At 48.0% G+C, this 230,208-nt stretch overlaps 13 protein-coding genes and 1 long non-coding RNA gene across 29 annotated transcripts; 8 read left to right on the forward strand and 6 right to left on the reverse strand.

The window, feature by feature from the left end:
* The first annotated feature begins 22,013 nt into the window (after positions 1-22,013).
* PLEKHO2 (pleckstrin homology domain containing O2) lies at positions 22,014-51,318 on the forward strand. 2 transcript variants are annotated; one of them, XM_030015522.2, is made up of 7 exons: positions 22,082-22,116; positions 22,152-22,256; positions 27,368-27,520; positions 34,116-34,232; positions 41,337-41,441; positions 44,014-44,112; positions 46,578-51,318. In XM_030015522.2, the coding sequence occupies exons 2-7, from the start codon at positions 22,248-22,250 to the stop codon at positions 47,814-47,816; spliced, it is 1,722 nt and encodes a 573-aa protein (XP_029871382.1). In that variant the 5' UTR covers positions 22,082-22,116; positions 22,152-22,247; the 3' UTR covers positions 47,817-51,318. The 2 variants fall into 2 exon arrangements, with proteins under 2 accessions (XP_040979585.1, XP_029871382.1); XM_041123651.1 differs by lacking the exon at positions 41,337-41,441 and having other exon boundaries at positions 22,014-22,256.
* LOC121233322 lies at positions 29,165-64,737 on the reverse strand. Its single transcript, XR_005932446.1, has 3 exons — positions 64,670-64,737; positions 41,839-42,027; positions 29,165-29,820 (listed from the first exon to the last, which is right to left on the reverse strand). It is a non-coding gene; the product is annotated as an uncharacterized LOC121233322 (long non-coding RNA).
* Positions 64,738-65,554: 817 nt separating this feature from the next.
* On the forward strand, positions 65,555-79,580 carry ANKDD1A (ankyrin repeat and death domain containing 1A). Of its 3 annotated transcripts, none has more exons than XM_041123291.1 (16): positions 65,555-65,667; positions 67,995-68,098; positions 68,567-68,666; positions 68,774-68,868; positions 69,447-69,545; positions 70,010-70,114; positions 70,966-71,064; positions 71,486-71,584; positions 72,734-72,832; positions 73,182-73,280; positions 73,527-73,625; positions 74,561-74,659; positions 76,032-76,127; positions 77,323-77,524; positions 78,274-78,405; positions 78,650-79,580. In XM_041123291.1, the coding sequence occupies exons 1-16, from the start codon at positions 65,634-65,636 to the stop codon at positions 78,709-78,711; spliced, it is 1,623 nt and encodes a 540-aa protein (XP_040979225.1). In that variant the 5' UTR covers positions 65,555-65,633; the 3' UTR covers positions 78,712-79,580. The 3 variants fall into 3 exon arrangements, with proteins under 3 accessions (XP_040979225.1, XP_040979226.1, XP_029869195.1); XM_041123292.1 differs by having other exon boundaries at positions 73,185-73,280; XM_030013335.2 differs by lacking the exon at positions 68,567-68,666 and having other exon boundaries at positions 68,770-68,868.
* A 222-nt stretch (positions 79,581-79,802) lies between these two features.
* On the reverse strand, positions 79,803-91,870 carry SPG21 (SPG21 abhydrolase domain containing, maspardin). Of its 2 annotated transcripts, none has more exons than XM_030013339.1 (9): positions 91,727-91,870; positions 88,283-88,376; positions 84,241-84,402; positions 83,309-83,389; positions 82,522-82,667; positions 81,899-82,007; positions 81,310-81,417; positions 80,781-80,921; positions 79,803-80,447 (listed from the first exon to the last, which is right to left on the reverse strand). In XM_030013339.1, the coding sequence occupies exons 2-9, from the start codon at positions 88,343-88,345 to the stop codon at positions 80,325-80,327; spliced, it is 933 nt and encodes a 310-aa protein (XP_029869199.1). In that variant the 5' UTR covers positions 88,346-88,376; positions 91,727-91,870; the 3' UTR covers positions 79,803-80,324. The 2 variants fall into 2 exon arrangements, with proteins under 2 accessions (XP_029869199.1, XP_029869200.1); XM_030013340.2 differs by lacking the exon at positions 91,727-91,870 and adding an exon at positions 91,597-91,693.
* A 1,582-nt stretch (positions 91,871-93,452) lies between these two features.
* Positions 93,453-115,683, forward strand: CLPX (caseinolytic mitochondrial matrix peptidase chaperone subunit X). 2 transcript variants are annotated; one of them, XM_030013333.1, is made up of 14 exons: positions 93,453-93,610; positions 97,751-97,911; positions 99,419-99,536; positions 104,353-104,507; positions 105,387-105,546; positions 106,763-106,804; positions 108,015-108,191; positions 109,073-109,237; positions 109,586-109,674; positions 110,232-110,396; positions 111,423-111,722; positions 112,236-112,328; positions 112,581-112,687; positions 113,823-115,683. In XM_030013333.1, exons 1-14 carry the CDS (start codon positions 93,541-93,543, stop codon positions 113,911-113,913), a joined length of 1,893 nt encoding a protein of 630 aa, XP_029869193.1. In that variant the 5' UTR covers positions 93,453-93,540; the 3' UTR covers positions 113,914-115,683. The 2 variants fall into 2 exon arrangements, with proteins under 2 accessions (XP_029869193.1, XP_029869194.1); XM_030013334.2 differs by lacking the exon at positions 106,763-106,804 and having other exon boundaries at positions 93,455-93,610.
* A 185-nt stretch (positions 115,684-115,868) lies between these two features.
* PDCD7 (programmed cell death 7) lies at positions 115,869-120,408 on the forward strand. Its single transcript, XM_030015289.1, has 5 exons — positions 115,869-116,656; positions 117,684-117,822; positions 118,142-118,378; positions 118,996-119,083; positions 119,476-120,408. The coding sequence occupies exons 1-5, from the start codon at positions 115,904-115,906 to the stop codon at positions 119,591-119,593; spliced, it is 1,335 nt and encodes a 444-aa protein (XP_029871149.1). The 5' UTR covers positions 115,869-115,903; the 3' UTR covers positions 119,594-120,408.
* Positions 120,409-120,650: 242 nt separating this feature from the next.
* UBAP1L (ubiquitin associated protein 1 like) lies at positions 120,651-134,598 on the forward strand. Of its 5 annotated transcripts, none has more exons than XM_030015288.1 (6): positions 120,651-121,378; positions 124,072-124,223; positions 126,034-126,786; positions 128,035-128,281; positions 132,370-132,471; positions 133,425-134,598. In XM_030015288.1, exons 1-6 carry the CDS (start codon positions 121,363-121,365, stop codon positions 133,430-133,432), a joined length of 1,278 nt encoding a protein of 425 aa, XP_029871148.1. In that variant the 5' UTR covers positions 120,651-121,362; the 3' UTR covers positions 133,433-134,598. The 5 variants fall into 5 exon arrangements, with proteins under 5 accessions (XP_029871148.1, XP_029871143.1, XP_040979699.1 ...); XM_030015283.1 differs by having other exon boundaries at positions 128,035-128,244; XM_041123765.1 differs by lacking the exon at positions 120,651-121,378 and adding an exon at positions 121,721-122,502 and having other exon boundaries at positions 128,035-128,244.
* A 1,452-nt stretch (positions 134,599-136,050) lies between these two features.
* Positions 136,051-139,068, reverse strand: KBTBD13 (kelch repeat and BTB domain containing 13). Its single transcript, XM_030015282.2, has one exon. It carries the CDS (start codon positions 138,832-138,834, stop codon positions 137,452-137,454), a length of 1,383 nt encoding a protein of 460 aa, XP_029871142.1. The 5' UTR covers positions 138,835-139,068; the 3' UTR covers positions 136,051-137,451.
* Positions 139,069-140,560: 1,492 nt separating this feature from the next.
* Positions 140,561-145,523, forward strand: RASL12 (RAS like family 12). 2 transcript variants are annotated; one of them, XM_030016031.1, is made up of 6 exons: positions 140,561-141,152; positions 141,355-141,559; positions 141,661-141,717; positions 142,860-142,933; positions 143,017-143,207; positions 144,032-145,523. In XM_030016031.1, exons 1-6 carry the CDS (start codon positions 140,820-140,822, stop codon positions 144,456-144,458), a joined length of 1,287 nt encoding a protein of 428 aa, XP_029871891.1. In that variant the 5' UTR covers positions 140,561-140,819; the 3' UTR covers positions 144,459-145,523. The 2 variants fall into 2 exon arrangements, with proteins under 2 accessions (XP_029871891.1, XP_029871892.1); XM_030016032.1 differs by having other exon boundaries at positions 144,074-145,523.
* Positions 145,461-153,875, reverse strand: SLC51B (solute carrier family 51 subunit beta). Of its 2 annotated transcripts, XM_030016033.2 has the most exons (6): positions 153,666-153,875; positions 149,897-149,997; positions 148,333-148,707; positions 147,913-148,056; positions 146,987-147,077; positions 145,461-146,148 (listed from the first exon to the last, which is right to left on the reverse strand). In XM_030016033.2, exons 2-6 carry the CDS (start codon positions 149,934-149,936, stop codon positions 145,932-145,934), a joined length of 867 nt encoding a protein of 288 aa, XP_029871893.1. In that variant the 5' UTR covers positions 149,937-149,997; positions 153,666-153,875; the 3' UTR covers positions 145,461-145,931. The 2 variants fall into 2 exon arrangements, with proteins under 2 accessions (XP_029871893.1, XP_040979841.1); XM_041123907.1 differs by lacking the exon at positions 148,333-148,707 and having other exon boundaries at positions 153,666-153,873.
* Positions 153,876-158,270: 4,395 nt separating this feature from the next.
* MTFMT (mitochondrial methionyl-tRNA formyltransferase) lies at positions 158,271-164,287 on the forward strand. The gene is made up of 9 exons (XM_030015180.2): positions 158,271-158,548; positions 159,127-159,339; positions 159,771-159,893; positions 160,670-160,772; positions 161,366-161,441; positions 161,994-162,085; positions 162,614-162,695; positions 163,336-163,418; positions 163,826-164,287. The coding sequence occupies exons 1-9, from the start codon at positions 158,286-158,288 to the stop codon at positions 164,024-164,026; spliced, it is 1,236 nt and encodes a 411-aa protein (XP_029871040.1). The 5' UTR covers positions 158,271-158,285; the 3' UTR covers positions 164,027-164,287.
* A 6,418-nt stretch (positions 164,288-170,705) lies between these two features.
* LOC115341761 (cartilage intermediate layer protein) lies at positions 170,706-182,671 on the reverse strand. Of its 3 annotated transcripts, none has more exons than XM_030015177.2 (9): positions 182,508-182,671; positions 180,644-180,770; positions 179,309-179,392; positions 178,268-178,321; positions 176,644-176,829; positions 175,179-175,493; positions 174,962-175,070; positions 174,341-174,498; positions 170,706-173,719 (listed from the first exon to the last, which is right to left on the reverse strand). In XM_030015177.2, exons 2-9 carry the CDS (start codon positions 180,705-180,707, stop codon positions 171,378-171,380), a joined length of 3,312 nt encoding a protein of 1,103 aa, XP_029871037.1. In that variant the 5' UTR covers positions 180,708-180,770; positions 182,508-182,671; the 3' UTR covers positions 170,706-171,377. The 3 variants fall into 3 exon arrangements, with proteins under 3 accessions (XP_029871037.1, XP_029871038.1, XP_029871039.1); XM_030015178.2 differs by lacking the exon at positions 182,508-182,671 and adding an exon at positions 182,352-182,501; XM_030015179.2 differs by lacking the exon at positions 179,309-179,392.
* Positions 182,672-192,797: 10,126 nt separating this feature from the next.
* Positions 192,798-201,304, forward strand: LOC115341919 (gonadotropin-releasing hormone II receptor-like). 3 transcript variants are annotated; one of them, XM_030015530.2, is made up of 4 exons: positions 192,798-193,207; positions 194,469-194,981; positions 195,546-195,747; positions 196,017-201,304. In XM_030015530.2, the coding sequence occupies exons 2-4, from the start codon at positions 194,475-194,477 to the stop codon at positions 196,424-196,426; spliced, it is 1,119 nt and encodes a 372-aa protein (XP_029871390.1). In that variant the 5' UTR covers positions 192,798-193,207; positions 194,469-194,474; the 3' UTR covers positions 196,427-201,304. The 3 variants fall into 3 exon arrangements, with proteins under 3 accessions (XP_029871390.1, XP_029871391.1, XP_029871389.1); XM_030015531.2 differs by having other exon boundaries at positions 194,472-194,981; XM_030015529.1 differs by lacking the exon at positions 192,798-193,207 and adding an exon at positions 193,469-193,555.
* Positions 201,305-202,557: 1,253 nt separating this feature from the next.
* Positions 202,558-208,265, reverse strand: PARP16 (poly(ADP-ribose) polymerase family member 16). The gene is made up of 6 exons (XM_030015532.1): positions 207,964-208,265; positions 207,128-207,265; positions 206,123-206,329; positions 204,808-204,979; positions 203,893-204,034; positions 202,558-203,268 (listed from the first exon to the last, which is right to left on the reverse strand). The coding sequence occupies exons 1-6, from the start codon at positions 208,165-208,167 to the stop codon at positions 203,124-203,126; spliced, it is 1,008 nt and encodes a 335-aa protein (XP_029871392.1). The 5' UTR covers positions 208,168-208,265; the 3' UTR covers positions 202,558-203,123.
* Between the last annotated feature and the right edge of the window lie 21,943 nt (positions 208,266-230,208).

Consider the following 230,208-nt stretch of genomic DNA (forward strand, 5'->3'; position numbering starts at 1 on the left):
CCGGACAACCCCCTGTACTCCCCTGCATCCCCCCTGCATGCCGCGGTGCAGCTCCCTGGTAAATCCCCTGCATCCCTCTGCATCCCCCCTGCATGTGCCGGTGCTGCTCCCCAGGACCCTCCCTGCATCCCCTGCATGTCCGCGGACAATCCCCTGTGGCCCCCTGCCTCCTCCCTGCGTGCCCCGGTGCTGCTCGCCAGACAGCCCCCTGCATCCCTCTGCATGCCCTGGGCACTGCCCTCCAGGTTTCCCCCTGTGCCCCCCTGCATCGTCCTTTGTGTCCCTGCCTCCCGCCGCACATCCCCCCAGGCAGCCCCTCATGCGTCCTCCCAGCTCTGCTCCCCAGGTGGCCCCCTGCACCCCCCTGGGCAGAACCCCCACAGGCCCCCTGCATACCCTCAGCCAACCCCTCATGCATCCCCTGGCTCTGCCCCCCGGGTAGCCCCCTGCACACCCCTGGGTAGCTAACCCGAACCCCCCCACCACTGCCCCCCTACAATCCCCTGGCACTGACCCCAGGCCATCCTGCCTGCGTTCCCCCCCCCCCCCATTCTCCCTGCATCCCCCCCAGGCATCCCCCCCCATCCTTCTGCACTACCCCCACAGGCATCTCCCACTGCACCTCCCCCTTGCATCCCTCCACCACTGCCCCCCATAGCCCCTGGGCATCTCCCCTGCAGCCCCCCCCCCATAGCCCCAGGCATCCCTTCTGCACCCCCAGGCAAACCGCAGCCAGCTCCTTATGGGCTTGGAGGGGAAAGGCCAGGAGGGGCTGGCTGATGGGGAGGATTTCGGGGCAGGACTCTCCTGGCCGTGGTAGGCGCAAAGGGCACCACAGGGAGCTGTGGGCACAGGCAGAAGGGCTGGAGCGCTGTCTTTGCCTCCCACGGATGCCATTCAGGGGATGGCAGAAAGCTCGTGGGATATTAGAAAATAGGCTTTGTTAGGGAGAAGGCGGTGGCACATACAAAGGACGGGCTCAGGAGCGGGTCAATGATGCTCTGTTCCGTAGCCCTCCCTACCAGCACAGGCAGAGGCCAGCAGAAAGCTGACAACTGCCCAAAATGAAGCGGTGTTTCACTTGCATCACATCAGAACTTCACTCGCATCACATCAGAGCTTCACCTGCATCACATCAGAGCTTCAGAAATGACCCTGCACAGCCCCCGGGGCTCGCAGGGCCCCAGCGATGAGCTGATGAGCTCCGCCAGGTGCTGCGGCTGCAACCACAGGCTCCAGCCGGGACAGCCTTGGGGCGGCTGTGATTCCCGGAGTGGGTGTCATGTATTTTCCAGGCCCTGAACCGATTTGAGAGGTATTTGGGGCACAAGCCCTGCCTGCCAACCAAAGCACTTACAAGATGCCCTTGCAGCTGCCCCCAGCCCCATCCATCTGAATGCAAACACTTTCCCAAGCCCCAAACAGCTTTGCAAAACCCACCTAGGTGCAGCCTCCAGGCGAGGGGCATCTGGAAAGCGATGCCAGCGGCGGGGAGGCGGCATGGGGCGGATGGAGGGGGGCACCGAGCGCATCCTGCATCCCATCGCCAGAGCTGGAGGGGAAAATCACGGTCTCATCGCCATCAGTTTGTACCAGCCCTGCCAGCAGGCAGGCGAGCTAGTGACAGCCAGAGTTAATAGAAAAGTCCCCCCAGCTCAGCAGCGAGATTAAACCACAGGAAATTTATGGGGAGCCTGTTCTGCATCAGACAGGGCCAAAATCCTCTGGCAGCTCCCGTGCTGGGTTGGGTCTGGCCCATTCGCAGGCAGCAAATACATGGAGAGGGGCAGACGGAGGTGAGCCCCTGCGCCAGCAGCAGGCTTGTCCCGTGCAATTAGAAATATCAGCAAAATGGGGATTTGGAGGGTTTCTGTGTGCAAACAGAGTGCGTTGCACTGGCACCGGGGATGGGACAATTTGCTGTCACAGGCAAAGTGGAGTTTGGTGACTCTCTGCACCCACCATAAGCCGTTGCTTGTGGAAATCACTGAGGGTATCAGTCATGGCATGTGGCGATGCTGGAGCCACGTGCTCATGTTAGGGCTCATCATCCCAGGCATCCTCACAAGGCCACCCCATGTGCTGCCTGGGCGGAAGCAATGGATTTGTGCATGGCCGTTTCTTCTGATTAAGCAGTAAAGGATGGTTTCTGTTAGTACAAGCATGCTGCAAATCCAGTCCTTGTTTCCTACATGGTTTATGGGCTTTTCCTTGAGTTTCCCGTTGGTTAAGGTATGTGAGATGGATGAGCAGGGCTGGCAGGTGCTGTGTGTGCTACGTGTACAATGCACGTCAAGAAAGACGCGGAGCCAGAAGAAGGGTGAGAATAGATGAAACAAACCCCATTCCTTCGGTCTCGCAATACCCACCTCGCTCTGCTGGGCAAGGTCTGCGGGGGCTGCCCGCTGTTGGCAGGGGCTGTAAAGGAGGGAAGAAATATCGCCATGGGGAGCAGAGAAGGAGGAACGGGCTCCAGTGGCGGCAGGGAGGGCTTAGGGTTTGGTGCTGGGAAAAGCTTTCTGACAGCAAAGAGAGTGAAGATGAGAAAGAGTTTGCCTGGGGGGGATGCAAAACCCCATCACCTCCATCTCAGGTGATAAAATACGGGCAAACCCCAGAAGCGCCTTTGCATCTCGCTGCAACAGCCCCGCAGGCAACGAAACCCAGCAGCATCCTGCATTCCAAACCTTCCATCCTGGGGCCATCACCCACAGCTCCTGACATACCAGCCCTGGGGATAGTTATTGTCACCAGTAAAACCTTGTGCCCCATTGTGGGTCCGGCGGTGCCCAGCTCAGCCTGCAATAGCAGGCAAAGGGGGTCAGAGCCTTGCCCGAGCGCTGACTGCAATGCTTGGACCCACATTTTGGTGCCCCCCGGTCCCCAGAGCCCTCCTGCCCCCTCTCCCGCTGGCATGATTTCGAAATTCAGAGTGTATCCCCTTATGTCCCGGATGGCAATTCTCCTGGCCAAGCCTGCAGGATTTACCAGGGGTGTCAGGAAAACCAGACTTTGGCCCCAAGTGCTTTGCGATGACTAAGGCAGAGGCTCCGTTTTAACTCTTTTCCTGGGATTATTTGAAAACCTGGAGAGTTACTGCAAGACACGGGTGACGCAATAAATTTTGCCAGCTGAGCGGTTAAACAGAAGCCACTGTAAAGACAGCACTGAAAGAGGCACTGCTGAACCAGTAACGTTCAAACCCTGCCGAATGAAATTTATAATAACCCTGGCAGTTTTATATCTGTCCATGAATTACAGTTAAAACCCCAGCACGTACCACGCACATCGCTTCATCCGGCAATAAGAATACAGTGAAGAGTTTTAGTAGGATGGAGCTGGACGAGCAGGGAAGAATGTCATTTAAACCCTGGTTCTTTGAAAACCGAGCCCTTCTGTGTCTTTTTAAGGCAAGTTCAGAAAAGGAAAGTGCAAATAAAGCACCCAAAAGCTGCTATTTTTTGCAGGAGTGGGATGGCAGGGCTGGTGCTGGGCTGCCTGCCCTGGGCAGCGGGACCGTCACCCTGTCCCTGCCTGCGGCCGTGGGGCAGGCGGAGGGAGCGGGGCAGTGAGAGCTGTGCCTCTGCGTGCTGAAGTGCAAGAAGTTAAGCAAACAGAAGCCGTTTTGCAAACACACACGGGCTAGAGGTGCCCCTGGGTTGCCGGTACAGGGCAGCCACTCAGCTCAGGGGCATCAGCCAGCCAGACCCCCAGCGTGGCCAGCGGGAGCTGCCTGGTGAAACCCCACAGGGCCCCGGCCTCAGGAGCTGGAGTTTTATCCTTTGCGTGATGAGGGCCTGTCAACGTGGAGATTACAGCAAAAATCAGGTTAAAACCCATTTATCTGACCCGAGCGGAGCCCGTGTACGTGTCCCAGGGGTGTGCAGAGGCGTGAGCGGGGCCATCACAGCACTGGTGGCTGCAAACCTGCCCTGGCCGGAGAGCCCGGCAAACCCTGGCCACGCGGCTGTGTGCAATGGTTAATAAAGGGCATGCCGTAATTAAACCAACGCACCTGGAAATAGCTCTTTTTGTAGCTCCCAGGCTTAACCAAATGAATGAAATTTGCACTGGCATGATTAAAGTGATGTGGTTCACGATCTTGTCTGCACCGGGGAGTTACTGTGCAGCTTGACTCTTCACTCTCCGGTGAAAGCCCACGCAGAAAAACCCTGGCCAGCTCTGGCTCTGGCCCCTGCATGGCTCCAGCGCTGCCTAACCCAACCTCTCACCATCACGGTGCCCGTTAACACCAGCCCATTAACACCAGTACATTAAAACCAGCCTTCAAACCTGTCCAGCAGCCCAATGCCTTCGGCATCCTCCCACAGCCCCCCAGGCTCGCTCCCGGCACGCGTGGCAGCGATGGCAAAGCTCTTGGCCACTGTCACTGCTCCCCTCCAGGAACCTGTAAATCTGAAGGAGAAATCAGTATTTTTGCTTTTATATTCACACCTCTCAAACAATCTCTTTTTCTCTCTGCTTGTCCTTTTAGGTGTTAAAATAACCCCTGACTCCCTAGCGACCAGATGGTTTGGTTTCGGTCGTGTTAGCGGTAAAATCCTGCATGCAAGTAAGCTGCCCGTGAAGCTTGCCAATGGAAAATAAGATTTGGAGCCGCCGTGGAGTGGCATCCCCACAGCTGATGTGTCATGGCAGCACATGGGCTCTGGCAACGCCACCACCGCTGCCACCGCTCAGCAGCCACTGGCTTTGTGGCTGGGAAACTCCTGGCTGAATTCCAGGAAGGCCTCTGCCTTTTTCCTTTCCTTCCTAAATCTGGATTAAACTGTTTTCAGACCAAAGAGGTGATGTCAAATGTGATGGAGAGGAAGGAGGGGATGCAGTGGAGGAAGGTCCGGGGAGGTGGGGGACGAGTGCCAGCTCCGTTCTGGTACCCAGCCCTGGCTGCGGCAACCCAGGCACGGGGAAACCCATTTCGAAGTGCCTGAAACACCCGTTTTAGAAATCTCTGATCCCTGGCACTTCTTGGTGAGAAATGGGGAGAATTATGGAGCAAAAAGGGCACCTGCCAGGGTGGAAGAGCTCAAAACCATGGGGATGACCAAGGAGGGATGTGCTAATGGTTTTCTACGATCCAGCACCTCTTCCAAACAGCAAAGACAGCTGCAAAAGGGATTTAAATTGGAGATTAGAGAGGCCGCCTGACTGTGATGATACACTCAGGGTACGGAGAGTGGAGCATCCCCAGCGCCGGAGGTTTTCGCTGTAATTAGACCAGCATCTGTCCGGCGACGGTCAGGGCTTGCGCAGTCGCTGCACTGCTCCAGGTTGGGTTAGAGATTTCCTGCAGGCTCCTCCTGCTCAGCTTTCCTGCAATTTCAGAGAAATCTGGATTTTTTTTTTTTCTATCTGATGCATTCTTCCTCTCCAGAAAGACTAAATCTTGATTGTCAGGAACTGGTGTAGTGGCCAAGAAGATTTCCCAGACTAGTCAAAATGTCATCCTGGTAAAAATGCTAGTAATAAAAAATAAAAAGAAATGGCCCACTATGGACTCAGGCCTGTAAAAATATCCAAAAGATGAATCTGGAAGTTTAGAAACAATTGAAGCTCAGCGGCAAAAGGGCACTCTGGGGACTGCCAGGCCCAGCACAGACATTCATAGGGGGGAAAAAATCAATAAGTTAAAAAACAATTGCCTGTGTGCTTGGTCTTGAATTAAAAGGGAACAAACCCAGACTTCTTCACCCATCCCAAATAGTTCTTGGGCTTATTGTTATTTTGGAAATTAGGGCAAGGAAGGAAATGCCCAAGCGAGGGGTGGTGGGATGGGGAGGTGCTCCAGCTCCTGCTGCATGCCTGTGGAGCTGCACCAGGGCTGTCCTGGCTCCCACCTGCTGTGTTTTGGGATACTTGGGGTGCAAAAGGGCTTATCCCAAGGAGAGGGTGCTGGGCCAGCGAAGGGATCCCGAGGCACCCATCCCGCATGACACTGCCTGCACATGGGCTAGGAATACTTCCTCCTCCTCTCCCAGTCCCCGCCGCCATCCCGCTTCATCCGAGAGCACCGTACCGGGAAAAGCATCAGAGCCAAGAGGGAGCTGGTAATAAACCCGGGCCAACACAACCCCACCCCTGGAATAGCAGGTCTTGGAAAAGCCAGTTACGCTGGCGCCACGGCCATGTCGTCACCGTGCGGGGGGAGGATATTTTGGGTCCGTCCCGCCCGCCCCGAAAGGAAGCATGGCCACCGCTGTTAGGATGGCGGCTCCAGGGCTGAAATTGGGTCAAAAATGGGACTTGTGTGAGGGCTGGGGGTCACCAGGCAGGGATGGCCGCTGTCTGCTCGCTGTGATGGCTTCGTCACATCGAATGCAACTCTTTTACTTCATCCCCAGGTCAGGTGATATCCCCAAGGACCCGGCTGTGACCGGCACAGGATGAGACCCCCCCACTGCATTTTTGCTCCCCAGCAAACCCCGTTGCACTGGAGCAAGCGCCTGGAGCAGGAATGCGCAGGGAGAGAGACAAGCCTGGGGGTGGAGAGATGCAAAGATCAAACCAGCAGCGATTTCAAAATAAAATTCAACAGTCCAGGGAAAACATGGCATGTCCTTGCCGAGGCTATCATTTATGCCAATTAAAAAAAAAAAAAAATAAAATTGGCATGGCACTAAGGAGAGCTGCGTGGTATTTCCTGAAAAGGGTGTGGGGAGCATCCTTGGAAAGCCTTCCCTGCACAATGTGCTTGCTGTTTCCAGAAAAATAAAGTTTGCTGTGACCCACCTGTCCCCAAAAAACAGCTATTTAGGGCTGTAACATGGTCAGCCCGGAGTCAGTGGCTGGGTCTGTTCCGACTGCAGAGCAGCTGGCACCTTTGCCAGGCGCTGGGGTTTGGCTATTTACCTGCAGCTCTTTAATTGCTGCAAAATGCTTTGGAAAAAGATGCAGGAGAGCTGCCCAAGCACCAAGCACTCCCGATTAAAGGTGTTTGCCCCCAGCTTTCGGCTGGTGGCCATTAAACCCTCCTGCCTGCCCCCAGAGCCACGCCTGGCAGTGCCAGGACAGGCCAGGAGGGGGCCAGGAGGGTTTTTTTCAGCTTCACTATTTTGGCTTTTGGGAGCATTTTGACCCAGTTGGGAATCTGGGGGTTCAGAGCCTGGCAGGCAGCAGTTTCAGGGTTTGCCAGAGAAGCGGCTGTGAGAGCGATGGGTGGGTGCCTTCCCGCAGGGCTGCGGAGGGGCTCTGCTGCCTCTCCCTTGGGAAGGGACAGTTTTTGGCAGAGAAGAGGGTGTCCTGTGAGTTAGTGTCACACATGTCCCCGCATCCCCATCCGGCAAGCCAAGGCCAGGACTCACTCCCCATCCCAGCAGCAGGGTATGCTCGGGGCTCACCAAGGGCGTTCCTGGAGGTTTCAGCAGCGTAACAAGACTTGCCAAAGCCTGATCTCCAAGAAAGCTTACCTTTGGCATGGTATTTCAAAGGGGGAGCGTGGAAAACAAACACAAACCCACAGCTTGGGTGGGTTTTCTTTTGCCTGAGCTCTGCTCAGAAGCTGCAGCCAGGCGGTATTTGGGAGATCAGAGCAAATCCAGTGTTTTCTGGCTGGACGCAATGCTGAAGAGAAGCAGCTCCACCTAGGCAGGCGCTGGTGCTAAAACAGAGCCGACCTCAACACCAGTTCAACCATCAACCATCGACCATTAACCATCAACCACCATCTGTGCCGGTGACTGCGCTGGCAGTGTCTGCTTTAACCTGCAGCCGGGCTTTGAACCAACACCAGGGTCCCAAGTCTTGGGGTCAGTTTGGGGCTGAGAATTCAAAGTTTCCCTTTTGCACGTTTAAAAAAAACCATGATGTTTATTTTCTTTCCCAACAAGGCTGGAAAACTGGGGGCAAACTCACCTGTTTTCAGCAAATCACTACCTGCATCCTGCAAAAGCACCCCAAGACCCACAGAGTGGGGAAATCCTGCAAGAAACAAAACTCCACAGCAGTAAAAACCCATCTGAGGTGGAAAAAGACCCTTAAAAAAAAAAAAGCAGTCAAAGGCAAAGCAGGGTTTTATGGAGCCCTGGACATGTCTAGATTAGTCCCATAAAAATCAGTACCAGCCACTAGTGGGGAATATCGGCTTCCCCGGAGGAGACAGCAGGAGAGACGCTAACCTGGCCTCATTTTGAAAGCTGCTTATTAGTCCTCATCAAACATAATTATACTTCAAACCAAAGTGAGATGCCCAACTGAATTTTGAATACACATTAATGTTTTTAATTGGAGGAAAAAAAAAATCCCAGCCAGGCTCTGAGTGTTAAAATAGACACTGCTAATTGCACTGGGAAGGGGGGGGCTGCAGCTTCTTTGCAACTTTGTCAATTAAATGCTTATTACCGATCAATTAGGCAGAAATCAACCTGGGTTTAAGTGATATCCGATTAAGCAGGTCCTGCAGATCAGCCTCGGTTGTTAAGCAGGGGAAAGAAACACCTTCCCCCCACCAGCCCCCCCCGGGATGCTCAGACCGGGCAGGGTTTCTGCCCACCCTGCCTATGAAAAATCCCCTTTTCTTTCAGCACTGCCACTCTCCTGGGGGAAACACATCCCAAAGACCCACCCAGACACAGCAAAAACCTTTTGGAGCCAGGAAGGAAATGGGAAGGAAATGAGGGAAAAGGGGGAAATTAGCCACACACAGAGGGTGGCTTCTCCCCCCCACCAGCTCGGCAGGTTGCTGCTGCCCGGCACATGCTGGGCCATGCCCGTTCACAGGCTTTTCCAAATATTATCCCAATATTTTCTTTCAGTTCCCAGATAAATGGGCCTCTTCAGCAGGCTTTAAGCCCGCTCTGTTCCAACATTTTCTTTAAGGCAGCAGAGGAAACATTTGGGTTACGCCGAGCTGCTAAATCCTGCTTTCAGGGCTGAGCTGCAAGGGGTTTTCCAAGACAAAATAGGGGCAGTGTTGGGTGTTTTCCTTGTTTCATCGGGAAATATGAAGGAGGCCACATTGCCCCTTAATCTTCCTTTCTTTCTGCCTCCCCTCCCATGCCGCGGTCCTTCTTTCCCATGCTTTCCTGTGGTCTTCACAGACTTCTGAACATGTTTCCAGCTTTCCAGCTCCACGCGGAGAGGACACTTTGCAGTCTCTACCCAAGATGCACTTCCTCCGCAGCCGTAATTGGTGTCTGAAGTTAAACAACACAAATAAAACCCTCAAAATCCCCCTTGAAACATTAATGCAAAGGGTCTTTCCTTGAAGTTGCTTTTGTTCTGGCATCTCCACCAAGCTCTGAATTTTCTGCTGCAGCCAGGATGAGAGGGAGGAGGTTTTCAAGCCCGGTGGGACATGACTCATGGCCACCAACCCACTCCCAGCCCGGTTTGTCATTGCAAGCAGCAGATCACGCTGCAGTGACCAGCAGCGGGCAGAGGGGCACAGCTGGCCGTGATACCCCATAGCACCCTGTGTGCTACAGAGTGTCCCCCCAGCAAGCATCCCCTGGGCTACGGGGAAGCTCCAGGGGATCCTGCATCCCTCCCGTGGGGCCAGGGCAGCAAAGCCACAGCACCCTCAGGGAGCTGAGGAAAGTACCCATGCAACAGCCTGAGGGTGATGAAGCCAGAGAAAAGATACAAAAGGACAAGAAAGCCCAATTTTGGAAAATTTCAGTGCCAAGAGCCACTTCCCTCTGAAGACTGGGTGCAGTGACCGGCAGAGGCTCCATCCAACCAAAATTATTCTGGATGGACGATGTTGCAAGCCCAGGGAGCCTGGCGTGGGCGAGCAGGGGATGATTGCTCACCGCCTTGTCCCAGGCGAGGCATAGGTGCCTCCAGAAGACCCGGGTGGCTCAGCCAGCCCAAGGGAGGTGGGCTTCGCACAGCACCCTGGGCAGAGCAAACAGCCCTTGGCCACAGGGACGTGATGGGTGTGAAGCTGTACATGGCTCTGGGGAGCAATGGGGTGAAGGAGTGGAAGGAAAATTAAAAGACATTGCAGCTCTGGGAGTCCCCGATGGGCTGGAGGGGGGCAAGGAGAGACTTGGTATGGGGGGGCATGGCTGAAGACTTTTCCTGGCCTCATACTCTGCCCTAGATATCTACAACTGGTACTTACTGTGTCTGAGGGGGCCGAGGGAGCTCTCCCGGCGCTGAGGCACGTGGGGTCCATGGGGCCATGTCCTTGGGAAATGCCGCTGATAAGGACCCCAAGCCTGCGATGTGCAGAAGCATCCCCAGAGGGACGTCCGAGGGGGTCCAGCCCCGGTGCTGGGACAAGCTTGGGATGGGACATGGCACGGTCCCTCGTCCCCAGCTGGGGTCCCGGTGTTGGGGGGGGGGGGGGGTTGGCGGGGGCATCCCTTTTTCTGGAGCTGCGGGATGGGGCATGAGGAGGCAAACAGCCCCAGGGGACATGGGGGCCCGTGGCGGTCCCTGCCCGCACCCATCCTCCGGAGCGTCGTGGGAGCTGCATCAGCACGTTTCCTCCCACCATTCATTTACCCCGGAGCATCCCTCGGGACCAGGGCAGGAAAATCCCCCGCGGGGCCGTGCCACGGGTGTCCGGGTGCAGCCGGGGGTGGGGGGTGGGGTCGAGGAGGTGTCACGGCACCCTGAGCCCGGGGAGCCCGTGCGGTGCTGCAGCCCTGCCCGCACCCCGCCAGCCGCCCGGCAGCCTGTGCGCCGGGCCGGCACTAGGTGGGGATGGCAGCACGCTGCCGGGCTGCTGCGGCCCGCACCCGGGGAGGAAGGGCGGGAGGAAGGCCGGGGCCCGGGCTGCAGGCAGGGCTGCTGCTGCCGGCTCTGCCCGGGGAGCAGAGGGGTCTCAGGGCTGCGGAGGACTGATGGGCTGCGCCGAAAGGGGCCGAAGGGAAGGAATGCCGGGGAGGGATGAGGCGCGGGCTGCGGGCGGCGGCGCGGCAGGGATGTGGGCAGCGGCATGGCAGGGACTGTGGAGGCGGCGCGGCAGGGATGTAGGCGGCGTCGTGGCGGGGATGTAGGCAGCGGCACGGCAGGGGGGCAGGCAGCGGAGCGGCAGGGATGCAGGCAGTGGCGTGGCAGGGATGCTGGAGGTGGCATGGCAGAGATGCAGGTAGCAGCATGGCAGGAATGCTGGAGGCAGCAAGTGACCCAGTAGCAAGTCAGGCTGCTGAGACGGGCGTTATTGCAAAAGCTGCAGCTGTTAGAAAGTCTGAGCCTCTCTGCTTGTCCCTCGCAGGTTCATAAATGCCCCAAGCCAGGGCAGAATTGGCCTCTGCACCTGCTCCAGTCAGCGTGGCCAAGGAAGGGCACAAGCACAGTCCGGGGGGGGCTGCGCTGAGCCCCTCAACCTGCCCTTGCAGGTAAATGCACCCCCAGGACATCCCTGCCAAAGACTGGTGTGGGGTGAGCACCAGGCTCCCAGCTGGGCTCAGCCAAACGTTGACAGATGCTGCAGCACCCAGGTCCTGCTGGCAGCCAGGGGGTCTAAAAAGTATTTGAAATTTTGGCATTTTCTCCTCTTGAATGGTACCATTTGCCCTCCCAAAGAGCCTTGCTGGAAGGGGATGCTACCCAGGTTTTGGGTCAGTCGGTGCCACACAGAGATCAGCCCCAAACAGTATTGGGAGGGATTCACATACCCAAAGGGTTCCCAGGGAGAAACACCATAATAAAAGGAAAATAATCCTTTCTTCTGGACAGCAAGAGCCTGGTCCAGGCTGCAGGAAGGCATTAGCAAATGTCACTTGACTTACCAAGCTGGTGTCCCTGAGCCCATACCTTGGAGGGATGCAAATGCCCATAGACCACCTGAAAAAGGGGGAAAAATATAAAACAGCCCAATTCTACATAGAGCAGAAACTAATTTGCAAAGTTCACAGCCTGGACATAGCAGCCTTTTCCCTGAAAAACAGCCAGAGCCAGTTGATGGCTCCCATGGGCCTGACCCTGCCCAAGGGCCCTGCTCTTCAGCTCTCCGCACCGTGGGCTTGGTGGGTATTTTGGGACCGATTGGGACAGATGTGGGCCCTTCGGTGTTGCCTCACCAGTATCTCCTGGTGCCAGGGTGCTTCCCCAGAGAGAGGTGGAGGGGATTTGGTTCATATTTGATGGTATCTGGACCCTTCAAGGAGATCCTGCCTGTGGTGCCACCCTCCTCATCGTCACAACCAAGGGATGAAGGCAGGGAATGGGCTTGCCCCACCCTGCTGGCCCTTATTCGGAAGAGACTGCAGCACCGAGGCTGCCATTAGCCAGGGAGAGCCCAGTCCAGCCGCAGAGCTAACGAGTATCCACGTTTATTACCGGCATTAATTACATTTTGCAATTTCAGAAAGGAAATATTTCCCACGAGTACTTTTCGGCCAGACATTCTTCCAGGCCCACAGCTTGTTTCATCCATGTGTCTGTGCTGGATTATCACTAAGGGGAAACACGGGCACGGCTGCAAGCCGGGCGGTCAGCCACCAAGCTCCTGGCCTCACTGGAAAGGCTGGGAGGTGGCGGCAGCGCCGGGAGAGGGATGCAAAGCACTTGTAGTCCTGGTGCCACCTCGCTGCGGGTTTACGGAAGGATGAGCATGTGGCAGGAGGAAAACCTCATTGCAGGAGAGCGTTTCACACTCCCTGCTTCACCTTGGCTGCTCAGCCATGGCCAATACCTCCAAAAGTGAGGTGGGTACTGGTCTCTTCTATCAAGTAACTAGGATGAGAGGAAGTGGCCTCAAGTTGCACCAGGGGAGGTTTAGATTGGATATTAGAGAAAATTTCTTTCCTGAAAGGGTTGTCAGGCATTGGAACAGGCTGCCCAGGGAAGTGGAGGAGTCACCATCCCTGGAGGTGTTCAAAAAATGTGTAGACGTGGCACTTCAGGACATGGTTTAGTGGGCATGGTGGTGTTGGGTTGACGGTTGGACTTGATGATCTTAGAGGCCTTTTCCAAACCTAATGATTTGATTTTATTTGAAACCTATCTTAGACACAATGGGCCAATGTGATAAGCCCTTCACGTGAAAGGGTTTACTTGCTTTAAATCTCTCCGGAATCCACTTGATCCAATCCTACCTCCTGAGTCACCACCAAAACCAGAGCACAGCCAGAAATCTCACCCCCTCCCGCTCATACCAAGGGTCAGCTCATGTTTGCCACCTCTGCACGAGGCATCTTCAGGGGGAGCATCACCCCAAAGCCCGGATCCAAGAGCCAGAGGATTTTCCCAGCCTCCTCCTGCAGGGACCTGAGCACTGGCAGCAGGGACTGAGGATGCTCTTGGCCATCAGCATCCTCAGGGAAACCCGGAGGCAGCTCTGACAAGGCATGGATGGGCAGATTGCACTCATGTCCCACATTTCCCTGGATAATAAACCTGCAGGTTGCTTCTCTGTGCAATCACTGGGGATGCTGGGCTCCCCTGCTGCAGCCTTTCCCCAGCAGCAGGACGTGGGTTTCCTGCTCACTGTAGTTTTCAAAGCTATTTACTGATTTCAGGCAAATTTGGAAAATATTTGGAGGTTTTAACCTCCAAGAAGCTGGTTTGGAAATGTCAAAATGTTTCTTCTGGAGTTCCCAAAATGAAGTGCCTCAGAAATACCCAGCCTCTGATCTTGAAGCTTTTTCAGAAATGGTGGAGTTTGACTTTTTATTTGGAAATGGCTTTTTTTTTTTTTTTTTTTTTTTTTTTTTAAGTTTTAGAAAGGGGCTAATTGATCTGCAAACACAAACTTTGCATTTCTTGTCAGACTGACTATTCTGGGTGATCTAAAACCAGAATGTTTGGGGGATTTTTTTTTAAATCAGGTTGTTTCAGTTTAAGCTGAATTGATTTTTTTCCCCTTCCCTCCCCCTTATATTTTCCAGATCCACCACTAAATGAAAAATCCCTCTTTTAACCCTGCAGCATACAGCCTTCCCAGGCCATTCCATGTGCTCAGATACAAGACAAAACCAAACCTGAGCCAAACAAGCTTCCCACAATGCTCCCTGCAAACCCAGCCACAAATAACCAACCGCATCTCTGCCAAATTCATGCACCAGCATCAATTTGCAGCTAAATCCACACACAAGCATTGTTACCATCAACTGGGCAGCAGCCAGACATTCCTCGAGCTGCCTCTGGGAAGCCGGAGCATCACCCTGGATCTGCTACTGCCTTTGAGATGCATCTGCCCCGATTTATTACTGCAAATTTCTCCAACTTAGGGCATCGCTGCCCGAGCCTGCTCCCACCTTGGAGCTGACACACCGACTTAGTGATCCAGCTAAAACGAAGCATCCAAAAGCCAGAGCTGGGATACTGCGGCTTGGATGACCTATAACCATAGAATGAGAAAAAAAATGCAATGACCACAAACTATTTGCATTTCAAAATTGGAACGTTTACTTCCTTTGGTATTTTTGTGAGAGTGCTGAAGGCAGCGTGGGCGATGCTGGTGGCCGAGGGCCATTGAGGCTTTGAGTGGCTCCTGTGAAAACACTTTTTGCCACAGAGACTTCTCTTGGGTTTTTTTGTGACATGCAGTAGCTTAAACAACTGCATTTGGATGGTATCAGTAGAAGGGCCTCTGTATTTCTGTATTTCGCTCCCAGTACACAGGATTTTTGCATTGTTGGCCTCAGCTGACTCCACACGGAGTGGCACAAGGTGGGGTCACCCTGCTTGACCACGTGCCTTTCAAGTGACCCCAAAATCTATCCTATGTGAGAACAAATCTCAAACATAAATTTACACAAATAGAGCATTTCCAGATATTTGACAGCTCTAAAATCCACACACAGGTGTGAGCTGCAAGGGTACACTGGGAAATCATGGTTCAGCATGTGCCGGGAGCACCACATCCCTCCATGGTGGGGAGGTTCTGGAGACGAGCAGGTTTCTCAGATGATATTGGCATAGCAAGCCCCTTGGGGAAGGAATAAGAGAGGCCAGAGGGCTGCAGGGATGGGGACCTGCCCACTTTGTGGGTCGATCCCCCAAAGTTGTGGGGTGAGCCTTAGACTGAGCTGGGGTCGCACCCAGGAGTCTAGCTCCAGCCCCAAAACCTCACATTAGCTGCTGAAAGCATCTCTCCAGCCCTGGGGCAGCAGCTCTGCTCCCTCCTCACCCCGCTGCAGAGGGCTCAGAAGCACCAAGTCCCTCCTGTGCCTGTGTGTCCCCAGGGAGGGGACACGGACCCGTCAGGTCAGCGAGCTGGGTCCATCCCAGCACTCGGGATCAAACTCCCCAAACCTCACCCTTTCCCGTCCCCGTTACGCCTCCCAAGAAGCCATGGCAGCACCTGTGGAGGATTAGAGCCCTCCTAATTTCCAGTCTCTATTTATTCCTGTCCACTTTTAGTCTCATTTGTTCTGGTGCCAACATTGTCTTTCAGCTTAAAATAACTCTTCCCCTTTCCTGGTGCTCCCCCCCTGAGGTACCAGCAAGCATCTCCTCTCCCAGCCTTGGTCTCGCACACCTGAACCGCACACATCAGGAGAGGGGATTTTCCTTTCCTCAGACAAGGATCTAAGAAAACACAGTAGCAGCAGCTGCAACCGTGCAGAGCCGGCCAGGCTCAGCAGCCCCAGCCACGTGGAGCTCAAAACCTGTTGAAAGCACCAGCCAGGGTCAGATTCAGCAACCGATGCTGCTCGGGTGAAGCCACTCTGCCACTGCAGGGACCTTGATGTGCTCCACCACCCACTCGTCTCTGTTCAAATGGGGTGAGATTTTGGAAGTCCGCAGTCAGCTCACCAGGAAACGTGATATTGGAACCCCCCCGCAAAAAGCGGCAGTGGGAGGTCAGCCTGTATCAACCATCGGGCTTTCCTCCGGGCAGAGGGCAGAGGACCAGGACCCGCACAGCAGCTGGTGGGAAGGTGGTGGTTCAGCTGGAGATTCCTGCCTGCACACCAGGAGCTGGTAGGACTGGGGTGGGTTAAGGACAAGGAGCAGGGACCAGGGACAGAGGCAGGGACAAGGGATGGAGGAGGACCTTGCAGAAGGGCTAAGGCAGGGAGGTGGTCCGAGGCTGGCTACTGTCCACCCCGTGGCATGGCAGGAGCACATCCTCCATCTCAGAGCCAAACATCCCAGCACAGGGTCCAGGCTGCACCCAAATGACCAAGGCTGGGAACTAAGGAGCGAGGACTAAGCCTTGGGCCCAAACGGTCCTGGGAAAGGCAGAAGCGAGAGGCAAGGCCAGGAAAGAGCATCCTATGACCCCCCAAAAAGGTGAGCAGTGAGAAACAACCACCAAAACGGCTTTTTACACCCAATTTCAGGGAGCTGGTCTCACCAGCTTGCTCGGTGCACAGACCACATCCATGGTCAGGTTCTTGCTTCATTTTTGCCTTTTTTTTTTCTCTCCCCCACACCCCCCGCCAAAAGTCAGCCCAAATCCTGCAGCATGCCTGCCAAAATCCACATTCACAACAGAAATGGTGGCTCAGACTCTGCCACTGGGGTCCATGCTCTCCAACCAGGGGGCAAAGGAAAGCAGCATTGCTAGGACAGGAGCATAAATCAGAATATTGATTTAAACATAAGTATTGATTTAACCCGTTCTGCTGCTTCACTGCATTCCCCACATGCTCGTCCAAATGACAGAGAACATCATTTTAGACAAAGTCCACGGTCGGTCTCTGTGCAAGTTATCGGTCCCCAAAACCCATGGGTTCCTGTGTGCTCAAGGACAGTTGGTGTGTCCCCAGCTGCTCCCCCGCCAGCATACACAGAGGGCACCTGCCAGCCTCAGAGGTAGTGCTGGGCACAACTGGGAGCAGGATTTGGTCCTGGGAATCAGACAGGGTGGCAGGTAGGGGTGGCAGAATCAGGATGGCCCTGAGAGCAAGAGCGTGCCCAGCAACATCACCTTACCTGAGGTCATCAGTGCTGCCAATGCCAGGTTACACTTCTCTGAGGGTTTGCTTCTCGCCATAGCAAACAAAATCAGGTTCTGAGGGTATTATCACATTTATATATATCTATATCTATATCTATCTCCCAGCAGCTCCAGGAGGACCCCGCTGGCTGCACACATTGCACAGAGGAAAGCTGGTGGCTGCAATGCACCCAGAGATGCTGCCTTACCTTAAACTCACCCAGAAAAATCCCTCCAGCACGTCTGGGGCTGCAGCCTCTCCGTCTGGAAGAGGCGCGCGCAGGGCAGAGGTGCTTTGGGGAGCTCTCCTGCCTAGACGGAGCGGGGAGCCAGAGGGAGACCAGGGCTGGGGCGCAGGAAGCGATCTCCCCAAACCCAGCCCAGCTTGAAAGCCCGGCAAGAACTAACATTAACAAACAGTCAGTGTGTTTATATCCTACCTTCCTGCTGAAGTAGCAAAGCGGGGGGGTATTTTTGGCATATTTTTTCACTGCTGGAGACATGGGTGAAGGCCAGGAATGGCACAGAGCTGTCAGGAAAGCCCAAAGACCACTGTCCCAGGCACCGGGCGATGCAGTGAGAGATGCGGGAAGCTGCTCTGAGCCCATTTACACAGGGATTGGGTTTAGCCTGCAGGACATGGGGCACGTCCCTGTCTTTGAAAACCCTGGGGATTAAAAGCAGCATGGACTAGGATAGCCCGTCCAACCCACCTCCTATTCCAGCCCTGTGCTGCTCCCCTTCACCCCATGCAGCAATGGAGCAGAAGAGCTGCCCTGAGCCCTTGCCCACCAGGTGCTTCACCCCTTCCCACCCGTCCTGCCCGTGCAGCGACATGGCCATCACCTCGACACCGGCAGCGATGTTCCGGCATCATGGGGCACCTCTTCCAGCTCACACCCGCTGCCTTTCAGCAGGGCTTACTGCTAATGGTGAGTTAAAACAGAAACGAAGAAGAAAGCACAAAGCAGCATTGCTCATTCCCCACTTGCCATCGTGCCACAGAGCTTGGCCACATTACACCAATTCACTGCTGGTTTTAAGATAATTTAAAGCGCGCCAACCCCCCCCTTTTGCCCCAGCAAGCGACCTCCTCACCCAAGGTTTTGGATCTTCTTTGTGCCCCCTGTAAGCCCAGGCTGAAATCCTTGGTCTGTGGTGGCACATCCAGACGTCCTCTGCGGCAAGGACTTATTTTCCTTACAAGATCAGCAAGGAGAGCACATGAGTTCTTGCAAGCGCTCGCAGGCTGATGGCTTTGGCAGATAGCTGGGTCTTCTCTTTCAAGCATATGAGTAAAATACAGAGCACGAGTGACAGGAAAGTCCAGGTTTGATTTGGGCAGAAGCTTGGACTGCTATCAGCCAAGAGGAAAACAGGTAAAACCAGGACCTCAGTAGGTCAGGAGCTACTGGCCAAACCCCAAACCAGGTGTGCTAATTCCAATGGCCCCACCACAGCAGGGAGTGTGGCTGGTAACACCATCTTTTCACAGGACTTGTCTATAAAACATAAGAATTAAGCCCAGAAAGCAGGTGGGGAGGTGAGGAGAGCCCTTCTTCCACACTAGCCCCATGTCTGTGGTCTCCCATCTCCCCCAGCCTTTGCTACTGCTAATTCCCAGTGCATCACCTGAGGATGGGGACACCTGCACATTTCTTGTCTAGCACAGGTAGTTTAGAGGAATGCACTCCACCCGAGAAGTGGTTTATACCCCACAAACATGCTACAGCTGTGAGGAGAAGGTGCCATGGGCTCTACTTGGCATCAAGAGCCTGAATTCAGCCCTACCCTAGGGGAACCATTCAGACCCAGCGCTTTCTCTGGGCCTCTTTATTTTAGCCCCATCCGGACGGATTAAATTAAGAACATCCACATTAATTTGCTGTGCACGTGAAGGGGCTGAGGATTTCTCCTCCAGCTGAGGGCAGGAGTCCCATGGCTTCCCCAAGCCCAGCACTGGCTCCCAGCCTTGCCGGCATGTCCACCTCCTCCTCCCCACTGCTGAGCAGATAACAGGGCAACTGCAATAATGAGCCTCTGCCCTTCCAGCCCTGCTCAGAGCATTTAATGAAGCCAGGTGCTAATGAACTCGGCTTCACGGCACCTTGGAGATGGGTTATTACCATTTCAGGTGGAGGGGAAACCCAGGTGGGAGCAGGTGGAGTGGCTGACCCTGGTCACGAGGTACCTCAGGCTGGATGCAGGAGCTGGAGCTCCCTGCCTGGAGCAGAGAAAGGATGGTAGGTAGACATGAGGGCGACCACAGCTCTCTCATGTGGTGCCTGTGGCTGGAGAGACAGGTTTGCCCATGTCTGGGAGGACAGGAGGGACTCTCCGCCCATCCCGGTCCCAAATCAGCCCCAAGCAGCTTCAAGGCAGCTGTGTCTCTGCGGCCGGAGCTCCTGACCCCCGGCAACACCGTCCTCCTCTGCATCCTGCCCCCCAAGTTTTGCAAGACCCCAAACGAGGCCATCAAGGCACAGAGCGGGAGGACTTATGGGTCCCCTTGCAAACAAGCTTCCTTGGTTTTGTGACTCACCAGCCCAACCTCCTCAGTGTCACTCGTGACTCTGTTTCACTTTGCTGGAGCAGCATTGCACCACCCCTTAACAATGAAGAAGACAACAGTCTGGCAGCGTGTCCCACCCCAAAGGAACAGCCCGACCCCGGCTGCAGACTTGTGCCCGACCCCTCTCTCCACAGCATTTTTGGACGAGCCTCCATGTTCTCGTGCAACGAGCATCCTCTTGCAGACAACAGGTCCCACTGCAGTGGCTGCTCCTGTGTTCCTGCCGGCGGGGTCACAGTGGCTCTCTCCAGATCTGCCTGCAAGGGTGAGGATAGCTGATAAATCACAAGGATGCAGCCTCCGTGTCACATGCTCTTACAACACACACGTCCTCACATGCACGTTGACGGCATGCTAAAAATATTCTTCACTTTTTCACCTATTAAAATTTTCCAGGAGAGTCGGAACCACAACCCACACCCTATCTGTAAAGCCAGAGGTTTCCCCTCACCTCCCTGAGCCCTGCCAGGAAAACAGAGAATACTGAACAACATTTCTGGTACTTTGGGGTGGGGTTTTTTTGGTCATTTTAAAAGCCTGGCCAAAATATCACCTTTTTTCAATAGTTCATTTTGTGATGGCTGGCACCTTCTTGGAGCCAAACTCAGCACTGCCGCACACTGCCTTGCTCTCACGCACCCACCAGGGAAGGCTGTAGGTGACCTGGGATGCTCTCACTCCCCACCCGAAGCCCCATTTTGATGGCTTGGAAAATTAAACAAAGAAAATATGTTTTAAAATAAGCTCCCACCTGGTGTTAGGCAGCAGAGAGCTAACCCTGCCTTGGCGACAGCTCTGAATGACAATGGCCAGCCACAATTTTCTGGTCAAATCTTTCAGAGGTGCCTGTTGTGCCAGGTAAAGGAGAAATCTGAAGGATGCTCGCAACTCCCTGGCTACTGGCCAGGCCCCTCCGTGCCATCGCTGGTGCTCGTAGCAGCATTTTCTTTGCCCAGTTGGGCTCTCAGCCCCAGAGGAGGAGCAGGCGAGGCCACAGAAGATGTTTACACAACAAAAGGATCATCTCGACGAGACCGGAGCCTTTGCCAAACCCGGAGCTAAGCTGATACGAAGGAGATGCCATCAGCGTGTTTTTGCTAATTATCGCTAATAATTATTTGTGCGTAGTTGCTTGTCGGAGCTCTGGTCCTAGCTCAGCCCCTGCTGCTCTTGCAGCCCTGTGCAAGTGGAACAAACAGGGGAGTCCTGCCCCAAAACCCTGCAGGAGAGAGGAGAGGGAAGGCGAGTGTGGTGCCTGGGCAATGCCCCGACCATGGCAGTGGGCATGATGCATCCCCCTGCCCCTGTGCTGTCCTCTCCCCGCTCACACCAGTGATGGCCAGTTAGACCACATCTGTCCTCCTTTCACTTTTCTGAGTGCGTTTGGTACCTCAGCCTCTTGTCAAAACCCAGATTCATCACAGCATGTCTATTAGCGGCTTCCTCCCCCCTCCCCGTGTGGGTTGTCTTTCTGCTGACATGGCAATCATTTCCCTGTCAACATGCCTTGACAGCACCAAGATTTCTCACTTCAAACCCTGGTGTGTCCCAGGGTCATTCCCAGCTCCTCCATTAACCCCTGACCCTGCAGGATGGGGGTAGCCAGCCCTGATGGATGCTCTGGTATCTCTTCCACCTCTGGTTAGCAAAAGCTGACTCCTGTTTTTCTTCCCAGCGCTTGCCATACCTATGCAGAAGAGCATTTAACCTGGAGGTAACGGGTGTCAAGACTTTTCTTCTCCTTTCTTCTTATCTTCTCTGCTGAGAACAATGGAAGCAAGGTTTGCAGAGGGAGGTAATATCTTTTTTTAGACTGACTGAAATAATTAGAAGAAAAAACAGGCAGGCTGTTGGGTACATGAGCCCTCCAGCAGGCCTGAAATAGAAGCAGAAGTCTGCAAAGCTGAATACCAGTGGAGAACAATAGCTCCAAGCACGACTAGTTGCGTTAACCAGTTCTGCCACCAAAGACCATTCCCCAGCTGTTTCCCTTGGGCTAATGAACCGCATCACCCCTCTGCCAAAACCCGCTGTCCTGAGACTACCCCAGTGCCAGGAGCCGCCGCTGCGGCCGAGGGAGCCAGGCTGCCACATGGACCTGAGCCCCCGGCATTGCTCCACATGGGCTTCATGATGCCCAGAGTGCCAAGATGGCGTGCCTCACCTCTCTGCACCCTGTGCCCTGTCCCGCTGCTCCCGGGGCCCTACCTGACCCCAGCGCTAGGGATACTGTCCCACCCTGGGGCCTGTCTGACCCCAGGGACCCTGCCTGACCCTGGGGACCCTCCGAGTCCAGGGACACTGTTCTATGATGGGGGTCCAGCCTGATCCCTGGGGATCTCTCCCACCCAAGGCACCCTGTCCCACCCCCGGGTACCCCGTCCCACCCCACGGTCCATGCCCCACCCTGCAGCCACCGTCTGACCCCAGGGACCCTGTTCATCCCACGGACCCACTCCCTTGGGCTCGGTCCCACCCCCACCGCCCCTTTCCCTCAGACCCAGCCCATCCCGGCGGGTCCCAGGCCCAGGCCCGCGGCGGGTGGGGCAGGGGCCGGGGCCGGGGCCGGGCCAGGCGGGGGGGCCGGGGCTGGCGGCGGGGGCATCCCCGCCTCCTCGCTCGCAGCGCCGGAGCCGCCGGAAACCCGGCGTTGCTGCTGCTTCTGCTGCTGTTGCTGCTGCTGCTGCTGCTCCCTCTCCCTGAGAAGTTGGTGCGGAGGCGAGAGCCGCGGGGCCCGGCCCGGCTCGGCCCGGCTCGGCTCGGCTCGGCCCGGCTCGGCATGCCCGCCCGCCCGCCCGGAGCCGAGCGGTGCAGCGGGGTGCCGGCGGAGCCCCTGAGGGGGCGGTGAGGAGCGACTGGCCCCGGCCCGCCATGGAGCAAGTGAGTCCCACCGGGGCCGGACCGAACCGGACCGGACCGGACGGGGAGAGGAGGGGAAGCCCCGGGACGGGGGCTGTACGGGACCCCTGGGGCGGGACAGGAGCCCCTCGCTGCCGCTGCCGGCCGGGAACGGGGGCGGAGAACCGCACCGACCGCTTTGGGCTTTTTTTGGGTCTCCACCGGCGCTGGGACATCCCCGGCCCCGCTCCGCCCGGGTCCGGTAGCGGGAGGCTGCGGGGGCAGCACGGGGGTGGGGTGGGGAGCAGAAATGGAGAGCCAGAGGATGGGGGTCCCTCCTCCCAAGCCGCCCCCCGTTGCCCTCCGCGCTCGCCCGGGTGCGTTGGAGCTGCCGCCCGGCGCTGGGACAGAGCATCCCCCGAGCTCTTCGGCTTTTAAACTTTCTGAGCGGCCGGGTGAGGCTGACGGGCAAACGTCGGAGCTGCCGGAGGACGAGTGCTGGCAGAGTCGGGCTTGTTCAAATGCCACGCTTGCTCAGGCCACCTTGTGCTGACTCTTGCTGGGGTGTTGTACTTCCGTACTGGAGCTGGGCCTGGGTCAGACCGCAAGCTTGGCCATGTCCACATACCTAGCAGTCTTCCCCAAGTCTGTCCTCCTCCTCCGTCTCTGCCCGGGACAGGTTTAACTCGGAGAAGGGCAGCAGTGCTTTTCTTTCACATGTAAGTTTTCACGTCCGTGAGATCACACCCCAATAATCCATCCCTGTGCAGATCGATTAAGATGCCACAAATTTATTAGCAAGTTAAACAGGTCGTTTTCTCCCCTCATCTGGCCGCGCAATTATTCCTGCTTCCTTTCCTTAAATGAGGTTTTGCTGCTCATGCACAAAGAAAGCAAGCTCCTGGTAGGGCGGACCGCCGGATGACTTGCGATGCCGGTAGCTGTGGCTTGTCTCTCCCCACCCCCTTATTTCAGCTCCCAACATTTGGTGGCAAGGATGGGAGCTTTTTTTAAAACAGCGGGGAGATGGCAAAGCAGCCCAAGTTGGTAGTGACTGAAAGTTGTTATTATCCGCCGGCATCCATGAAATTAATCCACAGCAGAGAAACTGCTTCCAGCTGGCGGTCGCCGGCCAAAGGGGTTTCACACCCACCCTGGCATCGACTGACCGGCTCACCGGCCGCTCTTCGTTAATGATAAATGAATCTTCCAGTGATCGCTTGCGGGTGGGGGCATCAGATGCAGTTCCCCAAGTTTCACGTGGATCTGAGCAGTTTATTTCCAGTAAGATGATTTTGCTCCTGTGGGTCAGGAAGAAGTGGAAGTGCTGACAGCCAGGCTCAGAAGATAATGTGGAAAGGGAGAAAAAGAGCGGAGGTCTGGAGATGCAGGTTGTCTCCTGGCAGGTGTTCATCCGTGCCCTGCTAGAGAGGAGTATGCAATAAATGAGCCACTTGCTTTAAGTGAAGTTACTGTAATTGGGCAAGAGACTTCTGTGCACTATATGTAGTTTGTAAAAGCACCACCGCGATTCAGCTGTTGGAGTTTTTTTGTGTTGGAAGACATGAAAAGTACGTGGGCTTGTGGGCCCTTAAAATACAGGGGCAGGGGAGGGGAGAAATAACCGTCTAATTGTTAAGTAAAAAGCTGTCCTGTCCCCCTAATTTGGCATCTCTGCTGAGCTGTGAAATGTGTGTCTAAACCAGGCTGGAAGAGTGAAACTCATGTTTCACTTCTAATGCCACTGGGATATAAATTGCAAAAATGACTTGTATGGATTGGTTTTGGGAGCGAAGCCTTTGGCATGAGCCAGCAACGGGATAACTCAGTACTTCCCTCATTTATGCTGGCTTGCTTGGCTGATGCCAGTGGGTTTCTTCTCATGGATTTACACCAGCATCAGGAATGAATCCAGGCCAAGAACATCCCGGAAAGCATATCTTAGTATTTCTTGCAAAAGGAATACCCACATAAAGCTGAATTAACAACAGCAGCTCATCTCTTTGTGCCGTGCTTCGGTTTTAGTTGTGGAATCGCAGGCAGAGAGCGCAGGACAGACACACCGCCCTGCTTTCGGTGCCCTGCCCTGGCCAACCTCCCCTTGCTGATTTGGTGCAGGGGTGGTGTAAAAATAATCCGCAAAAATGTCAGGCATCGTCTCCGAGACTTTTCTTGCTTTTGCAGGAGCAAACGGTCAAGTTGCATCATCTAGTTTTTTACGCCCTTAACCTGCAGGCAAGGGGATTGCAGCAGCTGCACCCCCATCTTGCGATGTGCTGTGTGCGTGCGAGGGGGGAGCTGCTGACCCAGAGTCCGGGCAGCTCAGCAGCCCCTGGCACCCGCAGAAGGCAGGATCGCACCGGACACCCATCACATCTGTCTTGTATAGCGGGGACCGGAGGAGGCACCAGGCAGCTCAGGTTCAGGTGACTCCTGCGCAGTGCAGTGCCGGGGGCAGAGCCCTTTGCTAGTGGCTGCTGTCATCTGCTGAGACCAGCACTCTCCATCTCATCTCACCTTCCCTCTCCTGGGCCGCTCAGCTGGGGCAGGCGGGGGCTCGGCGATACGGATCCTCTCTGCCGATGCTCCCGGGCGCTGGCACAGCTGGGAAGTCCTGGCTGGTGTGGAGGGAACCCCATGCATGGCTCCCTCCAGGTGGGTGGCTCCAACCAGGGCTCCCGAGTGGCCTGGGGAGAGGGTGAGCTGCAAAGCCAGGGCAGGTGCCATCCCCAGAAGGCCGGAGAGCTGCTGAGCCCGGGGGGAGCGGGTAGCCGAGCAGGCAGCGTGGGCTGCCAGACCAGCTCTGCCCTGGCTTTGCAGCTCTGCCTTGCGCAGAAGGGCAGGCATGAGCCCCAACTCCAACGAAGACGGTTACTGGGGCAGGTTGTTTTTTCAGAGGTAGATGTTAAGTGCTGTGTCTTCACAGGAAGTACTTTTATTTTAAAACCAGAGGAGACAGGGTAGTTTTCACTCTGCAGAGCACCGGGAGAGGCCGCGGATAGACCTATTTGCCATGTGATTTCAGATGGCCTTTCTGCCAGGTGGGGAAAAAGAACAGCAAAAATTCATCTGTAAAGCAAAAAAAAACCTTAAGGAGTAGAAACATTTTGGCAGCTGTTGGTCTGGAGTCACTCGAATAAACTCTTCGTACAGCTACATCCATGCAAAACTGCTATGAGGGAGGTTAAAGTCCGTGCCTGATTATCTAAAAATGACATCAAAAGGGTGCTCAATCAGGAAACGAGCAGGTCTATATTTGTGCAGCAGTTGATGTTTGCTGAAGTCGCAGATCACAACTGAATACAACTTCCTGGCAACCTAAAAAGTCAAGTTAAAAAAAACCCCAGGCAGTACCCCTCGTTTCCCGGAAAACTTTTTCATGCTCTGTCATCCTGTATTGTGGCCGTTTCAAACGTGGCTCAGTACAATTGAAATAACTTCTACAAAGGGCGCCAAGGATGTTACAGGTTTCCGCCTGATTTTCTTTTATTTGAGGTTTATTTGAGTTTCTTGTTCCCAGTCTGCACCTGAGCCTACCTGCAAAGCCAAGCCTCTTCCCAAACTTTGTGGGGATCAGAATAAATGTGGGTACATGGGGTATTTAATCTGTTTTTCTTCTTTTTATGGGTGTGAGCTCCCTCTTTAGAGTAACAGCTCACCCTGATGGCAGCTGCTGTCCAAGGGTGTGTTCACTGGGAGTCTGGTGCATGAAAACAGATTTGTTAGCAAGGCTTTCCTCTGAATTTTTGGAGCTCATCTGTACGCACTCGCTCTGTCCTGGGCACGGGAGTGTCCAGCTCCGATTCCTTTCCATATACGTGGGATTTCCTCATGTTATGAAACATGATGTCTGAGCTCCAGCCGCCCCCGTTTGTTTTGTTTGGGGTTCTTTTCCTATGTGAAAAGGTTTCATTCAGCAGCTAGCGAGGGCGTTTGGGGATGGTTGGGGCTCTGCCTTTGTTGCGCATCCTCTTTTTGTGCAAATGTGCTGGCTTTCTGCAGCAGGATTGCTGGTATTACAGACGGGGATGTGGAGGAAACTGAGTCTGGGGGGGACAGTGGGGTTCCTGGGAGGAGGCTGGAGGATTTGGGGTTGGCCTCTCCAAGTTGTTTGTGTAAGGGGATTTGGCTCAGCGAGGGATTCCCCGAGCCTTGCTCTCGGGAAAGAGGCTTACTGAGGAGTCCATGGGGTGTTGGGAGCAGCAGGGCACTCCAAGGGAGGGGAAACAGGGATCCTGGCTTTGCAAAGGCTCTTCCAGCGCACCGGAGAGGAGGAGAACTCTCATCTGTAACCGAGTCTGCTGGTGAAGGCAGTCAGCTAATAAGCCTGACTGCCCCCGCTCCCCATCTTAGGTTTCCTGTCTCGGTTTGACGAGAATATTGATATTGGATATTTCTGATGGTTTTTTCAAAGCAGGGAAGTTATGCATCTCCTGTTTTTTACCAGGCCTGGAAAGCCAGCAGCCTCCCAGTGCAGGATGCTGGGGCTCCCCATGCTGCTGTGGGTGGGCAAGAGCAGGCTGTGACAAACAGCAAGGACCTAAAGGCAGGACAAAATAAAACCCCACCCACTCTTGGTGCTGCCTTCTCTGCCGGTCCTTCCCTCTGCCTACAAACCACACAGGAGCCTGCCGGGAACATTTTAGTGCGGATATGATGAAATCCTGGCCCTCGTGCTGTGGATTTGCCCATGGGAGTTGGTTTGGGGGCAATGACCAAACATAGAGACCTAGAGGAGAAGCTTGCAGATGTGGCCAGGGGCTAAAATATGAGTGTTGCTACTGATGCCAGCAGGATCCGTCCCACTGGGACTCATCGGAAAGCATAAGGAGCAAAGCGGAGAGGAGGGTGCTTGTTTTCAAGCGAGCACTTGGTGCACAAGCAAGCAGGGAGTCCACAGAGAGGAGGAGGTGGACTTGCTGCCATTCCAGCAGTGTCCCTAGGGGTGGCCAGGGTCCATGCCCACTCCCCGGTCCTGTGGTAGCTGGTTGAGTTTTCCTCTGGAAGATGCTAGTCTTTTGCCTTGTGATGTGGTGGGAAGGGACCACGTTTGGTAGGTGCTGAGGTCTTCTCTGGGCAGGCTTTCTGACAACCTTCATTAAATGGATGGAAAGTGCTTTTGATGTAATTCCTTCTCCCTTCTGTCCTTGCAGGATACAAAGGAGGAGGTCTCAGAGAAACCAAAGTCTGCTCCGACTGCAGAGAAATACGGCTGGATTAAGAAAAGCAGTGGGGGACTCCTGGGATTGTGGAAGGATCGTTACATCCAGCTACGGAAAACACAGCTCGTGGTCTATGAGGATGAGGTATGGTTACAGCTAATGGCCGTGAATGAGGGGCAGGATCAGGCCCTTGGTGATGCACGTTCCTGCGTTTTTCACTTTCCTCCAGCCCATGCCTTTCAAAAGGGCTTCTCCAGTTGTCTCCAGGAAGGGTAAATGCTATAAAGAAGAGATAGCAGCTGCATTTTAGAGTATATTATGTATTATAAATATTTTAGCCAGTAAATATTTTGACAGTGCCACTGCCAAAATAAAAAAATGGGGGCAGGACATCCTGTGAGAAGACGAACGGAGTAAAGCTTTGGGCGGAAGCAGGATATGTGCTATGCCTTTTTGGCGTTTAAAGGATAAAACTGGATTGTAGCAGGCTGACTTCCCACCTGCCGCTTGAGGGAATGGCAGGCAACCCTGCAGCTGTTTGGCACCCCTCAAGCAGCTCAAACTGTTGCTAGTCAGACTCTTCAGGGTTTTGTTTAGCCACTGATGGATGCGGGGTGAAATTGTGAGTGCTTGCTGTCCTCCTTAAGCAGGGACACAGTCTGGATTTGGCTCATCTTTTCCCTTTACTTGAGCCAGTACTGAGCAAAGGACCCCTGGGAGCCTTGTTCTGGACTTCCCTAGATAAATTGCATGCCTTAAGTTCATGGCCTCATTTAGAGCTGTTTCCAATGAAATGAGAAATAAGAGCCGAGCCAAATATGTCCTGCGTCTTCATGCGAGAAGGATGAGAAGTACATGGCTGGTTCTGCCGGGCTGCAAAGGTGGCTCTTGCCTGAGTCAGGCCCTCGGTTCCTGGGCTGGAGGGAGCTTCTGCAAGAGCAGAGTTTGCCCCAAAAGTTAGAAATTACGGTGCAGAGGACAAGCTACAACCAAGAGAGGTTTGAGATTAGGGGTGGGTATGTCGTAAACCCTGCTGGTATATGGTGGCTAGAAGTTCATGTGTGCATCAGGGTAGAGGAGCATTTCTCATTGCCTGGTCTGCACGAGGATCACGTGCTTGTGCGGTCTCTGACAGAAGGGGATCTGGGTCATTTGTGGGCATCAGGATGACATAAAACCAAAATCATGTAAAGCCTCTGTGCAGTGTATCAAGGGAAGAATGGGGAAATGTTTCAGCAGCTGCATTGCTGCAATGGTTTCAGGAACAACAGGACTGACAAATGAGTTTTGTTCTCTTTTTTTTAAAAACATACTATTGCCTAATAAAGAAGTTTTGTTATAAATGGTTTAGGTTAAAGGGTATTACCTCCTCCCATATGCTGAACCCTCCTGCTCTTCCTGAATCCCAAAGCTTTTTGGAGGCATTTGTTCTTAGTTTTGAAATGTCATGAAGAGTGCAAGAGTAATGAAAGGAGAAGTCAATGTCAGGTGATGAGCCGCTTGGAAGGCAGGCAAAGTGGTGGGACTTTCTCTTAGGCAGAGAGATGCAGCCTGGTCCTGCAAATGGTTGACTCCTGCAGATTGCTTCCCAGTGCCCTGGACACCTGTTGACTCCAGCTGAAGCTTCAGGAGCTCGCAGATTCAAAATCTATAAACGTGACATAGGTTTTTTTAAAGGGCATGCCTTTAAAAACAAGATATATGGAGGCTCTCATTACCACAAGGGAAAAGGAGGCTTTTAAAGTAAGATGAATATTCACAGATGTTCAGAAGAAGGAAAAGTCCCAATCATTTAAAGGGTTATTTTATTATCTCAACAAGGAAAATGGCATTTGTAACAACCAGGCATAACGTTTTCTGGTAGCTTGCGGATTGAGGTAACATCCTGTAATAAATTGCATCTGTAAGCTACAGTAGCTACAAGGTCCCATTATTGTAAATAAGGGATCATGTTAATATCTATAGGCTATTAAACTGGCTTACAGTGAAGTCAAATATCTTAGGAGAGGAAATTGCTACAAAATTATCTGGTAGCACAATAGGATAGCATGTGATTGTGCAGACTCACTACAGGGGAACTAAAGGAAATGGCAATTTTCTGCACTCAGGAGGGGTCCTGTTGCCACAGAATTGAGGCAGTTCATGTTTATTACTGTATTTATCTTCCTTTAACGTGAGTTAGGGCAGTGTTGCTGTCTCTGTCTTACAATTGGGGAACTGAGTTTTTGAGATGAGAAGGGCCTTGCCCAATGTCAAAGGAGAGTCTGTGGTGCAGCGTGCTATGGTGGCTTTTATTTCTGGAGCTCCAGCTGCCGTTTTCCCCACTGTACCTTCTCATACCTGCCCTGCTTTGTGTGACCCTGGAGACAGACACAGCATCCCAGACCATCCACAAGCTGAGACATTTTAAAATGGGATTGTTCAGTGCTTGCTGAATTGGGGCCCTAGAAAAAGAAAGGAGATAAAGCTTCAGGTAACAGAAATACTAAGTTAGACCTAAATGGGTTAAATGGGAGTGAGGTCAGCTTCCATGTGGGAGGGCAGGTTTAGAGGCTGAGTATTTCAACTGGTCTAAGCCCATCAGATTTCCAGGAACTGAGCTAGTTGTGCTTTTATCGTCCCTCCTGTGTTTCAGCCCTTCACAAAGAGGTGCTAATATTGCCTTTAGCAGTTGTTTCATATGCAGGCACACTTGTTTATGCAATTACATGAGGCGGGCTGCACTTGTTGCTGAGGTTTGTGTGTGCAAAGTAAGAGCTGAGGGGACGGCCAACACAAGATGCAGGCAATAATTTTGTACCGTGTCACCGGAAAGTACAGTCTGAGCAGAACGCAAATACTGTATTTATCATCATCAATAGCAATCTGCTGGAATGTGCTCCCAACCTGCCCACAGAGTGTGTATCCCATATTGCGTCTGTTAGTCAGGCTTTTGGTTTGGTTTAAAGCGGAGCTACCTGCTGAAGACAAATTGCAAATGGTATTGTATTACCTGGAGCAGATGGGGGGTGAAAGTCATCCCACCGGGCTTCAGGTTTCTTTCAGCGGATGTGAAATGAAGGGAGATGGATTTCTTGTTATCTGCTGTGCCTCCATCTACAGGACCCCATAGCTGTACCCTCATGTAAACTAAGAACCAAGCGGGCAGGTTATTTCCTAACGGGTTTTCTTGTTTTCTTGTCTCTGCATATTCTTGCCAGAATAAAAATTAAGCCTTGCAAAACTACAGAGGGCATCTGAAGAACAGGCAATCCTATGCAGAGAGACTACACAGATCAGTATCATCACTCCATGGATTAGAGAGCATCAGGCTTGGGTTTGGGATTTTTTTTTCCCTGAACGGTGCAGCTAGTGGTTAGAGTTGGTTTTTTGTTGTTTTGGGGTTTTCTTAAGTGTGTTATTTGACAGGGAAAAAAACTAATAGACAAAGGGTCTTCTAGAGACCAGAGTATCCACTCAGCATTTAACAGTGGTGCAGTTAACATCTGCATTTTGCCCCTGGTAAAGTGATAGCAATGTATACCCAAAAGTGATTTATTAAAATGCTTTGAGATCCTCAGATGGAGAAGTAAATTATTATTTCAGGCAGTCTAGACATTGTACACTGAATGGAGGGGCATAGCCCATGAATGTGTGTCAGTGCAGAGATCTTTGCTGGAAATTATACCTTCATATAAATAAAAATTTCGGTGGGTCTTTTTCCCCCTTTGTATCAACTTTTTGTTAAGGAAATTGTTTGCCAAGTGTGATTCTTTGGTTAAGAGCACGCATTACTATGTTTAGGTGTTCAGTAGTTTTCTTCTTAAGGGCCAAGCTTTCAGACACATACATGTTTAAGTTGCAGCATCTGCTCCGCGAATAGCTAATGGAATTGGTTTTCTGCATTAAATCATGAATGTAGGGGTTTCTGTACCAGAATTTTAAATGTCTTATTGATTGTCCCTTACAGCAAGCACAAAAGCAATTTAAAAAACAAGGCCTAAAATCTGTAGAGGAAAAGAGAAAGGTGGCCTGAAGAGAATTCCCTGCCTTGATCGGCAGCGAATGCAGGGCCATGGGACAACCCTGCGAGCTGTGTGCTGCCAGGAGGTGTGACCACTGTGTGCGGACTCAACCTTTGTGTCTCAGGATGATGTAAAAGGATTGCTTTAACTTCTTTGGGACACTAGAGACCAAATGGGGTGGGAGCTTGTCCAGACCACGTGTCTGAGATCCGTGTATCAGGGCAGGACTCTGGAATTGACCTTGTCTCTGCGTGATGCTGAGTATCCTCCAGGTCCCAGGAGGTTGAAGGGACCTGGAGACCTGCGGCAGGGTCGGGTCTTCTGGTCTTTATCTTAGTGGTGCAGGGCAAACATAAAGGATCTCTTTGTGACCCAGGTAGGCTCACAGAGATGAGATGGCCGCGTGCAAAGGGTAAAAAAGAGAAAAAAGCCTCATTCTGGCACTCCCTGAACTCAGATGCTTTTCCTTTGCTCTCAGACATGAAGTTTTCTTATTTCTGTGGCTGCTTTCTTCCCTGCCTTCCCTGAAGACGATAACTTGCTTGAGAAGTTCAGTTCTCTGAGATGAAGGAGCCATAGCTTGCACAGTCAAGCCAGTGCCCCAGGGTCCTGCACGTCCCTGTCCTTGCTGCCCTTGTTCCCTGGCCAGGCCATAGTCCCCAGAGCCTCCCCAGGGAGGAGAGGGGCAGCTGGAAGGCAAGAAGCAATGTCACGGCAAAACCACAGCTCTCCGCCCTGCCAAGTCCTTCTTGTCCCCCAGCTCAGTGCTCAGCTGTCCTTAGGAAGTAGAGGACAGCTTGCACGGGATCAAAGGGAAGGTTCCCCTCCAAGGGGCAGGAAGGATGGCGTGGACAAGGAGGGTGACACAGAGCCACTGGACTATGCTGGGGACAGAGCTGCTCTCGAGAGTGGGGAGGGTGGGCAGGAGTCTTCGTGCTGGTCTCCAGTCGGAGCGCTGCCAAGCCGCCTACATCCTGAGCCCAGCAAACTTTCACGTCGGAGCTGGTAACCGCACCGGCCGTGCGGCAGTGCTGTGATGTGGGCGGTCGTCCACCAAAGGCCAGGATGAGATCACCCATCCCTGAGGCATGTATTCCTGACCTCACCCTTCTCTGTCATTTGTTGGCCACTGAGGGGTTATTATTTCCATCCCTGTCCTTTTGCAGTGACATTGCGATACCAGGATTGCAGCAGGAGCCTTGTGCCTTCAAAGGGCTCCGTAACATCAGCAGGATTTTATCTGCTAGGTTTTGGGTTTGGGCAGGATTAATCTCCTCCTCCTAGTATACATTTTCGCAGTTCTCTGGTCACGTTCACCCATTCAGTGTTAAATGCAATAAACAGTAATGTCATTAAAATCATAAACCTAAATTAGATCCACACATCCCTTGGTGGCTCAGAACTTTCTCTGTGTATCAGCATTGGTTCTGCCAGGCCTCCATCCCCAGATAGGAGGGTTAAAAAAACCTAAACACAGCCTCAGCTCTGCACAGCAACTTAAATGTCAAGTGGTAAAGGGAGGAAATTCCCCGCAGCCCACTTCCCTCTGAACTCTCCATTCCCTGCCTCCAGCCACGCAGCAGCTTCCTGGCTACGACACGTTTCCTCATCCCACACTCCCTCTCCACTCAGGAATTGCTAAATACAAACTCATACGGGTATGAGGAGCTGCCTTGGGGATGGTCATGGCCAGCGGTTTTAATTCAGGATGGTAATAGAGAGGTTCATGAGGCGTGCTGACCGTAGCTCTGCAGTTCTCACTGCTTATTTGTGTAATGCCTAGCGAAAGGGAGCTTTGGTCTCTTCTGGGCTACTGAGACATGAAGAATATTATCTGCCTGGTGTTATGCTGCGATTCCTATTAGGGATGGTGCTCTGCAGCTGAACTGAGCCACGCAGCACGTGTGGAATTTTAGTTATGTTACTGGGAGAAATGAGCCAAGATCGTGGCCGGCAGTCATCAGTGGAGATACACCAGAGATAAATATTCCCCACTGAGACGCTGGCCCTGACAGTTTTGCTGGCTGTACAGGACCATATTTCCAATCCTAAGCATTTTGACAGCTCAGAGCGTGGCTGCAAGAGGAGCACATCCCAGTCGCACGTGGCTCCCACTGACCTTGCTGAGGCTCAGCACAGCGGCAGGGCTGGCCTCTTATCTCCTCTCTGCCTTGGGTTTCCGGGGGGCTGCTGGGACCGTTGTCATGCTTGCGTTGTCTTCCCCGTGAAAAAGCAGAATAACTCCCGCATTCATTGTGGGTCAGAGGTAATGTCACCAAGCTACAGCGAAGCATGAGGAACGCTCTGAGATGATGCCAGGAAGGTTTATAAAAGTGCATCATGTTATTCCTCCTTCTTATGCCAGGACTGACAGCACATTCTCAGCCTGTGGCTGGGACCCGATGATGGGCAAAGACCTTCCCACCTTGTTTCTGGCTGCAGATCCCTGGATGAGGCCAAGAGAGATGGCAGAAGCTGGTGTTACTGTCCACAACATGTTATTTGCTCAGCCGCTGTGGACCACTAGCCACAAATTGGCCTGTAGCGTAAAGACTAGGGTGTTTTCTTAGTGAGATTGGCAGCCTGATTTATAGGGGCTTGCTGTCTGCATGCAGGTTATTTTTAAGGCAGGAGAGCTTTTAGACAGATGCAAGGGGAAGACATGCAGAGTTTGATGGTATATGATTGATTTCAGTGCCTCCTATTCATAATAATGTTTCATTCCCTCTCTGCAGGATGAACAGAAGTGCATAGAAACAGTGGAACTGGAGAGTTATGACAAGTGCCAGGAACTGCGTGCGCTACTAAAAAAGAAAAACCGTTTCATTTTAATCCGCTCCCCGGGTAAGAAGGTAGGATTGCCTTTCTCATCACCCTCAAGTCTGCTAACTCCAAAATGAGTTCCCAGGCAGCTGCGCCCAGAGCAGATGAAAGGCTCTGAGATTTAGCTCTTTGGCAGCTGGGAGAAATGACCTATAGCTGTGAATGGTCTACAGTGTGTAAGGAGGAACACTACTTGTAGACTTTCTTCTTGTCGGGAGGAAAGGGTCTTCCTGCGACTCAACTTTTTCCTCTTGATATTTTTCCTGCCTTATCATTTTCTTTCTTCCAGTACTCCCTGAGCAGTGGAGAATGACCATTCCCTGTGGATTCCCCCATGTGCTCTGGGTGAGGAAGTGTCCCTGTCCCAGCTGTACATGCTGCAGCTTTGCCCAAGTTCCAGTGAAATCAGTGATCCCAATCCATGTACTGAGACAGTTGCTGGAGTTGGAACCGTTGATCTGAGAAACTCCAGTGCAAAGTTACTTGCAGCCAAACAGTTCCTAGGAGAAAAGATTTAATTTGCAGAATTCATGAAACTCTACATCTTTAGCTTCCTGCACAGCATCTGCTTAGATCCAGAACCTAACAACCAGGCTGGTGTTGCAAAGCAGCTATACATCCATCTGAGCACTGACTGTATGCTTGCCTTACTTCCTATGTAGGTTCATCATCACTACACATCTTTGGAAGTTCTTAGCTCCTACTTACATGCTACCCATTTCAGCATCTTTATGGGCTGGGATGCTTCTGTTGTTGCTTTGAGGCATGACACTTTGACTTACTTCTAATTTCAATGTGATTTTATTGGCCTAAGAGGTCTTACTAAATCTCCCCATGCAAATCCGAGAGGCACAGAACATATTTATTTCCATAAGAATGTGAACAGGCAAAAATACCAACTTGCCTGCATTCCCCCATCTCCATTTTGTTTAAATAAATGGAGATTGTTTAGGCCTTGTTGTCATTGTTGCTTATTCTTTCACTCCAGTCACTTAGCGTTTATTCCTATAATAAGACTCCAGCTGAGTTCAGAGCATCATTGTGCTAAACTTCATTCAAAACAACAAAACAAGGATTGTCTTTCCCCAAAATACTCACATGGACCAGGGTGGGGGTGGAGAGAGAAGGTGAACGATGTTTGTTTTGCAAGTAGGCGCAGTCTGTATCAGGGAGAAAAGTGATGTTAAACACCATGCACCAAAGTGATGATAGCCTGGAAATTTTCACCCTGGGCTAATGAGCTCCTGCCCCACACCAGATTCTGGAGCAATGAGTCTCCCCAGTCAAAGTGGAGGTTTAGCATTTGCTTTGTAACTTGATTAATCAGAAATAATGTCAATTTTAGATCAAAAGTGGCTAATCCTGGCAGGTTTGGTGTGTTTTCTAGAGGGTGGCTCAATAACTACAAGTGCACACCTATTCCCAGGGAGGCAAATAAAAGCCTGAGTGCTCAGAGATGGGTGGCACAGTAGGAATTATTATCTGCAAGTAAGTTACTTAGAAGTGTGTAATAGCTGCAGATGTCTCTGCACTGCTGCATGAATCAACACAGGGTGTGTGAGACCTGTTCCTAAACCTTTCATTTCTTGCTAGGAGAAAGATATGCCCAAACTGTGTCCCAGAAGGGTAACTTCATCCTTTTGGCATGCTGGCAAGTTTACAGCTCCCCTGTTTTTCATGCCACTGATTAAATGGAGACCTAGATAGAGGCTACTTTTTATAAGGCTCTTTTGGTGAAAGGAAAGGCTTTTATAAATGAAAAGTTCCCTGTTTGTAGCTCCCCTCCCACCCTCCTTTTGGCTGGGAATCTGGTGAGGGTGTTGACACACAACATACTTTGGCAGATGTTAGAACAGGCTTCAATTAGGAGGCCAATATACACAACTGTCCTTCTTCTGTTTTGAAATTGCAGCTGTGGCGATATATATCAGCTAAACATTTTCCATTTGGGAGGCTTGCTGCCATCCACAGTTTAAAATCACCCTGTGAGCTGCCTTACCAAGCCTTGCCAGATCTTGCTAGGGTTTTTTTGCCCCCTCTCCTGAGCACAATGCTGAGGAATGCAGAAAGCCAGTGAGTTTGTGGGACTTATGAACAAGCTAGGAAAGGCCATTTCTGTTTCAGTGCGCAAATAGGAGTTTGCCTGTTGAAAACAGGGAGCCCAGTTTAACTGTAGGGTAATCCTGGTTTAAATCTTGGATGGGATATTCTTGAAGAGCAGAGGGCATGAATCAGTCAGTTAAAACTAATCTGCAACTAGAGTTGCACCCAAATAACTAAGTTGCCTTGCTAAACACTGGTCTTTGATGGATGTAGCCCAGATTCTGCTTGCTCTGTTCACGAGGATGACATTTTTGTTAAGCTGTGACAATATGAGCATGTCACATGCCTGCACTGGTGTGGAGCTGAAACGAAGTGCTGCTGGAAGTGTGCAAAAGACCCCTTCTGCTTAGAAATCTCAAATGCTTCATTCCACCTGCAGCAATTAAATGAAAACTGTTGGATGCAGAGAGCTGAGTGTGTAAGAAAGGGCAGCAGACTTGGCCCAGAGACTTTAAAACATACTCACGATGCAAAAAGCATTGTAAATGATGCTTGGTGTAAACTGCCTAGAGACTACAGAGATTGGCACAAGTCTGGTATTCAGCGGGTCTGAAAGCCTTCAGCTGCAGAGAAGTCTTAAGAGTGGGAAGAAAGAGGGTGGTAGTAAGGGAGAGAGGCCATGAACAAGCACTGCAGCTCCCCACACATCCTTTCGTAGCACGGCCAGCCACAAAGTCTGCACCTGTGGTCAGGGGTGGAAACTTCCATTGCTTATTTTCCCTTAGTCGACTTTGGAGGTACCTGCAGCCGCTTTCACCAGGGGCCCTGCCTGGAAGCTGCAATAGATTGCAGCGAGGCGCCTTTGCCCTGTGCATGGAGGAGTCTGCTCCTGTGGTCTGCCAGTTTGGCAGAGATGCTGCATTATTCCTGGGGTTGAGGTAGCTCTTGGTTCAGCTACAGAAAACCACAAGAATCCCCTAACTGACAGTCCCTTGGCTTCCACTTTTCCCTCCATGATCTAACCTGACAAAGTCATGTAGAAGAAGGCAGGAGATGACCTCACATCTGGCAGATAGACTCTGCTGCACTCTTGGTAGTTTAAGATGTTACTGACCCAGCTCTGCTCTGGCTTCTGCTGGAGGTGACCAGCCCGTACGAAAAGTCAGCGGAAGGGAACACATTCCCACACCTAAACCAGCACTTCACAAGCAGTTCACAGTTCAGTTTAGCAAAGCCCCACTGAACTGAAGTCAGTACCAGGCTTTGCACTGAAATAGCTGAGGAGCAAGCACGTGTTTCTGTAGCCCACCTCTGTTGCAGATCAGCAGCATCTAGCAGAATTGCTCAGCAAAGAGCTAATGTTGGTAAAGGTCTTAAACTGCAGCTATGCTGTTCTCCAGAGCTTGTCTGTTAAATCATTTAGTGCAGGTACAACAGACTGACCCCAGGAACACTTCTCTTTCCTGGAAAGCAGGGTCAGCGTAGCCATAAGACTGTCACTGCTTGAAGAGACTGATGTCTCCAAGACATGAAGCAATCGAGGAGACTGTGGTCGCTGCTGTCACAGACAGTGACCCTTGTGTGAGCCTCTTGTTCCATGCCATCTAGCCAGTGATTCAGCAGGAGCTGACTGGCCATGCTGTGCTCTGAGTTAACTGACAGTAAATTGCGTAGTCTGTATTCATGCCTTACAATGGTCACTATCACATTAGGTTTAGCCATGACAGCTTTTCCTGGCACACCAGCCTGTTGTTTATGGCATGACTCAGTCTCAGCTGGCTTAGCAAGAAGGAGAGCAAATGTGTTACCCTGCCTGCTGCCCTTATACTGGTGTCACAACTCTCTACCTTAAATTGCTGGTGGAGAACAGACCCTGCTTAACGTTTTGTGGGAAGTATCCATCTTCAGGTACATCCTTTGATATCTGTGAATACTCAAATGAGTAAAAATACAGACGAGAGAAATTCATTTGTTCCTTGTTTGTAGAGGACCTGGGCATCTCAGGCTAGTGTACAGAGCCCCAGTGGCAGGCAGGACTGAGACCAACTCCTCCAGCTCCTTTCTGCCTCTCCTCTGCAGCTGTCTGCTTTATAGAGAGCTTCCATCCCACTTTGGGTTAGCTTCCTCTCCCCAGTGCTGTGGCTGAGGATGCAAGCCACAGATGAATGCAGACAGACAATGCAACAAATTGGCTGGCAGCTTCCTGAGCACCAGCCTCAGAGCCCCAGCAGCCTGACTCTTCCTTGGTATCTGTGGGTATTGTTCTAAAAAGGAGAAAAAAGTTTTCAAACAAAGGTAACTGGGCATACTGGGAAGAACCTGCTGCGAGCCTCGAGGCTGCCCCTCTGTGTCACAGCCCCAGGGACTTGTGCAAGCAGGGAGCAGGGCTGCAGCGGCATGAGTCTGGCATTGCCCACGCTGCCCCATCGCAGGGAGTGGGGTCCCACGCAGAGTGCTGCTTGTCCTCCCTCACCCAGCCCTTCAGGCAACTGGAGGGCTCTTTCTGCTGCTGTCTTGGGAGCATCTTGCCACGAGTCCCTTTCCCTCACCATCCATTGGGCCTGTGTTTGGTGGCCGCAGCGGTTGGTCAGCATTACACTGTGAGGCAGAGGGTTGTGTGCAGGAGGGACATCTCAGCTTCTCATTAATGACGAACCATCCCCCTGAGGCTTCATTCTGCCCTGCCGCAGGGTTGCTGACACCAGCGCTTAGTCACAGGCTTGGAAGCTTTATTTGGGTGCCGAGAATGAGGCACAGAAAGTGGCATTGGAAGAGGAAGCTTGAAGCGAGGCAGGAATCCTTCCCTTGAACAACATGTACGGAGATTTCTAAACCCTGGTGCAGGCTGCCAGGTCTTTGCCAGGCAGTGCAGCAGCTCAGCTGCTCACAAGTAGAGCTTTCTCATAAGCTTTTATAATCACAAAGCTTTGGGGCAAAATCATTTCCAAACAAAAAAAGTTTTTAAGCACACACAAAAACAGGCCTGCTTGGACTAAAACAAAATCTGGCTGTCGCTCTGTTTTGGAGCTTTGCCTTCCCTTAGATTCCCTGCTTAGCATGGCCCTTCTGCGCCCCAGACAAAGGGCTCTTTTTCCAGAGGGCTGTGGTTCAGGCCCTAACCTCTCCTCTGAGCTCTCAGGAAGACATGTGGTCCCGTCACCTTATGTGCAAACTAATCGAATAAATAATCTTTCCCCAAATTGCTTCTTAACTCCCTGCTTGCCACGCTGGTTGTGAGGGTCTGGCACTTTGTCACTGTGACGTGCAGATGTAAAACCATGGCATTGAAGCGAGGAATAAATGCAGAAGGGCAGGGCAGTCGATTTCTACCTAAACAGTAGGAGTGGGTGTAAGGAGATCAGGCTTTAGTTCTGCAGAATTTCTGATGGTACCTTCAGAAGCTGCTGACACCCAAAACAGTTGCTGCTTTGTTGTGCCATAAATAAAACAGGGAGCTGCTAAGAGCATTCAACTGTCAGTCACCATTAGCTTTGTCACCCTCATTTTATATAGTCCCTGTTTTATATAGACCCTGCTCTGATTTCAGAATGTGAGGCCTCATTTACAAAAAAAACTGGGACTACAATTGCTTTTGAAGGCAATGGGAAGGTGGAAAATACCTATAGGATGTTAAATACCCAAAAAGACTATTCCAAACAACACCCTAGTAGTATGTGTTTTGAATGAGCCTCTCTGTAGCTCACTTCCCCACCTGTAAGAGGTGGATAATTTCAGTTGCTCTGAAAAGTAATTTGTGAAGCCCCCAGATAATTGTATTGATAAGCAGCAAAGAAGAGATTGTCAGGGGAATCAGTAATTCTATTTTCAGGACACGGCTTGAGCAGAGTGCAATCAATAAGACATATTGACCCATGAGGATAAAACACACGATGGGATAGCTCAGTAAGAAGTGCCGCCCCTGTCATTAGGGATGGTACTGGGAGGAATATGCACAGCAGGCCGAGTTAGGACTGCCCCAGCAATGTTGGGATTGTCTAATTTTTAAGTTCTTGATTTTGCAACTTTGATGATGTTCTTTAGCACAAGAGTATTTCTGTGTGCCTGTGCAGTCCGGATTAGGGCACTGCATGGAGCTATTTGGATCCAAGCCAGTCTGCCATGGAGTCACCTGTAATGTGACGATGATACTTCTCTCACCTGAAGCGTATGCTAGGGCAAAGCTACATAATGCTGGTGAGGTGCTCAGAGAACACAGCAGTGAAGTAAGTAACACCTTACCTATTTTCCCTGCTGTGGTCAAGAAGAGATTCAAAACACTGAGCAAAGCCACGGGACTACCCTGGAGGAAGGGGAGAGCTGGCTAGCTGGAGGACAGGCCATACAATCACCCACTGCTCCCTCCTTATTTGTGTCCTGTGCTTCTTGCCAGCTCCCTCTTGTATGGCTGACTCTTCCCTTCTTGTTAGAAGCTATTCAAACCTCAGAAAGTGTACGTCTGTAGCGTTCACTGCTGTATTTCTTCATTTGCAAACAGAAAAAATATGGTTAATTTTTTCCCATACATTGCCCTTATGCCTCATCATGTCCGTGCTCAGCTGAATCGGGGTTAGTGCAGCCAAGGTCAGAGCCCCAGATTCCTGTATCAGTTCTGTTCTGCAGAGCTGCAGGAACAGGGAAGCAGGCAGAGCCCGCTGCATGCAGCTTTCCTGTTGCTTGCAGCCTGGGGGGAAGTTGGAAATAAAGTACTTTATTGCATCTGAACCAGCACAAAGTGACTTGGACTTTCAGTCTGACTCTATACACAATGTGACCATTTGCTGTACAAACAACTTGCTGCTGCTCTAGGAGCTATTCTGAGTGTTCTGCAGAAGGAAGAAACTCTTACTTTCTTACTACTTTAGTTACTAGTTGCAAAAATAAAACTGCAGCAACAAGCTGTTCAGCATAACAAAATCCTGTTCATGGGAGCTATGAAGTGAAGTATTTGCCAAAGCACAAAGGAATCTGTAGTTTAAACACAGGCTGGAACTGAATGTTACATAGAAAATGAAGTGATACACAGAGAGCAGAGAGCTACCTCTCTTGTCCTGACAAGGAATGCTTAGGCAAAATTGTCTCTGCTCTTGCAGGTTCATGATATCAAATTTCAAGCTCCAACTTTGGAAGAAAAGGAATCGTGGATAAAAGCGCTTAATGAAGGGATCAATAGAGGCAAAAACAAAGTATTTGATGAGGTAAGAGAAACAGTTTTCAAAGTCCTGTATTTCTGTGTCAGTTCTCATCCACTGCTTTTTTAGCTAAAAGCAGAACTTGCCCGAGCCCCCCTGCTCCCTGTCCTTCCTGCATGCCAGCCATGGTTGAAGGAAAGAGAAAGATGGTATTCAAGGTAAACCAGGTCACATCCCCGCAGGCTGGGAGCTTTTAGCCACTTCAGCTCCCAGCCCAAGAAGGTAGAACACGTAGAGAGCCCTTTGCACCATCCTATATCTTGCTGCCTTTCCCTCTCTCCTGGCCAGGGTTAGATGCAGGGAGGCAGGGGCAGCTGGTTGAGTAGATGTTGTGCCGGCAGGATGGTCTGTGCTGCTAAGAGCTAACATCTCATCAAGAGGCCCAGAAGACACAAGAGCTCACCAAAGTCAGTGGGAGATGGTCTGGTGGCTTCAGTAGGTTTGGGATCAGCGAATGCAGGGGTGTTCCCCTTTCCTGATGGAAACGGCTGGTGTGGAGAAGCAGCTGCAGCGCTGAGTTGTGTAGAGCTGGGGCTGCAGCCTGGAGAGCCTCATCTTCCCCATGCCGCCATGATCCTCAGCACCAAGCAGCCTGGAAATGGAGGTATTTGGTTAGGACATAGCCCAGTCTTCAAGACTGGAAAAATCTGAAGTGACTCAGTCCACCAGCTATTCCGCCTGCAGTCTGGCAAGAAGTCTGGTGGAAAGTTACTCCATGGCACTGGCCAAACCTGCCTGCCTCTCAGATGGCTCCAGCACACCTGCATTCCCAAATTCTCCTCCCATTCTGCTGCGTGGAGGGAAGGATGAAAATTGCACATCCTAGAGCCTGACTAAACCTTGCTCCCTGTTAGCTTGTAAATCAGCCATGAACTAAACCAAAGAAGCAGTATCTATTCTGCAGTTGTTTCAGTAACTGAAAGGAAGTGCACAAAACCACCATCACAGGAATGACACAAGAAGAAATGGGCAGGGTAACGAGGGGACAAAGCAATTGGCAAGATCTGTTTAGCAAAGGAAACCAAAGCAATGAGTAAAAGTTTTGAGAAAAGGGCTAAGCGCTGCAGATGCTTTGCTAGAGATGCGAACTCTGAATGCTTGGGCTTTGCTTTTATTTAGCAGAGGGCAAAAGCAGGAGGAGAGGCTGGAACATGCTTCTTTTTGCCAAGGCAAATGGCACTCAGTGTCAGGGCTTTGCTGGTAGTGGGGTGTAGCAGTTCCTCGGGCCCTTGGACCAAGTGGGAAGCAGCACGTGGAATTAAAGGGACGAGCTGGGACCAGCAGCAGCCTTAGAAGATAAAACCTAGCAGCAGAGAGCTTAGCAGCCCGGTCTGCTCTCATGTTTCAGCGTGTGGAAGATGTGATGTCCTACAATGCAATGCTGTCCAGCCCTTGCTGGAGGGGCCCCACGCTGGCTCAGAGCTGCCTGGAGTAGCACGGCACATGGCTCTCCGGTGGGCAGTGAACTCTGCACAGCCCCTCAGCAGCACGGCAAGGTGGGATCTCAGGTCAACTCCCTGCCCTGTGGCCTGGGGTTATTGTCCTGAGGAGGACCCGGAGCCTCCCTCAGAGGGAGCCAGCCTCTAATTCTCATTCATTCCAGTAAGGATCAAACCTCAGATTTAAAGCGTTTCCACACAGGCCAGGCACAAGCTAAAGGGTCAAGCCCCCAGCTGGCTTGGATTAGCTGTTCTCCGCTGAAAGAGCTGTAAAACCACTCTGCCATATCAGCCAGGGATTGGTACCCATTTTTTCCCTCTAAATCCCTATTTCGCCCGTGCCAGCTTTCCTATTGTACAAACTTGTGGTACAAAGGCCAGCAAACCAAGGACATGCTGACATTTCACCATCTCTGGTCACTGGTGCTGCTCTCTGCATGGAGCAGACTCCAGCCCTCAGCCACCGCGGCATGGGTGGGTGGGCAATCACAGAGCCAGCACAGAGAAATACCTGCCAGAGGGCTGGGACCTCCCTCCCCATGTGCGGGAGGCAGTGGCTTTCTCATCTGATTCCAGGAAATAAATTTGTTAATGCAGCTAGAGTTGCAATTAATCCAGGTCACTGCTCACACCTTCTCTTCAGCATCCTGCAGTTATTAGAGCTGTAGAAGGGAAGGTCTGTAACAAAGCGCTGCTGATACAGTTCACAGTCGGGTCACGGTTATTAATGAGCTTTCACCTCTAAGATGGCAACAGCAATTTCGGCACTGTGCTCTGCCACATGCAGGAGCCAGTCCAAGCCCAGGCTGCAGCAAGGACAACAAAGCTGCCTTGTGTCCTTCCTTCCCTGCCCCTTAGGTAGAGGGGAGGTTAGCCATCACGAACCTCTGAAGGTTCAATGCTTTGCTTTTTTAGATAAACACAGCTCTATATAGGACAGATACCTTAAATATCCATCACGTACATGCAGGGCTTTGCAGGCGGGCTGTAACTAAGGTCTGAGGCAAAGACTGTAGTCGTGAAATATTCATCCAAATGCGGCATCCCTTCATGTGTGACAGTGAGAACTTTACAGACATATCCTGAGAAATTAATGACCCTCTTTCTTTTTTCTTTCCTTTCTCTTCCCCCTTTCAAAGGTAAAAGTAGACGAGAGCCTTTCCTTGGACCACGTAACTCGGGACAGAGTGAAAATGACCCACGGACGCAGGCCACCCACAAGAAGTCACCTGAAGGAGGTAAGTGCACCCACCCTGGGGTGATCCATCTCCCCAGCTGGAATCACCAAGAGCTGCTCCTTCCACTTAGGTACAAAACCCCAGGTACAAACAGCCCAGAGAAAGCTGACAAGGGAAACAGCTTCCTCTGGGAAAGACTGTGCCAGCACCTCTCTAACGAAGCTCCAGGTTCCCATAGATCTGTAGCTGCTGCAACACATTACAATATATTTAGCTTTCCATAACTCACGAGCTGCTTCACCGTCTGGAGCCATTATAGTTTCACTTTAATCAGAAGAGACCGAAGCTCCTATATTTATTTTCTAAGAAGTGATGATTTTGTAGCCACAGTGGTCTGAAGGTAGAAGAACTGCATGGTCTGTGGGGAGAAGCTGTATTTTTTATTAAGCTAACTGGAAAAAGCAGACAAGCTTTCAAGCTTACAAGCCCTTGCTTAGGTCTGAAACAGAATACATTATTCTCCCAGGCAGTTTTATGGACTAGCCTGTCTACTCTTAACTGATTTTCTGGATCTGTCACTTAAAAAAAAAAAAAAAAAGAAAAGAAAGAAAAAGCACCACAAGATAAACCTGCAGTTCATTTCCATGGAAGAGGTTCTTACTAATGTTTGATTCCTGTGATTTATGAAAAAGTTTCCACAGACAGACTGATATTTTAGCAGAGCATTAAACTCAACCAAGGAAGGTTTTTAAATCAAACCTTCTTTCTTCAAACTTCCAAGACTGACTTATGTGTCTGCACAGCACTCAGATGACCCTTGTGCAGAAAATGAGATGCCCCGAGACTTTTTACTTTGCATAGAAATGGAGGGAGAGTGTCTCTTCTATAGAAAAGCATGGGAATGAATCATAGATTCCCATCCAGTCCTCCAGAAAACTGCAGAAGAAAACATGACAAAAGTCATAGCAGCGATGAAGTGTGGATTCTCTGTTGCCTAATATGGGTTTGGTAAGGTAGGAAGCCCTTCCCTAGGCACTAAAAAGATCTTTCTCCCCTGCTCAGCTCACTATTTTCATGAGATGCCTCCAACAGTAATATCCATAAGGCCTCTCACCTTCAGCCAAATTCAGGGGAGACTAGCTTACAAATTCAGACACAGGAATGAGGGAGGGGAAAGGGAGGGGATACAGCCTGCAGAAAGATGTGTATCACGGCTGCTGGCTGCAGTATCGTGAAGGAAATGGGATGAACAATGATTTTCAGTGCCAAAGCAGGCCAGGTGAGGACGGGTCAGGGCCAAGCCTCCAGGATGCAGCTTGCCTCTGCCTCTCTGATGGGCTGGAAAGGCAAAGAGAGACTTTAACTAAATTTTCTGCACTGCAGGAGTCTGGCCCTGGCTGCAGCTACGCCTTCGTGTGGTTTTGGGTTCCATCACACAGGAACTGTCACCGCATTTCTCCCTCTGGGGCACTGAGCATACACGCTGCAATGTCTTTACTAAGTCCATCCTTTTTAGGAAACCCCCCCTACTAGAGTGCTTTGCACACAGCCTGTGGTTTGAAGGAGGTTTAACCAGCTGAGGCTTGGCCCCGGTAAGACAAGGATGACATCAGGTTGGAGGAAGCAAGCAGAAGGCAATGGTATTACAATAGTATCCCTGGCCAAGCAATCTAAAGATCAACTTGTTTTATATGTTCAAGTAAAAATACGACAGTTGCAAAAGCAGAAAGCAGGTGTGCTTTGGTTAGGCATGCTGTAAACGAAGGGGTAGAGGGATCCAGCTACCACAGGATAAAGAATTAAATTATGGCAGAGCTGACCGCTTAGCACCCACAAGAAATAAGGTTATTGTGGAACAGGCTTTAAGACGTTCTTCTCAAAGGAAGTAGTAAAATAAGTTCTGTGCTTTTGTCCTAATTCTTGATTGCTTATGGTTGTTGGCTTTGATATTCTCGTGCAAGTTGCTGCACTATCAGGCAGAAAATAACTTGGCAGCTAAATGCTCATGACATTCACAGAACGTGTTGGTCTGGCGAAAAAGCGGGCCTATACACGGGGATGGAAGTGCTTCACTCGATGCATTCAAGATTTGCTGCAATGTACGTCACTTGACCCAACTTTCTTGTTTGTTGGGTGAAATGTTTGGGACTCGTGATTATCATAGCTCATTAAATTTTAGCAGAGCAGATCACACTGGGTTTCACTTACCAGATTAACGCTGGTATAGCTGGCTACTGCTGTTAGAGGGTAGCACAGGGTGATGCTGCATGGAAGAAGCGCAACCTCCATAGATTGCTCTTGAGCTACAGAAAAAGCTGCTCTTAAAAGAGCACCGTTTTTGTTATCAGTCGGATTCTCCTTGCAGTTTCGACAGATTTAAGTATAAATGGGGTGAATGTGTGAAGCAGTAACCCCTTGCTTGCCATGCTGGTTGTAAGGGTCTTGCACTTTACCTTGAAGTTAAAGGATGGAGCACAGGATTGATGATGGGATAGATAGTGAAAACGTTCTCTCTTGTATTTCAGGCTGCCAAGTCTACATCAGATGGTATCCTGCGACTAGATCTGGATATAGTAGACAATGGACCGCCAAACTTTGATTCCACTATCAGCGAAAGTGACAATGCACCACCTCGGAAAGAAACTCCAAAGCCACCTATGCCACCTACAAAACCCACTGGCGCAAAAGAAAACCAAGATGCAGAGAACAATCTTCCTGAGCAGGAACATAAAAAACCTCTGTCTCCTCTGTTGCCTCCAGATAAGAAGCTTAAGGAAGGCATAGCATCAAAGGACAATGTAAATGCCAAGGAAGAGGACTCTGTAAGCCCAGAGGAGAATGTGGAAGGATCCCAAGCACCAAATGAGGAGAACAAAGAGAACCTCATTGACGTCAGCAACAGGGGCATAGCAAAAGCTCCAATTCCTCCTCCTAAGAGCGTGCCAGACAAGCTAAAAGTAGCTTGGGACCAACCAGTCCCTGAGCCTGAAAACACAGAAGACTTGAAATCATCAGGAGATAGTAGCAAAGACAACCTTGCTGAGATTGCCACTGCAGATGTTACAAAGCCCCCTGTTCCTCCTAAGGTCCTGTCAGAAAAAATGCTAGCCACAATGAACTCCAGCCATGGTGACCTGGAAGCTGGCGGCTGGGAAGACCTGGAGTCTGGCAGCTCCAAGCCCCCAGTGAATGGGATCGCAGCCGGTGAGGTAGCAGAGGTCACATCCCCAACAGTTGAAACTGAAGAAGGAAATGGGAGAACCTCTGCTGAGAAGGAAGAGCAAACTTCAGCAGAAGAGACAGAGACTTCCTTAGCTACAGAAACAGGCCATGAGAGTGTCAAAGGAACTATTGAGAAGCAAGGGTCTGCAGAAAGCGCTTCAGGTCTCAAACTTCGCAGTTCTTCTCTGGGAGACTTGCTGTCTGATTCCAAAAATACACAGAGAGCACCTCCAGGCCAAGGTTTCCCGAAGGATTCCCATCAACACTTAGCTAAAATGGAGGAGAAAGTTGCTAATGAAAGGGAAAAGGCAGAAAAACTTCTGCAGAAGGTTTTACGTCAAGGGTTGGAACAGGCCCAGGAGGGGAATGGACCCCCAGTGATGGCAGAGACATTACTGAATGAGGCAGTAGAACAACTTCGGCAAGCTACACAAGTTTTGCAAGAAATTAAAGGTCTTGGAGAACTGAAAAAAGAAGCAACACAGAAACAGAAAGAAAAGCAAAAGGATCTAGTGACTCTTTATAGGAGAAGTGCTCCCTGACATACTCTTCAAAGAGACTTCTTTCTCAAAATGAAAGCTAAACATTTGCGATTTATGATTTGTACCATTGCTAGGCCAGTGTTTAAAAGGTGGTGTTTTGCTGTGCACACACCACGTTTATGGGACAGAATTGAGCTTTCAATTATAGCATCTTTCTCTCTTTCTTCTTGCTGTACATACCAGTCCAGTTCTAATCCTCTTAGCACAGCAGAAGGTTACAGGACATTGAACGGTTTCAAAAATGTGAATGCTCTTTAAGGACTCTGTCCAAAGTCCTTTCAATGGATCAGGCCTTAAAAATTACTGGTAATCAAACCAAGCCAGATTTTTGAAAGGAGCAGAATGGCTATTCTAGCAAAAGCCCCTGTCTGTCTGTATTTACAGACAAGCAGATACCAGATTACACTGGCACCTATCTGTTTTTCCCAGTTAAATCATTTAAGGATAAATGTAGTCAGTGTTTGTTCACTTGCTGGCAAGGTTTCCCAGACCACCTGGCCCAGTGACATCTAGGAATGTAAATAGAAATGGTTTAATCTTCTCCAAAGATACTCATAAAACCACATCCACAGTTAAAAAGTGACCTCACACAGAGGCAAACAAAACTGGCCAACTCCTGACTACAAGCAGTGTCCTCAGATGTGGAGCAGCTCCACGAAGGCACTCTTCTGAGTCTGGCTGTGCAGAGCTTTACGTGTGCTAAGCACTGCATGAGTGAACGCAAGTCTCAATGCATCATTGCCAGGCAAGTATTCATTGTTCCTGTTTCATTAATAAGGAAATTGAGGCAACAAGGTTACACTTGCCCTTTGAAAGAGTGTCTTCTAGCAGCACAACACATTCATTATTGAGGACCATACCTGTCTGGTAACTCTGAATCCTCTCGTCCTAGTTGGGAACAATTAGCCAGGCATTTGGAGAACTTGTGTCCAGGAGATCCCTAGGAGCTTCTTTAAGAATCTTTAGGGATGTGTGTTCCCTTAGCTGTAGGCTTGCTCTCTGTGTTGTCTTGGGATGTTAACTGACAGGAGCATGCACATCAGACAGCAGGTCTGGATGAGATCCCCCTTCCTATTTAACAGGTTTCTACCTTCTGAGTCCTGGCTAGCCTGAGAGCCGTGGTTTGGCACAGATGTCTGTAATTGGAGTACGTGAAGGGAAAGGCATTTTGCACGCACAACTTAGGGGCTGGTCCCAGTGGCTTAAGTATATTAAAATAAAAATGCATTGCTACAGAAGGGTGTGAGGAAGGCATTGCAGAAGGCTCTGGCACAATTCCCGTAGCTTCCCTGCCCACCTGCTGAAAGCAACCACAGTTCCTTTGGTCTTTAGTGATTACAGCTGTGATAAAATCATGTCTTTGCACCGCTGCTGTATAGCCCTGTACCTGAGCTGGGTCCCCTCCCCTGTTCTCTGTAGTTGCTCTGAGGAGAATCATATGACAGCCCACAGGGCTTCTCCTTTGCTTGAGCCAGACTCTGGAAGCACAGAAAAGGTCGATCTTCCCAGTCTGGTTTTAAGGAGTGACATGCTACCTAAGCTCTCTTCTCTTGTTTGCCAACACTGCCGTCTTAGCTCACCCATTTCTTTCTCTTCTGTTCTTTCTTTTATAATTTCCCAGATTCCACAAGGCTGTAATGGGCTGCAAACACTCCCCATGGCAGCAGCCCAGTAAAGCTTCATCTGAGCCTCTTCTTAGGCTAGGCAGTGGGCATTTCAGGTCTGAGGACAGAAATGTTGGCTTTGGGCTTCCAAATACCCTGTTTTTCACCACCCAGAGCCAGCAAGACAGGTAGTGACTAGAACTGATGCTTCTGCCTCTTTTGATTAAACCAGCCTTGGTTTCAGTGGTCTGTCCCCCTCTCAAGACAGCCATAGACATCGCATGGGAATTCACTCATTATTCTCTCACGTGGAAAGTTCTACACAGTCAAACACTCGGGGCTCAGGTGCCAAAAAGCTTTGCTTTGAGACAAAAAGTTTTCTATGTCCTAAGCCCACTCCCAGGCACACAGCCTGGAGCAAACTCTGGATCTGTGTCATTTGCTGCTGTAGATTCAATGTGAACCATGGGTCTTACTCGCCTTTCCAGACATGCTTAGGACAAGGGCTAATAACACAGACAATACTCAGTGCCTATCTGCTATCTAAATGTATTTTTCTGCATGTGCACTTTTGTTTACCGAACACTGTGTGGTATGAATGTGAGCTGTCAGAACCTGGTGTGCACTGGAAGTCGAGGGACATCAGCTTCAGGGAGCAGGCAGGCTTTTGCAAGATGCAGTTCTATAACAAGAGATAAATTAGATGGGGAAAAAAACAGTTCACACTAACAGGAATATACACAAACCAGGGCAAACTCTGGGTACAGGATCATATCCCAAAGCTGAAGCCAGTCCTAAACTCCAGGATGGGCAAATCAAAGCCTGGAACTGAAAACCTAGGAGAATGGAAACAGCTCATGGGATAGCTCAGTCCCCTAATGTATATACAAATGCTTTTGCTCTCACGGGTGTTTTCTTGCGGCAGTGTATTCTGTGGATACCCATCTGGCAAAGCGCTAATGAGAATACCCAGACATCCCTATCTGTTACAGCCAAACCTACAGGATGTGCTTATATTTACTGTGTATTTTTATATTATACTGAATATTCTAATGAATAAATGTCTGACATTTTACTGAATTCCCATCAGTAGGAATCTTAACAGATAAACCCCCCCTATATCTGTTAGGAAATGGGCAAGTTAAATCATTTTACAAGCAACAGCTAATTACTGTATTTGCTGTACTAACAGAACTTAGTAGATTTGTATTATGTCTTGTAAATACGTATAACTTAAGTAAGTGGAATGTCCGTAGCACCCAGTAACTCTACTGCTGAAAATGCTATGTTAGAGACTCTTTGGTTTTAACTGTTTTTTGATAGGGTTAGCAGTTCATCCTAAAATGTCTAGCTGGGCCGTAAGCCTGATTCACCTGGACTTTGCAGGAAACAACGCATCATGTTCCTTCGCAGTTTTCCCACTTGTTCTTCTCATTCTGGTCATGAGCCAGACCAGGCTCTGCCTACGGCTGGAAACTGCCTTCTGGGGTGTTTTTACATGCTCCTCTGAAAATGGCAGTGCTGGTCAGAGTCACGAGACAGGATCCTGGTCTGCTCTGACCTCATACAGCAACTCCCATCTTCAGTGTACATCCTGCCACCATGCACTTTTTTAAGTCTCCCTTTAAACTTTCATTTAAACTTACATCTAATTTCTGGTTGCACTAAGGCTGTTTTTTTGTGCCTGAAAACCCTCTGGTCATGGAGTGCTGGGGTGTGAGTCTGTGTTTTGGGCTGTGCCACCAGGTTACATGTCTGTGACAGGAAGGAAGTGTGTTTGCAAGCAAGCAAATGTGGATGACTATCTGAAAAGCAGCTGCTGCAGCCCGTGGAAAGGCAGCACTTTGTCTCTTGCTTGTAAAGAGCTTTGAGATTTGGCAATAAAACCGTCTTTTAAATATCGGCTGTTTAAGAGCCATTTGTCCTAAACAGGAGCAAAGAAGAGCCACCAGGAGTGGCACATTGAGGCTTTGCTCTGGAGGAGGGCATGCTGCACAGGCTGGGGTAAGCTAGATGCTGTGCTAACCACAAGCCTGGAGGAAGGAGAAGCGCTGGGGGCTGTGGCTGGCACTGAGCTGGAGCTGTGCGGTTCCTGAGTCGCTCCTGAGCCATCCCGGCCTGCCAGCTTGGCTGCCCTGGCCAGAAAGCACGGCTGAGGCCAGGATCTGCTCCTGCTCCTTCTGGAAAGCAATGGGAAGCATCCTCATTGCTGGAGACCTCACCAAGTGCAGTCACCAGCAGTGCGGTCTGGGCTGCCCTTAACATCTTCATGTGGACTCTCTGGTGTCTACAAAATGTTGAACTCACTCTGATGAGCAACACCAGAGCCTCGTTCCTCTGTCCAGATGCCAGTAAGCCACAGGAAGATAAGAAGCTGGTGTCACAGTGACTGTTCCCCTTCTGCAAAAACTGGGTAGAAACTGGTCAGTAGGTTCAAAAGTTACGAGGAAGCAGGGAAAAGAGTGCAAGTATACACGCCATCCTATTGCACAATATTGGCTTCATTTGGGTAAAAAAATGTGCTTAGCAAACCCTCTAACCCCTTGCTGGGAAGGGGGCTGTTCCTCAAAGGAATCTCCAAGACAGGGGGTTGATTTCTACAGATACACTGTAGAGAAAGGCAGTCGCTTCCTCTCACACTAAGAAAACAGACATCACATTTTGGCCTTAAATTGATATTGGTAAGGAAGTGTATAGCACTACGTGAAACTTGATTTAAAAACACCCAGATGAACCATTTGCCTGACTGCTTTTAATTCAATGAATAGTTATGGGTTACTGGTTCAAGAGACTGCGTAATTTGAAATAGAAAATGCAGGTCCTAGGTTCCATCCAGTGATCCCACAGAACTCAATAATTTGCAACTGAAAAAGAGCAGAAAGAGCTCTTCCAGTCCCAGAGTGCCAAAAGATTTACTACAGCATTGGCTAGTCTACTCGGATGACTAATTATTCTTGCTATTAAAAAATGTGTGTTTTATCTTAAGCATGAGTCATCAACAGTGAAGCTCTCCAAGATTTCCCCTTTCCAGCTTAAGAGTTAGAAAATTGCAGTCACAGAAGATATCCATCGTCTTAGAGAATGGAGATCCCCGTTTTGTTATGCTATGCAAGTTCACATACTTCAGAAAGCAAGTGCTTAATTTATTCCAGGAAACTTAGTCACCGTGTTCTTCTTGTGCCTTACCTCACAGCTAAGCAACCCACAATATTCCTGTGACAACTGCCGATGTGATGTTAAAAGCATTAACGATTTCATTCTCAGCAGCAATCCTGCTGTCTGAGGTCAACGCGAGGTACTTTAAGCCATGTATTTTCCATCCCTTCCTGGGTATCCGAGACCCAGTCACACCACCTTCACTTCAGAGAGCAGCTGGAGGCTTAGCCCTCGCATCTCCTGCTGTGCAGCGTTAGTCCCCTCTGCCTGCGCTAGCCCAGCTTGGCAGTTCAGAGGTTGTAAAACACATATGAGGAAACGGTGAAGAAATACTACCTTAGTGCAAAGATGATACATAAAGCGCATGTATTCATACCTATAGAAAAAAAAAGAAAATGTGGAATATTGCAAAATGCCATTTGTAAGAAGTTATTACAGGAGGGATGGCTGTCAACAGCTTATCACATAGACTAGTTAAAGGGAAAAACACAAAGTTGGCTTAATTTGCAGCAAAAAAAGATTGAAGACTTCTATTTAGAAGTCTTCCAGGCCCAGGGTGGATGTATTCTAGAATGGGATCCACAGGGAGACCTCTATCACTGGGATTTCTTAAGAGCAGATATGCAGGGAAGGTGGGTATATCTCACCCTCTTCTGCATGGAAAGGTGGATGAAACTGTTGCCTGGGGTCCTTCCCAGCCATATGGTTTCTGTGGGACACTGGCAGAAGCCTCAGCAACCAGACTCAGGGGCTAATAAACCCCACAGGCTATTCAGGTCTTTAACCCTGTTTTCCCTCTTGCTGGGGAGCTGTGGGATGACAAACACGGTGCCCTAGAAATCCCCCGCAGACCCCGCTCACACCTCAGCCTGGCCTGCTCTCCCCAGCTTTCTTCTCTTCTCCTCTTCTGCTCCAGATTTCAGTTCTTGTCTCTCCTGACTTTTCCATCTCATGCGCCTTCTCTGCCAGAACAAGTGATTCCTAGAAAGCTCAGCGATGTGTTGATAGAAGCTGTCCATAAGTTTTAGTTGTGTCGCTGCCAAGAAAACGTCCTTACTCCTCGCCCCTGTTGGATTTACAAGCCAGTTTCTACATCCCCATGGGGTATAAGTTTACACTTTGGAACGTGGGCATTTTTCAAAGTCAGGAAATTAATTTTAAAATTATTTGCTCAAAATAAATGAATGAATGGAATCAAAAGCAACCCAAGCTAGAACTACCTCAATTTTTTTGACTAAAAACACTATCGGTACTTCTTTTATAGCATCTTCCAGTATGAAGACCTGAAGGTGTTTTGTGGCCATGAATTAATTCCACCTTGCAGTGCAGCTAGGAGAGACAGTGGAGCTTCTCACCCCGCAGAATGAAGGCAAAGGCGCAGAGCATTGAAGAGCTGGGCTCCAAACCCATTCTCCTGCAGCAGATGATACTTTTCTTTTTAATTGGTGCAGTAGTGACATTTTGCAGCAAACATTAGATGACCTGAACATTAGATGACCAGATGAAATGCTCCTACAAACAGCAAACCAAAAAAAAAAAAAAAAGCCAAGTCTAAGAAATTGTCCTTTGACGACTTTTCTAACCCTTAGCAGGGATGGGAATGGACCTCCAAATCCTGCTTTCTTTGGGCAATATGACAGTTAAAGAACTATTAGTCCTAGCCCATAAGTGGATAAGACATACTGTGCAAATACTACAGATAGCTGTTAAATCTACCATATTGTTCATTTAAAATAAGAAATAAGAACTTGAAGTATTTTGGAGATGTTCTGGGGGAAAAGACAAAGCCATCTGGAACAGAGACTGTAAAGGGGGTGTACTGGAGAAGAGATCAGAGGTAGGAAGAGGGCAAGATGTGGAGAGGCAATGCTAAGTACTAGCTCCCATTCATGGGTAAGGATGTAACATATATGCAACGCAAACAGATCCAAACTCTCCTTCCCCTCAGAACTACACAGCAGGGTCATATCCAGAAATGAGGATATTTGAAAGCTGGTTACTCGCTTTCCATTACCCGTTATTGAAACATTGAATTCCCTCTTGGTCTCTAAATAGTTTCAGATGCTCAGTGAAGTTTTTAACTATATTAATATTTTTCCCTCCCCCTCAAAAAAATTCAAGTAGTTTTGAAGGAAAATTATTTTTTCCTTCCGGAGAAACCTACCTTGCACAGAAAGAAATGCTTCTTAAAGGAGAAATGCTAATCAGTTTTAGATGCAAGTTATATAGCACACCACCACACACTGGGATATTTATTACTGAAACTGATAAAACACTAGAAAATCTCCAAAAGTCCAACAGATATGCAAGCCAGTATGACTAACTGGGTGAGGATCTGTGCAAACAAAAGTGCAAGTTCCTCTACTACTTCGTTCACAACAAGAAGTCAGTTTTGAAATACTGGCAAAATATTCCGCGTTTGTTTAGACCACATCACCATGACAGCAAAGCACTGCCCAGCTCTTCATGTATTGTACGTCTTTGCAAGAAACAGTGGTGAAGGGGAAATGAAGCTCAAAGAAAAAAACATGGCCAGATGTCACATGGGAGATCACAGGAGATACAGATTTGAACCTACGTTCTCCAGTGCCAGTCCCCAGCACGTGGATAACCTTCCTGTCCAAGCAACAGAGCCTCTGATCAGCGCTTTTCTCTGGAGCAACACTGAATTTTCAACAGCATGGGTTGAATTTCCTGAGCAAGGCAAATAAATGCCACTTGTTTTCAACCGCTAAGAAGTAAGGAACTTCTGGAAGGTCATTGGTTCAAACAATAGTTATGTATTCGAATGACAGGATTGCTCTCAGCTTAGCCACACTTATCCTTTTTTATCCAGGTGGGTTCAAAATCACCCACCTCCAAGGGTAGAATCAGGGCCTCACGGGAATTGCTGGTGAGAAAATTTCCGGCAAAATGTTTTCAGGGCAAAACAGCAACCCAAAACTGTTAATAGAGGACTACAGATGTGGAAAAGTGTCCTGGTTTAAAAAAAAAGTACAAAAAAAGCTTTGAAAAGTTGACAGTTCAAAAGGGGACAGTTTTGCTCTGCAGCATGAAAACACAACTTCAACACTTAATTTACAATTTTTAAAAGTAGGAAATTACATATTTTCATGGAGCTTATATGATTGCTTCCCGTCTGCTTAGAGAAGCTTTAAAAATTTTTAATTTTTTTTTACTTGCTTTAGATAGGGGAAGAGAATTCAAACCCTTGGGAAGGCTGAGAAGATGGGAAAGCTCTTTCAGTCTGACCTAGGCAGACAGAATAGGATTCCTGTGCATTTCACTCAAAATGGGACACAGAGATCCAGCCTGGCTTCTCTGCTCCTCCAAGGAGCATTGTTTCATTCTCAGATGATCCAGTCAGGCCACGGGCTGTGGTCCATTTGTTTTGGCTCAAGACAAGACTAGCTGCAGAGGTGCAGGGTTGGTTTTTTAAATGAGTCTGTCATTGCCCAGAGAGAAAACGCCATTTTCTCAGACAATAACAGTAAACTTACAGATGTCAAAAGAAGCAGTCCCTAGAACTTCTTTAAGGAGTCTGGTCTCAGTCCTGTGAAAAGTTTGCATTCAAGAGTGCCATGTTCTTCTGGTAAACAGCTCATTTGGAATTAAAGTATTCTCAGTGCTAAAAACAAGAGATGTGAATTCGGGGGCTTGCAGCCAAAGCCACCATTCCTATAGAATAGAAAGAGCACAGGCTGTTCTCTACAGCTCTGCATGCTCCTGCTCTGCTCCTTGTGACAGAAGGCAACCTCCACAGCAGCCCCATCCCGGTTAGACATCACCCCCGTGGACTGTGAGACACGTCAGCAGAACTGAAGGAATTTTTTGGCCTCCGAATCAGGACCCTTGGAGGACCCCTCCCATTCACCACAGTGAATAACAGCAAATTGAAATGCAGCCACTGCCTACCCCAGTTTTCTGGCATTTAGCAGACACTTGCATCAGCTAATTACCACCAGTCTTGTACTACCCAGAGCTCCCAAATACTGCAACAAACTTCTTTAGGGAAGAACATGGTGTCTGCATACGATGCCATTAATACCATAGGAATCGCATCTGAGTTTGAAGATGTAATGTCCACGGGTTGGTTCTGCACAAATGCACTGATGAGGGGAGCCAGCCCTTTGGGTTTTGACCCCAATTTCTAGATTCAGCAAACAACAGAGACCAACAGAGTTTAATTTTCTTTTTTTTTTCAGAGCGGCTAGGTGCCCGACAGAGTTACTGTGGCTGTAACTCTGCTGTGTTACAAGCCATCTCCACAGCAAGAAGGCACTGGAGCAGGAGGTAATTGAGGGTTGGCTCCCGGAGGGAATTTTCCCTTAAAAGGATAACTACATTTTCATGATGAAACCAGCTTGCTTCCACTGCCCGCAGAGCTTTTTGCAAACACGGCTGCCAGAGCTGGGGGCGGTGGCGAGTATTAACAGCAGACAGCTAGAACAGCAGGGCAGTGGCTGCTCCTTAAATGCTACAAGAAGAACTCCAGCCTCTCTCAGCCATGCTCTCCTGTGATGGGCAGCAGGACATGCAGGCAGCCCCAGAAGGTCGTGTCAGTGCCATGTAACAAGAGGCCAACGCCTACCATCTGCTCAAGGTAAAAAAGAAACCTAAGTAAGTGAGGGATTGCCACCAAAGAAACCAGCCTCGCAAGAAGTGCTTGTGCTCAAAAGGAGCAATATTTTCAGAGAGGGGCAGGCAGGATGCCAGCTGAAAGCATACCAAAGCCATGCAGGAATTTTTCCAATTAAATATTTTTCCACCAGAAAATAACCGAAACCCCAGCTTTTCATTTGAGAGTCCCTGGAACAATTCTGATCAATGCTCGTTAGATGAGATCAAGGAGAATAACGAGAGAGCAGAAGCCTAGGGTGGCCTCTTGCCCAGCAGCAGGCTGCTGAGAAGGGAGAGCCAGGTTTGAGGCCAAGCCCCCCTCTGCAAGACTTAGACTGGTGATCTGAACCTCAGCTTCCCATAACGCAGAGGAAACTGCTTTAACTCTAACACAGCCCCTGCTCCAGGCCCAAGATACCTTCTTGTCCTCTGAACAGCCCACCCACCTGGAGCTTTGCACTGTGCTCTCCTGTGCAGTGCAGGAAGGGCTGCACTGTGGTTTTTACATGGAATGAGGCTGAAATGGGAAAGGCTGAGTTTGGCCCACTTGTAGTGAGTGGCAGGTACTGGTTCCCACCTCACAGCTAAAGCCTTCCTGTGCAGATTTTGGGTGAGGTTTTCAAATCTGACTCATGCTCGTGTGGTCTCTAACACAGAATAACCCACCCATCGTGCTGCAAGAGAAGAAACCAGGACCCAGTGTTTCCCTGCACCCTGATGAGCGAACAAAATATGCGCGAGTGAGCAACAAACAGCCAGATCTCAAGTGAGCAGAGACTCCTGAGCTGGCAGCGCAACAAAGGCTTACACAAAGCTATCCACCATCCCTTCCTCTGAGGACTGGCAGCCTGTTACAGAAACCCAAGCAGCTATAGTCCTTATATTACAGTGGGGAGTCAAAGCATGGGACAGAAGCCTAGAGAGCTGGTGAGACAGATTTCTGGTCTCCAGCAAGCCATCGTCGCTGGAAGCAGGATCTCCTAGCACTGAGCACCTTTAAGAGAGGGACCACCAGCAACTCCCTCCAGACCACAGAGGTCAGCTCAGGAGCTGCAGTAACTGCAGCCATTCCCAGCTCTGCCTGATGGTTGCTCCATCTGGTCCCAGACCATTGCTACCCCTGTGAAGTGTCTGCTTGAAATAGTCCCATTTCAGGAACTCTACAAGCAGCCGCGGAGATTCAGCACACTTCCTCTTAGCTTTAGGGCTAGAAAACTTTATTTTCTAATCAGTCTTTCTCTGTAGAGAGAAGTATTAAAAGCTTCAGCAGGATAAGTGCGTTAGTGCCGATAAACAGAAACTCATCCAGAGATTAACAGCAGAAAGCTGGAGAATTACAGGTGTCTACAGGCACAGACTGGTTGCCTTTTGGCTTTCCCTTTCTATGAGTAACAGCATGAAAATGAGTCAGGTTCTATAGCTGAGTCACAGTGAGTGAATATAAACTTCCTCTTCAGACCAGGAGAACCTGGGCAGGTGGAGGAAGAGCTCTGTATATTCTGCCCTAGATAAACACAGCATGGTGCATCCATGGAGCTGTGCAAGTCCTGCTCCGGGGCCTGGGATCTGCAACCCTGTCCCAAAGGAAGACCCTGTGGTGGAAACATATGATAAACATACAACAACATCTGCCTTCTGTTTCCTGTGCTCTGTACAGATTATCTCTCTCTACAGATAACCCTGTCCTTCTCAAAGAGAAAGCTGGGGTTTGTGCTTTTTGAACACCACTGAGACCAGCTACAATGTGAATCAGCTCATTCTATGTCTGTTCTCAGACAACGTGCATCACCACATCTCAGCATCATCTGCTAGACACTAAAGCAATGTGATTACACATCTGCCCGGGATTGTTTGTTCCTTCATCCCTCCCTCTATGAGCACATTGCACGGAAGCCAGAAGCAGGACAGGCAAAGCGCTTTCTGCATTCACGTGTGCTCTCTCCACAAACAGAGCAAAGCTGACGCCCAGCTGAGCTCCCCCACCTCCTCTCCACTGATGTCATTATTTTCCATGTTGCTTGTTGTGCCCAGGAGTGAGGAAGCCCCTGGAATGCAGCAGCCGGTGTAGGAGCTGTTCCTGCACTGATCACCAGCAACTCTAGCAGCAGACTTTAAAGGGAAGCCTGGTGGGCTGCAATAAAATAAAATTCACCAGGCTACGATTTGACATCAGCAGAGCTCCTTGTAAAGCACATGACTCCGGCTGCTGTCCCAGCCCCCTCCCCCTGTCTCCAATTCCAAGAGCATGAAATTACCCATTAGGCTTGGAACAAAACTCTTTCGGTGCACTTGCATGTGGCTGGAGGCAGAGACAGATGTTTCGGGCTCTGGAAGAAAATTGCTGAGAGAGAGAAATGAAACGCTTCCAAAGCTGCACTGCTGCCTCCTAACAGTGTGCTTTCCTGCTCCTGTTGCACCCCATGGTTTACCGTGGGGTCAGAGAAGAAGGGAGCGATGACATCACAGCTTAGAAACCCTTTGCTTCCACTTTGATTTTATTAAATGCTCAAACACAAGATTTTTTGTTTCGCTTCAGGTTTTGCATTGAGTCCTACAGCATGGCATAAGAGCAGCTCCGGGCTGTGCCTCTGGCAGTAGGTTTCAGCACTTCAGGCTTATGGTTATAAGATCCTACATTTCAGCTGCACTTTCTGTCCTGAAAAAAGCAGGGAAGAGATTGCCTTTAGGAGCCAGACAGTCCTTAGAGGCCCAGGAAGCACAGGATCCTCCCTCTTTTTACACATGCAGGAAAGAGAGCATAAAAACATTGCCTGCAGGCATGTCAGCAAGGGGATTAGGATTCAGTGTCCAATTATGGCTTTGTTTATAGGATGCAGCCATTCCCACCTCCCATAACCAAACACTTGCTCAGCTAACCATCACATTTGAACCAGGGAGAATCAGGACCCCAGCTCCATCACACCATTTCTCTTCTCAAATTCAAGAAGGAAGATTTCCTGCCCTTTTGATCCTTCCCTGCTACACTTGCTTTCCTTCACATAGTAGATGTTTTAAGAGCATACTAGTCTTATATTCCTGGTTTTGAAAGACCAGCCTCCACTCTTCCAGTAAGGTGTACTGTTCAAAGCAAGGCCACAATGACCACTGTGACCTGATCTTCCCTGTGAGATAGAGGTTGTCACACCAGTAATTTCCCAGCTACTGGTCAAACCTGGGACTTATGCATTAAGAGAGTTTGAACACAATGGGTGCATATAGACCTCCTTCAGCGAAGCATCACAGAAATAACGAATTCCCCCCCTCCCCCAGTATTTTTCTAAGATATAAGTCAGGTACAAATGATACTTAGCAGGTATTTTTTTTGCTTCTCATGTATTCCTGCAGGATAGATGTCAGCCCAGTTCTCCACAGCTGGAAGGAGAATATACTGAGTTGGAAGATATAGTGAACCTGTGTCAGTCAACTCTATGCAAAGGTCAGGGATCAACAGGAGTGACGTGATGATCAGGAACAACCCTGGTGACAGTGCTAATTGAGTGTAAGCTTCACTTTCAAAGCTACATAGAAGCTAAGCCCATTTATCTTTCCAAGGGATTTAAAGGTCTATCGGCTCTGGGAAGTGACAGTGACTGGAGAGGGAAGTTCAAAATCACCAGCTGAAACTTCCAGTTGCTGTTAACATGGATTGAATGGTCTGTGTCAACTCCATGCAGCACCATCTTGCTGGGCAAGACTCGTTCACCCACCCTCTCTGACATTTCCTGGCTTCCTTGAGACTTTTCCTGAAAAACAAACAACAAACAAACAAACAAACCCTTCAATTTCTCTAACATGTGGTTTCCTCCCAATTCCATAATACTGGATTATTCCTAAGCCTAAAACAGAGAACATAACTTTGTGATGCAGGCTGCTTCCTGAACGAGGAGCAACAGCTCTGCTGAAATACCTCATTCTGTGTTGTCTGAAGCACTACACAGGATGAGCAGAGTCTGGGAAGACAGGAAAAATGGAATTATAGGCTTGTGAAATGGACACTGACAAAAACCTGAAGTGTTGAGCTCACTCAGATGCTGTCTGTGTTTAATCCAGTCATCAGACAGTCTCTGTTTAACTAAATAGTTGACTTCAGAATTGGGCCTGAATTATTATTGGCAAAGCTTCCAAGCTCCACAGGTCCCTCTAACAAGCTGTTCTTCTGTGGAAGCCTTGCAAGTAGATGAATACACCCTTTGAGGAAAGTGCTGGATCCCTTCTCAGGCTTCCAGAGTGGGTTTGTTGAGTCCTGTTAGGTGTCCAGGGTTTCTGAAAGCTTCGTATGTTGACTGTTGGAAGCTACAGGGCTGATGTTTGTGTGCATTGCTGGGATGTTCCCAGAGGAGTTTTGGCTCGCATCATGTCACAGCAACAGAGTTATCAAAGAACGCACCAAAAATAACCTAGTCTACAGGACAACCAAAAGCCTAGCCCAGACAAAAAATAAATAAGATGGAGCCACACATGATGCCATGTAGCCAGAGCTGTAACGTGTATTCCATTCTAATGGGACACATCTGAAAACGCAGTTTGCAAACCAGGTCACAGAGCTGGTATGGTTAATCCCTTTCATACCCACAGCAGGGACATAAAGCAGCACAAACATACAAGTCCTCATGGCATCAATGGCAGCCGTGTACCACAGTGCCCAAAGGATTTGGTTTAGGTGCTGCCACGCAGAGCCCATTGTTGCTATCTCAGCACAATGTGCTGTTTGACACCCAGTCATGTAAAAAGAGGCCATCAGCACTGAAAGAGGAACGTGGTCATCCCCTCTCCTGTGCAATACTCAATTTCCTAACTGTGGCAGCATATGCCAGAAAAGACAATCCTCCAGGGCTGGAGACTGTTCGCCAGCCAGGCTCCCCCACCATGGGCAGCTCCAGGGAAGCAGCAGCTTGGCTTCCTGGACTACAGGCAGCTGCAGGCAGGAGGAGCCACCTTCCAGTTTTGCTTCCAAAGGAAGATTATAAATTAAAGTCCAATTTGCTAAACCTGTAGGTAAGCAACTGTTTCTGCATAAACACATACTGGTTTGTGGGCTGTATTACATGGCTAGCTGCAAATCTGACTAACTTTAAAATCACAGTGTATACAACTGAACCAGAGAGCAGAGGCACATTTTAAAATGGCATGGATTTAAGCAGCCTGACTCATGATTTCTGAATGGAGATTGAATCATTATCCTAAACTAACAGATAAAAATTGTGCATGGAAGGTAAGAGCACAAAATGCTCTGTCAAAAAGCTTCACTACTAAGTGAGAAAGAACACATAGCTGGCTTAGCTAAAATTATTCTTCAAGTGAAATAAAGTTGAAGAGTTTACACCTTTCTGAAGATGGGGTCAATATGTGGAATATATTGCAAAAAGACCTCAAATTACCACCTCCCCTTGTCATTCGTTATGGTACAACATTAGTGGAAAAATCCAAAAGCTCTTTTAGTTCTCTTAGCTAATAAATGGATCGCCAGGGAAATGTTCAGTGTTGTTAATAAATTCTTGCAGCATTCTGTACTTAGTATCAGCAGAAAGTCTTTGTCCCTTCCACCTCTGAACACATACCTATTTAGTGAGGACAGAAGGAACTGCCTACGTTGCTTTTTTTCTGCCTGCTGGAAACACCCAATCCCACAAACAGATGTGAACTTTCAGGGCATCTGTGCTAGCTCTCTTCCGAGGTCAGCATTAAGCAGCAGAAGAGCTGTAGGTGATCAGTGCTAGCTGATTCAAACTCTGGAAGAGGTGCAATGACATTAACAGTGGCAGGTTAAATCCAGGCGGCTTTCCATCCAAGGATCTCTCACAGCCTAACAAAAGACTAGCAAGAGCCAGAGGTCCCACCCAAGGCTGGGATGCACAGTACATCCCTACAAGCAGGGATTATTCTCTGCCCTATTCAGGGCTGTTTCCCCAGCCCCCGGGCACTAGGGTACCCAGTGGGAAAGGGCTCAGCCCTTCTCAGTCATTCCTGCTGGCGCCATTCCAATTTGTCTAAAGACACTTAAATATTCATCGAGAGAGAGCAAGACTCTGTCTCGCCGGGTGCACAGACTGCTCTCCAGGGAGACGGGACACCTGCCTTCTCCACTCCCTGCTCCATCAAATCATTAATTATTTAAAATAACAGGAAAGAGCAAGAAAAACTCTCCGCACCAGACATGCTCACAGCCTGCTGTTTATGGTACTCTCTGGGGTCTTGTGGTGACCAGGGTCTGCATCTCCCCTCTGCCAGAAGCAAGGATCAAACCTAGCTTTCCCCCTTCCTCGGGGAGGATGCTCTACCCGCTGAGCTATTGTACAAAAGAAGGGCTTCCCCTTTATCCAGACAGACCTTATGTTTGCTTTTCCTACCAGAGAGGGTGTCTTTTTTTAATTCAATTTGAATAAAAGGAAAACAAAACACAAATCCAAAGCTCTGAGACCCGCAGCTAGCCACAGACCCCCACACAATCTGTGTTCGCTCAAGAGCTTAGGGTCTACCTCTGCATTTCAAAGCCGGGCAGGCCAAGCCCTGCTCGTGGTCCCTGCAGCGGGTCAGCGGCATCGGCGTAGCGCTTGGCTACAGAGACCCTCGGCAGTGGGCTTCAATGAGATGGAAACCACCGGCTCAGCCCTGCTGCAACCTGCCCTGAAGATAGCTCAGGTGTAGCTGTGCCCACAGCAGGATGTTTCTGAAGTAGCTGAGGGTCTCCACATCTCTGCATCCCCCCGGGACACTGCCTGCCTCCCCGCATCTCCCACCACAAGCACACACCCCACGCTCTCTCGCAGGAGCAGCACAGACCCGCATAAGGGTCCCCGGGACAGGGGGGTCCCCCCAAACTGGCCTGAGCCCAGGGAACAGCCCCAACTCCACCCTGGAGTTCCTTGCTTGCTCACTGCAGCAAATCGTGGCAGGTGAACAGCACTGGCACCCTCATGTGGTCGCCGGGACCAGTGTGTGCTCGCAGCCGAAACAAGCGGTACAGCGAGGCTGGAGGGCAGGGGGAGAGGCCTGCCGAGGAGGAGAGAGGGGCCCATGACAAGAACCATGTCTGACACAGGCCTGCAGGCCAGCATGGTACAGGGAGGGAATGCAAAGCTGATGCTGCAGGGACTAAGTCGGGAAATCAGAGTAGAGGGGCTGGAAGGGTTCTTGCAAGGTCACCTATCTATCCTGTGACCAGTAGCAAAGAATCCCCCCCCTTTCTGCAGTCAACTCCCCTTTGCTGTCTTGGCCACTGGGAAGCCATACACAGGAAAAATGAAAGTCCTGCCTACCATGATTTAAGCTCAAGCCTCCCAGTCCTGCCCATCCTGGGTTTGCAGAACAGGTTATTCTTTTCTCCTCGCACCACCTTCCTATGTATTTGAAGGCCAACAAACACCATTTACTCAATCAATCCAAGGCATCACTCAACGTGTCACCTCATATCTGTGGCAAGACAAACACAGGAAAGGCTAGAAAATGTAAGGAGTACTCATGTGCCACACTTACCCTGACAAATTAGATATGGGGAGAGAGCTGTGGAGGCCAGACCCACGCCAGAGACCTTGCACAGGCTGAACTGAAATGGCTGCGGCAGGAAGTGTGGCCCCCATGTAGCTCCAGGCAAGATTTGCTGCCAGAAGAGCCACTACCTGGTCCTTCGTGAAAAGGCGGCAGCATCTCTCCAGCCTGGAGGCAGACATCGCTGCCAGGACCAAGAACCCAGTTTTGTAAATTTTTTGGCTGTTTGGACCTTTTTTTTTCTGCCTACCTCAGACCTCTCTGAAACATATCTGATTCTCCCCCCAGCCTCAGCTCAGCCACTGCCTGGTTCCTTCTGCCTCATGCTATCAAAATGGAAAAGGCAATAAAAGACAAAACCAGACCCAGATGCTGAAACAGAACTAACTAAAACTCTGGGTGAAGAATGCTTTTAACCCCCTTCTGCACCTGCTGCCGTGCCCTGGCCGTGTGGTAGATGAGAGCACTTCATTCCCAGGAAATGCCAAACCCCGAGCCCTGCTTTCAGGAAAAAAACCCCAACAACCCACCCCATATTTCCCACAGAACAGAAATCCCCCTCCTCCCAAATCAGTTTGGAAAACAGAATTAAAGCACCGACAGCCTTCAAATAGCAGCACTTAGCCAAGCCATGCTGAGGTTAAAGGGTGGCACTGGTAACAGCCGTGCGGCCCCCTGACTGAAATGGCGGTAGCTGGATTTCCCCCCTCAAGTCATCCCAAAACGGCCCGCAAACACCGTGTTTGTCCGAAAGAGGCTTTATTTTATTTTATCTTCCTTTAAATAAGAGTGAAAGAGGCGCTTTGCGACGGTGGGGCGGCGACTGCCATCCCCCTCGGGAGGCGGCCGGCCCGCCCCTGTCAGCCCGCCCTGAGGCGGCGGCGGCAGGGCCGCCCCTGTCAGCCCGCCCGCAGGCGGGCGCGGTGGGTTGGCGGGGCCGGCGGGCCGCGGCATGGGGGACGACCTGGCGTCGGAGGGCGACACCCGTGAGTGGGGGCGAGGCGGGGGCTGCCCCAGCGGGGCGGGGGGCGCCGCGCTGTGAGGGGGGGTTTGTCTGGCGGGAGAGGGCGGGCGCGGCCCCGGCCTCCGCCGGCCGCGCGGGGGACTGGGCAGAGCCGAGACGCTTTAAAGAATAACAAGACGTATACAGATCCGTTCAGAAACAAAGTAGGCGTATAACCTAGGCGGAGATCGAGGCTGCTTTTGCCCCCCAAGCATCCTCTATCTCTGAGATGCTGCACGGCCCCCTTTACCGACCAGTCCCCGGCCGTACTGGGTTGTTGTTGTGTCCTGCAGCCTCGGGTAGAGCCCAGCAGACAGTTTCAGCGCATTTCTTTGCATGCCTTTCATCTCCTTTGCTGCTTTTTAAAATCTCTTGCATAATAAACGGCCTGTGAGTTGGTGCATTGCACTGATGGTAAGTCACTTCAGTTGTTTTCCACACTGTTGGGGATAACTGGATCATACTCAGTACCATACGGTATGAAATACCCTGGAACCTGAGCTCAAAAGAGAAGAAAAAACTGCTAAATATCTATGGAAATGCTGCTGTTGGATGGGTGCACGCCACGATGAGGAGTGCATTTACATTTACAGGGCTAGCTTCGCCAGTGTGGACTCCATCCACATTCACACCGTCGAATGGTTTCCCATGCGTTGCTGAAAATAAATAAATTGCGGCTTCTACAGCCGTAGCAATGCAAGGTTTGTTACTGCATCTTCACAGGTAGAGAAAAGAATAAATAAGTCAAGGGGCATTTCTGTCACATGGAGAGCAGGGACAGTGACATTTGCTTAGCTGAAACATAGGGTTAACTCCACTGAATGGAGATAAGCATTTGCAAGGAGGTAGTATGTGTGTAGCCATTGGTGTTAATAATTAACATAAACTCCACAGGTTTTTCCCAAGTTTTCCTGATATTTCCTCTCAAATGAAGGGTCCATGCAAGTGTGGAAATGCAGTGCTGTTAACACACCTGACCAGATGAGAACAGAGTCTGAATATACAGTACAAAAACCCCTGTTCCTGTAGAAATCGGTGTCCAAATCCTACTGCCTTCATTGTAGCAGCAGGTCCAACACTCTTGAATGATCCTGTCTGGTATTAAGATTTGTGTTATTTGTGTTTTTCTTGAGCTAAAGGTTTTTGTTTGAAGGCAAGAGGACCAGAAATGGGAGGATGAGGTTATACCTCTGTTGCCCTAAGAGTCCACAGTAGGGGTGCCTTTCCTCTGTGCCCTCCAGAGAGAAACGGGGTAGTGCTATTTAGACAGCAAGTCTCCTGTTTATCTCCTCAGTGTGGTGGAACAGGAGCAATAATATGTTTTGATGCCTTTGGTATGGCATGTGGTTAGTGTCTAGTTGATACGTTGCTACAAACTGAAGTTGCACGGAGCCCCTGCTACCCTCAAACTGCAGCCTGAGATCTGCAGAAACGCCGAAGAGAGCAGAGCGTTCGAGACAGCTCTCCAACGGGCTGCGACAGGCTGAGGGTCTGAGTCAAGCACTTCTCGAAAGAATTCCCCAAATGCACTAGGGCAGAGAGTCCAACAAAAGCTGACACCAGCCTTGCCAAAAAACTTGAGAGCCTCCCTGTGGGGCTGTGGCAGGCCCACAGTCACAGCCTTGCTCTCATTTCTTGGCAGGAAGGTTTGTTCGATCAAGGAGAAGATTGCTGGGGCAAGGCCCAGCATGGAGAGTAAACACCCTTAAATTGTGCCTAACTGTGCAAGACAAATACTGCCACTTGTGGTAAATTATGCCCAGAAATGCCACGGTCTATTAAGAGATGCAACACTGATCACAGGCCAGGCTAGCAGTTTTGTGCTGCTTGACTGATTCAGGTTGCCCAGAGGAGCACAGCAGGACCATGTGTAAAGGCCTCCTTGCAGAGCAGTGGGATGTAAGTGGAGGGATGGAGGAAAGGGTCTGTGTCATCTGCCTCGAGTCCTCACACCGGCTCTGGGCCTTGGAGGATGCCCAGAGGACATGGACCTAATGGATCAAAAAGGTTTTGCAGCTGAAGCAAGCCCATGCAAAGAAAGACACTGAATTAGAAGAGAAGCTGGTAGGACTGGAAGAGCACTGATGTGGCACAGGGGTACTTGGAGAAGGGGAGATAGCGGGAGAAGACAAATCCAGCAAACATGCCAGCATCTGTAGGGCTGGGATTCTTGCTGGAAGAATCTTTCTGCAGTCATCCTTCCTTGAAACCACCGGGGCCGGTGAGATGAAGGGGAGGTTTGTTGGGGCATGCTGCTACATGCTCCTTGGTAGCACTATTTTAATGCCTGCTCTTGTGTCTCTGGTCCAGTGCTTCATTCAGAGAAGGAGTTCCATGATGCGGCAAAGCGTAACGACACGGCCAGGATGGAGGAGCTCATCATGAGAGGGGTTGACATCAAAGCCAAAAACAATGTACGTCCTGGATTTTTCTACCTCTAAGCCACAGGAAGTGCTGAGGGTGTTTTTTCAGAACTGCAGCTCCTTAAACGCTACTCTTCTCATTAGCTGCTCAATTGGTCAAATCTTTAAAATACACTGCCCAGTGCTAAGTAGGGCCTGTGGCACCTGAGCAGTTTCACAACACACTGAAACCCACAGCACTGTCGTCCTGGCCAGACTGGAAAGTTGCAGGCACTGAGGGAGGGTGATAATTTATGGTTCCGCTTGGAACCCGTGTGCCAGATGTACATGGCTGCAATGAAAGGCTTTCATTTTGCTATCTCTGTACACCAAGGCTGTGGGACTAACTCAGTTCCTGGTGGAGGTCTCCCCTTGTTGACGAGTAGGTTCCTGGAAATACGGGATTGCACCCATCCCTGCTGTTTCAATCTGTCCATTCCATAGTCAGCAATGTTTCTCATTCCTGTGCTATCATTATAGGCCAGAACTGCAGTTTCTGAGTTGAAGGTGACTAGTACCTGTCTGCCTGACAAGGGGGCAAAGAGGCAGAGGGCTATGTCCAAAGAAAACCCTGCACAGTGTGAGAAATTCTGGCTCCATGGATGGCAAAGGAGATTTTGGCCTTCAGGAGGGCTGGTGGCTAGCCACGCGCTCTGCATACATCAGCCTTCATTCCCTTCCAGACAGACCGGACTGCCCTGCACTGGGCCGCAGGAGCAGGGAACGTGGATGCTGTGCGACTGCTCCTGGATCATGATGTCCCGGTTGATGACAAAGACAGTGTATGAAGGCGAATCTCTCTTGCGTGTCCTGCAAATGTGTTGGGGCGGGGGGGGAGCACTGGGGACGGGGTGCTGGGCTGGCACCTTTGCCCTGGGTGGGTGGCACGATGCATTGCAGTGCTTGGGAAGTTGTGGCCTCCCTGCTGAGGCAGGTGCAGTGCCTTTCTGGAGCAAGCCTTGTTTTCAGATGTGCCCGTGCTCTGTCTTTTGGCCTTTTCCTTGCATGCACAGTGACCAGGAAGTAGGCCGGTAGAATCTGTGAGGTTTTCTGTGTGGCATGGGGATGCTTGGCTTCTTCTGGTCATGTTGTTGGGGCTTGTGGGAGGACAGTGACAGCCAGCAAGTTCTCTGTCCCCCATAACAACCAGGCTAATACACACCATTGCCTGGGAAGTGGCAGTCAAGAGGCAGGTCCTGCTCAGCTGCTGCGACCATCTGTGGCAGGAGTAATAGTAAAAAAAAGCCCAGAGAGAAACAAAAGTATTTGGGAAACTTCATGAAGCTAGAGGGCAGCTTCCCTCCAGGGTGGGGATAGTGGTGGCTGCAGTTTAGCTGTCTCTCTCTTCTCTTCTGCCCAGTTTGGAATGAATGCGCTTCTCCTGTCTGCCTGGTTTGGCCACCTCCGCGTCTTGCAGATCCTCGTCAATGCTGGGGCCAAGATTAACTGTGTCAACAGGGTGAGAAAGTCTCCCTACGTGGGTCCATCACATGGCTCTAGACAGTGACGGGAGGGGGGAGAGAAAGGCTTACCTGTGAGCTAAGGTAATTGTGTGTGACAGCATCTGCTACGCAGACTGCCATCTGCACTTCTGCCTTATTCCTAAAATAGGTGTAATAATTGTAGCTATAGAGATGTACACAGCTTTCACAGCTCACATTTGTGCAGTGGTGATGTGGAAGGTGTTACAGAAATGGGAAATGGGTTTAGTGAATCAGCAGTCCGTGTATTTTCAAATAGACCTTGGTTGGGAAAATGAGCATTAATACTTCAGTCATAACTTGCTGTCTGCAGCGCAAGCTAGTTTAGCCCTAGAGGTGCAGGGAGGCATAGAATGGGTCTTTGCTAACAGGAACAGGTTCTTAAAAGAGACTGTCTGAAGACTTGGACTTGTTAATGAGTGGTCCTTTATCTCCTCTCCAGAATGGCAGGAACCTGCTCCACTGTGCAGCTCAGAGGGGACACATCCAGGTGATGGAGTTCATCATGGAGGACCTAGAGGACATGTGTGTGGATAAGACAGACAAGGTAGAAAGGCTCTTCACTGCTTTGTTTCACGAGGTCTGATCTTGCTCTGCTGAGCTTAGCAGGAATGTTGCCCTTGATCTTGGGAAGAGACTGAGTCAGATGCTACTCCCGGAAGCCCTCCTGCAGAGTGGGGCCTAGGGATGATGGAGATTCTGGCTCTGGTCAAGCTTCGGCAGCCAGAGCTTCCCAATGTAGCCTTTTGCAGAATAAATTCAGGAATTTCAGTGTCCTCCTCTCTTGCAGCTGATGCTCCATAGTGTATTGTAGGTAAGTAATAACCAAGGGTAACCCTCTCGAGCATGTTCCAGCACTGGCTGATCTGTTCCTGAAGACAGTGTAAGAACACACAGGAGCTAGCACACACTGTTTTCTGCTCCGTGGTCTTCATGGTTCCAAGAGTGATCCTCACTCTGATGCTTGGGAGTTAAATGAAGCAACAAGAGATCTGCCTTTCCCCAAAAGGGGTTCTGACTCACTTGATAACTGGAGTCTTAGATATTAATTCCATTTTTTTATCCTTAGTTGCTTTTAGTAAACCATTTATTATCCTCTATTTATATGAAATAAACACTGAAAAGATCTCTATTCCAGTGTTTGGCAAGACTGCAGTGCTTGGAGTTGTTAGCCCCAGTAGGCAGTTCTGTTCACCTTGTTTTGTTAGGGTCATCCCAAATGTAAAGCAGAATAAAAGTTAACAGCAGAATAAAAGATAACTACTTTTGAAGGGCAGCACTTTTTCCCCTGGTAGACTAGGTTATCACCCAAGGCTTTATTATATTGCTTGCAGCAGATGATCTAATCTTGTGCTCTCTGAGCCTTTCTTGGACTGTATTCTTTGTTTCCTTTTAAAGATGGACAGGACAGCATTTCACCTGGCTGCAGAGTATGGGCAGCTGGAGGTGGTGGAGTTCCTAATTCAACTGGGTTGTTCTCACAGTGCCAAAGACAAGGTATGGGCATAAAACCACACGCGAAGGAGGTAAGGTCCAAGGATTATAGGATGTGAAAGTCAGGGAACAGGATACCAAATGAGGCTCATGATGGCAAGTTGTCAGTAGTTGTAACTATGGCTGTGGTATGGCAGGGCTTTTCTTCCCTAACCACTTGCAAGCCATTTGCATGTCAGTCCATGTTGGATTTCTCTCCAGGACTTTTTAGACAGGATACGCAGCGAGCCTGGTGGGCCATGCTCCAGTTCAAGGTAGCTGGGTTTCTTCCTTTCCTGCTGCACCTATTAGAAGGCTGTTTGAGACTTGTGCCACTGGTTACAACCTCCTTTTCAGTCACGCTGGATATACTCTGTGCAAGATTGTGGTGTATGAACACTCAGTCCTGTGATACATATATGTATGAAGTGATGTTTACTTTCAGGAAGAAAATACAGCATGGCATTTAGCTGCTAAAAACGGACACCTCTCTGTGCTGCAGAAGATTATAGATGTTGGAGTGGACCTTGACGAAAAGAACGTAGTAAGTACTTTTAAATGAAATAAAAACCACATCAGTTTCGCCTTTTGCCTCCCTAGAAATACTGCCACAGTCATGAGGCTGAATAGTCAGTATTGACAGACAGGAGAGGTCTAGAGATAGCTGATTTTATCTAAAGTGTACATGTGTAAATGCAGGTTGCACTTGCAGAGTATCAGTGAAAGGCACATCCTTCTTGGACCAATATCCAATTCTGAAGTGTTGCCTTTTCTTCCTGCTGTATCTGCTGACCTACCTTATCACTCCATTAAACCTCCCTTTTTCTCCCTGACCCTTGTACATTCAAGTGCCTAAATGGTTATTAAGTGTGTTTTAAACTAAACTTCACTATGCTTTATAATACTGACTTAGTCACTGAACATATGGACCTTCTGTTTGAGATCTCTCTTTGACAGACCTGCTTTGGAAAATTATGTGGCTGGAACACAGTTAATGATTTAGATAGCAAATATTGACTTAGTAATGCTGTTATTTATTCCAGGGCACACTCCCAATTAAGTTTATCAGCAATTTTTTTAGTCTTATTTGATTACTGTCTTTGAAAAGTATGTTTGATTGTGATTAAGATTTGAAAGAAAGGGGAAACCACTTTCTGTGGTAACTCTGGTAGCATTTTGCTTCCCCCAGGTGAGTTGCCCTTTGTGCAAAGGGCAATAATAAAATCAGATTAAATCACTTAGGAATTCTGCTTGTTTCTGTTTTCTTGTAAAGAAACGAGCTGCAGCCCTCAGAACAGAGAACTAGTGGCTGATGGCCATGGGTTTCCAGTTCTGCCTATGGCTGTCTCTGGGCTACTCCAGGAAAATGGTTTGTCTTCATTGTCCACGTGAAATCCTTTTTTGCTTGCTAATGGGCTGAAGAGGAGAAAAGATGGTGAACACAATGTCTGTCTTGGGGCCCATGGGCCAGCTGTTTCCAGTGGCATAAGGACAGAGCAGCACTCTGATATGTCGGTGGCAGATAACTGTGTCCTTTATTTTCCTAACAGTTGATTGGAGATCCCTGGCTGTCAGAATTGGTATTTTAACATGTCATGGATTCAGGAGATGGGGTAGAGGCTTGTTCATGATGCTGCTCTGTCTTGGCCTTGTCTACAGAAAAGCTGCTTGTCTCCTTTTTTGCCTTGTCCAGGAAGGACTTACAGCTCTGCACCTGGCTGCTGAGGGGGGTCACAGCGACTGTGTGAAGCTGCTCTTGGAAGCAGGTGCCGATGTCAATGCCCAAACCCAGGTTAGCTCCATGGAGGTGATTCCATTTCCAAACACTACTTTGTGGACTTTTGCCCAGACCTGTGGCCTCCCAGGGAGGGCACCCATTATCGGGTAAGGCTATGTGGAGCCCAGCACTTAAGAAATAGCGCAGGGAGACCAGAGGAGAGTACACATGACTTTGTACAAAGAGGCGGGTGAAGCTGCCTGGGACTGGTTTAGCTGTGGAGACAATCTCTATGAATTTGTCAGTATGGGGGCATGGGGCTCTTGCAGGAGGGAAGCAAAGAGATCTCTGTGGAGTCTATAACAACTGCAGCCTCTGAGAAGAAGCCCTGACTAATACCCATCTCTTCTGACGTGTCTCTCAGAAGAAGATGAATTGCCTTCATTACGCAGCACTGCATGGCTATGAAGAGATAGCCAGGATCCTCATGAATGCAGGAATCCACATAGATGCTGTTAATCATGTAAGTCCTGCTCAATGCTCTCATCACTTACAGAAAGGCAAAGCCAGCTTGTGGAGCTGTTAAAGAGCACTAAGCAGCTCTGCAAGGACCAGTGCTGCTGTGGGGTCTATGCTTATGGGGCAGTATCCCCAGTCTGCCCCCAGTCCAGGCTGGCAGCTGACATAGAATAAGACATGCTGGGCACAGCATGGTCCTTTCAGTGCCATAAGCCAAGCTCTTCCTAAGCACAGGGTCTTTTTGCCACAGCAAAATGCATCAGCGACACACATTGCGGTACTGCAGAACTTCCCAGCCATGGTGAAGCTCTTCATCGACGCAGAGTGTGACCTTGACATTCCAGATAATGTAAGACTGCAGCTCCTGTTCTTTGTCTTTGAAATGTGAAGCCATTTCATGGGGATTTGATCACCTTGGGGACAGGATTAAAGAGGAGTGCTTTAAAATGAGGAAAACGCAGAAGTGCAACTTAGGAAACGTGAAACCTGTGAAATGATTCTGAGTGTTGCAGTGAGGTAATCACTTGATGGCATTCAACAAGTGGGCTGTGCCATGTCCCTGCGACCCGTGCACCGCGACATTGCGTAGTCAGGCTCTCTCCGCCCTGGTGGAAGCAGGTGGGAGACATTTCAGGCTGGAAGATATTCTGCAAAATGTTTGAGGGGGGCTGAGAATGGGAGGCAAGACTGGAGGTAGCTGGTTGTCTCACTAAATTGTAATTTTGTGAATGAGGGTCTTTGTGTAGCTTGTTCACCGTGTTTTGGTTAATGTTCATTCTTGTAGTGGTGTTCTCTCCTGATGACACCATAAAATTGCCATATTTTGTGTTTTAGTTGTTTACATTAAACAGTCCCAAGGTGTATACATTTTACAATGCATACATATTAACCCAGCCCTGTGTCCCAGGAACAAAGAATTGGCACAGATCCTTTCCTCCCTTGGCCAAACTATCTGCCGACAGATATTGTTTAAATAACAGGAAATAATATAGTCCTATATGTGACCCTATGGAGCTGAAGAGGTTCCTTCTGAAATGTTATCAGGGAGGCTTCCTAGTGCTGGTGCTGGGACAGGGATAGATCAGTTCTGCTCAGCCTGAGGAACCCATCTCCAGTTTGAGGTAGGAGGGTGTTTGGCCCTCAGTTTAAAAAGGCATAGAGGGGAAAGGAGGGCAGAGCTGACAGCGTTCTTACAGCGCTTTCTCCTGGTATTGTTCTGTCCTGTCCTTCTAGCCTCACACTTGTGCTTCTCTGAAATTTAGTCCTTTCACTCTCCTTCTGCAGAGGCAGCAGACCTCACTCCACATCGCTGCGGAGCATGGCAGGCAGGACATTGCTGAGATGATTCTCATTGCAGGAGTTAATCTGAAGCTAACAGACAAGGTAAATGTCTCCATAGGTTGAATAGATTCTGTGGGGATATGGAGGGAAAATATGGATGGTGTTTGCCTGTTCTTCATAATTTTCCAGGAAAGCTAGTAATAATATTAAGATCTGGATATTTCCAGGGATGAGGCCTTGAAACACTGCTGAATAGGTTATTTTGATGTGTTTTCCAGGAAAGAGGTGACTGTTTTTTAGAAAGGTAGAAAACAGTTCACACAATGAGCAAACTTTTTCTTCTCACAGTTGTTCTGGTTCCTTCTACTTGTGCTATCATGCACATTAATTTCAAAAGTCTTCTCGAATAATGATAAATAATATACTTCAACAATTACAGCACACATGTTTTAATAGGTTAAAAGTATCTGGTTGGTATAGATCTGGCACCAGTGTCCAGGGCTTTTGCCCTGAATTAAATCAACGAAAAGAATTCTAGAGGAATCAGGCAAGTTGCATGCAGCCTGAAAGCGTGGTATGTACCCAGAAAATGCTGAAGTGGGCTTCGGCAGAGATTAAAATAGTGTCTGCTGTTTGCAGTGGGTTAAAGGACAAACAAACTCAAAGCCACCTGGCTGAGATGGCCTTCAGCTGCAGTGAATATTTGCCACCTTCCAGCAGTCTGTGGAACCGCAGTGAGACTCAGCACAGGGAACACATTCACACTTTCCTGTGTGAAATTGGGTTTCTGCTCACATCTGAGGCTAGAATCATTCTCAGTGGCATGCTTGATGGCTGGGCTGGCTCACTTTCCTTCATACCACTTTAAAATCTTGCTCCTTTCTCCTATATGCTTTTAGATAAGAATGCAACCCTCGGCCCAATCCAAAATCACGTTCATGTAAGGAGCATAGTTACATTTTCAGTCCCATCAGCCTGTGCTTCTCCTAGGAGACTGTTTCTAATCATGCATATGTGGAGCCTATAAAATTAATGAGGTTGTATCAATCACTTCAGTTTCATGTGTCAGCAAACCTGCTGTGCAAAAGGCTGTAAAGTGCCTTGCATTGTAGTGCTGAGCTGGTCCTTTGACAGCTGCAGCCATGTTGCTGAGAGCCTGAAAGTACCCTGCCATCCACTGTGGGTTACAGGATGCTTTCCCAACCACCCCTGCTGAACGGGCAGATCCCCTGCAGCAACAGAGGAGATGCTGCAGAGCCTACAAAATGACTCCCCATGCCATGCACGCAGTAGCTCGAAGCTAGCTCACATCTGAGGTGTTTACAGGTGGAGAATAGGGGTCCTTCATCCCAGCTGGGTTCATTGCTCAATAGGCCATGCTGCCTGCTACTACAGACTGCCGGGTGGGCATGGAGAGTGTACCTCCTAAGCGTGCAAGGTCTTTTCCAACTCATTTTTCCCCTTCTAATTTCAGCAAGGGAAAACATCTCTGGATGTTGCCGCCCGAGGCAATCACATCAATTTGGCGGACATGATTATCAAAGCTGATCGGTTTTACAAATGGGAAAAGGTGAGCAGCTTACACCACCATCCCCTGCGCTTTCCAGGGCAGATGTAGCTTTATCCTCTCCACTGAGACTCTGAATTACCAGCTGTCAAAAGGAAAAGAAATACAGGACATCCTGACCTCTACTTTCATCACCTTACTTAAGAAAAACAAAAGTTCTCACCATGCCAACAACATTTGCCTGAGGCTTTCCTTATTTAAAAAAACTTCTGTGGTTAAAAAGACCAGATTGCGCTGAAGGGAACAGGGGTTTTCAAAGATTCTTTGGCAGCCGTTCCCAAAGCCCTGTAGAAGAGAGTGGGATAGCGTTAGTTCCTCCTCCCAGAAGGAGAAACCGAAGCACTGAGCAGGAAGAGGCTTGGCCCAGGGTCTCCAAATGGGACGTAGGGAGTTTTTCAACAGTGGAAGGGAGACACCTCTTGTGAGCAGAGTGATCAGTTCTTGTTGGAGTCATACAACCGATTTCCTTCTCAAACTTGCCCACAGCTGGGGCTGTTCCTCCTGTGTTTCCCAGTGTGGCCCAGCAATCTCTCTCATCCCATGGCCCTGTGTGCAAGGTACAGCTGCTCAGCCCCAGTCCCCCCTCTGAAACCCTGCCTACCCCAAGCCTGTGCCCAAACCAATCTGAGCAGAGGGCATGCTGAAAGTACAGCCAAACACTGCATCCCTTGCATCTTCTTTGTAAGACTTTGGGCATCCTCCCATACCAGGGAAGACAGTGCTTTAGCGAGGAAAGAACAGGAAGGAAAGGAGGGCATACGCCTGTGGCTCAGGCGCAGCTTCAGGAGTAATGCTGTGTATATCAGGCCCTTGCATGGGCTTCCCATGCAGTTCTAGGGAAAGTAATTTACCCTCTTTGCAGTCTGGCAGGTAAAGGGGGCTGAGTAGCTGCGCCTGTGTTGCAGGGGAGCAGGGAGATTTAAGTAATTGATTCTGCATACAAGCCCCAGATAAAAGGCACTGTAGAAATGCAAATTGTGATCCTTGCGGGCTTCCACAGCAAAGCTGCTATTAACAGTGTTTGTTAGTGTGCATGATTAGAACACAGTGAAACAAGAGAATAAAGATAATAATAGAAAAAAAATGTGCTGTGCCAGAATGAACTCACAGCGACCTGCAGAGCTGGGGATGTGGGAGGCTGCAGAATGACAGGTACATCTGCAGCATCCCAACTGAAACCCCTGTTCTGGCTTTGCAGGACAATCTGAACAGTGACTCCGACTCCTGGGTGGCAAAGTACTTGACCTTTAAGCAAGATCACAGGCTGGAAACACAGCACATTCGCTCAGTAATGTGGAGATTAGCTACCAAGTACCTCAAACCTGGTGAATGGAAGAAGCTGGCACATTGCTGGAAATTCACGGATGCCCACATTAGGGCCATTGAGCAACAATGGACAGGTATAAAACACTGCCCAGGTATTTTCCTTCCTTCACTTGGGCTGTGTTTGTAGGAGTTAAGTCTGCAGTAACAGCAAAGCATGAAGGAAACCAGCTGGCTTATTTGAAACAATCAAAAGATTAGGTTAAAAATCCTGTTTTTAATGAATGTGGAGTTATCTACACATTGGAATTGTCTGTGAGTAAAGCACACAAGCATGGGGGTTAGCGGTCCATTGCTTCCTGCTTTTGAGGTACTGCCAGACTTGTTAGTCCTTGCTACAGAAATTAAATGAAAAATTCTTTTTCTCTAGGTCAGAAGAAACTTGCTGGTTTTATTTTTTCTTTTAAGGAGCTGAACCAAGGCGGCAGTGAAGTTCCCTTTAGAATTTAAGAGATATGTTAGCAGAAACAGGTTCTGAGTTCACATTACATCTGAGAACACATTGCTGCTGGTTCGGTTACTGAAAGGACTCCTGTAGTTTGCATGATGTGAGCAAGGGGCTAAGCTATGCTGCAAAGACAGAAATTCTATGTTGCCATGAAAGGTTGTCTGATAAGCCCAAGCTCATCCATGGCCACTCCATGAAGTTTAACGTTTATCTAGCAATCACACCACAACCAGGAATTAAGCTAAACTGTACTTTAGAGCCTCCTAGTAAAATCCAAAGGGGAGGCAGGGGTGTCCAACCCCACCAATTCAGAAATTAGCTCTGTGAGAGCTGTGCACTGTTAAGTACAGGATTTCAGCTGCGGTTTGATCTTGCCAGGCATTAAAAGCTACAGGGAGCACGGCCACAGAATGTTGCTTATCTGGCTCCATGGCGTGATCACGGCAGGAGAAAATCCAGTCAAGGGATTGTACGAAGGCCTTGTGGGGATTGGAAGAACAGATTTAGCAGGTAATACTTTTGTCTTCCTTCAAATAATGCACAGCGAGCACTACCTGAATTCTGTGGTTACATGACGTACATTGAGGAAAACTTAAGGGAAGCCAATTCACATAAGCTGGAAGCTACCCTGCCCTGCCCCGCCCCCTTGCTACCATTACATGTAATTTCTTTCTCTTCCTTTTATTTTGCTAAATTAACCCATCCTGCCACAGCTTTATACTTTCTGTGCAGCAGAATGTTCTCTCTTTTACAGAAAGCATTCGTAAAAAAGCAAATGCAGACTCTGCCTCTCCACGGAAGTGTATAGCAATGTAACACTGGGAAGGCACCAGTGGTTCCTTCAACTGGTACGGCCTCAGCTTGTCTTGGAGCTACAGGAGAACCACTTGCTCCGCTACTGATCAGAAGGCGGCTGCAACTTAAGGGCTTCTTGTCATAAACAGCTGGCATCACTGTTGCTTCCTTCTTGGTCTGAAACAACATGGGTATGAGCAAATGCTAACGGTCTAAAATGGTTCTTTACACAGAAGGGAGATTTTAATCAGCTATTGGGTATGGTCTGGGTACTGTAGTAAGAGTTCAGCGAGTGAGCCTCACTTGTCATACTGTGAGTATCAGGAAATACTACACTATTTTACTGTAACTTGTTTACATCACATTTTTGTATATAAATTTTTAATTGTCATTTTTTAAAGTCATTGAGGGGAAAGCCTTTGCTTTCAGAAATGTTCTTTAGTTACTTTTTTTTGGGGGGGTAGTGTCTTGTCACTTGTGTCTCAGCTGTGTTCATAACTTCCCTATTAGGGTGGGAATTTAAGAATATTAGGCTGAGAATTTAAGAAAAGTCAAGGCTACCACTTGGCCCTTTTGGAACCTAAAGGGATGTGATGTGAAGAGTTTAAACATTAAACAAAAAGTTTCAGAGAAGAACATTAACATGCACTGTTTGTAAATATATGTTAATATACCCGTACTGTTTGTAAATCAAATAGGTAAATTCTTTAATCCCTAGGTTAAGCTTGAAAAGTTAAGATAAGAATGGTCATGGGTTATCTACACAGCCTCTGACAAGGACATACAGTTTTCTTAAATACCAATTTGTGATGTAATACTTCATATTTATTTTTTATGGTGTTTCAAGGAGAAAATAATGTATTTCAATAAATCCAGAGTTTACCCTTAAATTTGAAAGTTATGTCTTAGTCATTCTTCATTAAAAAAATACTACGTAATTCTTACTTAGAGCTAAACCAGTGCAACCTTGTAATTCAAGCTGTTCCATGCTCAAGGTGAATTCAAGCAGAAGGTGCTGGTTTTCTTAATTTCTAGAGGTGTCTATGGAGGCAAACCAGGAGTGCGATAAACTACACTGCTGTTCTCTTGTAGGCAAAACAAGAGACACTTGCTGAAATTGAACTTTTATTGAAAACCATTTTTGAACAGCAAGGAAGTTAAAAATTCAAATGCTTTATTTCAAATAGAAACTAACTTACAACACATGAAGCAAATAAGTGATGGCAACATTGGCACTTAAACATCTTTTAAACCAAATATTCAACAAAAATATATGTCAGCTTATAAGTACATGATCTACATGTGGCAATATATACAGCTGAGTGAAAAATATAAAAAGAAATATCGTTCTGCTTAAGAACATGATAGTGAAGACTTTGGTAGCAAAAATGTCTTTGTTTTTAAAATGGTAGTCTTCAAAGATGCTTCCTTGAATTCAAAGACTGAAAATTAAACAGCTCTATCCCATTACACTGCTGGAGGTTACTGTCCATGGGTAGTTCACTAACTATTGATCCTGTTGGAATCACACAGTGATAATCGGCTAATGCAAGGAAAAAGGCAGAGTGGGAACAGTTGATTGTACACAGGAAGACCACCAAACCGATTCTTCATTTTCACCGACACCCCAAAACCTATTGCTCTTCTTGCTCATTGCTGGTGTGAAGACTGATCTTCTGGACTTCCAGCTCTTCTGCACTGACCATGGAGGGATCAATGGCCGCATACCGGGTACCATGGAACTGCAGTAAATGGATCTGTTGGACATGGAAAACAACACTGAGACAGGTGTAGAAGCATAAGGTTTTGGTAAAAGAGAAACATTGCTTTGGAGTAATTTTTGTGAGGACCAAATCATGTCTCTGGAGTACAGGAGTTCAGAGAAAAGACAGAGGAAATGGGGAATAGCCAAGACCCCAAAGCCAACCATCCATGAACATGGCTGCTCCCAGCCCTGCCCTCTGTATCAGTGATCTGGGAGCCAGAGCAAACAGAGCACAGGCAAGTTAAGAGCAAGCACAGAAAAGGAGTTTCCTACTGCTGTTCCAGCTATATGTGTTAGCAGATTTGGTTTGAATGCAGAGACTCACTTGAATATATAGGTTGACCTCAGCACTCCTGCAGAGATATGGGAAGTTGCCTCCTGTTTTGAGATGAGCTCTTCTGGCATTAGGATAAAGCTTATACATTTCTTCTTTTGCTTCAGTTGAAAGTGCGCTTTGGTCAAACACCTACATAACAAGTCAGAGCAGTTAGTTCTGAATCTAATCAGATATTGCTTATTAAATCAGACTGGATATATGCTGCTCCTAGAAGCAATTCTCAGCTTCTCTGTGGAACAGCATTAATGAAACAGAAAACAAGCAAACACATTAGGCATCAACAGCTAGAAAGCTAACGTTGTGATATGTAAACATATGGCTGTGTTACTGCACAGAGTATCCAAGTCATAATTCAACACAGAAGAGTCACAGTGTTGCCTGGCCAGTAGATGGCTTATCTAAGTATGAAGTTAGATGCTGCAAATATTTATTAAGTTGCTAACAGAATATCCAGGCCCCACCTGCCAAGAGGAGGAAATGGCGTTTAAAGAAAAGGCTTATGTTGAGATTAACTTACATCCATAATGGTTACAGGGATGTCTCGAATTTTATGAGGTTCTACATAGGAGTTCTGGCAGTTGAGGGTAAGTCTTGAAGCAAGCTCGCTCTGGCCCAGACTCTCCAGCTTTCAGTAGAGAGAAACACTGATTAACAACATACTTCACTGCAGGAACTTAATGCAATATTAACAATACAGCCAAAGAGAAGTTAGTTTTAAAGGGAAACATGACTGCACTTCAGTTGAAGATTATAGTTCCAACTTAGTATCTCTCTGCATGAGACAAATGCTTAAAACATGTTCCATTAGGGGCTTCTGCCTCCAGAGCATGGCCTACAGACAGATCCCAGCACTTTCTCCTCTTCCATCTCAATTTCTTAACTTCCTCTGTTATGATCTACGTAAACAAAAGAACTGTAAGGCAGACAGTCACAGCATCAGTTAGATTGCTGGGGCTGTGAGAGTCAACACCTTCTAAGGATCCATTCCTTACTCTTCCCTTCTGGGCAAGTAAATGAAGAAAACAGCAGAAATATCTACAACCTCCTGCTAAGTAAATCTTCTACAGAGATTGACATCACAGCCATTAGAGTACACAGCCACCTACCCTGTCCACCATGAAATCAATCCCATCAGCCATTTCAGGATCTAGAGGACCAGATGCAAAATTCCCAAGGACAATTTTTTTCAGCATAAAAGCAGGCATCAGCCAAAAGCTAAAACAGAAAGAAGATGTAACAATCTTCAAGCACCCAGGACTCCAACATTAAGATGCTTTGCTGTAAGCACTCCCTTTCCTTGCACTGTGCTTTAACTCCAAATGAAATCCTGAAGAAGCTTCAAGAGCAGAGAGATGGAAAACCTTGCAGCTAGGTGCTTGAAATGCTCTGGGAAGCTGTTAGTCTTATATCGCAAGAGTGTATTTTAAACGTGATGAATAACAGTTCTCTCACTCTAAACAGTTTAGCTAGAAACCAGGCAGAGTTCTTAAATCCAACCATGCATCCACAGAGGATCACGGAATGACTCGTCTGTCAAATTCCATACTCCCAATTGTGAAAATTTCCATTTTCCTCATGGTGTGGATTTAAGAGTCACAATTATTCCATCCTGCACCTCCTTCACCCAGGCTGGAAACAGCTTAGACACATGTCTGACCAGATCAGCATGACACTTCATTGCAAAAAAAATAATGCTATGAATCTGATTGCTTGTCTCAGTCTTCCTTACCTGTTTGCTGTCCATGTCTGATTGAAGATAGAAGTGTCACTAAAGGAATTACATAGGATCAGAGATTGAACTCTGGGAGATTTGTGTGTGTATTCAGCAAATTTTTGAGCCAGAAAGCCTCCCAGAGAAGCTCCAAAAAGGTGAACCTAATTCAAGGAAAAAAAAAAACCCAGATCATGTTACACTTGTGAAATAAATGACCTTCAAGCACAACGTTTCATTACAAAAATAAGTCATTCCAGTTTTACCCTGTCATCATACCCCCCCCCCCTTTTTTTTTTTAAAAAGAATCACTCTTCTATTCAGCTTCTGGTTTTATGCGCAATATAAATGTGATAAATACTGAAAGAAAGAAGTGTTTCCAGATCACAGTTCAAATTTCTGTGTGCTTATCAAGCTTACGGGAAAAAAAAAAAAAAAAAAAAAAATCAAACATTTCCCTTTTGTCTTCAATAGCTATTCCAATCCAAGATACTTTATTGTGGTGTTCTGTACTACGTGAGTTAGGAAGGATAACTTCCACAGCATCTCATGAAAAACTGAAGTTAACCAATACAATTTAATAGGCCTAGAACAGCAGTTGAATTTAGGCCAAGTATGACAATTTTCAAGGGTATTCACCTCCAAAAATAAACTAGTTTCAAATGTAAAATTGCAACACAGCCTCTTTATTTATAGGCTACGTTTTTGTGCCATTATTTTATACACTTGCTCTTAACTGAGACTCTTTCGAACATCAGGTTTTTATTGCAACTGTACGTCCATTTCCCCATCTCAGAGCACTCACTTTATCCAGCTGAAGGTGGTCTAACAGCTTTCTGAATCCATCACAGAACTCAAGGTGATCCCAGTACACTGGATACTGCAACTAAAAAGTCAGAAAAAGCCGGTCTCTCATCAGTACTCATCAGCTGTTGGCTTCAAAGTCATACCAATTCTCACATTAAAGGTTTCAAGACAGCAACCTGCCTTTCCTGTATCACGAGGCTCATGCTCCTCAGCAAGGTCCCTACAGCCAGAGAATGTGAACACCTCCCCCTTGCTTGCACAAAAATACACAACTGAAATCACCGCAGAGCAAGTTTGTTGGGGAAGGTGCAGTGTTGCTTCATTCTGTAACTGGGGGGTGGAGAGGCTGGAATTATTCTTCAGTGATTCCGTAGCACGTCAAGTTGGCAGGTACAGAAATCATTAACCACTGCTAGAAAAACAGCAGTACTCCTAAAGCCATACCGTTCAGCAGAACTATAGTTATACAAATCAATCATTTCAGTTCGATTCAGGAGCTGAAAAGCCACAAACCAGCATGCTGTTAGGATTTTAAGGAGTGACTTAGCATTTGCAGCTAGGCAGGCTAAGAACCAGATTATGCACCATCCCTAAGGCAAACACAGAAACCCTCAACTAACCCAAACACTTGCCTCATGGCTAACAAAGATCCAGCTGGAGGCAAAGATGACTGGTGTCCAAGGCACACAAGGGAGAAAACAGACTGAGAAATTAATAATGTGTATGCACAAGGCTCTGGTTTAACGCTGCCATAAACGTATAAATTTTTAGCCTGGATCTGCACGCTGCATACTCTGGAGTACAACTTAGAATCAGGTTTTTTGTGGATTCTCCTTAGTCAACACTAGAGAAGTTCATCTTCATTATCCAACCTCTGATTAGAGCAACAAGCACAAGTACATTAACTTTGACACAACTGAGAATACTCACAGCGATAACTCTGTAGCCCCATCCAGTCAGTGCCAAAATTTGCTGGAAAAACACATCTGCAGTTCCACTTACAGGAGGAAGAAATATGAGTGGGCACCGAATACTCCTAGGTCCTGCATCATACAGCGACCAGACTTTACTGTCGTCATCATCTACTATTATCTGGAAAGACAGAGGCACAGGAGGGAGAAGAAACACGCAAGTCAAATGAGGTTCTTCAGCCAGCTTCCAGGATTGCTTATACAAAACTTCTGTCACCTAGTAAATATTATAATACTCAAGACCCCTTTGAACAAGACCATCTTTTACTCTTCTTCACAATAGTTTTCTTCTCTAAGGCTGTTTACTAACTGGAATTACAATGTTTGTGTGAACACTGCTGGAAAAAGCCACAGCCATGCATTGTCAGACCAAATGCTTTGTGTGTCCTGACACAAGCTGGATAATGAATACCGCACCTTGGAGCCACTGTGCCATGGCCCAGGAGAGACTCAGGAGGTCAGTTCAAGGTATGAGAGCAATAGCTGTAGGCTGGAAGAGCCAGCACTGCCCCCAGGGGCAGCTTTTTAAACAAGCATTGATGTTTGCATTCACTGGACAAAAGCACGTCTCCAGACTTGTAACATCAAGCCTACTAAATTAAGCAGCTAACACCACAAATTATTGATCTGAAACAGTTATAGCTGGCTGCCAGAAACAGAGGTGTACACAAGTCCCAAAGCAGCACTGCAAAGCTGACCTGGAAAGAAAAATGCTTTCATCATCTGGCAGCATCTTGGGAACATCTGGAGTGCCTAGGACACACAGCTGCCTGAAGCAGATTATTCACACACGAGCTGCTATCCTTAATGAGCAGTTCCTCATGCAGTGCCCATCTCAGGGCAGAAGCTGGAAGTCATAGCACTATTAGTATCTTTAAAAGTATAAGAATTAGGTAAAGGTCTTCTTTTCTAGCAGTGCTGAGCCTGACTTGTTTTTACAGGGCCTGTTCTACCAGCAAACTGTTTTGTATATTTAGGATGCTCTTTCAATGCTCCACAACTCAGCAAAAGCATGCAGCTCATACCAGATCAACAAGCACAAACCTCTAGGTAAAGTCCGCGTCACCCAGCGGGAATTCATCTCCTCTGTATCAAGATTTTATAGCTTTTTGAACAGCAATATACAAGCACAATTCACTTTCCCATCACAGCAGTTTAGCTTCTCAGGGAATCAGAGAAGAATAGCGTATCACAAATCAGATTTGCTTGACTAACAAATCTGCTTGTAATAAAGCCAGTATTTCAGGCTCTGGGAGCATGTGAGAAATCACATGATGCTGCTGTTTGTAAAGTCTCTACAAAAATAAAAGAAAGATTGCATACCAGAGCTTTCAGACCACTGAAACGATTTAAAAATAAGCCTTGTATAAAAGCCCTCCCAGCCCCCCAAAACAACCCTTTGCACACAACTCCAAAGCTCCAGGCCTCGCTGTTCTCAGCTCTTATTCCATCAGTAATGTTGGATCCCTTCAGGGTGGCTGTTGGTGGCTACTACAAAGTTTACCTTTAGAAAAATTTCCAAAGCCAAACCATACTCCTTGAAATCAGAAAACCAAAGTTAGTTCACATCAAGAGAGCTGAGGCTCAGAGATAACGTTTCTTTCCTCAAGCCCAGACGATGAATCAAGGGGTTTAGACAATTGTTCTATTTGATTTCTAGCCACACACCAGGTAGTTTAACACCAGCTCCCAAACAAGGCTAAGCGCTGCTTAGGCAGACAGCAGCATGGTTAACTGCTGATTGGTAGGTCACCAGCCTTTTCTTGTTCTGATCAATCAATCAAGATGCCTACAGTTTACATAAAGGGTAAAATCTGCACTGCATTGAAACAAGGGGCAGAACTTCCCCCCTTGAGCTGAGTAGAGCCAGGGTGTCCCCCACTGAAGACTTCTAGGAAGGACTTAGATAAGACAGCAAGCAGTGTACGCAAATGGCGGCTCAGAAGCAAGGCTGAAGACTTAGTTTACAAATGTTCTTTTCTGTGCTGTACTTCCTATATCTGACAAGAGCAGGAAGGGCGATGAAGCTGTGCATTTCCTGCTCCTGTCAGGAGGAACATCTCAGCCTGTTTTCAAACAAACTGCTCTGGCTCTGCTTCCTTACGTCGATCTGACAGCAGTAACATGCTCACCAGCAGTAATGATGGTTGGTCATTCCTTCCTCTGTATTGCATGTGCTTTGCCTGTACTTTTGGGGGGATAATGCAAGCAAATGTATTCCTAAAGACTGCTTCAAAGATTAATTACATCTTCAAATTGTGCTTTTTTTTTTTTTCCTCCTTCTCTCTCCAGAAACAGAATTAGTTTGTTTATTTCTACCTTCTTCATACCTCACATTCATCACTGTGGCATCACTTTACTTTTGAGTAAACTGAATCACTCAAGAGGGTAAGGTATTCCCTAGTCTGAAGGTCACCAGGTCAACAACAGCTTCAGCTTACACATGTCCTCATTTATGAAATCCTGAGTAGTCAGCAGCAGCTGAAGGCAGTGGCCCCTGGCAGCGAGCTGCAGGATCACACAGCCCCCACAGCAGCAGCAAATGCATTCCGTTGTAATCACAACCTCCAGCTCCTTTCATTTACCATACTGCACCCCATAAAGCTGCACCTCAGAGCACCCACATGTCTTTCCACTGAAATACTGCCTCCTGGCTTTGCTGACCTGGTGAGGCATTGCCTGGAGGCAACAGCATGGCACAAACAGACTCAGCAGATCTGGTACTGGCCAGAAACAGAAAAAAGCTGGACAGCCAGAGCCTAGACAGAGCATGCATAGTCAACAGCAATAGAACTTTCTTATTTACAGAAGACACAAACTGGCAAAAATGAATGAGAAATCCTGAATGGAAAATCCTACAGCCCTTAGAGAAAGCTACACGCCACTCAGTGGAAATAATGCTAGACACATTTAAGTGTTGTTCCTTAGGTTTGGGGACACAGCCCCTTTTGTGTGACCCAGCTGCAACCAGCCTGCTGTTGAAAGATGCAATGCTGCTCTTGCCTCTGCTGCCAGCACCATCCCCGTGTTCCCGCAGCCCACACAACCATCCAGATTAGGGAACTGAACCAGCTGGAAGTCAGCTTAGCCCCAAAACAAACTATAAAACACCCCTAAGCTAGACAGGTCACTGACTCTGCTCGACTTGTATGGTTACACGAGCGACTGTGCCTGCAGGAGCAGCAGGCTGGGGTCTAAAGGCAAGACTATCCTTCAGTCTGGCAGGAACCTGGGCTGCTGCTGCAGGTTAGTCTGTAACCACAGCCTCAGCAAGCCATATCTGCACAGGTACACGTGAGAGCTAGCCCGGGTCAGGAGCTACATACTAGAACTGCACTCCATGCCCTCTGCCACTCAGCACAGAGAGAGCAGAAGCTGGAGCACTGCACACCTCAAACACTCTCTCATGGTTGAGTGAAAGGAAGTAGAGAAATCCAAGTGAGAGGAGAAAGCAGTTAGACAGCGTGGTTAAGCAGAAGACATCTAAAGGACACGCAGCAGAAGAAACCATTTGTTTTTCTCCATCACGATTAAGGCATCTTTCCACTCTCAGGAATCCTGCGTGCAGCCCAACTGCCGAGAAGTTGCCTTCAGACACTCTGCTGCAGCCTGAGGATGATGGGTAGGAACTGTGGAGGTGGCTCTGGCAGCATGGCTCCAGTGCACACAGGCAGCTCCATGACAGGCCATGCTCATGGTCCCCAGCACGTGCTATTTTCTCAGAGTCTCCTCCTCAGGCACGGCTGGCATCAGGATGCCAGGCACTGCTGCTGTGGCTCACAGCTGTGAGCCTCTGCTCCCCACCACATGCAGAAATGACCTCTGAGAAGCATGTGAAGATTAAGAGCATGCTTTCACACACTCATGGGACAACAGTTCAGGAGATAAGCCAGGTCACTAGCACAGCCACAACTGTTCTGCATTAACCAGACAGCTTAGTCTCCCCCACTACAAAGCAAGAGGAGACATTTCACCCACAAGTCAATTACAGCTGTACATACCTTTTTAAGAGGAACTGTGCTTCTGAACCAGTTATAGTCAGGAGAGACTTTAATCTCTCCCATGATGTTTAGAAAAAACACAGTTTAGGTCAGCCTGAAAAAAAAAGAGAGACAAAGTTAGAAATCAAGACAACAGTGTTACCACAGGCAGCACTCAAAACTGTGCCCTACACATAAAGCATTTGCAGGGTGAGTTTGCTCTTATCAGTTGATTGTACTACCTCTGATTCACGCCAAGTTTACTTTTCCTCAGTTTTCATCACAAACCATTTAATTATTCTCCCAAGAGGCAGTCATCTGACTGCCTTACTGTACCAGCCTTATTATGAAATGATGCTTTTGTAACAGCATTCCTGTGTAACAGTTGTAAAGACAACTGCGTTGCAGGCTGTAAGTGGCGTAAAAAGCTAAAGCACATTTTCAGTTTGTTTTTAATTTATAAAGCACTCCAAATTTATATCTAATAAATATTCATACAATTCAATCCACAGTTCAGACAATAGACTTACATTATTTCACGAACCTACTGCCTAAGTATTCAGACCACGTTCTTCCACCTCAGTATAACTGACCCAAAGGAGTCCCAATGCGCATTGGGAACATCAGCTGATCTGAGGCTTAATTTACAGAAGAGCCCTGAAGTTTTAATTCTATCCACACAGAAGCTGACTTGTCAGAAGTTACCAACAAAGATACCTTTGAAGCACACCAATTAATACAGAAGAAACTGATTCAGAGCTGGGTCCACACAGGAATGTCACCAATTCACTCTGAAGTCAGAATGTCCTAGCATACATAATGAGTGTCTACTAATACTCCATTAATTAGTAATAAACACTTAGGTAACTTCTAGATTTAACTTTTTTTAAAGCAGCAAGAGACCATTATCTTCCATTTATACAGCAGATAGTATCAAGCAGTTCTGAAGCTTGCAGACTCAATAGCTTTACCCTGAAAGCCAACTGCCTCAGATTATTTTCATGCATTCACACACAGCACTGAGCATAATAAAACAAAGCAACTTTTGCTCTTGTTACTTAACAGTTGCCAAGTATAAATCAATAGGCTTTGTTTCTTAATTCTTCATAAATTAAGACCTTGGTATGTTCTGCGAGTCACTCCAATTCATTTCTCCCTGCAGGAAAGATGCCGGTGTACAGGCTTAACTAGCTTATTAGGTTACAGCTGGATTAACAGTTATTTACAATTCCTCATCTTTCAGTCTTCATTTGCCATTTTCCAAGTACAGAAAGCATGAATTTTAAAAGGGAAAGTACTTTCTAAATTGCAAGGCAACACACGTGTTCCGCAGAGCAGGTGATACACCTCTCATGTCCAACAAGGGTTTGAGGTAGGAAATTCAGCTGCGTGGCCATTGTTTCAATTTTGTGTAGCTTTGTTTTGGTGCTCGCACCAACTGTTCTGCTCTTTGCCATAGTCTGGCAGCAGGTAAAATTACAGCAGAGGTAAAAAGTATCTATTCTAACAACCTGCAAAGCAGAGAAGGCACAAGGATGCATTATGGGACTAAGGGGGACAGCTGGTCATTAGAGAAAGGAAACAGCAGTTCAGACTACTAATTCCTTTCCATATCCACACAACTAGTTTTCAAAAAGCTATTCACCAAATGATGGTGTGACAAAATTATGGCAGAAACAAATTACAGCAAATGCCTTAAAACAACACGTTCTCTTTGAGTATTATATTACAGCAGGATCAAGAAAGACAAGTCACGGTCAGGGCCTCACTACGCTGGGCACTGCACAGACACAGAGGCACAGGAAAGGATGACTTTCTGCTAATAATTCTGGTTGCCATAAAGGGTCAGCAATCTCTTCCTGCTGTGATCACCTCTCTTCTTCTGCCACCTCAGTCTTTCAGCACTGTTAAGCTAATTTTTGGGGGCTGGCGCATCACTTGGAAGCACAAAGCTGTCTATCACTAGACTAGGTAAGGAAATGGTATGATGCAGATGAACTTCGTCCTGTCAGCATACCTCAGCTCGCACCACAGCAAGGTAAGAGTTCATCTGAAACCTAAATTTTGAGCTTCCCAGTTCACCTGTTACCACTCATGGAAGCAAACCGTTGGCCTCCAAGGCCTGAACTGATTTTCCCCAGCTCTTTTCTTGTAAAAGTGCATCTGTGACCACCACTCCTAAAGACTGCCCCACTTTTAAAGCTCAAGTAAACAGTTTTTCTTTGATTATAGAAGTTTTTGCTGAAGTTGATGTCCTATTACTGAAATACACTTTTTCCTTGGCACAGAAACACAGAATTAAAGTCACACACACAAATATTCTTGTCAACAACAACTATGTGCTCTTCCAGCCACAGAAAAGCTGAACCATGAACTCAAAACAGGGAACCAGCCACCGAAGGCAACTCAAATCACAAAGAACCCGATGCTGTTCATGACTCAGCCTCTAAAGACCCAAGTTTCATTTTTAGTAAAACCAAACAACCCGAAGAACTCTAACCTCTTAAAAACAATTCCTCTAAAGGAAGAATCACCTATGGATGTGTTCAGAGCACTTGATAATATTGTCCTTGTGAGTTATCCCCGCTACACTAGCGACGTGCTCCATTCATTATCGATTTAGAAAGACTTTGATCCTGCCCCTAGAGAGGAAACCCCTGTCGAAGTAGATTAGACGAGCAGCAACTTGCTCCTTTCCCCCGTGCTGTGTCTGTGTGAGCCAGGGCCGCTGCACAGCGGCTCTCCCACTGCGCTGGCCACGCAGCGCCCACTCTCACGGGCCAAGAGACCTGAATCAGCAACACCAGCAGAGATGAGCTGATGTGGGCTGCAGGCAAACACCCGGAGATGCAGGGGAGTCGCCAGGGCTACAGGTGCTTTACGAATGCCAAATGCAAGCAATAGAGAAAAAGAGTTACAGACAATTGGGACACAGCAGCACGCGCCTTTCCCTCTTCCCCAGCGCTGTTCCCAGCGACCCCAGCCCCTGCTCCATCCCCCCTCCCCAACCACAGCCGGCTGCCCCAGCTTTGCAGGGAGAAGGGGACAAAATCCTGCTCAACACCCCCAGCCCGGGCTCTCCCCCTCGCAGCACAGGCTGAGGCGGCCCCTTCCCCTGAGAGCCCCCTCCAAGAAGATGAACCCCCAGAGCAGGGCTGGGCTTTGGGGTTCCTGTGGGGCCGAGTCCCAAGCTCCCCCCCGCCCAGCCCGGGGCGCCTCAGGCGTCGTGATACCCGCCCCCCCCACCTCCGGCCCGACAGCCCCTCATAGCCCCCCGACCCCTCAGGCACAGCCTCGTCCAGGGGTAATGCTGTCCCGGCGCCTGAGAGACCCACCTCCCAGTGTCCTCAGGGCCCACCCGGCCCCGCTGAGCCCCCTCTCCGGTCCGGGGCCCTGAGGAAAGGGGCAGGCCTGTCTCCACAGCGACGACCCCCCCACCTTTCCCCTTCGCTGCTCGGCCCTTACCGGCTGGGCAGGGCCCGGGGACGGCGGGGACGCAGGACCGCCACTGCCGCTCTCCTTCTCCCCCCCCCCCCGGCGCACCCAAGCGGGGGCACCCGCCGCCAGCCGCTACTTCCGGGTGCTGCTTCCGCGCCGGCCACGTGACGGCGGGGAGGAGCACAGGCGGGGCGGAAAACGGGGCGGCCGCCATTGCTGCCGAGGCGGAAGTAAGCTGTTCCGGCGCCATCGCTACCGAGGTAGAATCACGTGCCCACGCGACGGGGCGGTGATTGGTCGGTGGGCTATAAGGGGCCGCGGCCGCCATTAGCGTCCCTGCGGCGGGAGCGTCTGAGGAACCGGTCGCTGCTGTTGTTTCGCTGCTCGGCCGGTTCTTCACAGAATCGGGTTTTAATCTAGGAAAAAAGGCGCGGCAGCTCCCTGGTGGTGTTTTATTCCGCTCTCTGCCGCCGCTCCGCTTGGCTCAGGTGTCACTGTGACTTGCCACTGCCATCCAGCGGGAAAGCGCGCCATTTTTTTATATATGTGAGAAATCCCGAGTGATTTCAGTGAACGCCCTGGTGAGTGAAACGGCATGTGTTCAAGTCAGCGTCTTACTTTTAATATAGTAGGTTTTATCCATCTCTCTTCATCCGAGTGTTCTGCAGTGCTTGTTCGTCTAATACAAAATCTGGATCCTTTCATCAGCTGGGTCTATTCCAACTAAATTTATTTTTTAAAAAGCTGAATTCAAGGCTGTGCTAAAAAGTGAGTTACAAACCACTTCTATTGATGCATGTCAGTATGTCCCTGAGCCTAACCTGGTATTCCTGCCTAACTCCCTCAAAAAGCTCCTGAAAGGAAACATGGTGGTGGATTTAATGCAGATTAAAATCAGATTAGCAGGTGCCTGGCTGTCGGTGGTGGTGTTAAACCTGTATTTTTACAAAGGTTAAAATCCATCCAGAGCTTGGCAGAAATTTCAGTGTTCCTGCTGTATGTGGCTGCTGCCGACGTGGCCTAATGGCGTTTGCTGTAGGGCAGCTCAGGGTGGATGAGGAGGGTGGCCCGTGGCGTATTCCCGTCTCCCAGATGATCCTCTGAACAACCGTTGGGATCAATTAGCTTTGTTTAATTGGTATGTGACAAGTAGGAGTTGGAGGTGAGTTGAAAGAAACGGGCGATAGATACCTGTCGGTTGTACGCGCGTTCTCCATGAGATACGTCTAGAGGATGCACTTGATTAGGTTATATATATATATACACACACACACATAATGTTGTGCCCTGGCTGAAGATCACCCTGTGATGCAAGGCGTCGTTTTCACCTCTGTCCCAAAGTTGCTTCATTTTGCCTCAAGTTTTCAGCTGCTGTTTCAGGTTGATTTTTCACGAAAGGCTTTTCAGAAAACTATTTCTGGGATCCAAGGGAAATGTTTTTCTCCTGTTGTATTTAGGAAGGAGAATTAAAAGGCGGGAATCGCCTGAAATACCGTGTGTACAGGGGAGGGTGCGGGGGTTCCGTTGCCGTCCGGACTACATTTCCCATGATGCAATGCGCCGGCACCGGCGACCTCCCCGCACCGCTAGGACTACATCTTCCATGAGGCCCCGCGCGGACGCCGGGACGGCGGCGAGCGAGGCGCCCGCGCGCTGCCCGCTGGGAGCGGTAGTCCGCGGGGTGTGCGCGGTGACGCTAGGCGGGCGGCAGCGCGCTACCGTCACTGAGGCGGCGCCGGGCGGGGGAGGGGGTGTTTACGGCGCGGGTGGGGCGCGCAGCACCGCCGCCAGCGAGGCCTAGTCGGTGGCGGGGGGGAGCGGGCCGGGCCCGCGACCGCGCCATGTCCGCCTGCCACAGCTGCGCCGCCGCCGCCCGCCTCCTGGGCTCTACGCTGCCCTCCGCGCGGAGAGGTAACCGCCGTCCTCCGCTCGCCGTCGCCAGGGCCCGGGGGGGCTGGGCCCCTCCGTCCCGGGGGCCTCACGGGGCCTGGAGCGCGGCGGCCCCTTCCGCTCCCCGCCGCCTCCCTGAGGGGAAACGGCGTTCCCTCCGGCCGCCGCGCGGCTGTCACCGCTCCGCGCCCCTCCAGCTCCGCCGCTGCCGGTGATTGATTCTCGGGAGCGGGGCCCGCCGGGTCAGTGCCGGAGCGGTGTCGGCGGGGAGCAGCCGCGCTCTGGCGGCAGCGAGACGAGCCGGCCCGGGGAGTTCCGTGCTGCAGCGCCGCGATAAGGGCTTCGGTTAGGCCGCGGGTGGCTGCCTCGGCCCTTTTCTTTTCTTCCCCCCTCCCCCTCATTAATCTTTTGCTAGTGTCACCCTGGGTGGTGTGAGGGGACGGCCGGTGGCGCGTCAGGATTAAGGGCAGTATTACATGGTGTGAATTTCTGGATAATTAGCCCGCATTGAAATACCTTTCGGGAGATGTAATGCGAGAACGGAGTTTATTTCAACAGAAGGGATTTTCAGCAGCAGTCGTCCAGTGTGCGTTACCCTGTAGTGCTAGTTAATGAGCCTAATTAGCTGACTGATTAAAAGCCTGCCTTTTTTACAACCTAAACTTGAAACATTTCTCATGAAGACTTGGGGTCAGTTAGGAAAAAGTAATTATTTCCAACTTGGTAGAAGGGTGAGACTGTGCAAACCACTTACTGGAAGTTGAAGGGGAGGGAGGCTGTTACTTTTTTGCTACTTTTGTCCTTTTCATGGTGCTCTTGTGGGTAGTGAGAGTTGACATATGGCATGCTGCTTATAGTGAAAGGCAGACCACTCCCAAATTGTGCTGAAAATCTCTACTGCTGCCACATTTGCAACAGGGTTTTGGATGATTGTACCCTCAGCAATAGCCTGAGATGATTTATTACCTTCGAGAGGTGAGTTAACTCATTGCCGTTGACTTTACATTTACATCTCTTGACGTCACATGTGCTGAAAGGCTTAAACCAGTACTTTCAACTTCAGCCTGTCTGGCCTTGTGTAAAGCCACTGAAGCAATAAACTTTAAAGCAAGTAACATTCTGAATTAACTTTAGGATTATCTTTTCTTTTTAAAAAAAATTGTATTGTTTTGTCAGAACTAAGGTTTAAAAGTGACGTGTAAAAGAATAAATGAGACTAAAACACAGATACAGAGTCATAAGATTATTTACGCATCAGTTTTCCATGAAAGTTCTTAAAAAAAAAAAAAAATCTTGTTTTGGTGCATTTTTGTTGTTGTAACAGATTATGTCTTCTGCCAGGTACTTTGTTTGCTATTATTGCTGGTTGGTATAAACTTGAGAGTATTCAGAGTGCACAGATAAGTCTAGTTGATCAAGTGTTGTGTGTGACAGAGGAGAATTGTCTTGTCACGGTCTCCCTGTCACTTCCTTGGGCAATAGATTCTTCCAAGATATTTGAAGCTTGGCCCAAAAGTCAGTATTTCTTTCCTCGAGTATCAGTTAAAGGTTAATAAGGTGTAAAGGAGCCTCCCGTTATGTCTTAACACACTAATGTGAACTCTCTGGATAGATGCCATTGCTGCTACCAACATTCTTATGTTAGGTACATGTCTTTTAAGTTTACTGTTTGAAAAAAACACCCAAGCCCTGATTGCTAGTTGTGTGTGTGAGCAAATACTGCTGTGCTAGCCAGCTGTTGCATATTTGAACATTTATCAGTATCTGGATCATTCAGTGGAAGTTGCTAGGCATTGGGCTGGAATGTTGATTTCTCCCGAAAATCTGCCTCTGGGTTCATTTATGCAAGAAAATAGTTGCGATAACTTTCTTACTGCTTCATTCTTTAATTGTACAATGATATTTTGTCAAAAAAAGTATCACTCAGACCTCATGATAAGCACAGGGACAAGGCTTTTCCTATTCAGCCACAAGCTGATGTAGCAGTAATAGGATATTATTTTCTTTTCTTTCTAGTTTAGCCTATCTACACCCTTTAGAGTTCAGCATGTGTAGCAGTGTGAGTTTAATGTTCCCAAAAGGCTGGCCAGCTAAGACTTTTGTGAGAGTGAATTTAACAGCAACAAAAGCGTTACAATGTGGGTGTAATGCTGCTGGCTGGCCTAGATCTGCCAGTGTCCTGTCAAATGCCCCACAGCTGCTGCATTTCTGATCAATAGACGGGCATACTCCGTAACGTGGCACTTAACCAGCTCAATACTTGACACCGTGTATGGTGTCATACTTCATCCAATGCAGTTTTCAGTGCATTTTCTGTGTCACAGGTGTGCTCTGAATTAAAATCAGTGATCTTTAGTCCATGTGCAGTGCTTAGTGGTAAAATGCTTGAGTTGAGAAGTAAAATGTATTAGTGCTTCATCCTTTCTCCCCAGGCCAAATCTTCCTGTATTGCAGGAAGGTTGTGTAACTTCAGGTTTTGTTCAGGGGAGGTGAGATGGGTTTTTTATTTTGTTAAGGGGTCTTTTCTCAATTGCCTTTAGAAGTGGTAAAACAAATCTCGGTAAAGGAACCGTCTATGAGGAATAAGCCCCCAAGACAGGGAATTGATGCCGAACAGCTATTGCATTGTAAATGCTCACCACAGCTTATTCTCTGCTCACAAGTGCACTTGGCGCACATAGTCTTCAGAGTTCTCTGCAGATTCAATTGAAAGAATGCAACTGCTTGTGAAAGTGAGCCAGCATTTTTAAGTTTACGGGGCTATTTTCATAGTTTATCCTATGTAATCTAAGGCATCTTGCTGTGTTGCAGTGGCACTCAGCAGAGGAATTTAAAACTGGTGAGCACATTGATCGTTATTCCTCCCTCACGTTTACAGACAGAAGTAATGCTATTACAGATGTCTAAAAGATTACATTTTTAATCATGTTAAAAATAACTGCAAATCATCTTCAAGTTCAGGAATCTTAAGCAGCATGTAAGTTAATAAAACAACTTCAAATCTCATTTGACACTGTCTTCTTGGTTGTGACTTTGCAGAAGCCTGTGAGAGTTTTCCTGGTAAATTTAGGCTCATCCATAATGCTTTTCTTCTTAAATGTCCTTTTTCAACTAAGATTCCAGATATTAGTTGTCATTGTTATCTCTTTCAAAGCAAATTAACTGTACTCCTCTTGCCATTCTTACGGTTTTTATTCTTTTTTCAGAAGAGTTTTTGAAGTTTACTATAGGATTGTCTCATCTTTCCAACAGTAAAACCATATATTGTCAGCAAGTTTTTAATTGTTATTGTTGCTATATAGCTCTTCTGTTGGCAAGTCACAGAGCTTTTATCAAAACCAGAGAGCAAGTGAGAAATTTGCCACTTTAAATGCGAGAGAGAGGTGAGAGATGGATTCCAGGCTCTTGCCTATGTTGAGAGATGTTGCAATCACAAGCACGACATATGTTGATTCACATCATACCTAGCCATGAAATGTAATCCTGCCCGCTGTTGCAAGAGGAGGAAAAGGCTGTTTAGTTTCTCAATGAGGTTTTTTTCATGTTGGCAATAAGCTATTTCAACAAAGTTAAGATTATGCTGAATTTACTTGTGCCTGTCTGTCAGCACATGCCAAATATGACACTACCTTTCAGTTTTCCTCAGGACAATTTTTTTTGTCAAGCAGTACCTCAAATTCCTGGAAACCAGTTTTTAGTAGAGATCACAAGTGAAAGCCAAATCCAGATGTGCAGTCTGTGAGTTTGAGATACTTCTTTGGTAATTTTTGCGTAATAAGGAGATGCTTCAAAGGTCTCTCTTTTACTTCAGGGGTTGAAATATTTCACAATAAGCGCTGGATGTTGATTGTATTTATCATTCTGAGGATCAGTTTCATAACTAGGATGTTCCTTATTTCATGACAGAATGGGACTCTCAATTATCTGACGCTAGAGGACCTGGAGTTACTTTTGGGTCATTTTTGGACAATCCAGGCAGTTTTTAATGAGATGAACATTAAGGTGGTGAAGAGAATTTATTTTGGATAACTGGAATTTGGATGTTCTGTTGCTGAAACCTTTGAGCTCCATTTAATGTAAATAAATTCTGGCATTTGGTGGCACTGGGATTAGAACTAGAGTATTTTTAATGTTTAATTTTCATGTTTTCATTTTTTTTAGGTATTACTTGTGGTCGTACACGCATCCCTGTTTTAGGAAAACTTGGGACTTTTGAAACTTGTTCCCTAAGACGGATTCCCCTTAGAAACTTTTCGGAAACACCAGCCTATTTTGCTTCAAAGGACGGTGCAAGCAAGGAGGGTTCTGGAGATGGAAGCAAGGTAATCTCCACGCATTAGGTTTTTCAGTAGTTTATATAAAATATTTCTTAAATATTTTTAGTATTTTTTTTTCCTTACTTAAAATTAGAATCTTGAAATTTTTGCTAACTCTTGACATTTCTGATCCTTCAAATTGCTACAACTGACAGTGAAGAAGAAAAAAATTGTATTGTGAATATGTTAGCAGACAAACCTTATAAACATCCCATAATGCTTTTCCCAGTTTTATAAATCTTTTTGCCTAGCATAAAGGGACACTTGAAAACTTCGTAGAATGTTATAAATCCACAACAGGTTTCAGGATCTCAGGAAAGAGTAGTAGTCAGAACTATTCTTCTTCAAAAGCCTGCTATGTCCAAGTAGGCTTTTTAAGGGAAGTACATTTTAAAGTGTTTTTGTTTTCAGCACTGTTTTGGTAGTTGTATTAAGCAAGACAAGTTTGTGAGGAGACTAGCTTTATTCTTTTCAGTAAATTGTAATCTATTTTCATCCTAGTCTTTCTCTATAATTATAGTTAATAAACAGCTTCTTCAGTTAAATGATTACCTGAGAATAAAACTGCTCTTTAGTCAGCAAATAAGATTTTGAGAGTTCACAGGCAATAACTTTGCCTTAGTATGGCATGTTGTAACATCTGAGGTACTGTCCAGATGACACAGGTGTGTTCTGAAGATTCAGATTAAACTTTTTTAAAAAATAAAGAAGGAAGATAAAAAAATTTTAATAGTCTTTTTCTTGAGAAGGGTTGTGAGGAGAAATGAGTAGGCAAGCAAGGTTTAAAAAAAAATGGCAAACTGCCTTAGAAAAGGGAAGAGAGATCTTTGCTGTTTCCTAAAATATAATAGCTTTTATTATTAATCAAAGTATGAAGGCATAGAATGGATAGAGTTTTAAAAAATGTTGACCTTGAACACCACTAAGCAAAGTAACATGGAGAAAGACAAGTAGGTCTCCGTCAGGGAACTCTGCCTTAGAAGTAAAAGATAAAATATTTCCAAGCAATTTCTGAGATGCTTGTTTTATAGGCCATATCTACCCTACACCCATCTGCCAGCATAGCTACATCTGTCAAGGACGTGAGAAGAGTTGTGGCTTCAGAAACCCTTAGAATCAACACAGTTGCGATAATGAAATTACTCTATAAGTATGATTTGTTTTCTTCTTTGGTGTTAGAATAAATTACATTGAAATATACTATTAAAACATTCTTGATGCAGTTAACTTGTTATTGTTCTAGTGCCAGTCAAGCAGTTCTAATGTGGATATGGGATGCATCTTCCATGGGCATCCAAAATTGGTAGATATGGGAAATGCAGATGTGTGTACACTTCCAAATGTTTATATCGTGTTGTTCTAAGTTTTGAAAGCCTTTAAAAAATCCTGACAATAGTTATTTTGTCATTCAGCTATTGCAATATTCACATTACTGGATTCCATAAACACGCTGCTAAATGCCTAATGTAACAGCTCCATTGTTTGGGGCTAATTGTCTGGAAATCTTTTTTAGAAGTCTGTCGGTGAGGGGGGTGGTAAAAAGACAAGCTCTGGAAGCTCTGGGAAAGGAGGGAACCAGCTGCGCTGCCCAAAGTGTGGTGACTTGTGCACACACGTGGAGACCTTTGTGTGTAAGTTTTAATGAATACTTTCTTTTTTAAATAGACACTGAGGTGACTATATTTGTGAGCTAACGTAGGCCTGATAGCTAAGTTTTAGCCTAACTAATTATGCAATGTCAAAAATTTTCTTATGCTTAGTTTGGCCGCGTTGGCATAAGCATGTATTGTTTCTCTGGATACATTTGTGTAATTTCCTATGATGTGTGGTGGAGCTGAATATGGCGGTGGAATTCGGACCGCAACTGTGAATACACAGTTTTAAAATAGTTTGTTACATTTTATGCAGTGGAAGAGATGCTCACATAAACAATACCATTTAACTACTGATGATTCTTTCTGTCCATTATATAAATATATACTTATATATGTGTATGTTTGTAATGTCTGTCCTTTGTTTACTAAATAATAAAACTTTAATCCTGCATGTAGTGTAACCAAAGTGCTTATCCAGCTGAGGAGTTAGTATATGACAGATGGCTTACTAGAATGGTCTTCTATGGTGAAGTAAGATCCATAATACATTCCAAATAGGAGGCTGGAAAGTCCAAATAGAGAATCCAAAATGTGTCAGATGCCTGGTGTCCAGCAGAAATAGCTACTTTTTTTGAAGTACAGTCCAAATTAATGCTAGTTATGCTTTAGGCTCTATCAGACTTGAAGACGTTTATCCTTATTTCAGTGCTAATGAGACCAGCCTAGAAAATAGTTGTCAGAAAGCAAATACCCATTGTTAGGGCTCAGGGAGGAAGTATCGAGTCATAATCAGACGTGTGCACTAAGAAGCTTAAGACAAGGTCAGCTTAAACTTGTTCAACAGTTGTTAATATCACAGTTGGTGAAGATAGTGAGCAGATGTCCTATTATTTGCTGCTACTCATATAAAATAATATTTAATAAAAATGATCAAAGATCATGAATCACAAGACAATTCTATAATAACAGTATATTTATTTATGTTAGATAAAAGGATCAGTCCTCAGCTACTGTTTTTTCCCCGAAATATTAAGCTTTTTGTTGTTGTTGTTGTTCAAAACTATAGGCAACAAGGTTTTCTGTAAAATCTGGCACTAGTTGATGGAACTAGAAATACAACCTGTGTGGTGTTCAATATGTTGGCCTCTCCATGGACTAGGTATGGTTGAAAACAGTGGAAGGATTTTTAACCTCATTTATATTCTTATGAGATGATTCATGAGTAGACAGAGACATTTTGAAGCACTCTCACTTCAGTGGTGTGTTTGCTCCCCTTGTTACTGGAGTTTGTGGTTTTATCTGGAAATACCGTTCAAGCATTGCCCCAGAGTAGAACAATCACTGTGTATCCCTGGAAAGCAGATATGTGATTTAGTATATTGTCAGTGTCTCTAGGAATCTTTAAGCATGCTTGAAAACTTTCATAGGAAGAGAATTCATTCATACTAACGTTATGGGAGAAAATGTCTGGTATACACAATCTCAAATTCACAAGTAGTGATACCGCACTTGAATTGCGGCATCAGAATGGCACAGGTACTGTAAACAGCTTGGGACTTGAAACCCACTTTGTACTTGTAAAATCAGTGTTGCAGCTGGACAGATTTGTTAGAAGCTTGAAAGTCAAAACATGAGGAAGTCGTCTTGTGAATAATTGAATGTATCTACTTTTCTTATCCTTGCAAGTTCTACTCTGAGGCTTTAGGATTTTACAGCCTTTAAATGAAGTCTGTTACTAGTTTAAACTAAGTACAGTGTCACCAGATAATGGAGTAGAGCAGACCTTTTTGTTCATCTTGAGAACAGCTGGCAGTTTTCTGTTAATTGGTAACTTAAAAAAAAAAAATAAACCGATGATTGTAATTGCTCTAATTTCTCAGAAATTCCTGTGAGTCATGGTCAAGTTTTCTCTGGACCTGTGTCTTTCTGTTTTAGTCTGTTAGTTTGAGCACACTGCTTCCCAGCCAAACTGTAGAATATAAAGCAGCTGGAAAATGGAAGAGCTAATTATCTTAAAAATTATTTTAAAAAAGAAAACAAAAACTAATAAGAAAAAAAGGCTGGTTGTCCAGTGGAGTTATTTTTTAACAGGGCTTCTCTTTGTATCCAGAAATCTTGCACAAGGATATGCTTCGCAGTGGTTTTCCAGTAATTAACTGTTAAGGAAGAATATGAGGCAAACCAAAATGAATTTTGCTTTGACACACTTTCTCAGCACTTCCTGTATTGTTTTGTGTTGTGAGAATCTGTAAGGAGAGGTTTGTGATCAGTGAAATAAGACGTGAGCCTCAGATGTAGAGTGAAATCCAATAGCTATAAAGCTGATTGACATAAGCCTTATCTAGGTGCTGCTTTTACTGTCTTCACCTGCTGCCATCAGGTTAGCTCCCATCCTCCAAAGCAAGACTTCCTGCTACTGTACATACGTAATAGGCAGGAAGGTTCCCTGTTCTCTTTCTCTTGATGTCTTTTTACCTTACAGTGGTTTAACAGTAGCCCATTATCTCAACCCTACAAGTATTTTTAAGACTAATCCTCCGGTGGTTTTGGCTTCCTGTATGTATTGTAAAAACCTGACCTGTCTCTTTGGCAAGGTCAGCTCTTACGGACTTTAGAAATCTCTTTGCAAATGCAGCCTCTGTGGTAATGTTGCCTGAATCAAAAACAACAGTTAACTTACATTTTACCACACTGTAAATATTTGCAGACATTTTAATGACAGTGAGGTAATTTGACATGAAGGCTCTTTGCCTCTGTGCTGTTGTGTTTGCTAAAAGAACATATAAAACCATGCCAGTATTTAAGAATAGCAAAGTTGTTTGCAATTTTGAATGCTCAGTTTTAGGGAGATAGCGGTGCTTAAACTTGGTATCCCTGTATTTCAGAGCAAACTTCTCAAATTTTTTTGTTCTGTTAAAACTTGTATTGGTACTTTTTTCCAGATTGCTGTGTAGATGATAGAAACTGGCCACTTTCACAGCTGTGTTTTGGTAACTGAGCCTCCTCCTCAAGGCACCCCATACATCAAAGTTTCTCTGTAACCATCGACCCTATTGGTCTTGCTGAAATGAGGAAGATCTCTAATAACTTTCCTCTGTGCTGCTTGAAGTAATTGATAAAAGTGTACTCTGCACAATAATTTTTTCAGTGAATGATGTTTTAAAGATGCACAATAGTATTCTTAATTGCCTGCTCTTTGTTTTCTTTTTTTTTTTTAACTATTCCCATGGATCTATAAAGGGGGCAAGTATTCTCACGGCTCTTCCATCCTAATAAAGCCGACTATTAGCGTTGCATAAGGAAGGGCAACAGCCTCATGACACTGTAGTCATTAAGAATATCAGAGGTGTTTTGAGTGAGCATTGGGAGAAAGTTTGAGGGTTTTGCCCTACAGTATTGTTGGTGAATAACAGTTATGTAAGAGGGGTGCAGGCAAGTGGTTCTCCATTGCATTCCCATCAGGCAGATAACAGTAATTTGGACTGTTGCCAGGAGAACTTTCCAGTTGTTACGCAAATTTTTCTTTGGAGTAGAGTTAATAAAGCTGTGATGGTCACAGTATTATGTGCTACATTCTTAAAATAATCTGCTGGTCATACTTATCCAGTCATAACGTGTGTTTAATATTAAAATAAAAACTCACCTACTCCTCTTTTGCTGATGCCAGCTCTATGGGAGGCAACAACAAGTTATAAATAAGCAGCTTGTTTGTTGCTAGAGGCTGTTACTAAAATCAGGTGGTACTACAGTGTTCAAGCCATTTTCTAAAAACTTCTTATGATTTCAGAAGTTTTGACATTGAAGTTTTTCATGTGGTTGTTTTGCTACATTTACTTTGCTTTTAATTTAATACATTTACTAATATATTTACTTTAAATCAGTCCTGTTGCACATGATTTGCATTTAATAGCATAGTAGTATGGTCAGAAAAGATCTATTTTGAATTACAAATTTATTCTTCTCTACTGTCTATTTTCGATTATTTCAACTTCGCTTTTCCAAAGGAGAAAAAAAAAGTAGTGCAAGTTCTAGTTTGCAGGCTTTTGAAACCAGTCTTTGCAGATAACATGATTTCTTGAGACATAGTTCACAAAGTCAGCGGTAGGAGGGTTTGGCTTTTGGAATTTGAAAGAAATTTGTTCTACTCTTGACAGTAAAAATAAATAAGCAAAAGATCTTGCAAAACATCAAAGTCCCGATCATCTGTTGCATACCACCGCTGCCTCTTGTTGGGAGGAGGCCTTTGTGTGACCCCTCTGTGCTCTGTGTCCTGGGCTTAGGTGACTTGAACATGCTCCATAGTGTTGTTCCACAGCCAGTGAGATGCAGAGACTGGGAGCTGCCACAGCTGTCCTCTCCTGAACCTGCTGCATGCTATCCTTGATATTGTAGATTGCTTCCCCACACTTTAGAGTAGTCTGTCCCAAATGACGTTTTTTGGTTGTTTGTTTTTTTTTTTTTTTTTTTTTTTTGCCTGCTAGTTTGAGAGTTAGGAACAATTCCTGCATAGTTAGAAGCCCTCATTAGTTTTGCATCACTCTGAGATGCCAAATTTCCTCTTCTGAGTGTAGTACTACTGAATAAGTATGAAATAGATTTTTGCTTTTTAACCCCTTGTTTGGTTGATGCCCTGCGTTGAGACTTTTTGGGCAAATTGCATTTCCTCTGTGTCAAATTTCATCGTCCACTAATTGCTTTTAAAGCTTCTAAGGTGAACAAAGGGGAAGTGTTGTGTAAACACAGGTGGCTATGCTGTCTTACAGGTGCTTGTCCTGTATATGACAAACTTGGGCAGTTGATTGAGTGCTGTCTAAGCAATTCCTGTTGCCATTTTGTTTTACTTTTTCTGCAGCTTCCACCCGTTTTGTGAAGTGTGAAAAGTGTCACCATTTTTTTGTTGTACTGTCAGAGGCAGACACAAAAAAGAGCATCATTAAAGAGCCCGAGTTGGCAGCAGAAGCTGTGAAATTGGCATTCCAGCAGAAGCCACCGCCTCCACCGAAAAAGGTATGGTTCTTAATTTCACCCCAGGGTTTCCTTGTATTACAGCATGGTGAAATGCTTTGCTTCTTAATCTGCATCAGGTGTGTAATGGTCTACTTTGATAGAGCAACAAACAAGAAAGACGATCAGCTCAGGATTAAACCTTTGAGAGCTATGTGACCCAGCAGAGCACTGATAAAGTGAACAAGTAGATCCAATAAAAGTATTTGGGCTTATTTTCCTCTGCCTTTGTATGGTGACTGAAGTCCAGTACCTTCATTTTTTCCTTGTGACCCTGAGGCTAACTTCAACCCTCACCAACTGTGGTATCTTTTATTTCCTCCCTCACCAACTGTAGTATCTTTTATTTCCTGCTGTGGCCTCATATTCTGCACCCTTACATTAGCAACTTCCTTCTGTAGCTGCAGAACCTTGCAGAACCTTTTATTTGTCCTGTTTTTGGTCAAGAAATGTGGCTGATTAGCTTGTGGCTGTGACCCATCTTATTTGGTTTCCCTTTCCCAAATAGTGAGGGAGCTTATTGTGTTTCTCAGTTCCTAGTGGACTGTAATGATTTCTGAAGCTGCGTGTGGCTCCTGGATAGTCCTCTTGTAAGACATTAAATATTCTTGAAATTTCTGTTCCTCTTACAAAGTTGGGTGAAAATAAGAATGGATTTAAGTATTAGTAGGGAAGAACCGACAGACACGATATGATTAAGTGCCATGTTTTTAAGTAAACTTATCAACAGGAATATATTTTTTATTTTAGATGTTGGGTTTCTGTTTCTCAGTTCTGTAATGGTTGGTTTGGACCAAAGTCCATCTTTGGCACAATATACTATTTTTTATTTTTTGCTGCAGGGTGGTTTAGAAGTGTTATTAAAATTGAGTTATTTTTCAGATTTATAACTACCTCGACAAATATGTTGTTGGTCAGTGTTTTGCCAAGAAGGTGCTTTCAGTTGCTGTGTACAATCATTACAAGAGAATCTACAATAATATCCCAGCTAACCTGAGACAACAAGCAGAAGTTGAAAAGCAGAATTCTTTAACACCGAGAGGTTTGTATTATGTTTGGTATTTTTTTGGTCAAATAAAACTTACCATTTCAGGGCTCTAATGTAATAAACCTGGGAAGGATTTTACCTTGACACTAGATGTTCTGTAATTGGAATGAGCTAAAAGAATTTCTATTACATTTAATTTTCACTGTATGCAAACTTCTGTGATTTATTTAAAAGTAATCGAGGGTTTATGATGCCATGGGTATGGCCTCCTGTTATTACATGGTTAGCATTTTTTACTGACGCATGTTATTAGGTATTTTCCTTTAACTTCATAAAGTGAGCCTCCTAAAGTTTTCTTTCTTATCTCTTTTACTGCTTAATGGTAAATCTGCTGCTTAATCTGCAAGCAACAATGTAGATCATGAAGACAATATTTTGCATAGTGAATTTGATGAATAACTAGCTTTCTAACCTCACTTGCTGCTGTTGGCAGCATCTGTTAGTCACCATAGTATTGTTCCATATCTAGCAGGTGTAGATGGAGTTACTTTTGGCAGTACGGTTGCTACTGAGTAAGTGTGTAGCTATGTTGATCTAATTTATTTTTGGAAGTAGGATTAAGTTACTGTGTCTGATTCAAAACGTACCTTGATTTTTTTTTTTTTTAAGGTGTTTTGTTCTGTTTTGCAATAAATAGTATGCTAAGCAAACAATCTTATTTGTTTTTTTGAATTTATGTAAAGAAGTATTTTAACCGAGGGGAAAACATTAGTAGCACTTTTCTGGTAATGGTAGGAGAGCAGCTGTGTACCTGGCACAGAGAAGTTTCTGACCATCCACAGGAAGATAAAATGGTGCACACCCAGAGGGACTGGCAGTGAACATTTATAATGGGTAGTACTTTGAAATATGTGAAATCTTATGTTGTAACACTCGGATATAAATGTGAGAGTTTAAGGAAGACTTTTCAAAACAAAGTTATATTACAGCATTTTTTCCCCTTCTGTAAGTGGCTTAAAAATGAAAATCTAATCAGAGTTAATAGACTGTTACTGTTTTAAGTAGTAGAAAGCTTGCTGTCATTTTATAAGCATGCCAGTTGGGTTTTGGGTTAATTTTGACAGCAATAAATACTAATTCATGTGGGGATTTCTTGTTAGAAATACATTCATATACAGTGATGAGATTTATTCAGAAGAGGGCAAGAGGTGGAGAATTTATAAGCTTTTATAAACTTATTTTTTATTACTGTTTTCATCCTCTCTCTTAGAATTAGAAATCAGAAGACGGGAGGATGAGTACAGATTTACAAGTAAGTGAACTCTCTCCTCATGTCCTCCTCTGCAATATCTACTCTTTCGATGTTAATGTAGAATAGTCTTTAGTGACCGCTCCTTTGAAATGCTGGGTAAAATCCTGCTTGCTTTTCTTCTGCAAGTAAATTTAATTGATGGCATTGAGTGCATTTTTAACAAAGGTGACTAGGATTTGAGACTCTATCTAGTTCTAGGTGGAAAGCAGGTAAATTGTAAAAATACCTTTTATGAAGTTGGTTAAATAATTATCTGTCCTTAGAATTGTTCTCAGTAGACTGAGTGAAATTGCTTTTTTTTTTTTTTTTTTTTTTTTTTTTTTACTTAGATCTGAGGTGTGATTATATTAGTAATGCCATACAGAATATAATGTGAGGTAGATAGTAAAGGAAGTTATGCAACTGTTTTCTGCAGGGTATTTGTCCTCTTAAAAGGCACTGTCACCTTGAACCTCAGAATGCCTTTTTTTTTTTTTTTTTGCCAGTTGATGTCAGTTATGTTTATTTTCAGTCCACCAGAACTCTCCTGGCTATTGAACTTCTTCCTTAGACTAGTGTAGATCAATTTGTATGCCCAGTTACACCTCTTCAAACCATTTTCTTAATCTTCAGAATTGTACCCTGCAAGCCAATTAAAACTAGTGCTCTGAAAAAAGAAAATCCGTCTCAATCTCCATATTCATGTGTAGAGACAAAACCTGTAACAACTGAACTAAGACGAGTCTTTAAATCTTGAGAGTAGACCTGTGCATTGCTTTTGTAATTGTTACAGTATGTAACAATTCCTGTTGTACTGTACTGTATGTGCAGTTCCTGTACTTTTTCATCATAGAGATCAACAGTTTGGGTTTATTTCCTCTCGTGTGGTAAAAAAAAAAAATCATAAAAAATTACAGCTAAAATGAGTTAATTTGTAAGGACTGAAAATTTCTCTTGTTTTTTAATGTAGAGGAATATTTTTAGATAATCCACTGTACCACTGGAAATTCTTTTCATGTATGAAAAATATATGCTTGTGCAAAAATATGATTGGAACTCATGTTTTTGTAATAGTTGTGCCATGTTTCTGTTGCAGTCCTATCTGTAAACTTCTGTACAGATAGAATTATAGATTTGCAGAACAAAACAGAAGAACCAAGCTTTTATTATGTATTTAAGGTGATGGCAGTCCTTCTTAGTGCTCAAACAGTACTATTATTGTTCTCTTCAGAACTACTGCAGATTGCTGGAATCAGTCCACACGGTAATGCTTTAGGAGCATCAATGCAGCAACAAATGAACCAGCAGATACCTCAGGAGAAACGGGGAGGAGAAGTACTAGATTCACCCAATGATGACATAAAACTTGAAAAAAGTAATATTTTGCTGCTTGGACCAACTGGATCAGGTATACAGCTGCAGGTTTTTATAGGTGTCAGATTTTTCTTAGAATTGATTGTTAATGAGTGATTTTCCTCTCTTGTGATTATTCCAATTTGGTGTATAAAAAGCTGAACTGTGAATTCCAAACTGGGATTTTTGTACTTTCATGCCATGGTAACAAGCTGAGCTAAATGGCCTTGAAAAGGAAGGAGGTCTAGTCATGTGGTTTTCTTTGTTTGTTTTTTTTGTGGGTTTTTTTTTTAAATTGCCTATATTTACTGACTGATTAAAAGATGCAACTTTCACTAAGCTGAAATAAAATGCATTTAAAGTTTCTCTGCTTTAGATGGCAAGCTGAGATGCTGCAGTTAGAAAGTGTTGTTTCACCTCTGGGACAGATCTGTTGCAGGGGGGTTAAAAGAGAGATTATATTTGTATGTTCATAAGAAGTGGGAGTGTTTGTGCTGAAGTGATAGCATTTTGCAGACTATTTGGAAGAACATTCACTAAATAATATTTTAATTCTGTTTCTCCCGAACTTCAAAGCAGGAGCAATTGGACTTTGCACTGTACCCCGAGTGTCTGCAAAGTGCTACTGATTTATTTAATCTTTAATCTATGCAAGTACCTGTATTCTGTTTTTTACATCCTGTAACATACTGTGTACATTTCAAGCTGCCTCAAATGTGTAGTATTAGTCTAATTCAGAAATACAGCTTGCCAATGTAAAAAACACTGTTTATGAAAACTGGCTTCCTTGGAAATTATTCTTATATGAATATATGAATATGCTGGCATCATTCAAAATGTCTAAGGACAGTAATGATGATCATATGGTAAATATTTGGTTTTGTGTGCTCTAAAGAAATGTATAGAAGTTGTAACATACAGTTTTTATTTCATCAGGTAAAACCTTGCTGGCGCAGACTCTAGCTAAATGCCTAGATGTACCTTTTGCTATCTGTGATTGTACTACCTTGACTCAAGCTGGCTATGTTGGTGAAGACATTGAATCTGTCATTGCGAAACTTCTGCAAGATGCCAACTACAATGTAGAAAAAGCTCAGCAAGGTAGACTTTTACAATATGTTTCCTGAAGTTCATTCATAGACACTGTTAATCTCACCTAAGTGCTCTAAACTTTGAGACCACCAGTATTTCTGTAATTTGTAGTCCTGTTGCATGTACCTGAATTTTAACACTTTAAATCAGAAATAATAAACCTGAAAAGAGCTCTAAGCATATCTTGTAGTTTTTGTTCTTGTCCATAGTTGGACAAGATTGCACACATTTTTGCAACCTACAGTATGGGAAGTAGAACAGACTGCTGCTGTCTTAAATTATGTTCTTCCCTGTGTGTAAGTTCTTGCTTCTCTTAAAAAGTGGAGTCTTCCTTAAATCCATTTTCTGTAACTGCAGGAATTGTTTTTCTGGATGAAGTGGATAAGATTGGCAGCGTTCCTGGTATTCATCAGTTACGGGATGTTGGAGGAGAAGGTGTTCAACAAGTAAGTACTTCTGTGGAGTGATTTCACTTTGTAAGCAAACAGCCCATCAAGTCTACATATCATCCTATCATGTCAAATAGCACGGGAGTGTATAGAGTCATAGTTCTTCAGTTCTTTAATTACTAACCTTTGAAACCCTAATCTTTCCTCTTTACTTTCTTCATTCCACCCCCCCCCCCCCCAAAACTCAAAAGCAACTCAAGACTGCTTCATAGAAACATTTTAATTGAAAAATGTCCTTGCAGCATTCAGATAGAAAGTTGCATAATGTAGGCAAGAATAGATAACATTTTCCATTTTGACAAAACTATTAAAGCAACTTGTTACTAATTGCAGCTCATAATGTGCATGGGAGTCACATTAAAGAAAGATTTTTGTCTATCATTGAATGGGATTATTTGTCTCGTATGGAAAACCGATTTCTTTATACACTTACTATAAAGGCATAAGGGATTAAATAATGTAAATACATCTGTGAAAGTAAGCACAATATGGTGTGTCGTCTTATGTGATGCTACACAGTGGAATTTTATATTACTTATTTCTTTCCTTCTTAGGGCTTGTTAAAATTACTAGAAGGCACAATAGTAAACGTTCCAGAAAAGAATTCTCGTAAACTGCGTGGAGAAACAGTGCAAGTTGACACAACAAACATCCTCTTTGTAGCTTCTGGTGCTTTTAATGGTCTTGACAGAATTATCAGCAGGAGGAAAAATGAAAAAGTGAGTGCATCAGGCTGTATTTGAATGGAGAAATGATTATCTTAATTACTGCTCACAGTACTGACTCCTAAAGGTTTTGCTATATTTGTAAATCCACTAAGTTTTTTTTGTAGAGCAGCAGTTTTCCATCTGTTATCTGGGAACCTGAGGTTAAGCCTAAGAAAGGTAGCAAAGAACAAGCCTATTGTTAGTAGGCTTAAGTAGCTTGCAGTGGTCTCTACTGCCACAGAGAAATTTTTGGCATATGCAAATAGGAAGAAAATAGGGGGGAAAAGAAGGTTGAAAGCTGTTGGTAGAGGACTTGCTGTCCATACTTAAGTGGTAAACTTTTTACATTCTTGTCATGTCCTACGTTTCTTAAAAACAGAATATGTGAAACAGTTCTAGCAGTTGTAATAGGATTCTTTCATTTGCAGTGTACCAAGTATGAAACTGAGAAAAAGCTTTTTTCTTCTGATATCCAAAGGTTTACTGTTGATACTCAGATAGTTTGAGCAAATGGTGCTAAAAGCTATCATCACCTTAAGTACCTAGTCATGCAGTTCACTGTTTTGTGTATTAATGTCTGGGGACAGACTTGTTCTGACTGCAGCTTTCTGACAAAATGTGCACCCTGTTTCTAACAGGGGTGTGACTGAAATCCAAATTACTGTTTATGATAATTAATGTAGCTTTTCATGCAAGCATTCTTGTATGGATTTGCTTCACTTCTTAAGAGACCTTTTTGGTGTTGCTGGTATTTGCAAACTCATCAGGATGTTACTAACCTTTTTTTTTTATTTTAAGAAAAACTTACTCTTATTCAGTCTGATGTGTTGATACCTTACTGAAGGTATTAAAAGTTATAACAAATTCATGGTGTGCAAGGTGTCCAATTTTACTATAAGTAATTTCTTGAGCTTGAATTAATATGTAATGACATAATCAGTTACTCCAGATTTTTTTTATGCACATGGCACGTGATTTAGTTACATAAAGAAAACTTAACTATGATAGTTCTGTAAGTGTAACATGTTTGTTTTGCAGTATCTAGGATTTGGGACACCATCTAATATGGGAAAAGGCAGAAGGGCTGCAGCAGCCGCTGATCTTGCGAATATAAGTGGAGAGTCCGATCCACATGAAGATATAGAAGAAAAGGATCGCTTGCTGCGTCACGTGGAAGCCAGAGATCTCATTGAGTTTGGCATGATTCCTGAGTTTGTGGGACGTTTGCCTGTTGTGGTTCCTCTGCACAGCCTAGATGAGAAAACCCTTGTACGAATTCTTACTGAGCCACGAAATGCTGTCGTTCCTCAATACCAGGCACTATTCAGCATGGATAAGGTTTGAATTTTTATTTGACTACTCTTCAATATTCTTGTTTATAAATACAGTGTTAAAGTGATCCAAAATGTCAATTTAAATCACTTCTTCCTCCCACATGTGCACCTCCCCACTCTGAAAAAAAGTAAGCTAACTCATTAAAACCTGACTGGTTTAGATGGGATAACTGTCCTTGTGGGGTAAGTAATCTGGAAATGGTTGAGTTGCTCTTCATGTTAACATTCAAATGAACATCCATGACCTTGCTTAATAGACATCAAGAGCCACTTCATGTACTGTAGATGTACTTGTATTAGTTGTATGTAAAGGGACATAGTCAATACTGGTAACGTTAGGCAAATATAAAGTGTAGCTGAAGCTTTATGTACGTAGCTTAAATGTTAAGTCTTCTGGTTGGTAACAAGTAAATAGCTACTGTTTGTTATTTTCAGTAATGCTTGCGCTGTCCCACTCAACACACTGTTAAGTTATAAATTAAATAATTAACTAAACTTAGCATTTTTCTCTTTGTAGTGTGAATTAAATGTAACTGAAGATGCACTGAAGGCTATAGCCAGACTGGCCCTGGACAGAAAAACTGGTGCAAGAGGTCTTCGATCTATAATGGTGAGTAAACTAAGTCTCATATTGAGTGAATGAAGCTACCTGTGTTTGTGTGTATGGACCTAATGGTGACAATTTTCAGTCAAAACCTCACTTAGTTCTGGGTCTTACATGGATACAGTAAGTCTCTTTCTAAAACTGCGGGTATTCGGAGTTCTTCCAAGAAAACTCTCTAGCTCTGAAAATCACTTGCTAACCATATTGTTATGTAGAAGAGGGCACACAGAAATGTTTTTTCCCTCTATTTTCTTGTAGGAAAAGCTGTTGCTGGAGCCCATGTTTGAAGTGCCCAATTCTGACATTGTATGCGTGGAAGTTGACAAAGATGTTGTAGAAGGCAAAAAAGAGCCAGGATACATTAGGTAAAACCATAATGGAAGTATCAGAACAGACAAGTAACGCAGCTAGACAGGTATTCTGATGGTTGCTGTAGGAACAAGTGTATAAACACAAAACCATGCACACAACCTGAAAAGGATCTGATTCTCTGTATACTGTACACAGCTGAATTAGTGCCTATTCTGTCCTAGAGACTTTGGTTTTGTATGGCTTTAGTTTTTAAATAGAAAACTAAAAATAAACTTATATATGAAGTTACTTTAAGCCTTTTGTGTGTGTGTGTGTATACCTGTAGAAATAGAAGTAAATTATAAGCATCATAAGTTAACAGTAAAAATCTGAATTTTAATTGTGACTGTACTGAAATTTCTGAAATGGAACTCTTTCCTTCCTCCTTCTACTTTCTGCCACTGAGGTGTTTTTTTTTTTAATGCAAGCTCCAGGCTGCTGCAGTTTTCTTCTCCGTTGCTCTTGGAGCAGTGGAGAGCCACAAAGGCACATCTATTGATTTACTGAACTCTTGTTAAAATAATCAATTTAATGTTGTAAAGTTTGTATTATGGTAATGATGTGGTGGAATGCTGAAAGCACTGGGCAAATTTGGATTTAAAAAAAATAATCTTGGTGAACAAGGATAGAGTCGAGAGGGAAGGGGTCTGGTTAACAACACAGGTCTGAAATTTAGGAATTGCCTTGGTTTCTACCCCTGACAACTTTTTTGAGTGACTTTGTCCACTGAGGTACGTGCTTTGTATTCATCTGTGTCTGTGCTGAAGCTTGGCTCAGCATACCTACTGTTTCAAAGGGGATGGATGGTTGGAGTGGAAAGTACTATGCTTACGCTGATGGTTGCTTTAAGTGATTTTATAGAGCACCAGCATTCATGTTTGCTGGAAACATTAAATTTACTGATTAAATCAAACAACTTAACTGAATTCAACAGCCTTTTGATTTTCAGTAATGAGACTGCATACTGGCAGTAGTGTAAATCTGCGCAGCACCATTTTCAGATCAGAAGGTCGTTTAGCAGATGGGTGCTTGTCAGAGCATTTGTCATTGGGGCGCTTTGCAGGTGGCATGTTTACCAGAAGCTATGGAAACCATCTCCGTTCTTTTCCTCAATTTCTAAAGTATCTGATCAGTTTGTTTTAATTATAGGGCTCCCACTAAAGATTCATCTGAAGAAGAATATGACTCTGGCGTTGAGGAAGAAGGCTGGCCTCGACAAGCAGATGCTGCAAACCATTAAAGACTGTCAGAATGCTCACCTGCATAAAGCGCACTTGGTTATTTCCTTACGATTGCCTCTGGCTTCAGCCTGATACTGAAGGCATCGGATCTATCTCGGATATGATACGTGATGAGGAACTTTATTAGATAAATCAGATTGTGTATTTTATTGCAACATCACATTGATTTATTTGATGGACATTGTGTGGACTTGGATGGCATAATGTTCAAATATGAATTGTATATTACACTTGTTCAATTAAAATGTATAGCAAATATAGCAGCACCTGGATTGCTCTTTCTAGAAACTAAAACAGCAATGCAGGTGCTGCCAATAGTTAGATTTGACAATAATGTTACTCTACAAATGGGAAATCAAGATTTATAATTAGTTGAGGGTGAATAAACTATTAGCTCCTCATATGACTCGCAGGGGGTTACGTTCGGGTCAGTGTTTGATTTCTGCTGGTGTTTGAAACTGGATGGGTGCTGGAGTGACTTGTTACATTGGTGGGGGAGGAAGCCCTTCCAACAGGATTTTGGAAAAACTGGGACATACTCTGACACTGCTGGGAGATTCTGCAAAAATGTGGCACTAGTTTGTCACAGTAATTTGAATGCAATTTTAAGTAATAGCCTTTCCTTCACCTCTCCATTAGGAGTAAGTTTCAGTCACCTTGAATACTGTGAAAGAAGGTGAAGTCAGTAATTTGCTCATTTTTCCAGAAGGGTAAACCGGATTTCGAGGAAGCAGTAAGCCATCTGAATTTGGATGAGAAGTTGACATAAATTTTTAAATATTAATGTTCTAATATAGTACATTTTGTTTAACGTATTGGAACTATCATGCATCAATTTTTTGGTGCCAGGTATTTGCCCAACCTATCTTATAATGTTAAGAGATGAAAGAAGTAAATGTGTAATATTTTTGATGTAATCAGTAGTGATTGTTCACATGACACAGTGCTTTTTAAGTTATACGCTCAAATGCTAGTATTGCATCTTGTGGTTTTGTCTTTGATTTTTAGTCTCACAGCAAAACAATTCTCCTTCTTCTGTTCTACACCACAATTAATTCAATCCTTTAGGAAAGTCTTTGTAAAAACACTAAAGGACCTGTATGTTTTTGATTTGTTTCAGGAATTAAAATTGTTGCTTACAACTTTTTGTCTTTCGGTGATACGTGGACTTAAGTTTTACTGACCCCTTTTTCTAAAATTTTAATTCATGCTATTTAAATAAAACTTTCATCGTTCTTCTCAGTCTAGTGGATCTTTTAGGACAGGAAGGGACACTGCAGAGGTGTTGACACTATTTTTGTTGTTAATTTTTGTCATGTAAATTTTATGTAATACTTGTGTTCTTACCAAGAAGCAGTGTGACATGCAGTTGTAGCCAGATGCAACAGATACTTCCCTTAGGATTTCAGTTTTTTTCAGGTTAAATGACCCACTAATGGTTCAGAACAAGCTGCCTTCGGAGTTGAGGATATTTCTAGAAGCTTAGTCCCCTCAAAATGGGAATCTGTGGTGAACTATCTGTAACTGCATCCTCACTTTCCTTTTTGTAGAGTGAAAAAAATATAACCGCTTTTAATTCTGAATCCTTTAATTGAAATCCTTTTTTAAATGGATTGAAAAAACATTTTAGGCAAAACTGTTCAACAACTTAGTTTTGAAAGTTGTTTGGAATTATGTAACCGAGAACTGTTTTTAAGGAAACAAAATGCCGTGTAACTACAGTTTGTACTTCACCTTTGGCGTTTGAATAAAACAAAGCGAATACTCAAGCAGCGGAGAGTTGTTATCCCTGGCGTCATCCCCAGAAACTTTAAATTTTATGGCTCTTTGGGGTTTTTTTGGTTGTGTTTTTTTTTAAGAGGACCTACAGGAAAGAAAAAAAGGTGCTGGGGGGGGGGGGGCGGCGGCGGCCTTCCAAGGGCAGGGAGGGGCCCTCCCGGCCGCCAGGGGGCGCTGCGGCGCGGGCGGCGCTGGGCCGAGGCCGGCAGCATGGCGCAGCCGCCGCCCTTCGGCGGGCGCTTCCCGCCGCCGCCGTTCCGGGCCTTCCCGCCGCCGGCGGGGCCCTTCCTGCCGCCCGCCGCGCCCTTCCCCGGCCCCGCCGCCCGCCCGGGGCCCTTCGCGGCGGCGGCGGCGGCGCCCCCGCCTTTCCTCCTACCGCCGCCGCCGCCACCGGCCGGGCCTGAGGGCGAAGCGGGGCCGCGCTTCCCTCCGGGCGGCGGCCCCTACTTCCCGGCGGCTCCTCCGTTCCCGCCGCGGCCGCTGGCTGAGGAGGAGGCGGCGGCGCAGCGGCAGCAGGACGAGCTGTGGCTGTCGCAGTTCCTGGGCCGCCGCCGGGCCGCTCCTCCCCCGCCGCCGCCGCCGCCCGCCGCCGCCAGCCCCAGCAGCGCCCGGGAGCTGGCGGTGGAAGCGCTGGGGCGGGTGGCGCGGCTGGCCTCGCTCTGCCGGACCCTGCGGCGGCGGGAGGCCGAGGGGGACGAGGCGGGTTGGGCCCAGGCGCGGGAGGAGGCGGAGGAGGCGCGGCGGGAGCTGCGGGAGGTCGTGCGGCCCCTGAGGGAGCCCGGCTACCGGGAGGCCCTGCGGAGGAAGGCCGAGAGGGCGAGGAAGAGGAGGCTGCGCCTGCAGCGGAGGAAGCAAGAAGCCAGGGCAGCCAAGGAGGAGGAGGCGGCCCGGGCCGCCGAGCGGGAGGCCAAGATCGACCAGTGGAGAGCCAAGTGCATCCAGGAGGTGGAGGAGAAGAACCGGGTACGGCCCCGAGCGGCCTGATCCTGCCTGCCCCGGCTGCAGCGTGGCTTCCCGGGGACGCCCTCTGGGGCGCCGGGCGGCAGCGTGGCGGAGCCGGGGGAGACCTGCCGGTAACGGGGCTCACGGCGGGCCGTGCCTGCCCGGCACCTGGCTGCGGCACCCCGCCGTTCAGTAGGTGCCACCTGGGTGCTGCATGGGTTCGGCTTGCTTGGAGACACGCTGCTTGCGAGGCCTGCAGCCCTGCTTCTTCCTTAAAAGCCTTGGTGGGCATCTCAGCTTTGCCACGCTCGTGTCCTAGGCCTTAGCAGTTGGGACAGAAAGGTTTCTGAACTCTTGGTTGTGCGTGGAGGTCTTCCTCGCTGGCCCCAGCCTGCGCCAGGCTGTTCGCAGCCACCCTACGGTGGTCAGCGCCATTTCGGTAACCATAAGCCTTGCCTGCTGGCTTCGTCCTTGTAAAGCTTCTTGTTTGCAAGCTTTTGGGTCTCACTGGGAAGTAAAACGGCTCCAAGGCAAAAAAAAAAAACCGACCTCAAACTGGGCTTGCTGGGAAGTGCTGTGGGCATCTTTGTGCTGGCTGTTGGCTAAAGAGCAACCCTTCAGCTGGTGCTAGGTCTGCCGCTGGGATGGTACAGAGCAGCTGTTGGGAAAGGTTTTGTGTTTGGACTGTGGCATGTTAATGGTCTTCAATTACTGAGCTGTAGAGTCGGGATGGTTTATGTTTATTGTTAATGTTTTTCCTAACTTACTGTGGATAAAGGTTATCAGGCTTTATGAATTCATTACCCATTTGGCCCGAATTTGTGAGTTGCTCAGCATTCTTTTTTTTGTTTCCTGAAGTCTATCATGTTTTAGCTTTTTCACAGAAAGGCAAGGTTGGATGGTTGACTTAACTTGCAATGGCTCTGTTACTGGGAAGTTATTCTGATCTCCAGTGTTTTGTTAATCTTTTTGAAAGTACCATTTCATTCTTGTCTACGTGGGATATTTCACACATAGTGTCTCATTTTTTTCTTTCTTTCTTTCATAGGAACAAGAACTTAAGGCTGCTGCAGACAGTGTCTTATCTGAAGTACGGAAGAAACAAGCAGACACAAAGAGGATGGTGGACATCCTGCGCGCATTAGAAAAGCTTCGGAAACTGAGAAAAGAGGCCGCTGGCAGGAAAGGTTAATTACGAGATTTTTACCAAACTTTTTAAATTGTGCACGCAGGAAATAAGATGATGTGCACGCCCTGTGCTGGCTAGCAAGGTGCAGCTTGAAAAAGCTGTTTATTTATTAGTGATTTTAGTTATAAAATGCTGAGTACAGTGGTGGTGTTCCTATGTTTCCAAGCTCTTTCTTGATAGAAGAATTATTCCAGTAAGATAGTTGTTAGCAATGTTAAGCTCATGTTCCTCTGAGATTTTGCCAGCTCCGCTCTCAAGTCTGATAACACAGCCCCTTCTGAATTTGAAAATTTAAAGTTAATTCTCTTTCTTTTTAGGTGTTTGTCCGCCCCCCTCAGCAGACGAAGCATTTGAAAATCAGGTGGAGAGTCTCAAAACTTTGCTGAAAAATCGCACAGAGCTGTATGAAGCTGAGGAGAGAGCATTAAGAGTTATGTTGGAGGGAGAACAGGAGGAGGAAAGGAAGAGAGAAATGGAAAAGAAACAGAAGAAGGAAAGGGAAAAAATACTACAGCAGAAACTCGAAATTGATTCCAAGCTGTTTGGAGATCCAGGTAAATTCTGCATGCCATACTTAACAGTTATTTTTCCACACCACACCCCCATCTCATAGGCACTGGGTTTAAAATGCAGGCGCAAAAATAGTTGAGAAATAAATCATCCACTGGAGTAATTTGTGGTCTGAGGAAAAGATGGGATAAACATGGTGTGCTGTTAACACGTGTGATGTAAGAAGAACTGTTTAGCTCTTCAGTGTAGACTGCAGTATATTTCAAGCCAATTTCATAATGTTTTGCAAGAAGAGGTTGTAGATTAAGCTGAAGTGAGAATAAACAGAATAGATTGAAGACTTCCAGCACCTAACAGATGCTTTAGTCTGGTGATTTGGTAAGTGCCACTCGGGTAATCTGTAAAGATTCAGTGTCCATATGTTCCCTTTGTTTAGATGATGGAGGCAGGAAAAGTTTTGCTGGCCTTGACTTGGCTCTGACAGTTCTGGTAAGGATGAGGAGACATACGAAACATGTCCTTAATGTATTACCTAGGGAAGTGATTTCAAGTTACAGCTGGGGAGTAGCAAATGAGTTGGCAAATTTGGGGTTTCTAAGACTTTCTAAAACCAAAGGTCTCTCTGGTTTATTGAACGATTTCTGTGTTGGTGTTTTAACAGATGAATTTCCTCTAGCCCACCTATTGCAGCCCTTCAGAGAGTATTACTTACAAGCTGAGCATTCTGTAGCAGCTCTAATCCAGATCAGGTAAAACCAAACAAAGTCTTTACTTTATTATCAAAGATGACAAGTATTGTTTGTTGAGGTTGTAAAATTATGGTCCCTTTCGGTTCACTAGCTTCCAAATATGGTTATGCAGTGAATTGTCCTGTTTTTTTTCAGCTAAGGATCAAGCTTGGTAAGAGTTGTATCCAACAGATGCCTGTGTGAGGCAGACTGCACTTCCATGCATAACCATTCCCTTTAATGGAATAGTACATATAATTTTCACATTTATGTTTGAAAAACAAGTTTCAGAGTATAATTTAAAGTGGTTTGTGTATTGATCAGTATGGAAAAATACCTCTGTGGGTATATAATAAGTCTTACTACCAAAGTCATACCAGCTCTCCTCTCAAACAATGCTTTCTCTGTTAAAGGCATGAATGGGATCAGTACTTGGTGCCAGCTGATCACCCTGAAGGAAGCTGCATCCCTCCAGGATGGGTTCTTCCGAGTCTCCCCACAAACGACACTTGGGCCACTGCTGTCAGATAATTTAGTAATAAATTATTTTAACGTTGGAGGAATGTTTCATTATAATTGCGCATGCAAACATGAGAGGGTCTGAGGAGGAAGTCTCATCCTCTGTTTTGGTAGCCAGGTGCTGGAGTGTCTTGAAGAAAAGCGTAAGAACTGTTTTTGCCATCTGACTCTGCAGGGAAATACCTGAGCAAGCCCAAAGCTGCTAGGCCTCTTGTGGCCTACAGTCCCGCTGCGAGTTTTGTTAACGCATCTCAATCTTAATAAAGAAACATTGCTGACGAGGGTATTTGTGCCAGTATTAACATCCTATTTTTAGTGGCTTTTATCTTTATAAGCCTAAATCCAGATGATGAAATCTCCAGATAATCAAGAAGTTTAAAAAATAAATGAGATAATTAGTAAACATGTTTTTCTTCTTAAATGAAGCATGTCAGGCATTACTGTCAAAATAGTTCCTGTATTTTTGTGTGTAGAAACGAACCTACTGCAAGTTTAAACAAATTCTGAAGTACAAACAAGACAGGGTTTTTCAAGGTTGATTAAAGCAGCTGTTGACATTTTACTCTTGTGGACTAAAACTGGTACCACAACATGGAAAAAATTCCCAGTTGTGGTGAAATAGGTCAGACAGCCATGTGAATATATATAAATTTGATGAATAAGCCTGCTGGAAAAAAAATAAAACCTGAAGTCTAACCTACTGTACTTTTTTTTGCCTATATAGCTATTTTTGTATAGGGATGGATCATGTATATAGTATTTGATTAAAAAATGCAGCTTTATTTTGTAAGTTGTTTTTTGTATGGAATAAATAGAGAAAAATGGAATTTTTTTTGTTGGAAGTGTTTTTACTCCGAGGGAGAGACTTGTAGTACTTGGCATCAAACACAACTGCAGTGTGGAGAGAATTGCTGGCAAAAGGTTTGTGTGAAGGAACTTCTCCCTCCTACAAGGTGACAGAGTCATCTGATTTCAAAGCCTTCCATGTTCTGGACAGTTTGGCTGAAACAGCGGCAAGCCGTATGGGTTTGGGCATTTGCTGGTCTACGCAGATTGTCGTGGCGTCTTCCCAGAGCTGCAGTTGTTACTCTTGCTTAGCCCTAATGTGTGGGAATGGATTTAATCTCTCCAATTCCTTGCCTCCTTGCATCACAACATTGTGTAATTCATGGAGGAGGCAACGTAATTGCCTAAATTCAACACTTGGGCCTTTATACATAATGTTAATAGTTCTTGGGCTGAAGCTTTGTATTGCTTTCTGTTAGTAAGAGCACATGAACTAGTAATTTTTGACAGAGTTAGAATTAATCTGTGTGTGGAAGTTTGCAGTTCTTGCTCACATGTGTATTGCCTGCCTGTAGCACCCCAAAATACAGATTACCGTGAAGTCCTCTGAGGCAGGGGTTCTGATTTGCATGTCTGTACATCCTCCCATCCCTACTGTCACTTCTAGCATCTTGTTACTCCAAGAGCTATGGCTGGGTCAGATCCTGGGGAGTCTTACCTGATGAAAAAGCCAAAGTTGAAATAGCATAAAAACAATTGCAGAAACATTTTCAGTTCGGGAAGCTTAGTGACCGGAGAATGCTCTGCTTAAATAGTTAGGCTCCTTATCCCATCAGCACGTCTGATGGGACAGGCTAACCGCTTAAGCTATGATAATCCTAAAACTGTCAAAGTCAGATGCTTGTCTGACACTGCAAAAATTTAAAGAACTGAGCAGTAGGTAAGCAGGAAGCGTAGAAGCACCGCTGTTCTCCCTACCCTGCAAGAGCAGCTCCATGATTTCATCTGACGGTAAGGATAACTTCATATTGTTAATAAAAATAGGACTTGAAAATGCCAGCGGATGATGCACGTTTAGGTGTCTTTCAATCCCTCAAGCTTTCTGTGGTTTGTTCCACATAATTTGCTCTTGTCTAATGATGTCTGCGTTAAAATGTTTTATATTTTTAGTGAGGGAGATGTTGAAGCCACAGATGGAAGAGGACTTTAGAATCTTAACTTGCAAAATACATGGAGACAGGGTATTAATTCTTAAAAAAACCTTGTGTATTCATGTTTAAGATGCAAATTTGTCAGAGTATAGTATTTCCTATGATTTTTATGTTTTAAAAGATTTAAAAGATAGCCCAGAAGAAAAGAAGGGTCAGCTATGAGTTTCTGAGACTCGTTTGCATCCTATTCCTTCCCTGGTCCCAGTACAGTTCAGGTTTCTCATGGTTCTAAGGCACATCCTCCTCCGGATACGAATTTGGTCATTTGCCAGCCTGTATCTTTGATGTGAAAGTGGGCAGGGCTGGCGTGAAGCAGATGAGGTCAGAACCCTTGTAGGAGTTGCTTTCCTGGTGCAAATTGGTGTTTATGACTGACCCTCTTTAAGTCTTGTCTAGTAGCATTTTTTGTTGTCATCGCTGCTCACCCCAATGTCCTTCTTTTTTTCTGAATAGTGTTTTGGGGAATTAACACTTGTGGGAGCCTTTCTTAGAGCACGGTATTTATGCAGTGAAATACGGTGAGATGCGGTGCCATAATCTCTCCGTATTTTCTTCATCGTGGTTTCAGACGCATTCATTGCCCGTCTCCATCCCTTTAAGTGGCATTTAAAACCAAGTAAAGCCATTCTAGGTGACAGGCGATGAGATACTCTTTTCCTTTGCACCTTCGTACTGCACAGCTGTCGTGGTTTAACCCTAGCCAGCAACTAAGCACCACGCCGCTGCTCGCTCGACATTATTCCCATACTAAATCCAAACCATAACACTATACCAGCTACTAGGAAGAAAATAAACTCTATCCCATCTGAAACCAGGCCAACAGCTTTTGGGAAGAGTTGATTTACAGTGTAAGCTGCCAGGAGGGTCCGTCCCTCTCGCAGGCAGGGGCTGCACGGCCACACAGAGGAGTGGGAGGAAGCTGGGGTAAGGTGGCTTCACTTAGAGATCTTTTCACATGTTGTCTTCGTCACTGCTGATGTGGTTTGTAACTTACGTGGAGCCCTCTTAGGCTGGGGAGCAGATGGCCTGGCTCCGTGCAGGCTCCCAACACGTTGTCCGTGTCGCGTGTTAGCAGCCATACATGTGCGGGAGCTGCAAAGCTGGTTAGGGGCTCTGCCTGCGCTACAGCCCCGGGTATTAAAGGCTCCTGGCGTAAGCAGGCGAGGGACAACTCTTGTAATTCTGATAAGAGCAACTGAGCTGAACCGAGTGATTGTGCGTGTTGCTCTTCCTTTGTGGTCTAGAGGCAGTTCGTTAGTCCTTTGCTAATGTAATAAATGACCTTGAATGCCATTCCCCATTATAGACCATTACTTATGCATTAAGCAGGCAGCTTTTTCTTCCTTGTATACATTCATCTGCTTATTTTCTTTTTGTGGAGTGTTTATCCTCATTGTTATAAAAGCCATTTCTTTTTAAAGGAAAAAAATTAATTGGTAAAAGTACTCAGGGTGTCACACCAAGTATTTACTGTTTGTCTTGAGGGTGACTGCTGAGGACTTTGGGATGAACAGGCACACGCTGCAGGTACCAGAACTCGGTGGAAGACTGAGCATCAACTCTTGCCAGTTGACAGTATATAAAGAAAATTATTTTGCATGCTGTCCTCACTGGGAAGCTGGGGACTCGAGGCTTCATGCAGCAAGTAGTGGCTTTTTACTAAATTGAGACATTTTTACAGAGCTGATGGCTATGTTATTGCAGTGATATTTTCCATGCCACCATTCCCAGTTCCTCAGAAATTTTAGTCTCCCCTGCTATTCCTGATCTAAAAACATCACCCCACTTAAAATGAATACGTGGTTCTTAAAAGCTAATCTGGCCTTAAAATGGCTCGTTCGACATACCTCTAACGCCAAGGCTTGCCTGACGCACCAGCCTCCTTGTCTGGCTCTCGGTAAGCTGCTGCAGCACTGGAGGGGATGCCCTCACCCCAGGTCCCCCGGGCTGCTCCGTGTGACGGCTTAGGAGCACGTGGCTGAATGCCTGAGCTCCGTGACCACGGCTGCTCTCGGGTCACGCAGAGAGAGGAGACCGGTGAGGTGTCCTCCTTGGCTGCGGTTTCTGCCTCTGTAACTGGAAAAAGTGCTCGGTCTGTCCCCAGCTTGGGAAAGGGAGCATGCGATGGGCAGCGGAGGGAGAAGGAGAGGCAAGAGGAGGGATGGGAAGCAGCGGGTCATGCATGGAGGTGGAAATGGAGGAGAAAAAAGCTCAGGATCTCTGCCAAATGAAGCTGTAAGCTTGGTCAGGTCCTGCTGGCTAAAGCTCAGAACAGCAAAGGTTAGCTCAGACCAATCTTCCTGGTATCAGTAATTAAGAGTTTGCAAATCCGGGTATTGCACACAGTGGTTTTTACTTGGCCGGCAGCATCTCTAAGGGCTGCGTTCCTTTTACTGGTGTCACTTGAAGTAGCTCATCTTTCTCTCCTTCCACCCAACTTAAAAGGTGCTAGTCCTGCCTTCTACAGTTTTGTTTCTTCCCTTCCTCTGGCAGCAAGAAATCAGACAGCGGCAATGAGCTACCTGGATGAAGTTCCCTTCCGGATGGCCAGGAGCCTTGACAGCGACTCAGGGGGAGAAAACACTTTAATCACCGCCCCGGCCATCGAGCTCCCCGACTGCGCCGACATCCTCATGAGCACCATGGTGAGTTGCTTCTGCTTGCATCTGCACCCGGATTCGCTTCTGGTGGGATGCTCAAAGGGATGTCAGCGGCATTTGCCTTTTCTTGTGAAAGATGGGAAGGGAAACCTCTCCTCTTAATTGGTTGGTTTGCAGGAGGGGGAGGAGGTGAGGACGATTTGTGGTGGGTGGGAGTGAGGAAGGGGTAGGTTTGGGTTTGTTTTTTTTTTAATCTCATCCAAGCAGGAGGGTTGGGTTAGGTCTTTCTGGGATAGGAGGACAAACTTCAGGCTCTGCTCTGGAATTGTTTCCTACTCTGGAATCATCACCATCTCATTTATTAATAATATTTATTAATAAATCTAACAGAGATGTAAGCAGGCAACACTACCTGTGCTGGCAACATAAATATATAATACGTGTATATATATTAAAAATATCCTGTGGCGCTTTGTGATCTTCCACATTGCTCAGTCCTAAACTGCTTTTGAATCTACACCTGTTGCTCTAACAGCTTTGTCACCAATTTTAAACCCTGGCACAGCAATTCGAAGAAGCTGTCTGTGCTCTGGAAGGGGGTAGGAAGCCTTTCCCTGTACAGTTGCTCTGAAGGTGTGGAGTTGGCTCTCCGGGCTTATGGGTAGGGCTAGCCCAGCTCCAGTCGAAGACGATTTCAGGAATACTTTGCTTCTTCAGCCTTAAGTAGTCTTACCCATAGATGGGGTCAGTGCACTTCAAGGGAAGAAGGCGATCTGGGCGATCCCAAACAGCCTCTGATCGCTCCTGGTGATGGGTGAACCGGCAGTAAACCCCACATCTGGCTTGTCGCTGGTTCAGCCTTGCTCATCCCTCCCCGCAAAACGACACCTCCCAAATCCACAGGACGTGTTTAACATGAAGAGTTGCTGTGTTGTTCATTTTAAGCAATTTCTCTAAAGGAAATTTTAATGCACACATTTTTTTTGTCACCTGTGTAGAGGCAGATGATGGTCTGCATCCCCATGGACCAGCTGAGGTGGTCCACCACCACATCCTATCCTGGAAAACCCCGAGCCCCAGGTTTGCCCCTGGTCAGGGACAGGTCGGTGCTCCCCGCCGAGGCCGAACGATTCCGCTGGTGGTCCAGGCTGATCCTTGTCAAGGCATGTGGTGGTGTTTTCCTCAGGGAGGCTGGTTTGGGTCCATGGCAGGGAGCAGTAAAAACAGCATTCCTGGGCTGTGAATGTACTTGCCTGCCTGTCTGGAGGAGACCTTGTTTGGAGAGCTCTGGGACGGGCAAGGCTTGTTTGTTCCAGGAAAACCCTCAGATTTCAGTCTCAAACACGCTTATATTTTAAGCCAGACTACGTGGAAATGATGACTCTGTTGTGGGACTGGCCAAGCCCCCAGTGCTGCCGGAGATACCCGCGGCCGGTCCTGCCTCTGCCCAAGGTGCCGTCTCCCCCCTTGGTGGCTCCTGAGCCCCTGTGCCAGCGGTGGCTCTGCCAGGCACCACTAACGGGTGCTGTCCCCTTCCACAGCAGCCAAACTGACACAAAACCACCTCCGAGCGTAAAACACCTATCAAAAGAATTGTAGATACAACTCAAAATAGTAATAACTTTGCAGCCTGATTTTTTTCAAGTATAAATTTGGGGATTCCCTCTGGGGATGAGGCTGGCAGTGCCCAATCCTACAGCCCTAGTGCCCGCAGCCAGCCCTGATGCTCAGGGAAGTAGGAACCAATATGGGAAGGATGCAGTTCTTAAGGTGCCCTCGTGAAGCACCTGATTTGCTCCGTGCCGCGTGGTCTGGTTTCAGATGCCCTCACCAGCTGCTTCTTGCTCTTCCACAGCACGACTTCTCGCTGGAAAGAAAAGTCCTTTACTGGGTCGAGGTGGCCTCTCAGCAGCAAACCTCCCGGCATCGGGTCACCTCTGAAGTTGTCCCCACAGCTCCGCCGTGCTGGCTGCTGCTGGTGGACCCTGCCGACAGCTACGGGGGGAGAGCGCGGGACGGGGCGGTGCGGCGCTGCGTCAGCCTGAGCGCTGCCGACGACAGCTACGGGTACCCCAAGAGCAGAGGTGCCTTGTCAGACACCGAGAGCGAGACCTGGCACTCCGAGGAGGATGAGTACTCGGAGGACGACGAGTACTCCTCCACCTCCTGGGAAGAGAACGAGAAAGATGAAAAGGTTTCCAGGAGGAGAAACACTGGGAGAGGTGTGGCTCCGCATCCTGGCTTTTACCAGACCCGACCAAAGACATCGCCTGGCTTGCTGGAGCCCTCGCCGGAGAACAGCGGCCACAACCCAGCCAGCCCATACCCGAGCAAGCAGAGAAGATCCATGGTGATATTTAACAACATGAAGAACGAGCTGGAAGCAGCCAGGAGGAAGCTGGCTGCTTTGGTGCATCCTTTGAACAGAGCCACCGGGGAGAGCAGAGGGGTCCCGGTGCCACGGCCGCTCCCCCAGCACCCCCGCACCAGCCGCAGCGTCAAGTACGGGCCGGCCCCGGACGCGTCCCACCTGGGGACCTTGGTGCCGGCTCCTCCGGCCACGGCCGCCCCGATCCCCCCGATCAAACGGCATAAGCCCACGGTGCCGGTGAGGTGTTTCCTTCTGGTAGCCTTTTGCTTGTTGCTGAGACAGGAGGGAGGTGGAGGGTGTCGAATCGGTCCCGTTTGCTGGGGTCTGGCCAGCAAAACGGAACTGAAATGGGGCTTCGGGAGCACAAAACCCATGAAAAATTGCTGACGAGTTTTCATAAGAAGTGAAGGAAGGGGTCTTTTTTATGCTGGGCTTTAAAGGCAAGCTTTCTGGGAGCACGTTTACTTGCTCTGTCCTAAGCAAAACATCCCTGTTTTCCCAACAAGCAAGGCATTTTATTTGATTTTCAACTGAAACACTAAAAAAAAAAGTGAAATATTTTTTTCCCCTCTTTCCTCTCCATTTTCCCCCCTCTAACAGATATAAATGGGGTTTATGGGGAGATGCCCCCTTACAGCCATCATGTCTTTTCTAGGAAACTTTGGACTTCATAGTCCTATAAGAAACACAAATCATTTAATGATAGAGACAGTGATGTGAAGTGATGGAGTAAATACTGCTTTCCATCACCTTAAATCTGAATTGCACCATGGTTTTTAAGAAATCACATCTCATCCAGCTGCTTGAGAGACTGAGGAGATGAATTACTGAAAACCCGCAATTAAAACCATCAGACACATGAACGGCTGGGTTATTTATATGTAGTTGCATTAGACATAGGGTAATTAAGGAAAGATTACATGCCCGTGTGTATTTGTACCTTGCCTACCCTGCTCAGCTGCTGTTACACATGCATCATGCTGAATGCTAAAGCCTCAATCACGGGCAAGCACATGCATGTGCAAGGTCATTTCTGGAGATGGCTTTGTAACAGAAACCCAAATACATCTGATAAACATCGCGGGCGTAAACAGGGCATCAGGGGAGCATCCTCCTGCCTGGGCTGCTGCATTGCCTGTCCGCAGGCAGCACCGCCTCGTGCTTGGCTGGTCAAGGACAAACATGGCATTTATTGCTGGAGAGATGACCAGGATTCCCAGGGAAAAGAAAATGCTTTTGCTCCCTTTGCCCCATGAACCCTCCTGAGCGCTGTTTTCTCTGATCTGTATCTATAGCTGAGCCTGGATTTAATTAAGTCCAGCCTCCTTTGATGCCCGAGGGGGCTTGTTCAATGTATGGGAATTTTCCTCTTCTGGAGAGAGCAAGGTAACTGCTGGCGTTCGAAAGCATTGCTTCAGCCTGGGTCATTTAACATCATTTCATGAGCTGGAGCAAGAAGACAATCTGCTGTTTTTTTTCTTGCAGTCCCTCAGCCCCTACGCCTGCCTCCCCCCTGCCTCCACGCCTGTGCGACCTCTCAGTTCCCACAGATCCAAGCCGGATTCGGCAGCTGACCTGCTCTCGGCGCTGAGCCAAGAGGAGCGAGACCTCATCGAGCCCGTGATAGCCTTGGGCTACCCCACCCACAAAGCCATCCTCACCCTCCAGAAGACTGGAAAGCAAAGCTTAAGTCAGGTTGGTGGAGCTGGCACGGCACCGCAGAAAGCTTTTGGTAAAGAAAAACTTGATTTTCATGGAGAAAGGGATGGCTGTCTTGCTTGGGGTGGACTTCTGATGGCGTTGGGTTTCCCACTTTGGTATCAGACCTCAGTTGACGGGGTTTTCCATGAGATCATGTGTTTGCACTTTTGCTGTAATAAAAAGCAATGAGTCGCGCTCAGCTTTTCAGCGAGTAATAACAGCTGGGTAACGTTATCTGTTCAATCTGTTGTATGGAGCATGGTGTCCTTTTGAAGTACAAATTTTGCCCCCGTATATGGAAACTTTTTGCACATCATTTTTTCCCGGCTGTTAGATTCATATGATTATTGCCATGGCTCATCCTGTCAGCGCAGGACTGTGTGAATACCTCGGAGATTTGTCTGGGCTCTCTCCAAAACACAAGTTCCCCATGTTGGAGCAACCAGGGACTCCATGCAAGCGTTGCGGCTGGGTCCCAGAGCTCTTTTCCTGGAATTTATTGAAAATAATTAACATGTAATGTCCTCCTAGCCCTGGTATCTGAGTACATCACAGCCCGCTGTGCTGCATCCCGATTCCTGAGGTCTCTGCTTGTCCAGATGAAGCCCCCGTGGTCCAGGTGGGCTAGAAGCATCCGTGCCATGAGGGGTGCTGCTGGCTCTGACCCTCTGGCATGGCAAGCTTGGGGCTGGACCTGCCCATCCCAGTGGAGGATTTAATAGGGCTAAATTATCCAAGTAGCTCTTGCAGAGAGAGAAGGAGCTTGATCGCAGCTTAGCAAGAGGGATGTCCACCTGGCTGTCATGCCAGGGAGCAGGAGCAGACCCCGGGCAGAGGTGTGAGCAGGCATGGCACCGAGCAGCCGCTGTTGGGTGCCAGTCTCCTTCCCATGCTCCCGGGGAGCTGCCTGTGCTGCGTGGGCCAGCTCTTACCCGTCTGGTCGGTGCACGAAGCTGCTCTGCGGCTGAGTCATCCTGCAGCTTCTGGCTCCCTCCTGAGACACCCCCGGCTGGACCAGCCTCCCCAGACCCTCGCTGGTGCTTCAGGCGATCGTTGCTGCAAGCCGAGGTGGGAAGGGAAGCTTTATTTCTTCAATTCATAAAGGTTTCATCTAGGCAGAGGGAGATGGGCAGAGCCTAGCCCACGTTCTTTGCACAGAACCGTGCAAGGGTATCTTGTAGCAGCTGCTGACTTCAATATGAAGCAGCAGTGCATCTTACTAAGGATGGAAATGGGTACAGTCTGCTCCCTTCTATATAAACACCAGGACTCCCATTCCCTTGGAGAAGAGATTAATGCACCGAAATACAAGGTCTGCCTTATATCCCGTGCCTTCTTCACCAGCAGTTCCCATCTTTCCCCGTTATGCCCAATACAGCCAAGATAAAACGTAAAGCCTAGCTCTTCATGCATCTACCAAATTAGGCTAAACCTTCCTGGAAAATATGTTTCAACTCAAGTTAAAAACAAGAGCTGTGGGCGCTCTTCATTGCTTGCTGGTGTCACGTGGGGTTTCAGTGTGTGACGATGACAGCTTCAACTGTGAAGATGGATTGTAGTACCAGATGGTAGCCAAAAATTGCTAGATTTCTTTGCAGTGTCAAGTCAAACTGGCACAGCCCACCCTGGTGGAGAAGGCAAGCCTGCTGCCTTAAAGAGGCAATGCCTTCTCAATTTTGGTGGAAGAGCCTCTCTAGAAGGCTCAAGCAGGGTTAGTTGCTTCAATGCACCAGAGGTTCATCATCCAGGATGTCATGGGCAAGGGCTAAACCAAAAATGCATCATTGCATCTCGATCAATGATCACTGATCAATCAAAGATGCATCGTTGATCTGTGGAGCTCTCAATGTGCCTGTGAGCTGAGAAGCAGCAAATGGCTGCAGCTGGTCAGCATCCATCTCCCCAAACAGCCGTAAGCACGGGGTTCAGAGCAGAGTGTTCACCGTGGGACACAGCCTACTGCACCAGCCACCTCCTGGCTGTGTGCGGACGGGGAGCCTCTTCCCATGGACTGCTAGACTCTCGTGAAGTCAGTAATACAGCAAAATATATGTTCAGCTGTGCTTCCATAATGTGCTCCTGCCCCCTTCCTCCTCCAAAAGAATTTGCTGTCTCACCCCAAGCAACAATCTAGGTCTTCAGCACTTCCTACAAGCCTTGCATCAGCCGTCCCCACCAGCAGTGGCTCCCCGAGCCTCTCTGATGCTTGTAGAAGTTGCATCCTTGGTGGTGGCATTTGCAGTGGTGAGTTGAGCAGGGCTGTCTGCCGTGGTGCTGGCTGGGGTCTCCCTGTCCCCCCGGAGAGCCTCTGTCCCTGGAGGCTCAGCTCCATCCCTGGCTTGAACCCTGCTGCAAGCCTGCGGGAGATGTTTACCCTGTTCCTCCACGATGAAATAGTCATTTGGGTCTTTGGTGGTATTTGCTCATGACTTTTTCTGTGCTGGCAGTGGATAGCCCGTGCTCCAGGTGGGTCAGTGAAATGGTTGGTGGTAAGGCTTTGCTCTTCTTAAGCAGCCAGTTGCTAGAGCACCTGAAGCAGGGGACCTCACGGGGACGGACCTTTCCGATGGGAGTCAGCCAAAGTGGTATGGGGATGTGGAAGATAAAAACCCACCGGAAGGGGGATTTTCTCTACGTCACTGCACATGCTCATCTTTGATGTGAAAAGCTGAATTGCTGCACGTAACATCAAGTAGGAGCAAATGAGGGAAGACAGAAATCAGCAGGTTACTGATCTACCAGAGCCTGGAGGTCTCTTCCCACATGAGCAGTTTGTGGTGAGGTTATTGGGTTGGCCATGTAGCAGATAAAGCCAAGCTCTCTAGGAGTGCCTGCACTGGAGGAACTTCACGTCTCAGTGTTATAAGGAGCCTCCTTGAGGGCTACAAGGGGAGAAGGAGCTTCAAGAGGGCAGTGGCACCTCCTCCTCCTCCTCCTCAGTGAGTGGTGGGGCCACTTCTGGACCCAGGGGGTTAGCAGGTCATAGTATTTAAAAACCTGTATTTGTTTAGTCTTGAGGATATATATATATATATATTATTTTTTTAATGATAAAAATCATTGGGTTGACAACAGCACCATTTTCATGCTAGGCTTGAACAGGCTGCCAGGACTGTCTGTGTTCTGCCATGAGCACAGCGAGCGGCTGTCCCTGCTGCAACAGGGCAGGAGAATACAGCAGTGATCTGGGGTTTTTAGTTAGTAAGGTAACAAGGAAAATAAAAATAGGTTATGAATGCCAATAACAAGTGACTAGCTCATTTTTGAGTTAATAAGCTGCTCCTTAAGGCTGACATTTCTTAAAACCCTTACTCTGCTGTTTAGCCAAACTAGATCAACTCAATGTTTGAGGGACATTTTTGGCTTTTTCATATGTTTTATGGTCTTTTAGTGAATCCTTCTCCTTGGCTATGGCAGTGCTGTGGAGGGTGGAGGTCTGTGCGCTGGTGGATCTGGGGAGATATGAATCAGCTTCTCTTTGGATGAAGACGGCACGGCTTCGGGGAGACCCGTGGGATGTTTTTATTCCCCCTGCTATTGTATAGCTCATTTATTATTGGCCGTCCCATATGTTTTTGGACAGTGAATGATTCTCGTGGTATTTAAAAGATACCGCTGGGAATAGCGCTGTCAGCACTCCAAGAACAACGAGGAAAGCCAAAAATAACTGTTTACTTTCAGTAATGACAGCACATGGGTCTCCCCTGGGGTGGGTTTTGTGCTCAGACCCTGGAGCAAACCCCTGGGCGCCTGAAGGCCGGCACATCAAAGGGATGCTGGGTCGGCTGAGGGTAGACATCTCACCGGGACAGGCTTGGCTTCACCCCACAGCCTGGAGGCCATCGCTTTGTATCTCAGATGGTTCAGATGTTTGGTTTGCTCCTCATCCTCCCTCTGCCTTGTTCTCATTCCCACCCTGGAAGAGATGTTGTCTTCTCCGGTGGGAGTCCTGCTGACTGACAGACCTCCCTGGCCGAGCATGAGATGGGAGCCAGCAGGACGATGGTGGCCCAGGTCCACCCCATGAGCGTGTCCCTGGGAGGTGGCAAGGTGGGCTCCTGAATGCATTTTCTCCTGTGTCTGCAAGGTTGGATTAACCCCAGTTGTCGTCTTCTGCAGTTCCTGAGCTACCTGGGTGCCTGCGACCGGCTGCTGAAGCAGGGCTACGAGGAAGGGCAGGTAGAGGAGGCCATGGAAATGTTCCAGTACTCGGAGAAAAAGGTCAGAGCGGGGCAGCAGAGCCCAGCCCTTTGTGCTGTGTCCTCCGGGCTTGCTTTTCCAGCGGACTGCACGCTCCCCTCCGCCTCCGCCGTCCCCCACGCAGCCTCCCGGCAAGCAGCAGACCCCCAGGGCAGTGTCACCGTAAGGACCCCCCCCCGGGAAGGACACCTGCTCCATTGCTCTTCCCCATCCATCCTCTCACCCCGCTCTGCAAACACGATGCTCGCTCAGCCCCTGCGTGGGGAATCCCTCACCCTGAGCCCACTGGCACCCGTGCTCGCTACTTCCCTCCCGGCTCTCCCCCTTTGCATTCGCCCTCCAGGGAGAAGAACCATGGTGGCATGCTGGGTGTTGGTCTCCACCATCAATCTCCTTCCGGGGGTAATGAAGAGCCTGGGGGGGGTTAGAACCGCTTAAAGTTTGGGCTGGCGGTGTTTGACGTGATGCCGACGGCACGTAGGGTTGCCGGCTCACCGCTCGTTAGAGCTGTGGCAGCGGGAGGGCGCCCGGGTCTCGGTATCAGGCAGGGGGTTATTTATTGAGGACGCGGCTCCAGGAGATGTTGTGGTGCTGGGGCCCAGCCTGAGCGAGGGGGGAAGCAGGACAAATTAATTCCAGCTTGCACTCACTGCCTTTTCCAGGTCTCTTTATAACGCAGGCAAACACTTGCATGGAATTCATATTAAACTTTATAAGGAATAAGTGAAGCTAGAGGCTGACTTTATTAAATAGTTCTTATTTTAAAAGTTGATGTAGAGGCACACTTTTAAATGCTAGCAGTGGTATGTGTGCCCTCGCTCTGCTGTCGGAGTGCCCTTCAGCGGTAATACAACCCGGCCAGGTTGTCTGGCTGCAGCCTCGTCACCCAATGCTGTTTCTGCTGCAATTCTACGATAAATCCATCCTTAAAACCCCGTGATAACATCACTCCTTTCTCTTTCTTCTTCCTCCAGGCAGCTGAATTTTTGCGTTTGCTAGCTCAGTTTAACGATATGGGTTTCCAGCAAAATGAAATCAAAGAAGTTCTTTTGCTTTGTGGGAATCAGAGGGAGAAGGCACTGGAAGAGCTCGTGATGAAAACCCAGTGACCAGCATCCTGGACCCCAGTCACAGCTTCCCCTCTCCAAACCAGACCACCAAAGGACTCGGGTGGGTCGGCAAGCACTTACCCTTCTGCTGCTCCATCCCCACCCCGCGCAGCACGGCTCACCAGGCATAAACCTTCAAAGCACCGGCTTGGTTTCTCGTCTCATTTTATGGACACCCATCGTGAGCATGTTTGTCACTGTACTAAGGCAAAGGCTTTATAGCACGAGTGTTTCTCTCTTCACCCACGCATCTCCACCCTTGATCATCTTAGCTGTTTAGATTAGATGCAATAAGATCCAAACCGCCTTCGGCTTAGATTTTGCAAAACCCAAATCACAGTTTTCTCCCTCCACCTGGGGTGATGGGTGTCATGTTTTCAACTACAATCAAATATGGATTCTTAAAAGATGATATAAATCAACAGAAGAGATTGTTTTCGTAAAAACTGAAGGCTTCTGCAGAAACATTTGTTGGTCCTTGCTTGGGAAGAGTCTCAGCTGACTTAGTCATGGTTGAATATTGTAATTGAAATCCAGTCTGATCACATTAGCTTCTCCTTTTAAACGAGAAACTTGAGAAAAATACACAATTCAGTGAGGGTGAGGAAAGAAAACAGGCTGCCCTTGCTCTAGAAATACATGAAGTTTATCCAGTGCAATGAAAAATGGCTTATGCAAGGGTTTGTGCTCGGGTAATTTCATGAAATCAGAACAGAGAGACAGGGAACAGATTGGCTGCCCTTGTGCTCTGCCCAAATCAGGAAAATTCAGGGGATGCTTCCCTAAACTGTGGAGACAGTGGCTCCAAATGAAGTTAAGCACGAGCGTCAGGATCGGGAAAATCTAGATGCCCAGGGGAATTTTTGTATGTAACTAAAGGACGGAGAACAGGAGATACAGATTACCTTACAGGATGTGTCTCTTGGCTTGGCAGTGGAACAGTGGACAGTGTTTTCACATAAGAGTGTATTGTTTTCCTGTGAATTAGATACAGATGCAATTTCTTTGAGTAAAGATGGTTGGAGGGGTTCTTCTGAAATGTATTTGTGTCTTTTCCTGTGAAAATGCCAACTGGCACAACCTAGCAGAGAAAATCCTTAATCAGTTGCATTACTACCATTTTTCCGTTGTATCCTTCCAAACGGTCTCCCAGCCCAACGTACTGCCATCGAGTTAAAACACCATGTCCCTTCTCCCTGTATCTCTAGGTGGGTGCCAAACACCATGAGGAGGGTACAGCCCTCCATGGCTGCCTTCATCCTTGCCTAGATGCAACAAGGAAACTTGGCATCCAGGTTTTGGGGGATTTGACCCATCCATACCCAAGGATGCTTTATACCTGCTCTTCTTTAATGGCACCTAGTACGGCCAAGGGAGATATTCGTGGGGAGCTCACAGGCTCTTCTTGGAGCTCCCAGCCCTGTTTTTCCTCCAGCTTTCCCTTGGTTATACAAGCTTTTATTTTTGATACGGCCCTTATAAGGCAAGTCCATTCTACAGACAGCTTGTCGTTACATTCATCCTTGCCAAGATGATGTCACCTTAAAAAAGAAACTTGCAAAAGGTTAAACTGTGATTAGATAGATCGCTTCGCCTCGAACTGTAATCTTTGGCGGAGTAAACACCGTGAAGATTGAAAGGGCAAGATAACGGTGCCGTGCTGGTGCCAGTAATGTGTAACACTGAGGGCTAAATTCTGGTGGAGCGAAGCACACTTGCAGTGTCGTGCCCACTCACCGTGCAAAGGCTGAGCAGCCTCTCGCTCTCGTTAGAGATTTACTTGGTCCGGGCTTATCATTTTTTCCCCCTGCTTGCAGAGGTAAGAACTGTATCTTTTTTCCTCCCTGTGCACCTAAAATTATCTTGTGTTACTTTCTGTATCGTGGTCCAGATTCATGGATGCAACAAACTTCTCCTCTCTTGGGAGCATCCATGCCATACTCAAACAGTGCCTGCCAAGACCTGCTCTTTCCCCCCGGTGCTACACTTAAAAATCTTAAAACCTTCTGCATTTTGTTGGCAAATATCTTTGTAAAGTCCTGAACTGTCAAACAAACAGCGTGTGAAGGTGAGGAGAGAGGTTGTATCGCTTGGTGGTGTCGGAGCTGGAGGGAAGGGGAGAGCCTGCCAAGTTCAGCTGTCCCGGGTTAGCCACAGGAGCCTGTCATAAATATTTTAGTAACAGAATTATTTTAACTTTATTTTAATGGAGGGTTTAAGCTGTTTGTTCAACTTAAAATGGTTTTAAAGCAATGTGCTTCCATGTGCTGCTTTCAGTTAGGAGAAGATGGTGTGAAATGTTAATTGGCTTCGTCTAGGAAGGGAACAAGGATTTGACTTGATGGGCTTTCTGCTAATGGTCTGCCTGAGGATAGTAACGCTGCTCCAGTGTCCCCTGCCTCCCCCAGGCCACCATCAGACCGGCACCTCCACCAGCTGCGGTCCCCATCGTGGGGGTGACAGCGGGGTGGTGGCCTGGCCTGGTGGCAGAGGGCACGTGGGGACAAGGCTCATCAAGAGGGTTTCAAACTGGATACGGATGCGAGCTGGGGTTTTCTTGTTTGTTTTTGTTTGTAGTTGTGTTGTGTGGGGTTTTTTTCTCAAATGTGGTAACTGTTTTGAAAACGCTGAGAACTTGGCGAGGGTCAGTAGCGGAGGTATTTGAGGCATCCCAGCTGGTATTCCCTTCCGCTCTGTCTCGGCCAGGATGGCACAGGCAGCCCGAAGCCTGCACCATGGACAGGAACCAGCTGAGCCATGGTCTGGGTTTGCTGCTGTCCTGGTCCCCACAGGTCTCCCAGCAGCGCGGTCGCGAAGGGGAGCTCTGCATTCTCCAACCATCCCCAGAGCTGGTGCTGAGGGCTATCAGCCTTAAATACCGGGCGGTGGTATCTCATGAGAACAGCTCATCTTGTTATGCAGCTCTGCTAATGGAGAAGAACTCTGCAAGCCTGACATTGCCATGCAATGGTGGTGCTTTCTCCCTTCCTTCCCTTTTTGCACCCTCTGTATTTCCAATGTTTGCCATGTCCTAAAAAGACCCCGTCTTGGCTCAGATGAGCCTCTGATGAGTGCCAGCACTTGCCACCCTGTTGGGTCTGTGCTGGGGCTTGGCAGACAAGCCTGGAGGAGACAATAGCTAGCTAAAGCATTTGGGGGGTGACAGATGGTTCCCAGGTCCCAGAAACCCCTCGGTGCATTAAGCAACCGGTGCTCAGGAGATGCTTTCCTTCACCCCCCCACCTTCCCTCCTCCCAGGACCCCGCTGTGGCCAGCAGCAGCCATGAAGATCTCTCCGGGGAGTGCAGGGCTGTGTGGGAACCGCGCTCCCACGTACAGCTCTGAAACGAAGCCGCAGCTGAAAAAGCATTCAGCGGGTAGGAGCAAGCCTTGACGTGGATCCCTGTTAGGAGGTATTTTCCTTCAGAAGTGGGGGAAAATAAAAAAACCAAACCCAAGAGTAATGAAAACCACAGGGTTTTTTATAGCTTTCCTTTTAATTCCAGGATATAATGAATGATTTCCCATCGGAGCAGAGAGGAGGTGGGATGCTGCACACCTTCAGAGTGTGGTCAAAATAAATATAACCTGTGTTTGCATCTCTTTGGTACCTGTCCCCTGAGGAAGCCACGAAGCCCTGTGTGCAGTTGGCTCGTGAGCCCACGTCTGGTAGGACTTTGCGCACAGCCTGTGCAGTGCAGGCAGAGGCAGGCAGCAGCTGCCTGCAGCCCCTTTCCATCTGGCAGGGTCTAGTGTCACCTCCAAGGTCCAATGTGACGCGTTCCTGGAACTGGGCAAGGCTCTGCGGAGAAGGAGAGGAGCCCGGGGGACTGGCGGGTGCAGAGCTGAGGCCACGTGCAAGGAGAGCATCCCAACATGGGACAGGGGCCACCTACGTTGCAACATCGTGGTCACGCCTCGGCAGCCGCAAGAGGAAGGTCTGCAGGGAGCCGCTGCGTGGGAAACCTGCCCGCTCCTTCTTGAGCCTCCAGGTCTCCTCTTCCACGGAGTAGAGGAGGGTCAGCATCTTGTTGACAGTGTAGACGGTGTCACCCCTGATGACAGCGGTGAAGAGGGCTCCTTTGCTGTTCAGGAACTGCCCGGGCAGGGCGGTCCACTGCCGCGACGTCAGGTTGAAGCAGTCGATGACGCAACGCAGGAAGTCATCTGAGGGGCCGTTGCGCATGACGTAGAGGTTGTCGCGGTGGGCCACCATGCAGTGCCCATAGCTCTGGTGCCGCTTGAGCTCGGTGACGGGAAGCCACGCGTCTTGCTGGGTGTCGTACTCATAGATGACGGTGGTGTCCAGTGGCTTCCACAAGCAAACAAAGATCTGCCCCATGGCTTGGGCGCAGGGTGCCGCCGTGCTCGGCTGTGGCAGGTCTGAGACAAACGTCCAGGTGCTGGAAGCCACATCGTATCTCTCCACAGACTTCAGTGAGATCTTCTCATACTCCCCGCCGATGGCGTAGAGGTAGCCCTCGTGGCCCACCAGCCTGACGTCGTAGCGCAGCTGATGAGGGCTGGGGAACTCGCTCCAGGCATTGGCGTCGGCGTCGTAGCAGAAGCTGCTCTCCACCACCTGCTTGCTGGCCCCGTAGACGCCGCCCACGATGTAGATCTTATTATCCATGGTTGCCATGCCGGCTAGGAACGTGCTGGCGCTCAGCGGCAGGCAGGAGAGGGTCCTCCATGTGTTGGTCTCCTCATCCAGGTAGCAGATGGTCCTGGAGAGGTCCTCCAAGAACTCGAAGGTTGGGGTGTGGGCTCCCACTGCCACAAAGGTGCTGGGTAGGAGGGCTTCCACATAGGCCAGCAGGTCAGTGGAGAGGCAGTCCAGGTAGTCCTCCAGCTCGGTGTAGCTGTCCCTAATGTAGAGCGCAGCGCAGTGGAAAAGGTCCAGGAGACCGAATATGGCAGCGGCTTGATATAGCAGGATGCAGTTGTCAGAGTTGATGGAGTGGATCAAGTACTTGGCCAAGGGCTTCACCTGCAGGAAGGCGGCACACTCAACCGCCTGGAAGGTCTCTTCACTGCTGAGGATGGGCCTCTCACCCGCCAGCACCCGCAGCATGGCGAGGAACCCGGCCGCGCTCAGCTCCCCCAGCCCGATCTCCTCCTGCGTGCTCTCCCTCATGCCTGAGCGGAAGAGGGCACGGAAGTACTCGCTGCTCTCCACCAGCAAGGTCTTCTCCACCCAAAACGACTGCTCCTCCACCCGGATACGCACCCGCTCCAGGGGGCCTGTCGGGGAGCCTTCCTCCTCCGGGGTCATCCTCACCCGGGGTCTCAGTGGCTCTCGGGGGGGGTGTGGGGCAGCACCCGATGCTCCTCTGTGCTGCGTCCTGGCGCAGCCCCGTCCTGCCTCCACCACCCTTTGATGCCTTTGCTGCGCTGCCCGGCGGCCGCCACGCCGCTGCCTTGTAATATAAATACCTTCAGCTAAAGATAGCTGAGCTCGTGACCAGGGCCTTTCAAAGGCATCTGCCGAGCTCAGCTGCCCACCCAAAACACAGGCAGGGCTCCGGCGTCACCAGCCGGCGCGGGTCACAGCGGAGATGCCTGGCTCTGTCACAGCTCTCCCATGGAGGATGCTGTGCCGTGCCGGGGGAGATGGGTTTTGCTCGCCCCACTCTTGGGCATCCTCCTTGTGATGCCCTAAAGGGACGGTCCCTACCCGGGGGAGGGCAACACGTTTGCATGGCTGGGAAGAGCATGTTGCTGCACTATTTTTTTTTTTTCCCTTAAAAAGTGGGGTTTACAGCCACAGGGAGGTAACCGATGCCAGCAAATCTCGGTGCTGTCCAAATCTCGGCCGTGGGAAAGGGGCTTTTCTGCCCCCTGAACATGGCCATGGGCAGGGAGAGACCTTTATGGGGCCGTTCCCTTTGCGACCCTCCCCAGGGAGGAGGCATTGAGCAACCCGGGCAACATCCATCCCACATGCAAGGAGCCATAAACCAGCCTGTGCTTCATCTGGGGATCCCATGGTGAGGAAAATGAACTGCAGCAACCCCTTCTTGCCAAAAAAGTCCCCTCCAGCCACAAGGCTCGCCCCGCTCCCCGTTAACACCCAGCTCCAGGCAGAGACAACCCCCCTGTGACTCATGTAGAGGTTGACGGTGAAGAAAAGTGTTATTAGTGGCACATTGCTCGTTTGTGTACTATTCACGGCTTCTTCTGGCTAGAAATCCCATTACACCTCTGCCACGGGGTGCCAAGGAGGGCCAGCAACAGCACTCACCCGGGCGGCTGCACCCTGAGTCTCCCCATTGCCACCTGCAGCTGGTGTTTATTTTTGATGCGTAATTTAACCCAAGCAGCCCACCCTGTTGAAGGTATATTTTTTCCTCCCTCCTTAGCCCCTCATCCCAGCAGCCGGGAACTGCTGGGGCACCATGTGACAGCAAAGCCATTGTCCCAGGATCATGGCCCCAGCAGGTTCCCCTCCCCAAAATCTCAGTTTAGGGGAGAATGTGAGAGCTTTGCACTTGTGTTACTGTCACTGATGCTTATGTGTACCCAGCTTAAAATACCACATGTAGCTCCGATTGCTTTTAAGCATCCTTGACCTGTGTCCAAAGGGGGTCTGGGGTTCCCCCAGGGGCTCTGCTTCTCACAGGGGCATGACCCCCACCCTCCCCACCGTCCCCATCGTCCCCATCCTCCCCATCCCTGGGGCTTGCAGGGACTTCCACACTCCCAGACTATTTTGGGAGGGTTTAAAAATATCCTGCCTGCATTAACGGGCAATAATCCCAATGGCACAGCAGCCCTGCATGGCCACGGAGCAGCCTTCACCCCCCAGCCCTGGGTATGGCCCCCCATAGAAACCCCTCGGGGCCAGCCTAGGGGCCGTATCCTGCGGTCCCGGGTGCTGAGCCCCATCCCAAATGGCTGCGATTGCCATGACAACGCTGACTTCAGCCTCCGCCACCTACTCGGGCTCGGAGCCTGCTGGGTGCCGGCTGATGGCTTGGTGCGGGCAGCGGTGAGTACTCCCTGTGCTCCCCTTTTCCCCTCAGGATCGTGTCTTTTGGGTGGAAAAAGGGGGAGTTTTTGTCCCCCTGCAAAGCCTCTGCCAGCAGCAGAAGGAGCCGGGCAAGCGGCGGGCTGTACAGGCAGCATCGCTCCCGAGTGCCGCTCCTGCCTGCAGGAGGTGTAATGAGTGCACTGGCCTCAGCCAGGGGAGCGGGACCAGGCTTTTGCTTGCTGTGAGGACACAGCGAGGTGCTGGGGGCTCGGCGATGTGCCAGGGACATGGCGAGGCGACCGCTGAGCGGAAGCATGGTGGGTTTTGGGCTGGGGGTCCCTGCCCAAAGCCCCGGGAGCTGGGGGGGCAGTGTGTGCCCTGCCGGGGAGACCATCCTCGGGGCGGCCGAAGCAGCATGTCCAGCCCGGCGCCGGCGCGGCAGCTTTCCTTACAAGGAGTTTGGCTGGGGCCTGAGCGGCAGGAGCCGTGCTCGCCTCCGCCTGCCTCATTCATCGGCAGCCCCAGCGGCGCAGGGGCCGCCGCTCCCCCAGCCCTGGCCCCGGCCTCGGCGCCCGCACACCCCAGCGAGCCCCTCGTCTCCTCCAGCAGCGGGTTTTAAGGTGGGAGGTTGCATTTCTTTTCTCTTTCTGGGGTGCAAAGGGTGGGCAGAAGGCTGGGGGGGGGGGGGTGTCACTGTCTTTGCTTGGGTGGGGTGCTGGCTGCCAGCATGGGATAGTGACGCCGGCCACCCTGGCTCCAGGATGCGGATGGAGGAGAGCGGATCACCCTCCCCGGTGCCGCTGAGCCCCCCCTTCCCCCCAGGCTGGGGCACCCCAGGAGCCAGGCAGCGAGAAGGTCCCCATCCAGTACAGCACCGGGTGCCCCACATCCCCCCTGCTCTCTCCTGCAGGACGGAGGATGTCCTCGATGTTCGGCAAACCCCGAGCCGGTGGCGAGCGGCCACCCCAGAGCCCCCTCGCCGAGTGCAATGTGGCCATCCTGGGGTGCCGAGGGGCTGGCAAGTCAGGTGAGATGGGTGCCCCACCGCCATGAGGATGGCCGGGCATCAGGGGGGTGCTGGTGCCGTGGGGGGACACCCGCCTCACCCACCTCTTTCACCTCCTGCAGCCCTGACCGTGAAGTTTCTAACCAAGAGGTTCATAAGCGAATATGATCCGAACTTGGGTAAGACGCTTTCTCTGCGAGTGTTTCCCCTCGGTCGTCCCCCATGAGCTCCCACGGAGCATCCTTCCCATCTCCTGCGTTTCCCACGAATATGGCATTTAAGGGGAAAAAAAAAAAAAGACCCAACACCCCAAATTACATGAAAAACAACGGAAGGGCTGGATTTGACCCAAACACGACTGTAAAAACAGAGGTGAAAGCAGTGCTCTCTCCGCGGGCATGTCCCATGGGAGAATGTTGGCTCCTCGCATCAGCCCAAAGAAACTGAAAGCCGAATTACTGGGGGTCTTCGGGGAGCATCTCATGCCTCCTGCTCGCTCCTGGGGGTGCCGGGCAGGGGAAGGGCTGGGGGAGATAGCGGGGGCGGCAGAGCGGGTGGCCCTGGGGGCTGTGCTTTGCAGCAGTGGTTCTGGGCATTTTTTTCCACTCGTTTTGAGTAATTAATAACTATTTTCCTAGGCCTGGCTCCAGGGCGCAGGGAAGAACCGTAAATGATTTATTGGGGACATTAGGGAGATACGGACTTTGTCCAGGAACCAACTCCAGCCCCTAATAACTCAGCGACTCATAGGAAAGAAGGATAAATCCTTTCCTCCTCAGATCTTTTTTGGGAATGTGGTTTCATCTTCCCACGTCAAAACCTTTCCGAAACACATCCATTAGGACCCAGGCGGGAGAAGGCATCTTTCTCCCAGGGGAACGGCTTAGCAGCTCTCCCTGCCTGCCCTCCTTCCAAAAGAAAGGGGTACTCCTTTTGCCTGATTTATTGGGAAACAGCCCCGCTGTCACGACCCCAGCTTGCTTTATCTCACCAGGTCGTGGCATTTAGATAAGGGCCGAGCCCCAGGCGCAGTGATGGCCATGCTGGGCTCCTTCCCCTCCCTCCTTCTCCCGTGGGAGCCCACGCTTGCAGCATGTAGGGGGAAATAATTGCTCCCAGCCGAGCCTGCCCAGCGGCATCATCACCAGCCCCCCAAAATAACATTGTCTCAGGAAGGAGCGAGGTGGGAGGCGTCAGTGGAGGGTGCGCCTCAACAAGGGCTGAGGTTGCTCCACGGTGTCCCAAGCATCCAGGGTTTTTCTTGGCTTTGGAGAAGATGGGACACCCCAGCCCATCCTCACAACCGCCCTTCTCCTTGCAGAGGACACCTACACCTCGGAGGAGCTGGTGGACCAGCAGCCCGTGCTGCTGAAGGTGATGGACACCGCCGACCAGGTGAGGCACCAGGGCACCGCTGGTGCCAAACGCCCAGCTGGACCGCGGCTGGACCACAGCTCAGCTGCTCCTCTCACCCCCAGGATGGCCCCGGGAACTGCGAGCGCTACCTGTGCTGGGCCAGCGCCTTCCTCGTTGTCTACAGCATCAATGATAGGAAGAGCTTTGAGGGCTGCCAGAGCTACCTGGAGGTCCTTGCCCTGCACGCGAGGGGCTGCCAACGCCGCTACCCCGTGCTCCTGCTGGGCAACAAGCTGGACATGGAGCAGTACAGGTATCGGGCGTGGGGCAAGGCTGTCTTTTCCTGGTGGGGGAGAGCTCACAGATCCCCCCCATCCCTCTGGCTGGGATGCAAAACCCAAATATGCATTTTTTTTGTGGTTATTTCCACCCCTGTCGGTATTTGCCACATCCTCCCACATCTCCGAGGTTCCTGCTCTCCTGCCTGGGGGATGATGTGTTTATTTTGAGCCCATTGGTATTTTCAGCAGGATGTTTTTTGGCTGCGTGGTGAGGCAGCGTCACCGTCCCCGGGCACGGCTTGAGCCCGCTCCAGCTCCTTGCTCCCTTCTGGATGTGCCCATTCCCCGGAGCTCTCACTCCATTCCCGCTGCCAGGACTGGTTGTCCCCGGTGTGTTTTTCTGGCCTTTTGTGCTGCTCTGGGGCTGTGCTGAGTGTTGGTCCCATGGGTCCTTGAGTCATGTGCGTTGCTGAATCCCCCCCATGCATTGCTGAACCTCCCCACGCTCCCAGCACGGATTCTGGCAGAAGGCTTCCCCCTCCCCACAGCGAGGACCTGCCCCATCTCCTCTCTGCTTCCCAGTGCGATGCCATCGCATCCAGCCCCCTGCGTCCCTGGCACACATCCCTACTAAGCCTTCCCAGCACGGGAAGTTGCATGATTCCCCAGGGACCTGCGCAACCCGTTACTTTGGGATTTCGGGAAAGGCAAAACCCTTTTGGAACCACGTCCCCTGCTTGTCCCAGGACAAGGGATGAGCGGGTGCTGCCCTCGTCCTCGCCAGGAAGCAGGCGCGGGGTGTGGGGTCCATTGCTCCCCGCCTGCACCCCTTGCTCCCCTTTTTGGGTGGTTGCAGCACCCTGAGGGATGCTGCACCCGTCCCCTCCGCTCTCGCCAGGCAAGTGCCCGCAGCCGAAGGGATGTCGCTGGCAAGCAGGTTCGGGTGTCTCTTCTACGAAGTGTCGGCGTGCCAGGACTTTGTGGGGGTGCAGCACGTCTTCCATGAAGCCGTGCGGGAGGTGCGGCGCCAGGCGGAGCGGAGCCTGCCTGTCCGGCCGCTCTTCATCACCGAGGAACGTCCCTGCCCGCCGGTGGCCATGCCGGTCGCCCTGCCCACCCGCCACGGCTTGGCCAGCTGCACCTTCAACACCCTCTCCACCGTCAACTACAAGGAGATCCCCTCGGTGGCCCAGGCCAAGCTGGTCACTGTCAAGTCTTCACGGGCTCAGAGCAAGAGGAAAGCTCCCACACTCACCTTGCTGAAAGGCTTCAAGATATTTTAGGACGCATCCCTGCGGGCTGTGGAAGGGGCAGTGAGAGACCCCCCGGCTCCGCAAGGGATGAAACCATTCACGACAGACTCACGGGCATGGCAGCAGCCGCTGGCAGACGGTGGCCCCGGTCTCCATGCCGGGGCGAAGCCTGTGATGGCAATTTGGTGAGCAGACAGGGTGCCGAGAGTCCAAGATCGGCTGTGGCATCATTCTGCCTGCCCCCGCCCCGGCTCTCATCCCCCATGGCCAAGCCCTGCTTCGGTGTTTGCCCCATCCTGTGGCCGGCAGCGGGGGCCAGCCCGGCTTTCCGTGCTCATCCAGGCAGCTCCCAGAGCAGCTGGAACCGTGGGCACCACCTGGAGGGTGAGGGCTGTTCCCAGGGCCCCCCAGCTGGCTTGGGCGCCTGGCACACAGCGATGGGTGGCTGGGAAGGGGGAATTAATCGTTAATCAGGCACGGAGGCACCCATCTCATTTGTCTCATGGCTCCCCTGTCCGAGCAATAAGTAGGAGGAATTTTTATTTTTTTTTAATCCAAAGGAGAAAGGTGCAGATATTTTTTCAGCTGACTAAAGGCCTCAGGTGTCCTGAAAGTGATTCCCACGCATCGAAATAAGTCATACCAAAATAGCTGGTTTTTTAATCAACTTTTTACACTATAGTGTTCCTTTTCAAAGGCTTTGCAAGGAGATGCTTCACTGACAGGGACACGCTCTGAGAAGCCTTTGTTTAAAAGACTGACGTATTTCCAAAAATGTCTTAAATTATTTCATGGCTTCTACATGTGCCCGGTGAAGAGCGTGAAGTGAATCCTAAAGGAGAGCAGGCTCTACCCGTGCCCAAGCCTGGGCCAATGGCTGTGCGTTCAATTTCATTTGCTGTATCAGGTTAAATGTTTTGCTTCTCCCTGGAGTTGCAGTTACTCTGCAGAGTAAAATATCCACGTGTATATTTGTACATATATACATATATATATATATATGACCTTACTGATGGAGAGAGAGATTCAATATGGGATTTTGATCAACCACTTTGGAAAATATTTTAATAAAGATGATTTCTGACAAGAACAAAAGCGCCTCCGCTTCACTGCAGCTGTTTTCCTGACGGGACGTGACAGCGCATTCCCTGGCTGACCACAGCAGAAGCCTCCCACCTCCCACCTCCCGCCCTGGCTTGGCTCCCACCCATTTGCGGCAGGGGGGGCAGGCAGCATCTGAGGGAGGGGGCAAAGCTGGTGCGTGAGAGGAGGCTGGAGGCGGCCAAGCGCAGCAGGTAAAGACCAGCCAGCCGGGAGCTGAAACGGAGGAGGCACAGGCTTGCCTCTAGTCCAGAGCCACTTCTGCTGGTGCAGTTCTGCTGCTTTCTCTCCCTTCTCTCTTCTGTTTCCCCAGGCTAAACTGCAATCTTAAATGTCCATCACTATGAATCAAGACATTCTGATATATTCCTTACGGCCTAAATGTTTTGACTTCAGCTGCTGTTACATGGCATCCTCAGACCTCTCTGTGTACAGAGACGTGACGGTTCCATCCTTCCACTGGACCACCACTTCTCCTGGTCTCTGATCCTGGGGCACCAGCTCCTGCTCTCCTGGTTCGGCCGGGCTGTATTCCTGCACAGGCATCAGGGCTTGCTTGGCTTCCAGCTCAGCCCGCTGCGTGGTTTCCACTTCTCTATACATGTGGATCTTCCTTTTCCTGCAGGGAAGGCATAAAAAGGAAATGCGGAGTGAAGCAGTGAGCCCAGCCCGCATCTGGGGGCAAGTATCTACTCCCGGTGACGGTTACATCCATCTCTTCACACCTTGGCCCTGGGAACACATTAGCTGCTTACAGGCAAACCCCACCAGCTGCACTGTGTCATGTAAGTGGTCTGAAGCGTTTGAGTACATACAGCCGCAGGGTTTACACTTGGCGAACACGGAGTGCAGCACATCACCCAAAGTGAGGCAGTAACACCGAGCAAGCCATCATTAAAATGAGTGTGTGGCAGACTTGTAACGTTAGCTCTTTTTCTCTCATTTTAAGGTGAAAGCTCTGATCCAGATATAAGTTTTCTTTCTGTAGAAAACAGCGAGTTGCTTCTCAGCTGCAGGGTTGCTGTGCAGCAGTGCAGCCCAGGGGAACATTGTGGGAACACAGGCGGGGAAAGGCTGGGGAGGCCTGCTCCAGAGCCCCTGTGTGCCCCTGGACTTAGGGGAGAGCACCTCACACCACACGTGTAATGTCACTTCCCTCCCAGCTGCCCTGTTGGGCTGGGCAGAGCTGTTGCAGATGCTTTACAGGATCCAGGGCCCGGAGAAGTGAAGTGGCTTGTTCCAAGTGACACACAAGGAGAGCAGGGAGTCAGGCAAGGTTTTAAAATGAAGCACGGTTCAAAGGGAGTTTGTCTTTGCTCTTCTCCCCATCACTCAGGGTTTGTCCTGCCCTGCATCTCAGCATGCTGCCCTGCCCTGCCAAACCCATGTCTGTCTGCCTGGGGGGGGTCTCAGCACACCACCACACACCAAAAGACCCCCAAATTTTCCTGTCTCACCTGTTTCGCACAATGTTAATGGCCAGAAGAAGAAGACCCAAAATCATGGCCATGAAGGAAAGCGCAAGAACGGAGTAATTCCACGTTGACGCTGGGGGAAAGCACAGAGAGACAGCATTAGCATGCACAGGGCAGTGTGACCCACAGAGCCCAGCCACATGTGGTCTGAGGATACCCAAGCTCAGAGTGCTGTGGCTTGGCTGCAGGATGAGGGCAGAAGTGCTGGTGTCCATCTCAGCACCCAGAGCAGAGCACCCACGTCACATTTTTGGGGATGACCTCAGGCAACTCTCCCTCCCTGGGCAGGAGACTTACACAACTGCTTTCTGCCGCTCACAGCCCCCCGCCTCGGGCTCTGTATCTCTCATGCTGACCACATCTGCCACGCATGGCTTTTCAACCTTTTCCGGGAGCTGTGCCTGAGGGTGGGAGCAAGGCTGAGAGCTGCAGCATCCCACCATGATCACTGCTAGAAGGGCCCCTCTGCTCCTAAGCCTTTCTCGCCACTGCCACACTCAGGCAGGTAGGTTTTGCCTTTGAACACCATCTGGGGTGTGCAGCACAGATGGCAGTGGATGTTCTGTCCTTCATTTTTGCAGCTTTGAACTTGATCCTCGGGGCGCTGACCTGTTTCTATCAATCTGCTCTCTCCACCACTGGTCATCCCAGACCTTTGCTCTCTTGGCAGGCTATGCGTGCAAAGAGGCCGAACCCCTCTTTGGGAGAAGACACTATCTCAGCAAAGCCTCATACCTGTCTTCACCCATGGCCTGCTTCTTCTGGAGGTGAGACTGAGGGTTTATGTATCTGGGGTAAATCACTTCCTTGGGTAATTCCCTTGGGCATGTCCATTAGGCAGGAGGGTTGACAGCCAAGGACTGTTTATCTCTTTCAACTCTCAACCCAGGAACGTCAATGGGACTTACGGTCTTCTCTGCGGAAGAACCAGAGCAGCTCCTCCAGCTCTTCTGGATCTATACCCAGCGTAACGGTCGCATTGCCTGCTGTGTGGTCATACACGTGTGTGCTGGCAAGGGCTGCAGGGAAGTACCTGTCTTGCTCTGCCTCAGCTGTGGAGGAAAAGAGCAGAAAAATGCAACAGTTACTGCAATACTTCAGGCTAGAAATGGACTTCCCCGTGGCTCCCAGGGTTGCCCAGCACGTCTCTCCAAGCAGGCAGAACGCAGCCGTGAGGGCACAGCCTTATCTCATGCACCGAGAAATGGAGAGCGTTTCTGGCTCACACTGCAGATCCCATTATGGTGGGGCACCCAGGGTTGGAAAGACCCCAGGATGCTGACTGTGCCTTTCTACATTCCCCAGCAGCGTGTGTGTGTGGCACATACCTGCTTTCTCCTTGCACACGCTCCTGTCTGCAACATCTTGCCATTGGGCCTTGAGGCCTCTCACTTTATCGAGAGCGACTCCTTTCCTGTTTGCCACCAGGTAGCCCTGGCTACTGCCCACTGGAGAGAGCAGCGAATTCAAGCAGTCCCAGCTTGTGTAGCCCAAGCTGCCACAGAGACTTGTCTGCACTCTGTTGGCTCCCACCACGGAGAGGCAGCTCTGTGTGCCGTGATTCATCAAAGAATCACCTTGCCAAGACCAGTCCTGGAAATCTGACTCTGGATTACAGTCCTCCAGCAATAAATTCCCATTCATCGGGCTGGCTTGTAAACACAACTTGACTTTAGCATTTTTCATCAGAAAAGCTTCAGTGTCTGCAAAGAAACCAGCACGTCAGTGTGGCCACCCCCTAAGCACAGGACATATACACACACAGAGTATATAGGGCAGATGGGAATGACACCCAATTCTGGAACGGGGAAATCAGCGTAGGGCAAAAGGCATTCAAGAGGCAAACTGTCTCCAGGCCAGCTTCTCTCTGCCAGGGCTGCTGGGCTCGTAGCTGAGCTTTCCCTAACCCATGCTTCTCAGCAAATGTAGCTCAAGCACATCCTTTTGGGTGGGTCCTGGGAAGCCCAGCTAGACTTGTCCTTGCAACCAGTGCTGAGCTTTGTTTGAAGCTCTATCTGTAGCTGTTCCCTGGAGAAGAGATGATGGTAGGCTCCTCTCCTAGACTTGAGCTCTGCTGGGCCCCTTGGTGTGCAGGCCGATGCCAGCCTACAGCGCCGCGCAGCCTGGCCCATGCTTAGCCCCCTCCTGCTGATTCTGGGAGGTGGGAGGCTGCTCTCCTGGGTTGTTCCTAGAGGCAGAGGAAGCTCAGACCCTTTGGTGAGCCTCATTGCTGCCTTCTGCTTTCCCTCTGGGGACAGACACCCTGATGTCCTGCTCCAGCTGGATGAACTAGGAACTGTCTCCAATATCTCCATTTCTGGGGAACCAGAAGGGGAAGGGTTTGGGGCTCGGGTCTTTCCAGTTTGGCTGTCTAACCTTTTAAGGTTCAGTGTCACCTGAAACATCCCTCTGCACAGTGGAGGTGCAGATAGTCCCAACAGACATTGGTATTGGGTTTAAAAAAATCAAATCTCTGTAAGTCAGGTGTCTTCCCTGGTGTCAAAGAGAATGCAACAGTGCTGTAAGCACAGGCTTAAGGAGCAACTTTCCACATGGTTGAGCCAGGCAGCTGCTGGTGTATACTGAGGAAAATGGGTCCATGTAGAGGAAGAAACCATATTTCCAGAAAGTTAAGGTCTTTAATGCATGCCTTTGCCATAATACTATCTGTACATGTTTGCCCTCAACCAGTGAGGCATTCATAATGTCATACAACAATGCTGGAAACTCTTGCACGTGTACATCCAGCTCCCACGACCCCACCCTGCAGACCATGTCTTCTTGTTGTAACCCCTGCTGAGCCTGGTGTGGGTGAGAGCCTGGGAAGAGACACAGCCTCAGCACATGTGACCTACTTCACCCACACCATTATCCTCCAAGCCAAGACTCTACCTTGCAGCAGGAAAAATGGGATTATCCAGAAGAACTTCATATTTGTATGTGCAGCTGCGATGGATCACGCCTTCACTGGTGTTTCTTCAGTGCACAGATGCCTGGGAAAGAGAGAGAGACAAGAGCTGAGGGATAACCTCGCAGCATCCTCTGCTAGCTCCCATTGTACAGTGCCACTGGTTTTATCAGTGGGAGCCCTGAAAGTTACACGAGTTATTACTCAGAGGGACTGGAGACAGCAGGCCAGCATGTTTCTCCTCTGGTATCTACAGTAGATGAAAGGAGACAAAAGCAGAGTGATGATCTTTTAAATTACTCTGTGCTCATGCTGATTCCCCTCCCTGCTCCAGCTCTGTGTTCAGAGAGGGGATCTGATGTACCCCCGCAGCTGTGGCACTGTTTTCTTCTGTGGACGTGAGTCTGAACTGCCAGGACAGGGTGCAGGCAGACAGTGATTCCAGGAGCCATTGACGTGATAGCAGAGTGGCTCTGGCACAGGGTCTGCTGCCTGGGGTTGGACCCCTTGCCTAGGTGACCCCGTGCAGATGCGAACTCGGCTGCTGAGAGCCAGCCCCTCCCCAGCTGTGGTCCCCTGTCACAATCCTTAGAGAATACATACTTTGTGGACAGTGACTACCTGCTGCCAATCCATGGATGGCAGAATAAGGGTGTGGAGATGAGGAGGTGAAGGGCTCAGCTCCAAGAGGAGGAAAAGCCGGCTTCTCATGGAGGCAAAGGTATCTCCCATCCCTCAGAGAAGCAGAAAGCTCTTCCTTGACCTTTAGTCCCTCATTTGTCAGTGGCATCAATCCAGCTTTTATGGCTGCTTGTCCAACTCAGTTCTTCAGCCTCCTTTGGAGGGACCTGACCTGAGCAGAGGGTTCCCGTCTGTCCACTGTGAGTCAGTTTGAGATGGTTAGGTTGGCTCTCCCCAGCCCACTGCTCACTGGCCTCATCTGAACTGTCACTCACAGGTGAATGACATTGCAAGACACACGCGTCCCTCAGACAGCTGGCCCCGCAAGCCATTAATTATTATATGAAGACTTAGACTTTTACAACTGTCTGATACTCTCAACTCTTACCTGCCCTTGTAGTGTGGCCTGGCACTGTCTGAAGCTGTTCCCTGGAAATTGCTCATGAGTACATTCCACCGTGCCAAGCGTGTCAACAACACCGCTGCTGACTCCTCAGGGAAGCATTTGTCCTTTCGGTTACAGACCTAGTGATTGCTACTATTCCCCCCCCCCCCCCCCTTCTCAATGTCTTCACAATTCAAAGTTCACATTTTATAGTCAACCAGGCATGCAGGCTTACTCCCTGCTGCCAGAAACCCACCTGTTAGCAATTCTTTGAGGACAGGACTCTCAAATACATGGTCCACTTTAACTCTGTATTTCAGAAGATATGGGTAAAGCTGCTCCCTGCAGTTAGGTATGCCAATTACCTTACCATCCAGGTAAGCTTTAGCTTATTCACATGGATCACTCCTCAGAAAGGAGGAAATAAAGTCTTGGTGCCAGTGAAATCAAGTTACAAGTCTGCTACACCCTAATAAGAAGTGCCATTTGAATGTGTTAAATCTTGCTGTGCAAGGTTTCTGTCTAATCATTTGCTTGAACAGGAATATTTGACATGCATGTTGCTGATTTTCTCCTAAGGTGTTTCATAACTTGTTGGCCACCTCCTGGTGTCCTCACTAAAGCTGCCATGCACAGCAGGGATGCTAGAAAGCTGCTAGAAGTACTTCACTACTTCATAAAGTAGTGACCGCCAAATCTCCTCCAGACGTGGGAGGCTGGATCTTCTCAGGTACAATACAGTAGCAGAATGGATATTTATCGTGCGTTAACAGGAAATTTAGGTAAAAGACTTTAAGGGAAACCCCTGTTATTTTAAAGTTCTTTTACATCTACATCAAACTGACCAAACTAGTTTGGAAGTTTCATTCATCAAAGCTACAAAACAAAGTGTTCTTGGGCCAGTTATCTACCCCAGCAGAGAGCCTGAGCAGGATCCAGAACACTGCCTGCATCACCAGCTTCCCCAGTAAGGAAACAGTGAGTCCCACAACTGGGCTGGACATACTCTGGGGAGTTTGGATCTTCCAGCCTGAAAGAGAGATTTTTAAAGTCATGTCCTCCAGCTTCCCCCACACAGCTGCTCTGCCCCACTGCCCACATCCCGGCATGGGCGAGCACTGCTCCACCAAACAAGCTGACAGAGCACGGGTGATGTCTTCTCCATTGCTCCCCTGCCTGCACATCTCAGCAGTCACTCTGGCTACTGTTGGATGGGGATGAGCCCTTAGATCTAGGCCTTAGACAACTCTAAGCTGTGGACTTTGGTCTCCCGGCCCTGTGAAGACACCCAACACCCTTCTGAGGTTGCTTCCCAGCTTGGATACAACACGGGAAGCTCAGATGAGAGAAAGCTTGTGCATTTTATGCTTGTATGGAAGGAAGTAGAAAGAACAAAGAGGCCAGCACCTCTCAAGGAAACATTTTACCTGTGTTATTTTGAGTTTATATTTACACCTGAACAATTTTGTAATTTCTTTCTTTTTTGCAAATGGGATTTTCACATCAAAAGCTGCAAAATTTATGTGCTGTGCGTACTTCAGGAACAAAGAGTCACTCGCCAATGCTGTCCCAAATCCTCCTGTTCAAAACCACGATGTGTGGACTTTGGTGGCATCCAATGAAATCTCAAGAAAATACAGAAAAATGGCAAGTGACAGCTTTTTGCTCTACATATTGATCCCAGCACTTACATGGTAAAATCATTCCTCATGATGTAAGCCCTTGGAGATCTGAGACCCATCACATGCACAAGGCAGAGCTGAAGGATTGGTGCTCTAAAGGTTGGAATAACCCAGCTAAGGGCCTGTCCCATGTGGGAACACGCACGTCCCCAGCTGCATGTGGACTCTTTCCAGCCAGGCCACAGCACACTGGGCTGGGACACCAGCATGTGCTTTGTATGTTGGTTTTTATCAGGTCGAATACTCGAGGCTGCTTACCAAGCCAGACGTTGCCCTCACTCTGAAAATGAGAAGTCTTGAGATACTTGTTATATTGATATAAGTAAAGATGGGGAAAAAAAGTCTTCTGGAAAGACCATCAAGTACAGCTTCTGTTAAGATGATAATGTTCCTCTGGACACTCTACTCACGACACAATATGTGGCAATGCACTTATAATGTCCCAGTCTTTGTAAAATAGTCTCCTCTTGTCATTCAGGCTCTCTCTGTGGTGGTTATCTTATCTTAACTGATTGTGTTAAAATATGTTAGTTGTTCCAAAGATGTTATAAAAGTGGGATGCCCTGTCTTTGGGATTCATAGAGGATATACAATGGCACACCACAGAGATACAAATGGAGGGGTTAGTTTATAAAGGTACATTAAAGACTGGGTTCAATTAAAGAACACAAGAAAAATGTTTAATATTGAGCATACCAAAGCAAGAAGGCACTCTGTACTATTTTTTAACCTTTGTAAAGTCAAAAGTTAAAGAGCAAATCTGAGTTATATCAAAAATTTTCCTTCAACTGCTTTCCAGGCTGTTTATATGCAGGAGTTATCCCAGCCTGCTTCTCACCTGCCATTCAGTGTCTCCTTAAATAAGTTATGCAGCCTTTGCTTAAAATTTCCAAAGATTCGAGCTTTCTAACTGAAATAAATAAATAAGCTTTTCTTTACAGATAGCTATAAATTAACCCACCAGCTACTGTACCAGGAAATGTCCGTTCATCTCCGCTAACTCACCAGAAACATGCAGTTCACAGCAGAGAAGAAGCTACATTTCTTCTTCAAGCCCTGCTGTCTGGAGCCGTCTCCTCTGAGCACCCGTCCACGCCTTACTACAGTGACAAGGTTGCCTCTCCCCCTACTCTGGGTATGCTACCAGCTGTGATTCATTCTGCTCCTGAGTCATGTGTGAAGGCCAGTCCAACAGGTGAGGTTCACTCCAGCCCCTGAAAAAAAAACACACCTCTTTAGTGGGTCCATTTACAGCATGAGGTGAATGACCTTTTCCCAAAGAATGAACTGTAGGAACTTCCAGCTTATTTGCTCAAGCTATTGGCATAATCAGTATTAAAAGAGCATGCCGCGTAGGATGACACTCAGTAATAAGTTACCCTGGGGTTAAAATAAACGATAGCGTTCACTCTGCCTGGCTCAGTCCTCATTGCATAAAGGAAGCATGTCCTGATAAAGCAGATACTAGCCCCCCGCCCTCCCTTTTTTTTTAGTGAATGGTCATTCTAAGGCTCTCAGAGCATCTTACAGAGCAACTGACTTCCCAGACAAAGCACAAAGCACACTTCAGAGATTTTGCCATGCCTGTTTCACAGGTACTGGTAACAGCTAAGTCAACAGACTGCTAAAGAGGCTTTGCAGTGCCCCGAGGCTGATGTGCTGTCTTTTTGTGCCAGTCACTTTTGGAAAGGAGGATTCCTCCTCCCTGAACTACCTGATCCATGGGTGGAGCTGCATACCACAAAGCAAGCTAGACACCTCTCAGTGGTGGGCTTGGAGCACACAGCTAGCACTGGTTAGCTTAAGCTTAATGGGAGATGGGCACAGTATCCTTATGTTCATCCTGTTCTCAGTGTTTTCCAGCTTGAAATAAAATGACTTTGGCATTGAAGCTGTGTTCCAGTGCGATTAATCCTTTGAATCCCATCTCACATCTGATTCAGAGCTTGCCCCTGTGAAATTTCACCCAGCAGACATGCATACTCCCCAGAGATGTTTCACTGTTCAGCATTGGCCTGGCAGGGATCGGATGGGAGCTCACACTCAGAAACGCATCCTGCAGGAAAAAAGAGCTCCTCTCTGCTGGGGGAGGCAGGTTGAGACGGGACATCACACCACACTGTAAATCGTGCTGTCTTTCCTCCTCATTTCAAGTTAGATCATTTAAAAAGTGCCATCACACTAGGGGATGCTTTTCTAGAGTGTCCTGGTGGCCTTTGCATTGCCAGGGAAGGGGTACAGCGGCAGGCCAGCAAGCAGTCTCACAAGCTACACAACCAAATCCTCTAGCTCACTGCCTTTAAGAAGCGTGCAAAGAAATTGCCTGGCCCCTGTAGTGCAATCTCTGAGTAGAGGGATGGACACAGTAGCCATGGTGAAGAGGTGGCTGTATCTGGAGAAGGGTGACTGCAAAGCCCCAGAAGGTCCCTTTTCATCCCAATTTCCTACATGGCTTGATTTATGTATCTATATTTAAAAAAAAAAAAAAATTCCCCAACTGCTGTGTGGAAGCTGGGCGTGATGGTATAACCCACATTTCCCTCAACTGATGCCTCTGAAAGCAGGTGGAGAAACCTGATCAGAGGAGACAGAGTGACTGCAGCCCCTGGGAAGTCACAGGCAGCTCTGCAGCTCCGCAGTGGCTATTTGGGTCCCGTCCTGCCTTTGGGCTGTTTGCAGAAGAGCTGTCCGACAGCTCCTCTCACACGGGAGATCCCCAAAGGCCTATTGCAGCCCTTGCAGTCCAATGTCCCACAGCCAGTGGTGAAGTGATGGGCTACCTGCATTTGCCTGGGTGCAGTGGCGTGGGTCAGGGACAAGCCTTAGTGCACCAGCACAGCAGTTCCTATTTCACGCCCAATACCCCCCAAAAAATTAGTCTCAGGATGCAGGCAGGTGGCTGAGATGCCTTTACGACTCAGCGTGAGATACATGGAAATAAAACCAGTTTCCCACTGGTTAGAGTTGGCCCTTGTGCCCAGTAATCCTCTCCTTCAGAGGACTGTGAATGCACTCAGGAGCAATCTCTTCAGCAATGGCTGTGTTTTATTTCATATTTCCCTTGACAACACTGGCACTCTTTAATGAGAGATATCTTCTTACTTCTTGGAGATACTTTCAGTGTCTTTGGCTAGGAAGCAAAGTGGAGATAGGCCGTTGATTTATGTTTTGCTTCCTCCTCGGATTTGCCTTCACTACTCTTAGGAAGAACTTGACTGACCTTGGTGTTTTAATTTTGCTTATCTTTTTTGATCCCTTCTGTGTCTTTGACCTGAAGTGCCTGGTTACAGAATAACTAAACATTCAGGGTTGTTGGTTTCTTTTTTTTTCCATGTACAAAAGCAGAGTTCAAATGCAGCAGGAAAGCAAGATTTGTGAGCGAGCTTTTTTTTTTTTTTTGGTGAAACCATCAGATTGTTGCTTTCATTCTGCTGGAAAAATTTACATCGAAAAAAATTTTCAGTTAAAATACATGTACACTGTGTCCAAGGCATAATACTAAATAATAGCCGTCATCTGAACTGTACAGTCATATCAGAGCTGAGGATGAATTACTTCGGAGCACATATACTGGAGTGAGTTTAAGTCCACTTCATAAACTTACTGCAAATGAAACATCAGTTACTTTATGTGTAAGTCTGGCAAAAACTCAGCATGGAGTTTCAGTATTTCCAGGAGCCTTAACTACTGGCAGAACTGAGAATCCATCTGCAGGGTTTAGGTCCCCTGATGAGCAGCAGGTGAAGCTCCACACACAGTGCAGATGTGCCACCAACACGTTTAACACTTCCCACGCCAAGATCCGATACCTGGAAATTAACACTGAGCAGCAGCTGGATGCCGGGTTCAAATTCCCACCTTTTGGGTGGCATTTGGGCCATCCAGACCATGGCTGGTACGTCCCTGGCCTTTCTGAAGTGCTGATGATAAATCCAGGGTTTCACCCAAGACCTCAGAGAGCTAGTAGTCACCAGCATGACACAAGAACGTCTCCTTCCAGCCTGCCTTCCAGCAATTGCGCTGTCTGCTTCTGAAAACCCTGAGTATTTTTCAGCATCTGAGGTATTATGTGGTCAAATTTTTTCAGCATCTGAGATAAGTGGTCAAATTACACGCTGTGTGGAACACTGCTTCCTCTCCCTTGGGGCCTGATAGCCCTAAGTGCCTGTAATCACTTAGTTACTGTGCAATGACTAATTGTTCCCCGTTCTCCAGCTCCATACTATTTTTGATAAGACAGACTGCCCGCCTGTCCTTCTCCCCACGTCCGCTTTTCAAGATGAGCTATGCTGGTTGCTTTAATCTCTTCTCACACGGAAGCCATTCCTTCATCCTTGCTACCCTCTTGTTTTATCTTTTTTTTTTCTTTTTTACCATGCTGTTTCATCTATGCACCCTGACATGAGGCGGCTGGAATTGAAGAGTGTCCTGCATGCAACTGAACTGAGGATTTTCATGGGGATCCCCAAGTAATAGAGAATTAAGTTTTCTGGAGCAATTGATTTCTACGTACTGATACTCAGCTAGGAAATTATCTCAGTATTTGGTAGCGTATTCTCCTTTTCTCAGGGTGCAGGAATATAGGCACCTCAGTTAGGATGGCCTGGCTCTTTTTTTTCACCTATAACAGCACTTTCTCATTAGTTTTCCTTTGTTTCTACTGCTGGAGAGGGAGGCACCTGCCATGTCCGAGAGAAGAAAGCCCTCATGATGGGCAAAACAGATGTGAGAAAGGGAATGAATATGCAGTGCTGCTTAGCACAGCACAAGATTTCACTTTCCTTAGTGGTCCTTCTCTCGTGTACCCGCCCAACATAAATTCTGTCATGCGATTTCCAAGTAATTTACATGTTTTCACTGGCATATAGGAAATGTTTCCAGATTCTCACATTCCATGTTTTAGAAATTCCTAGTGTGAAAGACTGTAGGACATACTGTGATTTAGATGCATAGGGAATTTCTGTACGTAATTTACATTAAACGAAAAGCTACACAAATAAACCATCTTCCCATGGGGGAAAAGAATGTTCTTAGTGTAAAATATTTTCATTCTTATGTTATGGGAGAAGATAGTTCTTTATGGGAGAAGATAGTTCTTTAAGTGGTTATTCTGACCCCATAGTTTACAAGAAAGCATTCTTTAAATTACAATCACTGTTAAAACAAAGCTGTCCACAGAGGCAGACACAGACACTAGCTTTCCAAAGGCTGCATTGGAGCCAGCAGGAAATCACTGGCTGCGGTGTCAACACCCCTTTCTGCCCCTGACATTTTTCCCCGTTATCTTCGCACCGAGGCAGAGCGGCCAATTCGCGGTCATGAGGGCCAGGGTTACGGGTCCACCGCCACGGGAGACGCTCGCTCGGACAGCACCGGCGCTGTGGAGAGACAGAAGCCAGGGCTGGAGGCCGCGCTCGGGGTGCGCCGCCGAGACCGGCTCAGAGGCAGAAGCCTGGCTCCACCGCTCCCCGAGACCGCTGGCCTTTCCCTCGGCGGGCTGCTACCGCCTCGGGCCCGGGAAGCGCTGCCCGCGGGGGAGCACACTGCCCTGAAGCGTAGCTCGGCCCTGAGGGAGCGCCGCGCCGAGCCAACCCCACCCATCGCTCCCCGCCGCCGCGCACCAAGATGGCGCCGCCTCCCTCGGCCCGAAGGGCGGCCGCGCGACACCCCTCGCCCCGCCCCGAGGCGGGCTCCGCGCGCCTAGGTGCGTCATCGCCCGCTGCCGGAAGCGCCGGGATGCGGGGTCGCCTACTGCGCGCCTGGCGCGAGGGAGTGAAGGCGGCGCGCGGGGCGGCGGGGCGGGCGGGGGCGTCGCCGCCATGGCGGGTCCTCTTCTTCGGCACCGACCGCTTCGCCGTCACCGCCCTGCGAGCTCTGGAGGCGGTCAGGTACCGCCTGCTGGCGGCGGGGGGGCCGGGCCGGGCCGGGCCGAGGGGGCCGGGGACGTAAGAGACGGGCGGGGGACGGCGGGGGCTGTGGTGGGAGGGGCTGGGGACGGTGAGGGAGGGCCGGGCACCGAGGGATGGGAGATGGGGGCCGGTCATGGGGTTCAGGGGGCATTGGGGGATGAGCTGGGGTCGGGGGAAGGGGAGGGGGGGGCAGGGGCCGTGGTTTGGGCAGAGGTTGGTAGGGAACAGGTTGGGGGAAAGGGACCGTAGGGTGGGACGGGGACCGTGGCGTCACGAGTGGGTCGATGAAGAGGGATCACAGGGGGGTCAGGATTCGGAGAAGGGGTGGGGACCGTGAGGCTGGGCGAGGGGGGTCTGGGATTGAAAGGGGGAAGCCAGGGGTGGCGAGGAGGTCGGGGGTGGCAGGGTTGGGAGGCAGGGGGCCAAGTAGGGGATAGGAGTTGGAGGGGCAGGTGATGTGGAAGGGCACAGGGGCACAGCGAGGGGTGGAGGCGACCCGGCCTTCGCCTCTCCCTTGCTCTGCCTGCATGAGGCCCTCAATGCCTTGTCCACCCCAGGGAGCCCAGCGAGGACTCACTTGTGTCCAGGCTGGAGGTGGTGACCCTGCCCTCCCGCCAGCTTGGGGACCTGCCTGTGAGGAGCTGTGCCCGGGAGCTCCAGCTGCCTGTTCATGAGTGGCCACACACAGGACCTGTGGGGCAGTTTGATGTGGGTGTGGTGGCATCATTTGGACGTCTCCTAAGTGAGGACCTTATTCTGCAGTTCCCATAGTAAGTGACTTGACAGGACATCTATTGCTGCTTCATTAGCAAAGCTAGACTCCGTTTTTGAGTCAGCGCCTGTGTCTTATAGCAGGTGACGTCAACTTCTTTCCTGGGTTCACCTGCTTAGCCTGAGCCCTACTTCTGTCGTTGTGAGGTTCACTGTTGTTCTTTAACACATTGATGTAGATCTATGCAAATATTCAGCATCATGTGTTTACCTTTATTCCTCTCATCTCCCTTTCTGTATTCACTGAGAAACTGAACGTTATGTAGTGTAAATTTTCCTTTAAATGTGTATTTAAGCAAGTAACACTTCAGAAGGTCTGAGGAGTTAATTCGTAAAGAAGTTTCAGTATAATAAATGTTGCACACCCATTTACATATAGGTTCAACTTTAAGTACTGTTCCTATTCTAACTTTAAAATATTTCAATTCAGTGGTGTGCTGAATGTCCATCCCAGCCATCTCCCACGATGGCGTGGTCCTGCACCAATATTCCACACAGTGCTTCATGGTGATAAAGTGACGGGGGTGACAATTATGGAAATAAGACCAAAAAGGTAGGTTAGATGTGCTTGCCAAAACAACTCACTGCTTCTGTTGCATCTCAGGACTTTAAATCATCACCGCATCATTTAAATCATTCTATGTAATTGCTATTTTTTTAGTGTATGTGTTTAATATTAAAATTTGAAACACTTAGAAAGTTTCATCTGACCATATGAGACTTGCCACAAATACAGTGTTTTAATGAGTGCATAATTTGCCCTCTAGACTCTAGGCCTGTTCTCTAATTCTTAGCATTATTACAGGGAGCAGACCGAGAACAGTCACAGAGCTAGATGGATAGGCTTGGTATGACATGACAGAAAAGATTTGGTTTTCAGACTTCAGTCACCTGTAACCTCCTGTAAGTGAAACGAGAGGACAGGCAATTGCCTGTCTAGGGATGAGAGAGAGATTATATGTTTTGGTTTCAGCACAAACTCTGGCTTAAAAGGCTTGTGAAAACACATTATGATAGTTATCTTTTCTTTCTTAGATGCTTGTCTGATAATAGATCTCAGGAAAGTGCGAAACAAATTTCTTCTGAATACTTCAGATTGTTTCTTCTGAGATCTTATGCTTCTGAACTGTATATTGTGCATTCATATCAATCTCAGCTTGCTGAGGTGAATCTTGTTTGCCAAGATATATCTGATATTCTTTTCCCTGTGTTGTATTGTGAACAAAACATTATTAGATAATGTGTGAAAAATAAAGTTTTAGAGGGGAAAAAAAGGGTACTGAGTTATAGCTTCTCCTCTAGTAAGCTTGTATCTTTTCCGCCTTACAGATTTGATGTAGGTCCAATTATTAAGCAAGAAGAGTTTCCTGTTCCTCCCCACTGCACTGCAAAGGAGCTGGAAGTGATGTTATCAAAGAAGGGTGCAAACATGGTAAAGTCATGCAAGCTAGTGTCACTGCTGATTAGTACCTTGCTTTTAACATGTGTAAACAGAATTCTTTTTCATCTTGTTCTGCGTTGACTGCAGCTGTTAAGAGGAGAGTGATCTGAAACTTAGTGTTTGTGAGCACTTTGCCTTGCTGAGAGGAAAGCTGAGTAGTGTTGTGATAAGCTGTCAGTGTTGGTCCTGTGCATTGCTGCTCTGTTTCTGTTCAGTGAAGAACTCAAGTGCTTTGTATGGAAACAGTGCAGCTTCTTCTTTCATTGTAGTGAACATCTGCTTTTCCGTCTTTAATAATCAGCTTTCATCCTGTTCTAGGATGAATATCAGGGCAGAGATCTTTTATTCCATAAAAGAATACTTGTTTTTTTAATTGTGATTCAGTGGGAAGGATGCGTTTAGTGTGTTTGTGTGTATGATGCAAGTCTTCTGGATATACTGACCCAATTTTCTAAAAGCTAACAAGAAAGTTTCACTGATGAAAAATTAAGTACTGTATCTGTATGTCTTGGATTTACTGTTACTGTTAATAAATATACTCTACTTAGCTTTGCTAATATTCTGTACAAAAATTAATTTTGCAGCTGATATCAGTTTTGAAAAACTTGCCTGAAAGTTTAAAAAATAAAAGAGAGCAACCAAAAGAAGGAGTAACGTTTGGTAGGTATGCGTCATATTTAATGTAACTTGTTCATTTTTTCTTTTATCAGCTGGAAAACTAAGTTTCTTCCTACTGTGCTAGGTTATATTTTTTCTTAGATACCTCCTTTCTCAATATGGTCTCTTCACTGCCTTCTCTGGCTTGAAAAAGTCATACAGAGGGAAAAATGCTTCAGAATTCTTCAGACTTACTACGTTAATGGGTTTTTTTTCCAGTTGCCCGTACTATATCAAAATCACTAGTGATGTCTCAAAATCTGAGTGAGTTTGTTATTCTTCGTGGTTGTAGTGCAGACAAAAGTGACAGCTGTGCTTGTAAATATATGTTATCAGTTTGCAGTGCAATGGGTAAATAAGAGCACAACTGAGAATAAAGTATAAGTAATCCAAATTGAGGTTTTTACAAAATCTTTTCTCCAGTTATTCTCTAAGGTACCTATGGCTAGACGGTAAACCTGCCATTGGTTTAAAATAGAATAAAATAGTACAGCTATTTGTTTGAAGTAAGATGCAAAACAAAATATGAAGTCTTCTAATTTCTTTTCCCCCTAGCTCCTAAAATAACTATAGCTAAGAGTTGTATAATATGGGAAGAGCAAACGGCTGCACAAATAATTCAACTGCATCGTGCAATAGGAAGTGTGGTAAGACAGTGTATTTTTTAAGCCTTTTCTGTCCTCTAGCATGTCTGAGTTTGGTGTAGGTATTTTAACTAATGACTAAAACTGGAGTTTAGTTATTTTAGCCTCTGAAACCTAGCACGTGTTTTAAAATCCCAGCATAGTATAGCATTAGAGGTGGAACTGGTGTGGAGAGGAATTTTCATGAACTTGATCCCAAGTGAGAAATCAGCTCAATAGTTTTGTATTGTTTCCTTAGCTCTGAGTTTTCCACTGATGGATTTGAGAGGGTGTCAGAACACTATAATGACATCTTTGCATGATGGTAAACAGTGCAAACAGCTACAGTAAACAGCTAATGGTTTGCTTGTCAATGAGATGAGGAAGAACAAGGAAAACTAGATATAGCAAGGAAAGTCTCTTATCTGGACATATACCTAAATTTTTCCCCTAATGTTATTATCACAGGTATCTTGCATAAGAAAAAACCCCTAGACAGTTGCCTGGAAATTGTGAAAATATTCTCAATGTGTCATCTGCTTCTGTTTCCAGTTTCCTTTGCAGACGCTCTGGAAGGGTACTACTGTTAAACTTCGGGATTTTGTAGAAGTGGATAATATCCCTGGTTTTGCTGGTATTTACTTTTAAATTAATCTGTTAAGTTTTTCTGTCTTGTCAAACATTGAGTTGGAGATTGTACACAATTTTACTAAACAATAGCTTTAAGTACTGCTTTCTGAAATTCCAGTAGAACTAAGTCAGTCTCGTATATGATCAGAGTGCAGTAAGTTTCTGTGCCCAAAGGTGAGTGTAAAATGGGTTTTGAGGACATTCCTGCTTTGTGATGAAGTTGAGCGAGAGCAGCAGGTATAGTCCTGTGAATCATGAGACTGGAGGATTTTAATCCTCTAATTAGTTAGGAGATCCTCTTCTAATGCCATTGTCTGGGGATCTCTCACGAGGAAAGCTGTCCCTGTGTGCTATCGCTTAAACCATTTTCTGTAGTAGTCTGTGAGTCTGAGAGCCTTGTGGGCCGAGTGGTGTGCCAAAGCACACAGGGCTTAATGACAGTTTATGGATCAGAGAGGGAGCAGTGCCAGAGAGACTGTTCTGATTCTCCCCTGCTCATTTGGGTATAATAAAACATAGAATACAGTAATATATTTTTCAGCAAAATAGGGACTCAAGATGATTATCATGCTTCAAAGAGACAAGTGTTTCAAACTTTTTTGTACTTGTCATAAAAATGCAAGACAATCTTGCTTTGCTTTTAGATCGAATATTAGATGACTCTGGAGCTGTTCCTGGTTCACTACTATACCATAAAGTGTCGCAAACGCTGATAGCTCGTTGCAAGGTAGGTTCTTCCCATTTGTTTTATATTCACTGCCCTAAAGATGAGGGTTTCAGTATTTGTGCGTCACATAAATTTTGTCTTAATTGTCCATTGTTATTCACTGAAATAGTTTAGATTAGTATAAATCTTTTTATTTATTCTTCTTTACATATTATTATGTTATTATAATTTGTTCATTATAATTTATTATTTTTAATACTAATTTATTATTTTAGTCTATTTATTTTTACCTTGAAGAACTTTTAATTTCCACTAACAGGCTTTTCACTTGCAAGCGAGAATTTGACTTGTAATATAAACATGATGACATTAAGTAAAATGCATTCTGTAAGCCAGTCTAGTGAGAGCTAAAGGTAACATTAAAACATGGAAGAAGCTTACTGCCATTTTTTTGTTTTTATTTTTAGGAAGGCTGGGTTGGAATCAAAACAGTTATATTAAAGAAGCAGCTTACAGCAGTTGACTTCTACAATGGATATATGCACTCTTGGTTCCCGCAGAACTCAAGAACAGTTCACCAGGAATGCAGATTTCAAACACTCAAACTTAGCACAGCAAAAAAGACTCCGAAAAAGAAGGAAATATTGGCACAGGATATAAAACAATAGATGTATTTTAAAATGTGGAAGAAGATGTTTCTATGTTAATAGTAATATAAAATATTGCAACGTCCACCTATAACTTTCAACTTAGTTAAGGGGTTTCTTCCCAGAGTGTTTAATCTTGCTGTCATCTGCATGTTTTCGTTGTGGCTTCCTGATGATACTCATTTCTCTTTCCCCCATCAAGGAAGAGAATCTCTGTGAATGCTGAATATAGTGAATAAATGCTTGTTTCCCCTATTGAGTAATAAATTTATTTTTATACAATGTTTTCACTTTCTTTTTGAGGACTTTCAGTATAATTTTCTTCAAGCGTAAATTGTGCACAGTTACTTTAATCTGGAAATATTAAAATCCTGTGCTTCTGTGTAACTTAGAGTTTAGTGTTCGTTGAGACTCTTGGATCATCTTGTTTGGTTTTCTTGTGGACCGTTAAACTACCTTTGTATCCCCACATTGAGATGAATAACTTAAGCTTTAGCTGGAAACATCTAGAGAATCTTTTCCTGTCCATGATAGTTTTCTTAGAGTCAACTACACTTAACACAGAACATCCCTTATTTCTCACTGGCATTTGATGCCACATCTTTATATAATAGCGTAGCTGGAGCTGTGTGCAGTTGGTCATATGCCTTTTTCAGGGTGGTTTGCTAGGTGGGTTTTTTTGAGCAGTCTGATGTTGCATCTGATCAACCTGTGAAATCATTGCTAACTGCTTCATTACCTGTGTCCTCCTGCTTATTCTCTTTGTGTAGTCTCAGTCTACAGGTGTCTACTTCCAGTGTGCTGGAAGTCAGTTTCAATAAATCTTTGATTTAGAAAAGGAATAAATAGAATATTCCTAATGAAATCTGAGATCTCATCCAGTTCTCTTAGGACTGTCATGTTGTTTATTTGGGCCTCTGAAAATGCTGTAAATAGTAGGTACTCTTTAATGTCATCCATGAATGCCAGCTGATTGGTTTTAGTCACCTGCATGTGAGCACATGATTTTGTTTCCCTTTATATTCAGAAAAGAAAAATTTACTGTATTTGCTTTTCAATACAAGTGACTTGTTTTAATCTCACTGATTCTGTTTCTAATCTATAAACTTGTCATTTACCTTGTTCAGTAGATACTTTTCTTTGGTATCTTCAGCTTTTCTGACCCGTTTCTTACTTTTCCTATTTAATGATATTGATTGCCATCTCTTCCTTCTCCTTTTTGTTTTCATATCCTAGAATATATCCCACTAATATTTGTGTCATCCATCCAGAAAACTTAAGTTCTACTGTCATACTGTCTCTTTTGATGAAAGAGGTTTTTACCTGATGAGGAGTAGTTAATCTAATCCAAGCTTTTCTTCAACCTGCCTTTGGTTAATGGCATGTATAAGAAGGAGCGTTTCATGCGAAGTACCCCCCAAACTAATGACTCTTTTACTTTCTTGTCATAGAAGTAACATAGCACTGTGAGGATAACAGCAAAATGAAGACCAGCTGCCTCTGAGGAGCTGCTCTAGTTTTATTTGCTCAGCTTATTCCTGCTTTTTCTGAATACTTAATTAAAAGCAGAGCCACTGGAGCTATTCAGACTTGGGGAGGCACTGTTCTGTTAGCTTCATATTTACAGCATTATCACTGACATTTTGGAAGCCTCAACAGAAAAAAAATGCGGGAGTTCTGTAGGCTTGGTGTGAATGGTTCTGTTTTCCTCATGCTCATCAATAAATGTCAGCATATCCTTTTCCACATGTCCTTTTGGCTCCTCAGACTTTTCAACGCATTCATGTCTTTTCAAGCAGTCATGTCTGGAACTTAAAGCTCAAGTCAGGTGTTGAATTCATGGGACTTATATCAAGGTGACAGGAACTTGGTGTGCTTGAGTGTGACTTGCTGAATGAAAGCAAAAAAATCTAGAAAAATGTGTTTTATTACATGGATTAAAATGTTTCTGAAGAAGCATCTGGTAAAGCAGATGCTGCAGTATTTTTCTTTAATTGCCATTGGTCCAACAATTAATCTGTCTCTGACAGGTTTTCCAGAACACATGATCGTCCAAGAAATCCAAGCGTATGAATCATTCGAGTCAAAAACTGGAAACAACAGCAAGGTGGAAGTCAGGCTCCTGTGGAGAATTCCTTTTGTCTCTGACCGCAGACTCAAGGGTGCAGTTTATGCTGCAGAAGTTATGAAACCATCAAGTTTGTTTCCAAGCAAATGATGTATTTTTGTGTTTTGCTCCCACCTACTACTTGCAAGTAATGGTTGTGAAGTCATGTTGGTTTTACTCTGTTCAGATCACTCTATGAAAGGTTAGTTGTCACTTTATGCCAATAGAAGGGATGGTGGGTGAGTGGGTTTTGTGGGGGTTTGTGGGGATGGTGGGTGGGTTTCGGGGTTTTCTGGGTTTTGTTACATCGCTGGTCTCAGCTGTATGGCTGCTTGCCTTGTGTTTTCCCTGCTGGAGCTTCTGGGAATTTTTCGTCAGTTATTTTTAAAGAGCACTCGTAGGCATCATTGGAATTCAAATATTCAATGTTTGCTGAGGATAAGAACATTTTCTCTAAAGCCTCTTCCCTGTAGACAGTGATGTTTTTGACACTAATCAGCTGCGTGGTGAGGGTCTGGCCTCAGGCATGGATTGTATCGGAAGTTGAATTAGCAGAGAAATGAGTATACAAAAAAAAAGAAAAACCACCACCACAATTTATAGCTAATTTTAAGCACAAATGATAAAGAATTTTGGACTTAGGAGAAGGAGAAGTGAAGTAATTTAGTTCATCTCTTAACGTGGGTGGACCCAACTTTTCTCATGTACCAGGTCCCCAGGCACTGGAAAATGGATTGTGGTTCATTATGACCTGAGCAAAATGAACGGCGAGATGTGACTCCCGCAGAAAGAATACAGTATCAGAAGTTCAGGCAATTTAAGGTTAAAAGTTTTTAGATGACCAAAGTGTTAAATCAGCGGCTTTGTTCCTAGGAATGACTTTTGAGAAAAAATTCCTTGAAAGTTCTTTAATTCCTTTGCTTTTTGGAATCTGCTCTGGCATCATAAAGTTGATAGCAAAAATGAGCTATGTTTCTGTGCTTTGCATCTCCAAAATGACATGGAGCAAAGCAATGTTATTGCCAGGTGGCATTAAAGCTGCTAGTTGGAATATTAGCTTCCAGCCCGCAGTGTCTGCGTTAGGTGTTAGCATCAGAGAGAACCTGTAAGGCAATTTGTGCATCTCTCGCTGACAGTTTTAGACTGCGCCTCGTTTGAGATCTATTCCTGTTAGTCGTTGCTGACAGGCAGTAATTTCAGTTCTAACTAAAGCATAAAGCAACAGCGAAGAGTTTGGGGGAGTTTGAGGTGGCATGTGCTCAGAAACCCTGTAGATGGTGCTCGCTGCATCTCTTTTAGGGCAAAACCAAGGTCAGCTGAGCAGAAGATCGTGAAAATATGGTACAGAACGTCTTCAGTTAGTTGTTTAATACCAAATAGTGTCTAAACCATAGTGTAGCCAGGATATCTATACTTGTAACTTAATCTTTTGATCTGTGCAGAGTTTGCTTTAAGGCTTCTCAGAATTGCTCTCTATGCAAGAGGTTATCAAAGATTAGACAGTTCTTTGTTGCTTAAGAGTTAATGTCCTAGCTCTGAATATGCACAACTTTACTCCAGTTGTTTTATGGAGGAAAAGAGGGTAAGATTAATTTATTTTTTTATGGAGGAAATCTTTGGCATGCTATTTTTGGCATGGTAGAGAAGCTTTAAAGGGAATTGGTGTTCCCCAAGCAGCTGTTAGCTGAAATGTCTCTTTGGAAACTTTGCTTTCACCTAGCTCTGTAGGGATTTAACTTGGTAGGTAATGAAAATCTGATTATTTTTGCAGAACAGACAAAACAAAAATGGGGCATTCACTGATGAGGTGTGGAATAGCATGTCAGGGTTGACTCTGGAACATAGACATGGTGATTCAATCCCCAGTACCACTGCTGAGGTCAAGTACAGCCACCCTAGCAATTGGAAAGTGATACTAGCAAAATAAAACAGCTGTCCTCCTCTCGAACGAGACGGGGTAAGTAGCAGAGGTACTCAGAGACCCAGCATCCGCTATGGCTCAGTTTAAGATCACTGAAGCCAAATTACCGGTAGAACTGCAAAACGTTTGGGCACCAGAAGGGCTCTGGTGTTGGATAGGGATGATTTAATCTTGGATTTCAAATAAATGTTAGAGGGAGTGATATTTCCTAGGATGCTGGTGACTCGCAGTTAGATGCATCTGCTTCATGATCAGAAACCTTACTACTCCCCCCGTTTCCTAGGAAACCTCTTTATTCCTGTTTTCTGCTGAATAAATTACAAATAAACAAAAAGTATAAGTGACTAATCACAGGAGTACTTGAGTCTTTTTAAAAAGTTGATTGCAAAATCCCTGAATAATTTGAAAGTTGAGACTAGACAAGAATATCTCTTCTTTTGTTTATCCTAACTGCGGACGGCCTGGTAGCTTCTGGGAAGCAGTATTTTCCCTTTCTTAAAAACAGGAGGAGGGATAGACCAGCAGATTTATCTGAGGGTTGGAAACTAAGTGACCTTAATGGAGGATGCTTTGCCATTAGCCCCAAACCTCCTGATGTTTAGGAGCCAGGTCCTCTGCTTCAGCTTGTTTCTCAAGGTTGGTGGTCCATAGGCTAAGGCCGAGGGAGGAGCCGAGTCGCAGCTTTCCTGCATTCCTCCAGCTGATGCTCTTGTTTGATATCTGGGAGTGTGGGTTCAGTTTCAGGTTGCAGAAAGGACACTGGTGTACACTGACCATGAACACAAGCGCTCAGGAGCTGGAGAAGTCAGAATTGACATTGAACTATAGCATAAAACTTGTGTGAGGGCTGGGTGCAAGGACCTGCTGTAGCTTTTTCTCCTAGACTTTCTTAATGTATTTGGCATGGTGGCTCGTCAGTAATGACAGAGTGTTAGCACTGAGTGGTGGTTGTTGGGCCAAGGTTGTTTTCTGCTGATAGTGTTTAAGCACCCGTGTTTGAAACCTCTGTCTTGCTCTGTGTCCAATGTACTCTGCCAGCAGCCTCCTCTGAGAGCTCAGGGAGTTGGTGAGTGCAGAGATTAGTTTGTTCCTCCAAGTCGGAGTTAAGCTGCAGTGGGGGACAGATTGGGGAAACTTGGAGAGCTTCTTGCTGTTTCACAGATAGGCAGAATTTCAGGCTGTAGGGCTGTGAGCATTTTATTCCTGTTAAACAGACATTTCTCCCCAAAAGGAAGAGCCCTGTACTCTGCTGTGTTTTGCTCTGGCAAGCCCACATGCAGCACAGGGACCAGATCCCGAGCCTGCTTTCATCCATGTATCTCCTGGGTTGGTCTGTAGAAGTGATTTGTGTTACTTCACCCTCAAAGTGATGAAACTAAGTTCGGGATTTGGCTGGCTCTTGGCAGAGGAGGAGGGGAGCAGAGGGAAGAGACATTTCTCTCCGAGTCTGCAGCACAAGCCAAGAGCTCTGTGGGAAGGTCCGAGCTAATGCTCCCCACTGGCTGCCTTGGCCCCAGCTCGCGCCAAGCCCTTGCAGCAGACTAGACACAAAAGAAAACACACAGTCTAAATTCATTGGTATGAAGAGGATGTGCCAGAGTATTCCACAGCTCTTCCTTTTGTGCTTCTCTTCGATAACTGTCAATTTGCATAAAAACATGGATTATTAAGGGGGTTTTTTACCTTTTTAAGCATGATTCAGGCTGCATAGGCACTCAGTCCTGCACAGCTCTGCATTTAATGCCTAGGATGCCCCGTGTCAGACCTGAAAACCTGTTCTGAAGCTTGCTAAACGCTATTGAAAGATTCCCCATGCCCTTGATGGGCTGTAGGTAAGACACCATAGACCTAGAACTGACTTCATACCCATAGGAGGGGATCAGGTAGGAGAGGGAGATCTGTGCTTGAGCATGTGTTTGAATTCCAGTTTGCATCTAGTACCACTGCCCACCTTTTTGTGATCTCTCTTGGTGGAAATTTCAGTGTTGGAGTCTTGCTGGCTTGCCTGCACCCCAAAAATTTATTGCCAGTGTGTGGGTGTAAACACAGGATGTCTTCTGTGCTGATAAGGTACTTGATTCCGCTCTAGAAGCAGTGGGGGTTTGATAGGGCAATTTAATAGGTCACTTGGAGATGGATCACTGTCTGTCTGACCCCTCTGTGGCCATCTGTACCTTCAGCTAAGAGCAGCTTCTCACCCAGCAGCATCCTGCTCGCTGCTGCTGAATATGGAGGGAAGTGTATCTTCTCCCTGTCTCTGCACCTCCCAGCCCTGCTCTACATTGCCTGGTTTCCTATCATCCTTAAAGCATGAGTTCCCAGCCCTCTTTTCCCCCCATCTTGTCCCACTCTGAGAGCCCTGCTTCTGCCTCCTTAGTTCATCCCTTGCCCAGACCTGCTGCTCCACTTCTGCCAGCACTGTTGCTGACTCTCCACATCTCAAGCTGGGGACAAATTCCCTGACCACAGCATGCCATGGCCAAACCCTGGACCTGGGGGAGCACCAGCTACCCACCAAACCCCTCACCCGTACCCAGGATCAGTCTCACATTGGTAAAGCTGTGAGCTGTTTGTGAACAGAAAGGTGAAATTTTGCAGGTTATTCTTTGGTCAGCTCTACACGTGGTTTATTTACTTCGGCATTTGAAACACAAAAGCAACACAGCATTGTCGAAGTTACAAAATGACTTTTTTTATTAACCTACCCTATCAATAGAGCATGGATTTTCTTGTCAAATAATGCAAGAAGCAAGAAAAAACTGTAGTTTTATCCATGTGGAGCCTACAAATCCACATGGCTTCTCTGTGCTATTGAGCATGTGAGTTCTTAGAAATGCAGCTGCCAGTAGTTTAGCTTGAATACAGTCATCTAAAACAAGCTAGAAATAAATAAAATACTTACATTTCAAGTACAAAACCTTGCAGTTGAATTCAGTATGAGGAAATCAGTTTATTCCTTTTCATGTTGCCAACTACTGTACAGGTACTTGGGCTGGCAAAGTCTGCAGATGCAGAACAGAAGAATGTTTTATGTATGTGACTTAATTGAATCAGGTGTTTAGTCTTTCCTTTAGGCTATCATGTGAAGCTGTTTAACGTCAGGCAGAAAGAAGATTTTTATGGATGCATTTAATAAGACATGAACTCACTGCTGCTACTGGCCCCCAATTTTTGCCTCATGTCTTTCCTTTCTGGTGAAAAAAAAAAAAAAAAAAGTGCACCTTAATTATGTCTCAAAAATAATGACACCTACTAGCTTTGAATTAGGTTATTAGCAGGTAGGTGTTTCTTTCAAATTATATTTAATCGAGTGTGAGCGACTCTACTAAGGCTCCTATACAGCTCTAGTATGTGGGAGAACGTTGACCTCTCATCGGGATCCTGCCTTGGGTGGTTCGGCGGCTTGCTGGCTGCCTTCGGTACGCGGGGCTCTCCCCTGGCAGAACCAGCATGGACTGCTGGCCCGAGTTCCTCTGAGACTGGAAGATGCTTTGTTCCGCTGCGCTCCTCTCTGAACAGGTGAAAGTCAACCCAATGCCAACGTTGCTCTTCATGGTTCTGGAGGTGCCATCAGACGTGCCATCGAAACACCTGCCCAGAGCAATTTCCTTGGCGATCCTCGGGTCTTGATCAGTGACGGTGTAGATGCCGTAGTTGTGTCCCAGGGGGTCGAGAGGTGCCAGCATTGTGTACTCGCTGGAGTCATTGTTTGTAGCCATGGGGAGGTGGTTCACCAGGTACTCATGGAGCATGCTGTTGACGCTTACTCGGCGGCAGCTGCCTTGTGGGACCACTTTCACAAGCGTGCGGTCCACACGGTCTTGGTCAAAGAGCATGCCGCTGCACTTGAACTCCAGGCAGGCTGCTGACACATCCGGCTGCTCGGAGTCACGAATGCTGCGGACGTCCCTGATGCCATAGAGCTTGCCAATGGTACGCGGGTGCGTCCCACCCATGTTACGAGATCTTACGTTCACTTCTTGGGGTCCATTTATTTTTACTTTAATGTAGCAGGCCCTAAATTCCATGGGCTTGGGCCACCATGCCAGGTAGTCATCGGTCCAGCTCATGAGGTCATCTTCACTGAAGGGAACAGTGTTGTAGTCGTACCGGTCTCCCTCTATCCTGTAAAACCTGAAGTGAGCAGCATTGTGTGGAGCTTCCTCGCATTCTTTTAGGTTTTCATAGGCATAAATAGGGCCGTTGTTCTCTTCTGGGGAATTAGGGCTTGGCTTGGCCATGTTAATGCTGAATGCTGTTTTCTTAGTGTTGGAGTCGTCGTGGTCTGTTCTCCTGTAGTTGAGCTTGTTGAGATACGGCTGTGGGACCCCAATAGCATTAGGGTTGAGTTTGGGAGCAGAGGACACAGCTTCAAGCTCTTCGCCCCCCATGCTTGCCAATATATAAGCTGCATAGGCCTCAGGGTTTTGGTCATCGCAGAAGGCGGGCACGCAGGCGCCGTTGGGACCAGTGACCACGCTGTCGAAACGGCCCCATGCTCTGGGGTTGGAGGAGAACCCCGGTTCTGGCTCCATGTTTATAATAGAAATTACAACCCCTTGGATCTGCTCGCTTTGCAGAAATCTCTCGCTTCTGTAGGCTCGGACTTTGACATAACACCGTCTGCTCTCTGGGACATCCAGGTTAAAAAGCCGCCTTTCTTTGATCTCCATGTTCCCAACCAAAAAAGTTCTCTCCTCCCTTTTGCGCCGTCTGCTTTTCTCAAGGTTGAAGTCCCCTTCTTCCTCCCATAATCCTGTCTCCGGGTTCAGGGACCAAAGCTTCATCTCTTGCAGGTGCTCTGGCATCTTGACCTGAGCAGCATCCAAATGAACCTTCACATCTTCTGCATTAAGAGACTCGGTGCCCTGCTCGTCAGTGAAGTCCACAGAAAACATGCCATACGTGCGGAGAGGAAATATGTCTCCTTCCTCGTCTACAAAGTTCAGGTCACTTTGTGTCACAGCAGCTGTTGAGATGTTTCTTGGGTCCAGAAATGTCACACTGGCTTTCACTTTGCCTCTGTAGGCTTCTCCATTTTTCCTATAAAATGCATTGGGTGGAATTTCTAATTCGGCAATTGGATCATCTTCTTCCATTTCTCCCAAAGAAATCACGTTGGTTTCGGTGGATTCCAGTGTAACGGGGGCTTTCTTTCTTAGTAGCTTGATCTCGTGAAACACAGCACCTCCATTTTCCTTGAAGGGCAGAACTTTCGTTGTGTTCACAAACTTCTGCAGCCGATCGACAAAAGTTAGAACAAGTCTCTCCGTGTCTGCTGGGACGTGGATGGAGAAGGTTCCCTTGTAGCCGGTCATACTCACTCTCTTGTTGCCCATGTAGATGTGGCCAAACCTCAGTGGCTCACCGTTATCTGCTGCTGTGGCTCTGCCTCGAACTGTTATTTTGGTCTCAGTGCATTTTTTGCAGCCACATTCTACAACAACTTTAGTGGGGAGCGTGTACCCGTTGCAGGAGATGTCTCTGGTTTCCATCTTGGACACCCCGCAGCAGTAGGCAATGTTATCCTTACACCGGAGTCCCTTATCCAGCTTCCCAGCGCAGGTCTTCGCTGGGCACTTGCCCACGTCGTAGTAGAAGGAGTTTGTTGCTTTTTGGAAGCAGTCGTGAGGAAGTCGGATGAGGTGGCTTTGGGGTTGGGAGTTGCAGGCTGCCTCTTGTCTTCCTGTTGAATAGGATTTCTTAATGAGCAGCATGAAATAATTGTACAGTCATCGCTATGTGGTCTGAAGCCCTCAGAGCTAAACATTGCTTCCAATAACAGTGAGGTTTTTGCAGCCATAAAACAGGTGTTTTGCAGGATTTTGGTTAGCTGAATTTATCTGGCCTCTGTTTTGGTGAAGCAGGTGCTCAGCTTTAACTTTAGGTACCTGACTAAGAGCAGTGCTGTTTGCAGGAGTGTCCCAGCTCCTGCTTACCCACCACTGCCATCTAACTCACCCTCGGCTAGATGTTCTGCAGCTGCCTGGCTTTTTGGCTAGGGACAGACTAAAATGTGTCCCAAGGTTTAAAAAAACCCGAAACAAACAGGAATATGCATGTCAGGCAGCAAGTACAGTGAGAAATCTGCTGAAAACAGCAGATTGAGCTTGGCAGGTCACCTGCAATCCAGAGCTCCAGTTTGTAGACAGCATCTGGTTCATAACCAGCTCACGCAAGCTTATCTGCTAACGGATGCATGAAATAAAACCCGCATATTTTTCCTGCAACTTTTCTTTCCCACATGTATCACAATTTCTGCCTCCTCCCCAGCTGCTTGGAGAGCATCATGCACATTTTCTCTTACCTATGACAGCAAGCTTGGCAGATTGGGACTTCGCTGACCCACCGGCACTGCTGGCCTTGCAGAAATACTCTCCAGACTGGTCTCTGTTCAGGTTCTTCAGAATCAGGATGTTTTTATATTTGTATAAGGAGGGATCCAGCAGTGAGCCATTGTGGTACCTGCCAGGAACAAGCAGACGGTTAAGGGGACAGAGGCTGACCACCTGGCTGGAGCAGAGTGAAGGCCAAATCCTGCATCTGCAATGTGGATTTTGCCAGACCTCTTGCCTCAGTTTCCCCTCAGTGGCATCACCTAAAAATTATTCCCCATCCCCTGGCAGTACTGAGATGTGGCTGCCGGGCAGTTGGCAGGCAGGCAGAGCTGCCAGTCGTGCCTGCTGAGGTTTTTCAAACTCTTATTTGTATGTTTTTCCAGTAAGTCCCTCGGCAGATGACGTTACTGCACCTGTGAGAAATTCCAGCTCTGCACATCTCGAGGAAACCATCATTTGCAGCAATTGGTTCTCAGCATATTTAGCTGTTTTATAGCTAAAAACCCCACCTTTATGGAGATGGTAAGGAGAGAAACATTGAATCTGTGGGACAGCTAAGACTTCTGCCTGATCGAACTTGAATTCCTTACCAGAAATAGCGGTCAGGGGCTGGGCTCCCAAGGGCATCACAGCAGAGTGATACGCTCTGTCCCACTCTCCTGGCTTTGTCCTCGGGGCTCCTGAAAATGTAGGGTTTGCCTGCGGGAGGAGGAAATGGCCATCTCATTACTCTTCCAGACCTAGATTCACAGTTTATTTCCGATTACCGCATAAAGCCTCCTGCATTCCCCCCCTCTTTGGGACTACCTGATCGTTGCAGCTGCACTTGGATCGCCAGGTTTCTTCTGTTGCTCTCAGGCACGGTGACAGTGGCTGTTGCATATTTGGCTTTCTTTATTTTAAGTGTGTTTTTGCCATCGGGACAAACCCCTGGGATCCTAAACATGCCCCTGTTGTCGGCCGTTGTCAACAGCTTGAGTTTCTTGGCTTGCAGGTAGACCCGGGCATCGACAGCAGGTGACCCATCCTCAAGAGAGACCTTCCCGTGCAGGGTTGCATCCTCGCACATGCAGGCGTCGCAGTCGGCATTGACACGGCCCATGGGGCAGGTGATGTTGCAGGCTGGAGGAGAGGCAGGCAAGTCAGAAAGCAACCTGGAGTCCCTGTAATGCTCACGGCACAGTCTCACGTCTGCTTTTAATTTAGGTGCAATAAGGCAGATACTGCATAAGGAATAAATTGTATCCAAACCATATTTTTACTGATTATCAACAGCTGTGCATTAGAAACACAGGAACGATGTCATTTTGAACCTGACAATTAGTAGAAAGCAGCCACGTGGATATCGTTACAGCTAGGAACTGTTATTTACCTTCCCCAAAGGGCTGAATTTCGGGGAAATTTGAATCCAGATCAGCATGTGAGCTCTTAGCTCAACCCTGGCAAAATTACAAATCCAAATGCCTTAAACTTTGTAGGTTTCTGTTACCAACTCATGCCCAAAAGTCATGGCTTTGGTCTATCTTAAAAGCTGTCACCCCTTATTCAGTGGTATCCCGGCTTGAGCAGGACATAGGTTAATTGCCAAATGAGCATTACCAACAGGTTTAACGAATGGTCTCCCAAACAGTGATTCTGAAACATTTTCATTGCCTATAGTGATAAATCCTAAATAACGATCTATGTCTTCCCAAGGCAAGGGCTCAGCTCATTCCTTTTATAATCACAGAGCATCCCTGTACAGCAGCTACCTGATCATTTTTTTATAGCTGGAAATGCAAGAAATCAGGGAAAACCTGAAACAACTTTCCTGGAGAAAACATAGACTATTTTCAGAATTATTTGTTTAAAAGGGGATTAGAAGAGTAATATAATTAATTACAAGCCCCTTCAGCAGGGGCTGTGGCAATTCGATATTCCCAACTCTTCCCCTTCCTGGAGATTGCATGGAGGCAGCTGCCTGCAGTCGCTGACTCCACCTTGAGAGCTGCTGTTAACAAGATTAATGAGATTTTTCCTATATGCCCAGGATCTTTATGGGTCCCTGACGATTCCCCGTATCTGGATCCCCCCCTTATCTTACTATTTGGCTACAAACTCCCCATGCTCTGCTCCCTTAGTACTCCCCAGCCCTTCTGGGGAAGGCACCAGCATCACGAAATTCTGGGAAGGGAGAGAAAGATGGTAAAATGACAGTGAAGGGAATACAATGCCTACACAGTGGTGAGATCAGGACATCAACCCCTGCCAGTAAGTGAGGTTATAGGAGCACCTGAGCAAACGTGTCCAATGCAGAGCCGCCCTTCCTCAGTTGCTTCGTTACAGTGCACGCCCCAGAGGTGTTCAACTAGGCAGGATCTGGTACGCTTCTGCACACCGGTTTGGCCACACATTGCTGAGCACTCGCTCCATTTCGACCATGGAGACAAAAACTTTTTTGAATCTTGCACCAGTGGACCTTGAATAACATCAGTGGTGTGTTACTGAGACGCACATTACACATACAGCTGCCTGAAAACGGGCAGTTGTTTTCTTAGCAGCTTCTATATAGCTTCTATAGAGCTCAGACTATGCATTTGGATATTACATGCCACATGGATTAAACAAACTCAAAGCATGCTCAGGGAGCTGGGAAATAAAGCAGGAGGAGGCATCTGAAGGCTTCTGACTTAATTCCCTGCAGGCTACTGAATTCAGGATGATTAAGATAAACTCGAGGGGAGCAAAGTGCATGCAGCTCATGCTTAGTGTTGAATAACTTTGGCTTAAAGGAAATCAAACACACATTGTCATTTAAATGCTGTCTGAGGGTCAACGCTCGCCTGCATTTCAAATGCGGTTAAATAAAAAAAAAAACAAAACGCCCAAAAGGGTAAAATTGTTGATATTTTCATGTTGAATGTCTTTAACCATACTTCAACATATGTTCTCTGTAGGGGAAGCATGTGTCCTATTGTGAGCACCAGTTTTACTGTGTGCAAAACAGAAGCCTAAGATGCTACCGAGCAGGCTGAGCATGTTAGGGGCCAGCTGATATGTAAAACACAAAGAGGGTTTATAGAGAGTTTAATATGTGGTTAGATTTTGAAAGGAATTTCTTTAACCGGGCTACTAGATGGTATTAATTTAAGCTGCTTTGAATGGATGAGATCCACTCCAAGTCTGTGGTTTGGGTTTATTTTTAAATGACAATGTTCTAATGATGTTTACGAGGATGCGCCTGTGACTAAAGTTTCTAAAAATGAGGTTTCTTAGAGACGTGTGCCATGTCATCTCCCACACCTACTCTTCCACTCGATTTGTAATGAACCAGGTTGGGTTATTTCCTAGAAAGGCAGACAGGCACACTGGACTGTTCCAATAGTGATGGTCGAAAACGAACCCCTGGTTTACAAAAGCAAGTGGCTGGAAAAGACCATTTGAATGCGAGCAGCCACGGGAATGTCATGTCTGGTTTGGAGCAAGCACTTGGCTTAGATGGGTGAGTTTTTAATCTCTTGGCACATCGGCATCTCCAAGTTCAGCATCCCAAGTGGCGCATCCATAGACCTTATTTAGCAATTTGGGGGACTTGGTCCCGTCCCAGGCAGCACATGGATAAATGTCTGTCTGTACTTGCCGCAAGCAAAAATTTAACATGTAACAGATTAAAGTGGGGTCCTAGTAAGATCCTAAGCTTGTTTAGGATTGGCTGCCTTACTCTGCAGGGCTGGTGATGATAAGAAAGGAGGAGGGGAGTCCTGCAGAGGAAAAATGGCATTATAAGGCTCTGGGTAGCACCTTGACAGCAGAAAAAGCAGAAAGCCGAGGGCAAGGGAGAAGCTGAGGGGTTGAGCGCCAGCGGGGACGTGGGGAGGGACGGGGCTACCCAGCGGCACCAGCTGGCAGGAACGTACTGCGTCTGGCGTAGGCGAAGGTCGGGTCTCCCCTGCGAGAGCTGCTTCTTGTACCTGCGGGCAGAGGACGTGCGGGGTGATTTGGGCAGGTTTTGCCTGCTCCCTGGCTGAGCACCGGTCCCTCCCACTGGCCTGCCTGTACCGAGGCTGGCTGCTCAACCCGAGCAGGTGTGGCACACCCTCTCCTGGAGGCAAAAACCGAGTTTACAGCTCACTGCTGCCAAGGGCAGACGCTTTAGTTTTCAACTGCATTGGTCAAAACCTCAAGATTTTATTTTATTTCTCCCTAGAGAAGCAGGAGTCAGCCCCTGCTCTGTGAGCCCCAGCCTCAGCATCACTGCCTTACGCCATCCACTTTGAGGGGAAAACAATTTTCCTGTTAGTTTTCTTAAAAATACCTCTCAGCAGGTGGAGGGGACCTCTGAGTGTCCATGTTTTCAGTGCTTTGATTCTCCCCAACAGCTAAGAGAGCTGCTAGGAGCGGGATGGGAGGCTGGGAAAGTCCCTTAATCCCTTGGCTATGGCATCAGCACGTCCAGCCCTTTCAGTCCCTGCTGGAATTTAAATCCTGAGTGCTGGGCAGTAAAGCTTGAGGGGTCAGGGTATCTCCTGGGGATTAATGAGCAGAGTGGGTTCTACAGGTAATTAATGCCCCACAGGCTTTAATTCTAAAGCAATGGTGTTGCAAACTGTCCCAGGCATGGGGACAGGCTGGGCAGGGGAAGGGCAAGTCAGAGCACGTGTTTGCCCATCCCTGGGCTCTCCTCGCCCTCCCAGCCCACATGTGCCTCCCACGGGAATCGGGGCTGTGGTCACGCACGTGACCTTCACTTTTCCAGGAGAGGAGCCAAGAGCATGTGTCAGCGATAGCCAAAACCCTACAGGAGGTTGCAGATGATTAGCATTTATTCCATTGCCTAAATGTCCTCACCTACTCAAATAGTATTGTTCAGTTGTAAATTAATGCTGAAAAAAATAATATGCATGCAAACACCTCTTGTCCCAGCGAGGGAAAGCTGCCCGAGCTGGGAAATAACTTACTCTCCAAGCTGAGCATTACCAGCGGGCTGAAGGTTTTCTGTCCTATCTGGATCCTGCCGAGGGCTGGTTTCAGAAGCCTTTGACCTAAGGGTCAATAAATTAGAGATTAAATTAGATTAATAAGAAATTAATTAGATTCAAGGGATTGGGCCTCCTCAGGCTCAGTTTTTCAGATTTCCCTTTGGGTTGTGGCTGGTTAGAGCCACCAGTTAGAGCTCCTGTGGGATGCAGTGCAGGAGATGCCAAGTGAAGTGTGTGACAGAGATGTTCCACAGCATCACTGCGGCTCAGGTGTGATGCAAATTTGCCATTTCCCTTATCACCCAAGAAAAACTTTTTTGTGCTTTCTGTGTTGGATCAGCTCAGATCAAATAATCTTTTTATAGCTGGAGATATAAAATATATCCTGCCTCTGTCTGTCCAGGAAGAAATGAAGCCGAGGTGGATGAGGTTGGTTGTCGCTATGGGGCATGGACTGGTTTCTGCAATTGCTTGCTGCCTGCGTGCCCAAAGGGAGCTTGTGGTCGTGGCTGGTTCCTGGGGTGCTTGCTGGGACCAGTCCCATTTAAACTGGGGAGCTAAGCCCGAAGCTGCCCAGCACTGGCTCTCGCCTGTCCCCAGCTCCCGGGGGCTCAGCACCTCCCTAGTGACAAATTGACTATTCCTGGTCTTATCCCCAGGCATGTGGCCAGAGTACTTCAGGGCAAAATTCCTCTATAGCCTCTGAAAACAAATCCAAAGAGCCTGCAAACAGGTTTTCTCTGCAAGACCTTCTGGAGCAGAGGGGCAGGTTGCTTATTGCTCAGCGCTTTGGTATGTGCGACCTGCCAGAGCCAGCAGCAGACAGATCCTGTTACCTTGTGCATCTTCTGCTGGAGAAGAGCCACATTGCTTCTTCCCAAGGGCTCAGCTCAGAGACTGGGCTTGGTTCGTGCTCGGGTGATAGATGAGGTACTGGCCAGGGTGGGTCTGCTCAGAGCAGAGGGGAGCCGGGATGGGAGCTGGGGTGCGGGCTGGGCACCGCGGGGTCTCGGGGGTGGCAGGCAGGGATGGTCCCAGCACATCTGGTGGGCAGGGGGGGCTCATCCCTGGTCAACCAGAGGCTGGCTGGCTTGCAGACGGGCCTTGCCCCTGCTCTGTGGGCTGGATGGACACCAGCTCTCATCTAGAAGTCGTTTGGCTGGATGAACCCTGCGCTGACCCAGAACAGCACCCGGCATCAATGTCGAGCCCGTGTCTGCTGGCTCAGCGGCCGCCGGCAGACATGCCTTCACGCCGGCATGCCCGCGGGCAGGGGACAGCACAAAGACAGGAATAGAAACGTTTAACCTTCACCTAAAGTGGACGTGGCTCCCAGGAGGAGGATGAGGATGATCCATGCTTTTGCGGTGACCATCATTGTCTCCAGAGGTGACTGGCGGCTTCTTGGAGTATCTGCAGCCGTCCCACACCTTCCCCAGACCTGTGGAGACAAGCCCGGCTGTGTCAAGGCTCACGTGGGGTCCTGCTGCTTTCAGGGAGCTTCTCCCAGGCTGAACCAGTCCAAAACATGCTGTCGGACCGCTTATACCCCCTGCCCACCCATCCAGCCCCAGAAGCCCCCCACCTACCCCCTGAGGGGGAGCAGCAGTGGCTCCCCATCTGCACTCACATCCCCTCCACTTCTTGCCATCACATCTGAGCCCAAATCTATTCTGCAGAGCGCTGTTTTGTAATGACATCTCTTTAAAGTGCCTTTTAACAGCTTAAATGCTTCTGCAGGGATGCTCTCACAGCCCGTGGGGCTCCATGGGCCCCCCGGCACCCTGCTCTGTCCCCCACATGAACAGGAACATCTTCATGCCTCCATTCCTCTGCCTGCAAACTGGGCTTAGTGCAACAACAGCATCTTATCCCAGTACATCGTGGGAGCGTGGGGAGGGGAAAGGCTCCTGAGCGCCTCTGAAAGCGGAAAACCCCATGCACAAGCCAAGTCTTCACTGCAAATGTGAGCAAGAAGCCAAATCTTCTCCTTTTTCTGCAGACAGAGATGAGGGACTGAGGCTTTGTGTTGCTCTTCCCCAGCTCAGCAAATTCAGATTTTGTTTTAAGTGAGTCCATTAGCTCTGCAGCGTCAAACATTTGGGTATTTGATTTCTGAAGGTACCCATGGAACTGGTGTTATCTTGAGTGACACTAGCTGGAATTCCAGGTGCTTTATTTTATGCACCTAAAATTAATGAACTTGGGGGGTGAAAATTTTGCCTCAGCCTTTCAGTGCCTCAGTTTACCCACAAAAGGAGGCTGACAAAGAGCAGCCGGCAGTGAGAACACCCTGTTATTTGTAAGCGGTATTAACCATCCCCTCCGAGACCGGGGAATGTGGGACTAGGAAATACTTTGATTATGGCTCAGCAAATCCCAGTCAAGCAAAAATAACAAGCAACACATGAGTGGTGTTTTGTGGGCTTACGGCGGGGTTGTGAACTTGCAGCCAGACAATAACCAGGAAAAATTAATCCAGGCTGAAAGACTGTTTCCCACTCGGCGCCTATTTTGGGAGCTGTCTGCGACTTGTTCGGCGCTGGGTTTGGAACGGGATGCATCCCTCTTTCCCTGGGACATGCGATGCTGGGAAAGAGGGGATTCAAGTGGCGGGATCCCAGTGGTGGGGAGGGTTTGGCATCGCCGGTGTCCCCTCTCTGGCAGGGGGCTGGGGGAGCCGGCGAGGAACGGAGCCGCAGGAGATCAAACAGCCCTGTGTGAGAAAACCACTGTCCCCCCCGCCCCGAACCCCCCGCTCCAGCCATCCCCATAACCCTGTCCCAAACCTATTAGCTGGGATGAAGAGGGGAGAAGTGGGATGCAGAGAACCGCATCCCCACTGATGTTTTCCAGCCCGCAGCCTCTGTGCCTTCATCTGCCCATCAATTATTTTCCACCTTGCCCTCAATCACAGCCACTCTTAATTACACTGCATTAAAAACACAGCAAGATTATATAACCGCTAGCTGCGACAAAGGGGAAAAACTTAGCAGGGTTGGGTTTTTTATTTTGCTCTTACCTACAAAAACCATAAAATCCACAATTAAGGAGAGTCTCGTCCTCTTGCCACAGAGCCGCCAGCCGAGCTGCGGTCCGGGGGCGAGGCGAGGGCTTGTCAGCTGCGGGTTAAGGGATTTGTAGCCAGTTGGGAAGAAGAGAAAGAATTGCAGCTTACCGAAACCTCCCCTGCGCTGCCGCCGAGCTGGCCTCCGCGCGAGCCTCCCCGCAGCTGAGGCGGCGAGGTCGCTTATATAGCCCGGCGTGTTGCTTAGGGGATGGCAGCGAGCCACCCGCCGCCGAGCAAAAACAGATCGGACGAGCGAGGAAACCGCAGGCTGAATAATCCCTTAGCAAGGTGATGGTAAACACAAACCCTCAGCGAAACAGCAGCCGCCGGGGCTGGCAGCGATGCCATGGCATGGCAGGGTGCTGCGGGCGGTGGGGCAGGGCATGGTGTGGGTACCACGTCCTGGTGTGGGCACCGCATCCCGGCACAGCACCGTCACTGTTAGGGGTTCGCCCTGGGTCCGGATCCAAAACAGATGCTGCTGAGTGTTGAAGATGGAGGTACAGCATACAGGCACACAGTGCAATGAGTTTTGGGGATGCTTTTTTGGCTTTTGCCTGGTCTGGGACAAACGTGGTGCCCACCCAGCATTGTCCGTGGGGTTCCCGCGTTTCGTGGGCGTGGGGCAGGGCTCGGCTGGGCACTGTTCCCTGTGCTGCATGCACTGCCGGCACCGCCTGAGCTGCCCACTCACCTCTGCCCCTGCGCTGGCTCTGGTAGGGGTCAAACAAGGATGCTGTGGGGATGTGAGGATGTGGGACAAAGCCAGATGGGTTGGTTTGGACACCTGGGGTAGCATAGAGCTGCAGAGGCAGAACCATCCTTGCAAATAAATGTGACTGTGTCTCACTCGAGCCATGGGGGGATCTAGCAATGACCTCTAACGAGAGCTCCCCGCCTGCCCCAGGCCGGCTTCAACCCCCCCAGGTCTTTCCTCCCTCTGCAGCCACGTTCCTCCCATGTAGCCGAGGGCAGCCGGTCCCGGCTCGGGGCTCCTAGGTGTTGCACAATGCGTGCGGCCATGTGCGAGCGAGTACCACCCGTGCCTGCAGTCCCGGGCACTGTGGGGCTGTGCTGCTAGTTTGCTGCAGGAGTCTGGTGTGAAAGCGTGTGCTTTACGTAGTGGGAGGCATCTCTGAAGGCTGGGGACAGGCGTCAGGGCAGCCAGCAGCGTGCAGGATGTGCCAGCGGTGTCCTTGGGGTGCCTCTTAGTAATCCTTGCCAGCCCTGCTGCCAGAGGGAGCGGTGCAAGAGGAACATAGATCAAGATGTCACATAAAAAATAATTGGTGGTGGCCTGCACCAGCTCCCGTTTATGTTTACGAGGGAAAAGGAAAAAACACCTGGGATGTGCCAAAAAGTGGCAGAATGTTTGTCCGGTGGGCAAGGAGTGCCTGGTGAGCTGGAGGCCCCAGACCTGCGAGATAAACACAGAGCTCAGCTGCGTTTCCCCTCTGTGATGAGGACTAGATGTGGGAAAGGTGCCGAGACTGAGAGCAAGGAATCAATCTTCCCTGGATGGCACCTACCTCCTGCTGTGGCTGGCTCGTCTCTAGCACAGCACTGATGCCTCGGCAGGCAGCTCCAGTCCCGCTGGCTGCTTGGCACGTGCTGGCATCGATTTCCATGGGTCGCACTGTGGGATAAGGAAACGTGCTGTTCTGCAAAAGGAAAAAAATGTTATTCTTTATGTTATGGAAACCAAGTGATAGCTCTAGCCCAGTGCAGCTGCAGGTGTTTCTGCATGGGATTTTGCAGCCTGTTTAGCACAGGTGTCTCCTTCTTACCATGGGTGTCTCCTCTCCAGCATGGTTCCTGCAAGACAAGCTCAGGAGCCACGTGTGCGGCTTCAGGAGTGGGTCTGGGACACATAAGTTCATGCAAAAACCAAGTCTCTAGAAAAGTCCGGTTGTGCAATCTCTCTTGGCTTGGCCATCCCTCGCTGCAGCTCCAGCATGTGGCTGACATTGGATGGAGCAGCACGAGCAGAGCCCCAGATATTTCCAGCACTGAGCACCACCGGCTGCACTGTGGCTCCGGGAGATGCTCAGCTGCTTTCCATCCGCCTGAGGTGGATGATGCTCTGACCCGTGGGGTGGAGGGGACATCCAGGGTGCTGCCCCATGCCCAGGGTGGTCACTCTGCAGGGCTGCAGGACCCGTGGCCAGCACGGGAAGGATGCATCCCACACCAAACTGCTCTTATCTTTCTGGCTGGGGGTTCAGCTGTCCAGGGCTGGTGTTTCCCAATGAAAGAATTGGTGCAGCAGAGCCGCAGCCCCATGGACACATTCCCCTCCCAGATTAACCCCGGGCGCCCTGCCTGCCTGTCATGGGATTTTTCCATTATTTCACCACCAATATGTAATTACAAAGCCATAATGTATTTATGTGAATGCTGCCATGCTTAATGCTCCCCCCCCCACCAGTGCTAAGGCTGGGGCAGTGTAAGAGGAATATGACAGCGGATAGTGCAACAGCAACTCCCCTCCATGCTCCTTCATAGCTGTCTCCATCACTCTTCTTGTGTCCCTCTAATAAATCCAGAGGAAAACTAGCTAGTGATGCTCATACCAGCTCTTTGCGCCTCCCACCCTTTCCGACATGGCATCGGCAGAGTGACCATCACCAAAAGCCGACTGCACTGTGCTGGGAGAGCGGCAGGGACGGTGGGGCTGCTCTCAGGGCTGCGCATGGGATTTACAGGCTGTGGGATCTGTTAAATGCTCTGTGGGTTCCATGAAATATCCTATAGGGTTCATGAAATACCCTATGGGGTCCATGAAGTGCCCTTTGGGGCCGATGCTGTGCTCAGCTTCCCGCTGGCTGCCCCCGTCCTCCCTCCTTGCACCCTGTTCGCTCCACTGAAGAGAGCTGACGGTTATTTTCCCCTCCTGCATGTTTCTGGGCTCGCTCCTGTTTACGGAGATGGGAATTAAAATAACTGATTGATGACTTTGTTCCATCCCAAACACTTTGGGGAAGTTTGCGTGGTTTAGGAAGGCGAGCTGGGAGCTGGGATTTCATTAAGCTCTTGGCTCCCAGCACTTCTCCAGCCATGCTCCAGGGGTGGCTAATGTTGTTTTTTAAATCCTGTTTTGCTATCCCAGGAGCCGGACTGGCAATTTCCATGGTTTGTAGGAGAACTTGGAGATGTGGCGGGTCCCCGGAGTTCACTCTGAGCTCTGAACCACCAGCAAACCTCGCAGCCACCACAATATTGTTTCACTTAAGCCCTCCTCCACCGCTTCATCAGCACAAAATCGTACTCCAGCTGCCTAAAAGCTTTGGAAAAGAGCCCAAAAAATGAACTACTGGAGTTTGTTTTTATTGTGTGGATGAGGATTTACAGGCTGTGGCTGGGAGAAAAGGAGTGAGTGGACCTTTCCTCCCTGGCAGGATTTACTTAGGAGCTAAAGGCTCAACCATGGCTGAGCGGTGCTCAGCTCCACGTACATCATTTATGAAACAGATGCAAAATGCACCGCAGAGGGGAGATGCCATGAAAGCCAGGAGCCAGGGAAAGACTGATTTTAGCTCTGGAGGTCGGGAAGGCTTTTTCTGGAGCGATGAAAGAGCCAGGAGCTGGGGGAAAGCAAGCGGCTGCGGCTGTGCTGCTCATGGGGGCCGGCCATGGGGTGAGCCCCCAAATGTCTGCTGGCACCAGAGCAACCTGACTGACACCCCCGGCATGTAAAAGTGGGGGTGCCCCCTGCTCTATGATCACATCTGTCAAGGAAAAGGGCTTTTCCTAGTGCTTTTGCAGGGCATGGCTGTTATCTGAGTGCCCAGGGACTGTTACCTGCATCCCTGCTGTACACATACAGCCCCACGTCACCTGGAGAGGGGTTCGCTGGTCACTGGGATATCCTGGACTGTCAAGCCCTGGGATTCCCCTGCTGGATGCCGTGTCCATCCCTGCCATCTCTCCTACCACGTCACAGCTCCGAAGAGCACAAATGGGAGATGCTATGAGAGCGCCAGAAGTGTCTCAAAAGCGAATCCCCTTTTAATTACATTGCTGAGCTGGGGAAATTAAGATAAGTATTCTGGATCATTTAGAAACTCTCTGTGAGATGGAGAAGGCCATTATTTTTGAGCCCTCCATGACTAATGCTCATCGTAGCCTCTCCCTGCACTCTGCCTGGAGCATTAACTCCTCGAGGACACTTGCAGGGCAGCATCACGGTGCCATGTGCCGGTACGACACCAATATTTGCTGGAAACATCCTGCCGGCAGGTGCGGGCTAGCAGCAGGGCCTGAGTTATTGCGTAATGTTGGATCGGTGATGGAAATGCCATCGCAGGACACGAACGGGTGCGATGGGAACGCAGCCAGGTCCGAGCCAGGGCAGCACCTCAATGGGGACATTTAAACCGTGGAGGAAGAGCAGGAGCAGAGCTCCAACCCACAGCCCACTGGCTGTTTGCTTTAGCTCTGGACAGGGTTTGGTGGACAAAGACCATCCTGTGTCGAAGCACACGTTGCTTTGGGCGATTAATTGCTCCTGAAGAAATCCTTAATGTATTGCTCTTATTTACGGGCATTAGCTTTGGGCTCGGATGCACTCCAGGCTGTGCTTCCATGCTGGCAGGGGGGGCAGCCTCCCACCTGTGGGATGGCAGTCCCTGGTCTCATTGTGCCTTTTCCTCCTCAATTTTCTTGCTATAAACCACGTTGAGGTGGGCAGGTTTGCAGCTGATTCACACAAGCAAAGCACCAGCCAGTTTTTCCTAAAAAACAGCAAAATCTTGCATGACTCGTGAGTGTGCAGGGGAGGGCTTGGGTCTTCCAGCACACCATGGTTTGTCTCCCTCCTGCTCTGCAGGGATTGCACCGGCAGCACATGGGAGAGGTATAGCCTGTGTAAGCCGGACTAGAGGCAATGGTGATGGCAATGAAAGTGGAGCATCAGGTTAAAAAGTGCTTTTCAGTGTGTGGATGAGCCTCTACTTGGGATGGGCAGAAAACATGCAAGGGATGGAGCTGGGCAGATGGCAGGGACTCCTTGTTGAACCATGTGTGAATTTATTTCAGGTGAATTATTGCACTGAGCAACGTGGAGCTGGGGTAATTGGGGCCGATCTGCCTTCCAGTTTCGGCTCTGAAAGAGTTTGCCAGCATCCGTGCTCGCAAAAGAGGATGTGGAAACACCTCCCCTTCCCAGAGCACCTGTGGTCATGGGGGCGACCAGAGCCATGAAATATCTCACGACCTCATGCATCGTGCCGAGGGCATGCTTGGAAAAACCAGTCTCTGCCGAGCTAATTCCAGCACTGCCGGGATTCCCCCTGGGACAGTCGTGGCCATATCAGTTTTTGCTGGAGGGTAAATGTGCATTTGCTGGCAGCGCAGGCAGAGTTGTTCAGTGGGGGCCAAGCTCTGCCAGAGGGAAGGGCTGGCAGCCTCCCAGTGTGAGCGCCTTGGACCGGCTGAGATGAAAACCACCACCGGCAGCAGGTTGGGAAGGCGGCACGGGAGATAAGCCCTTCCTGAGAGAAACTCTGTGCAATGCTCCCAGCATCAGATCAAGTGCTGCCTCCCAGAAACATCTCCCGGGAGGCCAAATCTGGCCGGGGGCAGATGTCAGCACCAATGCTTATCCCGAGGGACACCAGGGTCCTGCAGTCCCAGGGCTCAGCCAGGAGCAGGCTTCTTGCAGGAGGGTAAAAACAGGGTGGTGGAGCAGAAATTATATTCCTCCAGCTCATTTAATTCAGCATTAATGGCATCTCTCCCCAGCGAGCCACTGATCCTTTCCTAAAAGCAGTCATGTCCTGCATAAAGCTCATCCAAGGGTGTTTTTAAGCCTCAAAAACTGCTTGGAGATACGAAGTGCAGGGGAAAGAGGTGCCAGGGGAGGTTTTCTCTGCTTCTCGCTCCTGCAAGCCCTAGGTAACACTACCAAGGGTCCCATGGGGCTTTCAGCTTTCCCCACATCTCACCTCTCCCCCAGTGAAATGGAGGAAACTAGCCCTTGAATCTGGCCCATGTTTGGGAAGGAGCATCCAAAGGGAGCACTGAAATATGACCTTGGGGCACACAGTCCATTTTGGAAGCATGGAGAGAGGAAGATATTTGATGTTTGGAGCAATGCAATGGGCAGGTCCCACTGGGAGTAAAAAAAAGCGGAGGATCAAAGAGGGCACGAAAGGCAAAGACAAGGAGAGCAACTAAAACCCATCCAAAAACAAGGGCAAAATTGTTCACATCCACAGGTTAGTCACAATGAAAATATTGGGATTTCATAATTTCTTCCAGCTCAAGAAAAATACCCAGTTAGGGCAGTGAAAGCCCTGGCCGGGTCAGTGCGTGCCAGAGCCGAAGGGGACCCACAGCCCCTCCATCGATCCCATGGGTGATTTTCCTGGTTTACTGGGGACAGGAGCATCATGGGACTGGGGTCCTGGGTGAGACTTCCCAAATAAATCCCCCTGGCTGGGGTTTCCAGGGCAAGGAAGCGAAGCTGCTGTGGGAAAGATGAACTGTGGGTGGAACGGCGATGCACGCATCCAGGTTGTATCATTTGGCGGTGAGCAGACTGGGCTCGGCACCAAAGATCACCACATTTTCTGGAGCTTGACCTCAGGGTCTGGTCTAGGGTGATAAATTCACCCTTATCTCTTGTCTACTTTAGAGATGGGGAATGGGGATTTTGCTGTGGTTAAGATCTTCTGGTGAAAGACGGAGGAAAGACCACGAGAGCTGCTGCTCCGTGTGGGAAGATGTAAGTTTGGGAAACCTCTGGGAATGATGCTTGGGACATCTGGGCTCCCCTGCCAGTGGGGTCCTTGTCCTTTACAACATCCTGGCTGGGTCCATGGCTTGGACGTCCAGCATGATGTGCTGGGCTCAGCAACACCAGGAGCACCAGCCAGGGTATTAAAAGATGGGAATTGCAGCAGGTTTGAGCATCAAGTGCATGTTTTTCTCAGCACTGCGGTCCAATGGCATGGTACCCCCTGGAGAAGGGCTTTTATCAGCGAGGTCTCTAGCAAGGTTTCAATATATGAAGCCAAATCAGAAACAGCATGTTATTTCACTAAGAAACAGTCCAAAGACACAGTGTGCCAAGATATTGAGCCCAGTGGGCAGGAGAGATCGTTCCCTCTGCTTTAAACAAGGACTTTTAGGAGGGGGACGGGATGACCCAGATTATCCCCACAAGGGACAGCAATTATCGTCCCTCTTGGCAGGCTTGGCAGAGCAGCCAGGGCCGGGTGAGCAGGCGGAATGAGATGTTGGTTTATCCCCAGCGACTGCTGCGCTTTCGTCCTCTGCCTGTTGCTGCAAAGGTTTCAGGGAATTTAGGGTGATGCCCCACTACGGACAGGTCCGTGGCATACAGTCAGAGGCGGCACTGCACTGCATGCAGCCCCAGTGCTGGTTTTTTAATGAGAAGGTCGAAAACTGGGAGCTTCACAACCACTTGACTTGTGAACTTTGGGTAAGAAGAGAAGCTGTTCCAGAGGTGAGCTCATTTCTAACCCCGGGAAATGACTTCATGGACGCTGGTATTTACTCACAAAAACACTGCATGTCAGATGTCCCTGACTAGACTTTCTGTTTCGAGTCCAGTATGAGACAAAAATTTCCTTGGATGAGCTGCTCCTGAGACAATTCAAGGTTTGGAGGAGGAGAAGAAGAATTGGAGGAAAAAAAAATCAGCACTAAAAACTCTGAAATCACGAGTGTTTTCTGAGCAAAGGGGAATTTTTGGACAGCCAGCCCCGCAGAAGCACCTGCTTGGGGTGAGGGTGCTGGGGGTGAGGGCGCAGGTGATGAGTGCTGCTGTGGGATGGCTCTACTCAAAGAAGAACAATCATTACCTCCCCATAAAGCCCAGCAGCAGGAGTTTCTGTCAGAGGTGAAAAGACAAGTTTTTCTCTTTTTTGCGAAGCCAAGACCCTGGCGGTGATTTATTAGGATAAACGGCAGCAGGTTCCCTGCCCGGCATTTGCACTAGGTTAATAGAAATTATATCCTGTGCTGCTTTCCCTGCATGAGATCCCAATTTATACAGGAAGTCAGAAGGAAAAATACAGCACTTGCATTCTTGTTAAAGGTTCGCTCGTGCAAAAATTGCCACTGGGGCTGTACTACCTGGTGTGGCTTTCTGGTTTCTGGTTTCTCCAGCATCCCAGGATGATCTGTATGGATTCAAAGAGAAAAGTCCTGTTTGGGGATGCCTGGAGATGCTCTGACTCCCTGTGACCCAGCGCTGGGCTGCAGCTCCAGGCATGTACTGGGGCAACATCCCAAAAGGAGGGGATTTCGGAAAGAGCCGAGCCGGGTTGTATGGAAACAAGCCCTGCCTGCCAGCACTGTTTCCTAATCCTGGGGACCAAAACCCTCTGATCGTTAAACCAGCGTTCAGAGATTCAGCTGAAGGCTGCTGAGCAGACAACATCCAAGCTGACCTTTGAGGAGACAAGCAAAAAAAAAAAAAAAAAGAAAACACAAGGGGGTTACTGTGCAAATGCTGGAGAAAAATAGTCATTTTAGTAAGGGACCCCACCCTTAAAAGAAGACTTATTGCTAATGCATGCCCAGGACATTTCTGCGTGATGGCATGCTAAAAAAATCCTCTCTGAGCAGGGACCAAAGGCTTTGTTGTCGCATGAGTGAGGCTTACAGTTCTCAAGAAAAATCCTGTCCCTCTCTTGCATCATACAGTCGGGGACGGAAAGGACATTTCTAGACAAAAAGGCAGCCAGCCGGGAAGGAGGACAAACAGGGAATACATTCCTGACTTGCTATTTAATTGCTTTAGTGCAGGTGCAAAGAGCTAAATGAAAGGAAAAATAAGGATGAGCATGTGGGGCCGAATTAATCTCGGCTTTAACCAGGAGGCTAATGCAAGAAGGAGGCAGCTGCTATAATAAATGGGCTTCCACCCAACTTCTTTGTGGTTTCTGTGCTTTTTTTTCCCCCAGGGACCAGGCTCACTCCTGCGGCACCAGCGGGTGATGCACTCACCAGGTAAGGAGGTGATGGGGACGTCACTTTCTGCGTGGCAGGGGTGGCTCGTGCTTGCTGAGCTCCTGCCCTCCCGCTCTGCCCACCGTGGCTTTGGGGTTTCAGCCAGGCTCTGGCAGGACCGGGGTGGCTGGTATTCCCCTCCGGAGGGATGTCGTTGATGCCAGCTGTTAAACAGCTTTGAAACTGGGTCTTGGCAGGACAATGTCCCTTCACTCTCAGCTTGTGAGACCGCATTTTGGGTGGAGGGCTGGCAGTGCCAGGGGTGGGCCTGCTTTTCTCTTTCCCTTCAGATATAAAGCACTTTGAATGCATAAATTGCCCTCTGTGGCTCTGAGCAGAGTTTCCAGCCTGGTCTCCTTCAGCAGTTAAATAAGTGCAATGGAGGGTTTAGGGGACTCCGATGGACTGTGATGCCTCAAGGGCTGACATGGTCCAGCGGCTGCAGCATCTCTTGGGTCTCAGGAGCTGGTCTCTCTGCCACACAATTTGACTCTTAAACCCACAAAGGGGAAAAAAATCCTCCTTTTTTGCTGTGCCCAGAAGGAATCCTGCAAGCAGAGCAGCCTCAAAGACAGTGCAACCCCTGCCTCAGAGCTCAGGCATTTCCTCCCAAAAATAAGTAGGAATAGGTTTAATGATGGAAACCCTCCTATCCCAGAAAGTGAACCTCATCCTCTTGGGGAACAATGCGGAGCCACCACTGCCAGCCTGGGACTGGCTCAGCTGCGGTCCTGCTGTAAGCTGTGTACTTCTTAATTTAATAGACCGGGAGATGTGAAGGTTTGCTTGCATGTAATTAAAATCCCTGCGATGCCCCTGGGAGCCTGCGTGCCGGCACTGGCCCCAGCAGGGCTTGGGGCTGGCCCTCTGTCATCCCCACAGCTCTTTTACTTTCACTGGTCAGAGGAGCAGGGTGTCCTCGGTTTCCCTCCCTGCCCTTGCATTGCACATCGTATTTTTTAAGCCCTTGTGAGCTCTTTGTCCATCCCAGGGTTTCGCACCGCACATCAAGCTCTCACTGCGTTATGCTGAAAGAAATACAAAAAAGAACAAGGTGGGACCTGATAGAGTGCAGAAAAAACTGTGTATTCATTAAAATGGCAAAATGACCTAAGTTTCTCCTTATTAATTCCCTCCTTACAGCATTTCCAGTCCAGGCACGTACCTGTGTTCATCCATGATGCTCCCACAGACATGTGTGGTCCAGGAGCATCGCTGGGGCGTGTGTGTGTGTCTGTGCGTGCTGCGAGTCTCCTGGTTGTCTGAGCAACAGGACGTTCATCACTAACTCCAGGGATAATTAACTCATTTTCCTGTATTTATAGAAATCCAATGCAGGGAGTGTTGGCACTTATCCTTGATGGGGCCACATTTGGCCACAACGTCTTGAATTTTGGCCATTTCTTGCAATACGGTGGCTTTGTCATCATCCCTGCTGCTTGCTCATTAAGCCTGAAATCGGGCAGCTCATTAAGCCCGCAAGGGCAGAGGTACCGGCCCCCGCCCAGGGGTGAAACACCCGCAGCTGCCTGAGCCGGGCTGCCTGTGGGTGTCCACCTCCGCGTGTCCCGCTCCTGGTTTGCCAGTGCAGGGGATGTTTGCATCAGCGTTGCCATCTCCAGATGCCTGCATACGCTTGGGCTAAAAACAGCGTAGCTCCCGGCTTAGCCGCCAGCAAGGGGAAATTTTGCTGCTTCAAGGGGTTTGTTGCAGGAATGTGATGCAAAGACGCGCTGGAGCATCCTGACTTGGCACCGCGGCGGTGGGAGACCTGTGGGGAAAGACAAGGAGCATCTTTAGTCGGTGTCAGGGCATGCGTATGTCAGGTACGTTCCCATCAGCTGGGACAAATCCAGACCTCGACATGGGTTTCCCCTTGTTTCTCCCAGACAGCCAGCAAGCAGCTCAGTACTTTTAAATTGCTTTTTCTCTTTGCTGCTTGCTTGTTGGGTTGGTCTTTGGGGAAGGAGGAGGGTGAAGGCAGTAAGGGGGCTCGGTCTCAGGGGCTTGGGGTGCAGGTGGTGGGGCTGGAGGAGGGCAGCTTGCTGCAAGGTGTCGGCATCTCCATCCTGCAGAGCTGGGGAGACAGACTGGATCTCTGCTGCTTGTGTTATTTGTGCAAAGGTGGGGAATGCTTTATTTTGGTATCAGCAAACCAGAAGGTGCTTGAAATGGTAAGTGACATACCCTACCTGTGGCTGGGACTATTAACAGCTCGTGTCCCCAAGAGTTGGAAGTATTTGCCCTTGAAACGTGAGTTGTCCCCAAGCTGGTTGTGCTCAGGCAAAAAGGGCAATTAAATCAAGCCATGGGGGACCACCACGCTGCTCATCACCCCTAACCACCTCCTGCATGGGTGTGTTTCTACCTTCACCTCCTCCTCCTGCTTTGCCTCCTGAAGGCAAAGGGACAGAGGTGTTGAGCTTGTGCTGCCTGGGTCCTGGGAAGGTCCAGGCTCCTAAATGCCACCATGATCCTCTCGCAAGAGCTGCTGTCTGCCCCCGGACAGCGTGGGATCCCCCTTCTCCCCTCCTGGCCACCCCCAGGTGCTCCCACCCACAGCCCCAGATCTGGTGCTGGAGATGGAGGTGGATCATTAGGGTTTAACACACTAATGGAAAGTGCTGTGAGGTTTCTAAAAATCTGAGCCCTGCTTGCAAAGCCCCTTTGGAAGGGATGAGTCCTTGAACTGAGCATGGCTGCCCCAGCACAGGCTCAGCCGGCTCCTGTGCGACCCATTCCCAGCCAGGCACTGGCAGGCAGCGGCTTGTCCTGTGGTCCTAGCCACCGGTCCCGCTTTCCAGCTGCTCAACCGACTCGCAAAGAGCTAAAAATATATGTCTGTGTGAGCAATCACTATAGCTACGGCAGGGGTTAGCCAAAGAGGGCAGCCGGGCAGTGTCACCGCAACCAGGAGGTGCGGCGGCTCGGCAAAACGAGCAACGTGGAGGGGACACGCAGGGACAGGCACGTTGCTGCTGGCGCCTCTGGTGCAGGTCCTACCATATCCCCATTTCTCCTTATATTGAAGCTGCAGCACACGACACAGCACCTAAGAGGGTGTTCACTTTGCCGCTTGCATTTCAGCAGGGGATGACTGACGAGCAGCTCCCCGCATCTCCCCACCACCCCACCATGGAGAGGGATGCCAATGTCTCAGTCTCTGGCTGCCCCGAGCACTGGGTCGAGCCCCAGTTCACGCAAGCGGCAAGGGTCCGCGTGATCGTCACAGCCATCTTCTTCTTGCTGGCGGTGGGCAGCAATGTGGCAGTGCTCGGCAGCCTGCTGAGGAAGGGGAGGAAGTCCCACGTGCGGCCGCTGATCCTCAGCCTGGCGCTGGCTGACCTGCTAGTGACGGTGGCGGTGATGCCCTTGGACGTGGCATGGAATGTGACAGTACAGTGGTATGGTGGGGACCTCTCCTGCAAGTTCTTCAACTTCCTCAAGCTCTTTGCCATGTACGCGGCCGCCCTGGTGCTGGTGGTCATCAGCCTGGACCGGCATGCGGCCGTCCTCCACCCCTTCTCCCGTGCTCGCCGCCGCAATGGGCTCCTGCTCCGCGCTGCCTGGGCCAGCAGCGTGCTCCTGGCTTCACCCCAGGTAGGGCTCGGTGCCTTCCCCACATGGTTTGCCCAGGCTGAGGTGGTTTTGCAGCAGGGTTTCTCCATGCCGGCAGCCCCCACAAGTCCATCCCGATCCATGGGGTCCACCACCACCAGCTTGGTTTTGCTGAGCGAAGCAGTGTTTTTGCTGTGTTGGGTGCTCAGTGCTGCTTTGCACCTTCCTTATAGCACCCATTCATTGCAATGCCATCAGCGTGTTACGCTAAGGGCTGGGAAAAAATTGTGTCCACTATAATTTGCATGCACATGGCTATCCTCTCCTAAAAATGCATCACTGGGCCACTGCAAAACACGTTGGAGTGGACCAAGACAAACCCAGGCCTTTCCTGACCAAAATAACATGTGGTATGGCCAAAAAATGGGATTTCACAGATGGCAGATCCCATCCGTCCTGGCCATATCCATGAGTTAGGCGCCTAGAGCACCTCTCCCAGTACAACAGCAGCAAGAAGGTGCTCTCCATGCACAGCCAGGAGCATCTGTAGGATGTGGTGCCCTGTTCCAAAGCCTTTTAAAGTTATTATTTTGTTCTCCATTTCAGCTTTTCCTCTTTCACCTGCACACGGTACCGGGAGGGAACTTCACCCAGTGTGTTACTCACGGGAGCTTCCGAGCGCACTGGGAGGAAACCGTCTACAACATGTTCACCTTCACCACCCTCTACATCACCCCCCTGAGCGTCATGATTGTTTGCTACATCCGGATCATTTGGGAGATCAGTAAGCAGCTAAAGATCAACAAAGGTAAGCAGGTTCCAGACCTTTAGTGTCCACCATGACTTTATGACTGACCCTGCTCCAGCCTGGAGCGTTGGATATCTGCCCTTTGAAGGGTAACTCAACTGAGGTGCTTGACACAGACTTCTTGACCCCCCTCTTTGCTGTCTTCTGCTTCCTGTGGACCACGGGCCAGACCATGAGATGGTCTCCCCTTTCTGGCAGAAGCACAGTTATGGATGGTTATGTTCTGGTTTTCTCCCATCTCCAGCTATCCTTTTGACTCTCCCTGGCAGGTTTGATAAGAAATCAAAATGACCACATCTCCAAGGCACGTATGAAGACTCTCAAGATGACCATAGTGATTGTTGCCACCTTCATCATCTGCTGGACCCCATACTACCTCCTGGGCTTGTGGTACTGGTTCCAGCCAGCCATGATCCAGAAGATGCCAGAGTATGTCAACCACAGCTTCTTTCTCTTTGGCTTGCTGCACACATGCACCGACCCTGTCATTTACGGACTGTACACCCCCTCTTTTCGGGAGGACGTGCAGTTGTGTCTCAGGGGCATTGAAACAGCCATTACCAGGCACGAAAAACACCAACCTGTCTCAGTCTCGGAGAAGAACATCAAGGATGGTGCTGTAAATGGTGGGGTGGTATCAGGGGGCTCCAACGGGACAACTGTCAACACGGTCTGCTGAAGAGATGTACCCAAAAGGAGATGGGAGGCACAGCTTTGGGGGCTGCTTTGTCCCATAGGATCATTCTGGAGACTGTTGTAAGGAGGTTTGCTACCCAGCTTTAGTGGGTGAGGGTCTCTGGCCACAAAACGGGAAAGCATCTCCTGACTGTACTCAGGGTGAAAAACATTTAGGGGTATTTATGGTCATTCCTCCGTATTTTGGCAGCCCCATAATAACTAGAAACTCATCCTTTTTGTACTCTACGCATGCTCTAGCCCTGATTCTGGGATCAAGCATCTGCCACACTTCCAGCATCAACCCCTGGGAGGAGACATGCCGTCTCCTCTGTGGTCCAGGGCCATGTCCGGTGGGGTGGCCAGTCTTCAAGTGCCCTTTGCACCTACACCCAGGTGCGGGGCTGCATGGATGCACGGCGCTAAGTGGTGTCACCCTGAGAGGCTGCAAAGGTGCGATCAAAGGCTTTTAGTCCATTTTCTCCACCCATTGTAGGAAAAGCTCTCCGAAAATTTCGGATCTCCTGGCTCAGAGCCTGTCTGGTTCTCCCACAGCTGTGTGTCAAGGCCTGGGAAGGATATAAATCTTTGGGGAGTGACTAATGCAGGGGCACTAGTCCCCCTGGGCATGGTGGGGAGTGAGGAGGTGCTGCGGGGATGGAGGGGCTCAGGCAAGAGGGGTGTGAAGAACCACAGTGGGATGGGATGGGACTCCTTCTCCCTTTTGGAGACAGCCAGAAGGGAAAACAGTCCCTGCTGCCTTGTTCTGGCGTGCAGGGGGTGGTACAGACACATCCTTACACAGCACCTCTCTGGAACACAGGGTTGACCAGGAGAGACAGTATTTGGGGTAACCACAGAGTGAGAACCAGACCCAACGCTGCCCAGCCCCTCTTGACTGTCTCTGTCCCCATGTCCCAGGGCACGAGCTGGCAGGTTACAGACCATGCGCTGAGCTGTCCCCATATTTGCTTTGCCCTAAGTGCTTGACCCAATGCCAGCAACCCGTCTCTGCCCTGAGCAGGGTGGGTGCATCCACCCTGCAGGTGATGCCTGGGATGTCCCAATGAGGAAGGTGATGGGAAGCACCTGTGGGTGGAGGGGCCCATCAGCACATATGGATGCCAGGTGGGTGGTGATGGCCTTGGGCTACACTGCATGAGCAAGGGAGGCTGTTGGAGGGATCAGCTGAGCTGTGGTGAGTAAAATGGACCTTTTGCTTTTCACCAAGGTGCCAGAAGTTGCTTGTGAAGGGTGGAGGCCTCTTCTCTGGGTGTGGGTTGAAGAGATGGGTTTATTCAACTGTGTTGTTCCTTTCTGTGTAACTAGAAATTGTGGATTATTTCTTTGTTTGTTCTCTGCTGATTGTTATTAAATGCATTTTTTGCTTTTGAAGAGAAATTTAGTTTTGAGCCAGGTGGGGTTGTTGGGGTTTTTTTTTTTGCTTTTGTGAAATCTTTGGCCAGATTAGGAGCTCTGGACTTGGCAGGAGGCAGTTCCCTGAGCATTTTTGTGGCCACTGCAGCTTTGAATGAGCATCTGGACTTTATCAAGATGAAAGAGCTTTGTTTTAAAAACAACTTTTGACTTGCTGTGGTTGCATGTGTAGGGAAGCTGGGAGATGCCTCCCTCCAAGAAAGCAAATCCCCTTTGGGCACCGAGGGGGCTTTCTTGCCCCTGTCTCCAAGAGGGAATGGATCCCCGTCAGTCAGAAAGGATCTGCACTGGTTTCCCATTGACCCAACTAATAAATTATTAAAACTGGGGGGGGTGGTAAGTAGTCCTTGCAGGTTGGCTGAGACTGGGCGATGAGGATACAGGAAGCCATGGTGCTCAGGGTGATGCCGAGCTGTACATGGGTGTTGAATGCTTGCCTTTCCCCATGCTAACTATCATTTATGCTAAACATGCTGCTCAAGGAGAAAAAAATTCAATTAGAGCTGCAGGAGCCCAGACCGACTGGTGGGGATTAGTGTGAGCCCTTTAGGAAGGATCCAAACTCCAATGAGATGCGTAATTGCCATTTGGCTTTCCTGGGCTTGTTCTGCTCAAGGTTAATTACGCAACGCTAACGGGAGCAGGGCTCGCTGCTGCCAGGCTGGCTTGGCTTGACTGGTGCAAAAAAGAGTTTCTTGTAAGGTGATGGGAATGACTTGTGGTAGGGGAAGCTAATTTATTCACCAGACACTCATTTGGTCTCTCTGTTTATATTACTGATGATTGCTAATGGGAGGTAGAAATTGAAGGTGTGTTGGTTTTCTGGCAAGCCTCAAATAAGCAGGAATGTGTCTTTAATCTCCTGAAAACTTTCCTCATCTGCTTTCTGCTGAATGAGAGAGAACAGGTCCAGTGTTGTTCACACACTTAAGGCTACTTGTCCTCTCTTGCACAGCAGCAGGAGAGCTCAGAGACCTTCTCCCAGGAGCAAGAAGCACTTTTTCCCTTGTGGGTGGGACCCACCACCTTTACACCCCACAGGCACAGTGAGAGGGCAGAAGCAGGTTTGGTTTTAGGTGAAGAGTAGGAAAATTGGGATGCTGGCAAGGATACATACCTTGGTCCTTGGGGGAAGCACGGCACATCCCCTGGGATGCTTGCAGGCACTCCAGCGCTGCTCCTTCTGCCCGCCTCTTGATACCTTCCCTCCTGTTGCTGGTGCTGACATTTTGGGAAGCCTGGAGTGTGGGCAAGGTGCCCAGAGTGACAGCTTTTATAATAGAAGGAAAATATCACTAGAAAAGCGTGCTGCCAAGCCGTGTGCCCAACGTATGCAGGAAGGGGGAGTGAGGAGGTGGGCAGCACCTCCGCAGGGGAGCTGGGGCAGGTGTTTTCTGCGTCACTGGGGTTCGACCTGGGTCTGGGTCCTGCCGGAGATGGACCGAAGCCCGGGCCTGGTTTGGATGTCCCCGCATTTCTGATTCTGCAGTTCTTAATCAGTTTGTACTTTAGAAAGAAAAAGATTTTTGCATCACTCATCAGGAGAGTGAAAACTGGAGCCTCGCTCCTCCCTGCCCTGTGGATGGTCCTGCTTTCTGTGGTGGTTCCCTCTCCCCCCACATTGTCTCAAACCCCCTGGTCTCCAACAGCACCTGCCCTCCTCAGCTGGCTCCTGAGATCTCTCCACATATATATAAAAAATATCTATATATAAAAAAAACCCTTATATTTTTTTATATATAATCTATTTCCCCTTATGGGAGGCAAATTCTCCCACTTCCCCAAAATCTGCCTATTCCCCCTGGGAAACACCAGCTGCCACGCTTCTCCTTGCAGTCACAGCAGGATCAGTTTGTCTGACTCAGTAACAGTTCCTTAATATTCACCACAGTAATGCAACGAACATATTAATAAGCACAGGTAGCTCTATATTTTACAACTCCTCGACCTCACCCTGGGCTGCCCACTTCAGACACAGCGGTCCTTTGTTTGGGAGGAAATTCTGATTCATTCCCCATTAGCATTTTTATAGTACTGTGCATGTTCAAAGAGCCAGGCAAGTGGCTTAAGAGGTTAACGCGAACCTTGGGTTAATTCATAATATTGTTAGTTACTCAGCACAATACTTGCATTAATCCAGCTGACTGCACCTCGCCACGGTGGGAAACACATGCTGGAATCAGCAGGGAGCGCAGAAAACAAGCGTGGGAGTAGGATATTAAGTATTTTGCTGGCCTGCTAAGGTAGAATCTGAGCACCTTAAATGTATTTATTCTCCCACTGCCTTTGAGGACAGCGTTGCCTCGCTGCACAGATGTCAAGCTGAAGCACCGAGGAGGCTGTGCCCTGCATCCCTGCGTGCCTGGGAGCGTGAGGGATGGGGCTACGAGCCCTGCGAGGGGCACTTGAGACGTCCCGAGGGCGCTTGAGACGTCCATCAGGACTCAGCCCCCACCTGCAGACACCTCTTTCTTCTGGGTCTATTTAAACTGTTCAAAGCAGAAAAAGCTGATTTTTTTTTTTTTTCCTTTGATACCTGCTGATTTAATTGCAGTGCTGGACTGCATGTGTCTGCTGTGAGAGCCCCTGCAATACTTTTCTCTCTGGGGCTATAGCCTGGAGCAGCTGGTGCAGAAGATCAGCTTGGGAACTAGCTCCCTACACGGATGCTATTGCCCCACACTTGGGAAGAGAGCTCAGCTGAATGGCTTAAAGGCAAAATAAAAGCCCAGGCAGACATTAGGAGATAGTGCTGAACGGTTGCTATGCATTCATTCCCTCTGCTTACTCTTCAGAAACTTTCCTATGCAAAGAAACCCTAAGAAGAGAGCCTCAAAACCCTGCTGCGTTCCTCCCCATCTGTTCCTTTCGTCTGACTTGTGGACTCCGGGTTTGCGCATTTCCCTGCAGTGCAAACAGCCAGCCAGCCCCCAACTGCTGCCTAACCTCCTCCTTTTCCAAAGGGCCCCCGGTAGCCCATCTGTTCCGAAAGATGTTTCATTTGCAGACATACAAGCCTTTTAACAACACAATACCCTTTAGATAGCGTCAAATATGTCTAGGTTTTCTGGCTGGTTTTACCCTAAACTGACACATATATGGCCCAACATTGTATGTAACATGATGAGGTGGACCAAAAATGGGCAAATATTCCCAAGAACCCCATGCATGTCTCAAACCCCAAGTTTCTGAATTGGAATATCAAGGAGTAAACTACTATAAAGTAGTTGAGTCTGTTGTGCAATAAATTGTTAGTTTATGTATATCTTAATTGCAAATCAACGCCATAATTAGCATGTACATTTCTTGGGCTGAGGTAACGCAATATGCTTCAACAGTGAGCATTATTAACGGACTGTAAAAGGCAATGGGGAATTGGATTATAATGTTCTTGTTTTGCAAGCTGTATGGTGAATAAATAAATTTGTTCTGGCAGCAAAATTAACTGGAATAAATGCTTCTAGCTCCATCCACCAAGAAGACAGGCTGCTGTAAATGAACTTGTTCTCAGCCTTGAGTTAGAAAACCTGATTACCAGGTCATTATTTCTGGCAATTAGGTACCAGAACATCATCAGAGAAAGAAGAATATTTTCTTTGAAATATTTAATGAGTAAGGTAGTAATCATAGACTCATTTGCTGGAAATATGTGATGAGATTTTTTTTTTTTTTTTTTTTTGTGGTTAGGGTTCACTGTGCAATGAAAACCTGCATTTATCAAGTCTATTACTGAAAGCTACACTGCAAGCTTGGACTGTGGCACATATCTAGCTTTTCTTTGCCTGCAATCCCTGGGCTCTTCATCAGGTTTATGCCATGCCCAGTCACTAATCAGAGGACAGTCCTTTGCTCCTTTTTCAGTTTCAGGTAGTTGTAGGTTGCTTTGTAACAACAGCAAATGCAAAGGACTTGGACAGGAAGGGGAGAGTGTTGCCTTGTTTATGTTGCACGACTAACTTGTGCATACCTGTATGTGTGTTTTCAAACAAACCCCCAAAATGCCCTTCTTCAAGATCATTCTTCTCATACTGAATCTAAAATGTAACACTATACCAGCTACTAGAAAGAAAATTAACTCTATCCTAGCCAAAACCAGGACAGAGATACTGAGGTTTTACACACCAGCATTAAGCCAAAGCACTTTGCAAACAGCGTTAACAGCCACGGTTCTGGCCATAGAAAACTCCACCTCTTTGTGAGAACTTAGTGTGGCCAGTCTTATCTTACAGACATGTAGTATTGTGCACAGTTTGTCACGTGGAGGCCTAAGTGAAGCCTACATGAAGTTAGCTGTCCTACAAATGTTCACAGACATAAAATACAACCCTACCAGTTCTGCTGCCATTTTACTCCATTTCTTACAACTGTTTCAGGAAATAGTTGCCAAGTTACTGTTAGTTAGTCCATTTGTTCAATACAGGTAAAAATGTTGAACCAGATCCCAAAATCCAGGCAGCCCCAACCCCCAAAAGCCTGTCAGGTGGCAGCATAAGTGGAACCCTTCACCCTCCCTTTTCTTGGTGCAGAAAATACAAGTGGAAGGCAATTTGATAGGAATAATCCTTATTCAGTATCGATGCTGAAGGGCCTGAGTTTGTCTGATCTGCACACTAACCAAGGACAAGATAGATCATGGCTGAGAGCACAAACCTTACAGATGTTTTATGGGGTGGGGAAAAAAAACCATACTAGAAACCATTTAACTTGTTCCATTTTGGTTGCTGTTTTATTTCTTGTTGTTTTCTTACAATCACTATGCTCAAATATAAAAATTCCTGGCCAAAGCCAAAGTTAGTTTTAGAAGTGATCCCATCTGCATTGATACATGCTAAACATCACTAAATTCAGTTTCTGAAAACAAACTGGTAAGACTCCCTACAGGTTGCTTTGCCTTACATACAGAAAAATCCTCCTTTCCAACTTGTACAAACATACCTCAGTTTGACAGAAAATAGTTACACCTGAGTGTTTCCATGCTTAGTTTTCATTAATTTTAAATAACTTTTTCCCCTGGACCCTTAACAATTGGTTCATGCTAAGCTGCACCATTGTGATCCTCTTCAGCTGTACTGGGCATCCTCATGAATCGCAGGAACACAGAAATAAGAATAAATGGAAAGTTGCCATGAGGATAATATGTTGGTGACAGAACTGGAAAGCTCCAGTCACCTTTATTTCCAGAGCTCTGGAACAGATGCAGTGCATTGCAGATTGGCTATTATTAAGGCACGTGGTGAAAATAACAGTTTATCATCTCCGGCAATTCATCTCTCCGAGTCAAACATTCTGTGCCAGTAGTAGACAAAGGCTGGCGAGTTGCTGGCCCCTATCACTATTAGCAGCAGTAGGTACAGCATCATCATTACAGCAAAACGGTGGGTGTAAAACCAGGAAGATTGACTAGAAGGCCTGAAAAGGGAAAAGTACATGAATTCTGTCAGAGATGCGTGAATACCTTGGCAAAGAGTGTCTTAGGTTTTGTTATTTTAAACTGTTAAGCTAATGCAATAAAACCAGACAGTTGTTCCACAATCTCTGTAACTAACAAAGCCTGATTCCCCACCTCTTTTTGCTAAGTCTCTGTGCACAATCCTGTCCTTTCTCCCCATGTTTGTATCTTTCTCTGTGGTTTGGAGCTGTAACTGCCTAGCCTGTACACCCATGTTGACTAGCTGGGTGAATGCTGCCACTTAGGATAGATAAGGGCAGGGTTAAAACTGCTCTAGTTTTAAGAGCTGCAGTCATCAGTTTTACCCTTTGCTTCCTGCCACAAACAGATTATTAGAGCTCTCAAAGATACTAAGTGCTTACACGTCTGGTGAAAAAAATATATTTAGCTGAGCCTGGGAGCCTCAAAGACTGAGACAGAGGTAACATGATGGTGTAAGCCTTACTTCCACAGGAAACAGGCTAAAACCAAATTCTGGCAGTGCAGCATATCTTTCTTGCTTGTTTTCTGTTGTTTTTCAAAAATGAGATGCGTTTATCTGGCTGTTATAGCACGCTCATCAATCTAGATAGCTGAACTCTTACCTCCTATGCTGTTTCTGTGAATATACTAGTAAGTATTTAACTCGTAAAAGCTGATTGTTTGTGACAACGAAGTATTTCTGTGGTACATCACCCCCTTCGCTGTTTTTCACTCTTGCTCTTTTTCTGTCTATTTCTTTTGAATCTGAATGGCAAGAGAAAAGAAGAGGTCTTTGGGGGAACAGAAAAGCAAAAAAAAGATGCACTTCAAGTAACTGTAAAAAAGCAACCAACCAACCCCTGCACCCCCCTGCCCCGCTCCCACAAGAGTGGGAATGAGATAACCAAAGACCTACTCTTGGTATTCCCCTGAATCCCTGAGCATCCAAGAATAGACTGAAAAGTTTGCTTGAGGCTATACCACTCCTAGTCATCCTTGGTATGGGTGGCATTATGGCCCAGACCAGGATGATAAGGAGGCGGGTCTCCCATGCAGTGCTTGAGGACCTGCTAATATTAACAGGGAAACAAAAACAACATTGAAGGACTGACTGAGCCCTGCAAGCAGGAAGCAATCAAAGGAGAAGGACAATCTGAGCAGAGGCTTCCTAGACATCTAATAAAGCTCATTATTGATACATTTGTGATGCTTCTGTTCCACCATCACAGGTGAAATGATCAGGCATTATGGAACATGATTTTATCATGTTACTGAAACTAGGAAAAACAAATGATGCCACCAAAATATTTTCTACCCCTTAAATATACTATTTTAAGAGAAGCTTCACAGACAACAAGGCTGTTGTGCATTTGCTGAGGGGTCAATCAGAAAACGAGTCTGTAGCCAGTTTCTGCTGAAGGGTATCCATGCTCCATATACTGCACTGTTTATATGACAGCATATACGCACAAAGCTGAAATATGAGAAGTGCTAAGTAAGAGGTGAACTGCACATAGTTATTACTGCAATAGACTCACCTTTCTTTTTCACCTGACATTTTACATCTGGGTGGTCAATGATCTCGCAAACAGCTACACAGCTAAGGATAGAGCCCAATGCACTCCGTTGCCAACCAAGACCATGCGGGCTATAAAGGAGAGCCAGACTCAGGTCACTGGTAAGATACGTACCTTCACCAAACAGGGATGTCTGAAACAGAGCAGAAATATATCCTAAAATCCTGTAGTGCAAACTATAAAAAACATACAAGTGTTTATTACTTTCAGACTGGCAGTTCTCTTTCTGAAGGTAAATTAAGAAAGGCTTTTCTGACCCGTGTTGGGCCTGGTCCATGCACTGTTTTTGTCCTGGCACAACTTCCTCGGGGTGGGGCAGCTGCCCTCTCCCATCCCTCAAATTAGCTGCTTGGCACAGCCCTTGGTGTGGACAGATTCATGCCTTCCCGGATTTGGATTTAGTTTGCCAGCATAAGTATTTTATATCAACATGACTGCACTGCTGTTAGAGGCATTTCACTGATTTATTGAGACTGCCATCATTCAAATAGCCAACCTCCACAAACAAGGCAATGCTTTACTCGCATTTAAATCCATGCTTTACTAGAAAAGAGGGAATTACTTCTCAGTTGTGAATTCCTTTCAAATATTAACTGTTTTAATAACTTTGAATCACAGGATTTGCCACACTGGCTAAAATTATTAATCCAGTAAGTCCACTGTACCTGATAAGCCATTAGTTATAAGGAACGTGGGGGAAAAACATAGTCCAGGTTGACTGGAAGGTTAAGCAGCTGCTGTGTAAAGCTGCGTTACGGATGACACAAAAAGCCAGGAGTCCCAACTGCCTTTCCGCGGAAATCGGAAGAGGTGCAAATCCTATGGGATGTCTCCCTTAACCAGGCCATTTAAAGAAGGCTCCATTTGCAAATAGCACCTAAAACTTAGTTGATCTAAACTTGAGGCCAGGCAGAAAGAGAGACTCTCTACATTGTCTGGGCCACTATCCTCCTCCTCTGTGCACAGGCACTTTCCAGCTGCAGGCTGTCAGATAGGCCAGTATTTTCAGAGGCGTTACACTTCCTTACAAAGAAGCAAAGGATAGCCATAATTCATCACACCAGAGAAAAGGGTTTTGTGCTGCTTCCAGTTTTGACCTTCAGGCTGCACTAGAAAATCCAACACAACCATCCACAAAGGCCTACACTGAAGTGAAAACAGCAGTATAAGATCATCAGCACATTTCATATCCCTAAAGGAATTCGGGCCTATTTTTAAAAAGTGTCACTAGCTGCAAGTGACCAACAGAAGATGGTGCCAACACCAGGAGCCTCACCCTGTTCAAATGGCAGTGCAGGCCGTTGTGCAGTATGGAATGGAAGTTCTCGAGGCGGCTCCCGTGGAAGGCATAGATGAGGTCTCGCTCTCCCTTGGTCTCGGCAAACTTGGTATTCATTTGATCACAATACACGATCTCAAAGAGGTAGTCCGGAGCAGGAACCACAGCCCCAGACATGCCTGTGAGTTCTTGGATCTTCTCGTACTTAAAAACAGGAAGGAATATGAGTGTTGGTATATGCCCTTAGATTACTCACTGGAAATTTTGCCTACCGTGCCTTAGTCTTTCACGTTGCCTTATGTGTTTTGATTATGCTTTCTGTGTTAGAATTCAATACTGTCACAATTCAGAAGGAGTAAGTGGACAGTAAAAATTTTGATGGTTTCTTGCTATCAAAGATAAATCCTAATTCTTCTTTCCAGAAAAAACCCTGAATTGTGATTATGAATTAACTGGTGATGTAAGGGCAATATCAAAATTCTACTTTGGCTACTACGACGATATATTCATCAGCTAATCTTGGAAGAGGCAAAAAAGTGAAAACAGAAGTTGTTTTCATCTTGCTACTAATCTCTCAAACTATTTTGATCCCCATTACAAAAGTACCTCAGTGGCTCTCAACCTTTCCATTTTTGGGGCAGTATGCAGAAGTACAAAGTTGTCTTTCTCAGTGAGAAGCAGGACCTAGGTCCATGACACCTGAGTTGGACTATCTTGGTCTAGAACATGCATGTGTATATGCTACGTTAATAGGAGTAACCAACTACAATCACTGCCCATCATCAACTACTGACAGTGATAACTTTCTTCCAACCAGTGTTCCTGAAAATTTTATTTAAAAAACAAACAACCCTCTCTATATACAGAAAAAAATGCATTCATGTTGAACTGTCAAGCTGTCACAATAACCAACTAACTTCCAGCAGGAGGAAATAATCTCTGAAGTGCAAGTTTGCCTTAAAAGACAAATTCTAATCAAGACTTTCAGAATTCAAAACTTACCTCCTGTTTCTTAGTACTTTGTATCATGAAGACCTTAGATGACAAAATCCAACTAAACAAATCCCAGGCCCTTTTCTCTGTGTTTGGAACAGACTCCAGAAGTTCTTTGAGGCTTGGTAGAGCGTTGGTATCTGCAAGCTAACAAGACAGGCATTTAGTACAAGCTCCTTATTTTCATTATGATTAAAGAGAGACCTCTAGTGAAAGCAAAACAATATTTCACCCTAATAAGTTGTAAACTGAAAAACAGTTTCTGTTCTGACATATTAACACTTGTATCCAGTTTGTGGGAAAGTTTGTCACTCATCCTAACAACAAATACCAGACAAGTCATAAAATATTTGTGTTTACCAACAATATCTGTAAGGTACACACAAGAATAATCAAGCAAGCTCCTGAAAGAAAACAACCTGTCACAATACAGGATGTGCAGAGTCGGATAAACACAGGGGGGCTGTTCAGGCCGTGTAAAATACAAACCCTTCAAAATTGATCTGAATTTCACGTAGGGCAAGCTCTTAAAACGCTTTGTATCCCAGCACGGGATTTGGAAGTTTTCACGTGTGGGTTTATTGGTCAGAATCCCAAATGTACCTTAAAACCTGGATTCCGTGACCGGATAAACAATTCATTCTGCTCTATTCATAACCCCGAGGCGCCGCTGCCCTCACCTCAGAGAACAACCTCGCCGTCTCCCCCAGAACGGCCCAGGCACGTTCGGCCTGGGCTCCCCCCCCTATCTAGCCCTTTCACAAGGCCGCTTCCTCACTCCAGAGGCAGAACACCCCGTTCCCGGTTCGGATATACACCCCCGGGCCGGGGGCACTGGCACTCACCAGCCCCTCGAAGTCCTTGGTGTCGCCGCCCGCGTAGCGGCCCGGGAAGGGCCTCAGCGCCGAGTCGCGCTTGTAGCTCTGCAGCGCGGCGGCGAAGAGGCTGCACCGCAGGTCGGCGGCCAGCGGGTCCCTCCCCGCCGCCTCCCTGACGCGGGAGGCCGCCTCGCCGGGGCCGGGGCCGGGGCCGGGGCCGGGCGGTGGCATGCCCGGCGGGGGCTGCCGAGCGGCGGCCGCTCCGAGAAGGCGAGAGCTCCCGCCCGGGCGGCGTCGCCCCTTCCGCCTCGCCGCCGTGCGGCCGCTTTTCCCCGCCCCGCGCCGCTCCGGCGCTCTCCTGCCTTGCACGGTCGCGCTGCTGGGGCCGCAACGGCGGCGGCTGTGCCCGTTCCTCGGGGACGGGGAGGAGGGAGGCTTGGGGGAATGGCGCCTTCCCCTCGGGAAGAGACCGGGGCGGGGGGGGGGGGGGGGGGTGCGGAATGGCGCCTTCCTCTAAGGTAGAGATCTGGAGACGGGTACGGGGTGGGGGGAGATGGCGCCTTTCCCTCAGGTAGAGACCTGGAGAGGGTACAGGGGGGAAATGGCGCCTTCCCCTCAGCAGAAGACCGGGACGGGTCTGTGGCCCGTGGGGCAGGGAGGTGGAGGGTGAGCCCAGCCCTTTGTACCCGCAACACCAGTGCGTCGTGACCTCGAGGCAGGGGACGGCGGCGGCGTGCTGGGATGGGAGTTGCACGGTGGCCCTGTCAGCCAGCTTGTGCCCTGTCCCCTGCACAGCGTCGGGACGGTCCCAGGCCCTCGTCCTCGGCTGCTGGGGCACAGCAGATGCGAACTCCCAGCTTGGGCATTGCATTCATGTGAACCAGCAGCGCTGGTTAGTCAGAACGGTCATCCAGGGAGACCGCTTTCTGTGTAAAGTTTGGATTTATGTAGCTCTGATTTTAACGGACTTACGTGATAGTAAGTCAAAAGCATGTAGATGCCGTTACTCCTTAGCAGTTCCCTTTAATCCAAGCTTGTAGCCTCGAAGAATGAATCCAGCTCTGTTCGAATCATCTCCCACAGGCTGGTCTTGCAGAATTAAGCGGTAGGAGTTTACTTTTTAATTGAACCTCTTACCAGTGGTTTCACCAGGTTGCATTCGCTACATTGCCTGAGACTGGGGCTAAGTCTTCCTCTCTGAAATACCGGCACAGTGTTAGTGCTGTGAAGCATCTCTCCAGTTCCAAGATGTATTAGAAGTCACCATTGGCAGGGTGGAGGTCTCCTCAGCCCAAACTCTGTTGCTCTCCTGAGTGCAAGTTACTTTGACCAATTTTGGAAATGTATAGCCATATTAGATGTCTTCTCACATCTTTCTTGGTTTCCTCATTCAGGAGGGGTGTTGCACATATCCATGGAGTGACTGATAGAGGCGCTGCACATGTAGACTATTGCAGATGCTCGGAACAACGTTAAGGTCACTTGTGGATACCTGTTACTGGGCTCTCATCTCACAACTGGATCTCCAGAGATTGCTGGAGCTGCAATTTGCAGCCTTACTTATAGCGAACAGGAACACCAGCTGCATTAAATACTGTCTAAGGGCAAACTGGTATCAAAGCAAACAGAATGGGAACTTCATTCCCAAGTGCAGAGCTCATATTCTTACTCACCCACTTGAATGGCTCTGGAGTATAAGGAGGTTTCGTAATTCTGGATAGAACCAGATAGATGTAGACTGTGCACAGTTACATTAAATTGAAAATGATTTCACAACGACGTACATAAATCGAATTGAGTTATAGGTTTGTTTACTTGCTTTTTACCGTTTTATCAAAAATGCATCTTTCAATAACAGCTGCATGAACAAGCCTGCAATATGAAGCCATCAATTCTAGGACAGCACAAATAATACTTGCTTGGGTCTGACATATTTAATGGCAACATGTAGACAAAATGATTTTAAAGGTACCTTTGGTTTAGGTTACCAAATTTACTAGATATCTATACATGTTTTTATCTTTAAAACATTATCCATCCTGTGAGGTCCATGCTATTTTTTCCTTCTTGACATACTGGTAATGGACTACTATTGTGCAGGTTTTGGATAAAACCTTGAAATCTCGATTTTGCCTGGTCTTTGCGGAACTTCTCACACTGATAGAGGTTTGTCTTGAGTGTCACGACGAGCACATTTCCAATTCCGCGCTGTATTTTGTGCTGTTGGCTTTCTTAGACCGGGTAGCAGCCACCCTGTGCTTGGTCCAGAGGGTCTCCCGCACGCCAGCAGCACGGATGGGTGACTTTTGAGAAGAGGTCTGGCACCACACAAAGGTTTTTCTCAGGAGTTATGGAAATTACCCAGACTTGAAATGCAGCCGGAGAGATTCCTTTCCGTATTTCTATATCCTTGAGAGGATGTATTTTACTTTATCTGATGTGGTGCCTTATTCTGCTGTAAATATCTGATATCTCTGACAGGCTGTTAGCGACATCATTCAGTGATTCAGCTCGGGACATGTTTATTATCTTGCATTATATTAAATTGTTATGTGCGTTCCCTTTGAAAATCAGTTGGCTAATTGGCTGATTTCATTCACTAATAAATCATTAGATGTAATAATTTTTGGTGCCCATTAAAGAACAATATTAGAAAATGGTAGAGATATGTCTTTCAACACATTTGGGTGGAATTTTACACTGCTATTTTGAGGTCTTGAATTGGTGTAACTCCAGTGCCCTCGTTTAAAATACCACTTATTGTGGTAGACAAGAGAGGAAGAGTACTGCTCCTGATACTCCTGATGGGCAAAGACACTTCATTTAGCAAAAGGTGTGTTGGTCTCCCGTTCAGGACTTTGATGTGACAGGCAGCATGCTGTAGCTTTTATCCCACAGCGTGCCCGGGGCTGTGATTTTGGGGCAGAGCGTGGTGCGGAGGGCAGGACACATACGGCACTGCCAGCTGGGGCTCTGCTGTGGCGAATGGGGCTTCCTGGCTTGCGATGAAGGAGCGGGGACAGGCAGTAGTGCCTGAGGAGAAGCTAGAAGAGAAGGACAGCGTGGTGAAATGGGATGGGAGAGCTGGAGGCAAAAGGGTTGCCTTGGAACCATGTAAATTCTGGAGATGCTGGGCTCACCGTGCTGCCACTCTATTACTATAAGAGAGTCTCAAACAAGTGAAGGCCTTTTGTTGACTTGTCCTGGCATGAAGAAATTAACCCAGAACAGATCTAAACCATCACTGGCATCATAATGGTTAATGGAGATTCTGAGGGCATTGATCCAAAACCGATGCCTACCTTTGGGATTTCAAATGGATGGTGCTCCCATTACGGCAAGCTCAGCTGTGTTAGGCAGTGACAGATATTGATGAGATAACAAGTTTGCTGTATCGATGCTGACTGAGAGTGCTGTCTGGTCAAACTCATCTAACACTGAACTAAAACCCTGTTTTACAAAGCGGCCACTAAGCCAGAGATGAAGTACTGAAAGCTTTTGGTGCTAGTTTTAAGGGTGATGCACCTTTGTGTGCTGGTGATGCTGAACATCAACCCACTGTAGACTTGGGCCTGCAAAATGTGTGAGGATAAGCCAGGATAAAGTCATCATTCATTTGGAGTGGAAGCACAATTCCTCCCTCGTGTTAGCTATGGCAGGTAAGGTCTTCCAGCCTGTGCCTCGTGGAAGCCCCAAACCCAGAAGATCTCATCTCATCCCTCTCCCGACAGCTCTAACAGGCTTTGGAGTCAGAAGAAATACATAACAGCTGCTGTTTTAGCTTGTGCATTGCTGCTTTTTAATTAAGTTATGCGAGTATGTGCTGTGGGCTGGAGGCTGATATTCAAAAGCATCTTTCCAGTCCTCTTAAAAACAACCCGATCAGCAGCCTTTGAACAATATGGCATGCACCTCAGCATCTCCTCATGACTGCATCCCAGACCGCTGAGGTAGCTTGTGCACTTTTCTACCCCTGCTTGGAGTGCTTCTACCCTTCGATACCTACAGGCAGGCAAGACTGGCTGGGGGCACTTGTGAGGAGCTCTTTTTTTTTTTTGAGAAGTCCCCTTCAAATGTATTTCCCTTTTCCAATTTTATTTTCCTCGATAGAAAAGCTATCCTTAGTGGTTTGCTATGATTCAGTGCAAAGATGATTTTGTAAAAGGTTCTGAAAGGGTCATTGCCAGTGGGGGAGTTTGAATAATGTAGCTGTATGGCTCCTTATGAAATTGAAGATCTGATTATTTAACATAGACTGTAATAAAAATAGTTTCTGGTGTTAGTGGATGCATTTCAGCAAAGAAATGTGGCTTAAATGTCTTCATTTAATTCCAGTGTATTTAAAATTGATCTCATGGACCGGAAAAGAGATTTTTTTCCCCTTAACTAGGGTCTGTGAAGGAAATTAATACAGGGAAGGGAAAATAGAAATACAATACTACACTCAGTGAAACAAATGCTTATGACTGAAGGGTTCGTTACTTGCTAGCACCACTGGAAAAGCCAGCTGTATAAGGTATGTTTTATTATAGAATTAACCTTGACCTAGGGTTCAAAGAGAAAGGTTAGTCTGAAATAAATCAGTAGTATGGTCAGGTCACTTCAAAGAGTCTAAAGCTGAGCTTGAAGATTACATGCTGTTTATGTGTATCCAGTTGGAATAGAACATATGGTAAAGATAATAGAAGTAAACTATTTATCTCTTCCCCCTGTCCCCCCCCTTAGGATTTAACGCCTTTTTGTCCTTTGCGTGTATATGCTGCAGGGGATGTTTTTGTCCTGAGGTATTTATTGAAAACAGAAATGTGGAATAAAGCAACCTTAAGTCAGCTGGGTAAAATAGTCTTGCCTTTAACATTTTTCCAATTGCCCAGATAAAAGTAAGAACTGTTTTGGAAATACTCATAGGAATATGATGAATCATATTTCTCTGTCACTTGTTTCAGTGAATTCATATAGTCATGAGAAAATCAAAACAAAATGTGCTCAGCTCTCAATTATTGTAGCTCTAATCTAAAAGCAGGACCATATTTAATTGTTACATGTGAGTTACATGGATTTAAGAGCTTCCCAAATACCAGATAATTCATGCAACATCCCAGCATAATGGGCACAAGTATCCCAGCTAGCATGGGGAGTGGGAAATGAGGTTGGTTAAGCAATTTACCCAAAGCCACTCATAACCTGTAGCAAAACTCAGTCCTCAAGGCTATAGTTGATTCCAACAGTTTTTGAGGGAGAGGGCCAGAATCTCACCTCGAATTTCCTGAATGCCAGTCTGCTGCTTTAACCACAAGAACAACCCTTATCTTCTGGCCCATGTTCCCTTATTCTTTTGCTCTTTGTGCAACAAGGAAGATATCAGGACTTGGAAGGTGATGTGTCCACCAGTCATTTAAGTCCATGTCCAGCTTTGTGTAGGTCACTATATAGGGGAAATAAAGGAAGTTTTCACTTCTTCCAAACACGTCAGAGGATACAAAGTGCTGTCAGTTAATTCCTACTAGATGGCAATTTTTCCAGGGGTGTCTGATGGCTTATGTCTATGATCAGGCAGCCAGAGAAACCCTTTTCAGTTATTTGGGTGAAACTGAGGAACAACTCCACTAAAGCGAGTATAGTTTTGACTAAAAAAGTGTAAGGGGAGCTGGGCTTACAGCATCTGGAAGGGCAAGGCAGATGCAGTAATGAGCTGGCATTCATTGTCTCAGATGCATAGGTTCTCCTGATTTGAATTGCTGGAGCGTGTGATGTGCGAGGCTGACGCTGGAGTTTTGCAGTGCTTACAGAGAAGCGGTGGGAAGAGCAGGGCTGGTGGCATTGCTGGGAAGCAGAGGGGATCTCTTGCTGAAATTAAAACCAGCTGCTGAGCCAAGACATGGTCACTTGGTAATAGCTTTGCTCCACAGATTGGTTTTTCCCTAATGTGATACATGCAGTGTGCAGATAGTAGCAGGTTTTAAGATTTATGATTGCCTGATTTTTCCCATTAATAGGGAAATCTGATAATTATCCGTTTTAAAGCAATTGCTGAACAATAGGAAGGAGTATGCTTGTTAAAAGTAAACATAAAAGCGAGCTGGATCTATCTTAGGGTGCTGAGCCTTTGATAGATTTGCTTCTTACAGCAGTCTTTGATCTGCCACATTAGAAAATAAACTCAGTGGGAGACTGGATATGGGATATAGAGCAGTTCATCTCTAGGTCACGGGCTCCAATCCAAGCCAGGTCAGGAGTGAGCCTTCGGGTCAGCTTTGGTAGGAGCTGGGTATGGCAGCACCCCTGATGTCTGCGCTGCACCTGTGTGCTGAGCACAGGGAGAGCGTGGGTCTGCAGGGCCATCCGGCCGCTGTCACCCACCACCAAACCCAGCGACGAAGGAGGAACCTATTGCTTCTTCCCCCATTCCCAAATGAGAGCTTTGCAGCATTTCCAAGGAGATAAATGATATGATCCTGTGCCTAGCCAGCCAGTGTGGGCATCCCCAGGGCAGCACAGAGGCTGCATCAGGATTTGGCCCTTGGGAACGCTCTTGCTGGAGGAAGCTGAGTGCTCTGGCATGGGGTGCGTGCAGGTCGTGCCCAGCCCTGCGCTGCAATCTCTGTATTCTCCTCCAGCTTCTCAAAAAGGCAACATGAGCTGTGCCTGCTACTTATCAGGTAATCTAAACAAAAGAGATGTCTTCAAAGTAGTTGTATCAGTGCTGCAGGAAGAGACCTGTGGGATCATGCACCAGTTGGCCTGGAGGCAGCAACGTCTCCTGGAAAAAAGTGCTGTTCTGACTGCTTCATTGGCAAAAGCCAGGCTGCTCCATACATCGTGCTTTAGTCTAGTACAGCCACGCTACGGCACAAAGTGACGTCTGATAAAAACGGCTTGCAGTCCCCAGCAACACAAAGCTGCTTTGAAGCTTGCCTAACTTGCCCCTCCAGCGTACTGTTTGCAACATATGGAGATAAGCATAAATACTGTTCCATCACCTGCTCCTGCTGCAGCCAAGGCAAAGAGATGTGGCAAGGACTTGTCTATGCCCAGGAAACCCTGGATGCTGCAAGTGCCCATATGGGAAATGCAGCTTTGCATCTCCAGGGCTGGGGGCTGCAAAGGGGGCTCACGGCCACCCTGCCCGTCCTCCAAGTGTGGCACTGCCCAACGCCCTAAACAGAGGATGCTGCATAAAACCCCAGGGTATTTTTTTTTAAAGTATTGTTTTTCCATGACCCTGACACAAATCAGAAAGGGCTGTTATCTCAGAAATATTTGGGGCCTTATGTCTCCCCACCTTCCGAGGGCTGATTCCAAAGGAAAAGTTGTTCAGCTTCGTTTTGGAAGTGGCTGAATGCAAATAACTCCACGTGGGAAGCACAGCACATGTAGCAGGTCACAAATAAACTGAGCTCACAGCAAGCACTTACAGTGGACTATTGTAAGGTTTTCTGGCTATGAAATCTGAATTTCTGGCTATGAACCTCAATCTGAGCTGAGAAGGAACATGGGAGAGAAACAGACATTAAATGTGAGAACTGAAAAGCTCGGGGTTTCGCACTGTGGGGGAAGCCACTTGAGTTTCGTTCTGATGGTTCCAAAAAGAGCAGAAACAGGGATTTTGTTGCACTTCAGCTGTGTCAGATCTGGGGAGCTGGTTCTGTTTTATCTCGTGCAAGAGATAGCTGCCAAGGCTTATCTTTGTGGGGTGTTTTGCAGGAGGGGAAACAGAAGTGAGAAAGGTCTGGAATCTCATGTAGCTCTGGCCAAAATCGTTATCTATCTGAAATAACTAGTTATCTGAAGTTTGGCCAAACCTCACTCCACACGAGACTCTCAGCGCCAGACTAGAGCTGCAGGGATAAATAGCAAGACCCAGTCTGCTAGGGGACTGTCCACCTAAAAAAATGGGGCTTTGAGCCCAGAAGAGCAGTCTGGACTGCCTCCATTTGGAGCTGAAGGTCTCAAAGCAGTCAGTGGTGGGAGGTGTGCCCTTTTGCTGACCGGTCAGCGCAAGGAGCACTGTTGGCTGGAGGTGCCAGCCCACACTGGGCAGTGGGGTGGCACAGTGGGCAGGTGGGCTCAAGCCCCCGGTCCTCCCCTCTGCACCTCCTGCCTGAGGGTGCCCAGAGCCCCCCTTGGGCACGGGATGGGATGTGGAGATGGATCTGGTCACGCACCACTACCTAGAAATGACTGGGCTCTAGCTTGGGAAACATTAAACCTCTGCCTGTAGCATTTTTGCGATCAGTTTTTGCTTCCCTTTTAAACACCTGTCATCCTCTTTTATACATTTTTTCATGACTCAAACCAGCATATGACTGATGTGAATGGGAGGAAGGCTACAAAGCCTTTTGCTTTAGAGGTGAGGGCAGGCAATGAGCTGTGAGATCGGCAGCAATCTGCCCAGCAGGAGGTCAGGGAACCGCTGCAGAGACGCAATTTCACGTGGCACGAGCCTGTGCAAGAGGCAGCTCGGTGCAACCAGCTCCTGGGGGCAGTGGGGTCCTGGGGACCTCAGCAGGAGGTGGCAGAGGAGAGGAATTGGAAATTACAATGTGAATGATGTAAAAAAAAAACATCTAAAAGAAAGATCCATGAACTGATGATGATGGACGAATCTTCTTGCTTCTCAGGACTGTTTAATCTCTGTATTGAATGGGGTGTATATCTCTGGTGCAACTTCAGCACGGGATGAACAGTATGTAGAGAGCTGCTCGAGCAATCCCACTTCTGCTAAGCTCCAAAATACCCAACCCAGGACCCAGAGAGGCCTGTCCACACCCTCACTCCACCCTTAAGCTTCTGCAATTCTTGGCTCTGTGGCATTGGAGAGGATAAAGCGGCACTTAAAGGCAACTTTTGCTTGGAGAGGTCCAGCCTTCCCCTGCATCTGAACATCCCATCTGCTGCGTTGCTCTTTTTTTGCACCCGAGGATGCTGCTTCGGAGTGAAAACAGCAAAAGGAGAGTTTGGTGTAAGTTGTGCCTGCTTTAGCTTTCCTCGTACTAGGGAGGGGATCGTGCCCTGTGCTGGTTTCCATTTGCCGGCTGATGGCAGCAGTGCATCTGCACAGAGGGACCGAGCAGGCAGCTCCAGTCGGCTGGGCTGGGGCAGGCAGCATTGCCTGCTCCCCTGCCTCTTCCCTTTGCTGCTATGACCACATTACCCCAAATATTGCAACTTAGGGTTATAACGCAGCTTTCCACTGCCCTACTGCGAAGCGGCCATTGCCTCTGATCAAATAAGTCGTGCACTGGAGAGTTATCGGAGAGTGGCATGGAAATAAGTCTGCTCTTCAGAGGGGGAAAACTGCAGGAAACTTTCCTTGTCTGTACACCCACCTGCTGATTTGTCCCCTTCAAGCACAGCACAACCGATGAATCATCTCCAAAAATAAATGCCAGGCGCTGAGTTGTTTCTCTTCTAAAGACAGGACTGATACTTCCTTGGGAGCTGGGATGTGATGGGACGCTTCCCTCCCCCTCGGAGAGGCCGTGGGGTTTGCCCCGCTGTTATCCTGCTTTTCCCTGGGATGTGTCAGTGCATGGCATTATGTTTAAAGGAAAAGAATATTCCCCTCTTGCCTTCTTAAACACAAACAATGATTTTAGAGGAAGAAAGAGGACAATACGCTATTGTTATGTTGTTCCCCACCTCAGCCTCGCACTGAAATATTTACGCTCCCCCATGAATAATGCAGCTTCAGCCCCAAGCCTGTTTTGCACTTCACACTAACCGGGCCCATAAAACAACAGGATTGCTCCCGGCATACATTATGCCATATAGGACGTCTCCCACCGAGCAAAGCTTTGTCTTCACTGCCACAAAGGCTGTTGGGATGTTTTCCCTGTCTCCAAGAGAGATAACGAGCATGAGAGCTCTTGCTTTAAAATATTAGCAGAAACAAGTCACCTGTGGTTTTTTTACCTGGTGCTAACTCGCTGGGATCTGCACCGCATCTCCCACGTATGGCTGATCCTGTGTAGTTTCCTTTATATCCAACTGCCATGCCCTATAGCAGGAGAGCTACACGGCACTTAATCTATAGGAAGGATATGCCGTGTTTAGGTGACAGGTGAAGACAAAATGAGACAGGTCAGTAGTCTGCACTTTCACAACAACTGCATTTGTGTGATTTAAAGAAGAAAAAACATGCTGGATGATTGCATAGATTAGGTCTCTGAGCAGTTTTAGACTGGCATAATCAGTGTCTACGAGTGTTAGATCTGATTTACATCCAACTGAGAGCGGTCAGGTATTGTTGAGTACTGGGAGAAAAATTGATACATTAGAAGTCAGGATTGCTCCATAACCCAAAATAGGAATTATTTCTTTCTCTTGACTAGGAATTAGGTACCTAAGATGCAGCAATGAGCAGGGCGAGCATGCTATAACAGCTTGAGGCTCATACATACGCTGTCACATAGAGCATATCCCTTCCCATGTCCTTGTAAAGTTCAAGACAGATTTTTGTAGCATTTTAATGACACTGCTGTTCAGAACAGGACCCCTTTGGTGTCGGGTTTAGTCTCTCCCGGCCATGCTGTGCGAAGCTCTCCCCTCCTCAAAGGAAAAGGAAAAATGAGGCGAGAGGGAAAAAAAATGTGTGTGCCCCCCTTCCCATGAAGATACCTTTACACTCACCCTAAACTACAAAGGTGAGGCTCTTGATGAATTTTGGATTAAAAGGAGCAATATGCCTCCCTGGACATCTGGTCTGTTGTCAATAATGACATTAGGATCTGTCACATAGGAATTGCCATCTGTGATCCGGTCAGAGGCCTTTCAAAGGGAAGGAAATGGGAGGGTGGAGATCAAGGAATGGTTTGCTGCAGGGAAGAGTGACTTGGAAGCCCCAGAGGTGCACATGCCCTTCCTTCAGTTCTGCAAATCACTCCATTCCTCTATCAGCTTGAGGACAAAGGTAGAAAAATCTTGGATTTTGGAAAAATCTTGGGAAACCTTTGCTGAAGGGAAGAGATGAAGCAGGGAAAGTTAGGATTGTCTGCAAGGTGGTTAAAAAAAAAGGGCCATACTGAGTGAGTGCAAAGGTTCATCCAGACCTGAACCCTCTCCCCAGAGGAAGATGAGGGTGATGTTCAGAGAAGAATAAAGCAGTAGAGAGGCATGCAGGGTGTTCCTGGTGTGCTTTGCAGCCTCCTTTGTGCTCAGGGACTTTCCAGGTTAGATGTGGGCTGTCTGAGTTGAAGGGAATCAACCAAGCTCCAAGGTCTGGGGCAAACTACCGCAGTACAGAAAGCAAATTAAAAGTGCTGCCTGGACAGGGGGTATTGCCCCACTTCCAGACTGCTCACATCAGGCTTTGACTTCTGAAATGAAGCAAGGCTAAACCTTGCCTTCCCCAGGCTGCCCTTGCAGCATGCTGTGTGCCAGCACATCTCCAGCACCTGCTGCTCATTCTTCCCATGCAAAGGTTGTGGTAGTGACTCCCGGGACCGTTGCAAGTGAAGATGAAAAGAACAGTCAGAGACCTAAAATAGCTAGGAGAGGTTTTCCAGCTGCTCTGTGAATTTTTTACATCATCTGGGAGACACCACCTGCTAACCCGCTCCCAAACCAGTGCTGTTTGGAAAGATAGGTGTCTCTGGAAACCCACCTGCTGCCACGGCTGCAAAGGCAATAACATTAAAACCTCCAGGGACCCGGTGATGCTATTTTCCACACGTTTTATTTTTCTCTTTATTAGCTAGGTATAAACTTTCCCCATAGAAACCTAAGATTAATCCGATCACCAGCCCATCAGCTATTTATTTAAAGAGGTAAGTCCTCATCTTGTATTTTGGCCATCAATCCCCATTAGTTTCCCTATATGGTTGATTGAATAGTCCATTGCCTGTACTAATAAGCACCCATTAGTTGTCCCACAGAGCTTTAGTTTTATTAGAAACAATTCATGTCAGTCTAGGCCAGATGAAATGCTTTTAGCTGGATTGTTTTGATTGCATTACTTGGAAGGTGGCATATGAGTGACTGGAAGGTTAGAGAGATGCAGCATCAGACTGAGCTGCTTTTGCACGTACGTAATGCAGGAGAAATGCAGATGATACAGCTGCGAGCAAGGTGAGGATTTGCTGCAAGGGCACAAGGAGTGCATTTAAACCTGCAGAAATGGCTCTTTGGTTTGCCCCATTTAGGTCAGTCTAGAAGGAATCTCCAAGGATTTGAAGCAAATGTTCCCGTTATCTTCTGCCTGGCTTTGTGCTTTCAAATGCCGGTGGATCTCAGGACTTACCATTGGTGTTTCTCTTCTTTTTTTCATTCTCCCTCTTCATTCCTCACACCCCTAGCCCAGAAATTTCCCCTTTTGCAGCATTTTGGGCTGCAGTAATCTGTTTACAAGCAATTTGGCTTCCCGCTCTGCAAAAAAAAGTGTGGAAGGCAGGAATTGCTGCAAATCACTATTCAGCTGCTCTTCATCATGCCAGCTCTGGCTTCCATCTACCCGACAGCCCCGCTAAAAGGATAATAATGCTTTAAAAATTAGAGTCAGCCAAACAACTACTTCATAAATTCATGGCCTTGCCCTGATCCTTTCCAGAAGTTTTTCTTTCAGATTGAGTCCACGTCAGACCTTGGATTTCTTCCCTTTGGAAATGCTGCTGCTTTTCTACTTTCCGAGCACTCACTGGGTCAGTCACCCAGCTATGCAAAGGGGGTTACCAATTATCTGTCATTAGCTCAACATAAACAAGCCTTGTTTCGGGATAATCTTGTGATCTCTCCTTCAGAGAACACAGGATAATCTCTCCGTGATGTTGTCTTATTGTGGGATTTTGTCCTTGATAGATAAACCAGTCCTGAAATCCTATTAAGAGCTATTCTGCCTCCCCTGAAAAAAGACAAACTCGCAGATGAAACAAACTCCTGGCAGACTCGGAAGAGACCCTTAGCTTTGTCTACCTGATGGGAAACAGCTCTGTTTTGCAGCAGCTGTTTCCATCTGTACCATTTCTGAAAGCAATTGAAGATCTAACACAGCCCTGGCTTTTATATGGGACTGATGGTCCTTCTCAGCTCATCAAATCCACCTCAAGCTACCAGCAGGCAACCATGGCAAATACACTGCAGGCTTGCTCGAGATGTGGTAGGAAGGCAGCACTTGGTGGAAAGGCTGGTTGAGTGGGTGATATAGCATCTTTTCAATCAAAGGCATGTCCTATCTATCTGTGTCGAGGGACGAATTGCTCCCTTGGGTTTTCCACATATACCAAAGGTATGGAGTGCTAGAGGAGCTGGGCAGGAGAGCTCCCACCATTGCTAGCTGGAGGTGAGGTTAGCTTTATTGTTCTGCTTCATCATTTGGGGAATCTCAGCAGGAGGAGTACCTGGCTGGCAGCTTCCAGGATTTTCAGCCTGGTCCCCTAAAGAAGAAGACCTCTTAGTCTATGTGTCCTTCTCCCAAAATAACTCTGACCTCAGTGTCTGACTTTATCTGCATGAAGAGAGGGACAGAGCTCTCTAAAGCTTTCACGTTCCATAAAATAGAGATTTCCAGCCTTGGAGATGCATAATGGCTCTGCAAACATTAAAGCCACTGTAAGACCTAATGTTTCAGGCCCTCTAAATCACCCTGGGAAGCTCTGCTTTGGCAAGGGGCTGTAGAGGGAATATTTGCTGCTTATTATGGCTGAGGAAAAGTGAAAACCAGGAACCTGGCCAACGCTGAGCCCTCCACAGCTCATGACATGGGTAGCTTGGTCTGTGCCCCCTCTCCTCCCTTTCCCCCCCAGCTCCATGCACCCAGTGCAGCTGTCCCAACCACGTGCGCCAGCACCATCCACCCAAACAAGAGCAGTGAAATCCTTACCCTTGCCTTTTTGGGTGCAGACCAAAAGTGGGACCCAGGGGTGCCACGGCAAACCCCATGAAAAGCATTTCAGTGGCCAAACTGGGAGGTGAACCTTGGAGGGAGTCGAGCTGGTACTCTGACTCCTATTAGAGGAGCCTGATGCAAAGCACATTTAGCCAAGACCGTGCAGAGATGCTGAGCATGGCTGGGACAAGGCTGCTTGGTGCCTGTCACATACCTGGGGGCAACATCATCGGCCATCAAAAACTGCGTGTGCAAACGTTGTCATCTTTGCTTGACTTCTTGGTTTGCGAGGAAAAAGGATTGCTGCCTTGATGGGTGCTTGGTGGCCTTCTTGCTCTTGAGTTGATAACACGTTGCCTTTTTTTTTCTTGTAGAAAAATGTAGTGACACAGCGCTGCTGATTTCCTGTGAATAAATAAAATCAATAAAAAACATCCCTAACTCAGATAAAAGCCACCTCCATCTTTAAAGATACCCAGGTCTTCCTATGCCTGGGATTAAAGAGGAGCCTTGCAGAGAGGAAGCTTAATAATACACGGTGGAGGTCAGGCTCCAGGGAACCAGAAAAGGTTATTAGGACCCACATTTCCTTGAAGTGCAGTTTTGTACCCTGCTTAAGTCAGGAGTTTATTATTAATCACAATATTTTGCATTACTACACCTCCTCAGACATGAAAGCCTTGGAGCCCTTTGCATGGTGGTGGTGTGGGGTTTAGCCCAGGTTTTTCCTGTGGTTTACTTTTTAAATGGGGGGGCTTGTTTTAATCTTTTTGTGCTGCTTCTTAGTGGCACAACAAATAAATAGAGAACTTATTTTTGAGTACCAAATCTGAAAATGGCAATGTGTTGACTGGTTTCCCATAGCAGGTTCATACCTTGTGGTCGACATGTAGATTTTTAAGATGCAAAGAAATACTGTCTTGGCAGCAGCCTCCCAGACACCACTGCAATAAATGCAAACTCTATCTTTTTAGCAATCCCTGCTTACTCTTCAAATGTAGGGTCCTTATGTTGTTAAGGAAGTTATGACAATAAAAGAAAAACAAATCCATCAGTCTTGAGGGGCGTTTGAAAATGTTTTTTAAAAGGAAGGAAGATTTGATAAAAAATATTGAGTGAGGTGTAAAAATGAAATCTCTTATTTTAGAAATCTGACAACTCCAGCAAAGTCAAATTGCTTCTCAAGGGATGTCAACGGGAAGAGGGAGCCTACCCAAGTCTGGGATTCATAAAAAAGGGAAGAAAGTAGTCTATGTTGTCTTAGATTTTTGGTTTTTTTATTTACTCAGAGCTGTTCAGCCGTGAAGGACTCCAGTCCCTGCTATGCATCTGTAGGGTTTGTTGTGCCTGGGCATCAGTGTCTCCCTGTAGCTGTTTTCATGTCTGAAAATAGTGACGGTGATCTAAGTCTCTTGGGTCCTTTTCCTTCTCAGCATTTTGGTTTTGGCCTCCTCCAGGCGTTGGGGGGCAGGGAGGTGCTTCCCCCACATGTCGTGAAGCACATCTCCTGCTCTTTGAGATGTACAAGAAGGGATCTTCAGGCTTCTCCAGTTTTTTGGGGAAAAGTATGAATACTTTGGGGGAAAAGTATGAATTTATGAGATATATGAATATATCTCATATAATGAGGCCCCTTCCCTTCCAGCGGTGTGTTGCCATGTCCCACCAGTTCTACACTGCCCAACCTTTTCTAGTGCCCATCAGTAATTTCCCTGTTTAACCTGCAGCCCCCAGTTTAACCCTGTAGACTAATTTTGGTGGATCTGCAGCAGGGTCTAGGTCTGGCATGTCTGTCACCATTGGAGGCATGAGCAGCTGGGAGAATGATCTCTCCTCCTCGCTGCAGAAACCGCTGGGTCTGTAACATGTCTCCTGTGCAGCATCCTAGCCTGAGGACTGGCAAGCATGTGTCCGATCTTCAAAAATAAATCCATCACAGGAGCAAGGAGCGGATGAAGCTGCTGCAGATATAAAGGTCAAATTATAAAGGCCACGTTAAAATATGCTCATAGGAAATGACAGCTTATAAGTACTCTGTTATCTAATTACTTATGTCAGGCAGATAAGCCTGGACAGCAATTATTTTTAACCTAAATCACACAAACAATTACTGTAGGAGCTTTCCTGGTTCTCAACATTTCTTTCAATTATAATTTTTGGGGCAAAATGTGGAGCTTTGCAGGACAAACAGCAGTCTTAAAGGGTTGGGTTTCACTTTCTCTGGAGTCTGAAAGTGGTGATGCTGCTTAAGTTATCTTTTTTTTTTTTCCCCTTTCTGAGAAAAGTAAGCCCTATGCATCGTAGTCCACGGGCAGCCTGCGGTGCTGAGCCTTGTTTGCATTGCATATGGAGAGGGACTGGGTTTTATTTTCCTGCTGACATTGCTGGAAACGGGCAGAGGAGAGAGCCGTGGCTGAAGACAGAAATTCCTCACGCAGGAGGAGGGCAGCCCCTGGGTCCTGCTGGGTTGGTGAGGTGAATGTTAGCACGGTGGTTTGGAGAGGCTGAGAGTTTGCCCTTACCCTGCCACAGACTCATTATATGACCTTAGGCCAGGCATGGGACTGAGCAAGGGACTGCACCCGAGCGAAGAGCCACGCAGGAGCACATGGGGCTCATGGTCTATATGAACACAGGAGAATGGAGGTCACCGTGTCTGACTCCATCTCTAACTGCACTCAATGCGATGCTGTGGGATGATCCTAAGCCCAGAGCAAGAGCATGGGACGGGAGATCACATTGCCCTTTTGCAGGCCGATGTCACGGCCTTTTGCTCCAGCCTTGCACACAAAATCCAGGTCCTCTTGGTCCAGCATCAGCTTTCAGCCTCTGCATGATCTAAAAATCTTCCCTCATGCTGCTGGAGAAGCTTTCTAGCCAAAAATATTTCTCTGTGCCTTATGGAGAGATCTTGGGACCATGTATCATCTTACATAGCGTTTCAGTCTTGGCTTTTTGACCTGTGCCTGGGGGAGCTGCCCCTGTTCTCTCAAGGTCTTTTGAATATCAGCAGAGACGTTCATCATCCTGGGGCCTCAAGGAAGGTATTGATCATGTATGATGAATCGGCGCATGTGTCGTGGAGGAGGAATGATTAGTTAATGGATGAAAGATGTGAGAGCTTGTGCTTTCATCCTGGGTCGCTGTTTGTTCCTCCTCCCTGACACGAGGCTCTTCCTGCCCCAGCAGTGTGGGAGATGCAAAGGAGAGCAAGAGACAGGCTGCGGGATGGGAGCCAGCGGGTGTTGGTAGCGTTCTCCCGGGGATGCAGTCTGGGTCTTCCTGGGTGGCACTGCCACAGCTGACAATTGGATTTTGGGGAGAGGAAGGTTAAATGAAATGCCGCTTTGGTCCATGGCGGTGAAACCAAGAGGACCTGTTGCAGCAGATGACACAGGATGACCCCTTGATGAAACAAAGTCTTCCTCCAGTTTTCCACCAGTGCCCTGGAGCTTAGACAACCCTTTCGACTGCAGTGCAGCCCCCGCAGCTCCGGCCAAACCTGCTACCACCACAGTCTGAGCAGGGCAATGAACGTCACTCCAGCAGTGCCCTTGCAGACCAGATAGATAAATGGGATGTTTATTCTGCACACAACAGTGGTGTCATTATACCACCTGAAACTGCTAACGAGCAGCTTTGGTAAAGATCTATTGGTTTAAATTGAATTTTCCCTCTCTCTCCCACTCTCCAAAGACCTTTTACTTTAAAGAAGCATAATTAATTTCACCTCCAAGGCTAAAATGTCAACTTCTTTTAGCTTTCTAACTTGGCCTGACTGACATATCCCTGAGCAACAGGTTTGCAGCTACACTCCAGCCATGTGGCATGGAGAGGTGCCACATTATATAGTCCGTAGGGACCAGGAGGAACATGGGTGGGTGCTTGAAGCACCAGTGCTAAAAAATATTTATAGCAGGATTGCTTTGGAGCCCCATAGCTTTGGAGACAAAGTGAGGAAGGAGGAGATGCCACGTGCCTCTTGGTCACGCCGCTCTCCCAGCCTGCAGGAATTACTGCGAATAGTGATTTATTAAATCTTTGTAAACCAGCGCAGTATCACACGTCCCCACTGAGAGCTCTTCTGTGTGAGATATTATTCCAAACGGCTGTTTCTGATTGATTTTTTTCACCCCCGATTTTTTCCCTATATGAATGTTTTGGAAGAAAAGCACATTATTCCAAATGCGATTAAGTCATTTGGAAGAGGATTATGGTGTTTTGGAATAACACCCTCTTATTCCAGAATGAGATCAGTCACACGGGGAGTTAATCGGAAACAGCTATTTTGCTCCTCTGGGAAGCCTCCACCACCATGACAAACAGTCGGACTACCGGAGTCGCTCCTACTGCCTGCTGCCCGCTGGTGCCTTCTTCCACCCGTGGGGTCTAAGGCCAGCCAGTGCTTTATGGCTCAATGATTTAGAGATATAATTTAATTACTTCTGGGCTTGACTCTAGGCCTTCTGTAGTAGTGAAGACCTCAGAGTCCTCCGTAGAAATTGCAACGAATAGGCATTTCATGGACTGAAAATCGAGATGATTCATAAAGGGCTGTTGCCTTCAAGAGACATTTGCTTCCCCCAAAACCTCTCTATTTATTTCAGTAAGGGCTGGATCAAACCACACCAGAGGCATCTGTGCTCCACAGCATCGTTCTTCCCATCAGCCGTGGGGCTGTGCTACCCTGTTGGCAAGCTGTGTTCCTTGGCCACACTCACAAAGAGCATCAGCATCGCCTGTAACGCTGCATCCTCCGCATGCATGCACGGCTCTGCTGCTGCAGCCATCGCACTTCGTGATGTAACAACCCAGAAACTATAGGCTTGCGTATGCCACAAATTATTTTTTTCATCCTCTGATATGTATTTATTATCGAAAATTAAAGGGTTTCCTAAATTTTTATTTCCAAGCTGGGCCAAACACAGCTTAGGCAGCAAGCAATGCATATTTATTTCCAGCTTGAGCAGGAAAAATATAACTTCTTTCCTCGTGTTTCTATAATTTCTTTTCTGTGCATATGCAAATTGTCGGTTTATTTGTGCAAGAATTATGCAGCTAAATGATGGGGAATTATAGAGGCAATTCAGCACTTAGAAAGGAGAGAGACAATTGCTGCAATTTGCTTGTGCCATGTGCTAATTCCTTCAGAAAATGCTTTTGCTCATTTATTTGCACCAAGCACCAATTTCTGCACCCCTAAGCAAGCTTGGGAAATTTTCTCCAGGGTCAATATACTGCAAATGGTATATATTTCTTTCTGCCTGTGCCATCACCTCCCCATAATACTTTATAGCAATTAGTAACAATAATGAAATATAGCTGTGATTTCTCAGCACTGGAGAAATGCAGCCAGCACTTGTGAATCAAGCACATTTTCTGGTCAAACTGGCCATTTAAGCATGCTGCTCAGGAAGCTTTAAATCCACCTCGATGGATCACTACGAGCTAAGCTCCATGGGGAGAAAACCACTGTTGGAAGCAGATTTTTTCCCTGATTTTTTTCACTGCCAAAACTGAACCTGCTCTGCGAGGTGATGCTCCCAGGTTTGGGGGAACCTTTCACCCCAGTGTGAACTGATGCAGCGTGCATGCTTGCGAGCCTTGCTGATGCCGCAAGATGTTGGCTTGCAAAGCCAGCGGCAGCAAGAACTGGGGCATTTCCCAGGTGTTCCTCCATGTACCTCCTGGGTGAGGCCAAGCAGGGAAATCCCATGGAGCTGGGGTCATAGAACCATAGAAACATTTAGGTTGGAAAAGACCTTTAAGATCATCGAGTCCAACCGTTAACCTAGCACTGCCAAGTCCACCACTAAACCATGTCCCTAAGCACCACATCTAAATGTCTTTTAAATACCTCCAGGGATGGTGACTCAACCACTTCCCTGGGCAGCCTGTTCCAATGCTTGACAACCCTTTCAGTGAAGAAATTTTTCCTCATATCCAATCTAAACCTCCCCTGGTGCAACTTGAGGCCGTTTCCTCTTGTCCTATTGCTTGTTACTCGGGAGAAGAGACTGACCCCCACCTGGCTACAACCTCCTTTCAGGTAGAGAGCAATAAGGTCTCCCCTCAGCCTTCTTTTCTCCAGGCTAAACAACCCCAGTTCCCTCGGCCACTCCTTGTAGCACTTGCTCTCTAGACCCTTCACCAGCTTCGCTGCTCTTCTCTGGACACGCTCCAACACCTCAACGTCTGTCTCGTAGTGAGGGGCCCAAAACTGAACACAGTATTCGAGGTGTGGCCTCACCAGTGCCGAGTACAGGGGGACGATCCCTTCCCCAGTGCTGCTGGCCACACTGTTTCTGATACAGGCCAGGATGCCCTTGGCCTTCTTGGCCACCTGGGCACACTGCCGGCTCATACTCAGCCGGCTGTTCACCAACACTCCCAAGTCCTTTTCCGCCAGGCAGCTTCCCAGCTACTCTTCCCCAAGTCTGTCGCATTGCATGAGGTTGATGTGGCCCAAATGCAGGACCTGGCACTGAGCCTAATGCCTTAGATCCGATGCCCGGATGCAGGATGGAGACAGGACACAGGGACGGAGGTCCAGAGCCCCAGGAACTAACCTGGAGGTCCTGCAAAAGGACTTCTTGTAGTTAAATGTCACAAGACAGCTGGTGCCCAGCACTTAGGAGAAAGGGAAGTGATTTAGGTTTGGCCATTATCAGAAAAACATGTGTGGAGGACGGGGCAATGAGAAGAGCAGCCGTTTTCTATTAGGATAAGAGTAGGTCAGGTGTAGTTAAAACTGGGTAAATGGAGCAGGAAATGTGGCTGTATATTACTCACCCAAGATATATTGCACACATTAGCTTTGTTTGATCGGGTTATTCGGAGATTTGGTGCTCTGAGTGGTGTTTTAGGGTGGCCAAATCCAGGCTTTGTACTCTATTAAAATAAATATATTGCTAGTGTTTAATAAAGTCGCCGAGTTTAAATGTAACCAAAAGTCTGCGAGCGGTCTTTTCTGGAAGTCTGGGGTCTTAATGAATCCATGCCTGCGATGGGCTTTTGAAGGTGGAAGGTGTGATATTAATATTGTTTATGTAGCAAAATAATTTATGAATATTCATTTAATGATGTTACCGGCTTCCAATGTGTTTCTGCTCTTGGGAGCTCTAATGGTTTTTCTATCCGGGCAGAGAGCTGCCTCACGCAAGGGCCGGAGGCTTTGCTGCAAGCACTTGTGAGCTATCCTGTGCCCTAGAAATGCGTCTGGCCTGGCAGAGCAATGCTGGTCTGAAGACTGCAAGGCTGGTCTGAAATTCAGCTATGAAAACTGCACTGTTTTTGCAGGGTTAGGAAAATATGCTTTTCTCTGTTAAAAAGTCCCATGCAGTGCAGGTGGCATTACTGGCACTGGGCAAGTGAAAATGTGTTGGCGAGTTCCTTGGTGCTTGAAGCTTTTGCGTCTTAATGAAGAATTGTGTGTCCGTTCAAAAGCAGAAAAGTGGAGGAGCTGCTAAGGCAGACAGTCATTATACGCTAAAATTAACTTGCCTTAGGTGATTTGCTACAAGATAATATCTTCTATCATCTCAACTGTATCCTATGCAGCAACTTTACCTGCATTTACCTTTGATACTCTTTAACCCATGCCCTGGTGTCTGGACGAGCTCTTCATCATGTCCCTATGGCTCTTTCCTAACCTCTGGGATAAATACATCCGCTAAATATGTTCTTCTGGCATGGCAGTGTCCCTCTTTCCTTTCAGTGATGGAGGACTGAGGTCCAGGTCCCTTTGAGAGACTTGGATCCACATGGCCAGGCTCACCCCGTGGTGGGGTGATGTGGCGAGGGAGAGCAAACCTCCCTGGGGACCAAACCCTGCACTGGGGCTCAGCTCATCTCTGGTAGCTCCAGATTTAGGCATCCCAGCAGGAGGGGGAACGAGTCCAGGCAGGGAACATCAGCCAAGTGTTGGACCCATTCCTTCCCCACCTAAGACCTCTGGAGAGAAGCCTCTGCTGCAGCTAAAGATGTTGCTGCACATGCAAGCAGAAAACCAAACCAAGTGTCCCTACTGCGGGGAGACTTTCCCAGCTCCCCATTCCCTGGGCTGCTCTGGGGCGATGCTCGGTGCATCATCTGCAGCCACCGGCCCGTCTGCGGGTAGTAAGTCCCGCAGCAGCAGCAGCGTTCAGGGCTGACCGCGGCTTCATTCCCTGTTTGCCTCCGACAAAGCTTTATTGTTTCAGCGTGACCTGCTTTTAGGAGTCTCCTGAGTTCCAGCCATATATCGTCTTTGCCAAATCCTGGAGGGTGGCTGGGACCTCGGTGGGGTCAGTGAAAGGGTACGTCACGGCTGGACAGCAATTTTCCCCCAGGCTGTGAAAAGCCAGGGCCAAGGCTGCGCCGTAACCTGGAGTCTTTTAAAAAATCTTTGAAGGGTCCCAGGCTAGTGAAGTGCTGGGTTGCTCTGCATCAGTGTGTCCTCTGCATCCTCT

This window comes from Aquila chrysaetos, chromosome 5 (genome assembly GCF_900496995.4).
Source record: "Aquila chrysaetos chrysaetos chromosome 5, bAquChr1.4, whole genome shotgun sequence".
NCBI lineage: Eukaryota > Metazoa > Chordata > Aves > Accipitriformes > Accipitridae > Aquila > Aquila chrysaetos.

Bases quoted from the DNA above. Each gene is read 5' to 3' on its own strand.
- PLEKHO2 (XM_030015522.2), top strand. The intron at 41,442-44,013 runs GTAAGAGAAACA...CCCCTTTCAAAG, and splicing joins AAAACAAAGTATTTGATGAG to GTAAAAGTAGACGAGAGCCT. The intron at 44,113-46,577 runs GTAAGTGCACCC...CTTGTATTTCAG, and splicing joins CAAGAAGTCACCTGAAGGAG to GCTGCCAAGTCTACATCAGA.
- ANKDD1A (XM_041123291.1), top strand. From the start codon at position 65,634: ATGGGGGACGACCTGGCGTCGGAGGGCGACACCC. The intron at 68,869-69,446 runs GTATGAAGGCGA...TCTTCTGCCCAG, and splicing joins CGGTTGATGACAAAGACAGT to TTTGGAATGAATGCGCTTCT. The intron at 76,128-77,322 runs GTGAGCAGCTTA...CTGGCTTTGCAG, and splicing joins GGTTTTACAAATGGGAAAAG to GACAATCTGAACAGTGACTC.
- SPG21 (XM_030013339.1), bottom strand. From the start codon at position 88,345: ATGGGAGAGATTAAAGTCTCTCCTGACTATAACTGGTTCAGAAGCACA. The intron at 83,390-84,240 runs GTGAGTATTCTC...CTGACTTTTTAG, and splicing joins GGGGCTACAGAGTTATCGCT to TTGCAGTATCCAGTGTACTG. The intron at 81,418-81,898 runs GTAGGTGGCTGT...CTCTACTGAAAG, and splicing joins TTGATTTCATGGTGGACAGG to CTGGAGAGTCTGGGCCAGAG.
- CLPX (XM_030013333.1), top strand. From the start codon at position 93,541: ATGTCCGCCTGCCACAGCTGCGCCGCCGCCGCCCGCCTCCTGGGCTCT. The intron at 97,912-99,418 runs GTAATCTCCACG...AATCTTTTTTAG, and splicing joins GTTCTGGAGATGGAAGCAAG to AAGTCTGTCGGTGAGGGGGG. The intron at 108,192-109,072 runs GTATACAGCTGC...TTATTTCATCAG, and splicing joins GCTTGGACCAACTGGATCAG to GTAAAACCTTGCTGGCGCAG.
- PDCD7 (XM_030015289.1), top strand. From the start codon at position 115,904: ATGGCGCAGCCGCCGCCCTTCGGCGGGCGCTTCCCGCCGCCGCCGTTC. The intron at 118,379-118,995 runs GTAAATTCTGCA...GTGTTTTAACAG, and splicing joins CAAGCTGTTTGGAGATCCAG to ATGAATTTCCTCTAGCCCAC. The intron at 119,084-119,475 runs GTAAAACCAAAC...TCTCTGTTAAAG, and splicing joins GCAGCTCTAATCCAGATCAG to GCATGAATGGGATCAGTACT.
- UBAP1L (XM_030015283.1), top strand. The intron at 128,245-132,369 runs GTTGGTGGAGCT...CGTCTTCTGCAG, and splicing joins GAAAGCAAAGCTTAAGTCAG to TTCCTGAGCTACCTGGGTGC. The intron at 132,472-133,424 runs GTCAGAGCGGGG...TTCTTCCTCCAG, and splicing joins TCCAGTACTCGGAGAAAAAG to GCAGCTGAATTTTTGCGTTT.
- KBTBD13 (XM_030015282.2), bottom strand. From the start codon at position 138,834: ATGACCCCGGAGGAGGAAGGCTCCCCGACAGGCCCCCTGGAGCGGGTG.
- RASL12 (XM_030016031.1), top strand. From the start codon at position 140,820: ATGGCGAGGCGACCGCTGAGCGGAAGCATGGTGGGTTTTGGGCTGGGG. The intron at 141,718-142,859 runs GTAAGACGCTTT...TTCTCCTTGCAG, and splicing joins CGAATATGATCCGAACTTGG to AGGACACCTACACCTCGGAG. The intron at 143,208-144,031 runs GTATCGGGCGTG...GGGTGGTTGCAG, and splicing joins CTGGACATGGAGCAGTACAG to CACCCTGAGGGATGCTGCAC.
- SLC51B (XM_030016033.2), bottom strand. From the start codon at position 149,936: ATGAAGTTCTTCTGGATAATCCCATTTTTCCTGCTGCAAG. The intron at 148,708-149,896 runs GTAGAGTCTTGG...GTTTCTTTGCAG, and splicing joins CCCATTTTTCCTGCTGCAAG to ACACTGAAGCTTTTCTGATG. The intron at 148,057-148,332 runs GTATGTGCCACA...TTTCCTCCACAG, and splicing joins CGTGTGCAAGGAGAAAGCAG to CTGAGGCAGAGCAAGACAGG.
- MTFMT (XM_030015180.2), top strand. From the start codon at position 158,286: ATGGCGCCGCCTCCCTCGGCCCGAAGGGCGGCCGCGCGACACCCCTCG. The intron at 162,086-162,613 runs GTAAGACAGTGT...TTCTGTTTCCAG, and splicing joins ATCGTGCAATAGGAAGTGTG to TTTCCTTTGCAGACGCTCTG. The intron at 163,419-163,825 runs GTAGGTTCTTCC...TTTTATTTTTAG, and splicing joins CGCTGATAGCTCGTTGCAAG to GAAGGCTGGGTTGGAATCAA.
- LOC115341761 (XM_030015177.2), bottom strand. From the start codon at position 180,707: ATGATGGTCACCGCAAAAGCATGGATCATCCTCATCCTCCTCCTGGGA. The intron at 179,393-180,643 runs GTGAAGGTTAAA...ATTGACCCTTAG, and splicing joins GGGAGCCACGTCCACTTTAG to GTCAAAGGCTTCTGAAACCA. The intron at 176,830-178,267 runs GTACGTTCCTGC...ATGTTATTCAAG, and splicing joins CTTCGCCTACGCCAGACGCA to GTCCACTGGTGCAAGATTCA.
- LOC115341919 (XM_030015529.1), top strand. The intron at 194,982-195,545 runs GTAGGGCTCGGT...TCTCCATTTCAG, and splicing joins TGCTCCTGGCTTCACCCCAG to CTTTTCCTCTTTCACCTGCA. The intron at 195,748-196,016 runs GTAAGCAGGTTC...TCTCCCTGGCAG, and splicing joins GCAGCTAAAGATCAACAAAG to GTTTGATAAGAAATCAAAAT.
- PARP16 (XM_030015532.1), bottom strand. From the start codon at position 208,167: ATGCCACCGCCCGGCCCCGGCCCCGGCCCCGGCCCCGGCGAGGCGGCC. The intron at 207,266-207,963 runs GTGAGTGCCAGT...CTGTCTTGTTAG, and splicing joins CCAAGGACTTCGAGGGGCTG to CTTGCAGATACCAACGCTCT. The intron at 204,035-204,807 runs GTGAGTCTATTG...CTTGCCATTCAG, and splicing joins ATGTCAGGTGAAAAAGAAAG to ATTCAAAAGAAATAGACAGA.